Source organism: Ranitomeya imitator, chromosome 4, assembly GCF_032444005.1.
Source record: "Ranitomeya imitator isolate aRanImi1 chromosome 4, aRanImi1.pri, whole genome shotgun sequence".
NCBI classification, from domain to species: Eukaryota; Metazoa; Chordata; class Amphibia; order Anura; family Dendrobatidae; genus Ranitomeya; species Ranitomeya imitator.
Window position 1 is genome coordinate 40,269,356 of NC_091285.1, and position 288,358 is coordinate 40,557,713.

Consider the following 288,358-nt stretch of genomic DNA (forward strand, 5'->3'; position numbering starts at 1 on the left):
GCTCATCAAAATCGGGGAACATGTGGCGACATATTGCCCTCCATGCTGCGTCTTTACGTGCACGGTCTGCATAATGTGCGTCGCGTTGGTCCCATAATTCGGGCCTATCATGGACCAGAGCAATGAGCATCTCCACATTAATATGCCTGGCCATGCTGCTACTACAGAACACTCCGTGGAGGCGTGCTTCCTGGTTTGCAATCCAGCGTGGGCCAGAAATTAGCATGCCAAAGCTTCCTGATAATGGATGATTCAATTTCCTGTCACCTGGAGAAGTCTTCCGTATTTCTCGCAATGCACACGCATGGTCCGTATGTAATCCGATGTTTTCTCGCACCCATAGACTTTCATTGGCGATTCTCGGCCGAGATACGCTGACAATTGCCACATGCTGCGATTTCACTCGGATCCTGAATACGGCCGAGAAAATATCGGATGATGGGAGCTGCCCCATAGATTAACATTGGGGCGAGTGCTATGCGATTTTTTTATCGCATTGCACTCGTCCGTATTACGGTCTAGTGTGACCCCGGCCTTATACTAAGTATTCCCCGTAGGGGTTCAATGTATGTTTATACAAGTGCAATGACAGGCATCAGGTTGATCAGGATATGCATTATATATTTACGGATTTATTGAATCTTTGGTGGATTTTTTCAGTTTGCAGTTGGATTGCTATGCATATTCCTTTATAGGGTGATTCTTCGGCCCCTTGGGGTATTTTTTGTAAATTTATGTTCTGTAACCTTTTTAATATTATTAATAAATGGTATTTTAACGGCATTCTTATGGTTCTCTTCTTTGGAATCAGAGGTTAATGCCTCTGTTTATCCATATTGTTGTTGCATTTAGTATTTGAAGTGCCATATGGTAATTTGGTGGACATAATATTGAAATTAGACCCCAATACAGTGTCTGAGGGGCCCGGTATCGAGAATTAGTGGCCCTGTGTCTGGGGGCGCTCCACCTCCTCTAAACATCACCGCCTTGTCTTCCATCTCTAGTTCTCAGACTCTCCAGACACAGTAACAATCATTTGTATGATATTAACATATACTCCCATTTATTGTATCAGTTCTTTGGAGATGTGATAGAATTACAAGGCACGTGCACTTTACAAAGACTTATCCCGAATCCAAATTTGCCTTTTAATCTGCAGCTTTAGCCTTTCCACGGTACAGAGATAAAGGTGACAAATTAGTAGTCATTTTTCAATTTCCCATCGTGCACTTGTCCTGCCGGATAAAAAAAAGTCCTGTGTTTTACCATGAACTGAGACTCCGAGTGTCCCCTGAGCTGACAAATTGTATTTAGAGAACAAAAGTATGAACAAGTCTTGTATAAGCCAAAGGTGCCGGAATGAGAAGAGGCGAAAATGAAACACTTGTAACAAGAAGACAGGTTTTTATTGAGATTGACTACAAAATGACTGCGGCGGATAGAAACGTGGAGTGTGATACTGGAGGAATCGTAACAAAGAAATTGCGTTGTTTCAACTCTTTTCTTGCTTTGTTGGTTGCACATGGTTGGATTGAATCCTTGTGGTTCATACGATGTGTTTAACAGTGGGTTCACACTTGACTTTTTTTTGTTAGTATTTCTAGGGGAAATATTCACACTGTAGTATAAGATTTGCAAAAATCTCATCCACACACTACTATCGGAAAAAAAATCTGTGCTAAAAGTGACATATGGCACAATTTTTTTTTAAATAAATCAACAGTACAAGCAAGGATAAGAAACTTTTTAATATACAGTATGCTATTAGAGAAAAATGCTATTTTTTCCAAACGTAGATCTCTTCTCTCCCTGCACTCATACAGTAGTTGTCTCAAAAGATGCTCAAATATGTCTACAGATCTGTCCTCAGTGAGGAATCAAATTACAATTTCTGCCTATAGAAATGTGTGGAGTCCAGAAGGGAAAGCAGGTAGAAGCAGAGAGACACAAGGAGAAACTGCTAAGGCTTCTAGGGTAAAGAGTGGAATATGTTAAAACTGTAAAATATAAGTCATATAATAGCCAGTGTGATGTTGCGGGTGTGAACCTACTGCGCCACTCGCCGGGCTTACTCTGGTGGGCGTGCCTAAGTGGCTACCTAGAGCCTCTGATGGTGAGGTTAGGCTTGGGCTGCTAGAATGGCCAACAGATGCCACTACATCTGACCATCTGACCATCTGGTCAAGGCAGGGATACGAGGTACTGAGGATACAGGCAGAGATGTAGTCAGACTTCGGGGAAGGCAGCCCCGATTAAAATACCTAATCGGGGTCAGGAGCAGAGAGATCAAACAAGACGAGAAGGCAAGTTGGATCAGTAATGGGAGAGGTAAACAATAAAACACCTTGACTGGAACCAGATGCTAACTGTAAACTGGAACCAAAGCTCAGGCAAGAAGTGGGGGAGGACTGTTATGATCTGGTGGTTTAGGAACAACATGAGACAAGCTCTGAAGGAGGTGGTATCTGTACTGACCGTAAACCCTGAACCTAGCAGCGCAACTAGAAATAGCCGTGGGGGGTACCTGACGCTCCCTAGACCCCTCGGCACAGCCTAAGATCTAACTTCCCCTAAAGATGGAAACAGGAAACCTATCTTGCCTCAGAGAAAATCCCCAAAGGAAAGTTAGCCCCCCACAAATATTGACGGTGAGAGGAAGGGAAAATAACATACGCAGAGATGAAATCAGATTTTAGCATAGGAGGCCAGTCTAGCTTGATAGATAGGACAGGAAAGGATACTGTGCGGTCAGTATAAAAACTACAAAACAATCCACACAAAGTTTACAAAATCTCCACACCTGACTAAAGGTGTGGAGGGTAAATTTGCTTCCCAGAGCTTCCAGCTAACAGAAAAAATCCATAATGACAAGCTGGACAAAAATAGAATGCACAGAACAATAAGTCCACAACATGTGGACTGAAATGAGCAAAGCCAGAACTTATCTTAGCAGAACTGGTCAGGAAACCAGGAGAATCCAAGCAGAGATGTGAATCCAGCCAGAAAACATTGACAAGTGGCATAGGCTGAAGACTAGAGCCAGGTTAAATAGCAGAGCCAGGAGAGACGATTAGTGAAAGCAGCTGCTAAAGCTAAACCCAAGGAGCAGCAGTTCTACTCAAAACCACCAGAGGGAGCCCAAGGGCAGAACCCACAAAAGTGCCATTTACAACCACCGGAGGGAGCCCAAGAACGGAATTCACAACAGAGGAGCTGCCTACTACATCCACTACTAATAGGAGATAGGTCAGGGAAACTAATGTCTGCAGGACACAGCAGGGTTGGATTCTTACAGAAATTGGCCGCACCTCCCTATAGCCAGGTGAAGAAGACATCAGGAAGATGCAGCAGTGCTGGGAGTTCTGCAAGAGGCAAACTCGGTGAGATGGCCTGACACAAGGAGAAGCAGAGCAGTGACTTCAGTAAATAGGATGGTGCTGAGATGGTGTGCAAATTATCAGTGTGACATCCGGAAATAAAGTAATTTCTTATGTACACCCTGAACAGCATGTTCTGAGAAGTCATCTGAAAATGCAGTAACACGTTAAAGGATATAGATATCTTTGGGGTTAATTTTTTTTTGCTTAAATGTATGTATTTTTCAACTAATTTTTTTTTTTTTACAAATAGGGTTTCACTAAAAATTTTGGCGTGTTTGGTTTCTATAGCCTCAATTTATCATTGTACATAACAGATTTAGGAATCAATTAACAGTGAAATCATCAGTGAACTCATGCCAGGTCTGTAACCCCTACCTGTCTTCAACTGAACCATCTTCTAAGCTGATTTATGAACATATCAAAGTTCATCTTGTTATAAATCAGCTTAGAAAATGTAGAATTTGCTCACAATATTTGTGGCAACAATTTTTTACATCCAAATTACAGTACACATGAATAGTTATCTATTTTTTTTTTTCAAAAAGTGATGCTTTAAAATAACAATATAAACTTTACTTAGACGTCGAAGCCTCTGCATTACCAGTGTCGCCTCTCTACTGTTTTCCTAGAGACAGAGCTGAAGTGATGACATCTCATCAGCAATAAGTGACTGCTGCAGTCAATCAATGACTTCAGTAGTCTCGTACTATCTACTTTGACATGACTGCTGAAGCAGGGGGGAAGGAGGGCTCTATAATATATAAACCTAGACCTCCAAAGGGTAATGCTTTTCCTGGTTTCTTGCTGATAGGTTGGAGATTGAGGAGATCAAGCCTAGTCTGATCCACCAGAGAACCTCCAAGGTTATTTTGAGGTTTATTTGGTGGGAAGGACTTCGTATAAGTCTGTCATGTAGGGTTTTGATTTCTTTTCTTGCCCACTAACCTGTACATGAGAACTTTATTGTGGGATCAGTTTTAGCTCCCTGGTTAGAACTTATGCAATAATACAGTGAGGCTGAGGATTTACATTGTTTTCTACAAGATACACAAAATTGTTGTATGGGTCAATACACGTATAGTATTTCCATGTGCTTCCTAGCGAAGAATAAGGCACCTTCTACTATATCATAAAGTATCTTAAGTTCACTACATGGATCTATAGGGAAGCCAAAGTCTGTGCATGTACCAAAGCTTTGTGCATGGACCAGTAAAAGGACAAAGTAAGGCTACTTTCACACTAGCGTCGGTACGGGGCTGTTGCGCTGCATCGGCCCAACGTACCGACGCATACTGTGCAAGCGCCGCACAACGGGGCAGCGGATGCATTTTTCCAGCACATCCGCTGCCCCATTATGAGTTGTGGGGAGGTGGGGGCGGAGTTCTGGCCACTCATGCGCGGTCGGAAATGGTGGACACAACGCAGCAAAAAACGTTACATGTAACGTTTTTTGCTGCCGACGGTCCGCCACAACACGACGCAACCGTCGCACGATGCTAATACACGCCTATGGAGAAAAAACAGACAACTTTGCAGGATGCGTTTTTTCTACAAAACGACGCATTGCGACGTGCAGTGCACGACGCTAGTGTGAAAGTAGCCTAAGTGGGGTCTCACCATATGTCAATCTGATCCTTCTCGCATAGTCCTCACCTTTGGGTAAGTTGAAATATGAATGTATGAGAAATGTAGAAGTCAAGTACTGAAGGTAAAAGCAGCAGATTTTATTACATATAGAATTAGAACAATGGAGTCAAAACTACTGTCTTTTTGATGATAAAAATATAATATTTATTCAATAACAAAATGAAATATTAAAGTCACCATATACAACAATGTAAAAAGCATAAACCGTATATACTCGAGTATAAGCCGACCCCCCTAATTTTGCCACAAAAAACTGGGAAAACTTAATGACTCGAGTATAAGCCTAGGGTGGAAAATGCAGCAGCTACCGGTAAATGTCAAAAGTAAAAATAGATACCAATAAAAGTAAAATTAATTGAGACATCAGTAGGTTAAGTGTTTTTGAATATCCATATTGAATCAGGAGCCCCATATAATGCTCCATAAAGTTTGATGGGCCCCATTAGATGCTCCATATTATCCCTTTCACGACATGCGCTGTTATGTAGCTGAGCCGATCAAGTGGTGCCAGCTTCTAGCCTCCCATGGAGGCTATTGAAGCATGGCACAAGTAAAAAAAAAATGTTTTAAAAAATATGAAAAAAATATAAAAAATATAAAAGTTTAAATCACCCCCCTTTCGCCCCATCCTAAATAAAACAATTAAAAAAAAATCAAACAAACACATATTTGGTATCGCCGCATTCAGAATCGCCCGATCGATCAATTAAAAAAAAGCATTAACCTGATCGATAACTGGCGTAGCGAGAAAAAAATCCAAACCCCCAGAATTACGTTTTTTTGGTCGCCGCGACATTGCATTAAAATGCAATAACGGGCGATCAAAAGAACGTATCTGCGCAAAAATAATATCATTAAAAACATCAGCTCGGCACGCAAAAAATAAGCCCTCACCTGACCCCAGATCACGAAAAATGGAGACGCTACGGGAATCGGAAAATGGAACTTTTCTTTTTTCCATCTCCATGACTTCTCTCAGGCTGCTCCAGTTTTCTGGAATACAATACCCTGGAAGATCCAATTAAAACCTATCCCTCAGATTCTAAAGCGTGCTTTAGAAACACATCTCTTTAGACAGGACTATCACTTGCCAAACATGCTGAGCCTGGCGGTTAGTAGCTACCCAGTTGACTTTACCCTGTAAGGATGGAACAATGGGGCGAGACTGTCTTCTAAGCCTTCCTTGGTGACTGGAGGGCAATCAAGCTCCGGGATAAAACACTGACAGACACCAGATAACAGATCTCAAAAACAGCTTTAATTTATTTGCTGGATTTCCAATATGTAGGCAATAAAACTTTGAACATTCCAGAACGTGAACCTGAAATAACTTGAAATGGAAATGACAATGGCATCTGACACAGTTTCCTCTACTTATCACCACCGCCTTCACCCTGCAGCCTTCATATATGTCTCAGTAATGCCCAATTATCTCACATATGGTTTCTACAGTGGTTACTCTCTGTCATGCTGGCCCATCACATCTTTGGTTTTCTAAGGCAGCCCTGGTAGGCACCTGCCCACCTTTTGGTCTAACGACAGCCCAATCCTGGTGGTTACCAATCCTGATTTTGAGTGCAAATACAGCCTTATTAATGTCTAAATGACCTCAACCTATCTGGCTCGGAGAAAACAGATGGTAACCAATAGTAATCAACAGCGGTATTTAGGTGGAGTATACGGGTCTAATATTGGATTACTACAACAAGAAAATTAACAAAATATTTTTTATTACAAAATGCACGGATTGTGAGGTTGGCATTTGAGCTTAAATTTCTGGACAATGGAGACTTTTTTATGCTTTTATGAGGAATCCATTAGCATCGGACAACAGCATAATGTAAGGACATAGACCCTGATTCCAGTGATGTATCACTTAGTTTACTGGGTGCTGCAGTTATTATAGCCTTACAATTTTCTCTAGCAGAGCTCAGAATGCTGAGCCTTGTATAATCCCACCCACATCACTGTTTAGCAGCTTTCTGTGTACAATCTATAGTGACAGAAAGCTACTAATCAGGGCTGGGGGTGGAGTTGGACTACAAAGCTAGAGGAACCTTGTCATGTAGTGATAATCTACTGCTGATAAAACACTGATTATAATGATGTAAATGACACATTCCTGCAATCAGGGTCTCTTCCCCTATAAACATGCTGCTCTTAGATTACATAAGAAAGTTCTGCTGACAGATTTCGATTAAGAAAAAAAAAGATATAAATAAAATAAATGTAAGAAGCACACTTTGGCCACGTTCACACTGTCATTACTGTACAAGCATATTCACATAGGTTAGGTGCAAACCTGCCATGGGAAATGCTAAATCAGCACTCCCCAGGGTCCTATTCAAACTAGGCAATCCTTAACCTGACCCTGATTTGTCCCTGCCTGATTGCAGAGGTTGGCACCCTAAGATTACTCAATGGCGCTCCCACTCAGCGTCGGCTGACCCTGAGTGTCCTTAAAAGTATTCTAAACTAAACACAGTGTGTACTCCAAAACTACAACCATAGAAAGTAGTGCACACAAGCAAAGGGTGCGAATCAGGGCTAAGGACATGTTCACAAAGTCACACGGAAAAGAAGGCAGAGAATAATAAGAACCATACAACAAACAGAATATGTGGAAAACCTCCCAGATTCTGAAAGTAAACGAAAGGAAAGGGTACTGGGGAGGAAGACACACAAACAAACCATAGGAAAAGAAATATAGAGATTAGTCAGAAAGAAAATCCCCAGATGAGACACTAGATCTTCAAACACCATCAAATTTGGAATATAGCCAGCAAAGACTACAAGCTCATAGTGATTATAAATAGTTCCTCCCAAGATGTGATAGGACAAACCAAATGAGAAAGTTAATACATCTGCATAGAAGCAACACAGTAAGGCAAAGCAAAGACATGAGTGTTATCAGCGGTTGGACATTGAACAACACAGTGGTCCAACAGAGAGGGAAACTGACCACCAGCCAGTGGTCATCGAATTGAGCCCTACAGCCGAGCCATGACACATACTTTCAGTATTTTAAATCAGTATTTGGAAGTCAAAACCAGGAATGGGTGAAAAATGCTGAAGTGCTGACGTGTTTCTATTATACTTTTCCTTTCATTGTTCCACTCCTGATTTGGGCTACAAATCCTGAGATAAAATACTGAACAAGTGAATGTGGCCTTCCTGTGATACACAAGCCTTGGTTTCAGGATTTTGATTTAGTAGCAAAATTAGCATTAAGGGGTTTAATATTGCCCTCCTTGTTTGCAGTGAATAAAGAATAACAAAATATAAAGGGCCTGTTACTGCAGTATATCTCAGATCAGCCAATTAACAGTCATAATGAGTGACTATGCAGGTCCAGCACTTCCCTACATATCACTTGAATCTTTTGATTATAATTCAGCCCTCCAGTAGTGCTCAACAATCAGACTTGGCCTTTTTTAATGACTAGTTGGAATGAGCTGTGTGCTCTCACCTTCTATCCTTACGCTGAAAAAGCCTAAAATCTGGCTACTTTGCCGGCCCCCCTCTTTGATCATGGCTGTAGTAATCAACCCTAATTTGCTGGGATAAACCATATGATGTGATAGCTGCAGGGAATTAAGGGGAAGCCTTTGTGGCCGCATATGACGCCATTAGCCCACCCTCTGAGTCTTCAGCAGTGTGTGTGAAATGGCAGAGAGCATTTTTTTTTTTGCGATCCTCTCAAATCAGAATGCAGAGTGTGACTTTCACGAAATTCAAATTTGATACTCTGCTGATCGATCTATAGTTTTATCCTTTTCCTTCAAGTTGCAAAATATAAATTCTATTCCGTTGTTTTTTGTTTAATTCAGTTTGAGAATTAACTTAACATCATCATTCTGGCCAAAAGTCTTTGTTGGTATCTCAACTAATCTTGATTCAATTGAATTGGTCTAAGTTGCAATACCAGACACAGCCTGTGGACAGGAGTGGCGCTGTTACTTCGACAAAAAATAGACCCTTTTCTCTAGTTGTGCAATACTATGTATAGCTATTTTCATCATGGATTTAAGATTTGTAATAAAACAAAAGCAAAAATATATTATTTTCTATCTCTCTATTTGCAGTACACACCATGTGTCCTGAACAAAAAGGCTGCAGATACCTTTCCAATAGGTGCAATATTAATTACAGCCATGTCACCGTGCATTCCTATAGATATGGATGTAAAGTGTGATGGCGCGTGGGAAAGACACAGAAATGTTTCATTTCTTTACCATAATGGAGCAGAAATTTCTCTGCTTTTGGACAATTAACTTAGCAGTGAAAAATGCTGCTTGGAAACAATTTGGTACCTGTCTATTGTAAGGTATCAGTCAAGGTTGCCATGGTAACAACATCCTGTCTTCCTGGGGACCAACTCTGAAGCTGTTGTTACCATAGCGATCTATCAGCCCGTACGGAGAACAGGGTCAGTGTCCATGCGGATAGTTGTGAGGTGTCTTTGTCACACCCCTGTCGTCTCACTTATTGAATGTTCTCCAATATTCAGGATTTTTTTTCTAAAAGTCAGGAGCGTAGTGGAGGGAAGGAGGACGAAGAAGCTAAAGAGGGGGGCAGATGTTTGGGAAGCAGTTTCCTTGGCAACGGAGTTAGGGCGTTTCAGAGGGTGGTTGCTATGGAGATGTGGATGCTGACGACGGCTGGTAAGGTTGGGAGGACAGATCGGCTTCATGCTTATCTGCAGGCTTGTCAGTCAGAGCCCCTGCCTTCTTCACCTTCAAGATAGCAGCAGGGACCCAGCAGAACAAGCGTGAGCTACAGTGCCAAGCAGGAAGCGCATAAGGCAGGAGCGGGTCAGGAGACAGAGTCAGAATACAGCCGTACACTGTATCAGACCCTGTACACTGAAAGGTGACCGTGAGGGAAAGAAAAAGGATCATTCCAGGGGTAGATACCAAATTGTACGGAAACCCGCACACCTTACATATCGGCGGAGCACCTGCCAAAGTGATTTCGGTGTAGGAAGACGTATACCAAGAAAGCGAAGAAGAGGGCGACAGGCTTAGTCAGTGGCAAGAGGGGGAGTATAGTGACATCGAAACACTTCCAAGCAACAGAAAAGGAGGTAAACCCTTGCTATCCAACCTGAAGATTGTACTTGGCCGTCATCCACCTGTGACATCTCCATCCGACTACTAAATATCTTCAGGTCCCTGTGGCGTGATTAGAGCATGGCGACCATCACCTGCACACGCTTCAGCGAGGAGTACCAAATGTTTGAGGAGCTGGGAAAGTAAGTTTTCTATTCTTATATTGTTGTCCATGACTCAAAGGCACATACAGATGTGTCCTCCCTTACTTTTCCTCCCTGACTTGAGATATACAGATGTGTCCTACCTTATCTTTCCTCCTGGGCTCTAGACATACAGATGTATCTGTAATCCATACATTTCCTCCTTGGCTCTCGACATACATATATGTCATTCCTTACTTTTTCTCCTGGGCTAGAAACATAAATATATGTCCTTCCTTACCTTTCCTCCTGGGCTAGAAACATACAGAAGTGTCCATCCTTACCTTTCATTTTTGGCTCTAGACATATAGATGTGTCCTTCCTTATTTGTCCTTCTTGGCTCTAGATATACAGATGTGGTCTTCCTTACATTTCCTCCTTGATTTGAGATAAACAGATGTATCCTTCCATGCATTTCCTCCTCAGCCCTAAAAGTACAGCTCTAGACATACAGATGTGTCCTTCGTTACCTGTCCTCTTTGGTTCTAGACAAACAAATGTGTCCATTACCTGTCCTCCTGGGCTAGAAATATACAGATGTGTCTTTCCATACCTTTCCTCCTGGACTAGAAATATACAGATGTGTCCATCTTTACCTTCCCTTCTTTGCCTGAGATATATGGATGTGTCTTCCTTTACCTTTGATACTTGGTTTAAGATATTCCTCGAGTGGCGATAGTTGACCAACTATAAAAACACTTTTACGTTACTCTGTCAGGTGTTATGAGGTTTTTTTTTTTTTTTTAGAAGTGCTCATGTCACTCCACTCTTCTCAAGATATCTCAAGCCTAGGGTAAAGTAAGGAATGACATCTGTAGGTAAGCATAGGAGTTGATTGAGAGCTGAGGAATAAACTTGAATTTTGTTCTTGGAAGGTTTAGGATCCTGGACAGTTTGTTGGGAAGTGTCCTGGTCTTGGACCAAGAAATATCTATTCTTAGAAGACATCTCCATCGCAAGGTGATGATATTTCTGACAATGGGTTAGGGTGGCAACTCAAAGTCTAAAAGTTACAAATTTATAGGGCAAACTGGTTCTTCAAGTCCTTTCCTCGGACTATAATCAAAAAAGGTCTCCAAACGTGAGATATCTACAGAGTTCTCGTCTTACTTAGTACTACCTAGATTAATGTCTTCCGTAGGTTTTGGATGCTTCATGGCAGGTGTAACCTTTAGTTAGCCCTGGCATATAGAAGTATGGGCTCGGAGGTGACTGTAAACCTTTCTTGTAAGCCATTTAAAAAAATCAATCTAGTCATAAATCAATAGCAGTGACTGCTATCTGGTAATATCCTCCTGGGTCATCTTGTCCAGGTGCTTTTTAGGAAATTCTTAGTGACATATGGCTGCTACGGTGCACTGGGAATAGGAGCAGTTTGCGAAAATTCAAGAGCATCTAACACCTTCCAATTGGCATCGAGTCAAAAAAGTCATGGCATTCGATAGTCGTAAAGAGTGCCGGTGTTTACTGCCATGGTGTCGGCAATTAAAGCTACAGTCGAGGGAAATTCGGCTTATCCTGATCCATATTAGATTAATTCTGCTTGCAGTTTAGCATATTGACTCAGATAGAAATCCGACAACTGATGTGGAGCCTGATTGGAATAATTATAATTGATAAACGTTTCCTACAACTATAGACAGGTACCCAGCTGGCATGTGGTGTCCAGGTATCACACACTATATTATTGCAATGCTTAGAACCGAGATGGGGGGACATAATAAGGATTATATAGGAGCATTATTGCACCTGCTGCTTTATGCCGCCTGCTGGTTGCTATTTTATGGACCGCTTTGGCTACATATAGATGTTGCATGAATTGCAAAACATCAACATATTGCAGAGCGTTGCTCATTTCATTACGGATAATGCAAAGACGGATTTGTCATTTAACTACTTCTTTTCCGGACCCTTATGAAGCACATTATGGTATCACGACAAGACAAATTTGCCGGAGCTACACCGGCTCACTCGACTCTTCCGCATCTACCGGTGAATATTTTCCTCCGTATGCACATCCACATGAAAGCCCGAGATCCACTAATGCTTTTTTTTTTTTCATCCCTGCACATTTTTAAAGCAACAGGGATCCTGTTGCATTTAACATCTTCAATGCTGGAGAGGTCACTCGAATGTGGGCGTTATGATAAATCGGCTTCCGGCAATTCTGTGTTGAGCAATTTGAGATTGAAAGGGTTAAACTCCCAGCGGAAAAAGCCAGAAGCTCGAATGGATGTTCCTGACAGCTTTTTCCCACCCACTGCAGTGTAATGACATCCAGCATGGAGAGGCTTAATGGGGGACCCAATACTGTTCTGGAGCAGCCCCTAGAGATTTATACATAGAGCTGAAGCGTGGGGAAATCTATAGGACCATTTCCTATTTCACAGTATCAAAAAATGGCACGGAGACGCTCGAAAGTTTTGGCCCCCTTGTGTGGCTTTATTTGCATTAAATTGGACACCCGCTCTGTCGAAAGGTGAAGTACAGATTTCATTTGTCTGGTGGAGGGAAAAAGAAAATTGTCCCAGCGTGGGTCCATTGAACAAACTGTACTCCAACCACTGTGCTGTTTATAAAGTCTCCGTGCACTCGACAACATTTCACAAAAAAACACTAAAAATCAGACTATGAATAAGGACTGTAAGGCTATTTTTCTTCCATATTTAGCTAGCTAGATCCGTAAAACGCCATACAAATCCCATCTGCTACATGGTTGATTTTCCAAATCAAGGAGTTTTACCTCTAATTTATTGTGTAAAATCTAGCTACAAAATAAAATAAACATTGGGCAAATACGGAAAAAACAACTATATTAAAATACGCCAACCTAACGAGAAAAATATGTTGTATGTTCAATTTGAATAATATTTTGAGAACCAGACTTTTAGAGATGACTCGCAAATCGATCCTTCTCTCCCTTTATGTCGGTTATGATAGAGAAGGGGACTGGCTTTTCTATTTAAATGAACAAGCCATCCAGCCCCCTTCACACACATTCCTGATCTTGTGCTAACATGGGAAACAGAACAATGTACTGGACATATACCGGAATAGGACCTACCGGAGTCCCGAGCCCTAAGAGTGGGGCGCCTATACAAAGCAGTTAGTCTTCTGGGAAGGCATTTTATGAGACTTTGGAAATTGCGTTACTTACTGTCATGCTATGCCGGTGATGACAATGTTCTTGGTCACCATGCTGGTACAAGGGAGCTGATGGCAGGAGCTTGGAGGTACAGATATACATAGAGGTTTGGTACTAATAGAAGAAGAGAATGTATAGTTGTAGATAGTCTGGTCCATTTTGAAGGTGCAATTGACCTTTTGGACAATTGGACCTGAGGCCTTTGAGTCTGAAAGGTGTAAACTTGTACGTTGGGAGACAGTTGAGAAAGTGTAGATTTGAAAAGCTGGTACGGTGAGGGAACTTCTAAAGTACAGAGGACAACCTGCAGCCTGGAGGCCACTTGTGGTGAATTAATTCTATGCCATCCCCATTATCATTTGGCACCACCATTTTTGGGGCTTCTCTCTGTGGCCCTTCAGAAAGGAAATTATGTTTGTGCATGAATATATCGTTTTTTATGAGGGATGTAAAACAATCAAGCTGCTCTAATATATGTCCATCTTGACTCTATTTACCTGGAGTATCATATCAGAAAGTCCCAGAAATGAACCACCAGGCTACTTAGATATTCATGGCATATACTGTCAGATCGGAATATCTCTATAACCTTTAATTTTGTATTGGTTTAATGTAACAATGTGGCTCTTAGACCAAAAAGGTGTTGATACCGTTTTGCTATGCAAACCCAAGCTATCATGGAGGTAGACTGGAGGTGAAGGCTAGGTAGGCTAAACATTTAGGAAAAATTGCTGACCCGGCTTGGATTACACATGTAAGGGGATACGATTGAGAAACACCACCCTACATATTCCTCCAAAGTTCCTCATGCAGACTCTTGACTTTGCACCTAGTGATTGAGCATGGAAATTTGGCCCATGACCAACTCATATACTGATATTGGTTATCTGATCTTCTGATAAAAGTCTGTAGTCACTATGTGTGAAGATTCATGGGTATTGCCAGTGAGATCAGTGTGGTGACGTGGTGCCTAGAAGTGATCGACTTCTCTCAATTCACTTGTATGAAGCAAGTCCGAGCACATCTAATCGGAATGTGGCCGGAATTATGAAGATCTCATACTCGCGGTCACATAGAGTGACTGCAGACATTATTAGTAGGGTTGAGCGACTTTTACTTTTTTAGGGTCGAGTTGGGTTTCGCGAAACCCGACTATCTCAAAAGTCGAGTCGAGTGAAATCGGTCGATTATGGCGAAAAGTCGGGGATCGACCGAAACACGAAACCCAATGCAAAGTCAATGGGTAATTTTTATTTTTTTCTCTCTCTCTCTCTCTCTCTCCCCTCCGTCCCTGAACAGAAAAGCTGGTGTTACACATTTCAAATCGCTACATCGCACAAGCGACAAGATGGCGATAAGCATCCATGCCCCTAAGACCTATGTCATCACTCTGCCCACGCTCCATCATTGGCTGAAAAAATGGCACTAGGATCGGGTCGGGTTTCATGAAACCCGACTTTGCCAAAAGTCGGCGACTTTTGAATTTGTCTGATCCGTTTCGCTCAAGCCTAATTATTAGTAGACAGGAGTGTTGGAGCAAGAAGTGTCTAACTAAACAAGAAGCACATGAATTTAGCACATCTTTCAACTGCCATAACAGTACACCAGTCTTATTGAAGGGAGTGTTGGAGTACAAAGAGCCAAATTAAATAAGATGCTGGTGTACATTTGTATCACAATTTACACCATTTTGTGCAGTAAATTATGATAAATTTGTTGGGTGCTCTTGGTCACACCCAAGCCCTACCCACTTTGTCAAAAGATTGAAGAACCAGCTGTGACTGGTGGAAAAACACCAAAAGTTGGTACTTTTTTGTATAAATTCAGGATACGTAAAAATTTTGCAACATTTCAAGCAGTTTTACATCAGAATTTTGGCAAAAATCCAATGATGAATTGGCCATAACTTCTTCAGTATACAGAGCTCCTGATCTGTCAGATTGTCTTACTACTGCTTCATTGCCTTTTTTGAAGTTTGGCAAACTGACAACTACAACTAGTAGAAAAATTGTCAACCTCTATCAGTGCCATTTTAGGTATGAAATAAGGTTAGGACAGAGCCACATTGTAGGTCAGAGTCCTTTCGTGCAATTGGGTGTGAACTGAACGTTAGGTCATTAGGACAATGCCCAAGGGCGGATGCTCAAGATAAGCCATAATTCCCAGTTCAGATAAATCATTTAAAGTCCAGCAACAAAAAAAATAAGTAATAAATGCTGCTAAAATGCAATGCATTAACCTAGCTCGAATGTACTGTAAGAATGGTGGTTCAACCAAGGGATGAGAAAGGACAAAAGTAATGGGTTATATTTACAATCACAATACACGAACCATTCTGTCCTAAAAGAGCAAATTTTTTCTTCTTTGATTCGCTCATCATTCAGAACAAGAATTTTATACATTTACATAAACATTTACTGTATATACTCGTGTATAAGTCGAACCGAGTATAAGCCAAGGCATCTAATTTTGCCATGAAAAACTGGGAAACTTATTGACTTGAGTATAAGCCGGGTATGCATTGTCCCCTCATCCCTATCCTGGTATGCATAGCACCCCATCCCTGTCCTTGTAGGCATGGCTCCCCAACCCTGTCCTCGTATGCATTGCTCCCCATCCTTGTATACATGACTCCCCATCCCCATCCTTGTATGCATGACTCACCGTCCTTGTATGCGTGGCTCCTTATCCCCCTTCTTAAATGCATGGCTCCTTATTCCCTATCCTTGTATGCATGGCTCCTCATCCCTGTCCTTGTATGCATGGTTCCTATAAAAAAAAAATCCTACTTATCTTCCCTGCGCTCCCTCACTGCATCTCATTCTGGTGCCAGTAGCTCTTCCGGCCTGGTGATCACGTGTGGGAGTGGAGATAGGTGAATATTCATTACCTTAATGAGCAGGGACATGCGATCGCTCGGCCTGAAGAGTTGCTGGCACTGGAACGAGATGCAGCGAGGGCGCGCAGGGAAGGTAAGTAGGTTGTGTGCTGGAAGCTGACGGCTGTGGCTGTAACTGTGCATGCTAAAAGAGAAATTAATATTCACTGCCAGTGCTGTGAATATTCATTTCTCTTTAGCAGCAGGCACAGGCTTTAGCCGCAGCCGCTGGCTCCTGCCTCTGTGACCCGCTGCTCTGCCGCTCCCCCTCCTCCGCCATATTTCTGGGACAATGACTCGTGTGTGAGCAGAGGGGGGCATTTTCAGCACAAAAAAAGTGCTGAAAAACTCGGCTTATACACGAGTATATACGGTATATTTCCTTATTCTAAAAAAAAGCATCTAACCTTTTTTGGAAAACAATTAACTATTCCTGCTGTGACCTGATCCAGAGGTAGACTATTCCACCAATTAATTCTCATGGAAAAGGAGCATTGTCTCCTCTGGAGATTGAGCCTTTTTTTCTAGATGAAGGGAGTGTACCCTTGTGTTTTGAGGGGGTTTTACATGAAACACATTTTTGACCATCTTTCTTTTTTGTATTTTTTTTGCATTTACGCTCTTGTACAAGTTAATCATGTAATACAATTACTTTGAGATCCTTCTCTACAAGTGACTCTCCTAGTTTTACTCCCCATAGAGCATATGATACCCACATATTATTAGTGTATTTTTGAGATCATCATATAATAGCATCTGAGGATTGTCATACTTTGGAGGCTAATGCAGCCCTTATACATTAGATACATGTAGGCTAGCCCTCATTTTTGGTGGGACTGGCAGATTAAAATTGAACATGAAAGTTGCTGCATGTTTTGAGCCAGAATGTCATCATGGTGGCTCATAGGATTCTTTAGTAATATGCACAGGGTTTATCCATACTTGACAACAGTCCCAAATTTTCTGGGCTGACCCCACAATCTGACCCTTATATGAGGGACTTATGTGTCACCCTTCCCAAAATGGCCATAATATTTCTATGTGTTTCTGGAAGAAGCAGAAAGCAAAAAGGGGTATTCCCATCTCCAAGAACCTATCCCAATATGTAGTAACTGTAATAATAATGATAATAATAATAATAATAATATTAGCAAATATCTCCAATTAGAAATATAGTATAGTTCTTCTGATTTACTATACAGTATCTCTTACCCAATGTGCAGGGCATTGAAGTAGCTCAGATATCCATGGTTACAACGACTGATATAGTGACAGTTAGTTCGTTGTTAGTGATTACAGTAAGTCAAAAGAACTGTACTGCATTTCTAATTTTAGGTATTTGCTAATACTATTATTATTATTGCACCTATTACATATTGGGATAGGATCTTTGAGATGGGAAACTCCTTAAATGCTCCAATTCTAAACATTAAAGTGATGATAAATGCAAATTATCTAGTGCAGGGGTCTCAAACTCGGCTGAGTATAGGGGCAGCATACAGAAGAAAAATTTGAATTTGGGAGGTTATATTCTTTGAAGGACAAGGTGAAATTTTTCACGATACAATTTTTTCCAAGTATCTTTTGAACATTTTTGCCTTGTTTTTTAAAAATTTTTTAGAGCTTGGGTAGTTATGGATGTCTTCATAACAAATTTGCACTCATATTGTTGTTATGTCCCCATATTGTAGTCATGTCCCCATATCCAGGTCCTCACATTGTATTTATGTCAACATCCAGGTCCTCATATTATAGATATGTCCACATATCCAGGTTCCCATATTGTAGTCATGCCCCCATCCAGGTCCTCATATTGTAGTTATGTCCCTAGGTTTAAGAAGAAGAAAATAGAAATAAAAGTGAAGCAAAAATGTGGTCGATTCTGTACTAATATATCCCCTATTCCAGTATATATGTCCCTATCCAGGTATACATGGCCACCTTATCCCTATCCTGGTATGCATGACTTCCTCCTCCCCATCCTCGTATGCATGGCCCACTCATCCCTATCCTGATATGCATGGCCCCCTCATCCCTATCCTGGTATGCATGGTACCCATCCCCATCCTATCCTGGTATGCATGGCGCCCATCACCATCCAGGTATGCATGGTCCTCTCAATCCCATCTTTGTATGCATGGTCACCTCATCCTCATTCTGGTATACATGGCCCCCTCATCCCCATCCTGGTATGCATGGCCCCCTCATCTCTATCCTGGTATGCATGGCCCCTTCATCCCCATCCTGGTATGCATGGCCCCCTCATCCCTATCCTGGTATGCATGGCCCCCTTATCCCCATATCCCCATTGTGGTATGCATGGCCTCCTTATCTCTATCTTGGTATACATGGCCCCCTCATCCCTATACTGGTATGCATGGCCCCCTCATCCCTATCCTGGTATACATGGGTCCAATCCCTATCCTGGTATGCATGGCCCCATCAGAAAAACATTTAAAAAAATAAACCATCCTACTTACCTTCCCTGCAGCATCTTGTTCTGATGCCAGCTGCTGATTTATGCTTGTAAGCAGCACATGACAGTGACGTCATGCGCTGCTTACAAGCAGAGGACAGCAGCCAGAATACTCACTGCTCTACACGCCGGGACTATAGGAGTGGAGAGCAGTGAATATTCATTGATCTTTAATAGCATGCATAATAGCCGGCTTCCTGCAGCTGGGCGATCATGTGTGCCCGCTACTTAAGGGAATGAATATTCACTGCTCTCCACTCCTATAGTCCCGGCGTGAAGAGCAATGAATATTCATTCCCTTTAGTAGTGGGCACATGTGGTCACCTGGCTGCTGTAGGAAGCAGGTGGCTGACATTTCTGTGCCCTCTATTAAAGAAAAATGAATAGTCACTCCTCTTCACTCCCATGGGCTTGGAGAGTTGTAAATATTGATTTCTCTTTAGCAGCGAGCATAGATGTTGGCTGCGGCAGCCAGCTACTGCCTCTTGTGACCTGCAGCTCTGCTGCTCCCACACTTCGCCATCCACAGCCACAGCAGGTACAACATTTCAATTGAATGTGTGTCTAAGGAAGTCAGCTGAAATAAAACGCTGCTGTCTGCGGTCACCTGAAACTGCAGGGAAACCAAGGGGTCTGCAGTGCCTGAGGGCCGCATGAAGCCGCCTCAGGGGCCGCATTTGTGGACCGCGTGTTTGAGACCCCTGATCTAGTGTGTCATTGGAATATCTAATGTGTGTTGGGGTATGCAGACTCACCCACCCAATGGCAGCTTAAATTTCAAAATTCTAAATCCTTTGTTCCTGTGAGAATTTCATAGCGTCCTTTTCTCCTTTCTCCATTAAGAACTCGACCGACTATGTGTGTATATGGAGGAATTGGAAGGAATAAATGTTGGCTGAAGTAGCATTTGGCTGACAGCCATCTTGAGGGGGATGGGTTCTGATAAATGAAAATTCCTTCTAAGGATATAGTGATACATCAGGGGGACAATATAGTTGCGTAAATCTAATACAACTGTGGGAGAAAGTGAGGAAAAAGAAATTGAGGTATTTAAAGAAGGAGGCAGGGAAGTACTGCTAATATTGGCTTCACATGAGTTGGGGGCCTTTGCCCGAGGTCTCACTTTCAATGGTACCTGTATCCTGGAAGTGGATACAGTTAAAAGCCTTTCAGCTCATTGATCCATCATTCTCATTATGCGTCTGAGCTCTGACATCTCAGTACAGCAGGCGTTATAACGTCACTTCACCACGCTTACTGTGCGGAGCTTCAGACACACTGCAGAAACTGTAGCAGCAGAGGAGCTGCGAGAGTTGCGTTGTTTTCTTTGTTTTTTAATGAGTGTGGGGCTGTCATTTTTTGTGCATGGGGACATACTACAGGGCCATCGTATTGTGTGTAAGTGGTTGTGGGACCATCAACTGTATGTGGGGTGATCCCACTGTATGAAGGGGCTATGTGGGGGCATTATACTGTGTGGAGGGATGTTTTGACACAATTTTACTGTTTGGAGGATTCTGTGGGGGCATTATACTATGTGGGGACTTTAAATTGTGTGGGGGCTGTGCGGGGACCATTATACAATGTGGAGAAATTGTCACGCTTGGGATGGGAAAGTCCAGAGAACAGCACAACACACACAAACAACGAGATGGAAAAAGGGAGAGGAAGCCCCTAACAGTAGGGAATGAGAGATGGGGCACCTCCTAACAACAATCTGAGCCAATCCCTAAGCTCCTCTAACGCCCTATGTGGGTCCTTCCTCCTGCCACCATCATGTTCCTAGTCCCTAGCTGTCACCTCACTACTCACTATAACCTGGCCAGTGCACTGGCCGGAAAGGATGCCAGCCTCACCTCTGCAGACGGTATCAACACAGGGGGTAGTGACAAGCACAAGACAGACAAGGAAAGGAACAACAAAAGCTCCACACAGCAGAGGATATGGAACCAGGACCGCAAACACTACCAAAGCAGATACACTGCTGGCACCAGAGAGCTCCAAACTCCTAGGCTGGTCTTTAGAGACAAACTCTATTACCAAAAGTCACCACCCACATCAGCTGACCAGCAACACAGCAGCTGCCAGGAAGGAAACTGACATTAACCCTTGCTGGCCCAAAAGTAAAAATCAAGTTTAAATTAAAGCAGAACCAGAGCTGTCATGAGTTGTGACAGGAATGTTGGGACCATTGTTCTTTGTGGAGGGCTGCATGAAGGATATTATTTGGAGGGAGCCATCATTTTGTGTGTAAATGGATGTGGGACCATTAACTGTATGTGGGGTGATCACATTGTATGGAGGGCTGTGTGAGGGGCATTATACTGTGTGGAAGGCTCTTTTGACACCATTATACTGTTTGGAGGACTGTGTAGGGGCCTTTATACTGTGTGTGGACCTTTATACTGTTTAGAGGACTGTGTGGAGGCCATTATACTGTGTGGAAGGCTATATGGATGCCATTATACTGTCTAGACCGCTGTGTGGGAGCCATTATACTGTGTGGATGACTGTGTGAGGTCACTATAATGTGTTAAGGGCTTGGGGGCCTCATACTGTGTGTAGGACTATGAGGGCCATCACACTGTGTTGTGGGACTGCAGTGGACAACATACCATGTTGTGGGACTGTTGAGGCTATCATACAGTGTTGTGGGCACTGTAGGGGCCATCATAGTGTGTGTGTGGGTACTGTGGTGTAATTCACTATGGAGGTATCATACTTAGTTTGAGGGGCCCTTTTGGTGGCCTCATACATTATGCGGACCATGAAAGGGTCATCGTAGTGGGTGAGAGCACTAAGGTTATTGAATAGGAACAAAAGTTAAATTTTGGTAGATACTCCCTTCTGTGACTATGCCTACTGTACCAAATGTATTTTTTTCCTTTTGTGAGGTAAGAAGAGGGGAGCAATTAGGACTTCTGCCATGGGGCCTAATGATTTCTACATATACCCCTGTTGTATGTATGACTGAATATCAGTGTTGTCTATGACACATAAAACAGAGTGAGATCCAGACTCTACTGCCAGCTTTGGGTCAACTTACTGCCTCATAAAATAATGATGAGCCTAAGTAGTGATGTTACGCACTTTGATACAAAAGAACATGTTCATTAGAGGTTGTTGAATTGATTTGCTAGGTTTGAGATTCTCAGCAGATTGAACTGCTCTACTTGTTGGAGGATTTTCTTACGGTGCACTCATTTATTATGCACTGTAGTTTCAATAAGACCTCTTTACATACAGCCACACAGCTAGTGATAACCTGCATTAAAAAATAATCTATACAGTATATATATAAATATCACAGAGTTGAGCAAACAAATTTTGACATGCCCAGGTCTGGCGTCAAGTCCAATCCTACGTGGCAGCTGGACCAGGGCAATCTTCACTTCTGCAGTATCCTGGGCTCCTCTTCCACCGATTAAGTCCAATAATGTCATGATGTCATGTGCCGAATAGCTATTAGGGCTCATGCAATGTAAATATCAGCACAAGAGGCCACTAGGATGCTGAGATGAAGATGCCCACTACCGAAATGAAGATTAACCTAGTGTGGCTACCACAGCGGACCAGCCTGGATACTGGACCAGGACAGAGCAAATATTTACCTTTGTACCTTTGCTCAAGACCAGCTTCTGGGGACCAAGAAAAAAATGTACAAAAATAATTCTGCAATACACAGTAGAGAAATATTTCTATTTAAACATAATGGGTCCCCACATGGTGGATTTTTCCACCAAAAATCAACAGCAGACCTACAACAAATTCTGATTGGATTTTATTGCAAATTCATTGTGAGTTTGGAACAGAAATTGATTTGCTGTGGATTTTAAAATCAGTACCACAAGTCAATTTCCATGCCAAATACTTCATCAACATGTGGAAGAAATGATACAAATGCTAATGTATTCCACTGCATATTTTCCAGGCACAAGCAAAATCCTAAATTTGTTCCCCCATACGTCCTTACCATTAAAGGGGTTATACTGGATTATTTGGAAATAAATTATGGACAGAATATGTTCCGAGAGCCTCATCTTTCTAGAAATGCCACGTGCCTCCTCTTATTCACACGTCTGTGTTGCATGTATGTGTTATATCCATTTTTTTTTTACAGATACTGCACATACCCATTATAATTTATGGTGCTATTCACACATGTGTGTTTTTTGCCGACCATGTGTCTGGGCAAAACCCTTGGAGACATGTCCGTCCGTTCATAGAAATACATGCAGCCGCACACTCCGTTCCCAAGTGCTGGCGTCTCTGCCGGGAATTGATTCGAGAGACTCGCAAGTGTGACCGTGGCCTAAGACTTAAAAATGTGTTAAAAAATCCTGATACTCACCTTTCTGGCCCCACTGTTCCTCACTGTCACCTGTCTGGACTTCGCCGCATCTTCTTATCACCACCACTAGAGCTAAAATCCCTGGGCCTCCTTTTCTAGGCTGGGACTTCCGGTTCTGATGAGGTTGATGACTTGAACATTATGAGGACTCATTTACATCAACCATTTAGGAAATCAGAGAAAAATAGCATTTGCATAATAATTTGGAACGCGGCGTACACTCTGCGTATAATACAGTTCTACTCCTTTAAGGGACAAGATTAATTCCAAGCCAAGATCCTAAAACTCTAAGATTAAGAAATGTTTAATGACACTTTAACCATTTTGTAATCAGCGCTCTGCCGGCGGCACATATTATCCTTCATAATAATGTTTTCATTAATGAAAATAACAAATCAGTGATCAGCACGTTCTAGTGAAACAATTAGCTTCTTTTGAGAGGTATTATCACATGAAACGTCTGATCCTGCCACCATATTCCCTTCTATATTCTATTCCCTACTTTCTGATTATATATGTTTGGAAGGTGAGCAAAAAGTAGAAGAACAGATAGGAAGAAGCATAACTGTAGGAGTAGGCTACGCAGGACTCAATAGATGGTAAAATGGAAAATAAGGTCTAGATGAGGCCTAAATACTCAAATTCATATGAATTCTTTACAAGGAACCTTTCAGGACCTTTTCCCTATCTACTCGGATGTTAAGTAAATATTCTATTGGGATAAAATTCTTAAGGGTTTCCTAAGAGATGTTATCCTGCAATATCTCAATAACCTCATGACCCAACATCAACATGGGTTTATGAGGGATTGATCCTATCAAACTATCTGATCAGCTTCTATAAGAAGGTAAGTTCCAGATTGGACAATGGTAACCATGGACGTTGTCTATCTGAACTTTTCAAAGGCGTTTGATACGGTGCAACACAAAAGGATGGTAAATAAAAGGAGAGTAATGGGACTATGGGAAAATATGTGTAACTGGTTTAAAAACTGGTTCAGAGATAGGAAAAAAGGTTAACAGTGGAATACCACAGGGGTCAGTATTGGGCCCACTTCTTTTTAAGATATTTATCAATAACCTTGTAGAAGGCATAGAGAGTAGAATTTCAATATGATGATACTAAATTCTGCAAGGTAAACAACACAGATGAGGATAATTTAATATTACAGATGAATTTATATAAGCTGGAGGCTTAGGCTGAGAATAGGCAATTGAAGTTTAATGTTGATAAATGTCATGCACTTGAGAAGATGAAATAAAATGTAACTATGTAGTAAATGGTAAAACGCTGGGTAAAACTGTCACGGAAAAACAATTGGACATATGGTTCTACGGCAAACTCCTCTTTAATACCCAGTGCCAGGCAGCTGCTGTCAAGGCAAATAAAATAATAGGATGCATTAAAAGAGGCATAGATACCCATTGCAAGAACATAATTTTGCCTCTGTTCAAGTCACTAATGCAGCCACACTTAGAATACTGTGGACAATTTTGGGCTCCAGAGTATGAGAAGGATATAGCTGTACTAGAGCGGGTGCAGAGAAAAGCGACCAAAGTTATTAAGAGAATGGGTGAACTGCAATACCAAGACAGGTTATTAAAATTGGGGTTATTCATTTTAGAAAAATGAAGGTTTAGGGCCGATCTTATTACAATGTACAAATATATGGGGGACAGTACAGAGATCTTTCTAATGATCTTTTTACACCTATGCCTGTGACGGGGACATGGGGGCATCCTCTACGTCTAGAAGAAAGAAGGTTTAATCATAATAACGGAAGGAAATTTTTACTGTAAGAGCAGTGAGACTATGGAACTCAATGCCACATGATATGATCATTGTTGATTCACTACAAAAGTACAAGAAGGACCTGGATGCCTTTCTTGAAAAATATAACATTACAGGTTATTGTTGATACTAAATTTTGTGATGGGATCAGGATCCATGGAACTAGTCTGATTGCTGTATGTGAAGTCGGAAAATAATTTTCCCCCTACTATGCGGCAATTTGCATCTGACCCATGGGGTTTTTGCTTTCCTTTGGATCAACATTTAAGGCCCATAGGTTGAATTTTTGATGGACTTATGTCTACCTTCAACCTTAAAAACAATGCAATTCTATCGGTGATAGTCATTCATTAGTGCTGGAAATTATACTTCCAAGCACGTCCCTATACAAATTTTTTGTTCTTACACGCTGGATGATTTCCTCTGAAGAGTTATAAAGGTGGTTCTTTTCTTCCAAAAAGCAACACTACCCAACCCCTTAATGGCTTGATTGTCACTGTTCTGGCCTGGATATGTTATGACAAGGAAGCTCCATCAGCATCAGGAGCAAGGGCAGTGAAGGGGGCTGTGCTAGCATCTGCACACTCTTCATGGGTCATATTCCACTGGAGCTGTTTTTTTATGTATTGTGGCGGGTGGGGATGTCACTTAATCTGGAATGTGGTACAATTGTAAGTTAGTTTCGATGGTTGACATTATTCTGCTTAGTGTAATTAATTGGAGGCAACAGGGATGGAAACATTTTCTATTTAGGGGGTTTGGAGTCATCTAGCTAAAGAAAATTTACTTTAAATTTTAAATTTGACTTGGAAAAATAGGTGTAGTTATGGTCATTGTGGACAATTGTAGTGATTGAATTTATTTGCTCTACATAGGAAAGTCAAAATCAAAGCCTAGCTGGAAAAAATAAATTTGACTCATCTATTTGGGCAGAGGCTTAACTACGGAGGGTTCAGGGAATCCAGTCGCACCCTGTCCCTGGAGTCTAGGAGGCCCTGAAGGTCCTTTTGACCCAAATAAAAGGACCATTGCTTTTAAAGACTTTTATAGCTAGGGTCCTGTTGGAAATTTTGCACTGAGGTCCACAAGTCACACCAGTGCATTAGGGCTAGTAGTAAAGTTTTATTGCACCAAAAAATGTAATAGAGATTATGTTCATATACGTGATCTGATTTTTTTTCAAACTGAAAACACATAATAATTGACTGACTTGACTTATACTGTGGTAGTTTAGGCAAGTATATGGCTATTAAGATGTTGGTATGTTCATTGGTAGAAGTAGGACATGAATGAACTACTTTCGATAATGAGGAATGATCAGACTTGTCTGGTGTAAACAGGTGCAGCACAAGAGAAGTTCTACAAAGGAGAATATAGAGAAATGGTGATGGTGTCTCCGCGGTGTTGGATGTTTTGGTCTCCCCGAGGCCAATCATCTGTGCCTTTATGGTCTCTGGAGCCAGGCTTGGAGAAGATGACTCCCTCGGTGTTCCGGATCTTGCGCCTCAGAAAGGAGGCAGCCTTTTACAGGGCAGAACTCCTTCTGGTTTTCTCTCCTTTTGCTATGGCTTCGTTTGTCACTCTCTGCAACACAATTCTCCTTCAATGTCTCCTTCTTTGGATGCTGCCGCACGTCGGGCCGACGCAGCTCAGTGACCTTCTGTCTAGGCCTCTGACAGGATCACACTCCTGTCAGAGACCCACTACCCGAGCGGAGCTCAGATAGCAGCTAACTGAGTGAAACCCAGCTCGCTTCTGCCTCACTTCCTATCCAGACCACCAGTTTTACCTAATTGTGAACAGTGCACTACTAAATAGGAGCATAGCCCCCCTGGTGGACTGGAGTGTGAAGTGTGTTGTATGGTTTGTGATACCTGGTAAAGTGATCTCCTTTATTGCCATCAGATGTAACACCACTCCCCCTGGTGGGAGAATGACATTTCTGCAACGACCAGGACCCTGGGGCCCTGCAAGTGCTTCAGTATGGCTCCATAATCACCCATAGAAGCAATGCTCTTTATTCTCCCAAGATGTCACTCATGCTTCCCGTATATTCTGGAATTCGTTACTCCAATCTGTGAGACTCTTTTCCACCTTTGAAACCTTCAAATGCAACCAAGCTAGATTATTAGAAAAGTTCACAACCTACAATAACCCAGCAGCTACTACACTACTTTACGACAGCTTAAACCAACCCTACTGTCTCCTTCTATATCCCCTTGTAGAATGTAAGACCCTATGTGCTTGGGTATATAGGTTTCTATGAGTGCATTAGCTCTACAACTGGCCATATTTAGAGATGTGAAGGTGTATTTTGTAGCATAGCTAGGAAGGACAGGGTTAAATACTGGCTGTGAGGGTCTTGATCTGAAGCACCTGCATGGTTTCTCTAAAAAGAAGGAAGTAGATTCATTGAGGGACTAGCCAAGATATGAGTTGTAGCTGAGAGAGAGAAATGTTGCTGTCTCTCTCTGAATCGAGTGACTGAGGAGTCAGTCAGTCTTCTGGATGTAACCTAGGCGCAAGAATCTCTCTGTGAGAAGAGTCTGCAGAGGCCGTGTGCAGGCATTCGCAAGTATTAGTGGTTGCTATGGACAATAGCTGTGTAATAATAGCGCCGGCATCCCTGAGCGATCCCTCTTTCTCTTCTTGGCAGGGACGCCAACACGCTCACCTATGCACCCACTTTGCTCTGTCCCCGGTGCATCTGTTTCCTCCCAAGACCTGTGCATGGCGCACGGGGCCCTGGGAGTGTGCATAGGGCAAGAGCGCACACGCCCTGCTTCATAAAATTTCTCTAGTGAAGAGCTGGGAGATTTCAGGTATTTAAGTCATCATCCCCCATAGGGAGGTGCTTGAGCAACAATAGTGATCAGCATGTACACTTGCTACTTCATTGTCAGGTCCATGCATCTGTGCTCCCTGAAATTGATCCTGTCTGAGCCTGATCCTGTCCGTCCGGTCTGAACTTGGTCCTGTCTGTCTTGCTGAACCTGATCTTGAACCCATCCTGCTCATACCTAGTCCTGATTCTGATCCGCCTAGTCCCCACCTGTACCGTTATCCTCACCTGTTCAATCTGAACCAGCACATGTGGTCCTTCACCCGAGTCCGCCCTGTGTTCCTGAACCTATCCTGTTCGTGCCAGTATTCATTCTGTCTATCAGCCATGCTGTCCTATTCAGAACCTGTTCTGTTAACCGGGCGTACAGCATCCATTCATTCTGTTAACCAGGTCCTGGCTGGTCTGACTCTCCGAGGCCATCCTCACTTTACTGCCCCCTCAGCTGTCTGCTGCTGCTGCGGAGTCAATCATGGAGTGGTACCTGGCGTCCACCTGTGGCCAAGTCCAGCCACACCATCAGGGGGCTCTAGTGAAGAATCAGGTGATCGCTTAGTTCCAGGTTTTCGCCGGTCTATGGAGCAATGATTCTACAACCATCAGCGTGACAAGTTGCATTGTTTGACCGAGCTGGGGCTAGCTCAGCCATGTAGCCAGGGTATGTTCTGTTCAGTTAGTGCCAGGGCTAGGCTAGGGATTTATGTTTATGATTTTGTTGTTTTGATGCTGTACAACCTGTGGACAGGTATAAAAACTGCACTAGTTTGGACCAAAACTGCATTGCCTGTGTGAACGCTACCTAAGGCCTAATGCGTACCTGAGAGAGAAAAATATTTAGCATTGAGAGTCCTCAGTGGTTGATACCGAAAGTATCAGTGAGGACTCTGAATTCTAAATATTTTTCTATCTACTGGCTAACACGGTACAAAGATATATATCTTTCCTGTACCTGAGAGAGTGAATCCCTACAATTTCCAGTGATGTTTATAAGAGGGGAACACAATCTAATTTTATGGGGGCAACGTATCTGTTTCCTATACAGATGCATTTCACCATGTTGATCTTCTAATGATGAAATTATGAACCCTCTTCACATAACATACAAGTTTAGTTCACCCAATGAATTTATGAATCACCCTCAAATACTGATTTTAATTTGATAATGAATAAGAACCTCTATATTTTACAAGGATATCTAAAATATTTCATACAGTTTCTTCTTTACCTCTTTCCACGCCATCATTTTTTGTGCAGGGAGGATGTGAACGTTGTCGTCTCTACTGCAGTTTTGCACCATTTTCTTTTGTCTACAGCACGCGCATCACATTTGATAAGCGTTCTTTCAGTTTGGCAATTATGACTGCTGTGACTACTTTTTGTTCAATCTGTAGTATGTAGGCTTCAGTATTTCCAAGCACTGTTACTTCAAGGTTGCCATACTGAGACAATATCAAAGCGTGCTGTTGGGAGTACAATCTGCCCTATGATGATGCATGGCAGTGGCAACTATTATTATGCATTTCATTCTTTCTTAGGAAAGAAAAATTATTTTATATTTGTCTATATAGATCAGCGAGATTGTTACAGGGACAGTTGTACTGGATGGAAAATTCTTAGGGACAAAAAAATAAAAAAACAAAAATAAAATAGCAGTAGGGTCACTAGGACTGAAATCCAGAGCAGTTCACATGCATTGGATTTCTGGGCAAGAGCCACATTGAACTGTATCAGCATTCACATGATACTGATAGACTTGGATCCTGTTGTTGAAAAGGGGGCCATACACCCCTGGGCTGGATCCACGGAGTGGCTGCTGGCCAACTGAGCAAGCTGGCAGAAAATGGTTACAAAGTCGTGTCATTACCAAGAGGTCAGGGACAGGAATGGAAAAGTCAGGCAGAAGAATTGTCTAAACATGGGCCTAGGACAGAAATGAGAATCAAACAGGCTAAATAAAACAGGCCTAAATCAAAGTATATATGGTACTTTATATGTTTTAAATAGGGTGTGGTGCTATCACATTAACCATAGAAGAGAGCTGTTACTCCTCCTGGGCAACACACACCCATACTGGACTGGAGTCCTGGACTAAAGGTCTCTCCACTTTAGCATCTCTGGCTGGAGAGAGCCTGCGCCATGTATAGCTACTGGTACTAATGTCTTCTCCAGCAGGTTCAGGTAGAGATGTGACAACAGCAGAGCAATGTGTCGGAGCCCCTATGGTTACATATAGCTCTCTACTATGGAAATGTATGATATCGTCATACAGACTTGTATTATAAACATGTTTTTCCTGTTGGAAATGTATCTCAGAAAGGTTATCTCTGTAATATGGCATTTGATGGATATTGGCACAACTTTTTTCTTTTGGGTTCAGATGAAAATTCCTTCCTATGCCTTCAAATAAAATTGTTAAAATGGAAGGCATGAGTATGATCTGAGAGCGTTCTATAAGTTATATGAAGCCAAAATACATCTGTGTACATATCGTATATACTCGTGTATGAGTCGACCCGAATATAAGCTGAGGCATCTAATTTTGCCACAAAATACTTGGAAACTTATTGACTAAAGTATAAGCCGGGTATGCAATGTCCCCTTATCCCTGAATCCATTCTTGTCTGCATGGCTCCCCATCCCCGTCTTTGTCTGCATGGCTCCCCATCCCTGTCCATGTCTGCATGGCTCCCCATCCCTGTCCTTGTCTGCATGGCTCCCCATCTTTGTCTGCATGGCTCCCCATCCCCATCCTTGTCTGCATGGCTCCCATCCCTGTCATTGTCTACATGGCTCCCTATCCCTGTCCTTGCATGTATGTGTGGCGCTCCTGAGGGTTCAGCCGCCACAGAGGTACTGCACCTCAGCCAGAGGTGTGGTACCCCGCTCTCAGGTAAGGAGGGGAACACTACCTAGAACTCAGACACTTACATCCAACACCAGACCTCTCAGGCGCAGGGAGGGACTAAGTAGAGGGTGTGGGTGGAGAAACAAGAGGAAGGAGGGAGTTAGAGAGTCAGACAGTTGAAGCTGGGGACTCGAGCAGTGAGGAGCTTGTCCCAGTACCAGAAGACAGAGAGAAAGAAGTTGCAGAGAGTGAGAGAGGAAGAAGGGGTCCTAGGGACGCGGGTAGTGAGAAGTCCACCCGTGGGGCCTGCATCCACGCCGACTACTGTTGGGTGGAGGGACCAGGTCGAAGTGGGGGAATCGGCCCCCAAGACTAGTGGAGAACTACCAGGCTCAGCTAGCAAGCTGGAGAATGTGGTAACTGCACGTGCCACAGCCAAAACCACACATACTTGCCAAAAAGGTGGCCAGGTAGGATCAAGGGGACCAGAGGACGTCGCCCGACAGGATCCAAGGCTGCTGGCTTGGGACACTGTGTTTGCAGGTGCGGGGCAGGAGAGTATGGAGACAGCGCAGTGAGACGGCCAGGAAAGGACATAAGAAGGGGGTTCTTGCAAAGTGTACCCTGAATTACCTGAGAGCTGGTTGGACCACAGACCCGGAGAACACAGCACACCCAGCTGGGTGCCATAAAGAACTGTGAGTAAAAGTGTGGAAACTGCACCCCGCTGTGTCCTCTGATTTATTACCGAGCCACCTGTCCTGCACCACAACGCTCACCATCACATTTTACACCATAGCTGCCCTGGGGCCTAGTTCTAGCCATTGAGAGCTGAACCAACTCTGCTGCATCACCATCTGCTTCAGAGGATCTGCACCACAGCGTTGGCTATCCCTGGCCAAACACCACAGTTGGTGTCACGAGCAATCTCCTTTCCCTTTAATAACTTTATTTCCATGATTAATTCCCCTTTTGATTGCGCGCCCAGGGACACGGACCAGGTCACCGCTGCCATGACATCCCTTTAAGAACCATCTGACCCGGTTCTGAGTATCTCATTATCCTAGCATGCGTCGCATATGGCTCCACATCCCAATCATTGTCTGCATGGCTCCCCATCCCTGTCCTTGTCTGCATGGCTCCCCATTCCAGTCATTGTCTGGATGGCTCCCCATCCCTGTTTTTGTATGCATGGCTCCCCATCCCTGTCCTTGTATGCATGGTTCCCCATCCCTGTCCTTGTATGCATGGCTCCTCATTCCTGTCCTTGTATGCATGGCTCCCCGACCCTGTCCTTGTATGCACGGCTCCCCGTTCCTGTCATTGTATTCATGGCTCTGCGTCCCTGTCTAGTCTGCATGGCTCCCCATCCCTGTCCTTGTGTGCATGGCTCCCCATCCTTGTATGCACGGCTCCCTGTCCCCGTCCTTGTATTCACAACTCCTTGTCTCTGTCCTTGTCTGCATGGCTCCCCATCCCTGTCCTTGTATGCATGGCTCCCCATCCTTGTATGCATGGCTCCCTGTCACCGTCCTTGTATTCACGGCTCCCCGTCCCTGTCCTTGTCTGCATGGCTCCCTATCCCTGTCCTTGTATGCATGGCTCTCCGTCCTTGTATGCATGGCTCCTTGTCCCTGTCCTTGCATGCATGGATTCGTGTTTCTGTCCTTGTATGCATGGTTCTTCATCCCTTTTAAAAAAAAGCACATCCTACTTACCTTCCCTGCGCGCCTTCGCTGCATCTCGTTCCGTTGCCAGCAGCTCTTCCAGCCGACCGATCATATGTCCCCACTCATTAAGGTAATGAATACTCACCTCTCTCCACGCCTACGTAAGTGGAGAGAGGTCAATATTTGTTACCTTAACGAGTGTGCACCCGTGATAGCCTGACCAGCGGCTGCGGCTGTAACTGTGCGCGCTATAAGAAAAATGAGAAATTAATATTCATTGCCATCAATTCATTTGACTTGGGATAACCTGCTATATGAGACACAGTACATGGACATGAGTGCTTGTTTAAGGAAGAAGAAAATGTCAAACACTGTTTTGTAATTTTAGCAAGACATGGAAGAAGTAGCGCTTCAATATCTCAAGTGGCGCTTGAAGAGTTCATTTAGCCATTCTTCACAGCCCAATATTTCAGCCACCCCGTGGACCTATTTTCTCCATTGCTCTGTTTTGGATGAATGACGATTCATGCTTTCAAACATATTTTCTCAAAAACCACTGACAGAAATGCATGTTTTACTATAAATAAGCAGATGCAATGTCTGGAAGAAGTGGAAAATACCAGGAACATGATAAAATAGCACGTACCTATATACAGTATGCATATATACGATGCTCAGCATAAATGAGTACACCCCCTTTGAAAGATGAGATTTTAATCAATATATGACTTAAAACAAGAACAATTTCCAAACTTTTGGCAAGACTGAGTTTCATGGAACATTTTTTTAACCCATAGCAAGAAAGTAAGGTTAACCCCTTCACGACATATAAGATATAATGTATATTTACAACGTATGTCGCATCCCTGCCTTTGAGTCCGCATCTTTCCTGACAGGTGACAGCTAATTTATTCAGCCATTATGTGCCTCTAACAGCCGTGAGTCGAGCAGTGTTCTTCCCATGTCTGTTAACTCGTTAAATGCCAGAGATTGACAGCGGGATTTAAAATGCGCTGGGTGGGAGCGCATCATTCCTCCTGCTCATTGGCACGCCTGTCACATGATCGCAGGGAGCCGATGGGTTGTCATGACGGTCTGCTTATGACCCTCGTGCATATTATTGCGATCCTCCTGTGAACGCCGGCTGTGGAGATTTTTCAAAAATATTTTTAAATACTTTTTTTTTAACTGTTCAGTGTTCACTGTATTTAATAGTTCCCTTAGGGGACTTGAAGCTGCGATCGTCTTATCAGCACTGCTAATATCCCAGCCCCAGTTACAGGGGAACTCAGCAAAAAAAGAATAAATTGATACATTAACCCCTTTCTGCCATTGGACGTACTATTCCGTCCATGTGGGGTGGGCCTTAATTCCCACAGACGGAATAGTACATCCAGCGCGATCGGCCGCGCTCACGCGCAGGTAATATCAAGGAAATTTTACCATTGTCATGAAGTACAATATGTCACGAGAAAACAATGTCAGAATCACTGGGATCCGTTGAAGCGTTCCAGAGTTATAACCTCATAAAGGGACAGTGGTCAGAATTGTAAAAATTGGCCCGGTCATTAACGTGCAAACCACCCTTGGGGGTAAAGGGGTTAAAATGCTTCCCAAAGCCCTTTAGGTTTTTAAAGATGTTATGTTGGTCACAATATCAGTCTGGACAAGACTGTGGTGGGACTCAAGGGGGTTTTCCACTACCTGGACAACCCCTTCTCATTCCTCATGTTTGGCCCCGGTAAAATAAAGACAGTCATACTCGCCTCTGGTGAGTTCCAGCGCCGTTCCAGAGGTGTCGACACTCGTGTTCCCAGGGCTTATGTGAGGTTGTTTCGCCACGTGATCCCTGTGCCCAATCAGCGCCAGCTTCACTGTCCCCGCCTTCAGACGTATTGAACATCAACAGGAAGTCAGGGCTGTGCCTGCTCTCTGACTTCCTCTTGATGTGCTAATTCTCCAAAGGCGTGGACAGTGAGCCATGCAGATTGGGCGTAGGGCTCACGTGATTCAACAACCTTACCAGGGCCCTGATAACGTAAGTGTCAACATTGCTGGAAAGACGCCAGCACCAGAGGTAAATATCAGTGCTTTTATTTTACTGGGTCCACACATTAAGAATGAGAAGGGGTTGTCCAAGTACTAGACAACCCCTTTAGATGTTCCAAAGCTGCGAACGCTAATGTTTGTAAGACTAGGTTCATGGTCTATGTACATGAAGCGGGGCTCAGGGCTGGTCCTGCACGCTGCTTCTCTTCACCCTGATACCCCACTAACATACAGTGTCCTTTTCCATCCATACTGTGCTGCATACTCACATTCAGGCTTGAGGCCTCCTCTGAATCCAGGTCCATAGGTCCAGTATCTGTCACACACACATTAGGAGACACTTGGTTCATTTCAACAAAGTTCATTTTAGTGGACAGTTCAGATACAGTAATACCGGTCACAGCACCCTTCAATTGTGCTCCAGTTCACACAGTACATTGTGAGACTTAGTCCCTCTTCCACCCAGACTGTCTTCATCTCAACAGACTCTACTGGTCATAGGGACTCCCCATCCAACAACGCAGCTTCTCTGAGACTCGCCACCATCCACTCTCACTTTTCTCCTTCAGATCTTTTCTGCATTGAAGAGAATGGTGCACGCATTCCAGTGCCCACCCCAGGCCACATTCTCCGAACCTCGCATGGATCTCCGCAAGACTTCTGATGTGTCCTCAAGCTGCCAGAACGATGATTTGTAGACTGTCATCGTACTTCCACTTAAACCCCTCACTGTCTTTGACATTTACTCTCACTCACTTTCCCTAACCCAAGAAATGCCTTTTCTTTTTAACTGACTCTACCATCTTCCATGCTGGGCTGGTCCCAAACATATTCACCATACCATGTCGTACCGTACCTACGGTAACTGTTTATCTCTAGTCTAAACACTGTTTCCTATTCTCCCCACAACTCTATCTTTCTCTTGCACATTAATCATATAACATTAGTGTCTATTAGATTTTATGCCACAGTTCACATTATTATAAAAACATACAATAAAACCACAGTTATGCAAATACAATATAATCACATGTCCGAATATTCTGTAACAGTTGTCTTATGTGAGAACAGGTACGTGACCATTCTGGTCACCCCCTTGCATACAGACCAAAATGCCCGGTTTGGCAGCGGGTCTCAATCAATAAACGTACAGCCTCATATGGTGTCTCAGGATGTAAGTTCGAGTTGGGAGACGCTTGAAATACGCTCAGGTGGACCTGGCCTAAGTATGTACTGGTGACCCTCTAGTAGGAAGGAAAAACTGGACTGCAAACAAAACCCTGTTCGTTTTTTTATATTTTTAGGAATAGTGATAATAGGGGACATTTGCAACGCTACCTAAAAGAAAAACTGTCTTAGTTTTTCCTAGCAACCAATCATGGAACAGCTTTCAGTTTTTTTATTGCTTGTGAAAAATGAAAGCTGTGCTGTGATTGGTTGCTATGGGAAACAGGGTTTATTTTAGACAATTTTCTAAATCTGCGCCATAATGGGACAAATAAATTCCTTTTTTGGGAGGAAGGTTTAGTCGTTGCCCCTAATGTATTTGATGCTACTTCTCCCCGGTGGGCCAAGAAGCTCATTACAGCTAAATTCAGAAAGCATTGAACTGAAATACCTTAAATTGTTTGGTGAACACATCATTCTGATCATTTAAATGGTATAATGAGACTCCCGATGCAATGCACGACAGACATAGCAATATCTTTCCGATGGTGCCACGCAAAATGAGAATTCTTTGTCGGGCACACAAAGCCAAAAATGATGTTAATGTGTTCAAGAGGGTTTTTTTTTTTTAATATTCCTTTCACAGTTACCAAGGTAACACCAGAAATGTTTAATTATGAAACACTTCCATTTCCAGGAGCGCGATCATATAGAGATACTCATGCTGTATATGACTTTTCATTTTTATTCCGCTTTTTTTTTGTGTAAAATTATAACACGTTCATCATGTCACTGCTCTCTGTACCAAACCGCTGGAGTTCCTTTAGAAGGTTTCATGCTGGGTTTCGATATGGAGCAGTTTTAGATTTGCGTACAAGTACAAAAAAAAATGTTCTTACTGCTTTTAGAAGTAAGAAAAAAAAATCAGCGGGATGTTGTATTTTGTAAGGTGACAGTGTAATATATGGAGGAAGGCACGGACTGGCGGGCTGGAGAGCAGGAAAATCCTCCGGTAGGCCCCTGTGAAGGATTGGTAACAGTAGTGCTGTTATACTTGAATCACAATTTGCAGAAAAAGGTATAATCTAATCATTTATTAAACAAGCTAGCCAAATTGTTATTACATAGAAGCAAAAATAAATTTGTGTACTAAGGTCAGGTTATTTTTGTATGTAGCTGAACAGTAGACCCCAAGATTCAATGTTACTGGGGGGCCTTTGCCAACCCAGTCCGGCACTGTATGGAGCTATACATTGATCAGTAAGCTCAAGATTCAATGTTATTGGTGGGCCTTTACCAACCCAGTCCGGCACTGTATGGAGGTATGCATTGAACAGTAGGCCCCAAGATTCAATGTTACTGGGGGGCCTTTGCCAACCCAGTCCGGCACTGTATGGAGGTATACATTGAACAGTAAGCTCAAGATTCAATGTTATTGGTGGGCCTTTACCAACCCAGTCCGGCACTGTATGGAGGTATATATTGAACAGTAATCTCAAGATTCAATGTTATTAGTGGGCCTTTACCAACCCAGTCCGGCACTGTATGGAGGTATGCATTGAACAGTAGGCCCCAATATTCAATGTTACTGGGGAGCCTTTGCCAACCCAGTCCGGCACTGTATGGAGGTATACATTGAACAGTAAGCTCAAGATTCAATGTTATTGGTGGGCCTTTACCAACCCAGTCCGACACTGTATGGAGGTAAACAGTGAACAGTAAGCCCAAGATTCAATGTTATTGGTGGGCCTTTGCCAACCCAGTCCGGCACTGTATGGAGGTATATATTGAACAGTAAGCTCAAGATTCAATGTTATATGTGGACCTTTGCCAACCCAGTCAGGCACTGTATGGAGGTATACATTGAACAGTAAGCCCAAGATTCAATGTTATTGGTGGGCCTTTACCAACCCAATCTGGCACTGTATGGAGTTATACATTGAACAGTTAACCCAAGATTCAATACTATTGGTGGGCCTTTACCAACCCAGTCCGGCACTGTATGGAGGTAAACATTGAACAGTAAGCCCAAGATTCAATGTTATATGTGGACCTTTGCCAACCCAGTCCGGCACTGTATGGAGGTATATATTGAACAGTTAGCTCAAGATTCAATGTTGGGATTAGTGAGAGTCCCAACAGTTGGATGCCCAGAAAACTGGAAGTCATCCCTTAGCCAGCGAATAGGGAATAACTTCCAAACATGAGAAAACCCCTTTAAGGTTGACAAAAGATACTGGTTGATCGAGTCTATCCTATTATCCTAACTTGTTCATCCAGAGGAGGCAAATTATTTCTTGTCTCCAAATATGGCAGAATAGGGCTAGGCCTACACAGCGTCTTTGATCGTGACTCCTGCCATACGGCCAAAATCTGTAGGTGTCGCTGCTACATTGTAGTATAATTCAAATACTGTGACCACAAGAAGCAAGTCACAGAAAGGCCAACCACATCAGATGTTCTGTGACTTTCTGTACCCACGGAGTCACATTGTGACCTCATTTACTTGAATTGTGCTGGGGTGTAACAGTGACACCGAATGACCTTTGGCCATATGGCAGGTGTCGTAGCCAAAGTTGCCATGCAGCCCAAGCCTAAATTTCCGGGTCAACATCCCATCTCCAAAATTTAGCACCAATACCCTGTAATATTATATGTTTCAAGAAAATCTTTGCCCTTCTCATACACTGGAATGCAAAAATATACACATTATACATTTTCCTTGGCACAGCTGGCATTGGTTGCTAAAGTTGAGTTTACTATCCACCAATAGACCCAAGACTTTATCAATGACAGATTTGTGTACCCCAACAAAGAATTTTCATTTTGTGCTGCATTTTGTGTCTTTGATGGTGGCCATGCCCAAGCCCAGAGATGTGTAGGGGTGACGCCAGCATTACTGTTACCCATGGCTTTATGGTCTCTGGCACACCCCATAATGGCGATGTAGAGAAGAAACAGGAGAGGCAGCAGTGGTCTACTAAACTATAACTAAACTTTACTTAAAGCAGTTGGTTGATAACAACAAATGGTGGTACATAAGTGTGATGGTTAGACATCTGATAGAGGTTGGAACATCAGCACCACAAAAGAAAATGGATCTACAGCTAATATCCTGCTTGTTGCATTCCCTGATCCCCAGCTCCTCCTCCACGCAGATGTCCATGTCAAAGACCACTCCATGCCAAAACGTTGGACCACGTCTTTTTTTGACTTCTTGACGAATCAAAATAAATTTACACTTCAGCAAGACCTACATTCTCATTTTCTTTTGTGGTGCCGAGGTTCCTACCTGTATAAGTCTTAATGCATCCCTCCATCTTTGGGGCATTACAGTGTCCCATATGTTTTAGCCAAGAAAAAAATGCCATAGGGGCCAGATCTCCACACTCCATGATGGGAATAACCCTTTAGCGTTTGTGTCAAGTTTTAGAGGAGCCGTCAAGCTCAAACAAAATATAGTTAAATGCATTTAAATTAGTAGTTTATGCAATTTACTAATATACTTTATGTATGAAAGGTGCCCTGATCTTCGTCTACAAGCAAGTCCTAGCAGGCCGTCAAGCTTGTGTCTGAAACAAGACAGTATTTCTGTTGTAGGAATGTGACCAGACCTGTGTGGCTGACTGCTCATTTCAGTATCTAAGCCAGCCCGTGTTCCTATCACAGTTGATGTACAGGTGAAGAAGAGGGCTGGCTCGGTCACTGAATACAGAAGTCAGCCAGCCCCCTTCACACGGAGCTCTGGTCACATCCTGACAAGTCATTAAGGCTACTTTCCCACAATGTGCTTTTTAGTGAGTTTTTGATGTTCATCTGCAACATCAAAAACTCACCAAAAAGCTCAACGTGAGAATGAAGCCTAAAGAAAACAATGTCCTGTTTCAGACCCAATTTGGAAGTGGACCTGCCCGGACCCAAGACCAGAGTTTATAGCTGAAGATTGCTGACATAGGCTTATCTTCCCTGAACATAAAAAGATTGGGCATGTTGAAATCTCAGGATTAAATGCTCTTTGTAGTCTGGACCTACCAAGCTTCCAGCTTCACTTCAATATTGGGATGCAATTTCAAGAACGAATTTAACAGTAAAATGATCCTCATTTATATCAGACAGCAAGTACTTAGCGCTCAACAAAGAGAAAACCGGGAATTTAAGATCGAGTTAAAAAGCAACATATTTAATAAGCTTCACAGGAGATTTTCCAGAGGTGAGCAACAAGAAGGTGTTATTATGCTGGCTGATGACATTACAGAATTGCATCAATGCTCCTCTTAGCGCATTACACCAGCATGGAGATTAGGAAACAATAAAGAACCTTGACATTGCCAGGAAATATTTCCTTTGAAGGATTAAGTAGCAATGTAAAATATATTTAGAAGAAATAAATGCATCCAGTATCATTTTCAGTGCTGGATTGACATCCAAGGAGCCTAAAGGCATAGACCTTCTGGCACCTTCAAGTAGCCTGAACCTTATAGGCATAGGCTACGATTCTTGATGAGGGATCATGATGAAGAGAGACACTCCTGATTCATAAAAAGGTGCATGGCTGTCCATAAACCTAGAGCGTGGTGTGTGCCTCCATGCACCACTCCAGTCCCTGACGCCACAGCTCATCATGAACTAGACAAATTGTGGCATCACACCCCCCACCACATCCCTGTCCCGCCTCAGTTATACCGATTTTGTCAGGGCTAGGAAAAACTGGCAAAATTGCTTTGATGATTCAGAGACATACACTCTTGAAGACAACCCCTATCCTACGCCCAGTTGGGCCCCATTATATGGACATTAAATAGACATTAAAGGGAATGTGTCATCAGGATTTCACCCACAAACTATTTAAATGCCCAAGTAGCTTGTTCAAACACAAGTCCAGCAGTACTTTTACATGGCCAGTCCGTTTGTCCCTTACTGAGAAATCAGTATTAGAATTGATATCCAAATGGCTATGGTAGATGTGAAGTTTCTGTCACTCCAGCTCTATTCCCCTCCCACAGCAGCCTCCTTCTGCTTGATTGACAGCATCTATGCTGTGTGAATTCAGGCTAAGGAGCCATCAGTAAAAGACAAGGTATCAGCGCTGGGTGGGGAATAGAGCTGGAGTGACAGAGGCTTAATATCTACATACCCAAAAGTGGCCTTTTGAGATGATTTCTAGGCATATAGAGGGTATTTTCAGAAAGATTCAGGGTGTACCAGTTTTGAGATTCGAAACATAGATGGGTTTACCTATACAGGCACCATACTCTCAAGGATACCTATAGTCACAGGTCTACTGTTACTATAGATACATTTGGCCCTCTTTATTTCACATAGAACTAGCCCATAAACTGCTATTGGCCCAGACTGTACCACCATTATACCTAAGTGTACTGTGTATCACTGAGTTTTTGTCCCATAGGAGCTTTGCTCTTGGAAACACCGTACAGTGGCATGTGGACGGCCTATAGGTATAAAATTCTAACCTTTGGGTATGATGTGTGCCATCATGCAGAACTATACATTATTTTAGCAAGTAAATGAAGCATAAAATGTCAATTTTAAGTTGATTCAATATTTAATTTTGTTCTAATATTAAAGGATAATGTAGATTAAGCAGAACAGCTCAATTGTTACAAGATAGTTAAGTGTTTTTGGCCATTAGCCAGAGGTTGGTATCTGATCATAGGCCGGATTACATAGTGAGGAAGACTGGCTGCCATAGTGAACGGTTACAAATCTTGCGTGAAAGTATTGATGTACAGTCTTCTCTGTCACTGGCTGGTGACAAAAAATGTCAGTCTAATATGTTTACAAAGATGTTGACTGTACGACTGGTGGTCCAACCGAGTGACCCAATGTCTGATGAACTCTAGAAGGCTTTCACTGTTCGACTGGTGGTCCAACCGAGTGACCCAATGACTCATGAACTCTAGAAGGCTTTCACTGTTCGACTGGTGGTCCAACCGAGTGACCCAATGACTCATGAACTCTAGAAGGCTTTCACTGTTCGACTGGTGGTCCAACCGAGTGAGCCAATGTCTGATGAACTCTAGAAGGCTTTCATTGTTCGACTGATGGTCCAACCGAGTGACCCAATGGCTGATGAACTCTAGAAGGCTTTCATTGTTCGACTGGTGGTCCAATCGAGTGACCCAATGACTGATGAACTCTAGTAGGCTTTTACTGTAAATTTTGAGCAATTGATGGCCAGTTATATCAGGTCTGTCCTAGTTAGAAGTCATCTTCACAATCCAGAACTGCTAAGAATAGATATCTCTTAGTGGCTCTCACAGATGAAGCAGATTAGCTTCATGATTTATTTCCTAGGCAGATGGATGTTTCTGAGATGGAGCCAGCAATTAGATGCTCAGACTGAATGACTTGATCAGACCGGGCACCATCATAATTCTTTATTTCCAAGCAATAGATTTCTGTTACTTAGGCCACACTTTCTAGGGCATGTGCAGGAGGGAACAAGCTGCTTCTATCTCTAGTCTCATAAAGCTAAAGTCCTGGATAAAAATTGGTAATAAGATTTGGATAATGTTACAAATTTTGTAAATCAAGACCCCACATTCAGATCCAGACTACTCATTGACATGGAACTAAACTGATGTATACAAATTTGAGGTAATTGCAAGTTTGAGGCAATAAAACATGGTAAAGTGCGAAAAGCCCTCACAGTTCTACTCTAAAGTCCCATGTAGAAAGGCCAATAATTATTATTATTATTATTTATTGTTATAGCGCCATTTATTCTATGGCGCTTTACACGTAAGGAGGGGTATACATAATAAAAACAAGTACAATAATCTTAAACAATACAAGTCTTAACTGGTACAGGAGGAGAGAGGACCCTGCCCGCGAAGGCTCACAATCTACAAGGGATGGGTGAGAATAGAGTAGGCGAGGGTAGAGCTGGTCATGCAGCAGTTTGGTCAATCGGTGGCTACTGCAGGTTATAGGCTTGTCGGAAGAGGTGGGTCTTCAGGCTCTTTTTGAAGGTTTCAATGGTAGGTGAGAGTCTGATATGTTGTGGTAGAGAGTTCCAGAGTAGGGGTGATGCGCGAGAGAAATCTTGTATGCAATTGTGGGAAGAGGAGATAAGAGGGGAATAGAGAAGGAGATCTTGTGAGGATCTGAGGTTGCGTGCAGGAAAGTACCGGGAGACGAGGTCACAGATGTATGTAGGAGACAGATTGTGGACGGCTTTGTATGTCATGGTTAGGGTTTTGTACTGGAGTCTCTGGGCAATGGGGAGCCAGTGAAGGGATTGACAGAGGGGAGAAGCCGGGGAATAGCAGGGGGACAGGTGGATTAGTCGGGCAGCAGAGCTTAGAATAGATTGGAGGGGTGCGAGAGTGTTCGAGGGGAGGCCACAGAGCAGGAGGTTGCAGTAGTCAAGGCGAGAGATGATGAGGGCATGGACTAGGGTTTTTGCAGATTCTTGGTTGAGGAATGAACGGATTTGTGAAATATTTTTGAGTTGAAGTCGGCAGGAAGTGGAAAGGGCTTGGCTATGTGGTTTGAAGGAGAGATCAGTGTCAAGGATTACTCCGAGGCAGCGAGCTTGTGGGACTGGGGAGAGAGGGCAGCCATTTACTGTAATGGATAGGTTCGTTGGGGGGTCACGTGAGATGGGGAAAGGTGATGAATTCTGTTTTGTCCATGTTAAGTTTCAGAAATCTAGCGGAGAAGAAGGATGAAATAGTGGACAGACATTGAGGGATTCTGGTTAGTAGGGAGGTAATATCTGATCCAGAGATGTAGATCTGTCTGTCATCAGCATAGAGGTGATACTGAAAGCCATGAGATTCTATGAGCTGTCCCAGGCCAAAGGTGTAAATGGAGAAAAGCAGGGGCCCTATGACTGAACCTTGTGGGACTCCGACAGATAGGGGGTGAGGTGAGGAGGTGGTGTGTGAATGGGAGATGCTGAATGTCCGGTCTGTTAGGTAGGATGAGATCCAGGATAGGGCCAAATCTGTGATGCCAAGGGATGAGAGGGTCTGTAATAATAGGGAATGGTCCACTGTGTCAAAGGCAGCCGACAGGTCCAGGAGGAGGATGACAGAGTAGTGTTGCTTGCTCTTGGCGGTTAAGAGGTCATTGGTGACCTTAGTTAGGGCAGTTTCAGTGGAGTGGTGTGACCGGAAGCCTGATTGTAAGTGGTTGAAGAGGGAGCAAGAAGAGAGATGGGAGGACAGTTCAAGGTAGACTTGTTGTTCAAGTAGCTTGGAGGCATAGGGGAGAAGTGATATAGGGTGATAGCTAGATACAGAGGATCGGTCAAGAGAGGGCTTTTTGAGGATAGGTGTGATGGAGGCATGTTTAAAGCTTGAGGGGAAAACACCAGTTGTTAGTGATAGGTTGAAGAGATGGGTTAGGGATTATAATCAGGAATAAGCTTTGCTTGGGATGCTAGTTTCCTAATTATTGGCCTGTCTGAACAGCCTGGCAATCACTCGACTAACGAGCAAAAATCTCGTTTGTCAATGAGATGATTTTATCAGCAGGAGATTATCAATGCAGGGCTAGGTGTCACATGCCTATCTGTGTAACCCTGCCCTCACCAATCATGGGCAAAGCTATATCAAAACTGGTTACTGTCATTACCTGATCCACAATTTAGGGAATTGTCTAGGGGTCTACAAAGCTGACAGCCAGTGTACAGAGCAATTTCGATATACAGAGTTGGCCTTATGTTGGATGGTGCCCTGTGCATTATCTTCTTTTGGTAGCGCCACCACCATCATATGCCTAAATCTATATCACCAAACATTGTTTAAATAATGCTTACAGTGGCCAAATAAAGGTACTAAATGTCAAAATAATACTGCTATACAACTGATGTAGAGATTCATAGTGATGGTTGTCTGCGGTGCCCCTTTATTATGTGTGGCTACACCGGATGTGCACCCCTCGGGCCTTGGCTGTACATATGCATACTATGCAATGCAACAAGAAGAGAATTTGCATCCTCCGATAAATACCGAACGTGTTACTTGCCTTTTTTACATAACCCTTTCCTTATCCTTGTTTAAAATCGACATAATTCATCTGAATCGTCTAAATATACATCCCCTAAAACCATTGTTCATTAAAGTGTACAGTTTCTGCTTGACGTACACTTTATCATTATATTCCCAGGGGTCATGCTCTATATTTATCTCCTTCTTGGACTATATTCTTTAGGGGTAAATTGCTCTACATATGATACAATGCATCATGTTTGAGGCATAACTCGCACTGGCAGTTTTCCTGGGGGTAACTTTGGTGGAGTATGCTGGGATGACCTCAGCTGCTACATATTTATGAGACGCTACAATTACAGAATCCAAAGGTAGGACTAAATCACGTCACATAAAGTATTCATATTCTAGGGAAATGTTGGCCCTAACAGGGATCATCTGCTAGACCTCCAATACCATATACAGCAATTAATACATGCCATCATTGAAACATGGATCATGATTAATGAGAAACTTTTTCCTGGATCTCTCCTAGGATTGTTGACCTACTTGAAGTCCATCGGTGATGTGGTGGACCTTTTTAGTCTATATCTTTCCATATCTCCAAAGGTTTTATACGAGCAGAGCATGAAGGACCATATCACCTTCAAGAATGACCTTCAAGGCCAGCTAGAGTAAGCTGATATTTGATGGCACATATTGGAAAGCAACTAAAAATATTGGCTAATTAGAGCCATAGCTAAAATCCAGTGTTCTTAAAGGGTTATCCCCGTCCACCCGCAAAAAAGGTATCCCCTCTTCACTACCCGCTGACTGCCTCCTGTCTTGTCTTTCCAGTATTGAGATTTGCGCTAATTTGTTCGCCACAAATCACATTCCTGTGGGGGAAAATATGTCAAAGTTGGTGAATTTGAAATTCAGAACCGCTCATCTCTACTTCAGCTGACTGCCTTTTTCAATAGCTGAGCCAGCCCCCTTCTCCATCATAGCTGGTGCATAGTCAGAGAAGAGGGCTGGCCTTGCTAATGTCATTTGCAAAGCATAGAATCTGAAGTGAGGATGGAAATACCTAGAACTGCTACCGAAAAAATCAGGGCATCTATCAGAAATGTAAAAAAAATAGGACTTCACAGGGAGACACTGAGCAGATGCTGCTCAGTGTCTCTGCTGGATGGCAGGCTGTATGGTCGCATCATGCAACCATGCAACCTGTCGTCTAGATGTAGCAGAGCTAGACCTGTTGTGGGACATAATAGAGATGAAATAATAAAAAAGAAGCATTTTTATTGGTTTAACCCCATAAAAAAATCACATATATGTATAACTGCAATCAGTGTCGGACTGGTGTGCCAAGGGCCCACCAGTAACATCAACTCCAGGGCCCCACTTTTCAGCTACATGCAAATCTGACGTTTTCCTCATTCACAAAATTCTATAACAATAAATTGGGTTGATTGTTAAATTAATAAGATGCCGCCTTTGTCTGAATATTGTGAATCAAGTGTATTGTGCTAAGTGCAAGAGAGTGGTGGCTCACTCCTGCACAGCGGCCCACCGGAAGATTCTTCTGTTCTCCTGCGGGCCAGTCCAAGACTGATTACAACATATTACACAAGAAATGTGGACGGAAGTTCAACTTTTTCTAACTCATAGTTGTCTTAAAGCTTTATAATTTCTGATACCGTAAGTGATCGCTGCTGACATTTCAATGCACCGTAACTAAATATTGACCATGCTGCCTTTTTCTTCCCTAGGGGAGCTTTCTCCATTGTCCGTAGATGTGTGAAAGTTATAACTGGTCAAGAGTATGCAGCGAAAATCATTAACACGAAGAAGCTTTCAGCTCGAGGTGAGTGTGGGGTGACAACCTTTCTTTTTTTTCCCCGATAGATAGAAAAGGTCACAGCTACGTATGGAATAAATCTAGATCCTATCTACGGAAAACTAATTAGAAAAACCCTCAGGAAGGTGGTATGAAAGAGGGCACATGTGTCACCATGATGGAGGAGATGAGACATAATTGATCGTATGAGAGGCTCAGAGTTATGTTGTAATCACCGAGTGACATAGATCTCATAGCGTCTTAGCTGATGGCAATTTGCTCTGATTTTTCAAAGTTTTCTATTTTTGTCTTTTAAAACTAAAAAAATAAAATGGTTTCAAAAGTGTGAACAAGTGTTCAAAATATCAGACTCCTTTCTAAGCCAATGGGATTCATCAAAGATTGTTGGGTTTCACGTGAAAACAGGCAAAATTAAACAAAAATATATAGTTATTGTACTCGTCGTCAGCAACTATTACATTCTCTTTCCAGTTTAGCATGAAAAATTTGGCAAAAGGTCCTCTTTAAGACAGACATTGTAGATAGGGAAATTTTAATGGCACTTTCATTCGGGGATAACTCTATTAGAACAGTTAAAGAGGTTGTGCCGCGAACACAACTACATATGAATCAATAGATCTTGGAATAATATTAATTTCCACAATTGGATGTGATTAACCTCTTTCTGACCTCGGACTGGATAGTACGTCCGAGGTCAGAAGCCCCACTTTGATGCGTGCTCCGGCGGTGAGCCCGCACCAAAGCCAGGACATGTCAGCTGTTTTGAACAGCTGACATGTGCCCGTAATAGGCGCGAGCAGAATCACAATCTGCCCGCGCCTATTAACTAGTTAAATGCCGCTGTCAAAAGCAGACAGCGGCATTTAACTACCGCATCCGGCCGGGCGGCCGGAAATGACATCATCGCTGACCCCCGTCACATGATCGGAGATCGGCGATGCTTCTCCATTGTAACCATAGAGGTCCTTGAGACCTCTATGGTTACTGATCGCCGGTAGCTGTGAGCGCCACCCTGTGGTCGGCGCTCACAGCACACCTCCATTTCTGCTACATAGCAGCGATCAGAAGATCGCTGCTATGTAGCAGAGCCGATCGCGTTGTGCCTGCTTCTAGCCTCCCATGGAGGCTATTGAAGCATGGCAAAAGTAAAAAAAAAAAAGTTAAAAAAAATGTGAAAAAAATAAAAAAAATATAAAAGTTTAAATCACCCCCCCTTTCGCCCCAATCAAAATAAATCAATAAAAAAAAAAAAAATCAAATCTACACATATTTGGTATCGTCGCGCTCAGAATCGCCCGATCTATCAATTAAAGAAAAGCATTAACCTGATCGCTAAACAGCGTAGCGAGAAAAAATTAGAAACGCCAGAATTACGTTTTTTTGGTCGCCGCGACATTGCATTAAAATGCAATAACGGGCGATCAAAAAAACATATCTGCACCAAAATGCTATCATTAAAAACGTCATCTCGGCACGCAAAAATAAAGCCCTCACCTGACCCCAGATCATGAAAAATGGAGACGCTACGGGTATCGGAAAATGGTGCAATTTTTTTTTTTTTTAGCAAAGTTTGGAATTTTTTTTCACCACTTAGATCAAAAATAACCTAGACATGTTTGGTGTCTATGAACTCGTACTGACCTGGAGAATCATAATGTCAGGTCAGTTTTAGCATTTAGTGAACCTAGCAAAAAAGCCAAACAAAAAACAAGTGTGGGATTGCACTTTTTTTGCAATTTCACCGCACTTGGATTTTTTTTCCCGTTTTCTAGTACACGACATGCTAAAACCAATGGTGTCGTTCAAAAGTACAACTCGTCCCGCAAAAAATAAGCCCTCACATGGCCAAATTGACGGAAAAAATAAAAAAGTTATGGCTCTGGGAAGGAGGGGAGTGAAACACGGAAAAACGAAAAATCCCAAGGTCATGAAGGGGTTAAATAAAATGTTCCTGTGCTGAGATAATCTTATAAATGTGTCCCTGCTGTGTACTGTGTAATGGCCATGTCTGACCGTGCAGGAACATGGTCTGATCATACCACAGCTCCTGGGCAGGGGAGGAAGCAAAAGAGAATATACAAACAGAACAGCACAGGATCACACCTGATTCTTTCTTTGAGGTAATATATTGTTTAAAAACAGGCAGTGAAAGAATATTTTCCATGCTGTTCTGTCTGTATACTCTCTTTTGCGTCCTCCCCTGCCCAGGAGCTGTGATCCTAAGCTGTCCTGTCTGTATACTCTCTCCCTGCCCAGGAGCTGTGGCATGATCAGACCATAAGCTGGAGCAGCTCTGCATGGTCAGACACAGCCATTACACAGTACACAGCAGGGACACATTTATAAGATTATCTCAGGAGTCAGGACAGAAACATTTTATTTAATCACATCCAATTGTTGAAATTATTATTATTCAAATATCTATTGATTAAAATATACTTTTGTTCGTGGCACAACCTCTTTAATGGTTATATTCTCATTGTACTGTTAATACTGTAATTACACCCTGATGGCAATGTTATTGGTGGACACACTCTCATAGAGCTTTTAATTAGGGTACTCTTATAGCGCTTTTGATGAGGCCTTTTCTCGGCACCATTAATAGAAGAACTGTTGATAGGGGAACTTTGATTGCAGTGTTATTGGGAGACTCTCTTTAATAGAATGAACTTCAATTATACCATTAAACAACAAAAATCAAAATGCAACTACAACAGAGTGTGGTCCAAGAGTCCTCGCAGAGAAATTAAAAACAAAAGTTTCTCTACCTTTTTCTTCCGACAGTCTGTGTACATTGGACTGCATTTGAATGTCATCCAAGTGCGGTCCAATTTCTTCTCGAACCCATTGACTTGCATTGCCGACCATTGAATCAAAATGGAACATGACTGTGGGATTTTCCATGAACCTCTTGGTTCACGAAAACTTACGGACATCTGAAAAGCTCCATAGACTATCACAGGTATGAATGCTATACATGAAAAATACATATGTCTGTCATACAAGAAAATTGGACATCTAAACGAGGCCTTAAAGGGGTTGTCCACTACTTGGACAATCCTTTCTCAATTTGAGTGTTTGGCCCCATTAAATTAAAAACACTTTCACTCTCCTCCCGTGCCAGTGCCATTTCAGCGGTGTTGGCAATCACGTTTCTCGGACTGACATGAGGTTGTTACGTCACGCAAGCCCTGAGCCCAGGGCTACCACTAGGAATTTTCAGGCCCCCTTGAAACATTGCCCAAGCTCCACCCCAGCTGTGCCTCCATCACATTGAACCGTCCACAGTTCCACTGCCCACTCTTGGAAAAATTCTACTTCCACATCCTCACCAATCACACATTAACAGTTCCCAAGGTAGACTCTTTTGACCGAGCCGTACTGTATTCTATCCTATTAAATATTTCTTAAAATATCCAAAACTCTTTTCAGATATATTTTTCTTTATTTTTCTTTAAGGGAATGTTTCACCTCATTATTTGCTACACCCGACTCCCAGTCTCAATTAATTGTTATTTGTTGCACCCCAACTGGGGGGCAGTCTCAATTATCCATTACTAGATGGTAGCCCGATTCTAACGCATTGGGTATTCTAGAATATGTATGTACTTTATTTATGAAGATTTTAGAATAATGCATTGAATACACAGGATTCAGCCTGTTGCTGATTGTTCGTGGCCAGCCATGTAGTATATAACAGCCAACATAGTAAATAGCACAGCCACGTAGTATATTGCACAGCCACGTAGTATATTGCACAGCCACGTAGTATATAGCACAGTCACATAGTAAATAGCACAGCCATGTAGTATATTGCACAGCCACATAGTAAATTGCACAGCCACGAAGTATATAGCAAAGCCACGTAGTATATAACACAGCCACATAGTATATAGCACAGCCCACTGAGTATATAGCACAGCCACGTAGTATATTGCACAACCCACATAGTATATTGCACAGCCCACGCAGTACATTGCACAACCCATGGAATGTATAACAGCCCACATAGCATATAACACAGCCACGTAGTTTATAACAGCCCACATAGTATATAGCACAGCCCACGTAATATATTGCACAGCCCACGTAGTATTTTGCACAGCCCACATAGTATATAGCACAGCCCACGTAGTATATTGCACAGCCCACGCAGTACATTGCACAGCCCACGTTGTACATTGCGCAGCCCACGTATTATATTGCACAGCCCACGTATTATATTGCACAGCTCACATAGTATATTGCACAGCCCAAGCAGTATATAGCAATGTGGGCATCATATCCCTGTTAAAAAGAAGAATTAAAATAAAAAATAGTTATATACTCACCTTCCGTTGGCCCCGGATCCAGGCGATGCGGTTACCGATGCTCCTCGCGCGCTCCGGTCCCAAGAGTGCATTGCGGTCTCGCGAGATGATGACGTAGCGGTCTCACGAGACCACTACGTCATCATCTCGCGAGATTACAATGCATGAAGCGGTCACCGGAGCATCGCGAGGCGCGGGAAAGGCCGGTTCTGGATCTGAGGGGCCGACGGACGGTGAGTATGTAACAAATTTTTATTTTTTAATTATTTTAACATTAGATCTTTGAACTATTGATGCCGCATAGGCAGCATCAATAGTAAAAAGTTGGTCACACAGGGTTAATAACAGCGGTAACTGAGTGCGTTACCTGCGGCATAATGCGGTCCGTTACGCTGCCAGTAACCCTGTGTGAGCGCTGACTGGAGGGGAGTATGGAGCGGGCACTGACTACGGGGAGGAAGGAGCGAACGTTTTGCCGCAACCAATCAGCGATTTGGATTTCCATGACAGACAGAGGCCGCGACCAATGAATATCCATGACAGACAGACAGACAGAAAGACAGAAGGACAGACAGAATGACGGAAGTGACCCTTAGACAATTATATAGTAGATTTGTTGTACCCCATCCCCCAGACTCAATTCATCCTCATTTGCTCCCCGTCATTTAATTCAGTTTAGAACAAAAAAAGGTTTTCATACCGACCTCTTAGACGATCCCTTCTGCTGTCCTCCTTGCGAGTGGCCCGCTCGTACGCGATGACGTCGTCAAGTACGTGCCGTCACAAGCGCATCATGGACGAGGCCCTGGAGCTGCGTGGCTATTCTACATTGACAGCAGTGCAGCACCGGATGAGAAAGCTCCATATCCGCACAGGTGGGGGGGGGGCCCGGACACAGTCCGGCTCCCCCCTCTTTCCTTCTGCTCACCGGGCCCCATACAGCAATAAGGGCAGTAATGCCCTAATGCCGGCCAATCAGTGTTGGCTTCTTTGTTCCCAACTTTGAACAAATCGATCTTCAAGAGGAAGTCTTAGAGCAGCCTCAGCTCTGAGTTCCTGTTGATGTTTGATTTGTCCAAAGGCGGGACATTGATTAAGAACAGGGCTCACCTGACATAACGTCACGTGAGCACCGGGAAAGCCAGTGCCGATACCGCTGGAATTGTACCGACATGGGAGGTAAGTATAAGTTTTTTATTTTAACAGGGGTCAAACAGGAATGAGAATGGTTTGTCTGATTCAAGTTTTTTTTTTATTACCTAAGTACAATATATTATGGGGGTCTCAAAATGTAGAAAATCCCAAGTTTCCTCTAGCTCATTTATGATACCATTACAATAAATTAACATTATGTGAATGCTCGCCTTCGCATTAATAAGCAATGGTGCACACGCAAACATTGCCACGGGCCATTTATAATTGACAACCACAAATTAGAGAATTGGGAGACACAGTAAACGGGAAAATATACAATGTACTGCTGATTAAATTTATCATCAGCTGGGGAATTTAAGATACATGAATTTTTCTTTGGCGTAAATGATGCAAAATAACGAAAGGAATGTATATTTATGGGATCCCATCTATTTTATATTAATTTCAATTAATTGCAAGTATTGGTTCTCATAAATCAATAGTAGACATGATTATAAAAATTTTATAATATACAGTCATGGCAAAAAAGTGTTGGCACTATGGCAGCCTTGAAATTGTTCCAGAAAATGGAGTATTTCTCCCAGAAAATTACTGCAATTACACATCTTTTGTTATACACATGTTTGTCTCCTTCGTGTGTATTGGAACAGCACAAACAGAGAAAAAAAAAAGCAAATTAGACATAATTTCACACAAAACCCCCAAACTTTTGGCACTTTTCCAAAATTGTGGGTAAACAACTTTGTTTCAAGCATGTGAAGCTCGTTCAAAGTCACCCGTGGCAAGTAACAGGTGTGCAAAATATAAAAATCACACTGTGCATTGTGTGTCTGTGTGTAAATTGAGAATTTTGAATATTAAATATCAGTCCAGGAGGTGAAATAAGCAGATTTCTCTAATAAGATATATTATATTTTATTACATTATTACATTATTACATTATTATATATTATATTACAAAGTTTCTTATTTTCAAGTGTGCTACTGATTTCTTAAAAACAGAAAAAAATTGAAACAACAGTTACACTTTAGAGACCAGCCAAGTATGGGGTTCTGTTGGCAATGCTCAGTGGAAGAAAAGTAGGATCTCTCTTTTTAACTCTCCTTAGTATGAAACTATCTCACAACAAGTACTAACTAGGAAAAGTTTCCATCCTCCTGAGAGAGAGCTAATTTACATACGTTTTCACATATTAGTTGGTTTCATACATTCGGGGTTTTTTTTACGATTTTTTTTAGTGTGCCAGACCCATTTTTGGTCCTTTTGTCAGTTTTTTTAAATCTTTGTTCTCTTTGTTTTTTGCGCATGAAGAAGAAAATAAATTCTAGCTTCTCCTACCCATCAAACAGAAAAATACAGAAAGAATGTGGGTGACATTCATGTGCTATTCATTTTTTCAAGGAGCCATTGACTTACATTGATCAAAGTAAGACATGTCTCCAGACCAATTGTCTGAAGAAAAAAAAAGGACAAAATGTTGTGTTTTCGTGCGGTTGCTGCACACGTCATATCGCCGCATGCGGACGCATCAGCATACAATGCATGTCCCTTCGTACCCAATGTTAAAGATAGGTAAGCAGGGAAATGCAGGATGCATGCGTCGGTAGGCGGAGCTACACAGAGGAAGCAAGGAGGAAGTAAGCTGCCATCCTCAGGTCTCCTCTACGCAAGTGTGAAACCAGTTAAATAATTTTTCCCACATGTCTACTTTATATCAGCATATTTTTTTAAACATATTTTTTGGTTAGCAAATTCGTAAAAGTTGATCAAAAATTTCTATTTTTTCCAACAAAAATTTCAAAACAATTTTTTTTATTAACCATACCCCATAGCATTGGGCGGTGAAGAAAAAATAATTACACTTTTAGTACAAAAATTTAGTTTTAGCCCTGGATTTTACATTTTCACATGAGAAAATGGGTAAAACTTATACTCAAATTTGTCACACAATTTCTGCTGAACATGAAAATACCCTATGTGGCTATACAGCACTGCTTGGGAGGGAAAGAGTGCTACTACGATCTTTGGGAGGCAGAATGAACAATTCAACAGCAGGCGTTGAATTAGTTTTATTTATTTTTTACACCGTTCCTCGTGTGGTATTTGTTCTTTGGTCTCTGCGATTACAGTGATACCAGATTTATATAATTTTTTATGTTTTGCCACTTTTGCATAATAAAAAATATTTTATAGAGCAAGGAATGTTTTTTGCATCTCTAAGGGTGGTTTCACACTTGCGTTTTTGTCTGCAGCGTTTTTTGCACAAAAAACGCATGCGTTTTTTCCCCCTATATTTGACATTGAAAACGCATGCGTTTTTTGGTGTACGCGTTTGCATGCGTTTCTGAACGCATGCGTTTTTTTACTGCATGCGTTCATTTTCAAAAATGCAACTTGTAGTATTTTTGATGGGCGTTTTTTGGACACAAAAAAACGTATGCGTTTTCATGCGTTTTTTTTGGGCCAAAAAATACATTGGAGTCAATGGAAACGCATGCTTTTTTTGTGCATGCATTTGCTTGCATTAAAAACGCATGCGTTTTTATATTAAAAAACCAGAAAACACACTGATATGCCACCCCCCACCATAAAGGTTATAAAGGGATCATAACCCTAACCTTAACCCTAACCCTAAAGGGATCCTATCCCTAACCCTAGCCCTAACCCTAAAGGGATCCTAACCCTAACCCTAACCCTAAAGGGATCCTAACCCTAACTCTACCCCTAACCCTACCCCTAACCCTAAAGGGATCCTAACCCTAACCCTAACCCTAAAGGGATCCTAACCCTACCCCTAACCCTAATGGGATCCTAAGCCTAACCCTACCCCTAACCTTAAAGGGATTAGGGTTAGGGGTAGGGTTAGGGGTAGGGTTAGGGTTAGGATCCCTTTAGGGTTAGGGTTAGGGGTAGGGTTAGGGGTAGGGTTAGGATCCCTTTAGGGTTAGGGTTAGGGGTAGGGTTAGGGGTAGGGTTGGGGTTGGGATCCCTTTAGGGTTAGGGTTAGGATCCCTTTAGGGTTAGGGTTAGGGTTAGGATCCCTACCCCTACCCCTAACCTTAACCCTAGCTATTTATGTTTATAGTGTTTTTTTTACTTTATTTAGATGATTGGCAGCTGTCACACATTTCTCAGCATGCGTTTAAAAAACGCAAACGCATGGAAAAACGCATGTAAACGCGTCAAAACTCCGCGTTTTTTACACCACGTGCAAAAACGCATGCGTCTAAAAAACGCAGCGTTTGCATGCGTTTACATGCGTTTTTTCACCATGCGTTTTTTTTTTCAAACGCATGCGTTTTAAAACGCAAGTGTGAAACCAGCCTAATGGAGCTATATGGTGGCTTGGTTTTTGCAAGTCAAGATGGTGTTTAAAGTAATACTATTTTTATTTCCATTTGACTTTTTGATCACGTTTTATTCCACTTGTTGTTTGGCAGTATGATGAAAAAGCATAGTTGTTGCTAGTTTTTTATTTTACTTTTTTCAGTGCTCACTGAACGGGATAATTAGTGTGACAATTTTATAGGTTGGGTTGTTATGGATGCGTCAATACAAAATAGTTGTACTTTTGTTTATATATTTTGTTTTTACATAAAATTAATACCTATTTATTGGTACAATATTTTTTCATTTTTTGAATTTATTTTGTGATTTTTTTTTTTTTTACTTTTACTTTTTAACTTAACTTTCATTACTGATTGCTGGTATAATGTATTGCGATGCACCAGCATTGTAATGCATTTTGCATGTCAGTATTACGCTAACAGAAGCCTTTTAGACCATGGTCTAAACAGGCTACTGTAGCTGCCAGACCAATAGGTCATGATGATGACCTCGGCTTCCCATAGTAATGATCTGGCCCTCGCTTTAACGTTGCAGAGTGCTGATCGGAAAGGAAAGGGAGTCCTCTACCTCTCCTAGCCTCCCAAATGCTAGGATCGATATTGATCGCACCACTCCTGGCTGTGACAATGGGGGCTTGGTGATCACATATACCGAGCTGTAGCCGAACTGTACGCTCTTGATCGCCATACCATGCCTATACGTCAAGGGTCGGGAACCCCTACCAGACCATGAGTTATAGGTATGTCAAAGGTTGGGAAAGGGTAAATTAGATAAATGTTGATTAGTATCAATAAAAATGACTAGGCAGCCCCTAATGTCCATTTCAACAGGCTGGCACCCTAAAGTGTATGGGAGCACCAGTCAATTGATTCTCGGGGAAGATGTAGATTTAAGATGTCTGATTTTAGTCTGCCCAATGTATTGTTCTACCAGAGATAGGGGATGTGCGTTGGCGGTTTCCTCATAGAAAACACAGGAGCTCCCGGCCAATCGAACTCTGTGGTATATGAAAAAGACGAGCGAGATGGTTGGCAATGGCACGATCATCCGAAGCATCATTAGGCAGACAGCCACCTAATGCGTATGGCCGGTTGTAGAGGAGAACAGATCGTGTTAAGGTTACCAAATATTTCATCAAGAGGCCCCTTTGCTTGGGCTGATAATGAAACTGTGTAAAGGTGGCAGGAATCAGCTTCTCAATGAGTGAAATAAGTGCTTGTCAGCTCTTCAGGTGCACTTTGGAATGGTACTTTTCATTTTACGTTATATTGCACCGAGAAATGGTAAGCAATTTCCAAGTGAGGCGTAAAGCAAACATAAAAAACAGCAATCAATTCCACAGATTTTGGAGTTTCAGTTTGTTCACGTTCATTTGGTGGCTAAGCAAACCAGATATTTATTTTTTAATTTTTTCTAGGGGTCAGTACACTTATGGTGATGCCAAATTTATGAAATCACAGCAGATACTCCCAGGAGCCAGCTGTGTAATACAGCCAACACCTCCGCAGCATGGGTTGAGCTTAGCACCTGAGCCCACTCCATACATGCAGTACACACATCAGACATACTTGTGTCCTGGATGTTGCCAAGGGGTTAATGATCATTCATCCCCATTCACTTTGCAGCTGCGTGTGTAAAAGGGCTTAAAACGAGTACCAAAGGACTTGTTATGTCGCCAGTCAGGTCTCATTACCTTTTTATTTGCAGTCGGAATGTTATAGTGAAGCTTCCATTGGACCAGCTGCAACCTCCGCACCTGCTGTAGTCACCCATACATTTCATATATTCGTATAACTCCACTAAAGCAAGCTAAGTAATAACATCACAATCAAGGCGAAATATGGGATTAAAAGTATTAGCTGTAAAATCGGATAAAATGCAAATTAGTTCTAATTATTTGAACTTATACATCCATCATTCTACAATAAGAGCCCGAAGAGCGTCCACTAACATGCTCATTAGCAATAAGACACTCATTAGTCCCAGTAATACTCTGAATGTGTCCTATTAAGACTCGTAAAATGACAAGTAGAGATGATGCCCATGATCATACACAACAGGATGCCTATTAATAGATATTGTGGTAATAATGCAAAATGTACAATATGACCCATGTAGTATGATGCATATAGAAAACATGCCAATGACAATTGAACTTGTCTAATTTTTCAAAAAAATTCAAATCGCAATAATAATTGCTCTGAAAAGATGTGCGTTGCACGCTGAGATTTTCTATGAATGTATGCAACCCATTTACAAGCTCTTTAACACAAACACAGCCTTAGTAATGTCAAAGTGACCTCATCATAGAAAAGAATGGCAACCTGTAGTAACGAACAGCCCATTTAATAACAATGCAGTCCAAATGGTCCAAAAATTATCCTTCCTAGTCATTTGTGATCAGGCAGACCGTCTTATGCTGAACACTGACTCAAACTGATGGTGTCGTTGTTAGGCCGGCTTCACACTTGCGAGTTTTACGGACGTAAGAGCGCAGAAACTACGTCCGTAAAACTCGCAAAAAATACGGCACAATTATACTCTATGCCCCTGCTCCTATCTGCCGTATTTTACTGATCAGTATTATACGGCTTTCTACGGCCGTACAAAATCGCAGCATGCTGCGTTTGTCACCGTACTGCGCAAGAAATATGCCAATGAAAGTCTATGGAAGCGTGAAAAATACGGATTACACACGGACAAGCAGTGTGACTTGCGAGAAATACGCAGCGCTGTTAGAGAGAAAAGCCGGTAATTCTGTGCGGTGTACAGTAAAATCACACTGACAGCTTACAGTAGAATAGGTAGAATAAATCTGTACACATAGAATAGGTATATATATATATATATATATGTCAGTGAGACACATATATGTATATATATTAATATTTATTCCAGCGCTATACAGCTTGAAAGCCGGTAATTCAATTACCGGCTTTTTCTTTCTCCTTCCTAAAAGCCGACATGATTTGAGACATGGTTTACATACAGTAACTACTAATGTCAGTAGTGTGTATCTGCAAAATTTGGCCGTTCTAGCTCTTAAAATAAAGGGTTAAATGGCGGAAAAAATTGGCGTGGGCTCCCGCGCAATTTTCTCCGCCAGAGTAGTAAAGCCAGTGACTGAGGGCAGATATTAATAGCCTGGAGAGGGTCCACGGTTATTGGCCCCCCCCCTGGCTAAAAATATCTGCCCCCAGCCACCCCAGAACAGGCACATCTCGAAGATGCGCCTATTCTGGCACTTGGCCACTCTCTTCCCATTCCCGTGTAGCGGTGGGATATGGGGTAATGAAGGGTTAATGCCACCTTGCTATTTTAAGGTGACATTAAGCCTAATTAATAATGGAGAGGCGTCAATTATGACACCTATCCATTATTAATCCAATTGTAGTAAAGGGTTAAATAAAACACAAACACATTATTTAAAATTATTTTAATGAAATAAAAACAATGGTTGTTGGAGTATTTTATTCTACGCCCAATCCAGTCACTGAAGACCCTCGTTCTGTGAAAGAAAAAACATAATAAACCAACAATATACTTACCCTCCGCAGATCTGTAACGTCCAACGATGTAAATCCTTCTGAAGGGGTTAAAACATTTTGCAGCAAGGAGCTTTGCTAATGCAGGCTGCTCCTTGCTGCAAAACCCCGGGGAATGAGGCTAAATATAGATCAATGGTCTATATTTAGCTTCATTTGCGGTGAGGCGCCCTCTGCTGGATGTTCATAGATCGTGGGAACTTTCCTAGAAAGCCTGGGAGCTTTCTAGGTAAGTTCCCACGATCTATGAACATCCAGCAGAGGGCGCCTCGCCTCACCTGCGGAAGGTAAGTATATTGTTGGTTTATTATGTTTTTTCTTTCACAGAACGAGGGTCTTCAGTGACTGGATTGGGCGTAGAATAAAATACTCCAACAACCATTGTTTTTATTTCATTAAAATAATTTTAAATAATGTGTTTGTGTTTTTTTTAACCCTTTACTACAATTGGATTAATAATGGATAGGTGTCATAATTGACGCCTCTCCATTATTAATTAGGCTTAATGTCACCTTACAAGAGCAAGGTGGCATTAACCCTTCATTACCCCATATCCCACCGCTACGCGGGAATGGGAAGAGAGTGGCCAAGTGCCAGAATAGGCGCGTCTTCCAGATCTGCCTTTTCTGGGGTGGCTGGGGGCAGATATTTTTAGCCAGGGGGGGGCCAATAACCGTGGACCCTCTCCAGGCTATTAATATCTGCCCTCAGTCACTGGCTTTACTACTCTGGCGGAGAAAATTGCGCGGGAGCCCACGCCAATTTTTTACGCCATTTAACCCTTTATTTTAAGAGCTAGAACGGCCAAATTTTGCAGATACACACTACTGACATTAGTAGTGTGGAATCTGCCAAAAAAATGGAGAGAAGACATGGTTTACTGTATGTAAACCATGTCTCAAATCATGTCGGGTTTTAGGAAGGAGAAAGAAAAAGCCGGTAATTGAATTACCGGCTTTCAAGCTGTATAGCGCTGGAAAAAATATTAATATATATACATATATGTGTCTACTGACATATATATATATATACAGTATATATATATATATTTTTTTTTCTTTTTGGGACACATGGATCACTTCTATAGCGGTATGTTGGTTTTGCAAGCCTGCGAGAAAACCACGCAGTACGGATGCCATACGGATTACATACGGAGGATGCCATGCGCAAAAAGCGCTGACACACCCTGCCTACGGAGGAGCTACGGACCACTATTTTCGGGACATTTCAGCGTATTACGGCCGTAATATACGGACCGTATTTTCATACGCTGAGTGTGAAGCCAGCCTTAGAGGTAACATTATCCTCCTGTAACTGAGACAAGTGATGTGATATTATTTATTATTATTATTTATTAATATAGCACCATTGATTCCATGGTGCAGTACATGAGAAGGGGTTACATACAAATTACAGATATCGCTTACAGTAAGCAAACTAACAATTACAGACTGATACAGATGGGTGACGACCCTGCCCTTGCGGGCTTACATTCTACAGGATGGTGGGGAAGGAGACAATAGGTTGAGGGTTGTAGGAGCACCAGTGTTGGTGAGGCGGTAGCTTCAGTAGTGGTGAGGAGGCAGCGGGGTCAGTGCAGGCTGTTGGCTTTCCTGAAGAGGTGGGTTTTCAGGTTCCGTCTGAAGGATCCGAATGTGGTTTATAGTCGGGTGTGTTGGGGCAAAGAATTCCAAAGGATGGGGGATATTCTGGAGAAGTCTTGGAGGTGGTTGGGTGAGGAGCGGATAAGTGTGGAAGAGAGAAGGAGGTCTTGGGAGGACCGGAAATTACGTGAGTGAAGATATCGGGAGATTAGTTCAGAGATACAGTTAGGGCCAGAAATATTTGGACAGTGACACAAGTTTTGTTATTTTAGCTGTTTACAAAAACATGTTCAGAAATACAATTATATATATAATATGGGCTGAAAGTGCACACTCCCAGCTGCAATATGATAGTTTCCACATCCAAATCGGAGAAAGGGTTTAGGAATCATAGCTCTGTAATGCATAGCGTCCTCTTTTTCAAGGGACCAAAAGTAATTGGACAATGGACTCTAAGGGCTGCAATTAACTCTGACGGCGTCTCCCTCATTAACCTGTAATCAATGAAGTAGTTAAAAGGTCAGGGGTGGATTCCAGGTGTGTGGTTTTGCATTTGGAAGCTGTTGCTGTGAGCAGACAACATGCGGTCAAAGGAACTCTCAATTGAGGTGAAGCAGAACATCCTGAGGCTGAAAAAAAAGAAAAAATCCATCAGAGAGATAGCAGACATGCTTGGAGTAGCAAAATCAACAGTTGGGTACATTCTGAGAAAAAAGGAATTGACTGGTGAGCTTGGGAACTCAAAAAGGCCTGGGCGTCCATGGATGACAACAGTGGTGGATGATCGCCGCATACTTAATTTGGTGAAGAAGAACCCGTTCACAACATCAACTGAAGTCCAGAACACTCTCAGTGAAGTAGGTGTATCTGTCTCTAAGTCAACAGTAAAGAGAAGACTCCATGACAGTAAATACTAAGGGTTCACATCTAGATGCAAACCATTCATCAATACCAAAAATAGACAGGCCAGAGTTAAATTTGCAGAAAAACACCTCAAGAAGCCAGCTCAGTTCTGGAAAAGTATTCTATGGACAGATGAGACAAAGATCAACCTGTACCAGAATGATGGGAAGAAAAAAGTTTGGAGAAGAAAGGGAACGGCACATGATCCAAGGCACACCACATCCTCTGTAAAACATGGTGGAGGCAACGTGATGGCATGGGCATGCATGGCTTTCAATGGCACTGGGTCACTTGTGTTTATTGATGACATAAGAGCAGACAAGAGTAGCCGGATGAATTCTGAAGTGTACCGGGATATACTTTCAGCCCAGATTCAGCCAAATGCTGCAAAGTTGATTGGACGGCGCTTCATAGTACAGATGGACAATGACCCCAAGCATACAGCCAAAGCTACCCAGGAGTTCATGAGTGCCAAAAAGTGGAACATTCTGCAATGGCCAAGTCAATCTCCAGATCTAAACCCAATTGAGCATGCATTTCACTTGCTCAAATCCAGACTTAAGACGGAAAGACCCACAAACAAGCAAGACCTGAAGGCTGCGGCTGTAAAGGCCTGGCAAAGCATTAAGAAGGAGGAAACCCAGCGTTTGGTGATGTCCATGGGTTCCAGACTTAAGGCAGTGATTGCCTCCAAATGACTTGCAACAAAATATTGAAAATAAAAATATTTTGTTTGGGTTATGTTTATTTGTCCAATTACTTTTGACCTCCTAAAATGTGGAGTGTTTGTAAAGAAATGTGTACAATTCCTACATTTTCTATCAGATATTTTTGTTCAACCCTTCAAATTAAACGTTACAATCTGCACTTGAATTCTGTTGTAGAGGTTTCACTTCAAATCCAATGTGGTGGCATGCAGAGCCCAACTCGCGAAAATTGTGTCACTGTCCAAATATTTCTGGCCCTAACTGTATATGGAGGAGACAGGTTATGGATGGCTTTGTAGGTCAATATTAGTAATTTGAACTGGATACGCTGAGGGAATGGGAGCCAGTGAAGAGATTTGCAGAGAGGGGAAGCGGAGGAGTAGCGAGGAGAGAGATGAATTAGTCGGGCAGCAGAGTTAAGGATGGACTGGAGAGGTGCAAGGGTGTTAGCAGGGAGGCCACAGAAAAGGATGTTGCAGTAGTCAAGGCGGGAGATGATGAGGGCATGCACAAGCATTTTAGTAGATTGACAGTTGAGGAAAGGACGGATTCAGCAGATATTTTTGAGCTGGAGGCGACAGGAGGTGGAAAGAGCTTGGATGTGCGGTTTGAAGGACAGGGCAGAGTCAAGGGTTACTCAGAGGCAGCGGACTTCACACTTCCGTGATGTCGTTAATTGTGATAGATAGGTCAGGTATGGAAGATCTATGAGATGGAGGAAAGATGATGAGTTCAGATTTGTCCACATTGAGTTTGAGGAAGCGAGAGGAGAAGAAGGAGGATATGGCTGATAGACACTCCGGAATTCTGGACAGCAGAGAGGTGACGTCTGGGCCAGAAAGGTAGATCTGAGTGTCATCAGCATAAAGGTGGTACTGGAATCCATGAGACTTTATGAGTTGTCCCAGGCCAAGTGTGTAGATTGAGAAGAGTAGAGGTCTTAGAACAGAGCCTTGGGGGACTCCAACAGAGAGAGGGTGGGATGAGGAGGTAGTATGGGAGTGGGAGACGCTGAATGTGTGGTTGGAAAGATATGAGGAGATCCAGGATAGGGCGAGGTCTTTGATGCTAAAGGAGGAGAGGATCTGTAGTAGGAGGCAGTGGTCATCTGTGTCAAAAGCAGAGAATAGGTCTAGAAGGAGGAGTGCAGAGTATTGTCCATTAGCTTTGGCTGTATGTAGGTCATTAGTGATTTTGGTCAGGGCTGTCTCAGTTGAGCGATGGGGGCGGAAACCAGATAGTACATTGTCAAAGAGCAAGTTAGATAAGAGGTGGGAGGAAAGTTCCGCGTGGATGTGCTGCTCCAGGAGTTTAGAAGCGAATGGAAGCAGCGATATTGGGCGATAGCTGTTGGGTCGAGGGTTGGCTTTTTAACCTCTTTCTGACCTCGGAAGGGATAGTACGTCCGAGGTCAGATACCGCGCTTTGATGCAGGGCTCCGGCGGTGAGCCCACATCAAAGCCGGGACATGTCAGCTGTTTTGAACAGATGTCATGTGCCCACAATAGCGGCAGGTGAAATCGTGATTCACCCGCCGCTATTAACTAGTTAAATGCCACTGTCAAACTCTGACAGCAGCATTCAACCGGCGCTTCCGGACGGGCGGATGGAAATGAGTGCATCGCTGACCCCCGTCACATGGTCGGGGGTCAGCGATGCTTCTGCATTGTAACCATAGACCATTGAGACCTCTATGGTTACTGATGCCGGCCTGCTGTGAGCGCCACCCTGTGGTCGGCACTCATAGCACACCTGCATTTCTGCTGCATAGCGTTGTGCCAGCTTCTAGCCTCCCATGGAGGCTACTGAAGCATGGCAGAAGTAAAAAAAAAAAAAGTGAAAAAAAGTGATAAAAATAAAAAAAAATATAAAAGTTTAAATCACCCCCCTTTCGCCCCATTCCAAATAAATCAATAAAAAAAAATCAAACCTACACATATTTGGTATCGCCGTGTTCAGAATCGCCCGATCTATCAATTAAAAAAAGGATTAACCTGATCACTAAACGGCGTAGCAAGAAAAAAATTTGAAATGCCAAAATTACGTTTTTTTGGTTGCCGCAACATTGCATTAAAATGTAATAACGGGCGATCAAAAGCACGTATCTGCACCAAAATGCTATCATTAAAAACGCCAGCTCAGCACGCAAAAAATAAGCCCTCACTCGACCCCAGATCATGAAAAATGGGGACGCTACGAGTATCGGAAAATGGCGCAATTTATTTATTTATTTATTTTTAGCAAAGTTTGGAATCTTTTTTCACCACTTAGATAAAAGATAGCCTAGACATGATTGTTGTCTATGAACTCATAATGACCTGTAGAATCATAATGGCAGGTCAGTTTTTGTATTTAGTGAACCTAGTAAAAAAGCCAAACAAAAAACAAGTGTGGGACTGCACTTTTTTTGCAATTTCACTGCACTTGGAATTTTTTTCCCGTTTCCTAGTACATGACATGCTAAAACCAATGATGTCGTTCAAAAGTACAACTTGTTTCACAAGAAATAAGCCCTCCCATGGCCATATTGACAGAAAAATTAAAAAGTTATGGCTCTGGGAAGAAGGGGAGCAAAAAACGAACATGGAAAAATGGAAAATCCCAAGGTCATGAAGGGGTTAAGGATAGGCATGATTGTGGCATGTTTGAAAGCAGAAGGGAAGGTGCCAGAATTTAGTGATAGGTTGAAGAGGTGGGTTAGGGATGGGATGAGAGTGGTGGTGAAGTTGGGGAGGAGGTGGGATGGGATGGGGTCCAGCGCACAGGTGATGAGGTGCGATTTGGAGAGGAGTCAATTCAGCCCCCCTTAAGTGATGTTGGATAGGGAGGTTATGGGGTTTGGGCATTGGTCTGGTATACAAAGGGGTTGTGGTGGTTGAACAATGAAGACTTGCCTTGTTTGGTCGATCTTATTTTTAAAGTGTGTGGCAAAGTCTTCAGCAGAGATGAGGGAGGTTGGAGGGGGCAGTGGGGGCGGAGGAGGGAGCTAAAGGTTTTGAATAACTGTTTGGGGTTGTGGGATAGGGAAGATATGAGGGTTGTGAAGTAGACCTGTTTAGCAGAGGTGAGAGCAGATTTAAAAGCGAGTGTTGCCTGTTTGAATGCAGTGAAGTCATCTTGCGAATGTATTTTCTTCCAATGCCGCTCTGCAACCTTGGACAGTTGCCGGAGCTTTTTAGTGGTGTTATTGTGCCAGGGTTGTCTATTGATACATTGCACTCTGCCATGAACGAGAGGGGCAACCGTGTCAATAGCTGATGCAAGAGTGGCATTGTAGAAATCAGTGGCACTGTCTGTGTTGTGGCGTGAAGATATGGCTGCCAGTGGTAGGATAGAGTCAGAGAGCGTGTGGGAGTCTAGGTGTGCAAGGTTTCTGTGGGGGTGCACATGTTGCTGGACACGGGTGACCGGTGAGGAGGACAAGGATGAGAAAGTGAGCAGATGGTGGTCAGATAGAGGGAGAGGGGAGGTGGTGAAGTTAGATAGAGAGCAGAGACGGGTGAAGACCAGGTCTAGGGTATGTCCATCTGTGTGGGTGGCTGTGGAGGACCACTGAGTAAGTCCAAAAGATGCAGTAAGGGACAGAAGTTTGGAGGCTGTTGACTGAGGGGTATCAGTGGGGATGTTGAAGTCACCCATGTTAATGGTGGGAATGTCAGCCTGAGAGAAAGTGATGAAGCCAGGTGGAGAATTGGTCAATAAAGGCAGTGGCCAGGCCCGGAGGTCGGTATATGATGGCCACTTGTAGGTTGGAGGGAGAGTAGATGCGGACAGAGTGGACTTCAAAAGATGGGAGGATAAGGGAGGGTAGAGGTGGGATTGGGTTAAAGGTGCAGTTAGAAGAAAGGAGAAGACCCACTCCTCCACCATATATGTTGCCGGGATGAGGGGTGTGTGTGAAGTGGAGGCCGCCGTAACACAGCGCAGCAGGGGAGGCGGTGTCAGAGGGTGTTAGCCATGTTTCTGTGAGGTCAAGGAAGGCAAGCTTGTGAGAGAGAAAAAGGTCATGAATCACATGAAGCTTATTGCAAATTGAGCAGGAATTCCAGAGTGCTCCAGAGAGAGGAAGCAGGGGGTGGGCATCAGGGGCATGGGTTTTATGTTGGAAAGATTGCGGTAGTTTGTATTAGATAGCGAGTGATGGGAGGGGGTAGTCATGGGAGGTATGAGCTGTGGAGGTCCAGGGTTGGGAGATATGTCGCCAGCAGTGAGGAGAAGCAAAGAAACTGAGAGCAGGTGGGAGAAGGAGAGTGACCGACTTGTTTTATGTTTTATTAGGACAGATTTGAGGTTGAGGAGCAGGTCAGTAGAGGAGGACAGGTGGGGAGGAAAGAATCCAGTGGAGATGATTATTTGGTTAGAGGGTGCTGGGGTTTATGGATAGCGAAGGAGAGAGAGGATTAGTGGAGAAAACACTGTAAGGGCATATGTAAACATGATGAAGGAGTAAGATGGGTTAATAGAAAAGCTAGGTCCAAGTAATAAGAAGTGCTTATTCAGCAGACATACCCAAAAGAGAAAGATCAATAGAGTGGGGTCCTGACTCCTGCCATGTCTAATTGCAGTTGAAATAACTGCGGCATCTGTATGCTTAGCTGCGTGATGCTTTGCTGCAGGGATGCGTGTGCCTGACCCCACACATGTGCACCCCTTAAGATGCTACTAAATTTATAGGACTGAGTAATGGATCAGGTGAGAGGGATTGTGGGACCTGATTGGGGATAAATTAGCAATTGGCCAACACCTCGGCCAACAGGAAGCAGAGATTGTACCATTAAAGTGAATGTTGCAGGATGATAGGCAGCAGTTGACAGGAAGCAGAGATTGTAACATTAATGGGAATGTTGTAGGATGATAGGCAGCAGTTGACAGGAAGCAGAGATTGTACCATTAAAGGGAATGTTGCAGGATGATAGGCAGCAGTTGACAGGAAGCAGAGATTGTACCATTAAAGGGAATGTTGCAGGATGATAGGCAGCAGTTGACAGGAAGCAGAGATTGTACCATTAAAGGGAATGTTGCAGGATGATAGGCAACAGTTGACAGGAAGAAGAGATTGTACCATTAAAAGGGAATGTTGCAGCATGATAGGCAGCAGTTGACAAGAAGCAGAGATTGTACCTGTGTGAAGAGAGGAGATGGATGTTAATTCCCGGCCGTTGCAAAAACTGCAGCGTCTGTATGCTTAGCTGCGTGATGCTTTGCTGCAGGGATGCGCGTGCCTGACCCCACACGCATGCACCCCTTAAGATGCTATATACAAGTATATCCCATAAAGCCGTTCACTTACTCCCCACTGATATACTTGTGGGTATCAAATTAGACCATTTGTGACTTTGTTTGGTAAAACTCCTGCCAGGATTACTAATTCCAGTAGTGGTGTTGGTGATTTTGCTGCTGGTAATGGCTCACATATTCTTTGCCATGGTATGTTTTTTTGTTCTTATACATTTCGTCATCCATTGGTGTTAACACTTTTTCTTACCATACATTTTCCATAGCGCTATAATTAACTTTTGACAATATCTTCAACCCCAGTTATTCAACCTTTGCCAAAAAGGACACAAGAAATGCTAGGTAAATAGGTAGTAAGGGGCAACGTTTCTCCTTATGGAGAGGGACATACCAGCTCTGGTTTGTCAAGGTAAGGAGGCTTATTTGCCGTGCAACGCTCCTCTGGGAAATATAACATGTAAATTGCCTCTTCAGAGAAAAAGAGGACTTAAACTCTATAGCGCCACCTGTTGGAAGTAGCAATCCTACAAGTCACAATCAACCCTTTAACAATATGACTTCGGATAAAAGCTAAATCAGTATCTCAATTCGCAGACACGGTGTTTCGCACTGTGTGCCCAGAATGTGTTGAATGTGGGTGTGTGTTACCTGGTAAATGGAATCCTCCTTGCCTCCAAGCATGATATCGCCCTCCCCGAAAGGAAGGCAACATCGCTGTAACAACCGGTTACCTGGGGTGTTACAATAGCATGATCCTGCCTCCTAAATTCCCATCCAACCATTTCCTCCCTGTTGGTAAAAAATTATGGCCTAGATGGCAGATCCTCTTGTTCTCTCTTCTAACTTTTTAAAGATAAAATTGTCAGTGGGAGAAGGTAAGAATTTTCTGGACCCAGTACTTTTGCTTGAGTGATTTTTATATAGTTAAAATCACCCACATTTTCCGGTGCTCTCAGAGGAGGCTGCAATTTGATGAACAAATTAGGTTTTAGCCAGATTAGCGAATTGCGAATTAAAAAAAAAATCATAAACTCACTCCAGTAACAAGGTAACATAAAACGTGTAGTAACATTTCTAGATATTTCTATCTATCTATCTATCTATCTATCTATCTATCTATCTATCTATCTATCTATCTATCTATCATCTATCTATCTATTATCTATCTACATATCAATATATTATCTATCTATTATTTATTATATCTATCTATCTATTATCTAGTTATCTATCTATCTATCTATCTATTAATTATCTATCTATCTATCTATCATCTATCTATTTATCTGTGTCTTTCATCTTTCAGCAGTGAAAAGTAAACCTTCACTCGCCAACAGGAATAGATTCTTTTTTAAAAGTTTGCTAAGAGCGTTATCTAAGGTGTCATTGTAGGTGTAGAGATGGCTCCTTATCCCTGTCATACAGATCTTTAGCATAACATGACATCTTGACAGCTCCTTCATTGCCAGCCTACATTTCTGTCTGTTCTCTAACATAATAATCATCTCACCAAGTTTTACACAGGAAGCAACAGAATAAGAGGTTTTGGGTAAATTCATCCATAGGATTTGTGAGGCAGTTCCTTTTTTGCAACTGAAACTAGGAAACTAACATAAAAAATATACAGTTGACCACAAATGGCCATATAAAGGGGTTGTCAACTATTGTCTAATCTTATCTATCTACCTATCTATCTATCTATCTATATATAGATATATATACGGTGTATATATATAGATAGATATATATATATACAGTGGGGCAAACAAGTATTTAGTCAGTCAGCAATAGTGCAAGTTCCACCACTTAAAAAGATGAGAGGCGTCTGTAATTTACATCATAGGTAGACCTCAACTATGGGAGACAAACTGAGAAAAAAAAATCCAGAAAATCACATTGTCTGTTTTTTTAACATTTTATTTGCATATTATGGTGGAAAATAAGTATTTGGTCAGAAACAAAATTTCATCTCAATACTTTGTAATATATCCTTTGTTGGCAATGACAGAGGTCAATCGTTTTCTGTAAGTCTTCACAAGGTTGCCACACACTGTTGTTGGTATGTTGGCCCATTCCTCCATGCAGATCTCCTCTAGAGCAGTGATGTTTTTGGCTTTTCGCTTGGCAACACGGACTTTCAACTCCCTCCAAAGGTTTTCTATAGGGTTGAGATCTGGAGACTGGCTAGGCCACTCCAGGACCTTGAAATGCTTCTTACGAAGCCACTCCTTCGTTGCCCTGGCGGTGTGCTTTGGATCATTGTCATGTTGAAAGACCCAGCCACGTTTCATCTTCAATGCCCTTGCTGATGGAAGGAGGTTTGCACTCAAAATCTCACGATACATGGCCCCATTCATTCTTTCATGTACCCGGATCAGTCGTCCTGGCCCCTTTGCAGAGAAACAGCCCCAAAGCATGATGTTTCCACCACCATGCTTTACAGTAGGTATGGTGTTTGATGGATGCAACTCAGTATTCTTTTTCCTCCAAACACGACAAGTTGTGTTTCTACCAAACAGTTCCAGTTTGGTTTCATCAGACCATAGGACATTCTCCCAAAACTCCTCTGGATCATCCAAATGCTCTCTAGCAAACTTCAGACGGGCCCGGACATGTACTGGCTTAAGCAGTGGGACACGTCTGGCACTGCAGGATCTGAGTCCATGGTGGAAAAGTGTGTTACTTATGGTAGGCCTTGTTACATTGGTCCCAGCTCTCTGCAGTTCATTCACTAGGTCCCCCCGCGTGGTTCTGGGATTTCTGCTCACCGTTCTTGTGATCATTCTGACCCCACGGGGTGGGATTTTGCGTGGAGCCCCAGATCGAGGGAGATTATCAGTGGTCTTGTATGTCTTCCATTTTCTAATTATTGCTCCCACTGTTGATTTCTTCACTCCAAGCTGGTTGGCTATTGCAGATTCAGTCTTCCCAGCCTGGTGCAGGGCTACAATTTTGTTTCTGGTGTCCTTTGACAGCTCTTTGGTCTTCACCATAGTGGAGTTTGGAGTCAGACTGTTTGAGGGTGTGCACAGGTGTCTTTTTATACTGATAACAAGTTTAAACAGGTGCCATTACTACAGGTAATGAGTGGAGGAAAGAGGAGACTCTTAAAGAAGAAGTTACAGGTCTGTGAGAGCCAGAAATCTTGATTGTTTGTTTCTGACCAAATACTTATTTTCCACCATAATATGCAAATAAAATGTTAAAAAAACAGTCAATGTGATTTTCTGGATTTTTTTTCCTCAGTTTGTCTCCCATAGTTGAGGTCTACCTATGATGTAAATTACAGACCCCTCTCATCTTTTTAAGTGGTGGAACTTGCACTATTGCTGACTGACTAAATACTTTTTTGCCCCACTGTATATATATATATATATATATATATATATATATATACAGTGGGGCAAAAAAGTATTTAGTCAGTCAGCAATAGTGCAAGTTCCACCACTTAAAAAGATGAGAGGCGTCTGTAATTTACATCATAGGTAGACCTCAACTATGGGAGACAAACTGAGAAAAAAAAATCCAGAAAATCACATTGTATTTTTTTTTAACATTTTATTTGCATATTATGGTGGAAAATAAGTATTTGGTCAGAAACAAACAATCAAGATTTCTGGCTCTCACAGACCTGTAACTTCTTCTTTAAGAGTCTCCTCTTTCCTCCACTCATTACCTGTAGTAATGGCACCTGTTTAAACTTGTTATCAGTATAAAAAGACACCTGTGCACACCCTCAAACAGTCTGACTCCAAACTCCACTATGGTGAAGACCAAAGAGCTGTCAAAGGACACCAGAAACAAAATTGTAGCCCTGCACCAGGCTGGGAAGACTGAATCTGCAATAGCCAACCAGCTTGGGGTGAAGAAATCAACAGTGGGAGCAATAATTAGAAAATGGAAGACATACAAGACCACTGATAATCTCCCTCGATCTGGGGCTCCACGCAAAATCCCACCCCGTGGGGTCAGAATGATCACAAGAACGGTGAGCAGAAATCCCAGAACCACGCGGGGGGACCTAGTGAATGAACTGCAGAGAGCTGGGACCAATGTAACAAGGCCTACCATAAGTAACACACTTTTCCACCATGGACTCAGATCCTGCAGTGCCAGACGTGTCCCACTGCTTAAGCCAGTACATGTCCGGGCCCGTCTGAAGTTTGCTAGAGAGCATTTGGATGATCCAGAGGAGTTTTGGGAGAATGTCCTATGGTCTGATGAAACCAAACTGGAACTGTTTGGTAGAAACACAACTTGTCGTGTTTGGAGGAAAAAGAATACTGAGTTGCATCCATCAAACACCATACCTACTGTAAAGCATGGTGGTGGAAACATCATGCTTTGGGGCTGTTTCTCTGCAAAGGGGCCAGGACGACTGATCCGGGTACATGAAAGAATGAATGGGGCCATGTATCGTGAGATTTTGAGTGCAAACCTCCTTCCATCAGCAAGGGCATTGAAGATGAAACGTGGCTGGGTCTTTCAACATGACAATGATCCAAAGCACACCGCCAGGGCAACGAAGGAGTGGCTTCGTAAGAAGCATTTCAAGGTCCTGGAGTGGCCTAGCCAGTCTCCAGATCTCAACCCTATAGAAAACCTTTGGAGGGAGTTGAAAGTCCGTGTTGCCAAGCGAAAAGCCAAAAACATCACTGCTCTAGAGGAGATCTGCATGGAGGAATGGGCCAACATACCAACAACAGTGTGTGGCAACCTTGTGAAGACTTACAGAAAACGATTGACCTCTGTCATTGCCAACAAAGGATATATTACAAAGTATTGAGATGAAATTTTGTTTCTGACCAAATACTTATTTTCCACCATAATATGCAAATAAAATGTTAAAAAAACAGACAATGTGATTTTCTGGATTTTTTTTTCTCAGTTTGTCTCCCATAGTTGAGGTCTACCTATGATGTAAATTACAGACGCCTCTCATCTTTTTAAGTGGTGGAACTTGCACTATTGCTGACTGACTAAATACTTTTTTGCCCCACTGTATATATATACTTAGTGTGATCACTTTTTGCCTTCAAATTAGGAATTAGGATCAATTCTTCTCTGAACACTTCCATGAAGTTTTTGCAGAAACTTGGTGGGGAGATTGTTCTGAACATCTTGGAGAACTAACCGCAGATCTTTTATGGATGTCGCTTGTGCAAATCCTTCTGTCTCTTCATGTGATTACTGGCCAGTTCTATACCCACTCTACTTTTTGGAGAATTATGGCCAGAAATTGGCTGCACAGTGACAGTGGGCTCCCTCGCTTCCTCTGAACAGTAGTAATGACCTGGCAAGTGAGCGCACTGTCAGTGCATGCTGTAAGGAAGTCTCTTTTCCCTGCAGAAATGATTCCCCTCTTCAGCTCCTGACCCAGATGCTCCCTCTTCCCATTGCCACGGACTTTTCCAGTGACTTATCACTCATGCAACGAAAATTGACCTCCTGTTTCTACATAGAGCTTAGAAGGATTCAGCCTAGTCAGTGTTTAATCACGTCATTTCATAGACTTAATGGAAAAGAGAAGAATTAGCTGGGTAGAAAGGCAAACTGAGCAATTGCAAGTGCACAGTGTTATATAATATGATGACTGCCATATACAGTACTAAGGGGATAAACATTTTGATGGAAGTGCTCCTTTAGGAAGCAAAATTGTTAATCTTTCAATCTTCGCACTGGCCCCTGCGGCTATTTTAGACTCTGACTTCCTGTTCATTCAGAAACAGTTTACAGTTTCCTTATCATCAGAGGCAGGATTACAATGACAGGTGACACATCTATACATAACTGATAACACAGGATTCACCAATCACAATAAGCGATGTCACAGCTCTCCCTCCCTTCATAGTGACCTTTGCACACGTTCATTAGCGGCTTCAGTGTAAAATTTAGGGTCTGAGTCAGTATATTGCTGCTAATGTACATGTGGACTTCCTGACAAAACAGGAAGTTAGAGTCTAAAAATTCCCCCAGTGGCCAGTGTGATAACTGCAAAATTTCGATTTTTACATTTTTATTATAGATTGTGTTATTTTGAAAAAAATATTTCCAAAAGTTTTTTTTTTTTTGCAGATACATAATTAACATAAAAACCTGATTTAAACAATAGGTCATTGCTGGTGATGACACATTCCCTTTAAGTTGTCAGTGATTTACTTTCAAATGCAGCATTATTGGCTTTTTATAAGTGACAGATCTGCCTCAATGTCCCAGTCATACAGTCACCGAATAACAGATGGGCATGGCAGCTTCTATTCATGCTGCCATCACTGGGCCTGGCCTGTCACTTTGTTCCTGGCCTCCTCCTGATCACAGACAAACATTATTATTCAATCTGATGTGATGTAATTAATAAATGGTTAGAATACATAGCAGTTACTGAAAAGTGACAATGATGTGTTGTCTAATCTCACAGCAATTACAAGTGTCAGGATTAGCGCTGAAGCCCTATTGATCCCGAGCCCCTGTTGCGACAAATCCAGTTTACTTTTGCATACAGTACTTTCTTCTGCATTTCTGTCTTATGGCATAATGGCCCTGAAAACCGTTCATACTAGAGATCGATGGGGCGAACTTCAAAATAGTCAATGAGGAGGGCTTTAAGGTGGATGAAAGAGCAGAAGAAGTGATGAGCAGGGGGTTGGACATGATGACCCTGGAGGTCCCTTCCAACTCTAGCATTCTATGATTCTATGTTGGAGAAGGACATCTCAAGGAAACTTCTACGTAGGATAAACTTCTTGGGCAGATAATATTCTTCTGCCCCAAGAGATGTGGAGGTTCTAAGTTAGCGTTGTAAGAAGTACTGCCTCAAACCTTAATCTGTAAATTCAGAATTAATACAGAGAATTCCCCGTTCAGTATCCTCATCCATTAGGTTGGGATGTGTAAAGAGCGTCTCTCACTTTGGAGGACTCGAAATGTCCACGCATTAGCCAAACAGCTCATTGTTTTTAGTAGAGACAGTGTAATGCCTAATTCGAAAGGTCGAATTCTAAAGACGTTTTTGAGGTGGAGGTTACATGAGCGGGCGAGTGATAGAATATAGAGAATTGAATGAAAGGTCTGAATCAAATATAATCCCAAGGCAGCGGGCCTACTGCTCAGAAGTTATGGTGGACCTACTCATGGAAATGGCAATTTTAGGTTTAGGCAGGTTGGCAGAGGGGGGAAACACAAGGAGTTCAGTTTTTGACAGATTCAGTTTTAGATAGAGGGAGGACATAATGTTAGAGACAGTGGACATACAGTCTCTGGCATTTTTTAGTAATGCAGGGGTGATGTCAGGAGAAGCTTGAGAAAAGAGAAGTCTTGGTGATGAGAATTGGAGGTTTATATTGTAGAAGATGTTAGATCATTAGAAGAACGTAGGGTGATAGACAAAGATGAGATGTAAAGCAGGGAACTACGGAGAGCTTTGTGGGTGAGAGTGATAAGTTTATATTGTACTCTTTAGCAGATGGGCAACCAGTACAATGACTGGCACAGCGTGGAGGCATTGGTGTAGCAGCTGGACAGAAATATGGTCATGGCTGCTGCATTCAGGATAGATTGGAGAGAACAGAGTTTAGTAAGTGAGAAACCGATTAGTAGAACTTGACAAACCTCATTAAAAGTCACTGGGATCTAGCACCATGCCATGTTTTTACTTATATAGAGATTTATCAGTACATTTGAGATAACAAATTAAGGATCCTTGGTGGTTTGGGTAAACAATCTCTAGCAGAAGTTGGGTCAACAATAAATTCACCATTTGTCTGTTACCCAATTGTTCAAATACACATGGATCTAATACTGATGTTAAAGTTGGAGGAAGTTCAACACCCACCACCACCATTGATCAGCAGCTCCAGTGGTGGCCAGATGTACACAAACAGTGAATAGAGCAAAGCAGCACCATTCTGTTCACTGTATAATAGTCAATCCTAGGTACTACAGCTCAACCCGCAATATTACATGAGCTGCAGTACCCTGGAATGGCCACTACATTGTGCTGTTTTGCGGCTTTCATTGTTTCTATTCATCCCTGCAAAACCCCTTTAACTGTGAATGGTCTGTCTTATTACCCATTGATCGATGACTTCCAGAAGAAGATATTTAATGGATTTTCTAATTGATTTTCATATAGATTCACAGAACATTTTTGGCATGATGTTTTGTCATTATTAATAATGTAAGGAGACAGCTCGTGTCATCTCGGGCATTGCTCAGTTAAATTCCCCTGGCACCTGAACCATGTAGTCATTGTGCTGTGGGCACACAATGGGTTCTGATTGTTCAGCAGAGTCTTAGTCGCCCCACTGTGTGATTGCTGCCCGTTCTCTAATGCAATTAGCAGACATTGTAAATCAGGCAATAACAAAAAAAAAGCCATTGGTCTCTAAAATAAACCATGAAAAGCAGAAAATAAAATTAGGAAGGGAATAAAATCAGGAGATGAAACAGTAAACAGAAAAATAGTTTTCATAAAAGATAAAAAAACATTGAAATATGTAAATGTGTCTATGTATCCAATAGTGTGGAAAACTAGTCACAGATCTTCTGTGGCTGTCGCTTGCTCAGATCCTTCAGTCTCTTCATGTAATCCCAGACAGACTTGTTGATGTTGAGATCAGGACTCTGTGGGGGCTTTATCATCACTTCCAGGACTCTTTGATCGTTTTACTATGAGCATATTGTGTGGCCCAATTTTACTTACTATATCTGGCGCATCATTGGTCGGCAGTTGCAAAGGCAGCTGTCAGCAGTGGATCTTGATGATTAGCCTAAGTGCATTCAGCATGGCTGAAAATTATTTGACCAACCATTAATAACTAGTACTAGTACTCATGACGTCCGAGTATTTGTTAGTGTTCACGGCAGCTGAACGATTTACAGCTATTAGCCAGGCTGAGTACATGTGGGGGTTGCCTGGTTGCTAGGTAATCCCCACATGTAATCAAGCTGGCTAATAGCTGTAAATCATGCTGCTGAGTGCTGAGGCAATGAAAACTTAATCTCCGAGCAGTCATAAGTATTCGGAGGTCACCCAAGCGTGCTCAGGAAAACCCAAGCAACGAGTACACTTGCTCATCACTATTAATAACCTCATTGATAGCAGCTAAGGAAGTAATTGCGAGGATTAATGCACTTGGTGCTCATATTCGACACTGAATAAATCAAGATGCTTTTAAAGTTTTGTTTCATTTTTATATATTTTGCATATCATTAATATGTCTACCAATCTTGGGATTTTCATAATTCTACGACATTCTTCTTTATGTTGCAACTCCATTGTTAAAGTGGCACTCGTTTTGCCTTTCTACCCAGCAAATTCTTCCGTTTTCCATAGGTCTATGACATCACATAATTAAAAACTGACTAGGTGAATCCTTGTAAGCTCTGTGTAGAAACAGGAGGTCTATTTTTCCTGCATGACTCATAAAACACTGCAAAAGTCCCTGGCAGGAACAGGAAGTCGCAGCTGGGTAAGCAGTTGAAGAGGGGGATGATAAATCCAGGGACAACAGACTTCCAGGTGTGTGTGTGTGTAAGTATAAGTGTGTATGTACAGTGAAGGAACTAATTATTTGATCCCTGATTTTGTAAGTTTGCCCACTGACAAAGACATGAACAGTCTATAATTTTAAGGGTAGGTTAATTTTAACATTGAGAGATAGAATATCACAAATAAAATCTAGAAATTCACATTGTAAAAATTATATACATTTATTTGCATTTTGCAGTGAGAAATGAGTATTTGATCCAACTGGCTAACAAGACTTAATACTTGGTGGCAAAACCGTTGTTGGCAAGCACAGCAGTCAGACGTTTTTTGAAGTTGATGATGAGGTTTGCGCACATGTCGGGGGGAATTTTGGTCCTCTCCTCTTCGCAGATATAAAGTCTATGTATGTATGTTATAGGAGTGTGTTCCATATTTTTCGGACTATAAGACGCACCGGACCATAAGACGCACCCCAAATTTTCTGAAGGAAAATAGGGGAAAAAAATAATATGTCAAATGGTGGTCCATCTTACAGTCCGAATTCAGCTTACCGAGGGAAAATAGGAAGCGGGTCGAGTGTGGTCATAGGGGGTGTTCGGTGGTCCGGTAATATGACTCCCATCCAAGACTGGTGCGGCATGTTCCTCGGTGCTCATGGTGCGGGGGACTCCGCCTGTATTTTGTAAAAGCCCGGAGGCCCCAGCACATCCATTGCTGCGATGCGGTGGCCTCTGGAAAAATGGCCGCCGGGGGCAGCGTATGCTCAGATTTAGATCCCATCCCAATATCTCAGGAGACGAGATCTCATTGCCGAGATCTTGGGATGAGATCTCATTGCCGAGATCTCAATCTGAGCATGCCCCGCGCTCGGCGGCCATTTTCCCAGAGGCCACCGCATCACAGCAATGGATGTGCCGGGGCCTCTGGGCTTTCACAAAATGCCGACGGAGCCCCCCTGCAACGTCGGACCGGGACCACTGCAGAATCGCCCGACTCCTGCTGCCGCCACACTATTTGTAAGTATATTCCGACTATAAGATGCACCCCAATTTTCCCCCAAAATTTTTTGGAAAAAAACTTGAATCATATAGTACGAAAAATACGGTATATATATATATATATATATATATATATATATATATACAGTGGGGCAAAAAAGTATTTAGTCAGTCAGCAATAGTGCAAGTTCCACCACTTAAAAAGATGAGAGGCGTCTGTAATTTACATCATAGGTAGACCTCAACTATGGGAGACAAACTGAGAAAAAAAAATCCAGAAAATCACATTGTCTGTTTTTTTAACATTTTATTTGCATATTATGGTGGAAAATAAGTATTTGGTCAGAAACAAAATTTCATCTCAATACTTTGTAATATATCCTTTGTTGGCAATGACAGAGGTCAAACGTTTTCTGTAAGTCTTCACAAGGTTGCCACACACTGTTGTTGGTATGTTGGCCCATTCCTCCATGCAGATCTCCTCTAGAGCAGTGATGTTTTTGGCTTTTCGCTTGGCAACTCGGACTTTCAACTCCCTCCAAAGGTTTTCTATAGGGTTGAGATCTGGAGACTGGCTAGGCCACTCCAGGACCTTGAAATGCTTCTTACGAAGCCACTCCTTCGTTGCCCTGGCGGTGTGCTTTGGATCATTGTCATGTTGAAAGACCCAGCCACGTTCCATCTTCAATGCCCTTGCTGATGGAAGGAGGTTTGCACTCAAAATCTCACGATACATGGCCCCATTCATTCTTTCATGTACCCGGATCAGTCGTCCTGGCCCCTTTGCAGAGAAACAGCCCCAAAGCATGATGTTTCCACCACCATGCTTTACAGTAGGTATGGTGTTTGATGGATGCAACTCAGTATTCTTTTTCCTCCAAACACGACAAGTTGTGTTTCTACCAAACAGTTCCAGTTTGGTTTCATCAGACCATAGGACATTCTCTCAAAACTCCTCTGGATCATCCAAATGCTCTCTAGCAAACTTCAGACGGGCCCGGACATGTACTGGCTTAAGCAGTGGGACACGTCTGGCACTGCAGGATCTGAGTCCATGGTGGCGTAGTGTGTTAATTATGGTAGGCCTTGTTACATTGGTCCCAGCTCTCTGCAGTTCATTCACTAGGTCCCCCCGCGTGGTTCTGGGATTTTTGCTCACCGTTCTTGTGATCATTCTGACCCCACGGGGTGGGATTTTGCGTGGAGCCCCAGATCGAGGGAGATTATCAGTGGTCTTGTATGTCTTCCATTTTCTAATTATTGCTCCCACTGTTGATTTCTTCACTCCAAGCTGGTTGGCTATTGCAGATTCAGTCTTCCCAGCCTGGTGCAGGGCTACAATTTTGTTTCTGGTGTCCTTTGACAGCTCTTTGGTCTTCACCATAGTGGAGTTTGGAGTCAGACTGTTTGAGGGTGTGCACAGGTGTCTTTTTATACTGATAACAAGTTTAAACAGGTGCCATTACTACAGGTAATGAGTGGAGGAAAGAGGAGACTCTTAAAGAAGAAGTTACAGGTCTGTGAGAGCCAGAAATCTTGATTGTTTGTTTCTGACCAAATACTTATTTTCCACCATAATATGCAAATAAAATGTTAAAAAAAAATACAATGTGATTTTCTGGATTTTTTTTTCTCAGTTTGTCTCCCATAGTTGAGGTCTACCTATGATGTAAATTACAGACGCCTCTCATCTTTTTAAGTGGTGGAACTTGCACTATTGCTGACTGACTAAATACTTGTTTGCCCCACTGTATGTGTGTGTGAACATATTTGTTTTCGGTTCTTGAATAATACTGGAATTTTAAAGAATAGCAAAATCAACCTGGCTCTTTAAAGGGATGCTCACCAAATAATCAAGTTATCTTCGATTTATCATATCGCGGATAACTTACTGATCATCGGGGATTCGACCACTGGGCCTCCCAGAGATTCTGAGAACAGGGCCCTGCAGTCGCGTCCTGGATGGAGCAGAGTTGTGCATGCTCGGTCTTTGCTCTATTCATTATCTATAGAGCTGCTGAGCGCTGCGCTTGGCTAATTTCATCAGTTCCTTAGACAGTGAATAAAGTAGATACCAGACATATAATGCAATATGTACATGGTTGGGCTCTGCCAGTTCCGGCAGTTATCACATGTCCACGAGGAGGCGCTCTGCACACTTGCTGTCATGTGCCGACAGTCTCCGCCATGTCTGCAGTGTTCTATTCACTGACAGCCGATACTAGTAGTCACCTGACTGCAGGTATGACTGTGCTGGAACCAGTAGAACCGAATGCTAACAGATATATATATATACACATATTATATATATATATACCGTATATCTCCATCTCAGTGAAATAATATAAATATATATATTTTTAGAGGTGTGGGGGCCCAAATAGTGCTTTTGCTATGCAGCCCAGTGATTTCTATGTACGCCCCTGCTTGCAGGGTGGTGATAATGAGGGTAATTTGGCCTGTTGCTTGTAGCCAGAAGCTCCGGGGTTCCCATTACTAGATCGCCCTCATCATAAGCCGTGTGCCGGCCAGGCAGGGGGGCCCAGACACTGTCAGCGTCCACCCCTGTTCTAGAGGCAGATTCTCCGGGAGATCTATGTCCGGCCCATAGATCTTAACAGCTCATTTACATAGTAAGAAATATGTGGATTACTCTGGATTAAGACATCGGCTCGCAGATATCAAGGTCTCATTTTATTCAGCTTCCTATGACCTACATACCCATATAGACGGCATAGGGGGGTGGATCCTACGGAAAGATTCCCATGAAATCTTTGCAATAACTACATGCGAGACAAGAGTATAACATGATGGTGTAAATTATTTCAGCTCATAAAATGCTCAGAGCAGCTGTCATATACCTGCTGTGCCCAAATGAGCACTGCTAGATTCACAGGAAATGTCCCTCTCTATTATTCAGAGTGGCGGGGAACCAACAGGGTGAAAATGTTACAGTAAAAACAGAGTTTCCACGAATATCAGATTTCTTTTTTTTTTCTAGTTGTATCAGTTCTTGAAATTTTTCAGAAGAGTCCCAAATTATACACTATCACCAATAGACTAACTCTATGTGTGAACACCGCCCTAGGGTGAGGGCATTGCACACGTTGATAATTTGCTCCAGATTTTTCTGCTGCAAAAAGTGTTGGCATTTTTTTTTTACATGCGCTTCTGATGCATTTTTACATGCTCACCCCCTCCCCCCATTTATTTGAATTGGTTAATATCATGACAAAAATGCAAAAAAAAAAAATAACAGGCTGCAGATTTGGAAAAACCATTTGCATCTGCAAGGAAGTAATATGTTTGCAGCTTTCAGAGCACAGTGGCTCCTGTTATGAACTGGTGATTCAGAACCACAATGGACCTGGTGGTTAAGAGCACACAAAGTGACCTGATAGTTACCAATAACATAGGACGAGCTCTGAGACGTGGGAACTCTGCTGACCGCAATCCCTAATCCTATCACACCACACTAGAGGTAGCCGTGGAGCGCTCCTGACCAGACCTAGGCGCCTCGGGCACAGCCTGAGAAACTAGCTAGCCCTGAAGATAGAAAAATAAGCCTACCTTGCCTCAGAGAAATTCCCCAAAGGAAAAGGCAGCCCCCCACATATAATGACTAGGGTTGAGCGAAACGGGTCGAACATTTTCAAAAGTCGCCGACTTTTGGCTAAGTCGGGGTTTCATGAAACCCGATCCGACCCCTGTGCGGGGTCGGCCATGCGGTACGCGACTTTCGCGCCAAAGTCGCGTTTCAATGACGCGAAAAGCGCCATTTCTCAGCCAATGAAGGTAAACGCAGAGTGTGGGCAGCGTGATGACATAGGTCCTGGTCCCCACCATCTTAGAGAAGGGCATTGCAGTGATTGGCTTGCTGTCTGCGACGTCACAGGGGCTATAAAGAGGCGTTCCCGCCGACCGCCATCTTACTGCTGCTGATCTGAGCTTAGGGAGAGGTTGCTGCCGCTTCGTCAGAAGCAGGGATAGCGTTAGGCAGGGTCCATTAACCACAAAACCGCTTGTGCTGCAGCGATTTGCACTGTCCAACACCACCCTCGGTGTGCAGGGACAGTGGAAGTTTTTTTTTTTTTTTCCCCTCAGCGCTGTAGCTCATTGGGCTGCCCTAGAAGGCTCCCTGATAGCTGCATTGCTGTGTGTACGCCGCTGTGCAAACCAACTGCTTTTTTCAAAGCACAAATCCTCTTGTTCCTTCCTTTCTGCACAGCTATCTTTTTTGTTTGTCCACACTTTTTATTTCATTTGTGCATCAGTCCACTCCTTATTGCTGCCTGCCATACCTGGCTGAGATTACTGCAGGCAGGGAGATAGTAATTGTAGGACATTCCCTGGTTTTTTTTTTTTTTTTTTTGGTGGGAGATTAAGATTGGCAATTTGGCATTTCTGCTAGAGTGCCATCCCTGTGTGTGCCATCTCTCTCACATAGTGGGCCATAGAAAGCCTTTTCATTTTTCTGTATTTTTTTTTGTGGGGTGTATAAATTCTCCCTGATAAAAATACAGTGGGAGATTAATATTGGCCTTTGGGCTTGTGTGCCAGTCCTGAGTGTGCCATCTCTCTCACAAATAGTGGGCCATAGAAAGCCTATTTTATTTTTTTTTGGGTTTTATAAATTCTCCCTGAAAAAAAGGGAGATTAATATTGGCCTCTGGGCTTGTGTGCCAGTCCTGAGCGTGCCATCTGTGCCAGCCCTGAGCGTGCCATCTCTCTCACAAATAGTGGGCCATAGAAAGCCTATTTAATTTTTTTTTTGGTTTTATAAATTCTCCCTGAAAAAAAGGGAGATTAATATTGGCCTCTGGGCTTGTGTGCCAGTTGTGAGCGTGCCATCTGTGCCAGTCCTGAGCGTGCCATCTCTCTCACAAATAGTGGGCCATAGAAAGCCTATTTAATTTTTTTTTTTGTTTTATAAATTTTCCCTGAAAAAAGGGAGATTAATATTGGCCTCTGGGCTTGTGTGCCAGTTGTGAGCGTGCCATCTGTGCCAGCCCTGAGCGTGCCATCTCTCTCACAAATAGTGGGCCATAGAAAGCCTATTTAATTTTTTTTTTTGGTTTTATAAATTCTCCCTGAAAAAAAGGGAGATTAATATTGGCCTCTGGGGTTGTGTGCCAGTTGTGAGCGTGCCATCTGTGCCAGTCCTGAGCGTGCCATCTCTCTCACAAATAGTGGGCCATAGAAAGCCTATTTACCGTATATACTCGAGTATAAGCCGAGATTTTCAGCCCAAATTTTAGGGCTGAAAGTGCCCCCCTCGGCTTATACTCGAGTCACGGTAGCGGTGGGGTCGGCAGGTGAGGGGCTGAGGGCGCTGGGGTATACTTACCTAGTCCCAGCGATCCTCGCGCTGTCCCTGCCGTCCCACGGGCTTCGGCGCTGCAGCTTCTTCCTCTCTTCAGCGGTCACGTGGGACCGCTCATTACAGAAATTAATAAGCGGCTCCACCTCCCATAGGGGCGGAGCCGCTTATTCATTTCTCTAATCAGCGGTGCCGGTGACCGCTGATAGAGAAAGAAGCTGCAGCGCCGAAGACAGGAGGGGACAGCGCGAGGATCGCCAGGACTAGGTGAGTATGTTATATTCACCTGTCCTCGTTCCAGCCGCCGGGCGCCGATCCATCTTCCCGGCCGGCGCCTCCATCTTCCCGGCGTCTGCGCTCTCTGACTGATCAGGCAGAGGGCGCGATGACGCATATAGTGTGCGCGGCGCCCTCTGCCTGATCAGTCAGAGCAGAGACGCCGGGAAGATGGAGGCGCCGGAACGAGACGCTGGGAGCTGCAATCAAGGGAGGTGAGTATGTGTTTTTTTTTTTTTATTGCAGCAGTAGCAGCGGCAGCACAGATTAATGTGGAGCATCTATGGGGCACAGTGAACGGTGCAGAGCACCGTATAAGGCACAGCTAGGGGGCACAATGAACGGTGCAGAGCACCGTATAAGGCACAGCTAGGGGGCACAATGAACGGTGCAGAGCACCGTATAAGGCACAGCTAGGGGGCACAATGAACGGTGCAGAGCACCGTATAAGGCACAGCTAGGGGGCACAATGAACGGTGCAGAGCACCGTATAAGGCACAGCTAGGGGGCACAATGAACGGTGCAGAGCACCGTATAAGGCACAGCTAGGGGGCACAGTGAACGGTGCAGAGCACCGTATATGGCACAGCTAGGGGGCACAATGAACGGTGCAGAGCACCGTATAAGGCACAGCTAGGGGGCACAGTGAACGGTGCAGAGCACCGTATATGGCACAGCTATGGGGCACAGTGAACGGTGCAGAGCACTGTATATGGCACAGCTAGGGGGCACAGTGAACGGTGCAGAGCACTATATGGGGCACAGCTATGGGGAAATATGAATGGTGTAGAGCACTATATGGCACAGCTATGGGGAAATAATGATCTATTTTTATTTTTGAAATTCACCGGTAGTTGCTGCATTTCCACCCTAGGCTTATACTCGAGTCAATAAGTTTTCCCAGTTTTTTGTGGCAAAATTAGGGGGGTCGGCTTATACTCGGGTCGGCTTATACTCGAGTATATACGGTAATTTTTTTTTTTGGTTTTATAAATTTTCCCTGAAAAAAGGGAGATTAATATTGGCCTCTGGGCTTGTGTGCCAGTTGTGAGCGTGCCATCTGTGCCAGTCCTGAGCGTGCCATCTCTCTCACAAATAGTGGGCCATAGAAAGCCTATTTAATTTTTTTTTGGTTTTATAAATTTTCCCTGAAAAAAGGGAGATTAATATTGGCCTCTGGGCTTGTGTGCCAGTTGTGAGCGTGCCATCTGTGCCAGTCCTGAGCGTGCCATCTCTCTCACAAATAGTGGGCCATAGAAAGCCTATTTAAATATTTTTTTGGTTTTATAAATTCTCCCAGAAAAAAAGGGAGATTAATATTGGCCTCTGGGCTTCTGTGCCAGTCCTGAGCGTGCCATCTGTGCCAGTCCTGAGCGTCCCATCTCTCTCACAAATAGTGGGCCATAGAAAGCCTATTTTTTTTTTTTTTTGGGTTTTAGAAATTCTCCCTGAAAAAAAAAGGGAGATTAATATTGCCCTTTGGGCTTGTGTGCCAGTACTAAGCGTGCCATCTCTCTCTCTCTCTCAGTCAGTGGGCCATAGAACGCCTATTTTTGGTTTTATTTGTTTTCTAAATTCTCCCTGAAAAAATCATTTTATTTTATTTGGTTTCTAAATTCTTCCTGATAAAATCATATTTTTTTTATTATTTTTTTTTCTAAAGTCTCCCTGAAAAAAAAACAAAAAAAAAAAAAACAGTGGGAGATTAATATTGGCCTTTCTGCTTGTGTGCCAGTCTTGACTCCTGGGTGCGTCATCTCTCAGTCAGTGGGCCATAGAACGCCTATTTTTGGTTTTATTTGTTTTATAAATTCTCCCTGAAAAAATCATTTTATTTTATTTGGTTTCTAAATTCTTCCTGATAAAATCATATTTTTTTTATTATTTTTTTTTCTAAAGTCTCCCTGAAAAAAAAAAAAAAAAAACAACCAAAAAAAACAGTGGGAGATTAATATTGGCCTTTCTGCTTGTGTGCCAGTCTTGACTCCTGGGTGTGCCATCTCTCTCTCTCTCTCTCTCTCTCTCTCCAATTGTGGTCCATAGAAAGCCTATATTTTTTTTCCTTGATTTGGGTTCCAAAATCTACCAGAGAAAATAACTACATCAATCATTGGTAGAAAAATATTGGCCTCTGGGCTTGTGTGCCACTCCTGACTCCTGTGTGCGTCATCTCTCAGTCAGTGGGCCATAGAACGCCTATTTTTGTTTTTATTTGTTTTATAAATTCTCCCTGAAAAAATCATTTTATTTTATTTGGTTTCTAAATTCTTCCTGATAAAATCATATTTTTTTTATTATTTTTTTTTCTAAAGTCTCCCTGAAAAAAACAAAAAACAAACAAACAAAAAAAACAGTGGGAGATTAATATTGGCCTTTCTGCTTGTGTGCCAGTCTTGACTCCTGGGTGTGCCATCTCTCTCTCTCTCTCTCTCTCTCTCTCTCTCTCTCTCTCCAATTGTGGTCCATAGAAAGCCTATATTTTTTTTCCTTGATTTGGGTTCCAAAATCTACCAGAGAAAATAACTACATCAATCATTGGTAGAAAAATATTGGCCTCTGGGCTTGTGTGCCACTCCTGACTCCTGTGTGCGTCATCTCTCAGTCAGTGGGCCATAGAACGCCTATTTTTGTTTTTATTTGTTTTATAAATTCTCCCTGAAAAAATCATTTTATTTTATTTGGTTTCTAAATTCTTCCTGATAAAATCATATTTTTTTTATTATTTTTTTTTCTAAAGTCTCCCTGAAAAAAAAAAAAAAAAAACAACCAAAAAAAACAGTGGGAGATTAATATTGGCCTTTCTGCTTGTGTGCCAGTCTTGACTCCTGGGTGTGCCATCTCTCTCTCTCTCTCTCTCTCTCTCTCCAATTGTGGTCCATAGAAAGCCTATATTTTTTTTCCTTGATTTGGGTTCCAAAATCTACCAGAGAAAATAACTACATCAATCATTGGTAGAAAAATATTGGCCTCTGGGCTTGTGTGCCACTCCTGACTCCTGTGTGCGTCATCTCTCAGTCAGTGGGCCATAGAACGCCTATTTTTGTTTTTATTTGTTTTATAAATTCTCCCTGAAAAAATCATTTTATTTTATTTGGTTTCTAAATTCTTCCTGATAAAATCATATTTTTTTTATTATTTTTTTTTCTAAAGTCTCCCTGAAAAAAAAAAAAAACAAACAAACAAAAAAAACAGTGGGAGATTAATATTGGCCTTTCTGCTTGTGTGCCAGTCTTGACTCCTGGGTGTGCCATCTCTCTCTCTCTCTCTCTCTCCAATTGTGGTCCATAGAAAGCCTATATTTTTTTTCCTTGATTTGGGTTCCAAAATCTACCAGAGAAAATAACTACATCAATCATTGGTAGAAAAATATTGGCCTCTGGGCTTGTGTGCCACTCCTGACTCCTGTGTGCGTCATCTCTCAGTCAGTGGGCCATAGAACGCCTATTTTTGTTTTTATTTGTTTTATAAATTCTCCCTGAAAAAATCATTTTATTTTATTTGGTTTCTAAATTCTTCCTGATAAAATCATATTTTTTTTATTATTTTTTTTTCTAAAGTCTCCCTGAAAAAAAAAAAAAACAAACAAACAAAAAAAACAGTGGGAGATTAATATTGGCCTTTCTGCTTGTGTGCCAGTCTTGACTCCTGGGTGTGCCATCTCTCTCTCTCTCTCTCTCTCTCTCCAATTGTGGTCCATAGAAAGCCTATATTTTTTTTCCTTGATTTGGGTTCCAAAATCTACCAGAGAAAATAACTACATCAATCATTGGTAGAAAAATATTGGCCTCTGGGCTTGTGTGCCACTCCTGACTCCTGTGTGCGTCATCTCTCAGTCAGTGGGCCATAGAACGCCTATTTTTGTTTTTATTTGTTTTATAAATTCTCCCTGAAAAAATAATTTTATTTTATTTGGTTTCTAAATTCTTCCTGATAAAATCATATTTTTTTTATTACTTTTTTTCTAAAGTCTCCCTGAAAAAAAAAAAAAAAAAAAAAAAAACAAACCCAAAAAAAAATGGGAGATTAATATTGGCCTTTCTGCTTGTGTGCCAGTCTTGACTCCTGGGTGTGCCATCTCTCTCTCTCTCTCTCTCTCTCTCTCTCTCTCTCTCCCTCTCTCTCTCTCTCTCTCCAATTGTGGTCCATAGAAAGCCTATATTTTTTTTCCTTGATTTGGGTTCCAAAATCTACCAGAGAAAATAACTCCATCAATCATTGGTAGAAAAATATTGGCCTCTGGGCTTGTGTGCCACTCCTGATTCCTGTGTGCGTCATCTCTCACTCAGTGGCCCATAGAAAGCATATAGTTTGTTACATTTGTTTTCTAAATTCTCCCTGCAAAAATCTATTTTTTTTTTTTTTGGGGGTTTCTAAAGTGTTCCTGAAAAAAATAAAAATAAAAAAAAAATAATAGTGTGACATTAATATTAACATTTGTGCTTCAGTGACAGTCCTGCGTGTGGGGCATCTCTCTAATTTGCAGCCACCAAAAAAAGAGTGTGTAACATTGGGCCTGATTTTCGCTGTGGTCTCACCAACCTGTAAAGGGGTAGCTAAATCATACTGAAGTTATAGCTCACCGTGTAAGTTGTGTGACTGCAACAAATAACGTTAGTTTGGTTACGTTTTTAAAACAATGAGGAAGTCTAGTGGAAGAGGTCGTGGCCGGGGGCGTTCATTGTCAGCTGGTAATGAGGGTAGTGGTAGTGGTGGAGCATCAGGTGGTCTTGGGGAAAAAAATATTGCACCTAAGTCTGGAGCTGTGGAGCCAGGTTCGTCGTCCGGCTACACAAGGCCTCGAACGCTCCCTTTTCTGGGATTAGGAAAACCGCTTTTAAAGCCGGAGCAGCAAGAGCAAGTTTTGGCTTATCTTGCTGACTCAGCCTCTAGCTCTTTTGCCTCCTCTCGTGAAACTGGTAAAAGTAAAAGCAGCGCGTCGTTAGTGGATGTTCACGGTCAGGGACAAGTCACTTCCTTGTCCTCTTCAGCAAAAACAACAACAGAGAAGAATGCAGCAGGCGACACAACGGGTTACTCCATGGAGCTCTTTACACATACCGTCCCTGGCTTAGAAAGTGAAGCAGTTAACAGTCCATGCCCATTACAAGTTGAATCTGACATGGAGTGCACTGACGCACAGCCACAGCCAGACTACTATGCTGGTCCTTTGACTCAGACCACAACATTGCCCTCGCAGGGTGCTGATCAAGAATCAGACCCTGATGAGACTATGTTGCCCCATCACGAACGCTATACCACCGAACGACACGGTGACACAGACGAAGTTGCGCAGGAGGTACAAGAAGAGTTATTAGATGACCCAGTTCTTGACCCCGATTGGCAGCCATTGGGGGAACAGGGTGCAGGCGGCAGCAGTTCTGAAGCAGAGGAGGAGGAGGGGCCGCAGCAGGCATCAACATCGCCACAGGTTCCATCTGCCGGGCCCGTATCTTGCCCAAAACGCGTGGCAAAGCCAAAACCTGGTGGAGGACAGCGTGGCCATCCGGTTAAAGCTCAGTCTGCAATGCCTGAAAAGGTATCCGATGCTAGAAAGAGTGCAGTCTGGCATTTTTTTAAACAACATCCAATTGATCAGCGCAAAGTCATCTGTCAAAAATGTTCTACTTCCTTAAGCAGAGGTCAGAATCTGAAAAGTCTCAATACTAGTTGCATGCATAGACATTTAACCACCATGCATTTGAAAGCTTGGACTAACTACCAAACGTCCCTTAAGGTTGTTGCACCCTCGGCCAATGAAGCTGGTCATCAACGCAACATCCCTTCCGGCAGTGTAGGACCACCATTTAGCGCACCACCTGCTGTATCTGTGCAGGTATCTTTGCCAGGCCAAAGCAGTCAGGGTCAGGGAATCACCAGTTTCGTAGTAGGAAACACTGCATCTAGGGCACCGGCGGCAACAATACCATCTCCCACCGTCTCTCAGTCTGCCATGTCCACCGGCACCCCCGCTAGTTCCACGATCTCCAGCTCTCCAGTCCAGCTCACCCTACATGAGACTATGGTTAGAAAAAGGAAATACTTAGCCTCGCATCCGCGTACACAGGGTTTGAACGCCCACATAGCTAGACTAATCTCGTTAGAGATGATGCCCTACCGGTTAGTTGAAAGCGAAGCTTTCAAAGACCTGATGGACTACGCTGTACCACGCTACGAGCTACCCAGTCGACACTTTTTTTCCAGAAAAGCCATCCCAGCCCTCCACCAGCATGTTAAAGAGCGCATCGTCCATGCACTCAGGCAATCTGTGAGCACAAAGGTGCACCTGACAACAGATGCATGGACCAGTAGGCATGGCCAGGGACGTTACGTGTCCATCACGGCACACTGGGTAAATGTGGTGGATTCAGGGTCCACAGGGGACAGCAAGTTTGGGACAGTTCTGCCTAGCCCACGGTCTAGTAAACAGTTGTCTGTAGCCGTTCGCACCCCCTCCTCCTCCTCCTCCTCCTCGTCCTCCTGCAGAAGCAAGAGCTCGTCCACAGACCGCAGTCGCACAAACACTCCATCCGCACCTGCCACTGTTGCACACCAGGTCTCCCATTATGGGGCAGCTACTGGCAAACGTCAGCAGGCTGTATTGGCTATGAAGTGTTTGGGCGACAATAGACACACCGCGGAAGTTCTGTCCGAGTTCTTGCAGCAAGAAACGCAGTCGTGGCTGGGCACTGTAGATCTTGAGGCAGGCAAGGTAGTGAGTGATAACGGAAGGAATTTCATGGCTGCCATCTCCCTTTCCCAACTGAAACACATTCCTTGCCTGGCTCACACCTTAAACCTGGTGGTGCAGTGCTTCCTGAAAAGTTATCCGGGGTTATCCGACCTGCTCCTCAAAGTGCGTGGACTTTGCCCACATATCCGCCGTTCGCCTGTACACTCCAGCCGTATGCAGACCTATCAGCGTTCTTTGAACCTTCCCCAGCATCGCCTAATCATAGACGTTGCAACAAGGTGGAACTCAACACTGCACATGCTTCAGAGACTGTGCGAACAGAGGCGGGCTGTTATGTTTTTGTGGGAGGATACACATACACGGGCAGGCAGTAGGATGGCAGACATGGAGTTGTCAGGTGTGCAGTGGTCGAAGATTCAAGACATGTGTCAAGTCCTTCAGTGTTTTGAGGAATGCACACGGCTGGTTAGTGCAGACAACGCCATAATAAGCATGAGCATCCCCCTAATGCGTCTGCTGATGCAAAGTTTGACGCACATAAAGGATCAGGCGTCTGCACCAGAGGAAGAGGAAAGCCTTGATGACAGTCAGCGATTGTCTGGTCAGGGCAGTGTACATGACGAGGTACCGGGCGAAGAGGAGGTGGAGGATGAGGAGGATGATGGGGATGAGTATATTTTTAATGAGGAAGCTTTCCCGGGGGCACGGGAAATTGGTGGCGTGGCAAGGCCGGGTTCTGGTTTTTTGAGGGACACAAGTGACGTAGATTTGCCTGCAACTGCCCCTCAACCAAGCACAACCGCAGATTTGACAACGGGAACTTTGGCCCACATGGCGGATTATGCCTTGCGTATCCTCAAAAGGGACACACGCATTACAAAAATGATGAACGATGACGATTACTGGTTGGCCTGCCTCCTTGATCCGCGCTATAAAGGCAAATTGCAAAATATTATGCCACATGAGAACTTGGAACTAATATTAGCAACAAAACAATCAACTCTTGTTGACCGCTTGCTTCTGGCATTCCCTGCACACAGCGCCCGTGATCGTTCTCACACGAGCTCCAGGGGCCAGCAGACCAGAGGTGTTAGAGGGGCAGAAATCAGAAGTGGCGTTGGCCAGAGGGGTTTTCTGACCAGGTTGTGGAGTGATTTTTCTATGACCGCAGACAGGACAGGTACTGCAGCATCAATTCAAAGTGACAGGAGACAACATTTGTCCAGTATGGTTACAAACTATTTTTCATCCCTTATCGACGTTCTCCCTCAACCGTCATTCCCATTTGATTACTGGGCATCCAAATTAGACACCTGGCCAGAATTGGCAGAATATGCATTGCAGGAGCTTGCTTGCCCGGCAGCTAGTGTCCTATCAAAAAGAGTATTCAGTGCTGCAGGTTCAATACTAACAGAAAAAAGGACTCGTCTGGCTACCCAAAATGTAGATGATCTAACCTTCATTAAAATGAACCACAACTGGATTTCAAAATCTTTTGCCCCACCCTGCCCGGCTGACACCTAGCTTTCCTATGAAAAGGTCTTGCCTGTGGACTATTCTGAATGACTTTTCCAATCTCGTAATTTTCTTCACCTGATTGTCCAGCATACGACATGTTTCCACCTCACGAAATGGCCAAACTCCCCACACGGGGCCGTGCTATCGCCACTTTGCGCTTGGACCCTTGAGAGTGCTGTTTGTCTGAAGAGGTGGGTGTGGCCGCTTTTGGTCGACGGCACTGCCACTGGGTCCCTCATAGTACAATAAAGTGTCTCTGGCGGTGGTGGTGCGCACCCAACGTCAGACACACCGTTGTAATATGAGGGGCCCTGTGCCTGTACCGCCGGCCACAAGACAGTTCCCCCCCCCAGCTCAAACAGTGCTCTACCACTAGCAAAATTATCTCTCACAGCTTCACCAATGTGTAGTCTAGGCGCTGACATCCTTCAATGCCTGGCACTGACAATACCATTGTTTTGACATTTTTGTTATGTTAGGCCTTCGAAGCCTGTCTGCGGTCCCTTCTTTCTACAACTACTACACTGACCAGGCCACTGCTGGCCGTGTTACCCTGGAACCAATTTAAAAGTGCCTACAGTCAGCCCAATTTTGTTATGTTAGGCCTTCGAAGACTGTCTGCCGTCACTCCTTCCACTAGACTTCCACTGACCAGACCACTGCTGCCCGTGTACCCCTGGAACCAATTTAAAAGTGCCTACAGCCAGCCCAAGTTTGTTATGTTAGGCCTTGGAAGCCTGTCTGCGGTCACTCCTTCCACTAGACTTCCACTGACCAGACCACTGCTGCCCGTGTACCCCTGGAACCAATTTAAAAGTGCCTACAGCCAGCCCAAGTTTGTTATGTTAGGCCTTCGAAGCCTGTCTGCGGTCACTCCTTCCACTAGACTTCCACAGACCAGACCACTGCTGCCCGTGTACCCCTGGAACCAATTTAAAAGTGCCTACAGCCAGCCCAAGTTTGTAATGTTAGGCCTTGGAAGCCTGTCTGCGGTCACTCCTTCCACTAGACTTCCACTGACCAGACCACTGCTGCCCGTGTACCCCTGGAACCAATTTAAAAGTGCCTACAGCCAGCCCAAGTTTGTTATGTTAGGCCTTCGAAGCCTGTCTGCGGTCACTCCTTCCACTAGACTTCCACAGACCAGACCACTGCTGCCCGTGTACCCCTGGAACCAATTTAAAAGTGCCTACAGCCAGCCCAAGTTTGTTATGTTAGGCCTTCGAAGCCTGTCTGCGGTCACTCCTTCCACTAGACTTCCACAGACCAGACCACTGCTGCCCGTGTACCCCTGGAACCAATTTAAAAGTGCCTACAGCCAGCCCAAGTTTGTTATGTTAGGCCTTCGAAGCCTGTCTGCGGTCACTCCTTCCACTAGACTTCCACAGACCAGACCACTGCTGCCCGTGTACCCCTGGAACCAATTTAAAAGTGCCTACAGCCAGCCCAAGTTTATTATGTTAGGCCTTCGAAGCCTGTCTGCGGTCACTCCTTCCACTAGACTTCCACAGACCAGACCACTGCTGCCCATGTACCCCTGGAACCAATTTAAAAGTGCCTACAGCCAGCCCAAGTTTGTTATGTTAGGCCTTGGAAGCCTGTCTGCGGTCACTCCTTCCACTAGACTTCCACTGACCAGACCACTGCTGCCCGTGTACCCCTGGAACCAATTTAAAAGTGCCTACAGCCAGCCCAAGTTTGTTATGTTAGGCCTTCGAAGCCTGTCTGCGGTCACTCCTTCCACTAGACTTCCACTGACCAGACCACTGCTGCCCGTGTACCCCTGGAACCAATTTAAAAGTGCCTACAGCCAGCCCAAGTTTGTAATGTTAGGCCTTGGAAGCCTGTCTGCGGTCACTCCTTCCACTAGACTTCCACTGACCAGACCACTGCTGCCCGTGTACCCCTGGAACCAATTTAAAAGTGCCTACAGCCAGCCCAAGTTTGTTATGTTAGGCCTTCGAAGCCTGTCTGCGGTCACTCCTTCCACTAGACTTCCACAGACCAGACCACTGCTGCCCGTGTACCCCTGGAACCAATTTAAAAGTGCCTACAGCCAGCCCAAGTTTGTAATGTTAGGCCTTGGAAGCCTGTCTGCGGTCACTCCTTCCACTAGACTTCCACTGACCAGACCACTGCTGCCCGTGTACCCCTGGAACCAATTTAAAAGTGCCTACAGCCAGCCCAAGTTTGTTATGTTAGGCCTTCGAAGCCTGTCTGCGGTCACTCCTTCCACTAGACTTCCACAGACCAGACCACTGCTGCCCGTGTACCCCTGGAACCAATTTAAAAGTGCCTACAGCCAGCCCAAGTTTGTTATGTTAGGCCTTGGAAGCCTGTCTGCGGTCACTCCTTCCACTAGACTTCCACTGACCAGACCACTGCTGCCCGTGTACCCCTGGAACCAATTTAAAAGTGCCTACAGCCAGCCCAAGTTTGTTATGTTAGGCCTTGGAAGCCTGTCTGCGGTCACTCCTTCCACTAGACTTCCACTGACCAGACCACTGCTGCCCGTGTACCCCTGGAACCAATTTAAAAGTGCCTACAGCCAGCCCAAGTTTGTTATGTTAGGCCTTCGAAGCCTGTCTGCGGTCACTCCTTCCACTAGACTTCCACAGACCAGACCACTGCTGCCCGTGTACCCCTGGAACCAATTTAAAAGTGCCTACAGCCAGCCCAAGTTTGTTATGTTAGGCCTTGGAAGCCTGTCTGCGGTCACTCCTTCCACTAGACTTCCACTGACCAGACCACTGCTGCCCGTGTACCCCTGGAACCAATTTAAAAGTGCCTACAGCCAGCCCAAGTTTGTTATGTTAGGCCTTGGAAGCCTGTCTGCGGTCACTCCTTCCACTAGACTTCCACTGACCATACACTGCTGCCCATGTACCCCTGGAACAAATTTAAAAGTGCCTACAGCCAGCCCAAGTTTGTTATGTTAGGCCTTCGAAGCCTGTCTGCGTCCCGTTCTTTCAACTACAACTACACTGACCAGGCCACTGATGGCCGTGTTCCCCTGGAACCAATTTTAACTTGCCTACAGCCAGCCCTATGTTATTATGTTAGGCCTTCGAAGCCTGTCTGCGTCCCGTTCTTTCAACTACAACTACACTGACCAGGCCACTGATGGCCGTGTTCCCCTGGAACCAATTTTAACTTGCCTACAGCCAGCCCAATGTTAGGCCTTTGATGCCTGTCTGCCGTCACTCCTTCCACTAGGCCTCCACTGACCTGTCTATTGCTGCCCGTGTACCCCTTGAACCAACATCATTAAATATAAAAAAAATTAATTTGATTATAAAAAATAAGATCGTGTTGAGATCTCAAATGCAGACATTTTAACAATCAAAACAAACACACAACAAATATCTGGAACTGTACTACAAAGGTCCAACAGCTACAATTTCTTTCTCCTGCAAGAAGTTAACTGAAAGTTTTTTGGAGTTGTTAACACAGATATGGCATCCACCGAGTGTTGTCCTGTCGCGTCTCCTTTAAATTATTTCCAATAAGATGTTAAACTATTAATTTAATAAAATCAATAATTAAAAAAATAATTGAGTAAGTCAAAAGCACATTGCAAATAAACATTAATTACAAATCAAGAAGCATGGCGCGTCCGAGGGTGAGTAGATACCGAATAAGAATATAATCACCCTCGGACGCGCAATGCTTATTTAAAACAGCCTTCCTTCCTAAGAATCAGCCCTTCCATGGTGTAGAGAGAGGTTGTGTTACACTCCAAGGTGTTCCCCAGGTTGCCTTTCCTGAGCTTCGATCTTTCGGCTCTCGTTTAGTAGCTGTTGGAAACTACGCTGCATTAGGCCTACTAATTGTGTATGGGTGAAACAGTGGCGCATCTGCGGTCCCTCCTTCCACTAGGCCTCCACTGACCTGTCTACTGCGGCCCGTGTACCCCTTGAACCAACCTAATAAAATATTTAAAAAATTAATTTGATTATAAAAAATAAGATCGTGTTGAGATCTCAAATGCAGACATTTTAACAATCAAAACAAACACACAACAAATATCTGGAACTGTACTACAAAGGTCCAACAGCTACAATTTCTTTCTCCTGCAAGAAGTTAACTGAAAGTTTTTTGGAGTTGTTAACACAGATATGGCATCCACCGAGTGTTGTCCTGTCGCGTCTCCTTTAAATTATTTCCATAAGATGTTAAACTATTAATTTAATAAAATCAATAATTAAAAAAATAATTGAGTAAGTCAAAAGCACATTGCAAATAAACATTAATTACAAATCAAGAAGCATGGCGCGTCCGAGGGTGAGTAGATACCGAATAAGAATATAATCACCCTCGGACGCGCAATGCTTATTTACAACAGCCTTCCTTCCTAAGAATCAGCCCTTTCGTGGTGTAGAGAGAGGTTGTGTTACACTCCAAGGTGTTCCCCGGGTTGCCTTTCATGAGCTTCGATCTTCCGGCTCTCGTTTAGTAGTTGGTGGAAACTACGCTGCATTAGGCCTACAAATTTGGTATGGGGTGTAGAGACAGGTTGTGTTACACTCCAAGGTTTTCACCAGGTTGCCTTTCCTGAGCTTCGATCTTCATGCTCTCGTTTAGTAGTTGTAGAAAAGTACGCTGCATTAGGCCTACAAAATGGGTATGGGGTGGAGAGAGATGGTGTGTTACACTCCAAGGTGTTCCCCAGGTTGCCTTTCCTGAGCTTCGATCTTCATGCTCTCGTTTAGTAGGTGTCGGAAAGTAGGCTGCATTAGGCCTAAAAAATGGGGAATGGGGTGGAGAGAGATGGTGTGTTACACTCCAAGGTGTTCCCCAGGTTTCCTTGCCATTGCTTCGGTCTTCCGACTCTCGTTTAGTAGTTGTAGAAAAGTACACTGCATTAGGCCTAAAAAATGGGTATGGGGTGGAGAGAGATGGTGTGTTACACTCCAAGGTGTTCCCCAGGTTGCCTTTCCTGAGCTTCGATCTTCATGCTCTCGTTTAGTAGGTGTCGGAAAGTAGGCTGCATTAGGCCTACAAATTGGGTATGGGGTGGAGAGAGATGGTGTGTTACACTCCAAGGTGTTCCCCAGGTTGCCTTTCCTGAGCTTCGATCTTCATGCTCTCGTTTAGTAGATGTCGGAAAGTAGGCTGCATTAGGCCTACAAATTGGGTATGGGGTGGAGAGAGATGGTGTGTTACACTCCAAGGTGTTCCCCAGGTTTCCTTGCCATTGCTTCGGTCTTCCGACTCTCGTTTAGTAGTTGTAGAAAAGTACACAGTATTAGGCCTACAAAATGGGTATGGGGTGGAGAGAGATGGTGTGTTACACTCCAAGGTGTTCCCCAGGTTGCCTTTCCTGAGCTTCGATCTTCATGCTCTCGTTTAGTAGGTGTCGGAAAGTAGGCTGCATTAGGCCTAAAAAATGGGGAATGGGGTGGAGAGAGATGGTGTGTTACACTCCAAGGTGTTCCCCAGGTTTCCTTGCCATTGCTTCGGTCTTCCGACTCTCGTTTAGTAGTTGTAGAAAAGTACACTGCATTAGGCCTAAAAAATGGGTATGGGGTGGAGAGAGATGGTGTGTTACACTCCAAGGTGTTCCCCAGGTTGCCTTTCCTGAACTTCGATCTTCATGCTCTCGTTTAGTAGGTGTCGGAAAGTAGGCTGCATTAGGCCTACAAATTGGGTATGGGGTGGAGAGAGATGGTGTGTTACACTCCAAGGTGTTCCCCAGGTTTCCTTGCCATTGCTTCGGTCTTCCGACTCTCGTTTAGTAGTTGTAGAAAAGTACACAGCATTAGGCCTACAAAATGGGTATGGGGTGGAGAGAGATGGTGTGTTACACTCCAAGGTGTTCCCCAGGTTGCCTTTCCTGAGCTTCTATCTTCAGGCTCTCATTAAATTGTGGTTAAATGGAACAACTGCATTTGGCGTACTAGTTGGTTTGGGGCCTACTATCGGTGTCTGCCACTCCTTGCTGTTCTCCTGGTTTCCTGTCCTGAAATTCCATTTTCAGCCTCTCGTTAAGTAGTTGTTAATGTTAGACTGCATTTGGCCTACTAGTTGGGTTGGGGCCTACTATCGGTGTCTGCCACTCCTTGCTGTTCTCCTCCACTGAACAAAGCTGTGCCGCCTGTTTACTACGGTTGCCAATTTTGAACTGCATTTCGACTACTTACTGATTTGGCCCTACTCTCTGTGTCAGCCTCTCATTCCAGTTGTCCTCCACTGCAATGCCCCCTGGTTATTCCTGTGTTACCAATTTTGAACTGCATTTAGCCCACTTTCTTCTTTGGGCCTATATCTGTGTTTCCACTTCATCGTGCCCATTGCCCAGCCAGTGATAGATGAGTCTGCTGGTACATTGACCCATAACGCAACATTCCCCGTGCACGCTACACAACAACATTGTGACCCTGCTGAAAGTCAGGTTGCTCTTCCCGCATACCATACCACCTTACACGGGGACAAAGAGGAAGGTGCAGATGAAAGTGCAGGTTCCTTCATCAGGTGGGGGGAGGAATACTAGTTGGCGACGTCACTGGCACAGGGCCTCTCATAGTACGCAAAAGTGTTGCTGCCGGTGGGAGGCGCCCCCGCCGTGCAAACACACCGCTGTACTTTGAGGGGCCCTGTGCCAGTGCCAATGCCAACGAGTGGGCCCCCCCTGCTTGCTCAGGTTCACAGCACTTGCAAAGTTGAAATACTTACCTCTCCCTGCTCCACTGCCGTGACGTGGTCCAGATTTCCTGGGCCCACTAATTACTTGAACCAGCCCTGCCCCCCACAACTTTAGCCAAATGACCCCCAATTTCAAATGCCTTCCAATTATTATAAGGTAAATTACGCTTGACAAGCTTCATTAAGAAGAATGGATGGTTTTGACATTAAAATGGGTACTCTAGGTGTTTTCCTGGCCCCCACTCACTGCCGACTATGCTGCCCCATTGACTTGCATTGGGTTTCGTGTTTCGGTCGATCCCGACTTTACGTCATAATCGGCCGATTTCACTCGACCCGACTTTGGACATAGTCGGGTTTCGCAAAACCCGGCTCGACTCTAAAAAGGTCAAGGTCGCTCAACTCTAATAATGACTGTGAGTAAAGATGAAAATACAAACACAGAGATGAAATAGATTTTAGCAAAGTGAGGCCCGACTTACTGAATAGACCGAGGATAGGAAAGATAGCTTTGCGGTCAGCACAAAAGCCTACAAACAACCACGCAGAGGGCGCAAAAAGACCCTCCGCACCGACTAACGGTACGGAGGTGCTCCCTCTGCGTCCCAGAGCTTCCAGCAAGCAAGAAAAACCAATATAGCAAGCTGGACAGAAAAAATAGCAAACAAAGTAACACAAGCAGAACTTAGCTTATGCAGTGAAGACAGGCCACAAGAACGATCCAGGAGAGAGCAAGACCAATACTGGAACATTGACTGGATGCCAGGAACAAAGAACTAGGTGGAGTTAAATAGAGCAGCACCTAACGACTTAACCTCGTCACCTGAGGAAGGAAACTCAGAAGCCGCAGCCCCACTCACATCCACCAAAGGAAGCTCATAGACAGAACCAGCCGCAGTACCACTCATGACCACAGGAGGGAGCTTGACCACAGAATTCACAACAGGCTCCTTCTTCAGGCAAGATTACAATCTAGCCTGAAGAAGGAGCCACTGTGCTCTGAAAGCTGCAAACATATTATTTTCTGGTTAGCCAATAAAAAGGTATCACTCCTAGAATACTTCTGTCATCATTGGGCAGAAAAGTATTCACATCGATTTTTCTGGCTAACACGGTACCACAATACAATTTGTTATTGTACATCATATCTGCAAGGAAAAAATTTAGCAGTGTGCGCATATGATTTCAGAAATCTTATTCACTCCGTTTGTACTTTAAATCGCTGCATTTTTTCATCCGAACAAACGGCCTGTAAAACATAACGGGGCAAAAATGCAATGTGTGAACAAGCCCTTAAAGTGGATTTGACACCAGAATTCACAACATGAACTGTATACGTAATTAAATCAATCTCGACAAAGGCTGGTGTACGTTCATTAAAGATCCATGACAGAATGTCCGCATCGTCTTTTTTTGAAATTTTTTTGACTCTTGTCTTTTTTTTATATTATTATTATTATTATTATTATTATTATACATTTTTATAGCGCCATTTATTCCATGGCGCTTTACATGTGAATACGGGGCAAATATAGACAATTACATTAAACATGAGCAGATAACAAGGCACACGAGTACATAAGGAGGGAGGACCCTGCCCGCGAGGGCTCACAGTCTGCATGGGGTGGGTGAGGATACACTAGGAGAGGGAAGAGCTGGCTGTGCGGCTGTTCAGTAGGTTGAGGATCACTGCAGGCTGTAGGCTTGTCGGAAGAGATGAGTCTTCAGGTTCTTTTTGAAGGTTTCTATGGTAGGCGCAAGTCTGATGTGTTGGGGTAGAGAGTTCCAGAGTATGGGGGAAGCACGGGAGAAGTCTTGGATGCGGTTATGGGAAGAAGAGATGAGAGGGGAGTAGAGAAGGAGGTCTTGGGAGGATCGGAGGTCGCGTGTAGGTAGGTACCGGGAGACCATGTCACAGATGTATGGAGGAGACAGGTTGTGGATGGCTTTGTATGTCAGTGTGAGGGTTTTGAATTGGAGTCTCTGGGCGATAGGAAGCCAGTGAAGGGCTTGACACAGGGGAGAGGCTGGGGAATAGCGGGGGGACAGGTGGATTAGTCGGGCAGCAGAGTGTAGGATGGATTGGAGTGGTGCCAGAGTGCTAGAGGGGAGTCCAGAGAGTAGGAGGTTGCAGTAGTCGAGGCGGGAGATGATAAGGGCATGCACTAGCGTTTTTGCAGTGTTGCGGTCAAGGAAAGCACGGATCCGGGAAATATTTTTGAGTTTGAGACGATAGGAGGAGGCAAGGGCTTGGATATGTGGCTTGAAAGAGAGGGCAGAGTCAAGGATCACCCCGAGGCACCGGGCGTGTGGGACTGGGGATAGTGAGCAGCCATTGACATTGATGGATAGATGTGGTGGAGGGGTAGAGTGAGATGGGGGAAAGATGATGAATTCTGTTTTGTCCATGTTCAGTTGTAGAAAGCGAGCAGAAAAGAAGGCTGAAATGGCAGACAGACAGTGCGGGATTTTGGTAAGCAAGGAGGAGAGGTCAGGTCCGGAGAGGTAGATCTGCGTGTCGTCGGCGTAGAGATGGTACTGCATACCGTGGGATTCTATGAGCTGTCCCAGGCCGAAAGTGTAGATGGAGAAGAGTAGGGGTCCTAGAACAGAGCCTTGAGGAACACCGACTGACAAGGGGCGAAGTGAGGAGGTGGTGTGGGGGAGGGAGACACTGAATGTTCGGTCTGTCAGATATGACGAGATCCAGGAAAGGGCCAAGTCTGTGATGCCAAGGGATGAGAGGATTTGTAGCAAAAGGGAGTGGTCAACAGTGTCAAAGGCAGAAGACAAGTCCAGGAGAAGGAGGACAGAGTAGTGTCGCTTGCTCCTGGCAGTTAGTAGGTCATTGGTGACTTTAGTTAGGGCAGTTTCAGTTGAGTGATGGGAACGGAAGCCTGATCAAAGAGGGAGCAGGAGGAGAAGTGGGAGGACAGTTCAAGATGGACGTGTTGCTCCAGCAATTTGGAGGCATAAGGGAGAAGAGATATTGGGCGATAGCTAGACACAGAGGATGGGTCGAGGGAGGGCTTTTTGAGGATGGGTGTGATCTTGGCATGCTTGAAGGATGAGGGAAAGACACCTGTTGTGAGTGAGAGGTTGAAGAGGTGCGTTAGGGTTGGGATGAAGACCGTGGAAAGGTTAGGGATGAGGTGGGATGGGAGCGGGTCAAGCGTGCAGGTGGTGAGGTGTGATCTTGACAGGAGGGTGGAGAGCTGATCTTCTGTCATGGTGTCATATAACTCTAGTTGGACTTTTAAAATGTTTATTTTTAAAAAGTTCTTTTGTGAGTATACAGACATTTGGTATATTGACAGATCGGAGCCCAAACTCATCCATTCCCATAAAGATCAGTTTTCGGTGGTATAGTAAGGATAAGATGATGGAGGTAGAACTACATCTCGGTTGGTATTATTTATTTTTACTCACTTATATAGCACCATTAAGTCCACAGCGCTTTACAGACATTATCGGCACTGTCCCCATTGGGGATCACAATCTAATTTCCCTATCACTATGTCTTGGGAATGTGGGAGGAAACTGGAGAACCCGGTGGAAACCCACGCAAACACGGGGAGAACATACAAACTCCTTACAGATGTTGTCCTTGGTTGGATTTAAACCCAGGACCCCAGCGCTGCAAGGCAACAGTGCTAAACACTGAGTAACCGTGTGAAGTCCGGAGACTACATCCTGGCTCTACAGACTGGTAGCGTCCACTATGGCTTTAGTCATAAACAGTGGTTGACATCATAGCTTTCATCTTGAGGTTTAAGTTGGAAAAAACCACCAATGCCCCAACTCTTTGCTGTGATGGGAACAGAACGTAACAATCTAAAAAGTGCCTTATTTTTCAAGTCCTGGATTTTGAAAAACATTTTCAATAAATGCCTCCAGCAGATGTACCTGGTGATCTCATACTTTATTTCTGAACGCAATTGTGTTTTTTATGTGTAAACTGGGAAAACCACCAAATTTAAAGCCTAAAGCCCAGATGACTAAACAAAGACATGACACACTTTAAGCTCATTTCAGACGGTTCCTATTTTTTTTTATTGTTACTTCCTGGCATTCGTTGACTCATTTTATTAGATATGTGTGGGGTAGATGCATCAAGGCTGATTCTTGATGACATAGTCTGTTCCGAATTTACCAGATATCAGCTCCAATGTCCATCCCCGAGACAAAGATACAGAGGGAAGTTTTTGAACCCCTACGTAAGGTATTGTTCAGACAACATTGATGTTATACAATGTTACTTGTGGGACTAGAGTGCCGAGTGTTGATACCGTTGGACCCGAATGGACAAAGCTGCACCTCCATCTGAGCATCAGGGTCATTTGCTGCCGATTTTGTCATTTGGAAACAACTTATGTTTCTTTTCTTTCTCCTTTTAGATCATCAGAAACTGGAACGTGAGGCAAGAATTTGTCGTCTCCTGAAGCATCCGAATATAGGTCAGTCTCGAGCATCCAACAAAAATATTTTGTAAAATGTTGACAAAACTGCTGCAACCCCCAAAACAGCAGGTTGATGAGCGAAGCAATGTATGGTCTCCTGTAACTTTAGTCCAAAAAGTGTATGAGCTCGAGTGTCCTTCTCTTAGTTTGTAGTGTACAAAGTTACTTTTGTAGATCAAAAGTTTATACCAGAGATTCAGTTAGGTTTTATTTTCACTCTGCTTGGGTTCAGTTCACATGTATAATTCTGAATCTATGTATCGTGCCTAAAGCAAGGTGGCTTTTTGATGCCTCGTCTGGCATCCAGCACTATAGGCACAGAGTCCTGTTGTACCACCCAATATAAACTCTTGCTCATACCACAGTCTTATTCTCATCCATGGATTGTGAATAGTCTACCATTTGGCATGTAGTGAATTCCTTTCTCTCTGTTTTTAGCATTCTATTAGTGTTTCTTGTTATTGTGTTATTTACTGATGGTCTACTTGCTCCAAAACCCATTGCTTAAGGCTAATGTTTGGCAAACCCAATGCTGATGGTTTACTTACTGCCGGGGCAATAGCGGAGGTCCATGGGCTAGCTTGTGTTTTAATAGTTTTGCAAGAAGCTGACGGTCTGATACCTGGCAGGCTCAATACCAGTGATCCATAGGCTAGCAAACAAACAGTACTTGGCACTATATACAGGTGCTTCTCACAAAATTAGAATACCATCAAAAAGTTAATTTATTTCAGTTCTTCAACACAAAAAGTGAAACTCATATATGATGTAGAGTCATTACAAACAGAGTGATCTATTTCAAGTGTTTATTTCTGTTAATGTTGATGATTATGGCTTACAGCCAATGAAAACCCAACAGTCATTATCTCAGTAAATTAGAATACTTTATAACAACAGCTTGAAAATTGATTTAAAAATCCAAAACGTTGGCCTACTGAAATGTATGTTCAATAAATGCACTCTATACTTGGTCGGCGCTCCTTTGGCATAAATTACTGCGGTGTGGCATGGAGGCGATCAGCCTGTGGCACTGCTGAGGTGTTATGGAAGCCCAGGTTGCTTTGATAGCAGCCTTCAGCTCGTCTGCTTTGTTGGGTCTGGTGTCTCTCATCTTCCTCTTGATAATACCCCATAGATTCTCTATGCGGTTAAGGTCAGGCGAGTTTGCTGGCCAATCAAGCACAGTGATACTGTAGTTTTTACACCAGGTCTTGGTACTTTTGGCAGTGTGGACAGGTGCCAAGTCCTCCTGGAGAATGAAATTTTTATCTCCAAAAAGCTTGTCGACAGAGGGAAGCATGAAGAGCTCTAAAATGTCCTGGTAGACAGCTGCTCTGACTTTGGTCTTGATAAAACACAGTGGAACTACACCAGCAGATGACATGGCTCCCCAAACCATCACTGATTGTGGAAACTTCACACTAGACCTCCAGCAGCTTGGATTGTGGCCTCTCCACTCTTCCTCCAGACTCTGGGACCTTGATTTTCAAATGAAATGCAAAATTTACTTTCATCTGAAAACAACACCTTGGACCACTGAGCAACAGTCCAGTTCTTTTTCTCCTTGGCCCAGGTAAGATGCTTCTGGCGTTTGTCTATTGATCATGAGTGGCTTGACACAAGGAATGTGACACATGTAGCCCATGTCCTGGATAGGTCTGTGTGTGATGGCTCTTGAAGCAAAGATTCCAGCAGCAGTCCACTCCTTGTGAATCTCCCCCACATTTTTGAATTGCCTTTTCTTAACAATCCTTTCAAGGCTGCAGTTATCCCGGTTGCTTGTGCACCTTTTTCTACCACACTTTTTTCTTCCACTCAACTTTCCATTAATATGCTTGGATACAGCACTCTGTGATCAGCCAGCTTCTTTAGCAATGACCTTTTGTGGCTTACCCTCCTTGTGGAGTGTGTCAATGACTGCCTTCTGGACATCTGTCAAGTCAGCAGTCTTCCCCATGATTGTGGAGCTACTGAAACAGACTCAGGGACCTTTTTAAACGCTTAGGAAGCCTTTGCAGGTGTTTTTTTTTTCAATTATTCTAATTTACTGAGATAATGACTTTTTGTTTTTCATTGGCTTTAATCATCAACATTAACAGAAATAAACACTTGAAATACACCACTCTGTTTGTAATGACTCTATATAATATGTGAGTTTCACTTTTTGTATTGACGAACTGAAATAAATTAACTTTTTGATGATATTCTAATTTTGTGAGAAGCACCAGTACTTGAATCACTATGTACAGATAAAGAGAGCATTTGATTTATTTGACAATCTACCCATATGGGCTTTCTTAGGTTTTAATAGTTTTAAAAGAAGCTGATGGTCTCCTCACTGCCAGGACCAATACCAGTAATCCATGGGCTACCATGGGTTTTAATATTTTACTAGCGGTTGATGGTCTTCTCTCTGCAGGACCCAATATCATTGATGCATGAGCTAGTTTGAGTTTTACAAGACACTGATTTTCTGCTATCTTTCAGGCCTTACGCCAGTGATCCATGGCTAGCTTGGGTTTTAATTTTTTCACAAGAGGCTAATGGTCTAGCTTCTGCCAGATCCAATATAGGTGGTCCATTGTTGGTGGTCCACTGGCTAAGCTTGGGTTTTAGTGGTTTCATAAGAGGCTTAGTGAATTATATCTGGCAGTTATTAAAATTGTGTTAAATTATTTTTGAAGGCTTCTAGATAAATTTGGAGAACTTCTTAGCAATCTTTTGATGTGTAAGTCCCCTATAAAGCTGCTCCGCATAATTTAGGGAATACTTTCTCTACTCGATTGCTACACAAGGACGAATGTACAAATGTACTCTGAAAAATTTCACGGCAAGAAATATTTTATGGTTGTCAACGGTGTTTTCCGGAGAAACTAGAGATGCATATTCCACCTCCCAAACCTATTTTTCTCACACGGATGATGGTGTGGATTATGTGAAATCTGCCCACGAACCTCCTCCTATTGTTTTCAGTGAGAAACCAGTGTCACTGTTCATTTATTTCTGTGCAGAATTACGGCCAGCGACCCAGAAAAAAAAGAAGAGGTCTGTAGCCCCATGCAGATTACGCTCATCGAATGGGATTTTTGCGTTTGCCATTCCATGGAATATTAAACTAGACAATGACAATAGAATTCTGAGGATCAGCCTTGGATTTCTGCCTTGTATTCTCTTGCAAATCACATTAAATTTTTGCGCATAAAGAATTTTCATAGAAACCAGCTTAAAAGTTTCAATAAATTTCTGACATTATGACAAAAAACAGCTACAGATATCGTTAGACATATTAGTATCTCAACACAGGTCCCTCATGTCTCCCAGGGTCGGGCTACCGGGAGCGTAACTCCTGCTCTATTAAACTTCTCTTGCCATTGGATTACATGTAGAGGAAATATTTGATGCCCCCAGGCTCCCCTGTCATTGCCAAAGCACAATGGACTCATTGGAAGAACTTTCTCTTACGAGTCCTTGCTATTTATGAGTACTGGCCACCATTGCACCACCTTAGTGTGCCATTTCCCTACCATATTATATAAATATCTGGCGCTGTAGTGGACCAAACACATCTCATTAAAATACATCAGTATTATAAATGCTGACAGTTTGCCTTTAAAAAGCTACTCCCTTCTCATACTATCTACTATATAATTGTCTAAGGGTCACTTCCGTCTTTCTGTCCTTCTGTCTGTCTGTCTGTCTCAGATATTCATTGGTCGCGGCCTCTGTCTGTCATGGAATCAAAGTCACTGATTGGTCTCGCCAGCTGCCTGTCATGGCGGCCGCGACCAATCATCGACGGCCACAGTCCAATTAGTCCCTCCCCTGCAGTCAGCATCCGGCGCCCGCTCTATACTCCCCGCAGTCACCGCTCACACAGGGTTAATGCCAGCTGTAACGGACCGCGTTATGCCGCGGGTAACGCACTCTGTTACCGCCGCTATTAACCCTGTGTGACCAAGTTTTTACTATTGATGCTGCCTATGCAGCGTCAATAGTAAAAACATCTAATGTTAAAAATGATTTTAAAAAAAATAAAAAATCATTATATACTCACCTTTCGTGACGCTCCGGCAGGTTCCGGTGCCAAGGATTGTATGGGAAAAGAACCTGCCATGACGTCACGGTCATGTGACCGCTTAGAGTTTTTTGCACCTTCACTTCTTTGTCGGTGCCGGGACAAAGTTATTCTTCCCGTCTCCGCCATGAAAAAAGGAGATGGGAATAACCCCTTAGGAAAACAGGACTAGTTTAATGGCTTGATGCTTATCAAAAATATTGCCTGGTGGGACATAAAAAAATCTAAAAACACCGATGAGTATATGAACCTAATAAATGTACAACGCTGAATAACAGAAATTACGAATAATGAAAAATGTGAAAATTCTCACAGGGAACAGTCCCACAAAACACAGTTACAGTTGCCCTAAAAACTATGAAACATTGCCTGATTATGTTTCTCCCACAAAGTAGCCGTAACGCTCAGTGATCCCCAGCCCGTAGGAGTTGGCGATCTTGTAACTGCTACCGTTCCCACCATTTTTTTTTCCGGCATATTGTAAATGAATATCAAAATAACAATAACTGATGCAAAACTGGTACTCGGAGCGAAGCAAACACAATATTATGTTTCTGCTCTCCTGGTGATATTGCTGCTTGCACTCTCGTATATGCAGTGCGAGAGTGCCAGGGATTTATTAATGTTTTATATCATTTATGAGCAGCCTGTCAGGTTCAATCTGTCTCCCTAGCACCATGGACCTCTTCGTTCGTTCTTTTTTTTTTTTTACGGGACAGGAGATTTGCCTTTTGCAGCAGTGAAGGTTTCCATAGCAACAGAATTCTGTGTAGAAGACCCGAATCCGAATTGGTAAGCCCACAAGAAGCATGTCCAGGACCACATCTATTACAAAAAAGGTTTAACATGTTTGACAGGGGCCAGGGACAAAATGTAGTCTGGTTCTTCAGTGCTTAGGACAGTTTTGGCGTTAGAAAAATACAGAAATTGCTAGATTTTTTAAAGATTGCATGCAAGATTTAAGAGCTTGCCCACAGAATACTAAAATATTAGGATGTTTTCACGCTACTGGTCCATTGGTAGAATTAGTATACATGATGTAATATCCTTAAAGAGAACCCTACCCCTTTAAGCTCCAGGGCTCAATATAGTTACACCCCTGATTATTGGAAAACTACCAATGTGGTTTCTGTTCAACGGTTGCCCAATGGAACCCAAAGATTTGCTAGCTTCTCTTAAAAAGGTCCATAAATATGTAAAACAAAAAAAATTTAAATGGCGTAAAAGCCACTGTTCTCCTGTTTTTCCTTTGTTCCCTTAGTAGGATTGATAGGTTACCCTAATATTCTTTTCAACCCCTTCTTGACATAGAAAGGGTGACTGTATGTGGTGGGAGTGATACAGTCGGCACCTGCTTCTAACACCAATGATTGAATCTAGTGCAGATTGCTGCTGTTTAACCAGGTACAATCTCTGACAGTAGAATTTAAAATACTTAGAGGTACATGCCCAAAATTGAGGGGTGATGTATTACCATGGCAGTGTAGGAACATCTGCAAATAGCAATACTGATGAATGTATATAGTAAATATTTTGACTCCATAACTAGGCTGAGTGTGTGGACGCTTGAGGCTCTGTTTTTGTGAATGTCTTTATGTACTAGTACTCACACAAAGAGATTTCATCAGATAGCTTGACTCGACTGCAGAGTCACGTAGGAAGATTCCAGAGGAAGATTTATTTTCAATCTAAATTCTTGTAGTTTTGTATAAGTACAGTAGATAAGAAGTGTGTGTGTGTGTGTGTGGGGGGGGGGGGGGGGGGTTTACAGACATTTTAGCTATGGAGGAGGACAGAGAGGGAGGACAAACTTCCAAAAGGCAAACCTTATTGCATAGCAGGGCATCAGCAACAATACAATACTGCATGATTCCCAAGTCGTGGGACATAACAGCACATGTGATCAAACCATTGGAGGTTCAAGTCCGATAGGAAGATAAAAAAAATATATACATTAAAGTCAAAAGTATTTAAAAAGTTTAATAAAATATTAATAAAGATACAAACGTAAATGTAAATCACACATTTTTTTCCTTTAAAAAATAAAGCAATTATAAATATAAGCGCATTTATTATTGCCACATCTGTAAAAGTACGATCTATGTAAATATCTACTTAGTTACCCCTTTAATAAACGAAAAGAAGAAAGAAAAATGGAAAAAATTGCTATTTTTGGTTATCACACCTCCCCAAAAACTGCAATAAAAAGTGGTCAAAACATTATTGCATCTCAAATTCGAATCAATAATCAAATATTCAGCTCCCCATGCAAAAAATATGCCCTAACAAAGTTTCATTGAAGGAAAAATCAAAAAGTTAAATTTCCCATAAAATAGCTACACAAGCCATTTTTTTTTACAAAGCTATTTTTTTTTAAACCACAAAAATATAGAAAAAAAGCTATATAATTTTGGTATCTTCATAATTGTACTGACCTGAAAAATAATATTACTAGGTCATTTTTACTGCACATTGAACGCCGTAAAAACAAAACTGACGGAAAAAACAGTCAGAATTACCGCTTGTTTTTTAATCATGTCACCTGGAGCTTTCTTCCTGTTTTCACTAGATTAAATGGTAAAATGAATGGTGTTTTTTTCAAACTTGTCCCGCAATAAACAAACTGGCAAACATATGTCTATTTTAGCAGAAAAATAAAAAAAAAGTTGTGGTTTTTGTTAGAAGAGAAAGAAAAAACTAAAATTGACCCAACCGTTAAGATGTTAAAGGGAATCCATCAGCAGAGTTTTTGCTATGAAATCTTAGAGCAGCATAATGTAGTGGAAGAGACCCTGATTGCAGCGATGTGTCACTTATTGGGCTATAGTTTCAGTACAATCAGTGTTTTATCAGCAGTAGATTAGCACTAGAGGACTAGGTGTCCCGTGCCTGATAGTCCAGCCGACAGAAAACTACCAATCAGTGGTGTGGGCGGAGTTATACACAGCTCAGTGTTCTGAGCGCTGCAGCAGAGAAAACTGTGATTGTATCACAACTGCTGCACCCAGTAAAGTAAGTGATACATCTCTGGAATCAGGGTCTCAGCCACTACATAATGCTACTGTTAAAGGGGTTATATAAGATTAGAAACATCTTGGCTGTGTTTCACATTCCAGCTCCATTCTACTTAGCTGCAGTACCAGACACCACTTATAGATAGGTGTGGCGCTGTTTTGGGTGATAAAGCAGCCCCTTTAAAGATCTATAATTTTTTTTTTTATGAAACCAGTGACACATTCATTAAGTATAAATGACATATTAAATCACGGATTTGAGATCAATAATTTTTTGATTTTTCTTAGGAAAGCTTTAAGAGCTAATGAGCGTCTTAGGGTTCAGTATCTTGGGGATAAGTACAATTAATGTTCCCATTTTTTTTTCTTATACATTGTTCTTGCTGCCTAAATACATTCATGGAGCTGTCATCTCATCTCCTCCTAGTTACATAATTAGTAACCAGTATGACACGAGAAAGAACAAAGAACGCGCGAAGACCGGAGCTGTAGGGCTAAAGAATGAGAGGAGGCAGCAGAATTTGTAAAATGAGCAACTGCGTTGGGCGTAAATCAACTCAAGGTCACGATTAATTGGGAAGGATAAGAGCTAGAAAGATGCTAATGTAATGTCACCGGCGCCGTTGGACCTCGGCCGTAGATCGCAGGGTAGGACGGCAAATCCTTCAATTATATCTACAACTTGGTGCTTTCGAATATTGCTCTTTGTGTGTGTTTTCCTCCAAACCGTGAGATTCCCGTTGAGCCCTTCTTTTATGAGACATGGCGAGCTTTATCTGTATAGAAAAGAAACGTGGAAACCAAATCTAAGGACATCGGGCTCTATCATGCGTCAACTGCGTGTCTACAACCATCTTTGCCCCAAGACCCATTTGATTCTTAAGTGTGGAGAGGAACATAGAAGAGAAAGACTCCAAGGCTAAGACGAAGACACCAATTATGGTAAAAGTTTTTGCTGCGTAACAAATAGATGATTTTCCAGCCGATTTTTGATTAAAATATTTCAAAAACTTTTACGCCATATCGTAAGAATTGGACAACTTCTTCTCATACCCGTCGCTTGGCCCCCGTAGAACAATAAAGGTTATACTCACCTCCCATGCCGGCGCCGTTCCCATGATGTCGGCACTTCGCCTCCTGGAGTTCCCACGCTGTTGTTGTGACATGTGACACCGGCGCCCAATCAAAGCTGGCTTCACTGTCCCCACTTCCTGTCGAATTGAGCAGGAAGAGGAAGTCAGAGATCAGCTGCAGCCCGGACTTCCTGTTCATGTTCAATCTGTCCGAAGGCGGAGACAGTGAGAGCAGCACTGATTGGGCACTGTCGCTACATGTCACAACAACAGCACGAGTGTCAACACTGGGGGAACAGCACCGGCGGGGAGTATTGACTTTATTGTCTTATGGGGGGCCAAATATTTTTTTAACTAGAAGGGGTTGTCCCAGTAGTGAAAAACCCCCTTAAGGACTTTTTCTCAGTCTGAAACGTGTAGGAAGCTAATTCTTGCTTGCATTTATTATCAGTGCCAAATTTTATGATATGAAATAACTGTTTTTGAAATATTATTTTAAACAAGAATCAACTGAAAAATCTTCTATTTGCTATGCAGTCTTTGACCACAAGGGGCAGTAGTGGCCTTTCCCTACTGAGAATCATTGAAAGCTTCAACCAAGATGAGCTGGACTTCTCCTGTTTGCACAAGTTTTTACTACCAGGTCAGACGGACCAGTGTTTTTTTCCTCTCTTCCCTGTTTTTCTTACCCTTTGACCAGTTTCCCATCTCCTACTTGGCTAAAAATTCAGATCCTATATTAAAGGGGTCCTGCACAGGTTCTCCCCACCCTTTAGTGATGGGTATGGTTCTTTCCTTTCAAAAGTCCTATAGAAACTACATGGTCTTCCATTCTGGTATTTAGAGCAGAACCACGTTAGCGGGATCAATTTCCAAGTTCTTGCTATGCAATCTGACAGCAGTATGATGTAGGGGCAGAGATTCTGATTCCAATGATGTGTCACTTCTCTGCATGCTGTTATTTTCAAACAATCCCTGTTTTTTTCTGCAGTGCTCGGGTCAGCAATGCTAAGCCCTGTGTATAACCCTGCCCATGCCCCGATTGTCAGATTCCTGTGTACACTGAGCACTGTGTACACTGAGCATCAGTGGTGAGGGTGTTGCACAGAACAGTGGACCAGGAGGCACGAGATAACTAGTCCTGTAGTGATAATCTCCTTCTGATAAGACACTAATTTTATTGAAACAGCAACACAGCCCAATAAGTGACACACCACTGGAATCAGGCTCTCTGACTCTACATCATTCTGCTTTCAGATTACATTTTTTAAATGTATTATTTATTATTGTTAGGATGATTATTAGGCTGGCAGGCTGTTCCCACTTGGAGTATTTGTTGAGTTTTTGATGTTGCAGCTTTTTTGCACCATTACTGCATCTATTGGCTAAATAATTTTTTTTTACTGTAGTTTTGACACGGCAGTTTTTGTCTCTTTTTTTCAGAGTTTTTCAACTTTTTTCAATCATTGAAAACTTTGAATAGTGTAAAAAACACTGCAAAAACGTAGGTATCAAGGTTTGCTGCGCTTTTGGTGCCAAAACCTGATGAAGGTGAATCAGAATTTTTTATGCACTTTACCAACATGCACAAGAGACAAATGTTCCCTGACAAAAATGCTGCAAGAAAAAAACAGCAAAAATGTAGCATAACCTGCTTTTTTGTAAGCAGCTTAAACTTTACATTAAAAATCGCAGCAAAAACGCAACTTGTGAACAAAGCCTAACACTATTTTCCCACGATTTTTTCATGTTGCAGATTTTTTGCACCATGTCTGTCCCTTTAAGTAAAATAGGTTTCTTGCAATTTTTCAAAAATATGCTTTGTAAAAAAAACTCACCAAATGCTCAATGTGAGGACACAGCCTAAGGCTACATTTCCACGATGAGCTTTTAGTGAGTTTTTGATGTTGCAGATTTTTTGCACAATTTCTGTCACAGGTTTACCACGACAGAGAGGAGCCAGAAGAAGACCGCAGCGTCTGATTTCTCCTACTCCTGCACTGATTAGATCACTTCACCTTCATTTTAAATGGTCTAAATTTCTCTTAGCAGTGCAGGGGTTAATCTGCTCAGTTGAGAACTCCTGGAGCTAAGGCTCTCAGCTGTGCACTGTTAGCCACTCCAGCAGGGCCGGCGTCAGCACCCGGCACAGCGGGCAAATGCCGGGGCCTTGGGAAGAAAGGGGGGCCCACTAGCAGCTGGGAGAGCAGAGCAGGAGATAACGTGCTCTCTCCGCCCACAAAGTCACTGCTGGCTGCGTTCTCTTAACCCCTATGTGCCAGCTCTGACACAAGCATCTTCTCACTCAGTCAGTGCAGCCAGGCAGGCACACATAGGGGTTAACAGAAGGCAGCCAGTGTGACATTGTGGGCGGAGAGAGCAGTTCTCTGCTCTGGCCCCTGGCTGGCTGCAGACAGTGCTGAGCTGAACTTATCAGGAAGATTCCGGAGGAGCTAGTCCTACCAGAGTGCAAAGGTATCCAGCAATAATTGCAGTTGGTCCTGTGGCTCAGTCTGCTGCTGTCTGTCTCTGCTGCCTAAAAATGTGGGTGATGTCTGGAGGAGCAGCTGGTGGGGTGCAGCCTGCAGCCACCCAGCTCTCCCAGAACCCCAGAATACATGCATGCTGCACCAAACCTGCACCAGTGGGGTAGGAAGAAGCTTAACCCCTTCCCATCTGTATGAAGGTTATTGCTAAACCTTAAAGATAACAATCTGACCCGCATAAATGGGGTTAACCAGATGCCAGGAGGAAGGGGAACTGCTGCCATGTGGGCTGTAGGTTGGGGCCCCGTGGCCCCATGCTGGAGACTGGAGGGACTCTGCCCAGTGCTGGCATGTGGGTGATTTCTCTCCTCCAGGTCACACTGTGCAGTCACAGCAACATTGGTTGTCTCTGTCCAGGTCCCAGCAGCTGCCACTGCTCCCACCAAGGACATGGCATCACTTAACCCTTCCCCTGCAGCCACCGGCAACAAATCCACATTATTCCTTGATTAAATCAGGTTCCAACCCAATAGAGGAGCAGACATTTCCTACTGCCATTAGGGTCCGGGAGGGGGTGACATTGGCTGCCCTGCTACTCTGTAGTGGGGGGTGACAAGTGTAACATGGGGTAACGATGACAGAGAAATGCACAGGATAATAGTGAGAGCAACAGAGGGCAGTGTATGGTATGGAGCAGTCACGGGTGGGCTGCAGGATCCCCCCATACTGTACATGATTGCTCGGGACAGGGAGGCGTTTAATGAGCTTCTAATGACGGGGCACTAATTGGGTCATTAGGGTTTGTGGAAAGGATTCAGCATCAGGTCCCTCATTAATGCCCGAGCGATGTTACTTTGTAGCACAGATCTGTTAGGGCCGCAAAACCAAACAACGTTGTTTATGTAGAAAAGTCTTTGTTTCATAGAAAAACTCAAAACAGAAAAGATTTTCTGATACAACAACGCCCTGCTCACGACACTGCACAGCACCTCTCCTGTATATATACACTGCACAGCACCTTTCCCCCTGTATATATACACTGCACAGCACCTTTCCTCCTGTATGTATACATTGCACAGCACCTCTCCTGTATATATACACTGCACAGCACCTTTCCCCCTGTATATATACACTGCACAGCACCTTTCCTCCTGTATATATACACTGCACAGTACCACTCCTCCTGTCCTGTATATATACACTGCAGAATTTACAATAGCTGTCACTCATGTAAGAAGTGAAATCTGGCATTGTACTATACATTTCTCTGCCATATCTGTGCATCATAAATCGGGTATGTGTTAAAGGGGGGGGGGCCCACTGAGACTCTTTCGCCCGGGGCCCTCAAAAACCTGGAGCCGGCCCTGCACTCCAGTCTCCTATATAATCTGGGCCCTGACTAGCACTCATTGTCAGAGTTGGCTTATGATGCATGGCTGGAGATTGTTGGTGGTTATTGTTGGAGTAGGCGTTTGGTGGGTTTATCTGTGACTGTTGCTAGGTTTTGGCTGTGTGATCATTCCCTTTCTTCTCCTACTTTGGTTTAACCCCAACCTCCACTCCCCAGTGTATTCCTAGGTTGTTTATGTGTGTACATTTGAATGATTAGTATTTTCCTTTATCCCTGTTTGTATTACCTTGTTATTCTGGTTGGTGTATGGTGTAGGGGGAAGGGTACAGACTGAGGTAGTATTCAGGACCTAAGGTAAGGTATGTGGCCCCAGCATCTTCACCATCAGAAGTAATCCGGGGAACAGGGCGAGCTAGGGTGCTCCTAGCGTTAAGGACAGGTAAGGAGCCCTTGGTCCTGGGACACCCGACAACAGAGACGTGACAGTTTCTGCACTCTTTAAGTAAAATAGATTACTTGCATTTTTTCAAAAATATGAAGTATAAAAAACCTCATCTAAAGCTCAATGTGGGAACGTAGCCCAAAGGGTCAAATCTTCATGGAAATAGTAAATAGGAAATCTGTGCACGCAGGCTCGGACTGGTCCACAGGAGAACAGGAGAATCCTCTGGTGGGCCTCTGTGCAGGAGTGAGCTACCACCTTCTTATGTGAGCAGTACTTGACACTATATACTTGATTCTCTATGTACAGACAATAGCGGCATCTTCATTTACCAATCTACCCAGACCATTGTTATATAAATTTGTGGTTGTGATAATGTCACATTTGCATGTAGCTGAAAAGTGGGGCCCTGGAGTTGGTTACTGGTGGGCCCTTGGCACCCCAGTCTGATACTGTCATGAGATTTCAGAAACTTTATACATTTTGCTGATACTGTAAAATACAGCTTTATGTCCATGGGGAAAAAAAACATGCGCAAATGCAATGTGTGAACAAGCCCTTAAACAATAAGTCATCATCTGACTACGCATTCTCTTTAAATGATGGGGTGAAAAAAGACAAAAAATGGGTTGTATCACGTAATTCAAAATGACCTGCTAGAATAAAAGGGTTTATTCAGACTTATCGATATAATGTTTTAGTACTTAAAACCTTTTCTTTCTTTATTTTGCACTAGAATTCAGGCATCCAGTCCCCACTGATAAGCTGAATGCACTTGGCAGCTAAATTCCCAGCTTCACGGACAAGCGCGCCTTGATTGCAGCGCACCTTGATTGCAGCGTGGGCAGGCTATGTCACGCAGATGTTATCACACCTGCCTGTGATGCCAGCTCCCCGCGGAGAAGTAGGTCACAGTGGAGCGATATCTCTCTAGGGATGCCGGTATGATACCGAGAAGGTTGTGTTGCGCTGTCAGTCCTGGAGAGCTACAGGCAGGCAGCAGCATTGCGTTTTGATGGCTCCTTGGCAGGGAAGATTTAGCATCGAAACTCATCTATCAAGACAATGTGATGTTTGTCGCTGATGGGAACTCATGGAGAAACCGGAATTAAACTCTGTTTTCCTACATAGCGCTGCCATGCCTGCAGTTATAGCTGGGTCTTACCTTTTACCCAAGGCAAACTTTCTGTTTGCTGACCCAATGCTGTCCTAAACACATGGCCAGAGCACAATGGGTTGCTTGGTGGTCTCCTCTTCTGGCGTGGATGACATCTGGCACCGACAGGCTACAATGGCCACATTCTGTCCATGTCGAAAGACTGGAAAAAAAACGCATTAAAAACACCCCTGGATCCCCTAAATCTGATCCAGAAGAATTAGTTCCACTGGTCCCTTATGGAAAATATTAAAAAATAATTTATAAAATAATTTTTAGCAACCGACGACATAATATTCAAGCTTCATAGTTCCAACAGTCTCTCCAGTATCATCGTATCACAGTCCCTATGTAAAACATGTGTTAGGTGCAACATCTCAATTCATTGCATTTTCAATTTTTCAAAATTGCATTTGCGTTGTGGTTTTATTGCAGAAAAACACATTTTATCGTGCAGGTAGTAAAACATAAAAATAAACTAAAAAAAATCATTTGGAATTATCATAATTACCATATATTGCTGCGTAGAATGCGTTTATCACGTAAGCGCCATAGAAATAAAAACTTTCCATACCTAAAAAAAAAAAAAATACATTATGCAGTATATCCCGATATGGGGCCATTGGAAAATACAACATGTGCCTAAAAAACAAGCATTCGTGGCATAATACACCCCCCAAAAAATCAGCAAAAGATTGGGACTCTTGGGATGATAGTATAAAGAAAAAAATTGATTGGCTTAAAACTGATCAGTCCAATAAGAGGTTAATAAATTCAGTACATCTTTCGACAATTCTAAGGACAGAAACAAATATATGGATAAGTGGTTTTGCAGTAATTTCTGTCTTAAAGGGAGCCTGAGACCTGGTTTTTCCCCCAAAAAACTATAGTCACCTCCTTTAAGTCTCTTTCAGATGTCCGATTTTCGCATTCGAGTGCTATCTGTGTTTTTCACGTACCTGTGATAGTCTATGGGGTCAATCACATCTCTGTTTTTTTCCTCTTTAATCATAAGGTTTGTTTCTTTAATTACATTTGCCACAATTTACCCCATATTAGTAAGAATGTGGTCTGTAGTTATAGTAGCATTACATTTTAGAACCCCATACTGACCTTAGATGTATTGACATGTCCAATGTTGGCTCCCTGTCTTTCATGCGGGCTCATGTACTGAGCCCGTGTTTTTCCCGGCAGATGATGGTATTAATCAGCCATCATCTGCCTCTAACGGCCATGAGTGGAGCCATTGTCAATGCTTTATACAAAAATTTCTAGTAGGTTTATACCCAGCAATACTGGTTGCGTATGCCTACTTTTCTCCTGGCCACTCACTAGTATTGTACATGTGACCAATCAAAGTGTTGTCGCCAATTGTCCCTGATTTTCTGGGACTCCTGAGCTGAAAGAGGTTTATGTATAACCCTCGTAAAAGGGAACATTTTGGGACATTTTGGGGAAGGTCAAGGGCATTCCAAGGAGGATTGGGGATATTCGCAGGGACAAGGCCATTCCCACTTAAGTCATAATCCAGGTTTGGGCAAGACTTAAATACACCCCAAAGTATTGGCAACTATGTAAATGTAATGGTGATCATGCACATATTAGAAGAAATGTGTCCACTCCCACCAATTTCATCAGGACCAGTCAACCATCTAATGTGTGTGAGGGTGTCCTAAGTTTCTCTTAAAGCATGTGCGGGGAAGGAAGGATTTGGCATGTTGGGAACAAAGGATTTGGCATGTTGAAATCCAAGTTAGAAAAGCTTCCTCCAACAAAGGTGATTGTCAGCAGCTTCTTCTCTTCGCGTATTGAGATTGCATAGACGCTCAGTCGCAACCACATGAAGTTCTCACAGCACAGAACACGGTATATGACAAAATGAGATCAAAAAATCACTTAATATTAAAATTTTATTTTAGGCCTGAACATGAAGTGAGAGTCATCAAGAAATGTCACTGCCATCGGAATCGCTTCACAATATGTGTTAATGACAAAAAGCGTTTACAGAGAAGTGTTTGCCACCCGGGGTTGATAATAATATCACTTAATAGGTGCAGATAAATGTAGATGCATGGAATCTACTGGACTTATAATGGCCTTTATCCGATTCACTTCCACACAATTATTGGTGCTCTAAAAAGAAATGTCCTTGTTAGCCTTATTTTTCTTTCTTCACACATCACAACGCAACATTTTAGTAAAAAAAAATCGCTAGGAATTGTGTTTTGGTTTTCTGCTGTGGATACTGGACTAGGTTATCTCTCAAGGTTCAGTAGCAGGTGGTCTTCAAGACTGTCTTATTGAGGCACATTTACCTTGGTGTATATGAGGCTGTTACCTTCTAACCTTCTTTAGAAGGGTATGTTCACATTGCGTTTTAATCATATTCCACCATAAGTCCTAAACCATGAGATTCAAGTGGAATAAAGCCATTTATTTTAATGAGGCATACAAAGTAACTTTGAGCTCCGTTTTGCCACCATTTCAGCAGGGTCCGCCTTCTGGAGGTGGTCACAAAAGCATGGTCGACTGCGGATTTTGCCAAAATGGAGGCTAGACAGAGGACAAAGCAACTCCATGGACCTCATTAATGTCATTATTCCAGTAGCGAGTTCTATGCAAATCTCATTTTTCAGAGCTTCAGACGGAAGACTCACTGACATGCAGCAAAAATGCAATGTGAACATAACCTTAGTTCTATGAAGTAGTCAGTGAGGGCAGCATGTCCCAACATCGTCTGCAGTCACCAGATTTCAGTTTAGCCGAAGATCTTTGAAATGTGGTTTACCATGATTTGAGGGCATGAATGTGTAATGCTATGATGATAATGTTTACACAGAGGAGGCGATCCTGAGGAAGTGTAACACAGAGGAGGCGATCCTGGAGAAGCGTAACACAAAGGAGATGATACTGGGGAAGCATAACACAGAGGAGACGATACTGGGGAAGCATAACACAGAGGAGGCGATCCAGGGGAAGAGTAACACAGAGCAGGCGATCCTGGGGAAGCGTAACACAGAGGAGGCAATCCTGGCGAAGCGTAACACAGAGGAGGCAATACTGGGGAAGCATAAAACAGACGAGGCGATCCTAGGGAAGTGTAACACAGAGGAGGCGATCTTGGGGAAGCGTAACACAGAGGAGGTGATCCTGGTGAAGCGTAACACAGAGGAGACAATACTGGGGAAGCATAACACAGAGGAGGCGATCCTGGGGAAGTGTAACACAGAGGAGGCGATCCTGGGGAAGCGTAACACAGAGGAGGTAATACTGGGGAAGCATAACACAGAGGAGGCGATCCTGGGGAAGTGTAACACAGAGGAGGCGATCCTGGGGAAGCGTAACACATAGGAGGTAATACTGGGGAAGCATAACACAGAGGAGGCGATCCTGGGGAAGCGTAACACAGAGGAGGTAATACTGGGGAAGCATAACACAGAGGAGGCGATCCGGGGGAAGCGTAACACAGAGGAGGTAATACTGGGGAAGCATAACACAGAGGAGGCGATCCTGGGGAAGAGTAGCACACAGAAGGCGATCCTGGGGAAGAGTAACACAGAGGAGGTGATCCTGGTGAAGCGTAACACAGAGGAGGCAATACTGGGGAAGCATAACACAGAGGAGGCGGTCCTGGGGAAGTGTAACACAGAGGAGGCGATCCTGGGGAAGCGTAACACAGAGGAGGCGATCCTGGGGAAGAGTAACCCAGAGGAGGCGATCCTGGGGAAACGTAACACAGAGGAGGCGATACTAGGAAAGCATAACACAGAGGAGGCGATCCTGGGGAAGAGTAACACACAGAAGGCGATTCTGGGGAAGCGTAACACAGAGGAGGCGATACTGGGGAAGCATAACACAGAGGAGGCTATCCTGGGGAAGAGTAAAACACCGAAGGCGATCCTGGGGAAGGGTAACACAGAGGAGGCTATCCTAGGGAAGGACTGGCAGTTGTGGATGTGTTCCTCCATTGTGTAGTTGGTCAAAATTTACGGGGTTGGGTTGTAAAGGAATGGAGGAACTGTTGACACCCCTCTTGAAGATTTTATAGTAATATAATGCATTACCATGTTTTATAGAATTGTTTTGCCTGCTTTACGGCCTGGAGTACTTTAGATACCCGGCGGACAGAGATGGTTAACTATTTGGGCCATTACAGGTTAGGAGACGTTACCTAGGCAAAATGAACTCAGCTTCTGTTGTCAAGCACTTAGTGGAACATGCAGAAGAGAGAAGAACCTACGGTCCGCAGACCTACTTTGAAATGGGTGTTGTGTGTGTGTGTGTGTGTGTGTGTGAAGAAAGGAGGAAGACCATACTTGGATAGCAAGTTCTGAAGTTAACATGTATCAAGTGCCAGACTGATTCCTTATCTCAGGCAAGGGGGCGCCAACAGCAAGCATTATCTATACTAAATAAGAAGGAAAAGTGTATCCAGACCCTTAGGGTCATAGAGAAGATTGGCCAGGCTGGAAAACATGATCTCCTAAGGGGATTGCAACACAGCACACACACCCAGCCAGGAACACCCTTTTTCTGTAGTGTCTGCGGAAACGGAAGCAACCCTCATCCAGGGTGTCGGCTGACATTACAGGGAGAGCCAAGAGAGGGGTGATGAGGACAGACATCCTCCTGTGAGAGAACTGAGAGAAGTGTCAGAGTGAGAATAAATCAAGGCAATGAGGTGTTGGCAGAAATGCAACAGAAACAGACTTATTTGTGTACAGGAGGAGTTTACACTTTTCTGACAGTAGATGGCGATTGTGTTACTGTTATGTGCTTGTAATGCATATACTTGTTATACTTTGATTTCACTTTCTCTCTGGTAAAAGGTCCTTTAGACATCCTGTTATGCTGTATTAAGAAGCAGATGCATGTACCTCATGTTCGGTATAGATGAAAGTAGAATTACCCCATATAATCTACTCTCACAAGTTTCTTCTGTGACCAAACTATGCAACATAAGGGAGAGAGCAGAGATGACCTCCTAGTAAGCAATCATGCTTAACCCTGCTGTTCTGTTCGGGTCATAGTGACCCGAACAGACTTTTAGTGGCCCTGTAGATTTTTTTCTGTAAGTCTATAAAACTTGAGACTCCTTGACTTTTCCTCATTTGGGGGGACCTACCTATGAGTATTTTTTTTTTGTTTACTTTTTGCTACACGCAAAAAGTTACACTTGTTGTGTTCGGGTCATAGTGACCCGACATCGTTTTTTACAGCTGTGAGGCCATATTTTCAGTGAAATAAAGGAGTTATAACCTCAGTTGGGTCTATTTATTGCATCTACTATTGTATATCAATTGATTTATTTTCTAAATTATTTCAATGGGGTCGTACACGCGCTCTACCGGGGTATGCATTGAGATCTGCGCACCATAATAATGGCTTTATATTGATTATTTTTGGTGCGCAGTCTATTCTAAAATGTGGAGTGCATCCGGAGAGATCACTAGGTGTGCACTGTTATGAAAGGCAATTCAGTACTACAATGGACATAGCGGTCAGAGCACATACAGTGATCTGACAATAACCCAAAATCATAGAACGAGCTCTGAGACGTGGGAACTCTGCAGACCGCAATCCCTAATCCTCTCCAAACAACACTAGAGGCAGCCGTGGATTGCGCCTAACTCTGCCTATGCAACTCGGCACAGCCTGAGAAACTAACTAGCCTGAAGATAGAAAATAAGCCTACCTTGCCTCAGAGAAATACCCCAAAGGAAAAGGCAGCCCCCCACATATAATGACTGTGAGTTAAGATGAAAAGACAAATGTAGAGATGAAATAGATTCAGCAAAGTGAGGCCCGACTTTCTTAACAGATCGAGGATAGAAAAGGTAACTCTGCGGTCTACACAAAACCCTAAAGAACACCACGCAAAGGGGGCAAAAAGACCCTCCGTACCGAACTAACGGCACGGAGGTACACCCTTTGCGTCCCAGAGCTTCCAGCAACAAATTAGACAAGCTGGACAGAAAAAATAGCGAACAAATAGCAAAGAAGAACTTAGCTATGCAGAGCAGCAGGCCACAGGAATGATCCAGGGAAAAGCAAGTCCAACACTGGAACATTGACAGGAAGCCAGGATCAAAGCATTAGGTGGAGTTAAGTAAAGAAGCACCTAACGACCTCACCAGATCACCTGAGGGAGGAAACTCAGAAGCCGCAGTACCACTTCCCTCCACCAACAGAAGCTCACAGAGAGAATCAGCCGAAGTACCACTTGTGACCACAGGAGGGAGCTCTGCCACAGAATTCACAACAATACCCCCCCCCTTGAGGAGGGGTCACCGAACCCTCACCAGAGCCCCCAGGCCGACCAGGATGAGCCACATGAAAGGCACGAACAAGATCGGGAGCATGGACATCAGAGGCAAAAACCCAGGAATTATCTTCCTGAGCATAACCCTTCCATTTAACCAGATACTGGAGTTTCCGTCTAGAAACACGAGAATCCAAAATCTTCTCCACAATATACTCCAATTCCCCCTCCACCAAAACCGGGGCAGGAGGATCAACAGATGGAACCATAGGTGCCACGTATCTCCACAACAATGACCTATGGAATACGTTATGTATGGAAAAAGAATCTGGAAGGGTCAGACGAAAAGACACAGGATTAAGAACCTCAGATATCCTATACGGACCAATGAAACGAGGTTTAAACTTAGGAGAGGAAACCTTCATAGGAATATGACGAGAAGATAACCAAACCAGATCCCCAACACGAAGTCGGGGACCCACACGGGTCTGCGATTAGCGAAACGTTGAGCCTTCTCCTGGGACAAGGTCAAATTGTCCACTACATGAGTCCAAATCTGCTGCAACCTGTCCACCACAGTATCCACACCAGGACAGTCCGAAGACTCAACCTGTCCTGAAGAGAAACGAGGATGGAACCCAGAATTGCAGAAAAATGGCGAAACCAAGGTAGCCGAGCTGACCCGATTATTAAGGGCGAACTCAGCCAAAGGCAAAAAGGACACCCAGTCATCCTGATCGGCAGAAACAAAGCATCTCAGATATGTTTCCAAGGTCTGATTGGTTCGTTCGGTCTGGCCATTAGTCTGAGGATGGAAAGCCGAGGAAAAAGACAAGTCAATGCCCATCCTACCACAAAAGGCTCGCCAAAACCTTGAAACAAACTGGGAACCTCTGTCAGAAACGATATTCTCTGGAATGCCATGTAAACGAACCACATGCTGGAAGAACAATGGCACGAAATCAGAGGAGGAAGGCAATTTAGACAAGGGTACCAGATGGACCATCTTAGAAAAGCGATCAAAGACCACCCAAATGACTGACATCTTTTGAGAAACGGGAAGATCAGAAATAAAATCCATAGAGATATGTGTTCAAGGCCTCTTCGGGACCGGCAAGGGCAAAAGCAACCCACTGGCACGAGAACAGCAGGGCTTAGCCCGAGCACAAATCCCACAGGACTGCACAAAAACACGCACATCCCGCGACAGAGACGGCCACCAAAAGGATCTAGCCACCAACTCTCTGGTACCAAAGATTCCAGGATGACCAGCCAACACCGAACAATGAACCTCAGAGATAACTTTATTGGTCCACCTATCAGGGACAAACAGTCTCTCCGCTGGACAACGATCAGGTTTATTAGCATGAAATTTTTGCAGCACCCGCCGCAAATCAGGGGAGATGACAGACACAATTACTCCTTCCTTGAGGATACCCGCCGGCTCAGACAAACCCGGAGAGTCGGGCACAAAACTCCTAGACAGAGCATCCGCCTTCACATTTTTAGTCAAAACGGGCAAAAAACAGCGACCAACGAGCCTGTCTAGGATTCAACCGCTTAGCAGACTCAAGATAAGTCAAGTTCTTATGATCAGTCAATACCACCACGCGATGCTTAGCTCCTTCAAGCCAATGACGCCACTCCTCGAATGCCCACTTCATGGCCAGCAACTCTCGGTTGCCCACATCATAATTTCGCTCAGCAGGCGAAAACTTCCTGGAAAAAAAAGCGCATGGTTTCATCACTGAGCAATCAGAACCTCTCTGCGACAAAACAGCCCCTGTTCCAATCTCAGAATCATCAACCTCGACCTGGAACAGAAGAGAAACATCTGGTTGACACAACACAGGGGCAGAAGAAAAACGACGCTTCAAGTCTTGAAAAGCTTCCACAGCAGCAGAAGACCAATTGACCAAATCAGCACCCTTCTTGGTCAAATCGGTCAATGGTTTGGCAATACTAGAAAAATTGCAGATGAAGCGACGATAAAAATTAGCAGAGCCCAGGAACTTTTGCAGACTTTTCAGAGATGTCGGCTGAGTCCAATCATGGATGGCTTGGACCTTAACAGGATCCATCTCGATAGTAGAAGGGGAAAAGATGAACCCCAAAAATGAAACCTTCTGCACACCAAAGAGACACTTTGATCCCTTCACAAACAAAGAATTAGCACGCAGGACCTGAAAAACTGTTCTGACCTGCTTCACATGAGACTCCCAATCATCCGAGAAGATCAAAATGTCATCCAAGTACACAATCAGGAATTTATCCAGGTACTCTCGGAAGATGTCATGCATAAAGGACTGAAACACTGATGGAGCATTGGCAAGTCCGAATGGCATCACTAGATACTCAAAATGACCCTCGGGCATATTAAATGCAGTTTTCCATTCATCTCCTCGCCTGATTCGCACCAGATTATACGCACCACGAAGATCTATCTTGGTGAACCAACTAGCCCCCTTAATCCGAGCAAACAAATCAGATAACAATGGCAAGGGGTACTGAAATTTAACCGTGATCTTACTTAGAAGGCGGTAATCTATACAAGGTCTCAGCGAACCATCCTTCTTGGCTACAAAAAAGAACCCTGCTCCTAATGGTGACGATGACGGGCGAATATGCCCCTTCTCCAGGGATTCCTTCACATAACTGCGCATAGCGGCGTGCTCAGGCACGGATAAATTAAACAGTCGACCTTTTGGGAATTTACTACCAGGAATCAAATTGATAGCACAATCACAATCCCTATGCGGAGGTAGGGCATCGGACTTGGGCTTATCAAATACATCCCGGTAATCAGACAAGAACTCTGGAACCTCAGAAGGGGTGGATGACGAAATTGACAGAAATGGAACATCACCATGTACCCCCTGACAACCCCAGCTGGACACCGACATGGATTTCCAATCTAATACTGGATTATGGGCTTGTAGCCATGGCAACCCCAACACGACCACATCATGCAGATTATGCAACACCAGAAAGCGAATAACCTCCTGATGTGCAGGAGCCATGCACATGGTCAGCTGGATCCAGTATTGAGGCTTATTCTTGGCCAAAGGCGTGGCATCAATTCCTCTCAATGGAATAGGACACTGCAAGGGCTCTAAGAGAAACCCACAACGCTTAGCATACTCCAAGTCCATCAAATTCAGGGCAGCGCCTGAATCCACAAATGCCATGACAGAATACGATGACAAAGAGCAGATCAAGGTAATGGACAGAAGAAATTTTGACTGTACCGTACCAATGGTGGCAGACCTAGCGAACCGCTTAGTGCACTTAGGACAATCAGAGATAGCATGAGTGGAATCACCACAGTAGAAACACAGCCCATTCAGACGTCTGTGTTCTTGCCGTTCAACTCTGGTCAAAGTCCTATCACACTGCATAGGCTCAGGTTTAAGCTCAGGTAATACCGCCAAATGGTGCACAGATTTACGCTCACGCAAGCGTCGACCGATCTGAATGGCCAAAGACATAGACTCATTCAAACCAGCAGGCATAGGAAATCCCACCATGACATCCTTAAGGGCTTCAGAGAGACCCTTTCTGAACATAGCTGCCAGCGCAGATTCATTCCATTGAGTGAGCACGGACCACTTTCTAAATTTCTGACAATATACCTCTATCTCATCCTGACCCTGACAAAGAGCCAGCAAATTTTTCTCTGCCTGATCCACTGAATTAGGTTCATCGTACAGCAATCCGAGCGCCAGGAAAAACACATCGATATTACTCAATGCAGGATCTCCTGGCGCAAGAGAAAATGCCCAGTCCTGAGGGTCGCAGCGCAAAAAAGAAATAACAATCAAAACCTGTTGAACTGGATCACCAGAGGAGCGAGGTTTCAAGGCCAGAAATAATTTACAATTATTTTTGAAACTCAGAAACTTAGTTCTATCTCCAAAAAACAAATCAGGAATAGGAATTCTTGGTTCCAACATAGCTTTCTGATCAATAGTGTCTTGAATCTTTTGTACTCTTGCCGAGAGCTGATCCACAAATGAAGACAGACTTCTAATGTCCATCGCTACACCTGTGTACTGAACCACCCAAATGTCTAGGGGAAAAAAAGGCAAAACACAGTGCAAAGAAAAAAAAATGGTCTCAGAACTTCTTTTTTCCCTCTATTGAGAATCATTAGTACTTTAGGCTTCCTGTACTGTTATGAAAGGCAATTCAGTACTACAATGGACATAGCGGTCAGAGCACATACAGTGATCTGACAATAACCCAAAATCATAGAACGAGCTCTGAGACGTGGGAACTCTGCAGACCGCAATCCCTAATCCTCTCCAAACAACACTAGAGGCAGCCGTGGATTGCGCCTAACTCTGCCTATGCAACTCGGCACAGCCTGAGAAACTAACTAGCCTGAAGATAGAAAATAAGCCTACCTTGCCTCAGAGAAATACCCCAAAGGAAAAGGCAGCCCCCCACATATAATGACTGTGAGTTAAGATGAAAAGACAAACGTAGAGATGAAATAGATTCAGCAAAGTGAGGCCCGACTTTCTTAACAGATAGAGGATAGAAAAGGTAACTTTGCGGTCTACACAAAACCCTAAAGAACACCACGCAAAGGGGGCAAAAAGACCCTCCGTACCGAACTAACGGCACGGAGGTACACCCTTTGCGTCCCAGAGCTTCCAGCAACAAATTAGACAAGCTGGACAGAAAAAATAGCAAACAAATAGCAAAGAAGAACTTAGCTATGCAGAGCAGCAGGCCACAGGAATGATCCAGGGAAAAGCAAGTCCAACACTGGAACATTGACAGGAAGCCAGGATCAAAGCATTAGGTGGAGTTAAGTAGAGAAGCACCTAACGACCTCACCAGATCACCTGAGGGAGGAAACTCAGAAGCCGCAGTACCACTTCCCTCCACCAACAGAAGCTCACAGAGAGAATCAGCCGAAGTACCACTTGTGACCACAGGAGGGAGCTCTGCCACAGAATTCACAACAATACCCCCCCCCTTGAGGAGGGGTCACCGAACCCTCACCAGAGCCCCCAGGCCGACCAGGATGAGCCACATGAAAGGCACGAACAAGATCGGGAGCATGGACATCAGAGGCAAAAACCCAGGAATTATCTTCCTGAGCATAACCCTTCCATTTAACCAGATACTGGAGTTTCCGTCTAGAAACACGAGAATCCAAAATCTTCTCCACAATATACTCCAATTCCCCCTCCACCAAAACCGGGGCAGGAGGATCAACAGATGGAACCATAGGTGCCACAACAATGACCTATGGAATACGTTATGTATGGAAAAAGAATCTGGAAGGGTCAGACGAAAAGACACAGGATTAAGAACCTCAGATATCCTATACGGACCAATGAAACGAGGTTTAAACTTAGGAGAGGAAACCTTCATAGGAATATGACGAGAAGATAACCAAACCAGATCCCCAACACGAAGTCGGGGACCCACACGGCGTCTGCGATTAGCGAAACGTTGAGCCTTCTCCTGGGACAAGGTCAAATTGTCCACTACATGAGTCCAAATCTGCTGCAACCTGTCCACCACAGTATCCACACCAGGACAGTCCGAAGACTCAACCTGTCCTGAAGAGAAACGAGGATGGAACCCAGAATTGCAGAAAAATGGCGAAACCAAGGTAGCCGAGCTGACCCGATTATTAAGGGCGAACTCAGCCAAAGGCAAAAAGGACACCCAGTCATCCTGATCGGCAGAAACAAAGCATCTCAGATATGTTTCCAAGGTCTGATTGGTTCGTTCGGTCTGGCCATTAGTCTGAGGATGGAAAGCCGAGGAAAAAGACAAGTCAATGCCCATCCTACCACAAAAGGCTCGCCAAAACCTTGAAACAAACTGGGAACCTCTGTCAGAAACGATATTCTCTGGAATGCCATGTAAACGAACCACATGCTGGAAGAACAATGGCACCAAATCAGAGGAGGAAGGCAATTTAGACAAGGGTACCAGATGGACCATCTTAGAAAAGCGATCAAAGACCACCCAAATGACTGACATCTTTTGAGAAACGGGAAGATCAGAAATAAAATCCATAGAGATATGTGTCCAAGGCCTCTTCGGGACCGGCAAGGGCAAAAGCAACCCACTGGCACGAGAACAGCAGGGCTTAGCCCGAGCACAAATCCCACAGGACTGCACAAAAACACGCACATCCCGCGACAGAGACGGCCACCAAAAGGATCTAGCCACCAACTCTCTGGTACCAAAGATTCCAGGATGACCAGCCAACACCGAACAATGAACCTCAGAGATAACTTTATTGGTCCACCTATCAGGGACAAACAGTCTCTCCGCTGGACAACGATCAGGTTTATTAGCATGAAATTTTTGCAGCACCCGCCGCAAATCAGGGGAGATGGCAGACACAATTACTCCTTCCTTGAGGATACCCGCCGGCTCAGACAAACCCGGAGAGTCGGGCACAAAACTCCTAGACAGAGCATCCGCCTTCACATTTTTAGTCAAAACGGGCAAAAAACAGCGACCAACGAGCCTGTCTAGGATTCAACCGCTTAGCAGACTCAAGATAAGTCAAGTTCTTATGATCAGTCAATACCACCACGCGATGCTTAGCTCCTTCAAGCCAATGACGCCACTCCTCGAATGCCCACTTCATGGCCAGCAACTCTCGGTTGCCCACATCATAATTTCGCTCAGCAGGCGAAAACTTCCTGGAAAAAAAAGCGCATGGTTTCATCACTGAGCAATCAGAACCTCTCTGCGACAAAACAGCCCCTGCTCCAATCTCAGAAGCATCAACCTCGACCTGGAACAGAAGAGAAACATCTGGTTGACACAACACAGGGGCAGAAGAAAAACGACGCTTCAAGTCTTGAAAAGCTTCCACAGCAGCAGAAGACCAATTGACCAAATCAGCACCCTTCTTGGTCAAATCGGTCAATGGTTTGGCAATACTAGAAAAATTGCAGATGAAGCGACGATAAAAATTAGCAGAGCCCAGGAACTTTTGCAGACTTTTCAGAGATGTCGGCTGAGTCCAATCATGGATGGCTTGGACCTTAACAGGATCCATCTCGATAGTAGAAGGGGAAAAGATGAACCCCAAAAATGAAACCTTCTGCACACCAAAGAGACACTTTGATCCCTTCACAAACAAAGAATTAGCACGCAGGACCTGAAAAACTGTTCTGACCTGCTTCACATGAGACTCCCAATCATCCGAGAAGATCAAAATGTCATCCAAGTACACAATCAGGAATTTATCCAGGTACTCTCGGAAGATGTCATGCATAAAGGACTGAAACACTGATGGAGCATTGGCAAGTCCGAATGGCATCACTAGATACTCAAAATGACCCTCGGGCGTATTAAATGCAGTTTTCCATTCATCTCCTCGCCTGATTCGCACCAGATTATACGCACCACGAAGATCTATCTTGGTGAACCAACTAGCCCCCTTAATCCGAGCAAACAAATCAGATAACAATGGCAAGGGGTACTGAAATTTAACCGTGATCTTACTTAGAAGGCGGTAATCTATACAAGGTCTCAGCGAACCATCCTTCTTGGCTACAAAAAAGAACCCTGCTCCTAATGGTGACGATGACGGGCGAATATGCCCCTTCTCCAGGGATTCCTTCACATAACTGCGCATAGCGGCGTGCTCAGGCACGGATAAATTAAACAGTCGACCTTTTGGGAATTTACTACCAGGAATCAAATTGATAGCACAATCACAATCCCTATGCGGAGGTAGGGCATCGGACTTGGGCTCATCAAATACATCCCGGTAATCAGACAAGAACTCTGGAACCTCAGAAGGGGTGGATGACGAAATTGACAGAAATGGAACATCACCATGTACCCCCTGACAACCCCAGCTGGACACCGACATGGATTTCCAATCTAATACTGGATTATGGGCTTGTAGCCATGGCAACCCCAACACGACCACATCATGCAGATTATGCAACACCAGAAAGCGAATAACCTCCTGATGTGCAGGAGCCATGCACATGGTCAGCTGGATCCAGTATTGAGGCTTATTCTTGGCCAAAGGCGTGGCATCAATTCCTCTCAATGGAATAGGACACTGCAAGGGCTCTAAGAGAAACCCACAACGCTTAGCATACTCCAAGTCCATCAAATTCAGGGCAGCGCCTGAATCCACAAATGCCATGACAGAATACGATGACAAAGAGCAGATCAAGGTAATGGACAGAAGAAATTTTGACTGTACCGTACCAATGGTGGCAGACCTAGCGAACCGCTTAGTGCGCTTAGGACAATCAGAGATAGCATGAGTGGAATCACCACAGTAGAAACACAGCCCATTCAGACGTCTGTGTTCTTGCCGTTCAACTCTGGTCAAAGTCATATCGCACTGCATAGGCTCAGGTTTAAGCTCAGGTAATACCGCCAAATGGTGCACAGATTTACGCTCACGCAAGCGTCGACCGATCTGAATGGCCAAAGACATAGACTCATTCAAACCAGCAGGCATAGGAAATCCCACCATGACATCCTTAAGGGCTTCAGAGAGACCCTTTCTGAACATAGCTGCCAGCGCAGATTCATTCCATTGAGTGAGCACGGACCACTTTCTAAATTTCTGACAATATACCTCTATCTCATCCTGACCCTGACAAAGAGCCAGCAAATTTTTCTCTGCCTGATCCACTGAATTAGGTTCATCGTACAGCAATCCGAGCGCCAGGAAAAACACATCGATATTACTCAATGCAGGATCTCCTGGCGCAAGAGAAAATGCCCAGTCCTGAGGGTCGCAGCGCAAAAAAGAAATAACAATCAAAACCTGTTGAACTGGATCACCAGAGGAGCGAGGTTTCAAGGCCAGAAATAATTTACAATTATTTTTGAAACTCAGAAATTTAGTTCTATCTCCAAAAAACAAATCAGGAATAGGAATTCTTGGTTCCAACATAGCTTTCTGATCAATAGTGTCTTGAATCTTTTGTACTCTTGCCGAGAGCTGATCCACAAATGAAGACAGACTTCTAATGTCCATCGCTACACCTGTGTACTGAACCACCCAAATGTCTAGGGGAAAAAAAGGCAAAACACAGTGCAAAGAAAAAAAAATGGTCTCAGAACTTCTTTTTTCCCCTCTATTGAGAATCATTAGTACTTTAGGCTTCCTGTACTGTTATGAAAGGCAATTCAGTACTACAATGGACATAGCGGTCAGAGCACATACAGTGATCTGACAATAACCCAAAATCATAGAACGAGCTCTGAGACGTGGGAACTCTGCAGACCGCAATCCCTAATCCTCTCCAAACAACACTAGAGGCAGCCGTGGATTGCGCCTAACTCTGCCTATGCAACTCGGCACAGCCTGAGAAACTAACTAGCCTGAAGATAGAAAATAAGCCTACCTTGCCTCAGAGAAATACCCCAAAGGAAAAGGCAGCCCCCCACATATAATGACTGTGAGTTAAGATGAAAAGACAAACGTAGAGATGAAATAGATTCAGCAAAGTGAGGCCCGACTTTCTTAACAGATAGAGGATAGAAAAGGTAACTTTGCGGTCTACACAAAACCCTAAAGAACACCACGCAAAGGGGGCAAAAAGACCCTCCGTACCGAACTAACGGCACGGAGGTACACCCTTTGCGTCCCAGAGCTTCCAGCAACAAATTAGACAAGCTGGACAGAAAAAATAGCAAACAAATAGCAAAGAAGAACTTAGCTATGCAGAGCAGCAGGCCACAGGAATGATCCAGGGAAAAGCAAGTCCAACACTGGAACATTGACAGGAAGCCAGGATCAAAGCATTAGGTGGAGTTAAGTAGAGAAGCACCTAACGACCTCACCAGATCACCTGAGGGAGGAAACTCAGAAGCCGCAGTACCACTTCCCTCCACCAACAGAAGCTCACAGAGAGAATCAGCCGAAGTACCACTTGTGACCACAGGAGGGAGCTCTGCCACAGAATTCACAACAGTGCACTACACGTGTATATTATACGCAGAACGGACTGCTCAGAACGCGCTGTCTAAGACTTTTTTTTGTAAAGCTGAGCTGTAAAGTCTTGCAAATAATTTTTTTTTTGCTAAGTAAGTCTGTCTTCCTGGCTTATCTGCTTGTTTTCAGAAGGGTTCTTATCTTCTCTGCTCTTATCAGTACACATATGCTAGCCCAGACATGTTACCTTTCAGTTTCTTTGGAGAGCAGCTGTGTGCTTCTACCCCCATGGCCTCTTCCGGCATCAAAAGAAAAAGATGCAGCTATTGCCCTTCTACTTGTGACAACAAGACGAGTATAACATGTTCTGGCTGTAAAACATTTCTATGCAAAAATCATGTGTATTGTTTTTCATGCAAGAATCCGTAAATTTATATGATCATGTAAATATATTCACATTGTAATGTTTATTATCTTTATTTTTTTATCACAAAATGTTTGATTTGATTGTTTTTTTTTTTACAAAATATGTGTAGTTTTCTATTTTCGTTTTGCTCATTGGATGGATCTGTTTTTTCAGAATAAAAGCAAAAAAAAAAGATTTCTAGTTCATTTTTCTTTTTTTTTACTACCAAACATGTTCACAAACAGTCTAGTAAGCAAAAAGTATAAAAAAAATGGAGTTAGAGTGTCTAAAATCAAGGTTTAATAAGCCGGGTCATGGTGACCCGGAACACTACAAGTGTATAGTAAATGCAAACAAAACAGCAGGGTTAAATGGAATCTTTACCAGGTCAAAATTGGCCAGTTTTTATTATATTCTGTTCCCCTTATTATTCTGTTTTACTTTTTTGGGCGTTTTTCTTTTAATGCACCATACAGTTGCAGAGATATGTTTTTTTATTGAGTGCTATTTTTTCTGGTCATTACCAAGGCGGTATTGCTCACTGGAGTCTCTCGGGCTTGTCTCCTGGTCACCCCCTTGGTAAAGTCCATAAAATTAGCACTAAATCAAAAAAAGGCTCATATCTATGAGACTGTATGTCAGATTGAAAAAAAGGAATACCTAGGGGAGAAACTAGCATAAATTAGAATTAAAAACTTGCCCCTTTTGACCTAGTGACAGGTTCTTCTTAAAGGGAATCTGTAAGCAGGTTTTTGCTATGTAGTCTGAGGGCAGCATGAGTTAGGGGCTGAAACACTGATTTCAGGGATGTGTCACTTATTAGGCTGTGTGCTGTTGTTTCAATACAGTGATCAGGTGCCTATGTGCATACCGATCCAACCACTCCCCTACAACTGATTAACAACTTCCTGTCAATAGACAATGTACGCAGAAAGCTGTGGTGTGGGCGGGGTTAGATTTCAGAGCTCTGCTTCATGCTACACCTAAAACCTCTGATTGTATCACAACTGCTTTGCCGAGTAAACTAAGTGATACATCCCTGGAATCAGGGTCTCTTTCCTGACATTATGCTTCTCTTAGATGAGGTAGCAAAAACCAACTGACAGATTCTCTTTAAGAAAACACCAACTATGGAGTGTTCAATACTAAAACTTCATCCTTCCCCCCCCCCCGAGTTGATTTATTGCAATGTGACCACTGTTAGGGCATGTACCGTATGAGCATGTGAGCTATGTCTAATTGGCATATTAAAGAAAATTGAATAAGATTTTTATAAATGTATAATTTTTTGATAAATGTATTTTTTTTTTTAAATTTCCTCTATGTAGAAAAAAAAATGATTACTTCAGGTCATATTTTGGGTCATCTTAAATCTTGCTGTAACACTTCGGTTTGTCACCCACACATGGTTTTCAAGCTTGATGGTACTTTCCCACCTGCGGTCTGAGAATTATGGCTTTCTTTCAGTATCTTACATGCTAAACGCTGGTAAAAATCCACCTCCATATTTCTTAACAACGATCAGCTTGGGACCAATTTGCTGACTACACTTACTTAGAACCATTTTTAGTTACAGTAAATTCTCCCCGAACACCCTGAGACTCCAAAACGCAAATCTTAATCATTGTGAGTGGCACCAGTCACCACGAGGAGGGGTAGAGCCCAGTGATTTGGAAAATGAATTGGAATTAGAAGCGCAATGGCAGAATGTTCCAAATTTCCTTCAGCTGATGTTGTGTAATCGCGGCCGGGCTCTGTGGAGGGATTTTTAGTTCCCCTCGCTGTGTAAGTGTAGTGTGTATGATGGAAGAATTAGGCGGCAATTAACATATCCAGAGCTAATTGCCAGGCATCGAGCATGCAATTGGGTGTCAGGGTACAGAAATAGCCCAGTATTCCCTCGTTGTTCATTGTCTCAAACCTTGCTATTAACATGTCGCTGTATGGAGTCCCCCTCCTACACTGTCCTCCCCTCACAGTGTGGGGTTTTCCAAGGTCGAGGGGGTTAAAGACGATACAATCGGAGCTGCAATTACGTAATGAAGAGTTCTGCTTAATGAACACCTCTCCTGCGCAGATCTCGCTATGTAAAATCACTGTTATCTAGACCAAGAGTTTCCAGGACTGGTCGCGAATAGAGATGGGAGAACCCGAACAGTACAGTTCGGGGTCTGTACCGAACACCGTCTGTTCGGACACGGACTTCACCAGGAAGTCTGTGTTATTGTTCAAGTTCAGCCCCCGTTTTTCTCACGCTGTCATCTGCATGACAGAACGGGAAACGCCGGCGGCTCTGATCGGTGGTAAGATCATTACCACAGGTCAGAGAGCTGCGGTACTCTTGCTTTCAGACGACAGCTTGAGCCCGCAGCTGTGACCAGGGGTAAAAAGTTTACCTTCAGTCACAGGCGTCGACTGATGGGACTACTACTTCCATCAGCCTACACCTGCTGTCGCTGCGAGAGCAGGCACCGCTGATGGGTGTTTTCATCAAGTCTCATCAGCTGACGCCTGTGAACGGAGGTAAATTTTTTACCTCTGGTCACAGCTGCAGGCACACGCTGTCATCTGACATCTGATAATGCTCTGGCCGGTGGTAATGATCTTACCACCAATCAGAGGCAATGTTTGCCGTGCTAATATGTACATGACGGTGTGGCAATCACTGGATGTTCGAGCCCCCCATTCATGTGAATGGGGTCCGGGTACTGTTCTGGTACCTGAACAGAACTTTTTTTTAACTATTTGGCCGAACCCAAACGTCCAAGGGTTCACCCATCACTTCCTGCACAGTTCTGAAATGAGCGAAGCGATCCATAAGTCACTGGTCCAGCAGGCAAGTCAGTATTCCTTGGATAGGAGCCCCTCAAACTGCCTCCTACTTGCTAGCATCCGCGTCTCTTTTGATGATTTGGCCAAGCATGCCGATAACTAGGGATCAGTTAGCATGGCTTCTTGGAATACTGACCAGGCCACGAGATTAGTGTCGTGCAAATTTATTTGTTCATCTGCAGACAATACCCTACAATTCTGGGTTTCTAAGTGGTACTATAGTATTTTTTAGCTATCATGCTGGTACAACAGCGATGGAAGAGAAGCCAACCGATTCCATTTACCATCAGAAAATCCCATTCAAATCAATAAGAACAATAAATTATTTCCTGTTTTAGAAAACAAGTTTATAGAGGGATTCCTCATTCAGGAGCATCGGTGTAAAGCCTTATTTCCTCTGTGGAGGCGCTGTTGGAAAACTTAATATTTATTGCCCGGGTGCCATAGAGTTAATAGCTGAATACTGCTGGTACCACCTGTGTGTGATCAGGTTATCATCATAGGACCCTTCTAATAAAATGGATCATCAAAAGTGTTAATTTCTTTTACTGAAATATTTCTCTACATACTACAGTTTTAAAAAAAATAAATAAAAAGAAATAACATAGTGTGAACTGAGCCATGACCTGAAAACTCAGGCCTATATACAGTTGTGCTCAAAAGTTTATGTACCCCAGCAGAATTTTTGCTTTCTTGGCCTTTTTTCAGAGAATATGAATGATAACACCAAAACTTTTTCTCCACTCATAGTTAGTGGTTGGGTGAAGCCATTTATTGTCAAACTACTGTGTTTTCTCTTTTTAAATCATAATCACAACCCAAAACATCCAAATGACCCTGATCAAAAGTTCACATACCCCATTTCTTGATACCGTATTTTTCCCCCTCTAATATCAATGGCAGCTTGAAGTCTTTTGTGGTAGTTGTGGATGAGTTTCTTTATTTTCTCAGATGGTAAAGCTGCCCACTCTTCTTTGCAAAAAGCCTCCAGCTCCTGTAAATTCCTGGGCTGTCTAGCATGAACTGTGCCCTTGAGATCTCCCCAGAGTGAGTCAATGATATTGAGGTCAGGAGACTGAGATGGCCACTCCACTGAGATGGATTCATGATAAATTTTCAATAAAGTAGCTTTATGGTGGACTGAAACCACATAAAAATCCACTAAAAAATTAGTTTGGCTTTGTTATGATTTTACCAGTAAAACACATAGAATTATAAGGGGTTTTCTGAAAGTGCTGTTCTTGTCTATCTGCCATAAACCTATAGATAATTTTCAGCCACCGCTCCATTTCAACGAGGCACTTCAGAGCCACATTTGCGTGATCAGTGGATATCCCAGAGGTTTGACCCCAGCATTCAGAAAGTTTATTTTCCCGCAAATAGGTGATATATTGCCAAGTTGGAACAACCCCTCTAATATGTCTTACCTGTTAAAATTTAAACTGCGTTGAATGTTGCATGTGGTTTTGGTGAGGTTTTACCCGTATGTCTGTATGCACCTTTAAAGTGAGAGTGGAGCATCATAAATCCCCATTTTCATTAACATAAGCTTTATTCATAGTCTGAAAAATGTATCATAAGAGATTAAGACCCGCCCCCGAGGTTCCGTATTACATCATATCTGCTCTGCATTGTTTCATATGATCTTTGTATAGGTACCATATGGAAACAAATTTATAAATGTATATATAGATATATATCTACTAGCTATTGAACCCGTTCTACGCCCGGGTGGCTAGCATCTATATTGGTATATGGTCTCCATCCTGGTATGTGCTGCTCCATCCTGCGTCCCCATCCTGACATGTGCTGCACCCATCCTGCACCCCCATTCTAACATGTGCTGCTCCCATCCTACACCCCCATTCTGACATGTGCTGCTACATCCAGCGTCCCCATCCTGTCATGTGTTGCACCCATCTTGCGCCCCCATTCTGTCATGTGCTGCTTCCATCCTGCGCCCCCACTGTGAGATGTGCTGCTCCCATCCTGCGCCCCCATTCTGACATGTTCTGCACCCATCCTGCGCCTCCATTCTGACATGTTCTGCACCCATCTTGCACCCCCATTCTGTCATGTGTTGCACGCATCCTGCACCCCCATTCTGTCATGTGCTGCTCCCATCCTGCGCCCCCATTGTGACATGTGCTGCACCCATCCTGCGCCTCCATTCTGACATGTTCTGCACCCATCCTGTGCCTCCATTCTGTCATTTGCTTCTCCCATCCTGTCATGTGCTGCTCCCATCCTGTGCCCCCGTTCTGTCATGTGCTGCTCCCATCCTGTGCCCCCGTTCTTTCATGTGCTGCTCCCATCCTGCGCCCGTTCTGTCATGTGCTGCTGCCATCCTGCGCCCCCGTTCTGTCATGTGCTGCTCCCATCCTGCGTCCCCGTTCTGTTATGTGCTGCTCCCATCCTGCGCCTGTTCTGTCATGTGCTGCTGCCATCCTGCGCCCCCGTTCTGTCATGTGCTGCTGCCATCCTGCGCCCCCGTTCTGTCATGTGCTGCTCCCATACTGCGCCCCCATTGTGACATGTGCTGCACCCATCCTGTGCCTCCATTCTGACATGTTCTGCACCCATCCTGCGCCTCCATTCTGTCATTTGCTTCTCCCATCCTGTCATGTGCTGCTCCCATCCTGTGCCCCCGTTTTGTCATGTGCTGCTCCCATCCTGTGCCCCCGTTCTTTCATGTGCTGCTCCCATCCTGCGCCCGTTCTGTCATGTGCTGCTGCCATCCTGCGCCCCCGTTCTGTCATGTGCTGCTCCCATCCTGCGCCCCCGTTCTGTCATGTGCTGCTCCCATCCTGCGCCTGTTCTGTCATGTGCTGCTGCCATCCTGCGCCCCCGTTCTGTCATGTGCTGCTGCCATCCTGCGCCCCCGTTCTGTCATGTGCTGCTCCCATCCTGTGCCCGTTTTGTCATGTGCTGCTGCCATCGTGCGCCCGTTCTGTCATGTGCTGTTCCCATCCTGCGCCCCCCCCGTTCTGTCATGTGCTGCTCCCATCCTGCGCCCCCGTTCTGTCATGTGCTGCTGCCATCCTGCGCCCCCGTTCTGTCATGTGCTGCTCCCATACTGCGCCCCCATTGTGACATGTGCTGCACCCATCCTGTGCCTCCATTCTGACATGTTCTGCACCCATCCTGCGCCTCCATTCTGTCATTTGCTTCTCCCATCCTGTCATGTGCTGCTCCCATCCTGTGCCCCCGTTCTGTCATGTGCTGCTCCCATCCTGTGCCCCCGTTCTTTCATGTGCTGCTCCCATCCTGCGCCCGTTCTGTCATGTGCTGCTGCCATCCTGCGCCCCCGTTCTGTCATGTGCTGCTCCCATCCTGTGCCCCCGTTCTGTCATGTGCTGCTCCCATCCTGCGCCTGTTCTGTCATGTGCTGCTGCCATCCTGCGCCCCCGTTCTGTCATGTGCTGCTGCCATCCTGCGCCCCCGTTCTGTCATGTGCTGCTCCCATCCTGTGCCCGTTTTGTCATGTGCTGCTGCCATCGTGCGCCCGTTCTGTCATGTGCTGTTCCCATCCTGCGCCCCCCCCGTTCTGTCATGTGCTGCTCCCATCCTGCGCCCCTGTTCTGTCATGTGCTGCTCCCATCCTGCGCCCGTTCTGTCATGTTCTGCTGCCATCCTTCACCCCCGTTCTGTCATGTGCTGCTGCCATCCTGCGCCACCATTGTATTATATGCCCCCCATAAGATGCTCCATTATATATGACCCGTATGCTGCCATATATATATAAAAAAAAAATACCATACTCACCTATCGTCGCTGGGCGCCGAGTGCTGGGGGGCCTGGGCAGGCGGGGACACCGGCGCGCTGTGGGGGTCAGGTGCAGGAGTCACCGCTAGCTCAGGCCCCCAGCACTTGCTATACTCACCTGTCTGTCCCGTTCCACTGCTGCGCGCCGCCATCTTCCGGCTCCTCTGGCTGTGACTGTTCAGTCAGAGGGCGGCGCCGGCGCGCATTAAGCGCGTCATCGCGCCCTCTGAACTGGGAACATCACAGCAGAGGACCCGGGAGACGGAGCCGCACGCAGCGCTGGAACGGGGGACAGGTGAATATACTTACCCTCCTGGCGGTCCCTGCTATCCGGTGGAGATCGCGGTGTGCGTTCAGTGTTTACGCATACCGCGATGTCCTGGGAGCGTCACTCTGTGAGGCCCAGACTGATCTGGCGCTTGCGCAGTCTATAAAGGCTTCGGACAGAGTGACGCTCCCAGCGTTATATTATAGATATATATAATTGTCTAAGGGTTTTTCTGTCTGTCTGTCCTGGAAATCCCGCGTCTCTGATTGGTCGAGGCTGCCAGGCCTCGACCAATCAGCGACGGGCACAGCGTGGCGTCGATGATGTCATAAAGGTTGCCTCGACCAATCAGCGACGGGCACAGTCTGCCTCGAATTCGCCTCGACCAATCAACGACGGGCACAGTATCAACGTAGATGTCATAATGGTTGCCATGGTGACGATGATGTCATAAAGGTTGCCTCGACCAATCAGCGACGGGCACAGTCTGCCGCGAATTCTGGAATCATCATTGTCCATATACTACGGGGACATGCATATTCTAGAATACCCGATGCGTTAGAATCGGGCCACAATCTAGTATATATATATGTATCTTTCTATATAAATATATACTATATTATGCATCTGATTTTTTTATTTTTTTGATGAGGGAACTTTTTTGTATGAAATTATTTTTTGAGTATCAAATTATTTTAATATATGACATCGCATAGGACGCATACAAAAAAGGCTAATGTGTTAAAATATGTAAGGTTTAGAGAGCATATATGAAATATCATCAGGACTACATTACAAAGCCGGTACACATCTATAATATGGACATGTGCTTAAAATTTGGCAAATGACTCAAGTCAGTTCACATAACTTTTCACATTTTCCATTTATTTGTGCCTATTACAGACCTGTTACATATGTAATGTCGTCTATAAAATGTATAAAAAAATGCAACTACCCAATAAAAGTGTAATAGTAAAGCTAATAATAGTAAAGCTATACTATTAAATATTATGAGATACATTGCTATGTGACATGACAGCAGCTGGCCAGTAGAGGGAGACAGTTTATGTACTGAAATAGCAACCTGTCAAATCACGGAGAACAGATTAACCTTAGGCATCGTTCAGATGTGGTTTTTTTCTTCACATGTGAAAAAAAATGAAATGATTTTCAGCAGTGTTTGCTCAGTATGTCAGTACTAACCAACTAGGGTTTCTCATATTGCTCACGGATGGCATGTATGTGTAGTGATTTTGTTCCATCACTTAGATAAAAAATGGACAGGTCTCCTTGGCCATGTGAACAGCTCCATAAATTATAATGGGTAGGTGTCCAAGAAAAGACAAATGTTGCCTTCAGGCCCCCATACACATTAGACTTATATTGGCCAAACCTGCTGATATTGACCGTTCTTGATGATACTATAGGGGTGCACAACTCCAGTCCCCAAAGGCCACCAACAGTGCATGTTTTTAGGATTTCCATAGCATTGCACAAGGTGTTGGAATCATGATCACCTGTGTAGGGGATGAAATTATCACCTGTGTAATACTAAGGAAAGCCTGAAAATATGCACTGTTGGTGGCCTTTGGGGACTGGAGTTGTGCACTCCTGCACTAATGTGTATTGGGGCATTGGCGACTGTCAGGTAAAATGTCTGACTTTGGACTGCTGATCATGTTGTCTCCCGGCGCCAGAGATTCTCAGGAAGATCTATGTCCGGCCCATAGATCTTAAAAGCTCATTTACATATTTTAAAAAATGTGGATTTTCGGGAGTAAGACATTGGATCGCAGATATAAAGGTATGATTTTATTGAACTTCCTATGACTTACATCCCTATGACGCTAGTCACTACTAACAGACAAGCTGTGAGGCGGGGTGGTCAAACGTTCTGCGGTCAGATACCAAGAGAGCACATTATAAACTAAAAAGAGGAAAAACAAAAGTGTAGTCAGGTCATGATTCGAGGTCAGAATACCAAGAAAATAGCAGGTTAGAGCAAAGGGGCTAGGCAAATGGATGGTCAGAACGAGGTCCAAGGTCAGACAGCAATATATCAACAAGCAGAGGACAGGAATACAAGGCAACCAGCATCACCGAGCAAATTGTACGAGTGGCTGAGATCCGAGACTGACAGCTTATCTAGGTAGCAAGGTAATCACTTAGGACAGGGAACACCTGAAGGAAGCCCAGCACCTTCCAGTCTCAGATTGGGCGGCTGAGCTGTCTATTAAAATACTAACAGCTCAGCATGTCCCTGCACTAGATTGGATGTCTGAGCTGTCTCTTACTGCGTCCAAGACACAATGAGCAGAGGAATCGTGACAATCCCCATAAAGACGGATTGCAGATAGTAATGCAAACTAATATTTTTTCAATTTTCATCAACTGCAGATGGAGTTATCTGGCAAATATGCAATTGCATTTTTTATGAAAACATTTTGTGTTCAGCACTCCCGAGATAATTTCTGCAAGATTATAACAGGCACATTTGTATCCGTCTGAACATGAATTTTCTTGCATTATTTATTGCAGGCTATGCTAATATAATGGCGTATATTAATGTTTGCTGTCCTCCTTTGCAGTGAGACTACATGACAGCATCTCGGAGGAAGGACACCACTATTTAGTGTTTGATCTGTGAGTATGTTCTCTATGTTCACCGGCGATGTCTCTGCCGTACTCGCGGCAATGCGTGATTAGAATGGCAATGAAGTTCATTTTCTATTTAATGAAACAATTATCTTGTTAGAATCTTACATTTTCCTTGGCGGTTTTACCTATTGTGTTGTTCACAATCACTCTCTGCCCTTTACCACTTGTAAGATGGACAATTAACAAGGTGGCATTGTCTCTTAAAGAGGACCAATCACTTGCTCAAAAAAAATTGAGTCAAATACCTTGTAAAAATCCCTGAGCTCAACAGATTCTGCAGCTTTTTCCCGTTTTGATCTAGCTCGCTTCATTGCAGAGATATTCACTTTTGTTTCATCTGGAGCACATTATGTGAAATTTCTGCCTACAGTTCAACTGGATGTTTCTTCAGAGTTTTCTCTTGGGACTTGTACATTCATCCCTCCTTTCAATATACTGTCAAAAACAGCTTGGCAGCGTCCAAGACTATTAGATGAGCTGCCATTCTATGACTGGGAGGGAGGGTTCAAAGCGTGCATCCCCGAGAGAAGATTCTGAAGAAACGCCCAGTTGGACTACAAACTGAAATTTCATATACTGTGCTCCAGATTAAACAAATATGAATATCTCTGAAATAGGACAATACAGCACAAAACGGGAAAGAGCAGCAGAATCAGAAGAACTCAGGGTTTTTTACAAGGAATTAACTCAATATTTAAGCAATTGACACGTCCTCCTTAAAGTAAATATCATGGTCTACATCACTTTGATTCATAGACTGTATTTATGTTTAAAGGGGTTGTCCGGGACTTTATTGATAACTTTTTTTAGGATAAGTCATCAATATCAGTTTAGTGCGGTCTGACACCCAGCATCTTCACCGATCAGCTTTTTTCAACTCCTGCTTTCGTCAATGCACACATTGAACAAAACCGGTACACCGCAATTTAATACAACTGTAGTGGCCATTTTCTGTTTCTGCAGCTCACCTCCTATTGAAGGCCACTGTTAGTAACTGTGCTGTTACGGTTCCATACACTGCACCCATCCAGCCCAAGATGGAGCTAAGAAAACCAGTATAATGATGAGGGTGTTGAGTTTCGGACCTCCACTGATTTGATATTGATGACCTAGGACCGGGCAGCCCCTTGAAGTAGAACATTGATTTGGAATGGTAACACCCAGTTAATAATATATTTATTTATTTCCAAGCAAAAAAAATAGAGATATCAGAAAAAAATTACAAAAACATTATTAATTTACAGGAATGGAAATACTTCCATTTTGGAAACTTGGAAACTTGGGCTGAAGGGTGGCAGATGAGGTTTAACAATGATAAATGTAAGGTTATACACATGGGAAGAGGGAATCAATATCACCATTACACACTGAACGGGAAACCACTGGGTAAATCTGACAGGGAGAAGGACTTGGGGATCCTAGTTAATGATAAACTTACCTGGAGCAGCCAGTGCCAGGCAGCAGCTGCCAAGGCAAACAGGATCATGGGGTGCATTAAAAGAGGTCTGGATACACATGATGAGAGCATTATACTGCCTCTGTACAAATCCCTAGTTAGACCGCACATGGAGTACTGTGTCCAGTTTTGGGCACCGGTGCTCAGGAAGGATATAATGGAACTAGAGAGAGTACAAAGGAGGGCAACAAAATTAATAAAGGGGATGGGAGAACTACAATACCCAGATAGATTAGCGAAATTAGGATTATTTAGTCTAGAAAAAAGACGACTGAGGGGCGATCTAATAACCATGTATAAGTATATAAGGGGACAATACAAATATCTCGCTGAGGATCTGTTTATACCAAGGAAGGTGACGGGCACAAGGGGGCATTCTTTGCGTCTGGAGGAGAGAAGGTTTTTCCACCAACATAGAAGAGGATTCTTTACTGTTAGGGCAGTGAGAATCTGGAATTGCTTGCCTGAGGAGGTGGTGATGGCGAACTCAGTCGAGGGGTTCAAGAGAGGCCTGGATGTCTTCCTGGAGCAGAACAATATTGTATCATACAATTATTAGGTTCTGTAGAAGGACGTAGATCTGGGGATTTATTATGATGGAATATAGGCTGAACTGGATGGACAAATGTCTTTTTTCGGCCTTACTAACTATGTTACTATGTTACTTCCTGAAAGAGACATTTCTGAGAATGAACAGGTCATTTTTAGAAAACTATGATAGGTAAACCTTAAAAAAAATATCAGAGACTTTAGAAATAATGTGTAATGTCTTTCCCTGTGGTAGTGACATGCCTGACATGCCAGTGTAAGGAGACTTAAAGGCCATGCAGAGCTCCTTAGGAAAATTTAATATGCAAATTGCCTCTTAAGAGAGGATGCGAATTAGAACTCTAGTGCCACCTACTAGCAGTAATAATCCTAAGGCCGGGATCACACATACGCGAGATACGGCCAAGTCTCGCAGGTGAAATCCCTCCTCTGGCGCCGGCACTCCGGAGCGGAGCGTGCAGCCGCACAGCAACACATGGAGCTGCACGCTCCGCTCCCAAGTGCTGGCGCCAGAGGAGGGATTTCACCTGCGAGACTCAGCCGTATCACACGTATGTGTGATCCCGGCCTAACAGTCAATATCAACCCTTAAATGAACCTTACCACTTGACTCAGGATAAAAGCCAAAGCAGATACTCTGCTTGCAGACACGTGTTCCGGGGTGTTGCCCCTCCTCAGTGCAAAGCAAATTATCTGATTTGGCTGTCTCAGAGGCCTCTGACTGGGGTCTGGAGACTTTAGAAATAATGTCTAAGGGATAACATCTCTCCTTGTGAAGAGCGACATGCCTGACATGCCAATGCTTTGCAATGAGAAGAGACAAATACCCCGGAACACGTGTCTGCAATTAGAGTGTCTGGTTTGGTTTTTATTTTAATTCACGTGGCAAGGCTCATTAAAGGGTCGATATTGACTTTTAGGATTGCTTCTTCCAGAAGTTGCTACTAGAATTCAAGTCCTCCTTGTCTTTGAAAAGGCAATTTGCATAGAAATAATGTGTAACTATGTCATGTGCAGTGTTTGTACCCAGCACCAGGTTCTGACTTCTGACCTCACCTGCTCTGTGTCTTCGCAGGGTCACCGGTGGAGAGCTGTTTGAGGATATTGTTGCCAGAGAGTATTACAGTGAAGCAGATGCCAGGTAAGTGTCTTCCACAAATATCAATAGTCAATGAACATTTGGTATTTTTGCTGGATTCTCAGAAGACTTGCTGACTCTACATAGGTATTATATTTAAAGGTTAAAAACGAGTGCAAGACCGGCAGTGAAAATATTTGATATATTATCGGTGCAGGAATAAATGACAGCAGGTGGTGCTCAGCGAAGTCGACAATACGATAGATTTACTTCTCATACTAGGAAAAGACCACCATAAAGTGCTTCTTTTATTAATACAAACTGGAGTAGGTAAACATGGGGCTTGATCGGGCATGACGGCCGTTTCGCATCACTGATGACATCGGATGAAGCGCTAGCCTATCAGTGACGGGAAGCCTAGTTAAGAGAAGTGAGCAAACTCCAGCCCTATGTTTAGCTACTCAAGTTTGGACTACTGTAATAAGAGAAGCACTTATTGCATTTATGGTGAGTACTAGTGATGGGCGAATAGAATTGTTGCTTGGGTCTCCGAGTATTTTGGCGTGCTCAGAGATTTACCAGTTTTTCGTCTGCCTCAGCTGCATGATTTGCGGCTGCTGGACAGCCTGAATACATACATACATGTGGGAATTCCCTAACAAACAGGCATTTCTCACATGTATTCAGGCTGTCTAGCAGCCGTAAATCATGCATCTGAGGCGATGAAAACTAAATCTCCGAGCACATCCAAATACTCGGAGACCACCCGAGCGTGCTCGGGGAGACCCAAGCAATGAGTATACTCACTCATCACTAGTGAGTACCTCTTCTTTTTTTCATATTATAAGTAATCACATTTAAAGGAATTGTATGGGACTTAGAAATAATAGGTCATCATCAATAGAGATGAGAAAATGGATTGATTACAGATTACCCTAATATTTCAGATCCTGGCATATCCCAAATCCCAAATTTTTGGCATTCAATTTGCTCAAAATCAGCTAACCGCCATTTTGTAGTATTCTATTAAAGGGATTACAGTAAAATAAAAAAACTCCACATTACAGCCACCTGTCCACCTCTCCTAGTCCTCGTCTGACTCCTTACACCGCTTTGACTCCCCAGTCCCCCATGTGGGTCTGCGGGCCTTCAATGCTTTTAGCTGTGAGGTTCACAAGGTCAAATGGAGGGAGACATATGTCAACTTGTTTCCCTTTCAGTCCCCCCATGAAGTGCGTGAAGCCAAAGTCATTTGACGAATGACAAACTTAATTTATGTCAATGACACATGTCGCCTCCCACGTGACTGCATGGGCCTTGCTGTTTGAAGAACTGAAACCAAGGAGCAGAGGTGGTGAAAGTGGCGTAAGAAGGTGGTGAGGGTGGCATAAGGAGTCAGTCGAGGGCGTAGAACAGGTGAGTATATGATGATTATTATTTTTTAACCACTTCCGCTCCCCGTTTATTATACTTTGGGGTCTGGAGAAAGGTGAGAGCATAATAAATGTCTTTTAGAGGTATTTTTTATTCAGCTCTCAACAGTCCAAAAGGGAATGTTCTCCAGCATCAAAGGAACGTAGTTAAAACTTAGCCTTAATCGTAGGGTTAAATCAAAATCAGTTTTCTACCCGAAACGTGTCAGCAATGTTTTTTTGCGTACATTCTGCCAATTTTTTTTATTTTGTATGATTAAAGGCCACTGTAAGTTTTAACTACTTTCCTTTGGTGTTGGAGAACATCCCCCTATTTTTGACCATTGAGAACTGTTTGACCTGGAAACCAGACCAGCGCAAACTCCGTGCACTACACCCAGACCGCAGACTGTCTACTCTGGAAGTTTCCTGGGGTACTTACCTCTAACGCCGGAGTAGTGAGCTGAATGGACTCTTTTTCTACTTTTGATTTAGACCTATTACATTTAGACCGAATCCAATCTGCCCCCGATTCGAGCGATTGTGCTTGTAACGAATTTCGGGAGATTCGCTCATCTCTAGTCATTAATATCAGAAGGGTTGGTGTCCAAGACCCACCACTCCCAAGGTCGGCTATTTGCCCTGTGTTACAGAGCCAGATTTTAACAGCTCCGTACACTGTGTAGTGGCCGTTCTTGGGTAACGCGGCTCAGCTCCTGATGAAGCGAGTGTTTCGGTTCTGTACACTGCGTGCATCTGGTCACCTTGGAAGCTACAAACAGTTAACTGGAGTGGGTTCTGTGTGTTCAACCGCCACCCATCTAATATTGAGGACCTATCCAAAGGATTGACCATCAGTATCTAAGTAGTGGACAATCCCTTGTGTTTATTTATTTGGAAGCGGGTCCCTTAGGTCCATGTGGGTCTGCAGCCTCATCATCCCCCATAGTTATGCCTCAAGTGGTAGTAGTTAATAAATTAACCTGATTTGCTTTCTTCTGCTATTTTCTTGCGGATTCCTTTATGATCAGCCACTGCATTCAGCAGATCTTAGAGGCAGTACTGCATTGTCACCAGATGGGGGTGGTGCATAGAGATTTAAAGGTAAGACGACGCATATATTATATCCTATTGTTATCTTTAAATTCGAAAATGATGTGTTACAAGTACAATGGTCTCTTAGGTCAAAATACAATTTTCTGGGCCATTGCTGCACATGTGATTGACAGGGGGATCCAGCAAATCAGCATGAATATTCAACTGGTAAAGCACCTGTATTACTGCAGTGCATGCAAGTCCAAATGGCTGTCTCGTAGTGCCTCGCTCCGGTACAGGGCTTACAAATACATCTCATAAACCAGATGAGCATTTTATTGGTCCTGCTCTAGATAAAAAAAAAATAACTCATGACTCTGATTTGTATTCAGTCACCGCTCACAAAGCCTTATTGAAAGCTGCAGCTTGTACTAAGCAGTGTGAGATCTCAGCAGCGAGGAGGGACACTGAGAAGCAGTGAATCAGGCTAGGTAAATGGCATACACTGTCATAAAGGATTAAACAGCCATTATAACAATGGTTTGCAAACTAAATACACCGGCGTCATCAGGTCTAAGAGATTTATTTAGTAATGTATGAAGTATGAAGCCCTGTACCTGTGTATCCAAATCAAAGCACAGACAGTACCCCTAGTTCATTGTTTATGAGGATAGTTATTTTTATTAATGTTACTTATTGATACTTTTTTAATAAATATATGTTTTGAATTCTATGTAGCAAAAGAGACTACCTAAGCTATATGTATAATTGAAACCCAATGAGAACGCTAGGAGCAAAAAATACATGACAGTGGACCTTACGCAAGAAAAGTATGCGGACTTTTTATCTGTTCATTGGCAGTAGACCAACCCATTCCCGAATCTCCAGAAAATTCCTCACCGGTGTAAGGATCCTCATTTTTTCCATCCTAAATATTCCACCATTACATATGTAGGTATTATTGAAAAGTGAAATGAACCACAGCAACTCAACTATGAAGTCGAGACCACGTAAAGTTACGGGGCTATGATGCTTAGTGCACAAAAGTTGCCAACGCTCTGATTTAATGCCTTAAGGGTCTTGGAACTTAGCAGTTATTAACAACAGCACAAAAACTGTGAACACGGAGCTTTACCACATGGGTTTCCATAATGGAGCTGCAGCATGCAAGCCTTACATCAGCACAATGCTTAGCATCAGATGAAGTGGTGTAAAGCTGCTACCACTGGACTCTGGAGCAGAGGAAACAGGCTCTGTGCAGTGACGAATCAAGTCTCTACCTGGTGTCTGATGAACAAGTCTGGGTTTGGCGAATTCCATGAGAATGTTACCCACCTGACTGCATTGTGTCCACTATAAAGTTTAGTGGAGGCAGTATAATGTTAAGGACTTGTGTTTCAAGGGGTCGGCCTTGGTCATTTAGTCCAGTGAAGAGTAATCTTAATTTTTCTACACAAGACATTTTGGACAATTGTAGCTTCCATCATTGTGTTAAGAGTTGTGGAAGGTTCTTCTCTGTCCTTCATGACTGTGTCCAGTGCACAGGGTTCATAAAGCCTCAACACTCAGGACTTTTCATAAAAATACAGTTGCCTTACTCCAACAATTAAAATTACCGGATCCCACAAATAGAAAGTTATCTTTAGTCCATTTCCTAGAATATAGGGGAAGAAAGAAAACTCATTTGACTGTCGGAATTGTGTGCGTTAAAGGGTTTGGTCGCTGCTAGGACAATCCCTTCTTGATCAAAATGTTTAGCCCTGACAGCATAATAAAACTTATACCCACTTCCCATGTCGCCACAGTTCCCGCGGTGTCGGCACTCAGTCTCCACAGGGTTTTTGTGCGGTGTTGTGACATGTGACGCCAGCGCCCAATCAAGGCTGGCATCACTGTCTCCTACTTTGGACGTTTTGAACATGAAGAGGAAGTCCAGGTCACAGCTGATCCCTGGCTTCCTCTTCAGGCTCAAAACGTCCAAAGGCGGAGACAGTAATGGAAGCGATGATTGGTCACCGGCGTCCCGTGTCACATCACGCACGAGAGAAATGGGAATGGGAATGGCGCATGTACAGGAGGTAAGTATAAGCTTTATGTTATTGGGGCCAAACAAGGGGTATGAGAAGTTGTCCAAGTAGTGGAGAAGTTTGTTAACTCCCTTTTGGAAAAAAAGCACTTATAGAAGTTCTATGTCATTGATAACACCCTTGAGGTGAAGAAAGAGATAAAAACCAAGGTGTTATCCCATCTCCTTCCTCTTACTATAGGGTATGTACATCCCCATGAAGCCAGAATCCTACAGTAGAAGTTCTAGAGCTCTCACAGATCAGACTTGTATTGAAGAAGGTTTTAGAAACAAAAAGAATAAAAAAACAAGTTCTGGAGACCTCAGCTTTGTCCATGACTAACCGCCATCATTGCCTACTCTACCCTATGCACCATCTGAAATAGGGGCCATATACAACGGGACAAAACTACAGGACTGTTATGAGTGTGACCTAATGTGCAGATATAGGAACATAACATGAAGTACCCAAGGTATATATATACACAATGTAATAATACTTTCATTACTTATTAACACAAGTCTGAAGTGCTGTGTGAGAAGCGGAACAAGAAAATGACACCTTTCCGAGAGAAACTGCTTTCACGCTCCGGTATTGTGCCGGCAATGAAAGGATATGGATTGATTGCTGCGCTGCTACCCTGAATGGCGTTCATTGTCTGTAAGTGCTGACCCTAAAATTACCCATAGCAATCCACAGAAGAATGGCTGACACAGAACAGTAGACTGCACGCAACGTAAAAGTGATACCTATGCATTGCAAATGTCTAGTAGAGTGAAGACTTAACGGGATAGCATTAGGTTACAAAAGCATGACGTCTTTCTTTTAGAAAAGTGCCATACCTGGCCATGGGTTGTATCTGGAATTGCAGCCCACCCTTCTCCCTTCTTCAAGTAACACCTGATCTGTAACACCACACACAACCTGTGGACACATGTGGCTCTGTTCCTGGTGGAATTGACCTTTTTTTTAAAAAAAATTTTAAATTCAGAACAAGGACAGTTAAAACAGCTCATAATAAGATTATTAAGGGTGCTGAATTATTCCACCTACCCAATCTCTAGAAGGGAGAGGGGACACCAAGCACAATAGGGTCTTATCCAGTGGATAGATGAGTCTAGGTAAGAGATATACAGTAGATTTTGCTCGCCTTTTGGGGTTCTTAAAACCCACAACTTAGGGATCGAGATGTGGCAGATGCTGCAGAATCCTCAGATCGGGAGATCTACCATGAAGACCAATAAGTGGGGAAACTAGGAGTAATAGTCTGTGCTGCTGTACTGGGTTAAAAAATACCCAGAGGATATAATGAAGGATTTAAGCCAAGCTGTTTATTCTCATCGCGTTTCGAAGTTGAACCAACTAGGTTAGATATTAGAAAAAACTTTTTAACAGTGAGGGTGATCAATGAGTGGAAGAGGCTGCCACGAGAGGTGGTAGTTTTCCTTCAATAGAAGTCTTCAAACAGAGGCTGGAGAGACATCTGTCTGAGATGGTTTAGTGACTCCTGCATTGAGCAGGTGGTTGGACACGATGACCTTGGAGGACCCTTCCAACTCTAACATTCTATGACTTTTCATAAGGAGAACCACTGTTTTAACTGTAGTTCCCCTGATGAAGACGTTGGTTTAACTTCGAAACACATTGAGAATAAACTGCTTTACTTAAATCCTTCATTACGTCCTCCCGATTTTTTTGAACCCAGCACAGCCACGCAGGCTACTACTTTTCGTTTCCCATTTATTGACCTACCCATTCCTAACACAGGGGGGACCTGTGTTGTTTCATTTGGTCATCCATTTCCTTTTCTCAAGAGGATGGGGCCAATATCAGCTGTATCCCAAAGTCCCAATATTAGTTACCATGACATATGTATTTAAAGAGACTATGCCTACTAATGGATGGGAGTATATAAATGGATAAACGAGTTTACAATAACCATTTTAAAATATCGTAATGGGGATTTCTGAGTTAATATTTGGAAATAGCATTTTTTGGAGTCTCTCATTTGTTACCTATAGTCAAAACAAGCTACAAATAACGTCTTAATTTGGAGGACCTGGTATGTCTGTGCATTATAAACTGGACTGTTGATCTTGTATCCTTCACTTTTCGCAGCTGATCGCTGAGGTCTCAGCCAGAGAATCCTCTGATCAGGTCCAAGGTGTAACTTCTGGGAGACTAAGCAAAATCTGTTAAAGGATCCAATGAAGATAAAGAAAGGCAGCACTCACCGATCCTTCCAAGACAGGTATCTTTATTAATCCAGGATAAAAAGTCTTCACGACCGGGGGTACAGGACCCGTAGAAGCACCAGGAGGGTGCGAAACGGCCGTCGTCAGGCCCGCCGCACTCTTTATACCTGTACCCCCGGTCGTGAATACTTTTTATCCTGGATTAATAAAGATACCTGTCTTGGAAGGATCGGTGAGTGCTGCCTTTCTTTATCTTCATTGGATCCATTGGCATGTGTTGTTGGCAGGAGCACCCGAGGTCCGGCGGTTGTATCTCCGTTGTGGGCGTGAAGGCTCAGCTGTGATCACAGGAGGTGGTGTGGTCTACTGCGTTTCTCAGAGACTGAAAATCTGTTAAAAGACTCCCTACCTCCATGTGCATTTTCTGATCTCTAAAAAATCTATACTCAAGATAGTAACGTATTCCCTATCAAAACTATATGGGTTAACTCACTGATCGCGGGGGTCTGTCTGCTAGGATTCCTTGTATTCCTGAGAACAGGGCTCTGAATCTTGGGAACTGCCTCTGGGCCCTGTCTTTAATGGAGCGGAGGAATGAATGCTCGACCTCCACTCCATTAACTGTCTGTGAGACTTCCCAAAATAGCCGAGGACTGTGCAGATGTAAGAAGATGGATATACTGCCCACGTTCCCCCCTGAAGAATATGTAAATTTTTATAATGTGTAATGGGTGTGACATGGTTAGTGATCTTGGTATTATGTGATGCTCGACCATAGGGAGAGTGAGAGTTAATGGTTGGGACTAGCCCAAAGTAGGAGGGGCTAGAATGAGGGGGAATGTTACAGTTTCCTGTTAGAAGGAGAGGTAGGGCCTGGAGTGCATAGAGAAAAGACCTGGAGTTCAATGTGAGCAGTGCTGCATTCTGGGGTGTCACTAAAGTGAGAGAAGACCAGGAGAGAGATAGTGTGAGCAGTAAAGAGCAAAAGTGACTGAGAGACAGAGTGATTCTCTGGAGACGGGTCCTGGGACAGGATGCCTAGCAGTACGATTCAGAGTTTATAATTGCAGAAGTTAATCGTTTATACAGGACTGATTAAGCGAGCTGAGTAGTGTGACCCAGGTGGGAGTTCCAGTGCGTTAACATTAGAGAAGATAAGTATCAGCCATACTGGCATCACAGCTCCCATAAGAGGAAAGAAGATGAGGATTCGCGGTTTGAGTAAAGGACTCTTGCTAAGCTGAACTGTATTGTCGAGCTGGGTTGTGGTGAAGTAGTGAGAGATAGTGAATACAGAGAATAAGTAAAAAGAGTAAAGAGGAAGGAATTGCAACTGTGTAGAAAATGCTCCAAATTGTGAAGGGAACATTTGTAAGTTCGTGTACCTCCTATCTCCCGTATATATTCTCTACCAAGTTCTCATTCTGTAAAAAGTTTATATTTTAATGGTGGTCTCCCTCATTGAACTTTGAAACATGTTGTCCTGGCAAACCAGCGTCATCGGTTACAAGCGGCCTCCACAGGCATAGCGCCCTCACAGCACAAGTTCACACACCCAGCCAGGACCCCCACCTTCATGTAACGTGCCGGGGCGCAAGAGATAAGTATCTCGCCCACGGCTACCGATCCTCGCTATGCTACACAGAGCCTAGTGGAGGTCCTGTATGGTCAACTTTTACTCCATTCACGATGGGGCTCATCAGAGCACAGTTCCCTGATTCCACAGCCCCATTCTCTGGATCACTACGGTGCCCAATGATGAGACTCCCAACGATCAGTAAGTTATTCTATTACCTTGGGATTAGCCCTTTTAGGAGGCAGAGTGCTACCTTCGATCATCCGATTGACAGTACCTTGAAACAAGAAATGGGATTGTATACTTTCAGTCATACAGAATTTCTAGGATTTGCTATCATATAATAGATGACATTTGCTTTACAAAGTCCTGTTTTATTTAATATAGCTCTCCCCACCCATCAGAAATAATGTACACCCCTTGGTTTAATTTACGAGAAACTGGATGAAAACACAATACAATCTACATGCGCAAAGCACCGTGGTCAGATAACAACCCAAGACCACCGTGCAGTGAAGCAGCTCTGCTACGCATGGTGCCTAGGGGCATGTAAGTCTCTTCTAATACTTCTGTTCTCCGCAAAGAGTTTAGGAAGGCGAATAAAACGTGTTATGGTGTTGAAATATGAAAATCTTCTATGGCCCATTTTATTTGTGTAATGTCCTTTAAGTCAGTGACATTTCTGCGTGTGATAAAATCAGAATTCCCTTAGGTAAACTTAATTTTCTATTTACCAAGTCAGTCATCTTGCGTTGTGTAGCCATCATCCAGCCTTGGGCGCTCTCGGGATCTCAGGCTCTTTGGTTTATATCGTAAGGCATTTTCACAGTGAACCTTAGCTTTTAAGCATATCGAAGCATCTCACAGTCTCTCGAGACATCTGATGGATTCTCTACTCTTGTGTTAGTGGCTTCAAAGCTAAAAAGCTCTTATATCGGCAGATGTGAGTCTGGCGACACACATTTCGAGTCAGTGATGCATCAAAATGTAACTTTTTTTTTATTCACTGATGGAGCACAAACGTAATTCAGGACAAAGTGATGTTTATATAACGTTTTCCATACCAATTCTTATTTTTGGAAAAATCTGATTAATATCAAAAAAGGAGAGGAGAACTGGTCTGACCTGGCTCGAAACGTTGACTGATACTCAAACAACCTCAGTGACTCACATAAAGGGGTCAGGCTGCCTAGAAATTGGAAAGAACATACCTCTCAAACAAGGAAAAGGGTTTTCTTAGTTCACCACTATAATGTCTCCACCACCACATATGACTCCAGCCCGTCGGCCAAGCAGAACAATTAAACATCTCTGGTAAAACAATTTCTTACTTTATTAGAATTCCATAAGAGGATCGTCATAAGATTACAGGACACTATCCAGATATTGAAACGTTTCGTCTAGAGGGATCATCCTTATTCTCATTTGCACATGAAAACGCAAGAAGCAATGGAATGAAACTGAAAGGGAGAAGATACAAATTAGATATTAGAAAAAAACTTTTTGACAGTGAGGGTGATCAATGAGTGGAGCAGGCTGTCACGTGAAGTGGTGAGTTCTCCTTCAATGGAAGTCTTCAAACAGAGACTGGACAGACATATGTCTGAAGACTTCCATTGAAGGAGAACTCACCATCTCAAAATGAGGCTGGACAGATATCTGCCTGAAGTCTCCCATTGTAGGAGAACTCACCATTTCAAACAGATCCTGGACAGACATCTGTCTGAGATGGTTTAGTGAATCCTGCATTGAGCAGGGGGTTGGACACGATGACCCTGGAGGTTCCTTCCAACTCTAACATTCTATGATTCTGTGATGTGAGTGCAATGTGATTTTTCTCACCTACTATCCGTATGCAATGCATTTTTACATACTGCAATTCTCTAGGTAATTTAAAGCTAGCTTACAAAACTAAGCAATATATATACAGATACATAGATAGATATAAATAGATAATAGAAAGATATTAGATATATTAGAGATAGAATAGATATATAGAATATATAGATATCCTGTAGATATATAATGTCACAAGTCCGCTACTTATTATTTCATATGGCACTAAAGGGTGTTTAGGTTTATTCAACCTGTTAGATAAATAACTAATTAATAAATCGATGTGGGATCCCCCTTATTTTTGATAACCAGCAAAGGTAAAACAGACAGCTGTGGGCTTATATTATCAGGAGGGGAAGGTTCCTGGTTATTGCGGCTTTCCCTCTGCTGGTTATGAAAATTATGCAGGAGCTTACACCATTTGTTTTTATTATTATTTATTTTACAGAGGAGTTGGTCAGGAGTTGAAGAAGGGAAGGATTGTTTCAGGGAAAAGAGACTTCCTATTTCTACATAGAGCAGAGAAAAGAGAAAAATTATCTGGGTAGAAAGGCAAAATGAGCAATTGTAAGTACACAGTGCTAAATGAAAATATTCATGGAAGGAGGAGTGCTTCTTTAACCCCTTCAAGACCTTGCCCTTTTTCGGCTTTGCGTTTTCATTTTTCGCTCCCCTCCTTCCCAGAGCCATAACTTTTTTTTCCGTCAATATGGTCATGTGAGGGCTTATGTTTTGCGTGACGAGTTGCACTTTTGAACGACATCATTGGTTTTAGCATGTCGTGTACTAGAAACTGGGAAAAAAATTCCAAGTGTCGTGAAATTGCAAAAAAGTGCAATCCCACACTTGTTTTTTGTTTGGATTTTTTGCTAGGTTCACTAAATGCTAAAACTGAGCTACTATTTTGATTTTCCAGGTCATTATGAGTCCATAGACACCAAACATGACTAGGTTACATATTATCTAAGTGGTAAAACAAAATTCCAAACTTTGCTAAAATAAAATAAATTGCGCAATATTCCGATACCTGTAGCGTCTCTATTTTTCGTGACCTGGGGTCGGTTGAGGGCTTATTTTTTGCATGCTGAGCTAACGTTTTTAATGATACCATTTTGGTGCAGATACGTTCTTGTGATTACCCGTTATTGCATTTTATTGCAATGTCACGGCGACCAAAAAAATGTACTTCTGGCGTTTCAAATTTTTTTCTTGTTAAACCGTTTAGCGATCAGGATAATCCTTTTTTTTATTGATAGATCAGGCTATTCTGAACACGGCGATATCAAATAAGTGTAGGTTTGATTTTTTTTTTATTTTGAATGGGGCGAATGGGCGGTGATTTAAACTTTTATATTTTTTTTTAATTTTTTAAATATTTTTTTAAACATTTTTTTAACTTTTGCCTTGCTTCAATAGTGTCCATGGGAGGCTAGAAGCTGGCACAACTCGATCGGCAAGGAGACCTCTGGTTGTTATGCTGACGCATCGCTGACCCCCGATCATGTGACAGGTTCAAAACAGCTGACATGTCCCGGCTTTGATGCGGGCTCACCACCGGAGCACACATCAAAGCAGGGGATCTGGTAAGGGGTTAAAATTCCCAGTGATTTTGTATTTATGTGTTGTAAAGATATGTAGGTAGATAATATGTCAGGTGTTCCCTGGCCAAGGGATACATAAGATACCTTAACACCAGTGATAATTCTACAATTAGATAAGTGCCTGTCTTCACACTATCTGTACTTCCCCAGTGATTATAGCCTGATGTTATGCTGGATGAAGACACATTGAAAAGGAACAGATGAGAATCTGTCAGCAGGTTTTTGACATGAAAATCTAAAGACAGCAGGCAATAGGAGCTGAAGACACAGATTTCAGGGATGTGTCACTTATTAGGCTGTGTGCTGTTGTTTCCATACAATTATTTTTTTTTATTTCCAGGAGATTATCACTACAGCTCTTGTGAGCCATTGTCCGACTCCGCCCCTCCTCTGATAAGCAGCTCACTGTCAACATACAATGTACACATAAAGCTGTTGTGTGAATGATGGCAGCTTTTGAGCTCTGCTACATGCTACATCTAAAAACTGTGATTGTGTCGCAACTACTGCACCCAGTAAACTAAGTGACCAATCGCTGGAATCAGGGTCTCTTTAATGACTTTATGCTGCTCTTACATGAAGTAGCAAACGTCTGGTTACAGTTTCCCTTCAAGGTGCCCTGAATACTAGGGGGATACACATCTTTCATTAAATCTCTCTCAAAAATTACAATGCAGTGCATTACAGCTACTTAGATAGATATGTAGATAGATAGACATAGGGGTCGAGACTGGCGTAGAGCGCACTCACGCTACACCAATCGGGATGGAGTAGAAGAGGCATTAAATGCATTAACATGCATAGAGAACTGAATGAATTCGGCCCCTCTTCTGAGTGGAATGTGCCACAGTACGCCACACCAGAAATGATGCGGTTATTATGGACTGGAGGTGCATTTTTGGCTAAAAATACTGGTACTTTTCATGAATTGGATGGGAAAATAGATAGACAAGTAGATAAAAAAGTAGAATAAAGAGGCTGCACTCCAGTGGCGTGGCAACGTTTCGGCTACAATGAGCCTTTTCTCAAGCAGTGTTAATGTTGCACATACAGATATTTAAAGGGATTTTACAATCAAACATTGTTAACACATCAAGTGAAAAATATCTTATTTATCTATATCTTATATCTATCTATCTATCTATCTGTCTGTCTGTCTGTCTATCTATATTTATATATCCTCCTTTCTATCTATCTATCTATCTATCTATCTATCTATCTATCTATTTATCTATCTATCTATCTATCTATCTATCTATCTGTGACAACACAGCATTTTATCTTAATTAACCAGACGTCTTTTTTCAATAAGCCAGGAGGAATAGACTGTTATCTATATGCTGACTTTTGAATTTATGTGTTTCTTTCTGGTCGGTCAAGAAAACACAGACTTTTGTTAGTATGAGCCTGTAATATTAACTTGTAAGTTGACATTTGAAGTAACATATTGTGCTGTTATCCTGGATGACTAGAGACACAGGATAATTAAACAATGATGTTTGCTGATATGTTGATTACACATTATTCAGGTCAGCTAGCTTGTTGACTTGCAAAACAAAGGAGGAAAAACTATGCAAATAGATTAAATAATGAAACAATGCAAATTGATCTCATCACCATTCTTCCCCTTTACTGTTATGATCTGGTGGCCTAGGAGCAGCATGAGATGTACTCTGGAGAAGGTGGTACCTGTACTGACCGCAGACCCTGAACTTAGCACCGCAACTAGAAGTAGCCGTGGGATGTACCTAACACTCCCTAGACACCTCGACACAGCCTAAGAACTAACGTCCCCTAAAGATAGAAACGGGAAGACTATCTTGCCTCAGAGAAAATCCCCAAAGGATAGATGGCCCCCCACAAATATTGACTGTGAGAGGAGAGGGAAATGACATACGCAGACTGAAATCAGGATTTAGCAAAGGAGGCCTTTCTAGCTAAAAAGAAAGAATAGGACAGAGTACTATGCGGTCAGTATAAAAACACTAGAAAATATCCACCACAGAAAATACAAATCTCCACATCTGACTAAAGACATGGAGGGTATATCTGCATCTCCAGAAATACTGCTTGGCTGCAAAAAATCCCTACACAGACAAAGCTGGACAAGACAAAACATGAAAATGCACTGATCTATAAGGCCCACAGCATGTGGACAGCAAAAACAAAGCCAGAACTTATCTTTGTTGAAAAGAACAGCAAAACAGGAGAGACCAGGTAGGGATGAGAATCCTCCAAAAACAATGGACAACTGGCACTGACTAAAGGATCAAGCAAGACTATATAGCCCAGTCCAAATTGCAATAAGTGGACACACCTGATAAATGCTGCGATCCAAAGACAGCAGCACTACCACTCATAACCACCGGAGGGAGCCCAAGAGCAGAATTCACAACACTTTACCTCTGGATGCTGGTTTGAAGGACAGTTGTTCACTATAAAAAGAGGATATATGTGCCTCTGTAACAGATACCTCCATATACAGAAATACATTGAGACATCCAAAGAACCTGAGACTCTCTACAGGACAGCAGCCAAGACATCATGGCTCCATCACGAGGGACAAAGATTTGCCATTCTACATGATGCCAGCTTAGAGCACCACGGCACTGGCTGAAAGAATACAGATGCTCCATTGACCTTCACTGAACCATGGATACGTTTGGGGTAGTCGAGATTTGACCTCACCGGTCACCTGAACCTCATGGATATGTTTGTAAAAGGCAGGAATGGTCACCTGGCTCAATAGAGAAAGCCAGGTTGTGACCCTTCGATCAACTGGCCTTGTACCTCAATGGACTGTCAGCTTCCTAACCTACCTCCTCTCTGTGTGTGCCACAGGTGGGTTAGTCAACCCTGGGAGCTCTGAAGAAACAGCTGCCATTATCCCGGCGAGTCATCGAAAGGATGAGACTCTGTAAATTTGCACCATCTTGGGTATTTTGCTCGGGCTGTTCAACATGTTATTTGCCTGTTTTTGTGGTTTAATAAAGTAGTGCCACACTGTTTTACCCTCACCCTGTGTTGTCTGAGTAGTATTACGACCACGTGAAAAGGAGAGCGGTTGTTCGCTGGGACGTGCCCTGGTCCATGCGGTTTTGGATAGAGGACCCCTGTGTTTTCACACTATCTATCTACCTATCTATCTATTCTCATATCTATATCTATCTGTCTATCTATCAATCTATCTATTATCTATCTATTCTCATATCTATATCTATCTGTCTATCTATCAATCTATCTATTATCTATCATCTATTATCTATCGACCTATCTATCCTCATATCTGACTATCTTTTGAATCATTCTTATAAGTATTATAGACTTTCTGTAAGAAGCTAACTAACCAATGTATATTTTTTTCTTTACTTTTGCTCTGGGCAAGCATGATTTCATCATAGTCCTGGTGTCTCAGGTGGGACACAACCATTTAGACATCTTGAGGACCTTTCACCACTTGTCTGAATAGAAGTATCCATATAAATGCTGTGGACTTCTTCAGTATTTCCCGCAGGTCCAGTCGCTTTGATATTCCCTTACTGTATTCGGTATACATCATTGTTACGTTACAGTAAAGCCTTGATCAAAGCTGCTGTAATAACACACAGATTGCATTACGTGACCCCGTCATCACTGGAGACTATAGTCGGGTGCTTTTTGATATATGGAAAGTCAAATCCAGCTCATTCTTTCTCTCTTTTCACTTCCATAGCCAGAAAACCTGTTACTGGCTTCTAAGCTAAAAGGCGCAGCTGTTAAATTGGCCGATTTTGGACTCGCTATAGAGGTGGAAGGAGAACAGCAGGCATGGTTTGGTAAGTACTTTAATCCCGGCAACAATCTGATTCCTGACTAGTAAATCATTTCTTATGTTTTTATCCTCTAAATACTACATGTATTGTAGACCTTCAAGGGAACCTGTCAGCAGGATTGTGCACAGTAACCTACACACAGTGTCAGGTCGGCGCCGTTATACTGATTACAATCATACCTGGTGATGAAATCCGTCTTGTGGTTCTTGTTTAATCTTTATTTCTAGCTTTCAGTTAATGAGATACTCCCTTGCTTCGGGGCTTTGGGTGGTCTTATGGGGGGCTGTGGGAGGGACTTTATCTGGTGCTTTGCTTAGATATTCATCCTTGTGGCTTATGACAGATCCCTCAGTAACTTGTCCCCTATTTTACATACTGCATCGAATTATGGTTTGAAAAAAAAATCACATTCATCAGGCAGGCGCCAACACTGTAGCATTATAAGGTGGATGATAATATGCCTGTTTTCATGTTGTTAACACATACAGTTTTGTTGTAAAAAAAAAAAAATTTAAATGGCGCCTGGACAGTAGCTTCTATTGCGTTTCTACTGCGCAGGCGCTGCTGGCACCATCTTGATGGAGCCTAAATTTTTCTTTCTCTCGCAAAATGGCACAGTAGCTTGTATCGGAACATGACAGTTGCTATGGTGCAGACGCGGCCGCCGACGCCATTTTGAATAACAAATTTTTATGAAATTTTTTACAATGAAGCTAAATGAGTCAATAACATGAAAACAGGCATATTATCCACCGTATCATGCTACAGCGCAGGCTGTGTTATATTATTATATTATACTCAGTATGTAAAATAGGGGGTCGGTCATTGAGGGATCAGTGACCTGTCATAATCTATAGAGATTTATATCTAAGCAAAGCACCACATAAAACCCTGCCCCCACCCACAGCCCTGCCCACAGGCCGCCCCAGAGCACGAGAATCTCATTAACTGAAAACTATAAATAAAGATAAACAAGAACCACAAGACAGATTTCAGATTTGCGGGGTTATACAGAGCTCAGCAGTCAGTGAAATGTCAGATCTGCAGCAAATAAAACAGCAGATAAAACAGTGATTTTATCAAAACTACAGCAAGCAGCCCAGCACATGATAAATCTCTGGAATCAGGGTCTTTGTGAACACAACATGCTGCTTTCAGATCATAAAAAAATGAGATATTTAGATAAAAAGGATACGAGCGTGGCCGGCATCAGAAACGCAGCCTAACCTTCTCAGATCTCTGTGGAGTAATCGCATAGAATGGAAGGGAAAGAATTTACAATGAGGAACCTAATTACAAATTTACACATTTCTGAATTTTTAAAAATAATTCTACTTTTCTTACATAAATGGGAAAAAATAATTCATACTGACATCTGCATTTTGCCTGTTTTATATCATAGTCAGTATTATCTCATTTTGGATTCTTAATGGAGTTGTCCGGGATTTGAAAAATTGGCCTCTTTATTGCAAAATTAATGACAAACCTGTCCACGGGTTGTGTATGGCAACTCAGCCTAGGATCATTCACTTAAAGGGAATCTGTCTGCAGGTTTTTGTTATGTAATCTGAGAGCAGTATGATGTAGAGACAGAGACTCTGATTCCAGCGATGTATCACTTATTGTACTACAGTTTTCATAGAATCCCGTTTTCCCTGTTGTAGCAGTGGTCGGAATGCTGAGATGTGTATAACCCCGCCGACCGCACCGATTGGCAACTTTCGGTGTACTTTGTTAGCAAACTTTCAATCAGTGATGGGGGCGGGGTTACAGAGATTAGCTTGGACTACCTGGAAGGTAGGTATGGGCCCACCAGTAACCAACGCCAGGGCCCCATTTTTTAGTTACATTGAAATGTGACATTTTCCTCAATCACAAATGTATATAATAATGAACTGGGTAGTTTGTAAAATGAATAAGATGTTGCCTTTGCCTGTACATAGAGAATCAAGTATATTGTGCCAAGTACTGCTCATATACGAGGCTGGTGATCCACTCCTGCACAGCGGCCCACCAGAGGATTCTCCTGTTCTCCTGTGGACCAGTCCAAGCCTGGGCACATCCACATTATTCATAGGTGTAACACGGGTCTTGATCGGTGTAGATACAGAGGACAGGCTCAGTATGAGTAAGGCCATTTCAAAGACATACAGATTGGGAATTTAGATTGAGTCCTAATTGGACAATGATGACAATATCTGTCCCTGTTTGTACAAAGTACAAGAAACTTCAGCAAAACTAAAGAAATAAACTTTGCCAACACACAAGACCATGAAAGCACACATCTAAAAAGTATCTACTGGTTATTCGCCAACCTTTCTGAAGCAAATAGCCTTGTAGAAATTTGTCAGGGAAGCAGTTCATTTTACGTTTTGGCTTCTCCTCATTTTGAGCCAAAGTATTAACATTGAGTGAGTGTGGCACCCCAGGAGTTCAGGTACCACTGTAGTGCTGCCTTCCTCTCGGGGAGGGTAGTGCTATGCCTGGAGACAAGTGGGATCCCTTTGGCAGGTTATCCCACACACAACACTTTCTGACTCCAGGCCAGGAAAGGGAGCTCAAAACCCGGTTTTAGGGGAGCCTACCTGAGATATAGATCCTGGTCTGGAGGAGGAGTCAGTCTGTGATAGTCTGAGAGTGAACAGAGACAGGAAAGGAGCAGAGGAGAGATTGAGGGCTCAAGGAGGCTGTGACTGCGATTGGGCCTCCTAGGAGCCATAGTGCAGAAACCGGGCACCGAGAGTCTGAGGCTGTAGGGAGCTGCAAGCCTCACAGCAGAACCGGAGGGCATATAGCTACATGTATACTGCCCGTACAACACCTGAGGTACAGCAGCAGTTAGAGCCTGTAGTCACCGTGCCTGAGACCCCAAGAGAATGGCTTAAGCTGCCTACCGTGCAGGTACTGTCCCAGGACAGGAGAGAAAGGAGTACCTTGCCAGCAAACTACAGGGAGCAAGGGACCAGAAAAGCAGCACATGGTGGAAGGCTCCCAACCTGACCTGCCAAGGGGATTTTCGCTTGTTTCTGGGCTGCCTGGACTCCTTTTGTAACTGTTGCCGGTACCCTGGACTGTGGCCTGCTACCACCAGTAAACCAGGTAAAGACCGCAACCCTGTGTCTTCCGTTATTTACCGGCAACACATCATCCCTTCCATACACCTTGGGAGCCCTGGGGACCCCGCTTCACCTGTGGGAAGTGCCACCATCCAGCCACCATACCATCACTCCAGAGGACCCTTTTAAGCGGCGTCGGTCCCTACTGACCGAGAACCACAGCTGGCATCATGAAAATAGACGTTCACAATTCCCTTACAAGACCTTTCCCCTTTAATTGAGTCCCAGAGCCATGGACCTGGTCGCAGCCACCGTGACATCCCCTTTATGTGCGACCGGACCCGGTACCGAGTATCCCCATTGCCCTGGTGGGCAACTCATGCGTCTTGTAAAAAGAGTGGTGGCTTTGTTTTATTCAGGCAATTGCTGCCAGTTCAGCGCCAAAGTTTCAGCAACCTCTTACCAGATCTAATATTCAGATAGTAATAATGGGGATGACAAGGAGGGATAGGACACATGTCTCACACATAGAGAAAGAATATAGAATCCTTATTGTAATATTTTTGGATTTTAATTCACTAATAGTAATGAGTGAACATGCTCGGGTGCCGGCGTGCTAGAAAAATATATTCCAGTCGGTGCGGCTGCGTGTTCCCTGGCTGTTCGTCATTTACTACACATGCATGGATTTCCTAACAAACAGGCTGTGTCACGGCTGTCAAACATCCAGGGACTGGAACATATTTTTCAAGCATATTGGCACGCGAGCATGCTCAGATATCACCTTATCTCAGCACGCTTGCTCACCACTAATAATTAGCAGAATCAAGCAAAGGACGATATCATGATGAATGTCCCTGGTATTTGTTTCCTTTATGTTTTATTTTTCTGAAGCTTAGAACTCACTTGGTAAATAAAACATAAAAAGCAGGTGATGACAGCACATGTACATATTGCAATTTTTTCAAGTAATTATCTATTTTTAAGTGGAAAATGATTACTCAAGCACTTTAAGTACAATTATCAATGCTTCGAGCAGTATGACCATACATTACCATTTCTGTCACCAGTAAGATGCATTTCCTTCAGTGGGGATGATATATATAAGTGGTTATATCTATACCAAGTTGGGTAACTACAGTACCATCAGGCTGTGGCTCAATATATTAAATTAATTCTGTCTTTTTATCCCAGGATTTGCTGGAACGCCAGGCTACCTCTCTCCGGAAGTGTTACGGAAAGACCCTTACGGAAAGGCTGTCGATCTCTGGGCTTGTGGTAATGTTCTTTTTCCCCCACAAGTGATCCATCAATACTCTTCCCCTCATGTCTCTATGCGTCTAAGTATATAACCATCACATGCAGTATCTTCTTACAAGCGTCATTTAATATGGTGCCCATACACTGGCCAAATAAATAGTGCATTCATACAGATGCCTAAATAGCACTGCCAAGTACAACCAGGACATATTTGAGATGGACGGCAATAAACTGGAAGCTACCTCAACCTACTGGGATCAATGAGCACTCAGCGACTACACCGGAAGTCAATGGAAGAATAGCTATGGGCAACTCAACAATGAAGTCACTGGAGAAGGTCTTGAATTCAAGGAACATTTCACTGGCTCATTCATAGTTTTTTTTTTTTCTGTGGTTACATATGGATGTGAAACCTGGACTTAACAACAAAACAAGAGAAGAATCAACGCTTTCAAAATGTGGTGCTGAAGAAGGATGTTATCGATACCATGGAGGGCAAGAAGAACAAATAAATCAATTTTGAAACAAATCAAGCCAGACAAGTCACTCGAAGCAAGAATCACCAATCTACGACTTGCCTACTTTGCTCTCTTCGTATGACATGTCCAATCAGTGGAGAAGTGACATCGTGATCAGAAGAATAGAAGGAACAAGGTAAAGAGGAAGACCAGCAACCCGATGGTGATGAGGAAGACCATCAACCTGATGGCGATGAGGAAGTCCAGCAACCCGATGGTGAAGAGGAAGACCAGCAACCTGATGGCGAAGACGAAGACCAGTAACCTATGGCTTGATACAATCAAGATAACTGCGGAGAAGACCGTGGTGGACCTATCTCGGCTGGCACAAGATCGATCCTCCTACAGAGTGTTCATCCATCAAGTCACCATGGCTCAATGCCGAGCAGAAGAAAAATACAAAAAGAAACTAAATACGGTGCGACTACAATCCACTACAAATGTAATGTACTATATAGTGCCTATGTGCCACAGAGTGCTTACACTATACAGCGCTTATCTGATAGCAGCATACCAAAAACAGCTCCATGTATAAGGAGACTGATAACAATGTTATACAATGTCGAAAATAAATTGTTATACAATATGCCCTATACACATGAGCTCCTGGCGTGTCTTCAAGGGGCAGCGAGGATAAAGTCTCTATCAGACACTTTGGACAGCAAATTATCCCCCTGATAACAAAATGAAATTCCAACTGCCCAATCTTTTCTTCCCCAACATCATCTTTTGGGGAGAGTTTGGAAGCCCCTATACACATCAGAATATTGACCAGTCCCATGTTCATCTAATGTGTATGGAGCCTATTGTCCACCTCTCGGGATAATTTATTTTTTAAAATATTTGCACCATTTTGCTTTTATAAGTTCTTTGTTTTCCTGCACACTTAAAATTGATGTTATCTGTGGTCATAAATCAGCTGAGAGGAGCTCGGAGAAAGACAGATAAAAGAGAAACTCTCCGTCAGAACAATCGCTTTGACAGATAACTCATTTTGCAGCCAGTATCATACAGACATTAGAAAACAAGCTGTGCACATTTTTTAATGAAAACCAACAGCAAAAAGTATTTTTCGCCCAAATTGTCTCCTAAAATTGGACAACACATGGTGATCACTCCATAGGAATCATGCAGCAAAATTATCCTTAACAGAAAAAAAGTGTCATAGGGTCAAGTCATAGCTTCACTACCGTTCCCCTTGACACAAATAGCTTTGAGGCTTTGTATCCTTTGCACCAGCTTCTAAATACTAATCATTGTCCATGTTTTCTAATGTACCCGACAGGAGTCATCCTTTATATCTTGCTTGTCGGTTACCCACCCTTCTGGGATGAAGATCAGCACAGACTGTACCAGCAGATCAAAGCTGGCGCCTATGATGTAAGTGATTTTATAGATCTTGTTTGTAGACTGTCATGGTAGACACATGTCCTATATAGCAAAGCTCCCAACCATCCCAGATTCAGCAAGACTGCCCCGATTTGAGGGCTGCATCCCACCATGTCAGGGCATTGTCCAGATTTCTAATACTCACCTACCTCTCTGGATCGTTGTCATCGTTCCATTGTTCCTCCTCCTCAGGGGATTTCATCTCTCTGCACTGACATAAATTAAATTATAGTATTCACTTCTCCTTTTGTAATCGGTCTGCCGTGTTTCTATGTTCACAGGCAGGAACTGTAGCTATGATCCATAGTCCATAATGATGTTGATAGGAGAATTTGGTAATCTTGACCTGTATTGCAGGCAGTGAACCCAGTAGCAGATTATACAGATTCATAGAGATACATCTACTATATAATTGTCTAAGGGTCACTTCCGTCTGTCTGTCTGTCCTTCTGTCTGTAACGGTTATTCGTTCGCTGATTGGTCTTGGCAGCTGCCTGTCATGGCTGCCGCGACCAATCAGCGACGCGCACAGTCCGGAAGAAAATGGCCGCTCCTTACTCCCCGCACTGACTGCCCGGCGCCCGAATACACCCCTCCGCTCACTGCTCACACAGGGTTAATGCCGGCGGTAACGGACCACGTTATGCCGCGGGTAACGCACTCCGTTACCGCTGCTATTAACCCTGTGTGACCAAGTTTTTTACTATTGACATGGCCTATGCAGCGCCAATAGTAAAAACATCTAATGTTAAAAATAATAATAAAAAAAAAAAACGATTATATACTCACCTACGCCGCCTTTCCCGCTCCTCGCGATGCAACCGCCACGTTCCGTTGGCACTGATGGTCTGGCAGAAGGACCTGCCGTGACGTCACGGTCATGTGACCACGACGTCATCACAGGCCCTGCGCGCCTGCGCGAGCAGGCTGGGACCGGAAGCTGCCGCCTGTACCTCGCACCGGCGACAGAACTACAAGTATGGTGAGTATGTTAGAACTACAAGGGGCCCTCGGATCGGAAGGTGAGTATGTTTATTTTTTATTTTTTAACCTGTGACATACGTGGCTAGGCAATATACTATGTGGCTGGGCAATATACTACGTGGCTCTGTGCTCTATACTACATCGCTGTGCAATATACTGTGTGGCTCTGTGCTGTATGCTACGTCACTGGGCAATATACTACATGGCTGGGCAATATACTACGTGGCTGGGCAATATACTACGTTACTGGGCAATATACTACGTGACTGGGCAATATACTACGTGGCTGGGCAATATACTACGTCACTGGGCAATATACTACATGGCTGGGCAATATACTACGTGGCTGGGCAATATACTACGTTACTGGGCAATATACTACGTGACTGGGCAATATACTACGTGGCTGGGCAATATACTACGTCGATGGGCAATATACTACATGGCTGGGCAATATACTACGTGGCTGGGCAATATACTACGTGGCTGGGCAATATACTACATGGCTGGCCAATATACTATGTCGCTGGGCAATATACTACGTGGCTGGGCAATATACTACATGGCTGGGCAATATACTATGTCGCTGGGCAATATACTACGTGGCTGGGCAATATACTACATGGCTGGCCAATATACTATGTCGCTGGGCAATATACTACGTGGCTGGGCAATATACTACGTCACTGGGCAATATACTATGTGGCTGGGCAATATACTACGTGGCTGGCCAATATACTATGTGGCTGGGCAATATACTATGTGGCTGGCCAATATACTACGTCACTGGGCAATATACTACGTGACTGGGCAATATACTACGTGGCTGGGCAATATACTACGTCGATGGGCAATATACTACATGGCTGGGCAATATACTATGTCGCTGGGCAATATACTACGTGGCTGGGCAATATACTACATGGCTGGCCAATATACTATGTCGCTGGGCAATATACTACGTGGCTGGGCAATATACTATGTCACTGGGCAATATACTACGTGGCTGGGCAATATACTACGTGGCTGGCCAATATACTACGTGGCTGGGCAATATACTATGTGGCTGGCCAATATACTACCCTTCACCGTGGCAGCTAGATTTCAGCTTCTGGGCCAACTCCTGACTGATTAGAGTCCATCCTTGTCTAATTGGTCCTTGAGAGTTTGTGAGAATGTGGACTTGCTTACCCTGTCCCTACTATGAAGACAACTGCTGTATGCGTAACTGTAATGTGAACAGTGTTATGTGTTTTATGCATTTAATGTGTACGTGTATAATCCCTATGTAATATGATATGGTTATGTGTAGAATAGCGGGGCAAATCTTGAAACTGTATGATAGTGTATAAAGATAAGTGTTTATAGATAGAAAGAAGTGACGATTATTAGTGGTATACAGTAGGAGATAGGAAATAGATAAGGAATAGTTAATGTTAGGTACAGGCCGCAGATGTTTGGGGAATAGTGTTAATAAAAGGAGAGCGATTTCCTGGTTATGAGTGGCGAGGAGTAGTGGAAGGTTTAAGCAAGTTGTTTGTGGAGCTCAAGTGCTGTGGGCTGCTAGGGCCAACATGGTTTATCACTCGAGGCAATGGATTACCATACAACTCCTCCATGCGGATCAATTCGTTGGGCCCGGCACCTTGAGATTTGTGCTGAGGCCATCAGGCACATCGCACCTGCATATGGACACGGATCCTCAAATGCAAAGGATGATGTAATCCGAGTGCCCTGCCCGGTGTAGAGGTATCCCTAGAGGTAATGGAGACAGCAGGAAAAGGGATGTTCTATTGGGAACGAGTGCTAGGGCTGAAATTATGTCCGATACCTGAGGGCGAGACACGAACCTGTTGTGCCCTATCCCATATGCTCCAATGTAATGATTGTGAACTGTTCAGTATAAGTTTGACTGTTGAAAAGCTTTTGGTGTCACCTGGATTGTGTGCGGTGGTTCCTGAAGATGGAAGCCTGGAGTCAGCAGAGGCCTATGGCCCACAAGATATTGTGATGCACCCCACAACTAACAGGACATTGGGACTAGGACACGATTTTCTTGTAGGGGTGACAGAGCGTGCAGAAGCAGCATCTCGTCCACGACTACATCGCTCGGACACCTTACAAGTTTACCATAATTTCTATGTCCTCCTGCTTTTAGAGGATCAACCACAGGTTGGGCATGAGATCTGGGGAGTTCCTGGCCATGGACCCAAAATTTCAAGGTTTTGTTCACCAAGCTAATTTGATATCACTTTTGCCTTGTGACATGGTTTCCATTATGCTGGGAAAAGCCTTGTTCATAACAAGTTGCTCCTGGATTATTGGGAGATTTTGCTTTAGGAGGACGCTTAGATCCCATTCATATTCAAGACAGTGTTGGGCAAAACTGTGAGTGAGCCCCCTCCCTGGGAAGAAAAGCCCCTACACATGATGTTTTTAGGAGGCTTTACTCTTGGCGTGACACAGGACACATGGTTGGAGTTCATCCTTCCTCTCTGGATTATCATTCTCCCAGATGTCCCAAAAAGTCTGAAGGGGGCTTCATCAGAGAAAGTAACTGCAGACAGTACAGGGATTGGACTGCCGAGGACTGAGGTAAAGTTATTTTCTCTGATGAAGCCCCCTCTGATGATGTGACCCTCAATTTCTTTACACCCTTCCTTATCTGCTATTGTTGAGGTGCCTGTAGGGATGGAAGGTGAACCACACATAATTAGGAAAGAGGGTGGTTTACATTTGGGCTTAAAAGGATTTTCCAGTTTCAGAAAAACCTTGTCCTCCAGAAGTATTTTTTTGTTTTCTTAAAACGGAAACCTTTTATGCTCTCATCCGTGCGCTCCATAACTCCCAAGATTGGAGCTGCATACATGTTTATAGACCATCAATACCAGAAATGATGATGGAAATAAGAGACGAGGCCCATACCAAGTTTCACAATTGTCCTCATTCCACAACACAATAAGGTAGATGTAATCCAATTTTTAGGACAGATTTCTCACTGATCCACAGCAAATTACAGTACTAAATGTGGTGTTTTGTGTTAATACCATCTGTAGCATAGTGGAAAATTTTCACAAGGTCAAAAAAGAGCATTTCACATATTAAAATCATAGCAAAATCCATAGGTTGTAGAGTTGAACAAAAAGATTCATAAGACTCTTTGGTCTGGTGTCCATGTTGGTACTTGTTGGCAACAGGACTAGGGCAGTGCCAGGGGCAATAAGCTATGGGGCCCATATTAAAATGGTGACTGTGAATGCCCAATACTGAGTGGGGCCCTCGTACTAAGTAGTGTGCTATGGGGTCCCCATTCTGTGTTGGGGTCCTCATTTTGTGCTGTGGACTGTGGTAGACCAAATACTGTGGGAGGGGCATAGGGGGCCATCATACTTGGTGGTGAGTTGTGGGGGCCATTATAGTGTGAGGGGCTACGGCCATTACACTGAGTGGGTGGGGCTGTGTGGGCCATTATACTGAGTAGAGGTCTGTGGCTGGTCCCACACTAAGTGAAGGTCTGTGGCACCCTTATTCTGTTTGTGAGGCAGTGGGTGCCCTTATTCTGTATGTGGGGGCTGTAGGGACCTCATTCCATGTGAAGGGCTATGGATGCCCTCATTCTGTGTCAAGAGCTGAGGAGGCCCACAAAGCCCTTTTCAAGCCTTTCAAGCTCTATATCCCACCCAGCTCTGCCTTATCCTGGTTGACTTCTAGTCTCTTGCAAATCTTGCACATGCTAAGAAGATTTTTTGCTCTCATCCACACAGTCCTTTACTGACTGTGGGCATTGGCGTCCGCGTTCTTCTGGGCAAATGCCTGCTCTCCGTACAGTGCACTTGACGCCTCAGAGAACACTAAAAGCACAGTACAGAAAAGCCATCTGAGCATGTGCAAGAATTGGATTCCTGCTGTTTGACATAACAAGAGCTACAAGTACATAGGATCAGTTTAGGGGATCAAATCCTGCTGATAGATTCCCTATAAAGAGCCCTATCAAAATGGTTTCCAGGATATAATTTCCTGGTTGCCCATAGCAACCAATCAGAGCTCAGCTTTCATTTTTTAAGCAGCTTTTGTAAATTGAAAGCTGAACTGTGATTGGTTGTCATGAGCAGCAAAGACAAACAATAAAGGAGGCCATTTTGGGGACAATGTCCATTTAATCATGAATTAAGTCAGATAAAATCACTTTCTTACTAGCGTCAAGCGTAGACTAAAACGTCCAGGACGAAAAATAGAAGCTGCTGTAAATCTGTCACATCATTAACAGTGCCTTGGGTTGATGTATTCGGCTCCGCATTTCTGTCGCCTCATTAACAACGTGTTACTTAAGAGCGGGGATTTTGGCATAATGTGTTTCTGAATGCAGATTACTAGTGCCGAAGATCTGTTATGTCCTCCATGTTATTAATATTCAATTAGGAGGCCACTAACATTAAAGGTTATTCCAGTTTACATGTAGGTGACGCTCTTAAAGGGATTTTCTAGCGTTAGATAAATAAATCTTAAGCACCATATACGACAACATTTCTTCTAATACATTTTGCTTTATTTTCTTACCCTATTTAAGATATATGTTTGCCTTTCAGTGAATGAGAACACTCTTATATTCATTCACAGGCTGCAATCCCATATACAGTATCTAAGGTTAAAGGGATATTCCCATCCCCAAGATCCTATCCCAATATGTAGTAGGTGTAATAATAATAATAAAACTAATAATAATATTAGCAAATACCTCCAATTAGAAATGTAGTATAGTTCTTCTGATTCGCTATGTCTCTTTTCTCATGTGCAGACATTGCAGGACCTTAAGTGTCCATGGCTATGACCACTGGCAACCAAACTAACTGTCATGAGTTGTCGTAATTATGGATACTTAAGCTACTGCAATGCCATGCACATGGGGTAAGTGAAATAGCAAATCAGAAGAACTGTACTATACTTATCTGCTGCAGATTTAACAGAGCTCTGAATGCCGAGTTGATTGGCTGCTTTCTTTTATACAAGCTGCGGATCAATGGTGGGGGTTTGGTTGGACTAGGAGGCAGTAGACAGCTAGTCCTATAGTGATAATCTCCTGCTGATAAGACACTGATTATACTGGAACAATAAAACAGCCTAGTGAATGACACATCCCTGAAATCAGTGTTTCAGCCCTTACATCATGGTGCTCTCATATTACATAGCAAAAACCTCATCCATTCTGAGAAGAAGTGTGGCTGTAAGAAGTTGAGGTCGTTCCTTCGTAGTCTTGATATGGGGCTACAGAAAGGTAGCACCTTATACATATAAAGAAACTATTTAGCTAGCCAGTTTGGCACATTTTTATTTGAATACGGTGCCATGAAATTACGACTGTGTCATATGGGTGTTTTAGATTCCTGGGTAGGGATGAGCGTACCCAAACTTAAAAGTTCGGTATTCGTACCGGACAGTCCACTATCCAGTGCTAAACTCCGAACACGGACTTTCCCCAGAAGTCTGTTGCATGGAGGAGAGAGAGTGAGTCGGGTCCCCATTGTTTTCAATGGGGTTTGAGTTCTGTTTGAAGTTCGGCTATAGTTCTGTTACTTCAACCAAACTTTGGAATAAAGTTTGGGTCGGGTACCAGAACATGAAGTTCCATGGGTCCACTCATCCCTATTCCTGGGTATGTTTGGACTAGCGCTGTTTAACTAGGGGAGGTCTCACGCCTCAGCTGATCATACCCCATATCCTGATAGTAGAGCGTCACGGAGATCCAGAGATAAAAACCCCAGAGAGAGAACAGAGGTGTTCAGTATTTGGTTGGTGTCATGAATGGACATAGACAACTGGAAACATCCAGTCAATGTGCTGTTTGGTGTGGTCAAAGAGAACCTAGACAGCTGGAGATGTCAGACTGGAGGTCATGGTTGGAATCACAGGGTATGACTGAGGTGGAACTGTCTGGTGTTTGGTGTGTTCAAAGAGAACCTAGACAGCTGGAGATGTCAGACTGGAGGTCATGGTTGGGATCACAGGGTACGACTGAGGTGGAACTGTCTGGTGTTTGGTGTGGTCAAAGAGAAGCTAGACAGCTGGAGATGTCAGACTGGAGGTCATGGTTGGAATCACAGGGTATGACTGAGGTGGAACTGTCTGGTGTTTGGTGTGGTCAAAGAGAACCTAGACAGCTGGAGATGTCAGACTAGAGGTCATGGTTGGGATCACAGGGTATGACTGAGGTGGAACTGTCTGGTGTTTGGTGTGGTCAGAGAGAACCTAGACAGCTGGAGATGTCAGACTGGAGGTCATGGTTGGAATCACAGGGTATGACTGAGGTGGAACTGTCTGGTGTTTGGTGTGGTCAAAGAGAACCTAGACAGGTGGAGATGTCAGACTGGAGGTCATGGTTGGGATCACAGGGTATGACTGAGGTGGAACTGTCTGGTGTTTGGTGTGGTCAGAGAGAACCTAGACAGCCGGAGATGTCAGACTGGAGGTCATGGTTGGAATCACAGGGTATGACTGAGGTGGAACTGTCTGGTGTTTGGTGTGGTCCGAGAGAACCTAGACAGCTGGAGATGTCAGACTGGAGGTTATGGTTGGAATCACAGGGTAAGACTGAGGTGGAACCGTCTGGAGAGTCTGAAGGCTGAAATAGATCTAAAGAGCTGTACGTCAGGAAGTCACAAGAGTGTGGGGAGGTAGCTGAACTCATAGAGACCATAGTGAAATGTAATAACAACTGTTCAAGAAAGTGAGCTGTAAAATAATTGCTAAAGGTGGGTTTACAGTAAACGACGGCTGCTTGTTTGCTGATTGGGGGTCATTCAATAGCCTGTTTGCCCAGTCCGAGCCCGCTTAGGATGTGTACCGGACAATCTAGATCGTTCAGTGCACATAGGCTGCCGATATTCTCAACAGCACATTTCCTGTTTACACATGACGGTGCGCTGCTGAGAACATTGATCTTTCATGCAAACAAAAAGATCATTTCACCCGACGAACAAGCATTTTGTTTATCGGATGATCAGCATTCTGCTTAGGCTGCACTGTGATTGTGAGACGCTCGTTCACGATAATCATGCAGTGTAAACACATCTATCAAATAGGAATTATCAGTCATTGTGCCGCTGTTTTTAATGAAACTAGACTATTCTGAGTTTGTTGTTAAAGGAGTTGTCCGATGATCGTAGGGTACAAGTCTGCAGTCACTCTATGTGGACACAGACTTGTGAATTCTCACAGCACGCAGTGTGCACGCTGTCAGGATTCCCCAGAAACGGCACCAGACCGCAAGTATGCAATTTTCATACATGTGGTCACGTGACAACTAGACTTACGCGGGCTCACACAATGCAAGTGAATTGAGCGAGGCTGGATACGTCTAGTTGGAATATGGCGGGGAGTATGCATACTGATGCCGACACAGGAAAATTCTCACACTGCGCGCAGTGAGTATTCAGAAGTTTGCAGTCAATCTCTATTTGCCGCCTTTCCATCAAGAGAATGTGTGGTGCCCCGCCAGGACGTCACACAATTATTGATTACTATGAATGATAGAAGGGGAGAGTGGAAACTTAAATGTAGATCACAGAAGACTACAGGCTTTTCGTGTTTTCTTGACGCTGATTGTGGTCTCGATGAAATAAGGACTAGTGATAAGCGAGCGTGCTGGGATAAGGTGTCGTGTGCTAATCGAGTGTCTTCGGCATGCTCGAAAAATATGTTCAAGTCCCCACGGCTGCATGTCTCACGGGTGTCGATAGCCGCAACACATGCAGCGATTCCCTGTTTGTTAGGTAATCCCCACATGTGGATTCGAACATATTATTCGAGCATGCCGAAGACACTCTTTTCGCACACGAGCATGGGCGGATAACACCTTATCCGAGAATGTTCCCTTATCACTAGTAAGAACCTTTCCATGTACTACTGATAGCCCATGATTACTTGCCATTTATCCCTGGTGCCGTCTCAAGATTTTTTTTTAAGTTTCTTTGCTATATTTGCTCAGATATCGGATATATTGCTTATTTTTTCTCTTTTCCTCTCACTGATGCCAGTTTCCCTCCCCTGAGTGGGACACCGTAACCCCAGAAGCTAAAGATCTCATTAATAAGATGTTGACAATAAACCCTTCTAAAAGGATCACCGCTGCCGAAGCTCTGAAACACCCATGGATATCAGTAAGTGTCCTTCTCACGTGCTTTCTCCTTGTTCTCAGCTTCTCCTCCAGGCTGACTTTATTCATTATTGTTTCTAGCACCGGTCCACTGTGGCTTCCTGCATGCACAGACAGGAGACGGTGGATTGCCTGAAGAAGTTCAATGCCAGGAGGAAGCTGAAGGTACGTTCAAAATGGACATCCTAGAAGAGTAGAAAATCTCCTAGGCTAAGTCCAACAATGAGTTTTAGGTGAGTCTTTTACGCTGTCTAATTTCGATGCCCAGAAAACGCAGCGTCTTAAAATTCCAGCAAGGTGGATGGGAATTATATAAATCTCCTGCCCACTGTGCTTCTTTTTTACACAGCGTAAACTGACTTGCGGTGCAGTTTTAAAATCCTCAAAATGTAAGTTTCTCTTGCAATTATGCAAAGTTTTATGTGCGGATTTTCACTATAAACTTGTATCAGATGCGAAAAATCCACAATTTAGCTTTGGAGTTGTTCTTTAGTCCTAAATTAACTCCTTCATGACCTATGATGTAAAGGTGGTACCTCTAACAGCCGTGGGTGGATCCACCCGCGGCTGTTAACCCTCTTAGATGCTGCTGTCAATCTCTGACCGCAGCATTTAACTCATGCAAACTGAATGTACGTCATAAAAAACGTCCATTGGTACCCCTGTCACGTAATCACGGGCTGCCGATGGGTTGTCATGACAGCCGGCTGTCTACAGAAGACCCCTGTGCTTGTCATGGCAGATATCCTATGAATGCCGGCCTGTGGCCGGCGCTCATAGCAGATGAGCATTTCTGCTACACATAGCAGGGCTGAAGCACTGGTATGTGTAACACAAGCGATCAGAAGATGACATCTTCAAGTCTCCTAAGGGAATTATTGAAGCAAGTAAAAACTAGAAAAAAAATGTTTTAAAAAATGTAAAAAAAATATAAAAGTTCAAATTGCCGCCATTGTGACCCATTCAAAATAAAGCAAATTAAAAATATACATATTTGGTATCGCTGCATTCAGAAACTCCTGGTCTATAAAGATATTAACTAAATTAATCTGAGTGATAAACGATGTAATGATAAAAATAAAAATGGCTGAATTACGTTTTCGTAGAAATCAAGCCCTCACCCAGATACAGGTCTCGAAAAATGGAGATGCTACAGGTCTCGGAAAAGGGCGCCATTTTTTTTTTCCTTACAAACTTTGGATTTTTTTTAATAACTTAAATAAAAAAGAACCGATATGTGATTGATGTCATCAAACTCAGAATGACCTGAAGAATCATAATGGCAGGTCACTTTTAGTATGTAGTGAACATGGCAAAAAAAAAATTGTTATTGCAGATTCAGCGCACTTGCAATTAAAATAAATGATGTAATTCAAAGCTAAAACTTGTCCTGCAAAAAAAGCCCTCACATTGCCATATTGACAGAAAAATAAAGTTATGGCTTTGGGAGGAAGGGGAGCAAAAAATGAAAACGCAAAAATGGAAAATTGCACGGTCATTAAGGGGTTAAAGGACTTAGAATACAGGGGTGGAGATGCATGAATACTTCTAACTGAAATTTAGGCCTACATATGTCACACAAGAGCAGTTCTCTGACAAGTCGCTCAACCAACCATTTATGCTGTCTTTTTCTACCTGTCCATCAGTTTTGTTCAATTGGAAACCTCACATAAGAAAACTGCTTTTCTATTGGAGGAGAATGATGGACAGGTCTGGTCAGATGCTCCTGTGCCAGCAGGCAATTTATGGACTGGAGATCTGTGCAGTCTGTGAGGAAAGAAAATGGTCATATATAATAGTAAGTGCTACAACATCATGTCCCCAACAAATCTGATAAAATAAAGATAATGTGGCCGACCCTGTCACCTTATTCTGCAATAGACACTGTAATACTCCCATTTCCAAGACGTAGTAGATGTAATAATAATAATGTTAGCAAATCCCTCCAGATGGAAATGTAGTATAGTTTTTAAGATTCACCATGTCACTTACCCCATGTGCAGGGCATTGCAGTAGCTTAGGTATCCATGGTTATGACTCATAACCATGGATACCTAAGCAACTGCAATGCCCTGCACATGGGGTAAGTGACATAGCAAATCAGAAAACCTATATTACATTTCTAATTGGAGATATTTGCTAATTTTATTATCATTATACCTACTAAATATTGTGATAGGATCTTGGAGGTGGGAATACTCCTCTAAGTTCTCCATCTTCTCCACATTCTCTCATGTGACACAATCGGATCTCAGTAAACTGACACTTGGCTCAAACTCTCATCAAGTGTCGAAAACTCGAAAGAGAGAATCGTCGCTCTTGTGAGTGATCCCTTATTCTTATAAGGTATCTCTTCTAGGGTATGTGCGCTTCAGAGCTCTAGTTTGGCCTCCATGTTCATTGTTATGATTCATTCATTCGAGGCATTGGTGGAGGACCTAGCTCATGTACCACCACCGATGTTATCTAGTTCAACCTCAAGCCAACCCTAAAACTACATATCTAAAGTCAGATGCTCAGTAATAGACAAAAATATCCTGCCATTCCTCGCCATCCTGTGACATTTACACTGATCCTTTGCCTCTGCTCTCCTTGATCTCTTCTTTTGATGGCGTTCTAATTATGAAGCAGTGACCTCTCAATCACAACATCTCTCATCTGTAAATTTGGCAGAACAATAAAGATACTGGTACGTGAACTCTGTTTACACTGGAGCAAAGCCAACAATGTCAAGTATCAGACAAAACTAGATACAGTGTATGAGGAGGCTCGTCAAGATGTGGGCAACCTAGAAGTTGTATTCTAGAACAGCCTCTTAACACTAGAAGTCCCAGAAATTTCGAGCTCCAAACGTTCCAAAGGTAGAAATGTTAAATGATCCCTCTCTGGGACAGGACATTCACCATTACCATTGTTCTAGGAAGACTTTGGTGGCCCCCCAAAACCTGTTATAAATTGAATTACTTTCTACAACCTGGTCTCTGTCCTCTATCTCATTCTGCCAGAACATCATTATAAAATGATCAAATTACGCAGCTTAATTAAAATTCAAAAGAGTTTTCAAAGTTATTTTTTTCTTCATATATCAAGCTTTTAAGTCAAAAAGACAGATAGCTATTTAGAGAGATGGATAGACAGATTATTTCTTGGGCAATAATGTGAGAGGCAGCATAGCTAGAGTTCGATGGCCCCTAGTCCAAAATTTTTATTTGGGCCCCTACCTGCACATCGGTCAGATGGTTTTAGATCCTATCAAGACATGCATGTTAGCTCCACATGTAATATTGTCCCCCGTCCTGGGCCATTTATTTAAAAATGTCACCCATACTGTGCCCATTATATAATAATGTCCTCCATCATGTTCAAATTCCTGGAATAATGCCCCATTTTGGCCCCTTCCTATAATAATGTCCCCCATCCTGAGTCCCTACCTGGTATAATGTCTCAACCAAAATAAGTTAAAAAAAAAAGCTCTTTTAAATTATCTAATCTTTATTAGGTATATATTTATAAAAAGGCACAACATAATAAATAAATAAAACAGGTCAAAAAGATATATTAACTTTAAAGAGAAATATATTCAATGGATGAAATAGACAAGCAGAGAGAGATAAGGGGATAAACAGTCCCTAAATAAATCTAAGTTGTCCCTGCCTTGCCGTGGGGGCTGACACTCTAAATGCAATGATATGTCGCATACACTCAACATAGTCTCTCAATAAGGCTGGGATCACACTTGCGAGAGCCATGTGAGGAGCTCACGCGAGTCTCTCGCCTCAATACCAGTCACTGCCGCTGGTACTCAGGACCGAAGTGTGCGGCTGCATGTATTTCTATGCAGCTGAACGCTCCAGTCCCAAGTGCCGGCGACAGTGTCGTGTATTGAGGCAAGAGACTCCCGCGAGTTTCTCGGTTTGCACTCGCAAGTGTGACCCCGGCCAAAAGGACCCTATTCAATCATCTGCCTAGTCATCAAAATCACGCAAAACAGTTTAAGATAGAAAAACAGCAGCAATAGATGCATAATTACTTATATAAGTGGGACAAAAACTGTTAAGAAAATATAAAGATATAATAAAAAGTCTCTCTAGTAGGGATGAGTAAACCTGAATGGTAAGGTTCGTCTTGGACATCTATTGTCCAGTGCTGAACTCTTGCTGTACATCCATGTTACTGTTCAGGTTCTGCAACCTGGTAAAGCTTGTGGAAAGGCTGCAACGCAGCCAATCAACAAGCTTTAAAGGTTGGACACTTTTGGCCCCATCACATCCATACTAAGTAATTGCATGGCTGTGATTGGCCGGGGAACCACAAGAACCGGCCTGATAGTTTGAAATAAATAAATAATTAAAAAAAAATTATGTGCATCCCCCCTGTTTTTAATAACCAGCCAAGGGAAGGCAGATAGCTTTGAGCTGGCTTTATTATGCTGGGAAGGGGCCAATATCCTTGGACCTTCAAAGCCTATTAATATCAGCACCCAAATAACTCCTTTGCTCATTATTACAAATGGGGTGACCCTAAAATAAATTACGTGGGGTCCCCCTATTTTTAATAGCCAGCTAAGGCAAAGCAGACAGCTGGGGGCTGATACTAATAGGCTGGGAAGGTCCATGGATATTTTTCTCCTTCCTAGCATAATAAGACTGGCGCACATCTGTCCCTTGCTTGGTCATTAAAATAAGGGGGACCACAAGTCCTTTTTTCATTCATTTATTTTTTAACAAGTACAGCAAACTACACCCTCAAGGCACTGCTCAAGTGCTCCACTTGGAACTCTGCCTCCTGGTTGAAGATTATTTTTTTATTATTAGATGTTATTTTAAGTCATTTTCTTAGCCACATTTTGCTTCTTTTTGCAGCCCCCTAGCCCTTTCTATGACCATTTTACAGCCATTTTACCTCACCAGGTCCCCATTGACTTCTATTTGGTTCGAGTCACACCCGGGTCATGTTCTGGTACCTGAACTTTGAACTCAAGTTCTCCTGAACCCGACAAACCCGACCTTCAACTGGACCGCTCATCCCTACTCTCTAGACTGTCTAAATGGAGAGTCTATATCAATTTGTATAGGCTATAGGATAATAATAAAATGTTAACAGGACTATATTCAGGATATACATTGGATCTCCTATGTGAATGAGAATACATACCAAAGCCAACTATAGATTGTTCAAATGTTAATAGGATTATAACGAAGTTATACAGCTATAGTGAAAATATAGATATAGATGTACAAATAATTTGTACATATATGTGTTCAATCCCAATGAGCATCCATAAAAGGTTATTGACCCACCATTACCGTTACACCCTTGCTTGTGAGGGCATCGGTCTCGTAGTGTTATTTGGGTAATAGATTGTAGATAGATCATTTGCCAATTCTTCCAGGTTGTAATCCATGAGAGGAATGCTTTCTAGAGGACAAAGTCCACTCCTAAAGATTTCTAGCTGTATCAGCACCCCCTTTGTAGACTACATCCCTCACATGTTCAATTGGACTCTTGGGCGCAAGAGATATGCCAAAATCAGTGGCTTCCAGTAGCTCTTGAGCAGGTTTGTCAGGGCCCATTTGGGTCCTACTGTAGATGATTTCTCATAACTTGTATGTTTGACCTCTACAAAAAAGGCATCAATTTTATGAGGGAGCAATCACCTATCAATAGATAGATAGATAGATAGATAGATCTTATCTGTACAAAAAGGGACACTACTGAAACCAATGGTGGGCTCAGTCAATAGGTGGCACCTTGGCAAGACCTATTGCTCACCACCCTTTTCTATAAAATAGTGTTCTAAGCATTAATCCCCACAATATTACTGAAACATTATTGTCGTTTTGAAAACCATAATGAGCGATGATGCAGAACAACAAAGAAACAATGCAAATAGACCACTATTACATATGGTAACAAACCTTTACTAGATTCCGATGAAGCCATAATCCATACAACGCACCTCATCATGGTTAACACCGCTATATCTGAACCTTATACTACAAAGATATGTAACCTAAGGAGCCCCCTAAATGTGATTATAAACATCCATAAAACTATATTCAAGAAAATATCCATTGAGAGTTACTTATCCACTATGTTCAGTGACTCCTGTACAACCATACGTTTCCCAGTTCCGGCACTCTTATGTTGATCACACTATGAGATCCTTATTTCTTGCATCTGTCATGAACTCTACGCTGCACAGATACAGAAGTCACATTGTTTTCATGGTTTGCATCAAGGCTGTTCTATAACTGTGTCAAGTGCATTTATAATTATCTCTTCATGTTTAATATAGGGTGCTATTTTGACCACAATGCTGGCAACTCGAAATTTCTCTGGTAAGTGATCACCCAATGCAAATGTTTGACCCTTAAAAGCTGAACGGGTTATTCCCAACATTAAAATATAGGTAATGATTTCCGGATCAGTAGGGGTTCCAACGCTGTGACTTTGATATGCCCCATAGGAGGGAAACATGAGTTCTCTATGGGACTGGGCTCAGCTATCTCCAACAGTTCCATAGACATTGAACAGATGCATGTGCAGCCGCTTCTCCATTCTGATGGGGCATATCGGATCCTCTTTCTCGGTAGCGATGTGGGTCCCAACGGTTGGCCTTCTACTGATTCGCAAGTTATCACCTATTCTTTGGATAAGCTATATAATGTCCTGTTGTTAACTTTTGTAAAGTAGAAAGTAGGTTTTCCAGTTACACTGAGAGTGACCTAATTCCCTGGGCATTATAATTATGGGTCTACAATGCCATTCTCTGACTTAAGACTTTAGACAGCTGTTAGCTCAGCTGATTGTTAGTCCAGCAGCTCTCCCATCTGACTTTCCCAAACACAGGAGTGGTCCTCTGTTCTCTATGAAAGAGTCGCTGCCAGATGTCTCTGACGGTGGCTTATCTCCCGGTAAAGAAATGGATCTGCAGTCCAAAATTAGACATGCTGGATCCTTGTATCCCACAACACCATTCTGTCTAGGATCCCACATTGGACTGTTGGCCGAAACAGTTGATATCAGAGGGGTTCGGATGATGTAAGTGTAATGTGTATGAGGGCCTTGTCTCTAACACAATGTATAGGATTTCTTTTTGGCAGCTCTGCTTGTCTTCATTGGAATGATATGGATGTTAAAGCACTACTCCAGTGTTTTTTTTTTATTTCAGCACTGGAGTGGTGCAATGAATTTAAGTTCCCTTCCCCTAGTGTTATGCTTACCAGGCACCATCTTCTGCTGTTCCCAGCGCCTCTCAGATCCCTGCCCGCCATCTTGTGACGGCAACTTCTGATTTACCAAAAGTCAGAATTAACGGTCACACGTTCTCAGTGTAAGTCTAGGAGAACCTCCTTGTGGCCTTATTTTGGCTCTTTTTGACTTAAACTAAGTTTTGAACCCCAGTTAGACCAGTAGATACTGGAGTTATCCAGCAGGTCACAAACTGCAGAAGACCGACTGGAGTGGTGCTGACAACAGAAGAAGATGACATCTGGTAAGTATAAGACTAGCAGCAAGGAACTTAGATTAGTGGCACCACTCCAGTGGCAAAATATAGAGAAATGCTGGAGTGGTGCTTTTAGGAGTTTAGTTGTAATTTACTGTATAAGCAATTACTTAGTACAAGCATGGATCTTACTAGGATGAACCTACAAATGTGTACTTCCTTATCTTTATTCTCGTCTCCGTATATCTCAAGATGGCAACAGATGATCAGCTTTAGAAAGATTTTGGGAGATGTTTATGCCACATGTGTTTGTATGTGGCCCACCAGTGGTTGTGATATTTTTTGATGCTTGTGCTTGACAAAGGTTTTGTTAGGATATTGAAATACTAAGTCCCCATTGTTTCTTTTTTTCTCTAACTGCTTTATTTTTTTTATCTTCTTCCTTTTAGAATACCCTTTTTTTGAGAATCCCCTGTGCATGCTGGGATACTCAAATGGGGCAGATGCTGTGGTCACTCTAAAACAAATAGTCATCAGCGATGTTTGTTTCAGGGGCTGGGTTAGTCTCTGGTTGGTTGACAGTGCGCTCACTCTCCGACTCTGATGAGAAGTGACGAGCCAGCCAAAGTTAGTGTGCATAGTAAGAAGATTACCCAATGTGCAGGAAAAGCAGAGACCAGCCCCGCCTCTGTAAGTGACGTTACTTGTGAATCGGTGATGGTCTCTGCTTACCAGAATTTCTCCTTACAATGCACACTGACAGTGCGCTCTCTTGCTATCATTACAAAAATCTCTATTTATTCAGTATTGAGTATGAGCGCCACACTCCTGGGACTCTTTGGAGAAGTAATTATACCACTGGTTCCTCAATCAAATCAATGTGATGCTGAACTCTTTTAATGTATCCGAAATGAAGGCTATAGAGGTCCATTATGACACCCCACAACATAATCCCAAGAGTAACACTGATTTTGTGACATTACTTCATGGACGTGTTGTCCACATGGCCTCATCAGATTTGAAAAGAGAAAAGGTACTACAAGTGGGCTACTCTCAACATAAGACATGAGCTCACCTGCTTGGGTTATGACCTGGCACAACTCCTTACTTGTAATGAAAGGCTGCTGCTCTGAACATTGACCCACACACCGGTGGGAAGAAACCAAACAGGAAAAAGAGCGGTAATTCACAGGTACTGCCACTGAGTGAAGGCAAGGGTGCATGTTCTCTGGATCTTTATTCATTCATACAATGCATTTGAAAGTCAGGTTGACTCCTTCATCAGGTATAGTTTGTTATACAGAGCCCCCTCTATTATATAGGGGAGGGAAGAAACTTCTACAAAGCTTAAAACATTACAATCAACATTTTATACAAGTCACATATGTAGAATTTGCAGCAAAGAACCAGGTGTTCAATGGGATTTAGAGTGGGACTTATTGACGGCCACTTCAGAACTCTCCAGTGCTTTGTTTCCATCCATTTCTGGGTGCTTCTTGAAGTAAGTTGTGGGGTAGTTGTCCTGTTGGAAGACCAATGACCTAGGATGCAAACTCAGCTTTCTGACACTGGGCACTACATTGTGACTCAAAATCCTTTATAATCTTCAGATTTCATGATGCCTTATACGCAATCATGGCGCACAATGTCAAAGGCGGCAAAGCAACCTCAAAACATCTTTGAACCTCCACCATATTTCAATGTGGGTACTGTGTTCTATTCTTATTCCGTTTTCGGTAAACAAAAAGTTCCATCTTGGTCTCATCTGTCCATCAGATGCTTTCCAAGAAGGATTTTGGCAGACATTTTGGCAAACTACAGTCTAGCTTTTTATGTCTCTGTGTCAGCGTGGGGTCCTCCTGGGTCTCCTGCCATATGGTTTAATTTCATTCAAATGTTGACTGATAGTTTGCGCTGACACTGATGTACCCTGAGCCTGCAGGACAGCGTGAATATCTTTGGATTGCACAACCTTTCATCAATGTTTCTCCGCCGTCCACGTCCAGAGAGTTAAGGTACAGTGCCATGGGTTGTAAACTTTTTTATATTGTTGCGCACTGTGGACAAAAGAACATCAAGATCTGTGGAAATGGACTTGTAACCTTGAGACTCGTAACCTTGAAACGTTGATATTGTTCAACAATTTTGGTTCTCAAGTCCTCAGGTAGTTCTCTTCTCATCTTTCTGTTTTTGATGCTTAGCTTGAGTCAACTTCTCTGGTTTTAGGTGTGATTTTCATATTGCCCACACCTATTACTTGCCACAGGTGAGTTTTGAACATGCATCATATGCTTGAAACATAGTGTATTACCCACAATTTTGGAAAGGTGCCAACAATTTAATCTACCCCATTTTGAGGGTTTTGTTGAGAAATTATGTCCAATTTGCATTTTGTTCTCCATTTTTCTGTGTTGTTCCAATGAACACAAAGGAAATAAACATGTGGATAACAAAACCTGTAATTACAATAATTTGCAATAATTTTCTGGTAGAAATACTTAATTTTTGGAAAAATTTCAAGCGTGCCAACACTTTTTGCCATGACTATGACGTAGTGAGCTATTCTGTACTGCAACAAGTAAAATTGGATGTCACATACCAAGCCAAAGTGTCAAACAGTGTCTACAGAAACCATCAGAGACATTTGCACAACATTGGCTACTAGCCAGATGTTCAGCTACAGGTGTCCCACTGACCTCATGTCAAATGCTATCATGGTTGAGAGAAAAACAGCAATAGAGTCTAGAAAGGAGGTGTAAATTTCGACAGAGTAGTAGTCATGATCATGACTGATCTTCTGCTGGTTTCACTCTGGCACTTTACATACAAATGGTGTCCCAGTATGCTGTAGAGTGTGGGGTGCATCAAACTCACTTGTAGGTCCTAGGCTTCCGCTGCTTCCATGCTTCCCTCTTCATGATCCACCTCACAAGGTTCAGGGGACACCAAGTTCTTTATAACAGGCAAATGTTTACTAGTTAGTTCAAGCTCATCGGGTGGTGACAGGCGGGATAGGGCACAGCAATACACGTCCTGTCACTAGTTCGTCCTGGACTACCCCCAAGCCCACTGACTCTGTCAGCCTCAAGGATTTCCTGTCCACCTCAGCAGTGCACCCCGGGACTAGCCAACACCTTCCATTTCTGCAGGTCCCTATTCATCTTCCACTGTACACCAGAAGTCACAATGTGTCCTGCAGCCCCTATCCCAGACTTTGGGTTCTGGACGTGACAGGAGCGACCACTCAGGATCCCAGTAATGCCTCCAACTGCTTGGAACAAGCGACATATACTGTCCCTAGCAACCCACAGCACCTAAACTTTACCTTCACTATTCATTTCTCTAACTCCACCTAAGGCTACTTTCACACTAGCGTTAACTGCAATACGTTAAAATGCGTCGTTTTGCAGAAAAAACGCATCCAGCAAAATATTTTGCTGGATGCGTTTTTTCCCCATAGACTTGTATTGGCGACGCATTGCGACGGATTTGCATACGTCGGTATGCGTCTTTCGACGGATGCGTCGAAATTAGGCGACACGTCGTCTGGAAAAACGTAGATTGCAACGTTTTTTGGCTCCGACAAAAAAACGTGTCTCGGCGCATCCATCGGCATGCGTCTTTGGCTACAATGAAAGTCTATGAGCGACGGATGCGTCGAGACACGTCGTACGACGCAATGCAGCGCTGCAATACGTTTTTTTCTACTGAGCATGCTCAGAAACAGGATTTTTTTAGCTAATTGGCCAGACATCCCCAAATAGACGGATCCGTCGAAATGCTGTATGCGTTGCATACATTTTGCACTTTTTTGACGCATCCGTTTTTTTGGCAAAAAGACGTTTTTGTGACGGTTTGCAGTTAACGCTAGTGTGAAAGTAGCCTAACTCTCCCACTACCAGGAAGTGACCCCCTTTTTATTGACACTAGTTCCCACCCACTGGGCTAGTCCTATCATTAATTATTTCCTATCTTGTAGACTGAACCTTTTATTCTTATCCTATGCTTATCTTGTACTATACACTACTTACATTATACATTAACACTTTACGTGAGTTACATACTGTACATTACCATAATACATTGCATAAGACACACATCACTATTACATATAAAATCGCATGACGCTGTACACGCCATGCGGTTGTTGTCTTCAGGAGCAGGAACAGGCTACAGTCCACATCCCAACAGATCTATCCCACTTTTGTCTTGGATGGAATGATAGCTGGAGATTGGTCTGAAGACCACAAGAGCAACACCATAAGAGGCCTTCATGAGAAAATGTGGAAGTGTGCTAGGAGCCATTTTTCAACAAGATAACCACAGGCCATATCTTGCTTATGCTACTGTGAGCAGCCTGTATGGCCAAAATGTGCAACCACGGCTTTCAGCATCTCCTAACTTGTCTTTTTTTGTGCACTTCTGGGATGTCATTGGTCGACAGTTGCAAAGAGAGCTGACAGCAGCGGATCTTGATGATTTACCCAAGTGGATTCAATGGCAGAACATTCATCTGACAACCATTAATAACCTCACTGGTTTCAGAAAAGATGTGTAAGTGAAGGGATTTTTGAACGTGGCGCTCATATTTAATACTGAATAAATCTAGATGTTTTGAAAATTTTATTTACATTCTTTCATCATTTGCATATCAGTAGCTTGTCTATCCAATCGGGAATTTTAATAAGTACATGACTTTTGCTTCTCAGTGTTGCAATATCAATGTTTGCATATTTATAAAAATCTATAGATAAGATAGAGAAAGAGAGACAGATAGAAGATAGATAGACAGATAGATAGATAGATAGATAGATAGATAATAGATAGATAGATAATAGATAGATAGATGATAGATAGATAGATAATAGATAGATAGATAGATAATAGATAGATAGATAATAGATAGATAGATAGATAGATAGATAGATAGATAGATAGATAGATAGATAGATAGATAGATAGATAGATAGATAGTGAATTTAGCCATTTGTCAAGGAGGGGAGGTGGTAGAGCTTAACACAATGCTCCCTGCTTCCGAAATTCTTCTACTGATGGCTGTCCTCGGCCTTGTGAGGAATTTCTTTTGGAAGTGGTCCATTAAACTTGCTTGTACATACTGAGGGATTGAATGATGGAGTGAAAGATATAGAAGGACAACTGCTTATCATGCACTTGTGCAGCTGTCTTCATGGGATACTTGACCACAGCATTATAGGGCTATAATTAGAGGAGAGGGATGGTTGGGCGTTCAGGGACACCGGCTAGAAATATAAAAACAAAGCTACCGGTATTGAGACACTTCACCCTCAGCAGAGAAGATCTGTCTCTTACAAGTCTTCAAGGGGAAACGTCCTAATTTATAATGAACTGGGACTTATTTGGATCTATAAATCTGATCTGATGGATGGAGAAGAGTTTATGGCAAACGAATGTGATTGCTAGAGAAGAACCTGCATCTAGTAACATTGTCTAGTTAGAGGTTGTCAAAACTACGTCTATGAGGGTTATGTAGGTGCCAGAAAGTTTGAAAGTCTACGAGCTTCACCTCTAGCATATGTCAGTAGTTATCAGACTCCCTGAAGACAAAGCTTGGCTCATTATGCTTCTTCTGATCTTCTGCATCCTTGTGGCACCTGGCCTGGGCCTTCTTACCGCTTACTTTCTCTTCCTAGGAGGCAAGAGCGGCAGTAACAAAAAGAATGATGGGGTTAAGGTAAAAGATTAATATCTATTTTGACACTTTTTTTAATGTCTCTTTTTGAACACTTTTATCATAGCTTTAATGGTTTATATCAAGTGATGTGATTTAAAGATTATATGAGTAATTTTTACAAATAATATTGTTTTGCTTTTATAAAAAAATTGTGTCTTCATGTTATTTTCTCACCTTATATTTGTCTTGCAAAAGCTGACCTATGAGGGAGTAGTAACGTAACCTGGAACTCCTTGAAGGTCCACTAATGGAACTCTTCGAAGGTTGGAAACTTCTTGAAGGTCTCCTTCAAATCCTCCATGGTTAATAGATAATGCCACATCCAAATGTGTAGACACTGTACCACCAAGCCTGCCGGCTATCGGATGTAACATTTAGGTTTGTTTTCGAAGCCAAGTACAGGTCACTGGTTAATATATTTTGGGGGGATTTTACTAGAATTGACAGCAGAATGTCTGAATGGTCTACTGCAATGGCAACGTTCTTGTTTTTGGCCAATGTCTAATGTAATTTATTTTTACAGACAAAACTTAAAAAAATGGTTTTAGATGACGACTTGTCATTCACGTTTGGTCTTGTTGATCAATCTCTGCCTTCACTTGAATGGTGAGCTTCACTTGATATGATGCAGATAGGTCGTTGAGTGATATGATCATGTTCCAACTATTGCAAACGAACCTTCACGAAGATATCTGCCTTTGGTTAGCACCTACCACAATTTTTTGTGTCACAGTGGGCAGAAAAAAAATCTACAGTGGACTTTTTGGCCTTTTTTAATAATTAGAGTATAGCTAGCTTCGGTCTGCGCCTTAGACATTGGAGTCCACCATTGTGTAAATTGTCTTTTTGTGGTCTATATAACATATATTTAAGGTTTTACCTGTTAGATGTCTATATGGCTCACATTGTCAATGGGCCAAGATAACGACAGCTCCACCAATGAAAGAAATGTACCTTAAAGACCTTTTACTTACTGTCTTCTATTCTACTTACAACAGCCATTATCTGAATGTAGTGAGCAGTGAGACAAGATGAACACTGTAGGCGATATTATGTAAATACAGGTAATGAGCAAGTAAAAACAATGTCACTTGCTTATTACCTTGAGTGTTTGGTATGTGACGGGATGTCTTACATCTAAAATCGTTTCCTGCTAAAACTGTGGTTAACTCCCAAAAAGCTGTTAACACAATATGATATTGATGAAGGTTTGTTACGATAAAGGCAACTTGGAAATTTAGCTCCTTAAATGTCATTAACTTCTTATCTTCTGTTGTTTGTTTTTTTTTCTTAAGGTTACTGATCCTATTGAATATTGTTTTTGGTTAGTGGAAAATACTCTAGATTAAAATATTAAATATCAAATGGTCACATTAGTATGTGAGATAAAAGGGCGTTTTGCCATTGCTGAGAAATCAAGCCTTGAATTTTTTATGCATAATAGCCTGAAAGTGCATTTGGGGCGCGTCAATGATCTTTGAGTACATCGCCACACCCCCAGTGCACTTCATTTGGCATCAAAGCTTGATTTCTCAGTGATGCCACAGCAGTTTATAATAGAACAGATACCATTTTATTGTTAGGACGTATGCAGCCATAAAACTAATCTCAGTAGTGTTCTATCTGCTTCCTTCTGTTTCCCATTAATATCACTATGTAAATGGCACCGTGACCACTACTCCTTAAATGATTAAATATCGTATATTATTTTATGCAGACCCATGATACGTTTTAAACTGTTACATTTATTAAAGTTATTCTTCTTAAAGTCTTGTATTACTCTGTTGCTTAATATGCAAATTAACCCTTCAGAGAGGAGTTGGATTTGAACTCTAGCACCACCTACTGGAAGTCACAATCCTAAAAGTCAATTTCGACCCTTTAAGGAGCCTTAGTATAAAAGCCAAACCAAATTTTATAGGTTGGCATAAGAGTTCAAATCCTGTTCCTCTCTGAAGAGGCAAGTTGCATATTCAATTTCCTAGAGAAGCATTGCATGGCCTATAAGTCTCCTTACACGAGCATTCCAGACATGACACTTTCTGCAAGACGAGACATTAGTCCTTAGACCTCTGTTACTTAACAATCTTGGCCAGTGTCACTCACATAAGATAATTATTGACTGAGGAGCATATAGCCAAACAGTCTATCTTGCGTGATCAGTTTGCACATTCAGCAAGGGAAATACACAGATTTTTTTTTAATGTGGCTTAGGGTCATGAAAATGGACACACTTGAACAGCACATACTGTACATAGAGTAAACACACACACCCATGCACAGTGGCACACATACACATCTATATTCACATTCATATACACATACAGGCTCGGACTGGTCGACAAGGGGACAGGTGAATTCCCTGGTGGGCCTCTGTGCAGGAGTGAGACCCCGCAATATGAGCAGTAGCGGGTAAAATGCACTATATTCTCTATGTGCAGACAAAGGCGACGTCTAATAATTAATTTAATAAGCTCTCCAGTTTATTATTATAGAATCAGAGGTAAATTTGTGAATGAAGGATATGAAATATTTGCAAGTAGCTGAACAGTGGGTCCCCACAGACAAGGATACTGGTGCATCCATGGTACCCCAATCCAACACTGCACACATAGACACAAAATGACTCACATACACACATATAATAATAATAATCTTTAATAATCTTTATATAGCGCTAACATATTCCGCAGCGCTTTACATTTTGCACACATTATCATCACTGTCCCCGATAGAGCTCACAATCTAAATTCCCTATCAGTATGTCTTAGGAATGTGGGAGGAAACCGGAGTGCCCGGAGGAAACCCACGCAAACACGGAGAGAACATACAAACTCTTTGCAGATGTTGTCCTTCGTGGGGTTTGAACCCAGGACTCCAGCGCTGCAAGGCTGCTGTGCTATCCACTGCGCCACCGTGCTGCCCTTATGACGCACATTTGCCAACACTTTTAGACACTTATATACACTGTGACACAAATACACCTATGTACATATATTAACATTCACAAACATATGTGAAATAATACATGCTGTGGCTTTTTCGGTCTGTGTGAAAAAATGGTGTAGTGCAGCGGTATCAACGCAGTGCAGTGATGAGGCAGTGACCCAGCAAAGTTCAAAGCAAAATGTGTTTAATGTCCAAAACCTCACACAGTGCACAGCACGCTGTATCCTCCGGATCGCAGCTGGGAAAACAAAGACAGTCTGTCACTTGTTGCCGTGGGTGACTGCACCGCCGTGTACGCTGAGGGTGCCAGACCTTTTGGCTCCGCTAGGCCCTGTGTTGCCTCACGCAGGTAGTGCTCTGCAGACTGACTGCTCTGCCTGCTTGCTAGACCAGAACTGGCATGCCCAAAACCTTCCTGCAGGGTTTTTCTCTCAAACTGGAATCTGTGGCCATAGGCCACTTGCAAGACCCGGCCTGGAGGAAACGGACCAGCCCCACTTCCTTCCTGTAGTCCATTTAAAAAATTAAAGCCCATGCTGACTTTTCCTGAACACTGCTTAGGCTAAATAGCTTGACCCAGTCCACGCTAACTTTTATTTTGCCCTGTGACTCACAGGCTTCCTGCTGTGACCACAAGGCATGCCAGTGGGTCTAATAGGACTCTGTCCGCGTCCTGGGGGATATATATTGACCCTCGAATATGACACCTGTCACTGCCTCAAAATGGTCATCTGAACAGCCTTCTCTTGGTCCAATTCTTTTCATGGACAGAACTCGGAAATATGGTTGTGTGAACATAGCGCTAAGTACAAAAAGTGGAGGAGAGTCATTGGGAGGAGCCATAGAAATATGGGTATACGGAGAAGATTTAATCCCTCTATTGTAAACCCTGCACTCAGCTCTGTTATGTAAGTGTTACGTCAATGAAGGGTGGAGAAACGGAAGCTGAAGATCTTATGGAATATACCCTTCTACTGTAGTTGGGCTATCCACTATGCAAAGTACGCCGATGTAAGATCCTGTCCAAATGATCAGGATCTGCTGACATGCTGACATCTTTATAATGTGTATGTCTAGCTTAAAAGTTTTCCTGGCCTTATGATATTGACATATCCCTGGTATAGATTATCAATTTCAGATCAGTGACGTTCCAATAAACTGTGTTTAGACAAAAGCTTTCACTTACTCAAAAAACTGAGTTAAATGCCTTGTTAAAATCTCTGAGCTCCCCTGATTCTGCCTCTTATTCCTCTTTTGTGTCTTTACAGAGAGATTCACATTTATTGCTTTTGGAGCACAGTATGTGAAATCTCTGCTTGTAGTGCAACTGGGCAGTTTCTTTAGAGTCTTCTCTGGGAGCACCCCTGTCTCATTGATGCTGCCAGTCACTTCACAGCTAATCCAACAGTGTAGAAGTTTCAGAAGCTGCCGAGCTGTGATTGACAGCGTATAGGAGGGAGGAGTGAAATTCACACCTCTAGAGAAGACTCTGAATAAACACCCCAATTACATTACTAGCAGAAATTTCACATACCGCTCTCCAAAAAGCAACAAATATGAATCTCTTTGCAATGGAGTGACACAGCACAAAACTGGAAAAACTGTCAAAATCAGGAGAGCTGAGGGATTTTTTTTGTATTTAACTCAATTATTTTTAACAAGTGAAGAGTCAGATATTAACAACATATGGATAGGTCATTAATGTCGTAGGGTCGGACAAGCCCTTCAACCTGACATGCCATCAGATATTACTCTAGGAGTATTACCTGGTTAGGGATTGTGTGGATGGACTAATAACTGATATGTAGACAACTATGTAGGTACCAGATAGGGAATTTTCAGAACAGGTGAAAATGAGGAGACCCACAAAACCTTTGAACTGGACAATTTAGAAAAATGTGTTTTTACCTAAACATAAGATATGATTAGTGATGAGCGAGTGTGCTCGTTACTCGAGTTACTCCGAGTATCTGGGGTGTGCTCGTAGATTATGTTTGTGTCTCTGCAGCTGCATGATTTGCGGCTGCTAGTCAGCCTGAGTACATGTAGGGATTTCCTAACAAACAAGCAGTCCCTGCATATGTTCAGGTTGTCTAACCACCACAAATCATGCAGCTGCGTAGACAGAAACATAATCTACGAGCATGCCCAAGGTCCTCGGAGAACACCAGACCATGCTCGGAAAACTCGAGTAACGAGCACACTCGCTCATCACTAGATATGATATAAATGTTTGATAGGTGCAAGTCCCACACCTATATCAAGAGTAAGCATCCTCTCATCCTTGATTCCATCTTTGCGTTGGCGACGCAACGCAACCAACAACGCATGTGCACAACGCTGCGTTTTGCGACGCATGCGTTGTCATAAGAAAGCACAGAGCAGGAATTTCGGCGCAGGAAAAACGCTACAAGTAGCGTCCTCTGCGCCCTGTCTGTGCGTCTATATGACGCATGAGTCGTAAAACGCAGTACAATGCATACCGGCGCATGTCCATGCGCCCCCATTTTAAAGATAGGGTCGCATGACGCATGCGTCGGTATGCATCGACGACGCTGCGCCCCAAGGCGCAAATGTGAACGTAGCCTTAGACATCCATGGGGAGAAAGACTGGCCAAGTGACTGCATATTTTCCTTATTGATATAACTCTGTCGTATTCCACAACACCTTAAAGGCATCATCTTTGGGGATCACAATCTGAATTCCCTAAATTCTCTGAATTCAGTATGTCTTTGGAGTGTGGACGTATTCTGGAGAACCCGAAGAAAACAGAAAGCATAAAATGCAACATATGAACAAGCTCTAAAAAATATCTTACTCTACAAAAACGTCTTACTTTTTTTTGTTAACAGTCTTTTCAATGACCAAAGTTGCATTTTTTATGCTTTTTTACTGTATGAAAATGTATGAGACATGTTTCACTGTTTAAATATTTGTGTTGCTTTATAATTTTTTTTTTTACATGATAAAGTTGTAATATATGCCAAAGACTCAGGTGTCGACAGATATCTTCATGAAAGACACTGATGTGATAATTACAGAAGGCAGTAATTTCATCATCATTACCATTATACGCTTTTCGCTGTTGGTTATATTGTAAAATGCCGCCTTAATTAGGGTTTTGTGTTTAGTACTGCAGTTCAGCACAGTACACCATCTGTTGCGCATGCACTGCTCATGAAGGATGCCAATGCTATAATCTGCATGCTTATTATGAAAATTTCTGCTCTAAAAAATACTGTTTTGATATCTTTTTACAGGTTTTGTTGTTTTTCCTTTTTTCATTTCCCTCTATAGCATTTTCTCAGCTTTTGCTGTAGATTTTTATTTCAAACTGTTATGAATGTTATAGATGATAGGGGAAGTATGTCCAGGGGTGAACATATCATTGATGCAGCCCAGGTGCCCAAGAGGCAAGGGGGCCTCTACCACCTCCAAAGCAGGTGATATTGAGCATTATGATGAGATATTGAACTGCAAAGGGCCTGTATATTGTTTTTGCACAGGGGCCACTGCTGTCTGTGTCCGCCACAAAAGATGTGGCAATATGAGATATTTTTTTATCGTCAAAGCTGGCAAGCCACAAGGTAGAAAATAGTGATAAATAGTATTGTTAAAGGGAACCTGTCACCCCCAAAATCGAAGGTGATCTAAGCTCACCAGCATCAGGGGCTTATCTACAGCATTCTGTAATGCTGTAGATAAGCCCCCGATGTATCCTGAAAGATGAGAAAAAGAGGTTAGATTATACTCACCCAGGGGCCGTCTCGGTCCGATTCTGGTCCGATGGGCATCGCGGTCTGGTCCGGGGCGTCCCATCTCCTTACGATGACGTCCTCTTCTTGTATTCACGCTGCGGCTCCGGCTCCAGCGTACTTTGTCTGCCCTGTTGAGGGCAGAGCAAAGTGCTGCAGTGCGCAGGCGCCGGGACTTTGTGAAGACAAGAAGAGGACGTCATCGTAAGAAGATGGGAGGCCCTGGACCCGACCCTGACGCCCATCGGACCAGAACCGGACCGGGACCGCGCCCTGGGTGAGTATAATCTAACCTCTTTTTCTCATCTTTCAGGATACATCGAGGGGCTTATCTACAGCATTACAGAATGCTGTAGATAAGCCCCTGATGCTGGTGGGCTTAGCTCACCTTCGATTTTGGGGGTGACAGGTTCCCTTTAAGCTGTGCCTAGAAGGTACTATTTAATCCAGAAGATGATTGTACAGCCAACATTTTTCAATCCTCTTTTGGTTTATTGGTAAATTTGGTGTATTGGCAAAAATTAACAAACTTTCTTCTGTTTCCAGTCAATCAACGATCAGTGAACAATTTAAATCGCTCAACGCAAGTAACATAACAAGTGGTTTCTCCAAGTTGAATGCAAAAATACTGATTCTGGAGTTTAAGAATTATTCAGCCTCCTTCATGACAAACATGTTTAATACTTAGTAGACCTCCTACAGCTGTTATGATCTGCTGTCCCTTTCCTCATGAGGAATGGCCTCCAGTTTACTAATATATTCCAGTTTGCGTGATGCAAGTCCCTTCTTCAAATTTCACCAAAGATTCTCTATGAAGTTCAAGTCAGGCGACTGTCACGCCACTCCAGAATCTTCTAGGACTCCATCTATCCAAGTCTCAGTGGACATGGATGTATTCTTAGGATACTTGTTCTGCGATGTTTCCTCCTAGGGAAATCTTATTGTGTCCATTTTGCCCTCCACACGCTGCAGATTTTCAGTGCCAGTAGAAGCAAAGCAGCTACAGAGCTCCACCGAGCCACCGAAATGCTTCACTGTTGTTAATATCAAGCCACCGCCATGGTTTGCTGTAGGCATCAATGAACCACTGTAATGCTTCACTGTAGGCATCATCGAGCCACCGCCATGTTTCACTCAAGACATCACTGAGCCAAAGCCTTGCTTCACTGAGCCAAATCACTTCACTCTAGGCTACACAGAGACACTACCATGCTTCTCTGTAACCATTACCAAGCCACGGCCAAGCTTCACAGCTTCACAGTAGGCATCACCGAATAACCATCATGCTTCACTGCAGATATCACCTGTCCACACTAGCGCTTCAGTGTAGTCAGGGTGTTCTTTTCAGCATAAGCTTCATTTTTCCTACTCCAGACCTAGCGCTGATCCATAGATTCCCAAAGTTCCAGCATATTGGAGCCATCTTTGCTTGAAGTTTTTTGTAAGAAGCTGTGTATGTCTTAGCGTTCAAGCTTATAGACCTTTAAGGTCTAGTGTGGGCCACTGTGGATTTTGACCACCTGAAGTGGCATTTGGAGGAATTTGGAGAAACCACTTATTAGTGTTTTCAGACGTTTAAGTTGTTGTTGATTGATTGGTTCATTAAAACAGTAAAAAGTTTGTAAATGTGGTTAATAAACCTAATTCGTAATGAACGTTGAATAATTTTAATTGCATATGTACATATTTGGGGCCTGTGGGATATATCTCATCTACATAAGGGATGGAAACTAGTGATGAGCGAATATACTCGTTGCTTGGGTTTTCCGGAGCACGCCCGGGTGACCTCCGAGTATTTGTTAGTGTTAGAGATTTAGTTTTCATCATGGCAGCTGAATGATTTAGAACTATTAGCCAGGCTGATTACATGTGGGGATTCCCTAGCAACCAGGCAACCCCCACATGTACTCAGGCTGGCTAGTAGCTGTAAATCATTCAGCTGAGGCGATGAAAACCTAATCTCCTAGCAGTTACAAATACTCGGAGACCACCCGAGCGTGCTCGTGAAAACCCGAGCAATGAGTACACTTGCTCATCACTAATGGAAACCCAAATATGCCTTTTCTTATATCACTAATTAGAAAACAAGGATTGATAGGGACCATAAGGTTTAAAAGAGCAATGCAATTTTCACTATATGAAAAACAAGAGAAAGGAAAATGAAAAATAGACAATTCCTTTAAGTCCACTTAAAGAGAACCTGTCATGTAAATTAATGCTATTAACCTACAGGTATGGGCGTAATCTGCAAGTTAATAGTGTTCTGAACCTGCCCGGCACCCGCACTTAGAACCTCCGCAGCCGGGAGGAAATTAACTTTATTTCTCCAGGCAATATCGGACTGGGATGACAAGGGCCCACCAGTAACCAACTCCTGGTCCCCACTTTTCATCTACATGCAAATGTGACATTATCTTCAATCACAAATATATATAACAATGAACTGGGTAGATTGTTAAATGACTGAGATACCGCCTTCGTCTGTACATACTGATTCAAGTATATTGTGCCAAGTACTGCTCATATAAGAGGGTGGTCTCTCACTCTAGAACAGTGGCCCACCAGAGGATTCTCCTGTTCTCCTGTGGGCCAGTCCAAGGTTTCAGTCACAGGGGTGACGCCGGAGTGGGTTCAGTCACTGCTCTGAGTATAGAGAACGGCGACTGAAATCATGCCCTGACACTGACTGACAGCAGGCTCTGTACTGAGCGAGCTCTCAGTCACTACCGGGGGACGTGGTTACAGCCGCCTTTTTCTGTACACAGAGAGAAGGAGATGAGGTTGGGTATATATAGTCTTCTGTGATTTGCTTCAGTACTTTTGAGTGAAATCCTATATAAAACCTACCAGGGTAAAGCCTGTGAGTCCGCTTTCCTCCACCCACGCACAGGGATTGGCTGTTTTGCATGTATACATTTCTATTGAGTGTGTGGGGTCGGGGGAAGTAGGACTCACAGTCTTTCTGTATGATTCCAGCATTTAAACTTCTAACCTATGCTGCTTTTAGATGTGGACCTGACAGATCCCCTTTAATCATCTCCTTGAAATATCAAATAAGTAGCTCCAAAGGGGGCCATCAATGGGGATCATTTGTGGTCTTCGTGAGGGGATTTTGATTATGAACACCTGTTGATTTTTATCATTTTAAGGACAGGTGACCAAAAAAAGGGACCCACGATGTTTCCTGTCATCAGCTGCGCTCCTACTGCACACTGTCCCACCTGCTGATTCCCCGCACTGCGCTCCGTATGACATGCTGTCTGCTCCATCTGCTGGCTACCTGCACTGCACACTGCTCCATCTGCTGCTTTAACGCACTGCATATATTCCTACAGCAAGGCAATCTACGACTAACTAGTCTAAGAGACTTTACCACCATATACAGTGGGGAAAATAAGTATTGGATACACTAATGATTGTGCAAGTTTTCCCATCTATAAATAATAAATAATGGAGAGGTCTGTAATTTTTATTGTAGATACACTACAACTGTGAAAGACAGAATCTAAAAAAATCCAGCAAATTAAGTTGCTTGATTTTTAAATAATTAATTTGCATTTTATTACACAAAATAAGTATTTGATACAATAGAAAAACAGAACTTAATATTTGGTACAGAAATCTTTGCTTACAATTACAGAAATCAGATGTTTCCTGTAGTTCTTGACCAAGTTTGCACACACTGCAGCAGGGATTTTGGCCCCCTCCTTCATACATATTTTCTCCAGATCTTTCAGGTTTTGGGGCTGTTGCTGGGCAACATTGAGTTTTACTTCCCTTAATAGATTTTTTTATTGGGTTCAGGTCTGGAGACTGGCTAGGCCACTCCAGGACCTTCAAATGCTTCTTACGGAGCCATTTCTTAGTTGTCCTGGCTGTGTGTTTCAGGTCATTGTCTTGCTGGAAGACCCAGCCACGACCCATCTTCAGTGCCGTTACTGAGGGAAGGAGGTTGTTGGCCAAAATCTCACGATACATGACCCCATCCATCCTCCCTTCAATATTTTGCAGTCGTTCTGTTCCCTTTGCAGAAAAGCACCTCCACTGTATGATGTTTCCCCACCATACTTCATGGTTGGGATGGTGTTCTTGGGGTTGTACTCATCTAAAAATCATACAATTTAATTTTCTGTTTTTTTATTTTTAGGTTCTGACTCTCACAGGTGAAATGTACCTACGATAAAAATTACAGACTTCTCCATTCTTTGTAGGTGGGAAATGTTGCAAAATCGGAAGTGTATAAAATACTAATTTTCCTCACTGTAGCTTAAAACCAAACTCCATCAAATGCCGTAATTGATAGTTAGGGGGGTGATCATAGCCTCTTTTGGCTCCTGTATAGCCACAGTTGTTAATAAATGAAGAGACAATACAACAGTGCTTGAAAGTTTGGGCTTCAGAATTTTCCATATTTCTGCATCAGTTTGACTTAAAACTACATTAGCTTTTTATATAAGTCCTAAAAGTAGTAAAGAGAACAACAAAAATCAACAATGAGTCAAGAATATTTTACCTTGTCATTTTTTAAATAAGGAAATTAATCCATTATCACGTCTGTGACTGGCAAAAGTATGTGAACCTTTAGGATTAGCATATACAGTAATTGGAAGGCACAATTAGAGTTTGGTGTTTTCCATCAATAAGATGACAATCAGGTGTGAGTGGGCGACCTGTTTTATCTAAAGAATAGGATCTATCAAAGTCTAGTTCTTCGCAACCTGTTTGCGGAAATGTATCATGGCACATACAACTAAGATGCTTCAGAACCTTAAAGGAAGAGTTGTTGATGCCCCTCAGGTTAGAAAAGGTTTAAAAACCATCTCTAGAGAGCTTGACTAAACAAATTTATAGTCAGACAGATTGTATATAAATGCAGGAAATGCAAGACCATTACTACACTCCTGAAGAATGGTCGACCAATAAAAAACACTCCAAGAGCAAGGTGTAAAATAGTTTGTGAGGTTACAAAGGAACTCAAGATAACACCTAAGTGACTAAAGGCCTCTCTCACATTAGCTAATATTAGTGTTCATGTTCATGAGAAAGCGGACAGGAAGGATAGGAGGATACTGAACAACAATGATGTGCATGACAGGATTACAAGCAAACAGCAGTGTGCAATGAGCTAAAGTGCTTAAACGTGAGCCTCACCAGGCTCACTGCATAAGACAGAGGGTTTCTAAGTCCAAACCATACAAGTGTCTTTGCTGTATTTTAAAGATGCCAGCACTGATGTCGGAGCAATCAATTAAGGGTAAAGGACCTTTCTTTAAGCTGTGACTCAGTCAGATTTCCCCACCAGCCCAATTACTCAGGGTAATGGTTTTCTACTAATGGAGGCAAAATTTTGCTTGATGATTATTGCAAAATCACTGTTCACATAGTTTAGCTAGAAACATCACTATAATTATCACGTAATTAGCTAAATAGACAATTTTCTGATGTTAGGTTCCATTTAATCCTTTAGGGTGCTTTCACACTGCATCCTGGCACCCATTCATTGGTCCTGTTGGGGCTTACGTCTGAACCTCAGCAAAGCGGGATTCAGGCATATGCGGAGACGGGGCTATAGACTATAATGGTGCCAGTCTACTACGTCGTCTGGCATACAGCCTCAAAAGTGATGAATGACAGAGCACAAGTTCACTCTTAAGGCACTGTTATAGCCTATGGGCCCGTCAGCACATACACCTGACTCCCGTTTCGCAGGGGGTTCGGAGGTAAACTCAATGGGGCCAACGAACGGATGCCTGAATGAAGTGTGAAAGCACCCTTAGGCTGGGTTGACACTGCGTCTGTGGCGTCCGTTAGCCGGACTACGTTACACCGCGGCATAATGCGGTGTAACGCAGTCCGTTAACGCTGCCATTATGTCCTATGTCGGACGCATCGCTAGCGCATGCCCACAATGGGCGTGCGCTAACGATGTGCCGTCATTGAGTGATGGACCCTGAGACGCGGGCTGCAGCGTTTCCGGGTCCGTCACTGCTAGCGCAGATAGAGCAACTGCTAGCTCTATCTGCGCTAGCGTGATGACACATTGGCACTTCGGCAGTTGCGTTAACAGCAGCCCATTAACGTATGTATTAAACGGGCTGCTGTTAACGCAATGTGAATCCAGCCTTAGAAATGTAGAAGCATGTAAAGCGAGCAGTTCATGGCAGAAAACCAAGGTAACAGAGTTGAAGCTGTTTTTTTGCAGGGAGGAATGGGCTAAAATTCCTCCACCGCTGATGGAGTGCATCAGTGCAGGACTAACCAACGATTACCGAAAACATTTAGATGCAATGATTGTTTCACAAGGAGATCACACCTGACACTGAAGGCAAAGGTTCACATACTTTAGCCACTCACAGACATGTGATATCAGATCATTTTCTGTATTTATAAATTGACAAATACTAATATTTTTTTACTTATTTGTTTAATTTTGATCACAAACTTTTGATCACCATTGTAGATGGAAAAAAAAAAGGTGGGCAGGTGGTGGACTAAGCCACTCCGCACACATCAAGCATGATCTGATCCCCGTGCTTGGTTTGAACAGTCATTCTGTGCTGATAGAGTCCCTTTAAACAAAAATATAAACAGGTAGATAAACAGTGTTCTGTAATGCTATGAAATAGATGAGACAAAGGTGCTCCACAGCTTACAGAAGCAGTCCATCACAGGATCAGTCAACAGCCCTAATGACACCTATTGGTGAGTTGCAATGTCACATAGCAGATTAGTAGTAGGGAGACAGTAGTTTAGCCATTGATGCACTACACGCCACATTGATCTCTATCCTTTTAATTATACATCCCTTAATTAGAAAAGTAGACTATGCCACTAGCCTAATATATATTGACTCCCAGCATGCTTTGCACTACCTATATGATGAAGAGCTTGATAGCAAGTGGGCACAAGGCAAACTCCAGGCAATGCCATTATTAATGTGTGTGTGCGCATCATCCAGTATCTGCTCACTGCTTCCATCCTCTCTCTTTCTGGTTAGATTTTGGTCACTGTGATCTGTCCTGAGCCTTGGTCATGTATTTCTCTTACTTGTATCACTCACTTTTTGTGCAGGTGTTAACATACTGCTGAATGTTAGGATGCCTTACTAATGTATGTTCCCCGCTGTGCTCCCTACTCTGCTCCTCTGATTGTGCTTCTGCTTCTATATGCTTCACCAACATGTCGGGACGTGAAGATCTCCTATTCAACCACCCAACAGGTCTTGTGCTCAGATACATTGAACTCACAATTATTTAATTCTTGCTATCTAGTGCGAAACTTGGAAATGATATCAACAAGCTGTTGGGTGGTTCGTAGGGATCTTTGATCGCTTTGGCTGCTGACCAGAATAGACAATCCAACAAAACCAGTGCTGCATGAGGGACACCCTAAACCATTCCGCCTACCCAACTCCATTTTGGGCATCTTCATGGCTGTGTTGTTAATTGTTCCCCTTAATGTTCCTTGTGTATGTTACATCCATCTGGGGCTTCTTCTTGTGGTGCGGCTACGGCTTGTGGTCACTGTGTGGACTTCTGTGCTTTCCCCTGTGGTCACCGTGCTGCTGGCTGTGTGTCTCACTCTCCTTCCTATCTGTTCTCCTTGTTTTTCCAGAAAAGAAAGTCCAGTTCCAGTGTCCAGTTGATGGTGAGTCTATGTTTTGTCTTATTCAGTGCTGGTTCCTCTGGGTCCCAGAAAGGAGCAATGGTCTGGCTTTACTTTTTCTTATTAGCTGCGGGATCTGAACTTAACATTTGCCCCTTTGGTTGAGCCATTGTCCATGGTTGCAACAATGGGTGGATTCAATGTTGATGCCTTGTCATATTGAACAAGGAGTAATTGTATATCCAGGTCAACCAGCTGACAAGGGTTTTTGGTCTACTCATACTGGCACAGTGTACTTCATAGCATGGGTATAATAAGGTCTTAGGGTACCGTCACACAGTGGCATTTTGATCGCTATGACGGCACGATCCGTGACGCTCCAGCATCGTAACAATATCGCTCCAGCGTCGTAGACTGCTGTCACACTTTGCAATGTACGACGCTGGAGCGATAATTTCATGACGTATTTGCGATGTAGAAGCCGTTGGTTACTATGCGCACATCGTATACAATATCGTGCACACCTTTGTTACACCATGCGATCATGCCGCCACAGCGGGACACTAGACGACGAAAGAAAGTTTCAAACGATCTGCTACGACGTACGATTCTCAGCGGGGTCCCTGATCGCAGGAGCGTGTCAGACACAGCGAGATCGCTGGAACGTCACGGATATATCGCTGGAACGTCACAAATCGTGCCGTCGTAGCGATCAAAATGCCACTGTGTGACGGTACCCTTAGACAAGCAGATGCCATCCTGACTCACTTTCCCGTGAGTCATAGGCCTGTTTATAGAACAATTGTCTAATGAACGCTGCAGTACACACCATCCTGAAGATCATGTGCAAAACCAAGCTTTCCTGATCTCCCCAGTAATCATATCACCCAGGAGGACTATGCCATGTCTGGCTAGCTTATGCTCAAGTTTGGAAGATTTCCCCTATCCTTAAGATAGGGGATAACTTCCCAATCGCTGACTAAATGACTACTGGGACCTCCACCGATCTCAAGAAGGGCCCTGTGTGAATGGAGCAGTGTCAGATCATGTTGACTGCTACTCCATTTATTTTTAAGGGAGTGCCGGAAATCATCTGAGCACTACACTTGGCCTTCTCCGGAAGTCCCATTAAGACTGAATGGAGCATCAGTGCACATGATCAATCATCATTTTTTAGATTAGTAGGGGGTCTCAACAATTGGACCCTTAACGATCAGGTGGTTATCCCATATCTATGAATAGGAGATAACTTTGGAACTTGAGAAGGACTGTCCAAGTCTTACATATCATTGACGTATCCGTAAAGTAGGTCTTCAATATCAATCTGTTGTTGGGTCTGCCATCCAGCATCCCCACCAATCAACAGTTTGCAACTCCTGCTATCAACTCCTGCAGTACCCCTTAACAAACACTACACAGTGTACAGAGCTGGGAAAGCACAGCTCCATTTACTCGGTAGTAGCCGTTATTAGGTAATGCACCTCAACTTACATTCACTTTTTTAGGCGCTGAGTTGCAGTACCTTTAAATAGCCACTACACAGTGTTCAGAGCTGTGCTGTTCCACTGTGGCAAAAGTACGCAATGAACAGAGCTGGTAAAGCAAAGCTCTATTTATCCTGTAGTGGCCATTACCAGGTACCACATCTCAACTTACATTCACATTTTTTATGCGCTGAGCTGTAGTACCCCTGAACGGCCACTACACAGTGTTCAGAGCTGTGCTGTTACTCTGTGGCAAAAGAAGAGCTCCATAAACCCTGTAGTGGCCGTTCAGAGGTACTGCAGTTCAGCTCTTATTGAAGTGATGTAAGCCGAGATTCAGTCCCTGAGAATGGCCACTACATGGTATATGGAGATCTTCTTTGTACACTGTATACTTCCGTCAACAACTGTAAACACCTAATTGTGGGGGGCCAGATGTTGGACCCCTACCTCTCTGTTATTAATGACCTATTTTAACGATAGGCCATTAAATATGAAAGTCCTGGACAATGCCTTTAACTCACTCTATATTCTGAGCAGTATATCTAATGACACTTCCATACAACATCTTAGACATAAGAGAAATCCCATATTTCAGAATAGTTTATAAGAATACACAGTCAAACACCTACGTTTGATAACGTGTAATATGGCTCCTTTATTATGGCTTCTATGAAAGATGAGGTAAAAAAGAGAGAGGGATTATTCAGCCTGGTTGACCATGTGACTAAAAATATCTTTCTAACTTCTAAAAATGGTTGCTAAATCCTGGATCCTAACTACAGGATCAGTAGTCAAAGATATCAGGTGAATTAGGCATTAGCTTTATGCCCACGTTCATGACTCCATCCGGTAATATAGGGTAGTCTACTGTACAGACAATGTCGGAGATAAGGTCAAACCAAGGTTTACGGTGTCTACTCTGCTTAGTTAAAGTCAATGTCTCAGTCGGAGGCATGATTGAATCCCTTTTTTTTAGATTTAGATGGAAGCCCCTGACTAAATCATGAATGGGGTCAACCGGTCACAGGTCTGATCAGTCAGTGGATCCTTGGGTCCTCTACAGATAATGATTCTGAGGGCCACCCTCTATATACAGAACCCAATAGTCTCAGGGCCTCGTCTAGCTGAAGGATACTCCGACCATGGTCTTCTCCGGCATAGTTGCCAACTGTCTCAGATTTCCAAGAACTGGTGGACCGAAAAGAGTTCATTTTTGACTACTGATCCTGTAGTCCAGGACTTAGCAGCCAGTTTTAGCAGTAAAGATACATTTTTATGTAAACCGTGTCCAAAAGTTGGTATTCTGGGGAGAAGTGGGTGTGTACCCTACAGTGGTGAGGTTTTTCCAGGAGAATGCAGATGGATTGGGTGGTTTAATTGTCTCCATAACTGTTGGCAACTATGCAAGGGTTATGTCAAGTATTACATACGGTACTTCTCTGCACATGAACTATCACTCAGTTCTGGATGAATGGCCTACATAGGTAGGACACAGTCCTAGCAGAACCACTTTGGTTATTGCAAATAAGAAGCTGTTAGGAGATGGACACTGTTTCCTAATTTTGCCTTTTAAGGTATCTCATAGGAAATGGGACAGAATACTTGGACCTTTTAGAATATACCCATTGTTACAGGAGATGCACTATGCCAGTATGAGCGACCACTGTTTTTTTGCTCCTCTGACCAATGTTACGGTACATGGTCTTTGCTAAGCAAAACAAGGTAATGGGCAAATATGAAGGTGAACTTTTGACTAATTGTCCTGCGCCTTTTTGCCAAGCAGAGGGCGATGTCAGTCTACAATTTGGGGCTCACAGAGGAATGAGCAGCTGTGTTTGTAGTCACAGCTCTGTGCGCAGTCAGTTGGTGCAGCTGGTATTGGGATATGTGGGAGAAATGAATACCGAGGACTGCACCGGATGGAGTTGGGATTTAATGTTCTCAGATAAGCAAGGACAACAAAGCTTCCCTGAGGTGCTGGCAATACAGAACATTAGAAATACAGTCAAATATACTCTACTAAAATTTTCTTTTTCCTGGTTGAATGGTGACCTCTAATGGTCAATATATAAAATACAGAGGTATTTCAACACGGCTTCCCGAAAAGACAAGAACGCCTTCTGGAAAGCGTGCACTACTGGTGCCCAAAACAACTGTCATGTGGTTTGATGGGATAACCCAATTCTACCTCCTTCTCATTTCATCCAGGAATCTTCAGAAAGCACAAACACTACTATCGAAGATGAAGATACCAAAGGTAAGTCAGGGGATGAATCCGTGAACATTTAGAGACAGGTTTCTCAAGGTTTAACTGCTCTAAGTTAGACAGATGTTCCTAAAATAATATACCCTTCCTTTTCTATCATCCAGTTCTTGTGTCCTAATGCAAACTCTTCACCAGTGCGCCCCTACCCTCTACCACCCCAGCCATGTGCCAGTTATTGTACTGTTGGCTGCTTTTCTGGTGGAGAAGCCTTTTGAGTCCCACCCTGCACCTGGTGTGGCTACTTCAGGCATGAACATTGGGACCTTACTGATCGGTGTTTCACAACATATACTCATCAATCTGTCTTTAAACATTATGAGTGGAAAATCCAAGACCAGGACCAGAACTTGAAGCTTCAGAGCCCAGAACAAAATCTGAAACATTGTCTTATACTATGTGCCATTTATAATGCATATTGAGCAGAAGGGCTTTTGGACCTCCTCGGGCAACTGCCACCTCTCCACCCACTATAGCTTTGCTCCTGTCCAAGTCCCTGACTCCAGCTGTGAAAGGTAACTCATTCCTTCTACCAATGACCACAGGGTCTTCTAAAAAAGGATTTAAAAATCTTTTAAGGTTCAGTTAAGAATAGACCTTCGGCTCACACAGCACCTAAGAAACGGCGATCCATCTTACAGCTCTTGCTCCTCATCCTTCTCTTGGTTAGTGGGTACGAATACTCTTAACCACCTCTGATTCCTTGGTCCCACCTGCCTAACGTATGGCATTTGTGATACTTTAGGGGTAATTAATCAAGACTTTTATGACAGAAAACAATTTATGAAAGTCGCAGCGCTTTCTGTTGGCAAAGATTTGCGTTTCGCGGGACTCATATGTCACCCCACATTTCTAACAAAGAAGAGGGTGAAGCTTAGCAGGAGGGGGCATAGCCTAGTTAATCGCAGAAAAGAAGAAATCTACTCCAACTCACAAGTGCCTCAGATTTCAGATTAAAAATGTGCCAAAACCATAAAAAGGCATGCGTCTGTTCATGAATTTGGCACATCTCACTCGATTGGGTTTTTGATCAGGGCTGGAATATGAAATACCCCCTAAAGCACTCAAGTCCAATTATGGGTATTGATAATTTTGCACCTATTTTCCTAAGATATGTTTTTGCACTGTGGCATTGTCTTCTAAAATATTCCTATAATGATCAGCCTTAATATCCTTGGATTAACACTCACTTTTCTTATGCTTACAGTGAGGAAGCAGGAGATTATTAAAGTAACAGAGCAGCTAATAGAAGCCATTAGCAATGGAGACTTTGAATGTTACACGTGAGTATTTGTGCCAGTGCAGAATATGTAATAGCGGTAAGAAACGTCTTACTTTCATACAGTTTATGGAGAAAAGTATTAAGGACCCTCCACACTACATCTACAAGAGCTTTTATGACATCGTATTATAAAGCAACAGGCATTAATATGGAGTTGATCCTATCCACCTTTACGGGTATAACAACTTCCACTCTTCTTGGAAGGTTTTCTGCTAAATTTTTGAGGTGTCTGTGGGAATTCACCCAAAATAATGATTTGTGAGGCCTGACACTGATGTTCGATGAGAGTCTGGGTTCACAAGATCGTTCTAGTTCATCCAAAGGTGTTGGTCATGTTCTTCCACACCTAACTCCCCTAACTGTGTCTTTATGGCCCTTGTTTGGTGCTCGAAGCACAGTCATGAGGAACAGAACAGGTCTCCTCCAAACTGTTCACACAACATTGACCCCTCTCTGTAACATTACGGGATCTCCTCTTCGAGGCAGGACAGGCCGGAGCGAGCCGCCCCCTCCCCCCACGGCTAAGCGAAGGCCAGCATGACAATGGGTTGGAGAGGAGGGGGTGGGGCTGAAAGGGTTAACAGTATAGGGGGCGGGGGAGATAGTTGAAGAGAGGGTTAGGGAAGTGTCAGGGGGGCGGGGGCCGGTCAGTTCCCGCTCACCAGCACTGAAAGCAGCAGCATGTCAGGTGTGGACGCTGTGCTGCAGAGCCTGAGGGCGGCTGCAGCCTCTCGGCCTCCCGGATGGCTGGAGGTGCAGGTGGCCCACCTGCTGGACGGCGGCGCCGGCGGCAGCGGATCCCCGCCGGCGGTCCCCCATCTTGATCGGCGGGCTCGGCGGACACGGCCCCCCGAGCGCCTATCGCCGGATCCTGGGCCTAGCGCCCCCCGCAGGCGTAGGAGCCCCTCCCGGGACCCTCCAGGCCGGGCGCCGGTAAGAGCAGCGGCGAGTAGGCCCCGGCCTGGGAGGAATCCGACTGCCAGGGGGGGCGCAGCGGCGGTTGCTAGGCCCTCACCTCGTGGTGCGGTGGGGGCGGAGCCAAGACGCGCCGGGCAGCGCTTGGGGCCTAGAGCAGCGGGAGGCCGCGGCGGTGCCGGTTCCGCCGCGCGGTCTGCCTCGGCAGTGAGAGCGGGGCCCAGAGGAGCGGTGGATGGAAGCGGGGCGGGCGGCCCGAGGCAGGACGGCGCTGGGTCGGCCCCTACTACAGTGGCGGGGGGTCCCCCTGCTCCAGGGCCTTGGAGCGGACAGCCTCTTACGGCGGCCTGGACTGCGGCTGGCGCCGGTCAGCAAGATGTGCCCTCGCCGGTCCAGGCGGCGTCTCCCCCCATCGCGGGGAGTCCGAATCCAGTGTCCCACGGGCCAGCTGCGTCCGGGAGCAGCGGGTCTGACGGACACCTCCGGCTGGAGGGACCACAGATCCCTTGCAGCCCGGTGAGTATGCGTCTGTGTCTCGTGCTTGTTCTTATGATGCTAGTGCGCCTGCGTTTAGTGGTGGTCAGGGAGCGCTTAGCGGCGTAGCTGCGGCAGGGGTAGCAGGCGGCGGTGAAGCGGCAGGGGTGCGGGAGCTTTTGGTTAATGTGCAGAACCTGCTAGCTAGATTGGATCGTGATGTGGCTCCGCAGGGTTTTTTGGGTGCTTGGTCTGGTGTAACACGGAGTCCGGTTAGTGCGGCAGCAGCGCAGGCCGAGGTTGCGGAGCCAGTTTTGGTTTCTGTGCAGACTGAGAAGGAGAAGGAGTGTAGGGTCCACTTAGATGATAGGGCGCACGGCGAGGTATACGTGTGTTTGGAGGGCCCGTTGGGGGCGCATCTTAAGAAAGAGGTCAGGGAAAAGATTAGTAAGGATGAGTACGTGGAAATTTTTTCACTGCTCCCCTTGGAGAAATTTAACATTGACAAGGGGAAGAAGGAGGATTTAAAAAAGGAGGAGGAAGAAAAGCGGCGTTGGCGTTTGATTCCCCAGACTTTTGCTAATTGGCTTCAAGCTTTTGCCATTTTGGCCAGTGTTATTGGTGAGAAGGCTCCGGAGAATTGCTCGGGGCTATTTTGCTACATGGATTCCATCAGTGAGGCTCATAGGGTGTATGGCGGTCAGGCGTGGCTGAGATACGATGAGCAGTTTAGGCAGAGAAAAGCTGTGCGGCCGGCTATTAGGTGGGACCAGAAAGATATTGGTCTCTGGTTGCGCGTGATGGCGCAGTTCGGCCATCCATTTCAAGGGGGGGCCGGTGGGTCCGGCCATGGATCTCAGTCCGGTGCAGGGAGCTCCTCAGGCAACGCCGGTCAGGCAGGAGGACAGAAGTTGGGTGTCTGCTGGCAATTTAATGAGGGACAGTGCAAATTTGGAAGCAACTGTAGATTTAAACATTTGTGCTCCCACTGCAGTGGTTCCTCCCACGGAGCCGCAAAATGCTTTAAGAAGGGCAAGGCAAAAGCAGGTCCAGGTAATTCCCATGGGGGAGACTCCGGTGATGGTGGAAAGGATGGTCCCTTATCTAAGTAGGTACCCGGATAAGGAAAAGGCGGCACTGTTACTGTCCGGTTTTACGGAAGGTTTTGTTATTCCAGCACCTCCTTTTGTGGTTCCCGTTGTTAGGAAAAATCTGCATTCAGCCTTGTTACACTCTGAGGTGGTTTCAGAGAAGTTACGTAAGGAGGTGGCTTTGGGCCGCATGGCTGGCCCTTTTGACCATGCTCCGTTTGAGGACTTAGTTGTTTCCCCTCTGGGGGTGGTCCCTAAGAAGGAAGCGGGAAAATTTCGCCTTATCCAGCACCTGTCGTATCCTAAGGGTAGGTCGGTGAACGACGGCATTGATCCTGATTTGTGCTCGGTGGTTTACGCATCGTTTGATGAAGCGGTAGCTTGGGTGCAGAGATGCGGAAAAGGTGCCCTGTTGGCAAAGACGGACATAGAAGCCGCTTTTCGATTGTTGCCGGTTCATCCGTCTAGCGTTAGACTTCTTGGATGTTTTTGGGAGAAAAAATTTTTTGTTGACAGATGTTTGCCCATGGGTTGTTCGCTGTCTTGTGCTCTGTTCGAGGCGTTTAGTTCCTTTTTGGAATGGGTGGTACGGGACGTGTCTGGTTGCGATGCGGTCCTACACCACCTAGACGATTTTTTGTGCATCGGCCCGGCGGGGTCCGATTGCTGTGCAAGGATTTTGAATGCGATTGAATGGGTGGCTTCGCGGTTCGGGGTCCCGCTGGCACCGGGTAAGACGGAAGGCCCGAGTACGTGCTTGTGTTTCTTAGGCATAGTCATCGATACCGTGCGGTGGGAGTTTCGTTTGCCTGAGGACAAATTGACGGGCCTACGGGAAGACGTTGTGCGAACTGGTCGCCTGCGTAAGGTGCCTTTGCGAGACCTGCAATCTCTGCTCAGTAAGCTTAATTTCGCTTGTCGAGTCATGCCAATGAGGCGAGTTTTCTCTAGGAGGTTGGCTAGCGCTACGGCGGGAGTTAAGGCTCCTCACCATTTTGTGCGGTTATTAGCTGAGCACAAGGAGGATTTGGCAGTGTGGAGTGAGTTCCTGAAGTCATATAATGGTAGGTCGTTGTTTATGGCGGGCGTGATTGACAACGAGTCGTTGGAATTATTCACTGACGCAGCCGGAGGTTCGGGTTTTGGAGCATATTTCCAAGGGCAATGGTGCGCGGCAAAGTGGCCTGCGAGTTGGATTTCTACTGGTTTAGTTCGTAATATTGCTCTCCTGGAGATTTTCCCTATTTTGGTAGCGGTGCACTTGTGGCAAGATAATTTTCGGAACAGGCGTGTTCGTTTTCGTTGCGATAACATGGGGGTGGTTTGCGCGATTAATAGTTTGTCTGCATCTTCGCCGCCGGTGGTTTGCGTGTTACGGCGTTTGGTGCTGTTGTGTTTGAATTTGAACGCGCATGTCACAGCGTCGCATGTGCCGGGAGTTCATAACTCCATCGCTGACTCTCTTTCTCGTTTGCAGTTCGATCGTTTTCGGTCATTGGCCCCGGAGGCGGAGATGGTCGGTTTGGAGTGCCCTCCAGAACTTTGGCTAGCGGTGTCCGGGACGCTCAGGCATTGATTAAGGCGTCGTTGGCTCCCAGAACCTGGGAGGCTTATCAGGCAACTTGGCGGGAGTGGGAGTTTTTGCTAGCAGCGGAATCTGGTGGGTGGAGCTACCAGGATCAGATCGGGATCCTGTTGTCATGGTTGAGCCGGGGGGCATCAGCGGGTTGGTCTCCCGCAAAAGTGTCAAGAGTCATGGCGGCCCTGGCCTTTGGTTGCAAATTGCGGGGTCAGGACGATATCACCAAGTCCTTTTTGGTGCAGAGGGCCGTAAGAGGTTTTAGGCGGCGGCCCAGAGGAACAGATTCTGGGAGGCCGGTGTCTTTTAACGTTTTGGAAAAATTGGGCGAAGCATTGTCATCACTGTGTTCTTCGTTTTTTGAGCTTTGTTTATTTCGGCTGGCTTTTTCATTGGCCTTTTTTGGGGCCTTTAGAGTAGGAGAGTTGGTGGCACCAAACAAAAAAGGGCCGGGGGGTTTATTGGCCAGGGACGTATTGTTGGCTGGGGGCCAGGTGGAGTTATGGTTGCGAAGGTCAAAGTCGGATCAGGAGGGGCGGGGCAGCAGAATTGTGGTGGGCTCAGTTGCGGGGTCCGTTATGTGTCCAGTCTCTTGCCTTAGCAACTTTTGGGGCCTGCAGCCTAAGCGGGATGGGGCATTGTTATGTCACCAGGATGGTTCCTGCTTGTCTCGATACCAGTTCACGGCGGTTTTCAAAAAGGCGATTTCCTCGGTGGGGTTGGATGGGGCTTGTTTCGGCCCTCACTCCTTCCGGATAGGTGCCACAACTGAAGCGGCAATTGGGGGATTGGAGGATTCCGCCATTCGTAGGATCGGTAGGTGGCGCTCCAACCGCTTTAGAAGTTATGTGCGGCCACAGGGGGTGGTCGATGGGGTTTTATAGGCTTTATGGAGCGTTTTGCTGCAGTAGGGGACAGTTGTTAAGTTTGTGTTTGTTTTCCAGGTCACCAAGGTTTATTGGTGTGGATTCTTGGACACTCGTACGTGCACTGGGGAGCTCTGCGAGCCGACGTTCGGACGGAGGGCAGGCAACTCGGATTTGATCGAAGCGTCGCAGTCATCCGGTGGCTCGGTTTTCGGGGTATGGCCTGGAATCGCGTGTTGCGGGAAATCCAGAACAGTGTGAGACTGGACAGAGCTCCCGACGTTTTGGTTTTGCACGTGGGGGGTAACGATCTTGGGGTCCGACCTTTTCGGGAGTTGGTTAGAGACATCAAACAGGACTGTTTACGTTTGTGGGTTTTGTACCCGGGATTGACTGTCGTCTGGTCCGAAATCGTGCCGCGGAAACGGTGGAAGCACATACGGTCTTTGCAAAAAATTGATAAGGCCCGCATAAAGGTGAACAGGGCGGTGTCTGCCTTTGTGGTTAGGAATGGGGGTGCGGCGGTCAGACATTTTGAATTGGAATCTGGAAATGGGGAGTATTGGTTGGCGGACGGCGTGCATTTGAATGCTGTAGGAATGGATTTTTGGGCTCTCGGGTTACAGGAGGGCATTGAGAAGGCCATAGCTTTTCGGTCGGGTGGGGTCTCGGGCCTTTAAGGTTTTCAAAGGCCTCTCGTTGTGGCGGTTTCGGGGGAGTCCTTGGAGTTGGTGGAAATTGGTTTGGGGGGTCCATAGGTATATGGCTCCTCTGTTCTGAAGTTTATTATGTTTTGGATCTGGTGATTGGTGGTGGGGAGTTCCGGCAGGGGTGGTCGGATCTCATGTTTTTACCGCGAACAGTGAACCCTCTTGCGGGGTTTTTGGTGCTCCCGAGCCAGGCTTACAACGGCTGGGAGTAAAATATGGTTTGAGTTATGTTCGCGGTATGGTTAAAATCACCAGATTCTTTTGGGCTCCAAGGACTTCCCCTAGTTTTGAAATGTATGCTTTTACATTAATTGTTAACCGTTGTTTTTGTTTAATAAACAGGCTGCTGTGGCCTACATAATTCCAAAGAAACTCTTGTCTCTGTCTTAATTGGGAGAAGGGGTTCGGGTGGTCGCGCTGGGGGAAAAAAGGTAAGGGATGGTAAGAGTGTCAGTAGGGGGTATCTCCCTCTTTCCCAAGAAGCTTCGACAATACCAGGGTCATGAGTTGCTGCCGTTATTTCCACTTCTCAATAATATCACTGACAGGTGATGCAAGAATATATAGGAGAGAAGAAATGTCATGGACTGACCAGTCACGCTGATGGCTCCTATTATAGGACCGTGTTATTTAGGATGAGCCATTCTATCACTATTATAAGGAAAGTGCGATGTCTTGACGAGAGGTCGGATGTTATGCACCGGAGCAATTGGACTCAATGAGAATCAGGTATTTAATAATTAAGAAGTGAGTTCCAATAGTTTTGTCCATATAGAGTACATCAAAACCTCTTGAAATTAATGAGAACTGCACCCGATAGAGGCGCTGCTGAACTGTACAGTTTTTAGTGTTTTTTTTTTCCTCTATAGTCTTCTATGGGGAGTGTAAAAGACGCAGTTGCTTTTATAAGTGCAGAGTCAAAGATTTTCTGTACAATAAAATAATACACAATAAAAATACTGCATGAAATCTACACCAAAAATGCATGAAATAAGGAGGAAAAGCCTTTAAAAGAAATTTGCAAAAATTTTATAGTTTGGTGCGAACACCTGCAGAAAACAAAAAACACTTACGGACCTAAAAAAAGCAAAGCCTCCTATAGTGAATCTTTTGTAAAAAATGAAAAAGTTCTGGCTGCTACAACAATGAACAAATGAACAAAAAAAGCAGTCCATAGGTCCCAACTGTCCAGGAAACAACGGGATAGTCTCAGATTTTGGGTCTGTGTCCTGTTGTCTTGAGTGATCTGAATGTTCCTTAATTCCACTGCCCTTCTGACTTGTCCTCCTGCCAAAGTAGAAAGAAATGGTAAATGAGTATGGCCTTGGGAGTGGCTAGGGGCATGGTCAAAATTTGTGCTATGTACGCCTCGTAGTATATCCCTCTGTTCTGTAAAAGTTGGGAGGTATGTTAATGAGCCTTGCAACATGGAAAACTTTTACCATAAAGCAACGTCAATAAGACTGCATACTCACCTGGTCTCCTTAAGAAGAGCCAGTTGTGCCCCCAGACATCGCATCTCCAAGTGACAGGGACTCCTTCCCTGTCCCTAACACTAGGGCCTAGCTTTCTCTGCTCCCCGGATTACATTTGATGGTAAAGATGCTGGGGTCAAGTACCTTACTGGACTCCTGAATCCACCCTATATCTGTTCCCCTCCCCCACCCAGGGAGGTGGGGAGTAATAATGTTTGAATATACGCAAACTAGACAAACAAGGAAGGACGTACAGGGATAAAGGAAAAATCCCAATCATACAAATAAGCACTCACAGACAACAGAGGGAACACTGGGATAAAAGGAATGTAAGCCAAATAGGACAGGAAGATGATTTGCAAACAGCCAAAAAGTTAAAGTAACAGTTACAGAACAATACTCTAAATGCCTCTACCAACAACCGACTCCTCAACTCCACATCAGGCAGTACAAGAATTAAGACTGGAAATCCAGGTTGCCAGAGGTGAGTATATATAGTAGAGGGGAGGGGCCAATACTGCACAGCTGAGATAATCAAAGCAGGGAGGCTTCAGAGACTCTAAGCTGAACAGTTTAACCCCTGCACTGCTAACAGAAACCTGCACCATTTAAAATGAAGAAGAAATGCTTCTAATCAGTGCAGGAGTACATGAAATCAGATACTGTGGTCTTCTTATCCCTCTCTGTCATGGTAAACCCATGACAGTACCCTCCCTTCTAGGAGGGACATTCGGAACCTTAGGGCCGGGTTTATCAGGGTGTGCTGCATGAAAGGACCAGATCAATCTGACCGCATGGACATCAGATGCTGGTACCCACATCCTCGCTTCAGGACCATAACCCTTCCAGTGTACCCGATACTGAAGAGACCGATGAACCAAGCTAAAATCCACAATCTTAGCTATCTGAAACTCCAAATTCACATCAACAATGACCGTAGATGTTAGTGCTGGTGATGGTTCAGAGGACACAATGTATTTTTGAGCAAAGACAGGTGAAGCACATTATGAAACCTGAAAGAAGGTGGCAAAGCAAAGCAAATGCTACAGGAGTGACAACGGCCACAATCTTATAAGTGCCTAGACGGGAACTTTAAATTAATGCTCCTCAAGGACAACCACACCAAACCACCAACACAGAGGTCTGGACCCACCAAATGTCTCCAATCAGCCACACTCATATTTGGACCCCACATACTTCAAATTATTAAGAACCCCTTGCCACATAGATATTAAAGACGATGAAAATCCTTCTTCTTTAGGTATTCCTCAGAAATGATTCCTACTAAAAGAGCTGGACTGAGGATGAAACCCGTTTGCCCCGAAAAACGGGGACTTACGAGTAGACTCATGACAACCGTTATTCACCACAAATTCAGCTAGAGTTAAGAAACCCAATCCTTCCGACTTCCGATTGTCAGACACTAGACACCTAAAATAAATCTAAAGATTCTGGTTAACGCTTTCAGTTTGCCCATTAAACCGTGGGTGAAAGGATGAGGAAAACGACAGATGGACCCCCAAAATTTTGAAATACTGTATATTGCACCCCCCCGGTTAGAAACAATATTGGTAATTTCATGTAATTTCAAAATTTCTTTGATTAAAATTTGCACCAAGGTCAGGGTAAAGAGGTCTGTGGTGGCTTTACTACCAGGGTGTCTGGCCAAGACCAAATCATGATGTTCACTTTTAACTTTAAGACAGAGATTCATAGGTACGAACAGTTTACCTAAAGGACAGGCAGCAGGGGCATTCCCCCGAGCCTCTACAACCTCTTTCTCAAAGTTCTTACTGCAAAACTAGTCCTTTCTGTAGTATAGGAAAAGATTCACAATTATCTCCACTCCCAGGAAAGCAATGGGATGAGGCATCCGCCTTAACATTCTTAGTCCCCGCCAATATGTAACAAATAAATCTTGCGAAGAAGAAAGACCACCTTGCCTGTCTAGGTATCAGACTCTTAGCAGATTTTAAATATAACAGATTTTTATTATCAGTAATTACTATGACCAGATGAACTGCCTATTCCAGAAAATGATGCCACTCTTCAAAAGCCCGCTTAATTGCTAAGAGTTCCCTGTTACCAATGTCATAGTTTTTCTTAGCAGACGATAGTTTCTTAGAAAAGTATGCAAATGGACGCCATTTACTAGGAGATGCACTCTGTGATAATACAGTCCTCACTTCAGACCCATCAAATTCTACAATAAATGGCTGAGTGACGTCAGGCTGTAAAGTTTGGCACAGTGGCAAAACAGCTTTTCAAGGTATCAAAAGCTGGCCAGGTCACACTGCACCATTTGGAAAAGTCTGTCCCTTTGCTGGTCATATCCGTCAAAGGTTTGACCACTACCAAAATTTTTTTGATGAACTTTTGGTAGTAGTTGGCAAAACCCAAAAACCTTTGAAAGGCATTTAGGTTTACAGGATGATCCCAATCCAGTACCACTCGAACTTTCGCTGGATCCATGCAAAAACTGGTGGATGATAACAAATAACCCAGAAAATGGATAATAATAATAATCTTTATTTATATAGCGCCAACATATTCCGCAGCGCTTTACAGTTTAACAGTTTCAAACACAACAGTCATAAGTAACAACGTTAACAATACAATAATTAAAGCAAAATAAGACGACCCTGCTCAAGATAGCTTACAATCTACATTGAGGTGGGGGAGATACAAAGTACAGGTGTGTATTGACAATGATGTATTTACAATGATGGTCCAGCCATCTTCAGGGGGTTGGGGATAGATGGAGATAGTGAATGGGCTACACACACACACAAACATAAAATGACTTTCATTAGTGAACGTGGTAGGCCGCTCTGAACAAATGTGTTTTGAGCGAGCTCCTAAAACTATGCAAATTGTGGATGGTCCTAATATCTTGGGGTAGAGCATTCCAGAGAATTGGCGCAGCATGGGAGAAGTCTTTGAGTGGGGAGTGGGAGGTATGGATTAGTGTAGAGGTTAGTCGAAAGTCATTTGCAGAGCACAGCGGCCGGCTAGGCGATAGACCAAAATGGGGGAGGAGATGTATGGGGGTGCCGCACTGTGGAGAGCTTTGTGGGTGAGAACAAGTACTTTGAATTGTATCCTGTAATGAATGGGCAGCCAGTGTCATGACTGTCGAAGAACGGATGCGTCCGAGTAATGATTAGCTAGATGGACAACCCTGGCTGCTGCATTAAGGATAGACTGGAGAGGGGAAAATCGAGTAAGGGGGAGGCCAATTAATAGAGCATTGCAGTAGTCCAGGCGGGAGTGGATCAGGGCGACAGTGAGGGTTTTTGTTGTTTCCATGATGAGAAGAGGGCAGATTCTAGAGATGTTCTTTAGGTGTAAGCGGCACGAGAGGGCAAGAGATTGTATATGGGAGGTGAATGAGAGATCTGAGTCAAACATAACACCCAGACAGCGCGCCTGCTGCCGGGGTGTTATTATGGTGCCACCCATGGTGAGGGAAATGTCAGATTTAAGGAGGTTAGTAGACGGTGGGAGCAGAAGAAGTTCAGTTTTGGAGAGGTTGAGTTTCAGATAGAGAGCGGACATGATGTTGGAGACTGCAGACAGACAGTCAGTGGCGTTCTGTAGTACAGCAGGGGTGAGGTCAGGGGATGACGTGTATAGTTGTGTGTCATCAGCATAAAGATGGTACTGAAAGCCAAATCTGCTGATGGTCTGTCCAATTGGGGCTGTGTAGAGGGAGAAGATAAGGGGGCCAAGGACTGAGCCCTGAGGTACCCCGACAGTGAGAGGAAGAGGAGATGAAGTGGAGCCAGAGAACAGAACACTGAAGGAGCGGTCAGAAAGATAGGAGGAGACCGGTCTGTAGTTATTTGTGCAGGATGGGTCGAGGGTGGGTTTATTTAGTAATGGAGTAATGATAGAGTGTTTGAAGGAGGAAGGGAAAAAGCCAGAGGAGAGGGAGAGATTAAAGATTGTAGTTAGGTGAGTTGTGATGACTGGAGAGAGAGACTGGAGGAGGTGTGAGGGAATGGGTCGGTGGTGCATGTAGTCGGACGAGAAGTAGAGAGGAGCTTGGAGACTTCTTCTTCTGTGATCGGATCGAATGTTGAGAATGAGCCAGGGGAGATACAGAGACGGATGGGAGTCACTGCACTTGGTGTCTGGGAGTGGATTTCCTGACGGATATTATCTATTTTCTCTATAAAGTGGGAGGCCACTTCATCAGCACAAATGTCTGTGATAGGATCTGGTGCTTTTGGCCTGAGGAGGGAGTGAATGGTGTAAAAAAGTTTCTTGGGGTTGTTGGATAGTGAGGAGATCAGAGTGGTGAAGTAGGTCTGTTTGGCAAGGTGAAGGGCAGAGTTATAGATCCTTAACATAAATTTGAAGTGTATGAAGTCTTCTGGTGTGCGTGTTTTCCTCCATAAGTGTTCAGCACACCTAGAGCATCACTGGAGAAATCGGGTTTGCAATGTGAGCCAGGGCTGTTTCACTCTGTGTTTGAAGGTTCTGAGGGTGAGAGGAGCTACTTGTTCAAGGGTGCGTCTAAGAGTGTCATTGAAGTGATGTACAGCCAGATCAGGACAGGAAAAAGAAGAGATTGTGGACAATGATGAGTGTAGGGAGTCTGAAAGTGCGTGAGGATTACTAGCATGTAGATTTCTGAATGTGTGGTAGGTTGGAGAGTGCTGGGGTGGGCGAGGAATTGTGAGTTTGAAGGATAGAATGTTGTGGTCAGAGAGGGGAAGCGGTGAGTTATCTAGGTAGGAGACTGAACAGAGCAGGACAAAGACCAGGTCCCGGGTGTTACCGTTTTTGTGTGTTTCAGAGGTTGAGAGCTGTGACAGGCCTAGAAAAGTGGTTAGTGATAGAAGCAGGGATGCAGATGTGGAAGTGGGGCTGTTAATGGGGATGTTGAAGTCTCCCAGGATAAGGGTTGGTAGTTCTGAGGACATGAAGTATGGCAGCTAGGCAGAGAAATGGTCCAGGAAGGATCTTGTACTGAGAACAAGCATTTCTCTGGTTTGACAAATAATTTATTGTCTGAGTATCTGAAGAACCTGTCTGACATGTACCTGCTGTGACAATAGGCCAGGCTAATAAATCAAAATGTCATCAAGGTAGATCACAACAAAACTATCTGCCAGTTGACTAAAAATGGCATTAACAAAGTGTTGAAAGACGGCAGACGCATTAGTCAACACAATTGTCATCACAAGGTGTGGTGGAATATGTGTATATATATATCTAAATGTGTGTAGTGACATATGTCTAGGGTTATATGTGTGACTAGTGATAATGTAACATCTGTCCTGAAGGCAAGTCGCATGTAGGTGCTAATAGGTACTTCCTTGGGACTAGCTAGGGCCAAGAAGAAAGGGAACATTTGGCACCTCCTAGGTCTTGGAGGGGAGATGTTAATTGCGGCCTGAGGTTAGCTATTCCTGGGAACCATCTCACAAGTGTCTCCAGAGGAAAATAATATATATTCATTAGTAGAGCGGCCATGCCCAATCAAACAGCCCGCAATTATGATATTAACCTAGGGGGCCGGTCTAGAAACCTGACCTCAGACCAAAGTTTATAAATTTAGGCTGCAGACAGAGAATTGTGTTCACGTGATGGGGTCAGCCTGAGAAGCTGGTGTGATCCAATCTACATTTGTCCTACCCTCAGAGAGCAGAAGCAACTACCAGTTAGATGATTTCTGTAAGTTTTCTCCTGTTATTTTATACTGTTTTGCATAAGTTGTGTGTCTTTTTATTATCATATTTGTATACCTTTTTCTTATTGTAAGCATTGAACCTTTTGTTATTAAAGTATAAAACTTTAACAAGTTGAACCTTGCATGTTCTAAAAGAATCCATAGCCTAAGGTGTGTGAGCCTTATGAGTGATAGACATTATTAGTATTATTAGACTCCGGGACCGTGTATTCGGTGAGTGGTGGCAGCGTGTATGAGCGGGTATGTGGCCTGGGTCGGTGTGTGATTTATGCTCCCATTACAGCATAGGACAGCGGTTGAATGCTGGACTGAGAGTGGGGAGATAGATTAACCCTTGCAGGCACAACCCCAAGTCACGTGTGAGAGCAGGATGTGACGAATAAGTGACACCATGGAGAAGTGAGCCATGACACAAGGTTTTCTGGGCCCTCTCCGTCACGTTTAACCCATGACAGACATACTTATTGAATCAAGAGACATCAAATCTCTTAATTTATTGAACAATGGACATCTGAAAAGTGTATACTGTAATTACATTTATTGCAAAACTAAAATGAAATTTGGCAGAAAAAGTTACAAACCTGATTAATGATTTAGACGCTAAGGTGCCAACCTTTTTAAGGGATTGTCCAGTCTTTTGATACATGTCTGCATTCACTCTATGCAGCTACAGATGTCTGAACTCAAGTATGCGATTTGCATACTTCCTGCCACATTCTGACTAGACGAGCTCGGCCTCATTTCACTTGCATTGAGAGAGGCTTGGCATGTCTTGTCGGCATGTGACCACATTTATGCAAATCATATACTTGTGGTCATAAGAACACCCGCTCTCACCACCGACGCTAGAGAATCCTGACTGCTTGTTGTGCACAAGCTATGAGGACTCAGAAGTCTGCAGTCACATTGAATGACTGTAGACTTTTAGCAATATTGATTGTACCCAATGCACAATTCACTGTCAATCAAGACATGGTTTAATGAGTTTGAGTGTATGTAGATGGCTGCATTTCAGCTCAAGTCCAATACTTTGGGATTGGGACACAGTTACTTATTCTTGGTGCTGCTCTGATAAGACCTGACCTCACAAATTCCATGTTTGCAGAGTGACCCAAATTCCCACAGACAATCTTTATAAAATTTTAGCCCAACTCTATATAATAAATAATAACACATTTTGGTGTCCAACAATCTCATAAACTTTAGGCATGATAGTCAGGTCTTCTCTTACTGGCAGAACTTCTCCATAATGATATGTTACATCATCATGACATTATTTAAGGATTCAGTTCTAGTTTTTTTCTGTCTCTTATAGTAAAATGTGTGACCCTGGAATGACAGCATTTGAACCTGAAGCACTGGGAAACCTGGTGGAGGGTTTAGACTTTCATCGATTCTATTTTGAAAATTGTGAGTTACCGTCAACTTTCTGTAATAAAGAAAGCTAATAATTTTAAATAAATGCATTGTATGCAAAATACGTATTCTAAATGTCATAAGTGGTTTGTTTGACAGCAGAAAAAATGAAAAGCTATTACCAGCTTTGGGGAAAATATTTAACACTTACATGCATTTATTTAGGGCTAAAAATAATGTTTGCATTTTTTTGACTTTCACTAAAGATTTTGCAATGTTTGCCCCTTCAGGCTTTTTTGTTTCCTTCGCATTGTTGGCTGTAGAATAAGTTAACTGCAACATTTTTAATAAAACCCAATTGCAAAAATGATTTAAAAGGTTTTTCCCCTTAAGCAGATACAATGGTTGGAGGTGTACATCAGGAGATTGTAATAATCTGTCAGCGGAAAGCCAGCTCTGTTTAGGAGAGGCTAAGAGAGTCTCGGGTTTTCATGCTTTAACCCCTTTATATGGAGTCTTCACTGTAGGAGCCTTAGATTGGTCGTCTTCACAGTAGTGGGGCCAGGTGAGAGAAAAACCCAATAAAGTTCCACCTTCATCTTAAAGTATGCACCTGTGTGTAGCAAGATACTTACCGATGCCCATCTTCTACTGTTTCCGGTTTCACTCTGATCCTCCTTCAACATCTAGTGACCAAAGCTCTTACTGGCTGGAAGTCACTACAAATGGTTACTATTTCTTGTAAGTCTATGAGAGCCTACTTCTGAGTCTCATAGACTTGCATTGAGAAGAGACTTCTGGTCTGCCCAGCCAACACTGGAGAAAACCAGATAGTCACAACTTCGGTCATGTGCAGAAGAGGGCTGGAGCAGCAGAGGGAACAGCTGAAGACGGCAATCGGTATTTTAGTACACCCAATTAACATACATTACTGATAACTATCCGATATTGAAAGTTTAAAAAAAAAACTTGAGGTGCTACTTTAAGCCATGTCTTAACCAGATAATCATTGCCAAGGACAGAATCATACTCAAAGACGTTGTCAGGGACATTCGGGTAAGAACCCGGAAGGTCAGGTAAAATTAATTGAAAGAGATTACACAGCCAGTCCAAAGCCAAGCTAAAGAGTTCCTCAAGGGGTTAATCCAGATTTAGTTTTTTAATACTCAAAAAATCCCTTTAACATAGTCCTGCGACTATAATTGGCCTGCATCTACACTGACCTACAGTTTAAGAAGTTGAATACGTGTTTTCAAGCTGTTCTTGTAATGGATAAAAATCTAAAGGTATAAAAATAGGTAACAACATAATATTTTTTGTCTTTTTCTTAGTGTGGTCTCGAAGCAATAAACCCCTTCATACAACCATCCTCAATCCCCATATCCACTTGATGGGAGACGAGTCCGCCTGCATTGCCTACATCCGTATCACTCAATATTTGGATACCAGTGGTGTCCCTCGCACTGCCCAGTCAGAGGAAACATGTATTTGGCACCGTCGTGATGGCAAATGGCAAAATGTTCATTTCCACCGATCGGGCGCTCCTTCTGTTCTCCCACAGTAAGAACCTTTATTTCTTTTGTTCTTTTTCAAGCATTAAGTATTTACAGACAGGAAAAAGGAAAATGTATTATTGGTTTACCCTCTTAACTTTTCCCTAAGGAACAGAAGTGCCAGAATCAGTTTTCGCTTTGTTGGTTGTACATAACGTTGCCACGCCACCTCTAGACCAGGGGTTGTTGAAGGAGTTGCACATAATTTATTTTTGGTTCTGGCCTTAGATCTGCAGTATTCGGTGGTCTTTATTTACTAGGGGCTGGTCTTAGGTTGGATTTATTTGGGTGTCTGGGCTTGAGTCTGTATTTATTCTGGTTTCTGGTCTGGGATTTAATTTTTGTTTATGGGGTCTCCTCTGGCATCTGTCTTCTAAGATTTCAACTGAGCTCTCTGGTCTGACATCTGAATTTATTTCAGAATCTGGGGTCTGAATTTTAGGCTCAGATCTAGGATCTGTATTTACTTTGCGTTCTGACGTGGAGTCTTATTTATTTAGGGTTTTATTTATTTTAGGTTCCTGCATCTGTGTAATTTTTGGGGCTTGTACTTATTCTAGGGTGTGTGTCTAATCTGGGGTCTGTATTTATTTTGGGAACTACCATTACCTATTTGCAGGTCATGGGTTTGTATTTATTTAGGGCTTTAGGATCTGAATTTATTTTGGTGACTAACTATTTTGAGCTTTGGCGTCTATATACATTCTAGAGTCCAAATTCTGGAATTGTAGTTTTAATGTACTTTAGAGTCTGAATTACAATGGAGCTTTAAAGGTTTGTGAAATTATTCAGTATTTGCAAGCTTCTGCATAAATTTGACTTAAAACTACCTCAGATTTTCACATAAGGATTAAAAGTAGAAAAAGAAAACCAAATCAAACAAAATAGTCAAAAATATTAGTTGTTGTCATTTTTTTAAGTGAGGAAAATTATCCAGTTTGACATGTATGTGAGTGTGAACTTTTGCTTTCAGCTTCTAGTGTTAACCTCTTGTGCAGCAAAACCTGCATGAAAATGTGACAGTAATTGTTGATCAGTCCTGCACATCGGCACGGAGGAATTAGCCTATTTGTCCCTACAAAACAGCTTAACCTCAGTTTTGTTTGTGGGTTTTCTCCCATGAACTGTGCTCTTAAGGTCTTTCAACAACATTTCTATTAATTAAGGTGGATTTTATTAATTAAGGTGGATTAACGATAAGGGTGAGTATTGACTTGCCCATTCTAAAACTCTAACTTTGTTCTTCTTTGACCCTTCTTTTGTAGAAAGACTTGTGTGCTTTGGTTTGTTGTCTAGCTGCATGACCCATGTCCTCTTGAGATTCAGCCCATGGATACATGTCCTGACATAATATTTTACTGGCATAATACTTAATTTATTGCTTTATCTTGGATGGAAGCCATCCTGGCCATCCTGGCCCAAATGCGGAATAAAAGGGAGAAACCATGATACTACCACCACCATGTTTTACATGTGGTTTGAGGTTTTTGTGCTGTAATTTAGTGTTTTTATTCTCCAAACGTAATACTTTTCAATTAAACTAAAAAGCTCTGTTGTGGTCTCAAACATCCAATACATTGTTCAAATAGTCTTTTGGCTTGTCCAGGTGATCTTTAACAAAGTGCAGATGGACAGCAATGTTCTTTTGGGAGAACTGTGGCTTTCCACTTGCAATCCTAGCATGCACAACATTGTTGTTCAATGTCTTCCTGATGGTGGACTCATGAACACTAATATAGTTTAGCTAATATGAGAGAGGCCTTTAGTTGCTTAGATGTTATCTTGGGTACCTTTGTGACCTCATAGACTATTATATGTCTTACCCTTCTAGTGATGTTTGTTGGTTGTCCACCCCTTGGCAAGGTAATAATGGTCTTAAATTTCCTCCATTTGTACACAATATGTCTTGCTATGGATTTGTGGAATCTAAACTCTTTAGAAATGGTCTTGTAATCTTTTCCAACCTGATGAGTATCAACATCTTTTTCTGTGGTCCTGATAAATCTCTTTTATTTGTGCCATGATACAATTCAACAAACGTGTATTACAAGAATCAGGCTTTCATAGCTCCCTGATCTTTAGCTAAAATAGATCACCACCTGATTGTCATCCCATTAATTGAAAACATCAGACTCTGCTTTCACCTTCAAATCACCTGTTTATCCGAAAGTGTCAGATATATTTGCCACTCACAAACATGTAATTTGGGAATATTTTCATTTAAAAAAAAAGAACAAAGTCTAATATTTTTGACTCATTTGTTTCTCTTTATGCACTTTTAAAACTTGTGTGAAAACCTTATGTCGTTTTAGGTCAAATTTATGCAGAAATATAGCAAGTTCACAACCTTTCAAAGTGTCTGTGATCATTTTGAAGCAGGAATTATATGCACTACTTGCGAACACATTAGATTAGCGGTGTTTGGGGGGCATAGCTTATGTAAATGGAGTCAAATCTGTACCTCTCTGATGTAACTGGTGTAAAGTCACTAATTCTAAATGAAGCCATGCCCCCAAACCATACCTCTTTGTGGAAATATTAACATGGCTGTTATTTTTTTATGAAAAAGTTGGCAACCCTCTTCTTTGAGCAAATTTAGATGATATTTTATGAAGTGGATGAGGTCAACCTGACTAGTAGTTTCTCGGCCTTTTCGGTAGCTACCTTTAGCGTCTATTATTATAAGATTATCTCGGCTTAAATTTCAACATAAATTATACAGTTTATTTTTGTCGTTGTATTTTTGTTAATATGATCTTGTTCTATCTTTCAGCTGAATCTCCAGCTTTGGTCAAGGACAATAATTATGAACACCAGAAGAAGTCCCACCAGTCTTCTGTTCCTCTGTCCCATTCCCTCTCTCTCTCTTGCTATCTCTCCATGCACCTCTCTTACCCGTCAGTCTATCCATACCTTTTTTCCTTTAAATGATACCCCAGGTGACAGGTGGCATTGAACAGTGTGTGAGTGTACGTACGTGAGTGTGAGCCTGTGTCCTAAACACATTCCTGGTCACCCACCAAGTTAGAGAGAGAGGGGAGTCTATGATTCTCCGGAAATTATGTAATTGCACGCTGGTCCAGTGAGCTCAGCAGCTATAAAAACCAACCATCATAATTTGGATATTTTTGTGAATATTTTATTGGAAAATTGAGGACACCAATTTATATAATGTAACACCTTAAAGGCCGACCAACCCCGTCTAATAAAGGACTTGCGTCTAAGTTTTTGTAACCCGTAATCCCATCACTTCGAGAAAAGATGTTAAACATATCCTCATCCCTGTAATCCCATCACTTCAAGAAAACACATTAAATATATCCTCATACTCCAAGAAAAAACCCAAAAGCACAAGTTCTAACATTTTTAATGGAGGCAACTTTTATTTTTTGGACCTTCTACAGACCTTCTATAATATCATTAATCATCGGTCACTTTTCCATTTTACTAGGACTTGATATTTTTGAAATTCCGAAAGCTGTGGTTGCCTTAAATACTAGAGCATCCGATCAACATAAACCTTATACAACAGTCCAGGGAACAAAATAAAAAAAAGTAATAAAAACAACAATAAAATGTCAGACTATATCTTGCTGTGTGGTGCCTCCCAGCTGCGGCATCATTTCCGAGAATTCATTTAAGAGCTAAAGGGTCGATAGTACTTAAGCTGCAAAGCAACATAAAGCAATGTTGTGCGGAACGGACAAACAATAAAAAAAATAAAGTTCAGCGCAGACCGATAATGCAAGCTATAGTAATAATGAATATATATAAATATTCTTACATATATATATTTTGTGGGAATACATCAGTGTGTGACGGAAAATCTGTATTTCTATTTGAGATCTATTATATGCATGCTTTTTATAGAAGTAACACTTTCTTGTAATAATCTATTTGCAATATGTTATCACGGAAGATTTTTTTTCTTTAATTTGTCGAAACCTACTACAAAAGCAGAGTATTCCTTTGGTGTCCACCAGTGGGACGGACGAGAGTACTGCTTACTTTTTTGAACTTTTTGAAACTTTCGTTTTAACGCTTGTACAATATTCAGCAATTAATTAGGAAAAAAATTTGTTTTTTTTCTTTGCATTTTCATAGGTTTAGAGCGTAGTTTTATTTCTAGTGTAGTGCAGGTTCTGATTTTAACTCAGTGACTGCTTTATTATTATCTTTCGTAGGAAAGCTCTTAGTTGAAAGATGCTTCCTAGTGTACGGGGCATTCACGTTTACTGTCCTCTGCATGGTGGCTTCTAAAATTGACAAAGTCTACAGATGAGATGGTGAAGGCATGTTTACATTTTAGATACAACTGTGATCTGTCCTGTTAGGCTGCTTATCAAATAGCTATATGATAAATGTGTAAAAATGTCTAAAAATATATATATATATTAAAAAAAAACTAAACAAAAAAAAACACCAGAGAACGACTGCTCATCTCAGAACGTGGTGTTTGTTACTTTTTCTAGTGAAGATGTGGAGTTTTAGAATGTCCCGTTTGTAGATCTCCTCTAAAAATTTCAGGATTTGCTTGTTCTTGCACCTAACAAGTTGAAGGCCAGAAGAAGACCTTGGTGAAAATGTCTTCAACTCTTGACGATGGCACGAAGCTTTGTCTAAACAAAACTATCCTCGGTCTTGACATGTACAAAGGATACTCACGAACTATTTAAGATCTTGGTGTTATGTTCACACAACAAGAATGGAAAAGACTTTGAGACTTTCAGTTCAATGACCAGGCCCCCTGGTTACCACTTGCTCTTGTCAACTTTGTGTGATCAGTGGTGGTCCATGGTGGAGTTTACATGTCTTGGAGATGATCATCCATGACTTTTTCTTGATTGACCATCATGCTTCATTGCTGAATAGATTTGTTTTATTGCTGTAAATACAAAACAATTCATAGGCCTATAGATCATGGCCTAGGAGCATACCTACAAACATCTACTTTCTTCTCAATCAACGGAGACAATGTCATATTCAGAATAGATAATTGTGAATATTGGTCAATTTCAAACCCATTATGGTTTAGTATTTGGCCCTTTGAACAATATGTGACCTAACAGTCGAACATGTTTATTGAGGAGGCTTTTCTATGTTAACTAGGCTCAAATTGTTGCATGGGATAAATGTTGCCCAAAACTGATCCGTGCCAAATTATTTTTGCATTCACTTCTAGAGGTAAATTATGGGAGCAGGGTTGTTTGCAGAATGTCTTGTCTACAGTCTTCCGAATATTGTATATTTTTTTATGTTATACCTCTCCTTCAGCAACTACCCTCTCACCTGCAACAGGGTTGTCTTTTTTTAAATTTTACCATACTTATGGGTCAAATTTAAAAATGTCTTTTCGTTGGATCTTAGACCTAGGAAGAATGATGCTTGAGAACAAAATTCAAGTCTATGGGTTGTATGTACAATTTTTGGGGGTAAGCTTTAGAATGTGAAAGTTAACCTTTCTTTCTATTGCATTTATTTTTGTAAATGGTATCAAATCTAATTTGTTAAAGGCATGCTGTACATAGTTTAGCACAAAAAATTAGGTAACCTTTACAACCATTGGAAAACTTTAAAGGAGTGTTCCGAAATTATCGTTCAGATAATAGTTTTCTCCAACATTGTTTTTACTTTAGCAAAATGATACAGATTTGGATTTTTCACAAGCAGTTACACGGCCCTATTGGTGTCATTGACGGGCTGTTCATTTTTATATCTTGTAGAGGTCATCTTCTACAAAGAATGGCACATTAACAGTGATGTCACATACTCAACATTTGAGGTACATTTTTGGGGTCACCAACCTCATCCTCTGGTTCTTTCCAGAGCCAGTCCAACCCTGATTGGAACACTATCAGGATTCCACCCACACACCAGATTACCGAATGTCGTGACTCAAGAATGGACCTCAAAGCTCCAGTAGAATAATTTAGAGAGCCAGTCACTAGCCACTAGGGTCTACTTCTATTGGATGGTTTTACAAATAACCAATTAGATCTGACTGATAATCTGTAACTCTATACAATGATAACAGAGATTGGGCTTGAAAGTTGGAACACCGACCCCAAGCCGACACCGCTCACTCCAACCACATACACAATGGCTTGGAAAGCTTGACGCTAAAAAATAAAGACTTTCATACACGAGAAACACCAGCAACCTTACATTCAATAATTGGTTTAAATCATTTATTTAATAGAAACAATCTCATGTTTTTCTTGACTTTTAAGGTGCTTTGTCATTTTACTATTATTCAACTTTATGAATGTATTCTCTCGAGTGACCAAAAACATGTTTGCCTTATCTGCACCTTCGAATTGAATAGTTATAAAACTCAGATAGATCCGGTTATTTGCGTGGTCCTTTGGGGGGAATATAAAACTATTTGAGGGATACTGGACAATAATTAAAAATTTCATACAAAATTATAGGGAATCTGTCAGCAGGTTTTTGCTATGTGTTCTGACAGCAGCATGATGTAGGGACAGAGACCCTGTATCATCTAGTTTACTGGGTGCAGCAGTTGTGATAGTATCACAGCTTCCTCTGCTGAAGATCTAGCAGAGCTTGGAATGCTGAGCTCTGTATAACCCCGCCCACACCACCGATTGGCTGCTTTCTGTGTACATTTTATATTGACAGAAAGCAGCCAATCAGTGCTGGGGGCGCGGTTGGACCAGGAGGCATGAGGCACCTAGTCCCCCAGTGATAATCTCCTGCTGATAAAACACTGATTGTATTGAAACAAAAATACAACTTAGTAAGTGCTCTCTCTCTCTTACATGTCATAAAACCTGCTGGCAAATTCCTTATAATGCCCAATGCCACAACTGATTATTGATATTTCAATAATCTTCTTAGTTATGGATATTTTTTCGATGTTAGCTCACACATGCAGATTACTTTTCTGTATATTATTATTACGGTTGTAGTATTTGATCATTTTGAAAAAAAAAATCTGCAATAATATTATTTTGGTTGATGGAACCCTCTTTAATGACCTCTTTCTTGTCCCCGATCATTTGATGAAAGAACGATCCACTTTTGCAAAGCTACATTGGGCATTTGAGGAGCCCGAATAATTTCTAGATTTTTTTTAATGAAGAGGGCTAAGTAGGTGCTAGGCAACTCCTATGTTTCTATGCAGCCTTTAGGTTTTTGTAGATATTATGCTTGAAGTTATTTTATTTCCTGAGTTTTAGGCAGGTATTTGTGAGGAAATGGGGATCTCTTGTACATTTAGTGTCTGATTAAATATTGAACAGAAATAATGTTTAGATTTTTTTCACTTTCTCATCATTTTGGTTATGCTTATTAATATGTAGATTGGCACTTCATTATTCCTGAATATTGATATGCATGGTTCCCTTGACCAATGTATGTGTATTCTTAAAAATCATGAATATGTCTGCATGTATGCTAATGAAGTGAAACCTCAGAAGCAGTCCTGATTTCATTTTTTTTTCACAGATTTACAAAGGTTTTAATGGAGCAATATTAACTTATGGAAGACAGCCCAGAAGTAACTGCACGAAGGAACTGTACGACATGGCAAACAGTCACATGCTGTCATTCACGTGACACCTTTAACGTGATAGTAAAGGGAATTTGTTAAATTAAGAGCATAAGTTACACAATAGTCAGAGTGTACTGCATCACAATCCCTTAAAGGGGTTGTCCGGGACTTTAACATTGATGGCCTATCATTGGGATAGGTCATCAATGTCTGATCAGTGGGGGTATGATACCTGGCACCCCCACCGATCAATTGTTCCCGGTGTCGGCAGCGGCCTGAAGGGCTCAGTTACAGCGCCATCAATGGAATAGTGGCTGAGGACGGGTACTGCACATCAACCCCTTATTGATTTGAATATGTGGCGTACCCGGCCAGGCCATTATACAGCCGGCGGAGCTGTGCAGCTCTGTAACTGAGCAGTGCCGTCCGCTGACTCCAAGAACAGCTGATTGACGGGGGTGTCGCATACCCTCTGATCAGTCATTGATAACCTATCCGGATAAGCCATCCATCTTAAAGTCCCTGAAAACCCCTTTAAATCTGTCCTCAACTTCTGGCCAACACATATTTACTTGATTGGTTTAGTAAGAAGTAGTGGAAAAATGGATGGCAATATATCTGCAGTATCTGACCACACTGAGGGCGTTCGTAGTCTGTTACCATGGAGACAATCATATTTTTATAATAGCAGTAGACATAAATAAACAGCAGAATTCTAGATATAACTTTTAACCGATTAGAAAGGATTAAGTTAATGTGATAAAAGGGGCCACTCTAGTGGTATGAGAACTTGATTGACTGCTCGAATGATAAAAAGGATAAAAAGGTTGGGAAGTGCTCTCATCATGCAGAGAGCACTTAAGCCTCGATTTGTGTATGTATTAAAGCAGTGATTTTTCAGTGAGGGAGCAACGGATTGCATCAGTAAAGGTGCGGATGACATTACCTTTTCAGAGACCAACAAGATCATATAAACTGCTTGGGATGGGTGTGGTTGGGGGATAGATTCCCTTTCCGCACAGGGCTCAATGATTTAAAAGCCTTACAGCTTTGGCATGGCCAATCCTATTGACAGGTGTCTACTACTTTGTATTGTCAAATACGTAGTTAACAACTGGCCCGGATTTCCTGGGACTCCTAGATCTTAAACTCTGCCCCAAAGTGGGCAATCTGTTGTTATCTAGGGCCCTTTTTAGGAATGGTGGGTTGTACTTGGGAGAGGCTGGGTTGGGGCAGGGCTTAAACATTTCAAGCAGTGTTAGCAACAATGTGAATATGAATGTTTTCGTGTGCCCAGGCATGATATCAGATAGACTAAAAGAAATGGTACCAGCACGCCATAAGAAAAAGTTATTTGTCTATACACCACTCATTCCATAGAAGATTCTTTATAGGCCTTAGGCTTCTTTCACACTTCTGTCGGTACGGGTCCGTCGCTATGCGTCGGGCCGACGTACCGACAGACGTTGTGAATTTTGTGCATGACGTGGGCAGCGGATGCAGTTTTTCGATGCATCCGCTGGCCATTCTGCAGTCCGTGGAGGAGGGGGCGGAGTTTCGGTCACGCATGTGCGGTCAAAAATGACGGACGCGTCGGACAGAAAAACATTACATTGAACTTTTTTGTGACGACGGTCCGCCAAAACACGACGGATCCGTTGCACGACAGACACAACGTGTGGCCATCCGTCGAGATCCGTCACTAATACAAGTCTATGGGGAAAAAAACGCATCCTGCGGGCACATTTGCAGGATCCGTTTTTTTCCCAGAACGACGGATTGCGACAGATGGCAAGCGGAAGTGTGAAAGAGGCCTTAGGCCAGGTTCACATTGCGTTAGTGCAGTCCGTTCAACGCATACGTTAAACGGACTGCGTTAACGCAAGTGCTGAAAAAGATCGCGTTTATGCGATCGCGCTAGCGCAGATGCTCCATCTGTGCTAGTGGTGACAGACCCGAAAACGCTGCAGACCGCGTCCGAGGGTCCGTCACAGAATGACGGCACATCGCTAACGCATGCCGATTATGACATGCGTTAGCGATGTGCTACATAATGGCAGTTAATGGGTGCGCTAACGCATCCGTTACATAGCGTTAGTGCCACTATGTAACAGATGCCGTCAGCGCATTGCCATTAACGCATGTGAACCCAGCCTTATAGAGAATGTAGATGCCATATATGTCTCCAATTGGATATATTTTGTGGCAAGCTTCCCGGATAACAAGTCGATTACATGGTGTTTTGCTGTAAGGACTTCCAGCAAACAGCTGAAGTCTCTGATAGGCTCTGACAACAAGTCCTCAATTTCCCTGCAGTGCCCCCGTAGGGGAAATAAAGCATTACACAACTATTTTTGAAATCAGTATGCTTGCCAATATAACAGGCAAATATGTTGGAATTTCAGGGCTAAATACACTCTTTATATCTACTCTGGATAATACAGGGAAGTCCCGAATGACAAACCCCAATCTATAAACTCCAAATTCCCTAATAGAGTATTTCTAGAAAAAAAAGCATCTGACTGTTTGCAATGGATTACAGTAGTTGTTGTGCAATATTGTATAGAAATGTTCTTGTGGTTTTCTATTCCATACAGTTAATAGAATTCTTTCCTAGGTCAGATAGTGTTGGGGTTGTTATCACCTGCTGCAGGAAAAATGAGCAACCCAGCAATTTGCTGTAATCCGCGTGCAGCACCCAGAGCTCAGCCGTACGTGTAGTGTAATTGCACCATTACTGATTGTTCAGACTGGTCCCATTATTATGACCTGACTGACGACTCCTGTGTCTGATCATAGAGCCTTCTAAAGACACTGACCCTGTAACAGGTGAGAGGTCAAAGCACAAGTCATTTTCCTCTAGGCACAAAAGAGACAGTAAAAAAAACTAAAATCTATATCTATTTATTTTCTAAGTCTTGAAACTGTGCACCGGTGTAACGTGTTGCAGAGGTGTTTGTTCAGGTTGGCAATTTTTATTATTTTTTCTTTTAGCCTGCCGAAGTTACACTAATAAGGTGGTGGTGAATAAACTGGCACAGTTTTTGCTGGCTGTATATTTTAATCTTGATGTCTAATTTCAATAAATGGCACAATCTGAAATATACAAAAGACTCTCTTGTCACTTTCTGGGTGTATGTTACTTACTAAGCTTATAATCTGGGCAACATGAAGATCTTCGAGACAAGAGTTTCTGTAAAGTATAAAATGACCATTCAAACAAACACAGTCGCTTGATGCACCCTTGGCATAGCCGTGTAGTTAAGGCTACGTTCAGACTAGCGTTGTGCTAGTGTGCGTCGGGTTAGCGTCGGGCGACGCAGCGGCGACGCACGCGTCATGCGCCCCTATGTTTAACATGGGGGACGCATGCGTTTTTGTTTGTTGCGTTTTGCGACAAATGCGTCTTTTTTGCCGCAAGCGTCGGACCAAGAAAACACAACAAAGTTGCATTTTTCTTGCGGCCGATTTTCGGCAAAAAACGACGCACGCGTCGCAAAAGCCGGATTACGTACCGGTAATGCTCTTTTAATGAGTCCACGACAGCACCCCACATGAGAGAGAGGGATCCGCCCATAGGAACAGGAAACCTACAGAATAAAAGGAGGCGGTCCCCTCTCCTCCTCAGTTTAGTTACAGAGTATAAAAAGGGGAACCGCAAAAGTGTTAGTATTCATTCTTATTCAGTCACATAAATTTCTTAACTCTATACAACCATTATTTGTGACCTTAAAGGAAAGAGCTGTGCATAATTTAGGGAGGGTAATACATGGGTGCTGTCGTGGACTCATTAAAAGAGCATTACCGGTACGTAATCCGGCTTTTTACCCTTCGCCACGACAGCACCCCACATGAGAGATTTTCAGAGAGTCATTATTTGGGTGGGATTACTGTATTAAGAACAGCTCTACCAAAGGTCAGATCAGAAGACGTGGACAGATCAAGTCTATAATGGTTGTAGAAGGTAGAAGGTGTAGACCAAGTTGCAGCCTTACATATTAAATGGATCGGTACATCTGCTTGTTCCGCCCAGGAGGAAGCCATGGCTCGTGTTGAGTGCGCTTTTATACCCACTGGAGGAATCTCGCCTTTTGACGTATAGGCCAAGCAGATAGCCTCTCTGATCCACCGAGATATGGTAGCTCTCGTGACCCCATGTCCTTTCTTGTGGCCCTGAAAGGAGATAAACAGAGCCCTACTCTCCCTCCATGTCTGACACCTTTCTATATAAGTCAGGATGGCTCTTCTGACATCTAAGGTGTGGAACTTATGATGTTCTGGAGTTACAGGTGAATCAAAAAAGGAAGGGAGAAATATTTCTTGTGACCTGTGGTAGGTGGACGCTACCTTAGGGAGGTATGAGGGGTCTGGTTTCAGGACTATCCGATCATGAAATATCAGTAAGAAAGGTGGGTCTACTGATAGGGCCTGGATGTCACTAACCCGTCTAGCTGAGGTTAGGGCTACTAGTAAGGCTACTTTATATGTTAGGATTTTTAAAGGTATTGAATCTAATGGTTCAAATGGAGAGCTTGTTAAGGCCTCTAATACTAGATTTAAATCCCACGGAGGTAGACGGGGAATATGGACCGGTTTACTACGTTCACAAGATTTTATGAATCTGGAGATCCACCTATTAGCTGCTATATTGCATCCATATAGGGCTCCTAATGCCGAGACCTGAACTCTTAAGGTATTTACAGATAGTCCTAACTCTCGGCCTTTTTGCAAGAACTCTAGGATAGGTGTGAGTGGAACTTGCTTAGTGAACGGTACCGTGTAGAAGTCTAAAAATTTATTCCATACCCTACTATATATTAGGGTGGTAGATCTTTTCCTGCTCAATAAGAGGGTGTTTACTAGTTCTGTTGAGAACCCTCTGGAACTTAATAGTTGCCTCTCAAATTCCACGCCGTCAAGTGAAGACCTTTCACTTGCGGGTGGAAAAAGGGGCCTTGGTACAGCAGCTCCTTGTCTGATGGGAGGATCCAAGGATCGCATAGGCACATGGTCTGGAGACAAGAGAACCATGGTCTTTTTGGCCAGAATGGTGCAATGAGGATTACTCTTGCCTGTTCCCTCCTGATCTTTCTGATCACTAGAGGAATCAGAGACATTGGAGGAAAGGCATATGCCAGTCTGAACCGCCAAGGATGGTGGAGAGAGTCCAACATATCTGGGTGATCCCTGGTGTTCAGGGAAGCGAACCTTTGTACTTGCCGGTTGTCTCTTGTGGCAAATAGGTCGATTTGTGGTATCCCCCATGCTTCTGTTATCCTTCTGAATATGGATTTGTTTAAGGTCCATTCTCCTTGACGCAACTCGTTTCTGCTGAGGTAGTCTGCCCTGATGTTCTCTACACCTTTGATGTGCAGGGCTGTTAAGGATGTTAGATGAGCCTCTGCCAGCTGAAAGATGTTTGCAGCTATGGTCATCAGACTTCCTGACTTTGTACCACCCTGACAGTTCAAGTATGCCACTGCGGTGGAATTGTCTGAGTAAATTCTTACATTTGTTCCATGAATCTGCGGAAGAAAATGATATAAGGCACATTCTATTGCTTTTAACTCCTTCCAGTTGGAGGAACATATTAATTCTGTCTGATCCCAAGTATTTTGGGCCAGATTGTCTTCCATATGTGCTCCCCACCCAATAGGGCTGGCGTCGGTGGTAATTATTTTAGACGGGTCTATTATCCATGGCACACCTCGTGATAGGTGGTCCATGTCTAGCCACCAGGATAGCGATTCTAAGACATTACTGGAAAGAGTTATTCTACTTTCTAGATAACCGTCTTTCCCCTGAGCCGACAATACTTCGTACTGCAATTGACGGGTATGGAATTGTGCCCAAGGTACAGCAGGGATACATGATGATAATGACCCCAGTAAGGACATGGCCTTCCTTAGTGTCATGTAGGGTTTGCGTATTGCGTCTGATACCTTTGATTGTATAGTCAACCTCTTTGACTGAGGAAGAAAGCATTTCTGACTTACGGAGTCTAGCTGGATTCCTAGAAATGTCTGAACGGTTTCTGGATTCAGCCGAGATTTTTCGAAGTTGACGATCCAACCTAACTCCTGTAGGGACGAGATCGTATTAGATAAACGAGTTTTACATTGAAGTGCAGAGCTTCCTACCACTAGAAAGTCATCTAGGTAGGGTATTATCAAGGTATCTCGTTGGCGTAGATGAGCCATCACTTCTAGTATCACCTTAGTGAAGACGCGGGGAGCCATAGAAAGCCCAAATGGCATTGCAACATATTGAAAGTGACGAACCTTTCCCTCCAGGGTGACTGCTACCCTTAGGTACTGCTGATGTTCGGCATGTATGGGAAGATGGTAATAGGCGTCCTTTAAGTCTATTCCGGCCATGACACACCTAGGGAATAAGAGTTTTATGGTAGAACTAATGGATTCCATTTTGAAGGTATGATTACGCAGGAAAGAATTTAATTTTTTAAGATTTATGATGGTTCTAAATGAACCATCTGGTTTATTAATCAGGAATAAAGGGGAGTAGAACCCTTTCCCTTTTTGATCCTGGGGAACTTCAATCAGGACTTTCTTAGATAGAAGAGATAGGATCTCTATTTCTAGAGCCCTCTGTTGGTCCTGACCTTTTGGAGATGTTATTATGAAGGAATCCCAAGGGATTCGATCAAATTCTAATTTAAGGCCGTATTGCACAATGTCCAGAATCCACTGGCTGGATGTTATCTGTTCCCATTGGGGAAGAAAAAATTTTAATCTGCCGCCTACTTCCTGGTTAGCGGTATTTACGTCTCGGATTATGGGACCCGCTAAAAAAGGCACCTTTTTGCTTTGGGTCCTTCGACTCCCATCGCTCTCTTTGTTCAAGCGGCTTGTTCCTAGTAAAGGGGCGTCTCCTGAAGGCTCTCCTGTAGGATGGAAGATACTGGTTAGGGAAGCCTTTCTTCCTTTCACCTGCTTTATTCAGGAGTTCATCCAGCGTCTTCCCAAAAAGGAACTCACCCTGACAGGGAATCGCACAAAGTTTTGCTTTAGCTTGTGCGTCCCCCTTCCAATTCTTTAGCCAGAGTGCACGCCGGGCTGTGTTGACTAGGCCGGCTGACCTGGCTGCAAGACGTAGCGAGTCCACTGAGGCATCAGCTAGGAATGCTACTGCTTCTTTAATTTGAGGCAATTTCAGCAGGATAGATTCCCTCGAAGTTTTGCCTCTAATCTGTTCCTCCAATTGCTCCGTCCATACTAGTAGAGATCTTGCAGTACAGGTACTAGATATGGCGGGCCTGAACGCCCCCGTATTGACTTCCCATGACCTCTTTAGTAAAGCTTCTGCTTTACGGTCCAGCGGGTCTGTCAGGACCCCTGAATCCTCCACTGGTAGGACCGACTGTTTGGTTGTGGAGGCTACCGCAGCATCAACTTTTGGCACCTTTGACCAGGTGTTTAGGTCTTCATCGCTGAAGGGATAGCGCCTTTTAGAGGATGATGGTAAAAACCCTCTATTCTGCTTGTCCCACTCCTTTTTGACAATATCTTTGATGGTTTGTATGACGGGGAAGGACCTACGCTTCTTCTGTCCTAACCCCGCAAACATTATGTCCTGTGCTGATTTCTTTTCTTTCCCATCTGGGCACCCCCACATTACTGTTGGGAAGACAAAGTCCCCCTTCAGTCTCGGATGAGCTCGGCTGAGATCCCTCTTCGTCTGAAGAAATACATACACCCTCTGACTCCGAACTAACCGGAGACCGGGACCTGCTAGGCTGACGGGTACTGGCGCTACTTGTCTGCGCCAAACCCTGCATCTCTTCTCGGATAATAGCTCTGACATCTGAGGGAGTCATGATATTTTCCTGCCGTAGAGTTTGCATGATACACTCTGCACACAGTTTTTTGGCATAATCATCCGGGAGGGGCTGCGTACATAAAGCACACTCTTTATGCTTAGATTTGTGTGTCCTTTTCTTAGTCTAGAGGAAGGATACAGGAGGAACATATATCAGCATATAGGAAGAGACTCTTTCAAAAACTCACCCAGTGAAGCTGACAGGTACCGGTTCTGGAGGCGGAATTCGTTTGGTGGTAGAACTCTTCTCTGGAGGTCGGCCACCACTCTTTGTGCTGCTCCTCGTGCTTCTCTCCCTGCTGGGAGAGCGCTGTTGCACTGCGGGCAGGTGCGCTTCGTCGGCCGGTGAAGCCATTTCACACACACCGGCCCGACGCTAGCGCTGCATTTTTAAACTTGCCGCCCATTCTCCTGCCTCCCCGGACCAACCCGGAAGTGCTCCCGCGACTTCCGGGTTAGACGCGCCGCTCTCACTCACCATGCGGCCGCCAGAGGCTATTAAGCTGGCCGCTGCAGCGCGCGCGTCCTCACAGTGCCGGCCGGACCTACGGTGACCGGACCCGGACCGTGGATGTTTGGCCAGACGAGGGGGGAGGCTGCAAGCAGGGGCTCCCCCGCCGCTGCTTCTGGTACCGCAGCCCCTGCCGTTCCCACAGAAACCGGCGCAGGCGGGTGCATGGCCCAGGGATCCTCTTCATCTGTAGGTAAGCCGGGTCCCTGTAGGAACAGGAAACCTAAACTGAGGAGGAGAGGGGACCGCCTCCTTTTATTCTGTAGGTTTCCTGTTCCTATGGGCGGATCCCTCTCTCTCATGTGGGGTGCTGTCGTGGTGAAGGGTAAAAACGCAGCGTTTTTGCGTGCGTTTTGCCGTGTTTTTGCGTGCATTGTGCGTTGCGTCGCCGACGCAGCGGCGCACAACGTTAGTCTGAACGTAGCCTTAGTGTACCGTCCCACCTATTCATTTTCTGTCTACCTCTGATTTTGTAAAGGTGCCAATCAAGGAAGAGGAGATAGATGGAAAACATACACTAAGAGTACCCTGAAATGTTTGGTTATGCTAAAGGTGCTCGAGTGCTTGTGCTTGGACATCCAATGCCACTACTGGACATCCCCCGCTTAAAACTGTTGACTTGCCTATAAAGCCTGCTTGCTGTAAAAAGCTTATAAAAAGGGTAGTCCTCTACTGGACAACCCCTGCTTAAAAGTGTTGACTTGCCTATTAAGCCTGCTTGCTGTAAAAAGCTTATAAAAAGGGTAGTCCTCTACTGGACATTCCCTGCTTAAAAGTGTTGACTTGCCTATAAAGCCTGCTTGCTGTAAAAAGCTTATAAAAAGGGTAGTCTTCTACTGGACAACCCCTGCTTAATCAAATAAGGACCTTAATTAGAATAAAAACCTACTTACCTACTGCAGCATTGCCACTTCAGTTATGTCGGCACTGCTGTTCCCAGCGGTTGATGTGACTTAGTTATTAGTGATGGGCGATCCCGAATGGTAAAGTTCTGGGTCTGTACCGGATACCTAATCTCCGAGCACTGACCCGAACACAAACGTCTCACGGAAGTCCATGTTACTGCTTGGATTTGTTTGTTGAAAGGCTGCAGCCTTTTTTTGTGTGTGCACTTCTGACATCATCACAGCCATGTCAAGTACTGGCATGGCTGTGATTGGCCAGCGAACAATAAAAAAAAATTAATAATAAAAGAAAAATGTGGGCTGCAGCCCTTAGCTATCTACTTTATCTTGTCTGGTTATCAAAAATAGATGGGCTCCCACGCCGTTTTTTAAAATTATTTGAATAAATTAGTTTAAAAAACAGTGTGGGTTCCCCTCCATTTTTGATAACCCGCCAAGGTAAAGCAGACAGCTGGTGACTGTTATTCTCAGACTGGAATGGCCTATGATTATTCGTCCCTTCCCAGCCTGAAAATATCGGCATGCACCTGCCCCAGAAAAGGTGCATGCATTAGATGCACCAATTCTGATGCTTTGCCCAGCTCTCTCCACTCATCAGTCCGGCACTGGAGCTGCCCTCGTGAGAAACGGCTGCTGTTAACTGAGGTGACCTCAGTAAGGTTATTTCAGTTCACAGCGGCTGGTTCTTACGAAGGCAATGCGAGTGCCGGACTAATGACAGCGCTACTCACATGAGAACTGGCAGCTGTGAACGGAGGTAACCTTAATGACTTCACCTCAGTTCACAGCAGCTGGGCTTTGGTGGAGCAAAGAGCGAGACCCGGCAGTAGCTGCTGCTCCAGTCTATGGAGCTGTGTTCTTTAAACAGAATCCCATTGACTGGATGAAGAAGACTGTGTTCATCATGGGACCTCCATTTGGACTATAGCAGACTGGTGTGTATTTTATTTATTTTATAATAAATGGGGTAAAAGGGAAATTGCTCGGGAGTTTTTTTTTTTACTAAACTCTAGGCTTGATGTCAGCAAATAACACGCAGCTGACATCAACCCCCTTTTACCTGTTTTGCCAACGTACCTGGGCAAACAGTAAGAGCATCACCATCTCTCGCTACTATCGCTGAGACGAGGCACACGATGATGATAGTAGTAGTCAAAAGTACTTCAAAAGTGCCTAGTGTCAAATACAAAAGAAAAGAAGAAGATGAATCCCACAGTGGTGGGTATTCATTTGGGAAAGAAAGAGTGCTGCCTTCTCCCTGTCCACTGTGGGATTCTTCTTCTTCCTTTCTTTTGTATTTGACACCAAGCACTGTTGAAGCACTGAGGCACCTTATGCTCTATGGAATCGAGCATGTGGACCTCATGATTCATACATATTTTTTCCCAGATGAAATACACTCCTTGATGACCTCTTGTTACTGAAAAAAGAAGCAGGAGGGATCTTCTGTTTATGGGATGTATAATTTGAGACCACACTTGGATACTGCCTCTATTAGGGTGGGAGCAATTGCAGATCGGGCAGATAGGTCAAACGTACTGCTCCTAAGCATCTATGAAGTCCCTTTGGATACGGTAACTCTTCAAGGCTCAAATGGGTGACATGTACACCTTTTTTTAACTTTTCTTTGCACTGTGACTCTTTTTTTTACTGGGCTGTTCTACCCTATCTTGGTACATTTTATTGAAGTGACCGAATTTGAGGTGGCCATTTTTTCCTGGTTGGATTAGTGGTGTTAAGTGTACCTTAGTAGTTTATCGTAGAGGGTCTGTGTGACACGTTTGATCCAAATGTTTACCTAGAGCTTATCTTGCTATATTGTCCAGAGTTTTCTTTAATGGCATCATATTATTAAAAGTTATGTTTTATATGACTCTATGCTATATAATACTCCCACAGTAGTACCCATGCTGCATGATATACATCATATACTTATCCAACTCCTAATCCTAGTGAGTCCGCCTGCAGAGAGCTGAAAGGCGCAGATGGACCAGCAGGGTGACGTCCTTGCGTCAGGGCATGCACAGTGCAACAGAGCCCCGGTGGGAGGACGTTATCACTTTGCTCCGTGCCAGCCTGAAACTTTTTCTCAGCGCCAGCCTGAAACTTGTCCAATGTCTGGCCCTGCCATTCTGTAGGCCGCAGGCCGGTACAGAACGCAGTTTAAGGAGTCCATGTCTCAGAGTTTAACTATAAATATATTCATGGGACATATTCAATATTCAGATTCGGATCATGCTTTCCAATGACTGAATGATTCTCCTAGGGCATATGATGTCTAATTAGGTGAAATCCACTTCTTATATGAAACCCTACAAAATCTGAAATTGTAGTACTACAATAAAAAGTAATTGAAATATAATCCTTTTTTTTATTGAAACACCGACTACAAAGAATAAAAAGAGGTCAAGAATAGAAGAGTCACAATATCCAGGGTTAGCAGACACATATTGTATATAAGAACATAATTATAATTGTGGAAAAAAAATCATAAAATGTAGAGAAAACATCAGTTTCGAAGGGAGAAGTCTGATATTTGGAAAAAAAAGTCAGGGTTAAGGTGTTCCAAATAGATCAGTTTAGCTCACCCCTCTCTGGAATATGATGCATGACATGGCATTCTTAGGTAAGAAAAATTATAACTATATACAACAGTATATACAAAATAAAATTAAACCGCATTATAAGTGGAATATATAGAGTGCTTAGCCATAATATAGTAAGCTGGACCCAAGGATAGTCTATGATGCTCATTTTTCAAAGGATGCAAATTCTGAATATACTGCCAGGTATATGGCTGCCAGCTAATCAGCGCACGCGATGTGTGACCCGTGAGGGATGTAGTTGATTCATATCCGCCATTCAACATGGAAGTCCAGAAGAAATTTCTTTTTGACGTAACATCCTAATAGAAGCCATCATACATAATGTCAGCCATGTTTTTGAGAAGTTCTAAGCATAGTGCCATCTTGAGTATAATCTATCTATATGTTTCAGCAGTACTAGAGTTCGTTGGGCCCTGATGCAAAATTTGGACCTGGACCCCCACCTGTATGCTGGTTCGATAAATGGGTTCTGGTCGCGTTCTAGACACAAGTGTCCGCCTCACCATGTAATAATGTCCCCCACTATAGCTCCTTCTTGTAATAATCTCCCCCATCCTTGGCCTCTTCCAGCAATAATGATTCCTTCCTGGCCCCTTCCAGTAACAATACCCCTCTTCCTGAGATCCATGGTATTACATGTTCTCCCATCCTGGGCCTTTCCTGGCATAATTTCTCCCATCCTGGTATAATGTTCCCATTTTTTGGTATAATGTCTCTCATCCTGATATAATGTCCTGGTTCTGGGTCAATGTCACCCATCCAGGTATAATATGACAGATCCTCGTATAATGTCCCCATTCTGGTATGATGTCCTTCATTCACGTCTAGTGTCCCCATTCTGGTATAATGTGCCTCATCCCGATATAATGTCTCCCATTATGTTATAATGTTCACATTCTAGTACAATGTTATGTGGAAGATTGGCTCACTTGGCTATTTACAAAGGTAGACACAGGCACGTTTCAGCTGCTGGTTTATTAAAAATACGGCATAAACCACTGCAGGGTCAACAAAATAAACAAGGCCTTTCCGGCATAATGGGAAAATAAAAGATAAAGTATGGAACAGACATATGCCTGTGGGGATCCGCCCGCTTTGGATACAACAACTGGGTTCAGAATGGATTAACACAAAACACTTGTCTGAAGCTACCAGCTCCAGACACACCGAACACCGAAGGACTCAGAAGGCTGACTATGTACCTTCTAACCCCCAACCTGGGGAGGAGATATGGTGAACAGCCTCCCACCCACTCTTCACTGTTCTCTTAAAAACCTAGCCCTTAAAATGGCCGATTAATTAACTTAGTGTGCTGGAGCAAACTGCCAGGTTTCAAATCACTGAAGCTAATAACCTCAGTGAAACATACAGTACATCCCCTCCAGTAATTTTCCAGTGACTTTGTAACAGTTGTATAATGTCCCCATTCTGGTATAATGTCCCCATCCTGGTATAATGTCCCCCATTATGCTATAATAACCACATTCTAGTATAAAGTTGTATAATGTCCCCATTCTGGTATAATGTCCCCATTCTAGTATAATTTCTCTATTCTGGTATAATGTTGTATAATGTCCCAATTCTGGTGTAATGTCCCTCATTCTAGTATAATGTCGCCATTCCGGTATAATGTGCCCATCCTGGAATAATGCCTCCATTCTGGTATAATGCCTCCATTCTGGTATAAAGTCCCCATTCTGGCATTCTGTACTCATTCTGGTATAATTTTCCCATCCTGGTATAATGCCTCCATTCTGATATAAAGTTCCCATTTTGGTATAATGTTTCATCCTGATATAATGACCCCATTCTGGTATAACGTCTCCATCCTAGTATAATGTCTCCATTCTGGAATAATGTCCCCATCCTTGTATAATGTCTCTATTCTGGTATAATGTTGTATAGTGTACCCATTCTGGTATAATGCTCCCATTCTAGTATAATGTTGTATAATGTCGCCATTCTGGTATAATGTCCCCATTATGGTGTAATGTCATATAATGTCCCCATCCTGGTATAATGTGCCCATCATGTTATACTGTCCCCATTATATCTGGTATAATGTGCCCATCCATAAAGTCCCCATTCTTGCATAATGTCAACCATTCTGTTATAATGGTCCTCCATCTATGTATAATGTCCCCATTCTGGTATAATGTCTTCCATTTTTGTATATTGCCTCCCATCCTATTATAATGTCCGCCATTCTGGTACAATGTCCTCCATTCTGGTATAATATCCTCATCCTGGTATAATTCCTCCATACTGGTATAATTTTCCAATTACACATGGTATAATGTTCCCATCCATAATGTCCCCATTCTTGTATAATGTCCCTCATTCTGTTATATTGGTCCTCCATTCTTGTATAATGTCCCCATTCTAGTATAATGGCTTCATTCTGGTATAATATCGCTCATCCTGGTACGACGTCCCCCAATCTGGTACAAAGTCCCACATTCTGGTACAATGTTCCCCATTCTGGTACAATGTCCCCCATTCTGGTCCTCTAACATTCTTGTCATATTCTAGATTCTATAAAAGACATGTGTTTGACATCAGTGTAATAATGTCTCCCACTATGGTTCCTTCTTGTAATAGTCTCCTCCATCCTGGGCCCCTTCCAGTAATAATTTCTCCATCCTGGCCCCATCTAGTAATAAAGCACTCAATCCAGGGCCTCATGCTATTACATATTCCCCAATGCTGGGCCTCTTCCTGGTATAATGTTCATCATCCTGGTATGATGACCCCATTCGGGTATAATGTCTGTTGTGAATTCTGTGGTCAAGCTCCCTCCTGTGGTCATGAGTAGTACTGCGGCTGGTTCTGTCTATGAGCTTCCTCTGGTGGATATGAGTGGGGCTGCGGCTTCTGAGTTTCCTTCCTCAGGTGACGAGGTTAAGTCGTTAGGTGCTGCTCTATTTAACTCCACCTAGTTCTTTGTTCCTGGCCTCCAGTCAATGTTCCAGTATTGGTCTTGCTCTCTCCTGGATCGTTCTTGTGGTCTGTCTTCACTGCATAAGCTAAGTTCTGCTTGTGTTACTTTTGTTTGCTATTTTTTCTGTCCAGCTTGCTATATTGGTTTTTCTTGCTTGCTGGAAGCTCTGGGACGCAGAGGAAGCACCTCCGTACCGTTAGTCGGTGCGGAGGGTCTTTTTGCGCCCTCTGCGTGGTTGTTTGTAGGTTTTTGTGCTGACCGCAAAGCTATCTTTCCTATCCTCGGTCTATTCAGTAAGTCGGGCCTCACTTTGCTAAAACCTATTTCATCTCTGTGTTTGTATTTTCATCTTTACTCACAGTCATTATATGTGGGGGGCTGCCTATTCCTTTGGGGAATTTCTCTGAGGCAAGGTAGGCTTATTTTTCTATCTTCAGGGCTAGCTAGTTTCTCAGGCTGTGCCCGAGGCGCCTAGGTCTGGTCAGGAGCGCTCCACGGCTACCTCTAGTGTGGTGTGATAGGATTAGGGATTGCGGTCAGCAGAGTTCCCACGTCCCAGAGCTCGTCCTATGTTATTATTAACTATCAGGTCACTTTGTGTGCTCTTAACCACCAGGTCTATTGTGTTTCTGAATCACCAGTTCATAACAAATGTCCCCCAATCTGGTATAATGTCCCCCATCCTAGTTTAATGTTCCCATTCTGGCATAATATCTCCATTGTGGTATAATCTCCCCCATCCTAGTGTAATGTCCTTTGCCCTGCTATGATGTCCCCATTCTGGTATAATGTCCCCATTGTGTTATTCTCCAGCACATTTTAAAAAGAAACAAACAATTCTTCTCACCTTCCTATGCTTCCTCTTCTGTAACCGGCTGCTGACTTCGGCATGGGCAGCGCATGATCTCATTGCCATGTGTCGAGCATCAATGGCAAGTCGTCTTCCCCCACTTAACCCTGATTGGTTGGCATTGAGTATTGTAGTGCAGAGAGTCGGTGGGTCTCTGCGCCGCAATACATTTGCATCGTAGTGCCCTTGTTGCACCCTCTGCGAGCGTCATGCCCTTGCATTTCAGGCAGGATATTCCCATACCAAAAGAGAAAAACAGTGATAAATTAATAAAAGATACCAAAAGATTGCAGATCTAAAAGACAATGCCGTGAGTATATACCATAATATCTTGATAGTAAAGTGCTCAGGTGCTAAAAAGAAAGAAGAAAAAATGTATATATTAATAAAGGTCAGAGATAAAATGCATAGTGAAAGAGTAAGATAAAGCTATACCTGTATAGTTTAAAGGGGATATCCAGATCGTTTTTTTTTACTATGGGTCCAGCGCCGATCTATGCTGGCACAGAGCAGTCAAAGACCAATCCTGCAGGCTATTCAGCAGCTTCCGCTGATGTCACATGGACAGAGCAGTAGCTTCTCTTCTACTCTGCTCAGTTGACTGGGTGTGACTGCTGATGCCATGCCGATTAACAGCTGGTTCCCCACTACCCAACATGACATCAGCAGTTGTGCCCCGTCGACAGAGTAGCCTGGAAGAAGACGAGCTGCTCTGTTGACATGGATCAGCTGAATCGCCAGCAGGAGCCGTCGGTGAACAGGCGCCTGACAGAGCAGGCAGGTAGTTATCTCTGTTAGCAACTACCTGCCTGTTAGATTTTAGGCCAATAGTAAAAAAAAAAAAAAAGTCCTATTGACATGCTGTATACCCCAATACAGAAAAAAATTGGCAGTCGCCCTGGGTGGCCTTCTCGGAGTTCGAGGCCTGGGCTCACCTCCCTTCACTACGGCCTCTACAGTTTACACAATAAGACGAGCAAGCCGTCATATCTTTTAACTCACAAAAATTTGCAGATTTTTTTTATCACTTTAATTTAGGGGCTGACAAACCATCAGGGCTGTCAATCTGATTATTACTTTCTTTTGTGGACAATTTATCACTGACGGCTAACATTTGTTCCAGACAATAAAATAGTAAAAACCATAATAAATCATGAAGATTACAGGTGATAGGTGTTTACAGCCCACATTACACATTAGTGGCAATTACAGCGAACAGTAAACTGACGATAATTAGTATTACGGTAATCTATACAAATGTCTACGGCTTCAAAGAAAATCAGGGATGCCTCACAGACACTGGAAAAAGTATCTTACACTTTTACTGACTTTTCAAGAATTCACAGATAGTTGGCAGCGCTGCCCAGCACAAGTACAGCTGTGAAGGGGCCCATTATGTGCTGCTATAAGAAAAATGGTTCCTAATGACCCTTAAATGGGACTTGTCACTAGATCTAAATTGGCCAGGTTTTGCCCCTACTTTATACCCACTGTTCTCCCGAGGATTCTGTTTTTGTTTTTTTTCTAGATCCTCCATATGGTTCCAGAAATATGGGCTTTCTTATTAAGAGCTCGTTTTTATGATTTGTGCAAGGGGGCGTGGCTTGCAGGATTCCGTGGGGGGGTGTGTATTGGCTGCTCTGTGAGCCACACCTCCTTATAAAGACCATAAAAAGTAGCACTAAAGTAACAGGCCCGTCTCTCGAGAACCGTATGCCGAATTTATTATAAACAGAAAAACGGAATACAAAAATAAGGGTTTGTGCACATATATATTAGTAAACAGATCTCTAAGACCTAATGAGGCTGGTGTGCTTACTTTAATCTGTGTCAGAATGGATTTAAAATCATTATATTAAGATGGACATATAAAATGTTCATTTTAATATCACACGGGGAAAACTTTCATAATGGATTATTCAAGCATTCTGATATGTATTTTAACAATAAATACATCAGCCTCATCAGGCCTGAGATTTTTTTTTTTTTAATGTATGCAATTTGTATTGTCAAATTTTTACATTTAAATTTAAACATCATAGAAAAGATTCAGGTGCAAAAAGGCACCAGCTCCACTATCACAGGCATAGGAAACTGTCCTGGAAATCCAGGGCTTAAAAGAGGTGGTCCTGGGTGGGAGTGGGTGTTTGCAGGAGGAGCCAAGATGGGGTTAGACGCTGGGTTTAAATACCCCCAGAAATGTTGCCAACTATGATCTCAGAGGGTTAGTGCAGCGCCCCCAGTAGGGCTAGGGGTTACTCGGATCCGGGCCCTTCTGTTCTCAGTGGGGATGTCACGGTGGCTGACCCGGTCCGTGGCCCTAGGGGACGTCCGTTGCTAAATTGGGGAAAGGTCTTTAAAGGGATAGTGTTCGTGACGCCACGCGTGGTATTCGGTCAGGGTGACCGACGCTTATTAGGGGTCCGCTGGGGTGATGTTATGGCAGCTAGATGGTCTACCTTCCCACAGGTGAAGTATGTCCCCAGGGCTTCCCAGTGTATAGATGATGGATGGTGAGAGGCGCAGTAAAGAACGAGGACACAAGGTTGCAGTCTCTTTACCTTTACTGGAGGCTTCAGTGTCAACAGTCCAAAGCACCACATCAAAGGGCAGGCAGAGTCCGGCCGGTCTGAAGACAAATCCAGAGTCCCCTTATCCAGGTGGAAATCAGTAGCCTTCCTCTAGTGTCTGAGTGTTGTAGTCCCTCCCTGCTGAGCTTCTCGGTGAGGTCCTCATAACTATTGTAGATGTAACGTCTCTTTCTTTCTGTCCCCCTGATGGATAGGATAGGACAAACCCGTATGACTGATGGCCTGAGGCTTTTTACAGGGACTCTATCACGCCCCGGCCCCCACAAGTTGCCACCGTGCCTCCTGGGTATAAGGTTGGGCAGCCAACGTGGAATTAACTGCCCTGCCAGTCTCTGAAGTAAAGCGTAGAGATCCTTACTCCCTTGGTGTTCTGGCTACCGGCTTCTGCGCCTCAGAAAGGAGGCAGCCTTTTACAGGGCAGAACTCCTGGTTTCCTCTCCTTTTGCTATGACTTCGTTTCTCACTCACTACAAAACAATTCCCTTCTGATGTCTCTTTCTTAGGATGCTGCCACACGTGGGGCAGGCGCAGCTCCATGGACCATCCATGGACGATGCCACCAAAGGATCCTATAGACGTTGGATGGGGATCTAATACTGGTCCACAACTGGCTCCTGCGGAACCAGTCCTGATAGGCCAATTCAATGAAATGGATGTTGCCACAGGAAACGGATAGTCAGTAGAGAAGAAGAGTAGTCATTGGCCAGGGTCTACTCTCCAGCAGACCCTAGGGCAGCATGGTACCTCAGTGGTTAGCGCTGCAGTCTTGCAGTGCTGGAGTCCTGGGTTCAAATCCCATCAAGGACAACATCTGAAAGTTTGTATGTTCTCACTGTGTTTACATGGTCTCTTCCGGGTACTCCAGTTTCCTCTCATACTCCAAAAGACATACTGGAAAAGGATTTAGATTTTGAGCCCCATTGGGGAGAGCGATGATAATGTATGTAAAGCACTGCAGAATAAGAGAGTGCTATATAAGCAAAGCATAATAAATAATAACTAAAGGCTCTGGAGTTTCCCAGTTTTTCCTGACGGGAGTGGATTAAATATTTAGGACTGTGACATTAGAAACACTTTCCCCCGACACAACGGACCTCTTGAAGGTGTTTGGCCAGCTTCACCCGGTCGATTTGCATGGATTCAGAGTCGGGTCTTGACGCTGAGATCTGTGGCATGATCAGCCTTTGAAAGGTAGGAGCCAAGAGCATTGTTCTTTCTTTGCAGGTCAACTCCTTGGAGCTCTCCTGAAACCTGATGTTGATCCGGGCAGACAGGGATTCCATGTCGTCCAACAAGGTAGGAATATCATGACTGCCTAGCTCAACCATAATTCTCCAGGCAAGAGGCACCCAGAAAGTGGCCACCAGTGCCTCATTGTTCCAGAAGAGTTCAGAAGACAGGGTACGGAATTAGACAGCATACTGGCCCATTGTGAGGTTTCCCTTGCGCAATGTGAGGAGGAAGGATACTGTGGAGAAAATATGACCAAGCTCATCAACGACCTTGCAGACAGCTTCTAAGAAAGTATGGGGGGTCCCCTCTCTCCCATATGGGATTGAGGAATGCTAGAGCTTCGCCAGTAAGATGGGACATAATGGATGCCACTTTGGCCCGGTCTGAAGCGAACTGATGTGTGAAGCATTCAAAGTGCAGCATGCATTGATTGATGAACCCAAGGCATATAGTAGGATCTCCGTCATAATGTGGTGAAGTTGACAGACAGGGTCCAGAACCAGGAACGTAGCTGGTAGACTGATGAGTCATGACTAAGGTTACCGCAGTTGGACAGGAGTAGATGTGGCCGCAGATGTCAGAGTGTCCAAGTGGGTGGTAACTGTCTGCAGATAGAAGATTTTGTCCTCTGGTCTTTCTGGTGGGAGACTTTCTTGTACAGATTGGAAATAAAGGAAGATTGGGAGCCAGTGGATTCCATGGCCTTAGCAAACTGTAAAATAAATAGAGGAACCACTGTGTCGTGGATCGAGGATAGCCTGGAGGGGCATGACTAGGCGAACACCTGACTTTTTGCTAGATCCTCAGATGGTAGGGTTAGAATTGGCTCTGGATGGATGCCAGCTGCTAATCCAGGACAGACCTCATACACACAGCAGCTGACCCCTAAAGGGGTAGATGTAATGGCCAGGAATGGGTAGACATGGTTGGTACAGACAGGCACGGTAGGTACTGGCAGGTACAGCTGGAATACAGACTGGCATGGCAGGTGCAGGCAGGTACGGCTGGTAAACAGACTGATACAGCAGTTGCAGGCAAGTGTGGCTGGTTTCCAGGCAGGCATGGCAGGTGCAGCAGGTATAGCTGATATACAGACAGGCATGACAAGTAAAGACAGGTACTGGTGGGTACGCCTGATAGGCAGGCAGGTGCTGGTTGGCACAGCTGGAATACAGGAACACACAGCCGGTACAGGAAGACAGGTACAGGTAGTAACAGGCAGCTATTGGCAGGGACAGGTAGGTTCTGGCAGATACAGGGGACCAGAGAACTAGCAAGTGCGCAACAAGGCAGATTAAACACGTTGCTCAGGCACCTCCCATCGGGTGGAAGTGGCTTAAATAATAAGTGTCTCCCAGTCATCTGGCTTGCAGTATGCAAGTTATCCAGGAAAAAACTGTCTGATCATTGATTCCCCAGTCCAGTCCTGCCTTTGATGCCACCATGAGGGCAATATTCTGGTTTCTAGGCCATGCATAACGCAGCCGTGTCTACGCATTCCATCTTCATCAGAACACTACACATACCCAAGAGAGCATGAGTGACACCAACCCTGCCTCATTGTGGCTGGCTGTAAAGCAGGATGGGCATTACCAATACCTACCTAAGCATGCGCAGTGCGCTGATGAATACACCTGGATTCATTGTCTATGGCCATCACATTCGTGTAAGACAGTCAGGGTTCGTGTACACGATTGATTCTTGTATGAGTGCTGTCCATGGTTTTCACGTATACCTACGATATTCCATGGGGCTGTGCACATGTCCGATTTTTTTCCTCGGACCGAGTTTAGTCAAATTTAGATCCAAGTGCAGGATCAAAACTGGCAATGCAAGTCTATGGGTCCGTGAAAAAAACTGAATAGCACTTAGATGGCATCTGAGTTCCGTCGCATTTTCATGGATTGACAAAATGGAAAAGGTGGAGGAACGTTTTTTTGGCCCTCTGATAAAAGTCTGATCAGAGTAATCGGATCGTTTTTCTCAGATTTTGAGGAAAGAATCTCGTGACCCTAGCCTCACAGAGTCGTGATGGCGCATTCATTCCCTGCCTCGTGATCTGAGGCAGGACTAGTCTGGGGGAATGAATGCCCCACCGGGCTAGTCCTGGATAATTTGCATACTGCAAGACAAATGTAAAACTTGATCATTTTAAACAAAGTAGTGCGGCACATAAAGGACCATAGTTATAGCGATGGTTAAGGAGATATTTGGGGAGATGACAAGTCCCTTTAAAGATTATATTGTTTATATATTTAATGTTATAATTGTGCCTCCATAATCTTGGAAGTTTTACAGCTCCAGCGCACAACGCTAGAAACCAACACAAAGCATATTTGGAGGATAGCGGATTTATATTACATTGTGCCATAAACATAAGTGAAATGACTATACTGCTCGGTGCTACTGTTTTAATGGCTCCCTTTATTTACCTAGGAAAATAATGCCTTATAAATCAACAGTCATCCAATTACTTTAGAGCCTCACTAAAGATCTTAATGAGGTTCGATGACCATATACATAACTCCAAGCTATTTATGACCTGCAGTACACAACCTTTACCTCTGGGTGGCGGTATTTGCCCTTTAGTGAATCTTGAGACTGTCACAATGACCTCATTTAACTCTTTCCTTCCAGTGATTAAATGTTTGCATTCCTGGTAGACTGTAATGGGGATAAGAAGGCATTAACAGAGCGACATGTCACTATTCACGTACGCAGTGTCCTCCCGTCAGCCTTTGTTCCTGTGTTATCTCATTGCAATCTGCTTTATCATTTATTTTGAGACTTCTTCCTCTTGCGCCTGGAATATATTGACTGGCACCCTTACCTGGCACAGGTAGACTCATGATCCTGCAAGAGGGGTGTAAATATGCATCTCTGGTCTATTATGGACCGCTGAGCTCCAATTGAATGACCCTTTTTTGAAAAATGAGACCCTGGCATTAGTGATGAGCGAACATGTTGGGATAAGGTGTTATCCGAGCATGCTTGGGTGCTAACCCAGTGTCTTTAGCGTGCTCGAAAAATGTATACGAGTCCCCGAGGCTGCCTGCCTCGCGGATGTTTGACACAGTGCAGAAATTGCCTAACAGACAGAGAGAGATATGCAGCCGCGGGGACTCGACCCTATTATTCGAGCACCCGAGCATGCTCAGATAACACCTTATCCGAGCACATTCGCTCATCACTACCTGGGATTTGTCATCTCTGGATGTCTGCAGACAGATTTCTAATAATGCGTGCCTGGTTCTCTAGCTGTCCCATTGTGAGCGGTTATCGTAGCCTGTGATGTTACAACTACACACTGTAAAAAAATAAACTAAACCTGTCGAAAATAAAAATAATAATGCACATAATAGAAGCTGCATGGCCGAGGGATCGGGGGTTTTTATGAGCTCATTATCTATTTTCCACCATCCAAACAACACTTGTGGGAGCCATTGATGTGCTCCATATTGGAGCGTAGATAGAAATAACACTTAAGGCTTAGAGCGAGAACCTAAGCAACTAATTAACATTTTTTTAATTAATGTTAATGTCTACAGTAGTTTTATGATTTACCTTTAGTGAGGCCTTCATTGTCGTTTGCAAACATAAGAATCATCTGCTTTTCTTTGCACAGTCATAGAGGCAAAGGTAAGTCGTCACATTAACCATGCAATTCTATGCCTATGTTATAGTGCAGAAGGAGACAAGCAGATTGATATAAAGTTTTCTGGAAGTAAAGCTTGGAATTAATACATTTTTATTTATGCTCATTTTGGGCTTAAGAGTCCAGTGTGTGGAGCTACTCGCTGATTGTCTGCATAGTAATTACAAGCAAGACCTTCCACTGGACCCCTAGTCATAGACAGAGTAGGACTTTAGGTGAATGAGATAGAATCATTTTGGACCATCTGATTAATCATGATTAAAGGGGTTATCTGGGACTTTTTCTTATGGGGCCAAGCACTTATCAGCAGGTAGTGCTAACTACCTGCCTGTTCTACCATGTGCCGGCAGAACAGGCATCCTGCCGTGTCGGCCATGCTCCCTGCTCAGAACAGTCACGGACTGCTCCTGGCGTCGATTCTCCTACTTCCTGTCAGATCAACAGAGCAGTTCCTTCTCTTCCACTCTGTTTTGTCGATGGGGTGTCACTGTCAACATCGTGTTGGTTGACTGCCAGCTTCCCGCTGACTAACTCAGCACAACTAAGCAGTTGTTAGGCAACATGACATTGGCAATGATGCCCTGTTGACAGAACAGAGTGGAAGAGAAGTGTGGCACCCCAGGAGTCCGGTTGCCACAGTGGCATTGCCTCCCTCACAGGGGGTGATGACATGCCTGGAAGCAAGGAGGGTTTCCCTGACTAGATAACACCCACATCCAACACCTTTCCTGACTCCAGACCAGGATTCAGGGGAGCTTCTCTATAAGTTCTGGCCTGGAGGAGGGGTCAGTCAGTCTGTGTCTGGAACAGAGGAGAGAGGAGAGAAGTAAAAGAGAACCTGGGGAGTGGCACTGTGACCAAGCTCACCCCAGAGTACAGCGTTAGAAGCCGGAGGCTGGAGTCCATAGCTGACGGGTACAATAGTCCCAGCAGCTAAATCCAGAGGGCAGGGGATTGCAGGTCTCCTAGCCCAGCAGACACCCGAAGGCACAGCAGCAGACCAAAGCCCAGAGCCGCCATAAAGGAGCGACACCTGCAATTGGCTCAAGTTGCCTGCCATACGGGCAACTACAGTACTTCAGAACAATAAGGAACAGAGGACTGAGCATAGCTTTAGCCAGCAAGGGCCTCAGAGGACAGCACAGTAAGGAGGCCTCAGAACCCATCTGGCTTAGTGAATCCTAAGTTGCTTCCAAGCTCCCCGGACCTCCATTGTCATCTGTAACTAATGCCCCGGCCTGGACTTCAAACCGTGAGTAAAAGTGTGGAAACCGCACCCTGCTGTGTCCTCGGAGTTATTTACTGCGCCATTCACCCTGCACTATATCCATCATCACCATCTTTAACAATATAAATGCCGTGGGGCTAAGCGCTACCTGTGGAGAGCTGTAACAATTCTGCTGCATCACCATCTAGCCGAGTACTATGGCTGGCATCACAACTCATCTCTTATAAACTTTATTTCCCCTTTAATGATAATTTTTCATTGGACAAACAGGGCCATGGACTGGGTGACTGCTGCCGTGACACATCCCTTTAAGAACCGGCCCGGTACCTAGTATCTCCTCGGTCCTGGCGGGCGCTCCAGAGGGAACTTCTCTGTTGATGTGACATCACAGGAAGTAGGAGACTCACCAGTTAGAGTGGTTCTGTGATCGTTTTGAGCCAAAAGAGATAGGCGCCTGGCAGAACAGGCGGGTGGTTAGCAACTATCTGCTTTTAAGTGCTTAGTCTCATTAAAAAAATGTAAAAAATCACTGAAAACCCCTTTAAGCCTGCTTCTGATTCATTGATTGATGTGGAAGATGTCTACAGCATTATCCAGACGTTGCTTGTATAGTAGAGCTGCAAACCAGCGCATGGGCAGAATATTTACCGCGTAGTAGTGCCAGGGTGTGGCACCCCAGGAGTCCGGTTGCCACAATGGGATTGCCTTCCTCACGGGGGGGAGAGGGGGTGATGTCATGCCTGGACGCAAGGAGGGATTCCCTAATCAGGTAATACAAACATACAACACCTTCCTAACTCCAGACCAAAAGGGGGAGCTCTAAGCCCAGTTTCAGGGTAGCTTCCTTATAAGTTCTGGTCTGGAGGTGGGGTTGGTGAGTTTAGTGTGAGACACTGAAGGGAAAGGGAGCAGGAGAGAGGGGCCTGGGGTCTGGAGCTGCGATTGGGCTCACTCCAAGATAAAGCGCAAAGAGACCGGACATCGGAGTCCATGGTGGTGTGGGAATTGCATACTCAGCCACTGAATCTGGAGGGCAGGAGATTCCAAGTCTTCTGGCCCCAACTGACATCCGGAGGCAACACAGCAGGTCAGGAGCCTGGGGCTGCCAGTGAGAAGGCAGTGCCTAAGACAGGCTCAGGCTGTCAGCCATACGGGTTAGAATTACAGTCACAGAGAGGACTTGTGCAGAGCTTCAGGCAGCAAGGGTCAGAGTACAAAGCGCAGAAGGAAGGCCTCCTAACCCACCAGGTTAGGTGGATCCCAAGCTGTTTCCAGGCTGCCCGGACCCCATCAACACCTGTAACCTGTGCTCCGGACTGTACCTGCATTTCATCAGTAAAAGGTTAAGGAAACTGCTATCCCTGTGTCCTTCAATTATTTCCTGCACCCTCAGTCCTGCACCCCACCATCAATCATCCCTCTTACCAACTGTACCGATAGCCCTAGGGATTAAGCTCTACCTGTGGGGAGCTATACCAACTCTTCTGCAATTCCATCAGCCCTAGTGGATCCCTTTAAGCATCCCTGGCCGAATACCACAGATGGCGTCACGAATTATCCTTGATAGACTTATTCTCCACTTCCACTCATCCCCTTTTACTGGACGCCCAGGGCCACGGACTGGGTCACTGCCACCGTGACCACCCCTTTAAGTACCACCGGCCCCGGCCCGAGTACCCCACGGCCCTAGCGGGCGCTCCAACGGTTTTTAGAGGAAAGTCCTGTGACCATTTCTATGAAAGGTCTATTTGTAGAGTAGCACACAGACTCTTGACTTCACAGAGGAGGAACAGATCAGAGAGGTGCTGGAAGCCCTTCCATAATTATAACTATTCTGGAAGAAAATGCGGCAGAGTCATTGAAGCTGGTGACCTAATACAATTCCCCATTGCCTCAAAAAATGGTTACACATCTGTCTACAGTCAGAAAAGCGGAAGTCACATTGGAGAAAGCAAGAGGAACAGTCATGAATAGTGTTGAGCATTCCGATACTGCAAATATCGGGTATCGGCCGATATTTGCTGTATCGGAATTCCGATACCGAGTTTCGATATCGGAAATCGGAATCGGAAGTTCCTATAAGTTCCCAGTCATTTTCGGTGTGTGCGGTGCGTATTGTTCCCAGGGTCTGGAGGAGAGGAGACTCTCCTTCAGGCCCTGGGATCCATATTCATGTAACAAATAAAGAATAAAAATAAAAAATATGGATATACCCACCCCTCTGACGAACCCTGGCTGTCACCGCTGACACATGATTACGTTGCGGTCATGTGAGTGGTCAGGTGACCGGTCACCTGACCGCGACATCATTGAAGGTCCTTCACTCTCTGCATTCTTAGGAACGGAGGCAGCTGCTTGCAGCGGTGACAGCCAGGGTTCGTCGGAGGGGTGAGTATATCCATATTTTTTATTTTTATTCTTTATTTTTTTACATGAATATGGATCCCAGGGCCTGAAGGAGAATTTCCTCTCCTTCAGACCCTGGAAACCATCCAGGATCACTTCTGATATTTGTGTCCCATTGACTTGCATTGGTATCGGGTATCGGTATCGGTATCGGCGATATCCGATATTTTTTGGGATATCGGCCGATCCCATCCGATACCGATACTTTCAAATATCGGAAGGTATCGCTCAACACTAGTCATGAAGCATCAGTGAAATTTCAGTGTGTAGTGGGAGATGAACTTTACCTTAAACCATATTCACTTTAAAAAGTTTGCTTTAGTTTAAAGAAAGAGCTTCCTACAAAAATGTCTTATTGGTAAAGCAGGCAAGGATGGGAAGTGTCATGTTTTTGATACAGGTACAGTGTTATTCCAGCTGTGAACAGAATAGTTTTTGGGTCGTGCAGACTCCTTAAATATCTATTGAACAGATTAGTTGAGTTATAGGAGAGAGAATAATTGCTAAGGGTTCACTCATATAGGGATCTACACTGAAATCTTATTTTCCTTCACTTTTATTAAAGCTGTTCTCCTCTGCCTATATCCACTTAGACAGTGTCACAACAAAGGTGGACAAACATGTTCATTACCTGGCCCAGTCCCACCAGGAGACCTAGGCAGTAGGCTAGCTTAGGTTGTCAACACATAGGATAATGCAAATATTAAAAACAAATTAATGAAAACCAATAATCCCCCTGAGATCCCTCTTATTACAAATATAGCCCCATGAGTTCACCATTTAGAAAGTCTTTATGCCCCCCTTTAAAAAGTATTGATCTCCCACACAGCCCTTCCCTACAATAGCAGCAGTTTCACCTTTGTGACATCTCACACACAAAAAACATAATTTAGAGTCTCCCAGTTCGAGCCACCTAGTCTTTTTCTCACCTGCACACCTAGGGGGCTGGCACAGATGGGCACAATGCTTTGATGTGATTGCACCGCCCACGCAGGGACGCTGATGTCTTGAAAGCCATAGGCTTACTGTAATCTGTGGCCTACAGAATAGAGAGTAGTAGTGGGGTAAGGAGTCTTTCTGCTCTTACAGGATCTGACTTTATTGACATAATTTTGACGCCAATATAATTCATAATGGCGCTTGTTTGGAGATCCAGGGTACTGGGCCAGAAATTCGAAGCTTGTGTACTGTTCCAGGTCTTTAGTTTTTTCTTTTAAAATTCTGTGATCTTAAGAATTTTGCACAAAGGACAACTTTTTTTTTAACTTCAGTTAAGAGTTTGGTTGATATCAAACATGTCGCCTCCGTCCCGGTACCTGCCATCATGATGGCGTATTGTTGTAACTATACCGTTGTCCTTACCGAACCGATAATCACCTTTTTAGCGTGGGCTTACAGCTTGCAGGTTCCTTCCGGAAAGACAATGCAGCATTCTTTACATATCTTCCTATGTATGAAGTAGTAGGTCATTGCTGATATGTAGGCAAATAAATTGCCCATAAACCCGGCTCACAGACACACAAGCTCTTCACTATCAGCACTGGCGCTTTTCACTGTCTTCTCGGTTTATGAGTCTGCATTGCAGCTTAAACATGGATATTTTCACTACAATCAGTTAACAGCATGTAAAGCCGACGCTTGGCTCCTTACGTCTCCGGTATTTCCACATCTCGGGCTACAAATTCAATAGACATTGACCCTCTAGGTGATTCATACAACGATTCTCACCAGTTTATGTGTTCGTTGCTGCCTCACACTAAGAAAAAATGATCAGAAGACATTGTGCACGCTGTATGTCTTACTGTTGGCGTGGGTAAAGGCAGCATCATCAGCGGTCTGTACAGGAACCAAGGAGCCACATGGTAAAACTCAGGATGGTCACTATCCCTACCAAGATGCCAACAAATTCAACTTCCTCTTACATAATCATTTATTTAAAGGTGTGTTCATTAGTGATGAGCGAGTATATTCGTTGTTCGGGTTTTCCCGACTGACTGCTCGGAGATTTAGTTTTCCTTGCCACAGCTGAATGATTTACAGCTACTAGCCAGCTTGATTACATGTGGGGAATTCCCTAGCAACCAGGCAACCCCCACATGTACTCAGCCTGGCTAGTAGCTGTAAATCATTCAGCTATGGTGATGAAAACTAAATCTCCGAACACTAAGAAATGCTCGGAGACCACCCGAGCGTGCTCGGGAAAACCCGAGCAACGAGTACACTCACCCATCACTAGTGTTCATATCTCGAACATTAACAGCATAACTCTGGGACCGCCCCATGTGTCCCGAGAACATTTCACCATCGAGCGTCACCGATTGTTGGATCAATATTGGCAATACAAGTCTATTGGTCAGTGAAAAAAATCATACCGCAAAATCATAGCCACTCCCCTCTATTATATATGCTCGTCACTGGCACTTGGGGGTTGCCAGTGATAGATCTACTTCCTGGTTTGATGGTGAAGGAGAAAGTTCAGTGTTTGGAGTTGACAGTTGGAGAGTTTTTTTTAGTTTGCTGCGAGGAGTTGTTTTGCGTTTTAACCTTATCCTCTCAAATTTGGTTTCCCCTTCCTATACCTCCTCTGTTTCCCACTCTGTTGTTCTGTGAGTGTATTTGTATCATTGCAGTTTTCTTTTATCCCTGTCTGTTTACCCCTGTCTGTCTGGTTACTGTTTTCCTGTACACTTCAGCCCATTATCTCACTGGGTGGGGGAGGGATCAGAAAAGTTTAAAGGGCCACTGTCACCCCCCTGCAGCCGTTATAAACTAAAAGAGCCACCTTGTGCAGCAGTAATGCTGCATTCTAACAAGGTGGCTCTTTTTGTTTTGTGTTCAGGTATTATTAAAATAAAGCGTTTTGAAACTCTGCAGAAATACCTGTCTTTGTCCACGGAGGCGGGTCTGAAGCCTCCTCTGTGAAGTGCCCAACAGCCGTCACTCACATCTTCTGGGGCGATGGTCGCCGCCCCCTCCGCGCTGTTCTTCTTTTCAAATTCGGCGCCGGCGCTGTGTACATATTTGTGGGGCAGGCGCAGTAAGCTCTGGCTGTCTGACGTCACAGCCAGGCTTGCAGACTGCGCCTGTGCTGGCAGTGCGGCCACCCACCTCGGGAATCCCTGCCCCGCACTGTGTTATGCATTATGCACAGCGCGGGGCTAGGATTCCTGGGCATGCGCACTGCATGTCTCAGACTCTCACCCACGTCCCCCGCCTTCCAGCCAGCTAGCAGGCAAGTTTCGTAGGTTGTTTCTTTCGATTGCTATGAGCAGAAGGAGGAGGCGGCAGGATGAGCTCAGCTGAATAGCCAGAGGCTGTAAGGCGGGGGGCGCAGTCTGCAAGCCTGGCTGTGACGTCAGACAGCCAGAGCTTACTGCGCCTGCCCCACAAATATTTACACAGCGCCGGCGCCGAATTTGAAAAGAAGAACAGCGCGGAGGGGGCGGCGACCATCGCCCCAGAAGATGTGAGTGACGGCTGTTGGGCACTTCACAGAGGAGGCTTCAGACCCGCCTCCGTGGACAAAGACAGATATTTCTGCAGAGTTTCAAAACGCTTTATTTTAATAATACCTGAACACAAAACTAAAAGAGCCACCTTGTTAGAATGCAGCATTACTGCTGCACAAGGTGGCTCTTTTAGTTTATAACGGCTGCAGGGGGGTGACAGTGGCCCTTTAAAGTTAGCAGAATAGATATGTACGAGACACCTGCGTTTCCACCATCTGGGGTAAACCGGTTGACTTGCGCTTTACAACGCCCATTAACTCCAGGCTTAGGAGCTTAGGAGCTGCGGTTCAAGGGAAACCCGTGGTGAAGCTCAAAATCACTTTTCTGAATAGGTTCTCTGGGGCTCGGGATAAGTTTGTGGGTATTTAGGGAGGCCTGAAAACTTTATATTAGATTACAGCCTCATTCTTCGGATACTGAGGAGCAACGAGTGGGAACTGTAATCTCTCTTCTCAAGAGAAACTGTCATCCACCCAGAGAAACTATGATATTGGTAATAGGGAACTCTTGACAAGTAAGTGGGCCTTTGGCGAGTGGCCTCACTGTTTGGAAGGGGCAGTTCATCCAGTAATGTTATTGACACCTAGACAGGCAAGATGGTCATTGTTTTTTGCCAAATTAAACTTTTTTGTGACTTATAGGCCAGGGGATAAGAAAGTTAAGGCGGATGCTTTTTCTTGTTGTTTTCCAGGGAGAGGACGTAATTGAGAGCCGGTTCCTATATTGCAGAAAAGTGTAGTTATTGCTACTATATGTAAACTGTTCATCCCTTTGAACCTCCGTCTTAAAATTTTGAGTGTACATCATGATTCGGTCCTGGCTGGACATCCTGGTAGTAATTCCACCACTGATCTTCTTACCGTCACTGCCGACACTGACAGCGGGCACGAAGACGTCACTGCCCGGCGCCTGCTGTTTGGAGATCAGCGGGAGCAGCGCAGGAACCAGGAAGAAGAGAGGTGAGTGTTTTTTTATGGAGGTGCTGCCTTATTACAGGGTCTGCCTATGTGGGGCTGCCTTACTACAGGGTCTGACTATGGGGGCTGCCTTAATACAGGGTCTGACTATGGGAGCTGCCTTATTACAGGGTCTGACTATGGCGGGGCTGCCTTATTACAGGGACTGACTATGGGGGCTGCCTTATTACAGGGTCTGCCTATGGAGGGCTGCCTTATTACAGGGTCTGACTATGGGGGCTGCCTTATTACAGGGTCTGACTGTCGGGGCTGCCTTATTACAGAGTCTGACTATGGGGGTGCTGCCTCATTACAGGGTCTGCCTATAGGGGTGCTGCATTACAGAGGCTGCCTTATTACAGAGTCTGAATATGGGGGTGCTGCCTTATTACAGGGTCTGCCTATAGGGGTGCTGCCTTATTACAGGGTCTGACAATGGGGGTGCTGCCTCATTACAGGATCTGCCTATAGGGGTTCTGCCTTATTACAGAGTCTGCCTATGGGGGTGCTGCCTTATTACAGAGTCTGAATATGGGGGTGCTGCCTTATTACAGGGTCTGCCTATAGGGGTGCTGCCTTATTACAGGGTCTGACTATGGGGGTGCTGCCTTATTACAGGGTCTGCCTATAGGGGTGCTGCCTTATTACAGAGTCTGCCTATGGGGGTGCTGCCTTATTACAGGGTCTGCCTATAGGGGTGCTGCCTTATTACAGGGTCTGACTATGGGGATGCTGCCTCATTACAAGTTCTGCCTATAGGGGTGTTGCCTTATTACAGTGTCTGCCTATGGGGGTGCTGCCTTATTACAGAGTCTGCCTATGGGGGTGCTGCCTTATTACAGAGTCTGACTATGGTGTTGCTGCCTTATTACAGGGTCTGCCTATAGGGGTGCTGCCTTATTACAGGGTCTGACTATGGGGGTGCTGCCTTATTACAGGGTCTAATTAGTAATAGGGACGTATACGGCAGCAGCTTCTCAGTATTGGGGTATGAGGTGCAGTAATAGGGACACATACGTCAGCGGCGGCTCAGTATTGGGGTATCAGGTGCAGCAATAGGGACACATACGGCGGCAGCAGCTCAGTATTTGGGGTATCAGCATGATGAAGAGTTTGTGCAGGTTGGGAATAGATGGTGATGGGGCTGGAATATGAGAAATGAAATGTGTCTTTGTTGAATTCTCTGCAGATGAGTTGTAGCTGGAAGAAGTTGTCATGTTGGTCTGGGCCAGATGGAAAAGACGGGAAAAATGAGCGATTCCATCAGAAAGGACTTTAGTGGTAAGACATTATCTGTAACTGTTTAGTGATCTCTAATATGTTCTGTAGGACTGGTATCCACCACTGACCATATGGCGGTAATTTCCATATTGGTCTTTATATAGAGATTATCTTGAGTAACAGCGCGGTCATCTGCTGAGGTTCTCCTCCAGTACTAGTGCGTGTCACCGAGTTGTAATCAAGGTTACCTGGTTAGGGGCCCAGGAAACACTGTAATATTGGTGGTGGTGGATAGATTCAGCAAGATGGCTCATTTCTTTGCGCTACTTGTTTTACTAAATGCCAAGACGTACCCTCAATTTTTTATTAAAGAAATTGTGAAATTGCTTCCTCTGAACCATCTCCACTACCACCTTTCCATGTCATTGTTGATGGGAATCTGGAATTCTAGATGGATTATCGATTCTTACTTGGTACGCCAGTTTCTTCAATATTTGGTTCATTGGAAGGGTTACTGTCCTGAGGAGAGAATGTGGGTACCAGCGACTGAGGTTCATGTTGGTTCAGTTCATCAGGTTGGTTTGGTCTTTTCATGCTTCACATCCAGTTAAACCTGGTTCTGAGATTCTGGACATTCCTCTTAGGAGGGGGGTGGGGTACTGTCATGGGAATACCGTGACAGAGAGGGGCCAGAAGATAATGGCATCTGGTTACACAAACTCCTGCACTTATTAGAACTGCTTAACCATCCTATTAAACAGTGCAGGTTTTCCTTGCTCTGTCATGGCAAGGATTAGTCAGTGCAGTTGATCTCCTAAAGCTCTCCATCCTGAATTGTCTCAGCTATTCTGTGCTGTCCACTCCACTCTGTTATATATGCTCACCATTGGAACTTGGGAGTTGCCAGTGATAGCTCTACTTCCTGGTTTGGTGGTGAAGGAGAAAGTTCAGTGTTTGGAGTTTGGCGGTTGGAGAGTTTTTCTGGAGATTGCTGCATGGACCGGGTTTGCATTTTAACCTTATTCTCTCAAATTGCATTTCCCCTCCCTATACCTCCTCTGTTTCCCACTTTGTTGTTTCATAAGTGTATCTGTGTTTTCTTTTATCCCTGGCTGTTTACCCCTGTCTGTCTGGCTAGTGTTTTCCTATATATTTTGTCCACTTACCTCTCTTGGTTGGGGAGGAATCAGTAAAGGGTTAAGTTAGTAGCATAGATAAGTATGAGACCCTGGCGTCTCCACCATCTGGGGTAATCCGGGGGACAGGGATAGACTAGGGTGCCCCTAGTTCTAGGCATGAGGTAGATGCCCACAGTACCTTGTCACTACATGACAAAGTCTAATCAAAGTCTGATCAAAGTATTGTTGGATGTGGAGAAAACGATCCTATGACTAAACACTAACTGACATTGATTAGATGATTTTATTATATTTTTTACCTCAGAAAAAAATCTTTAATTGGAATTTCCTGTTCTGGTGGTCATTTGTTTTTTCTTTTTTAAAAAAACAAACGCAAAAAACAACAACTGGTGGATGGATTACACTTGACAACAGGCAGTTGACAGTAAGTCAGACAGAATGGAGAAAAGTAGTGGTCGGCACTTTGGACTGACGTTTTGTGGGTAAGATAACAGAATTTTTATATAAAGTTACTTACTGTATATACAGGTTCCTAGACAGCTGTAAAAGAGGCAATAAAGCTGGTGGCTTTATTTTATATTGGGAATACCCAGTGACAGGTTCCCTTTAGTGCATGTAGGCAATTTTTTTGCGTTTAGATTAATGTGGCTTCTGGACTTTAGTATTTGCTGTGGTCAATGAGAGAGTAAACGCACGGCGGGATGGTGAAGAGCCTAATGAGATAACAAACAGCACGGGCACCTATTAAATTATTAAACTAAATGCCCCACTTCCTTCTCATGCGCCCGTCTCGGAGAAAACGCCAATGGGATGCCAACTGGATGGAAAATCGACCAATAGGAGGTGTCCCATGAGAGTAAATGGTGTGACAAGATCTGACAGTGTAAACATAGTCAAGGTCAGAGCTCAGGATTCATATCACCCATAAATGTTTATGACCCTTACACGGCCATAAAGCGAACTTTCCATAAACTATACTTTTATGACGGGATGCTAATCATTAATCTCCTGCCCCCTATCACCGACATGGGTTCCCAGAGTCACCGGGCACATTCAGGCATTTCCTATCACCTGCATGGAAAGAAGGAACTCATGTACCTTCCTCCTTTCATAATCTGTTGAGAAATGCAGTGTTTTCTAATTAAACATTGTGGGAGATATGTAACTTCACAAGACTATCGGCGCCGTCAGACGCATGTTAACCTTCTCCGGGCTCCAACTATAATTCTGTGCAGTCATAAAATATCTCTGTATAAGGAAAAAGTACCCTAGGTAATTGCAAGGTCTATTTAAAATATAATGAATTTTTTATTTTTACAAATTTTTTATATTGTTTTAACAAGACAAATTTTGATTCTATAGTTCCGGAAACTGCCTCTTATCAGCATCATTAAAACCTACAAGAGAAAAAACTAAGTAAAAAATACCACAAAAGCCATCCCACCACGTCACGGTAACTCTGATAGGGACAGTCCTCAAGTTAAGCTCAATTTTTGTGGTTTTTTTCTCTGTATTGTTGCATTCTGTGCAAGTTGGGGTGTGGCCTCCCTGTTTCTGAGCTAGAGACTATATATAAGGCTTCCCTAGTCTGGTGTTTCACTGGTTGGGCCCAGTCCTTTTCGTCTGCCCTTATTCACACTGAGGTCAACATTGACACATGGTAAGGGGTTAATATTAGACAGTGTAGGACTGTCCCTATCAGAGTTACCGTGACGTGGTGGGATGGCTTTTGTGCTATTTTTTTTATCAAAAAACAGTATTACTAAAAACTCTGTGTTATTTAAATGCACTTTTGCTTTTTTACTTAGTTACGTCAGGGTTTTTGCTTACTTTTTTCTCTTGTAGGTCTTAATGTTTTGTGGCCAATGTGAACATGCGTTTTAACCTCTGCATGTGTACCAACTCAAGTTAAGCTCAATTTTTGTGTTTTTTTTTCTCTTATCAGCATCATGCAGGATTTTATGATTATCAGGTACCAGGACAAGGAGATTGAGTTTCCGTCGTTCCTCGAGAAGAAATTGTAGAACAGAACTTGCGCACTGCCATTTTTATTTGTTATCGTCGTACACATAGGACAGGTCAAAAAACAGAAGGAATAGATGTGAATCATCCCATAATAAATAGAGTAGTCGCCTCAAAAAGGGGTAATTTTTCTCAAAGACCTTTGAGAGGGCATTACTGTTTCTGATAATGGTTACAAAACAGGATCTTAACCTATTCTTAGGGTATCAATGGTTTAACCTCAAAAACCTCCCTGAAATGTTTTTATCCTATCTCATCTATTCCAAAGAGAAATTACAGTTTATAGATAAAAGTATGGAAACTACACGTTACACCTACAGGAGCTTTTCTGACCTCCCATTCTAAATCTATAGGTATTAATGTGGAGTTGGTCCCTTTGTAGAAATAACAGCTTCCACTGTTCTGGGAAGCATTTCTAGAAAATTTGGGAGGTATCTGGGGATTGTTTTGCCCATTCTTCCAGAAGAGTATTTTTTACGTCAACCACTGATGTTGGAGGAAAGATCTAGCTCACAATCACCAATCTAGTTTATCTCAAGGGCATCCAAAGGAATTAAAGTAATGGATGTGTGTGGTCAGTCAAGTTCTTACACACCAAACTCTCCCAACTATGCCTTCATCAACCTTAATTTGTGCACTTCGGCACAGTCATGGGGAACAGAAAAGAGCTTTCTCCAAACTGTTCACTCAAGGTTGGAAGCAACAACTGTCTATAATATCTTGTAATGAAACCTTAAGTTTTCTCCTCACTTAGATCAAAGGGGTCTAGGTAACCCTTGAAAAACAGGCCAATACCAATAACAAGTCAATACCAATAGCTGTCCTTCTTAAAACCTTACAGCTGGTAAGAAAGCAGTCAGGCAAGTAACATTCTCCTAGCATTCACCAAGTCAATGGGAGAGAGCTGGGGTTTTACGGCTTAGGGTAAAATGGTTGGTTGGTAAATATAAATATATTGGTGCCAGAACTCTTACCTCCAAGAACCCCCCTTTTTTTGAGGTATTGTTGTTAACATTTTTATGTTGTATTGTTAATTAAATGGCCGCAGTGGCCAAATTATCCAAAAAGTAATGTGTTTTAATTTCGGAGGGGTGAGTGTTTATTTTGTGGGCAGGGTAAATTAGATCCGAGTTGGCCATACCCTATCGTGATCTATCAGATATCATTCTACCTCCATCATTCTTCACCTGCCTATGTAAAGAGGTGGGTAAACAAGCGCTGAATTACTTGAATATTGTTGATCGCGTTTGTTTAACGTTCGAAAGTCAGCTCCTGTAAATGTAAAAGAAATATTTCAGTATTGCAGTATGTTAGCATTTGGGGACCAACTTTTCACTTTTGCACAGGGCCATACTTTGTCTAAAACTTGCCCTTGCACCCGTAATACGTCCTTTCATACCCTAAATAATTTTTTTACGTCTCTGATGCACCACACCTCATCTATGTTATACTAGATTGTAAGCAGCTCTACCCTCTCATCTTACCAAGAGCCGCTGTGAACACTGCCGTCTTGTTCTGTATACCTGGTACATGAGGATGACTCCAAATGAGGTAGATGAATCAAAACAACGTTTTTAGCCATGACGGGTCTTTTTCAAGCTAAAAATTACAAGTTTACAAAAAGAACTTGTAATTTATGACTTGAAAAAGGCCCGTCATGGCCGAAACATTGCTTGATTCATTTACCTCATTTGTAACTACTGCCGTATGCTTTTAAAAGGAAAAAAAAGTTATCATTTATTCCAAAGATAATTTTTTTTTTCTGGTGCCTTGAATTCTTTTGGACTTTGAGGCTGAATTCGACCTTGTGTGGGGGCTCAATCCGAACCTGCACAGATTGGCCTTTGGTGCGTGAAAAATATACACTGGACTCACCACGTAGCCTCTGTTATAAAGCATGTACTCCATGTAGCCTCTGACTTACTGCATGTGCCCCATGTAGTCCCCCTATATACAGCATGTGCCCCACATAGTCTCTTATATACAGCATGTGCCCCACATAGCCACTTATACACAGCATGTTCCCCACATAGCCCCCTATATACAGTATGAGCCATGCATAGCCGCTTATGTAAAGCATGAGCCCCGCATAGCTTCATATATACAGCATGAGCCCCCTATACACAGGATGTGCCCCACAAAGCACCCTATACACATATAAATATCCCTTACACATGAAAAAAATGAAAAACAACACATACTCACCTTGCTCCCGTTACCATGGCTCTCTGCCTCTGCTCTCTCCGATGCACGGACTCTCCGCAGTGCCCAGCTGATGCGATGAAATGATGTCATTGCGACTGCTGGCTCACACGCTGATTGGTAGAAGATGGAGCCAGCGGCGCCTTCCTCAACCAATGTATTCACTGCTGTCTGCATCAGGAGGATACGGAGAGTGGTGGCAGCAAGCGGCAGCAGTGGATGGATGGCGGATGGGTAGGGCACTGTTCGCCCATAGGCCACTGGTTTAGCCCGTCAGCTGTCTCAGTCTGTGGGAGGGACTGAAACAGCCAGAAGACCGGATGTGGTCCGAGGGCCGCACTTTGCCCAGGTCTGCATTAGAGGATATGTTTAAAGACTGACAACTTTTCATGTAAAATGTTTTGTCTTTTTGAAGGACCTTAGATTTTAGACAGTACAGATCAGTGATGTTCAGTGTGTGGCTCACCAGTTCTGGCTGTTGAGGTATGCTACAAGATGTCAGGTCACAACATCTGGAGAAACACAGATTAGAGACCACTGAAGTAATTATAGCTTCTGTACAGAAATGCAATAAAGATGGGGGCTGGAACGAAGGGTAGCTGGGTGAAGGCCCCCCATGACTGCTTTGAGCCGGGCGGTCTTTTTGAATAATGCTGTGGCTAGGGATAGGAGGATGGCAAGGGGGGGAGGAGTTAGGAAAGGGGGAGGTAGGAAGGAAAGTGCGGGAAAACCGCCATTCACTACCTTATTCCAGGACGAGGAAGACGCGCAGGATGGCGTCGGCGAAGTCCATGCTGTCTCAGCTCCGAGAGATGGCCAGATCCAGAAGAGGGGGCTGGCTCGAGGCCCAGCTGGCCTCTATCATTGGTGCCGCAGGAGGATCCGGGCAGAGCTCACGGGGCAGGAGGACCAGGCCCCCAGAGAGACTATCTCCGGATCTCCCGGTGCGTGGCAGGCGCAGGCTCCGGAGCCCCTCAAGGGACTCTGCGGGCGGTGAGTCCAGTGGCGCTGCCTCCCCCGGCCGCTCCCACCCCGGCAGGAATCCAAGCACCCGGCCTGCACGCGCCGGGCGTCAGACCCAGGACACCGCCGCTGCTGCCGGGAGTGCCGGACCGGAAGTGCGGCCTGCGCGATCCAGGCAGAGCGCAGCCGCAGCTTCCCCCACTCCTGGCAGGTCCCCAGCTCACAGCGGGCGTGCGGCCGCCGCTCCACCAGCTCCTTCCGGTGTACCGGTGTCCAGGGGCAGAGCGGCCGCCGCTTCCCCTGCCCCTGCTTCTCCTGCCTCCATCAGATCCACAGCGCCCAGGGGGCGCGCAGCGGCAGGGAGAGGGAGAACAACGCTGCCAGGAAGAGCAGCCCAGCCAGGCAGAGGGACACAGCCAGGAGGAGCAGCAAGAGGAGCAGCACGGCCAGGACGAGCAGCGGCAGCAACAGCCAGGAATCCGGCCCCTTTACTTGCGGCAGGCACCCACAGCCCATCACCTCCCAGGGTGCCTGCTGGGATGACCACAAGGAGTACACAGGCGGCGGACGGTCAGCGGTCAGGAGATCTTCTACGTCCCGCCTGTACGGAACGACGCAGCGGAGGGAGGGATGCAGGCAGCAGTGTCGAGCAGCCTGCTCGGGAGAGAAGATTGTTACACGACCGGGCGGGCTCGGAACGCGGGGATCGGTCGCGGTCGCCCAGGAGGTCTCCGGAACGCAGAGCAGCGTTTACCCGTTACCCATCGGACGGTGAGGTGGCGGGGGATACTGACCGCAGACGGAGGAGTGGATCGGTACAGCAGCTACAACACGCTCGGGTCCCCCCTGGTGATGAGGAGGCCAGGGGCGCGGGCCTGGGGCAGAGAGGGTTAGCGGCACAGCAGTCTCAACACGCTCGGGTCGGCCCTGGTGACGAGGAGGCCAGGGGCGCGGGCCTAGGGCATCGACGCGGAGAGGAGGTGTCGGAGTCCAGCGGTGATCATCAAGGGAGGTCGGAGCGACAGGGATCCGGAGGTCCGGCTGGCGGGGACACAGCACCCGCGCAGCGTTGTGAGTATGAGTCTATGTCTGGTTTGTCGCCCGCAGGGGCCGAGTTGCAGGAAGCTAGGAGGGGTCGGGTGGTGGTGTGTGAGGAACGGCAGAGGAGTGGGCCGATTGTGGCAGAGGTGCCAGGTATGCAGGATTTATTGCAGGGTATGTCGCAAATTTTGCGTAGATTGGAGGGAGGGTCGGCAACTGGGGTTGCCGCATCGCCGGTGGAGGCGTGGTTGTCAGGGCGGGGGGTGAAACCCCCGCCGGGCAGTGGATTGGTAAGCCCTGGTCGGGTATTGGAGGTTGCATCGTCGGGCGTATCGGTTTCGGTTCAGACAGAGAAGGAAAAAGGCGACACGGTCAAATTAGATGACAGAGCGAAAGGGGAAGTTTATGTGTGCTTTGAAGGGCCGTTGGGAGCGCATTTAAAAAAGGAGGTGAAGGAAAAGATTTGGAGAGACGAGTACGTGGAAATTTTTTCCCTGCTCCCGTTGGAGAAGTTTAACTTGGATAAAGGGAAAAAAGACGATAGCAAAAAGGAGGAGGAAGAAAAGTGGAGGTGGTGGCTAATTCCGCAGACATTTGTGAATTGGTTGCAGGCATTTGCGATATTGGCAAGTGTAGTGGGGGAGAAGGCGCCCGAGAATTGCTCGGGTTTATTTTGCTATTTAGATTCAATTGGGGAAGCGCATCGTACTTATGGCGGTCAGACGTGGCTGCGGTATGATGAGCAGTTCAGGCAGCAAAAGGCGGTAAGGCCGGAAATTAGGTGGGACCAGAAGGATATAGGTCTTTGGCTGAAGGTTATGGCCCCAGCTAGACACGGGCAGTCCTTTCATGGGTCCGGGGGCGGGGGCAGCCAGCAGGCGGGACACGGAAGCAGTAGTCAGGGTGCACAGGGAGCGAAGGAGAAGTCTGGAACCTGCTGGCAGTTTAATGACGGTCAGTGTAAATACGGTAGCACCTGTAAATTTAAGCATGTGTGTTCCCACTGTAATGGAAGTTCACACGGGGCTTCAAAGTGTTTCAGGAAAGGAAAAGGAAAACCAGCTTTGGGTGCCGGTCAAGGGGGAGAGCCCGGTGAGGCTTCACGAGATGGCCCCCTTTCTAAATAGGTACCCCGATCAGGTGAAGGCAGGTATTATTCTTAATGGTTTTGCGGATGGTTTTAGGATTCCTCCCCCGAGTCACGAGGTTCCTTTTTCGGTTAAGAATTTGCGGTCGGCAATGTTGCATGCCGAGGTGGTTGATGTTAAACTCAAGAAAGAAGTAGAGTTGGGAAGGATGTCGGGGCCGTTTTTGCATCTGCCGACGGAAGGTATGGTGGTTTCTCCTTTGGGGGTGGTGCCTAAAAAAGAGCCGAATAAATTTCGGTTGATTCAACATTTATCGTATCCAAAGGGTCGGTCGGTAAATGACGGCATCGCCCAAGAGCTGTGCTCGGTTGAGTATACATCATTCGATGCAGCGGTGCAGTGGGTGAGGAGGCATGGCCCGGGGGCGTTGTTGGCAAAAACGGATATTGAATCGGCCTTCCGTTTGCTTCCGGTGCATCCGGACAGCGTTCCGCTGTTAGGTTGTTTTTGGAATGGTGGTTACTATTTGGATAGATGTTTGCCAATGGGCTGCGCCATTTCTTGTTCGTTGTTTGAGACATTTAGTACTTTCCTGGAGTGGGTGGTGAGGGACGTTTCGGGAGTTCAGTCGGTTATCCATTATTTGGATGATTTTTTGTTCCGCAGTTTGCCGTAATACGTTAACGGCTATGTTTTGGGTCGCAGAGCTTTTTGGAGTTCCATTAGCGGCGGATAAGACAGAAGGTCCCAGCACGGCGTTGAGTTTTTTGGGAATTTTAATTGACTCCGAAAAAATGGAGTGTCGGTTGCCGGAGGACAAGTTGGCCCTGCTGCAGCAGGAGGTTGAAAGAGCTAGAATGAAGCGGAAGCTGACTTTGAAAGAGTTGCAGTCTCTTTTGGGTAGATTGAATTTTGCATGTCGGATCATACCCATGGGCAGGATATTTTGTCGCAGGTTGTCGGTCGCGACGGCAGGCGTGAAGGAGCCGCACCATTTTATTCGCCTGTGCAAAGAACACTTGCTAGTGACTTGCTAGTGTGGCAACGTTTCCTGTGCAATTACAACGGGCGGTCGTTGATTCAGCAGGAGGTTTTGACAAACTTTGATTGCGAGATATTCACGGATGCAGCCGGTTCGGCTGGTTACGGGGCCTATTGCGGTGGTCCTTGGTGTGCCGGACGGTGGCCAAGCCAGTGGAGAGAGTTGGGCCTTACAAAAAACCTGGTCTTGTTGGAATTGTTCCCTATCGTGGTAGCGGTTTCCATTTGGGGGGAAATGTTTGCTAACAGAAGGATTCGTTTTCATTGCGATAACATGAGCGTTGTGTCAGTAATGAACAGTTTGTCGGCCTCATCTCCCCCGGTGATTAAGTTGGTGAGGGAGTTGGTTTTTCGTTGCTTGGAACTGAACGCTTGTATTTCGGCGGTGCATGTGCCAGGTGTGCAGAACTCAATAGCAGATGCATTGTCTCGTTTCCAGTGGGACCGTTTTCGGGAATTGGCGCCGGACGCGGAGATCTCGGGAGAGGAATGCCCTTTGCATCTTTGGAGCGTGATTATGGACGAGCGGGCCGGTTGATTCAGGAGTCTGTTACGAGCCAAACATGGGCATCATATGAAGAATCTTGGCGGGTATGGCAAAGTTGGGTGTCGGTGTGGGGCCAGTTGGTGTCTGAAGAAGATAGGATGTTGGCAGTGTTATTCTTGATCGGGAAGGCGGCTGAAGAAGGTTGGTCAGTTTCGAAGGTTAATAAATTTGTTGCTGGATTAGCTTTTGCTTTAAAGTTGCAGGGGTTGGTGGATGCGACAAAACATTTTTTGGTCAGACAGGCACTTAGGGGTTTTAGGAGAGGTAATCAGACGATTGACCGTCGCCGCCCCATTTCGTTTAGCCTTTTAGAACGGTTGGGTGGAGTCTTGGAGATTATGCACGTTGGGGAACTGGTGTCTGCGTCCAAAGTTAGAGCTGGGGGTTTGTTGGCGGAGGATGTGGAATTTTGGACGGGGGGTATCGTTTTTTGGATTCGGCGTTCAAAGACTGATCAAATTGGGAGAGGAAAACGTGTGGTACTGGGGAGGGTTAGCGGGTCTCTGATGTGCCCTGGTGGTTGTCTGGAAGCATACTGGCAGTTATGGTCAGGCAGATCCGGCCCTTTGTTGTGTCACGCAGAGGGGTCCTTTTTGTCACGCTTTCAGTTCATTGCGGTGTTAAGAAGGGGCTTGCGGGAGTTGGGCCTTTCTCCGGAGTTGTTTGGGTCGCATTCATTTCGTATCGGGGCGGCATCAGAAGCTGATAGTTTGGGTCTGGGCGCGGAGGACATTTGTAGAATTGGCAGGTGGACTTCGAATCGTTACCTAAGTTACGTCCGTCATTAATTTAGTAGTGTGGTTATGATTTTGTATTTGACCCCAGTGTTTTTTCTTCATGCATCTTGTTGCAGGTGTGTCCCCTTACTTAGCCTGGATCTTCGGACATTCGTTCGTTCACTGGGGGGCGCTGCGGGCCGAGGTGAGGCCGGACGGTAGGCAACTGGGGTTTAGTAGGCGTCAGGTTGTCATTCGGTGGTTGGGATATAGGGGGATCGTGTGGAGCAGGGCCCTTCCTGAATTTTCCAAGGCAGTTCGTTTAGACAGACAACCTGACATTTTAATTGTGCATTTGGGGGGGAATGACTTGGGTGCCCGGCCTGTCAGGGAGTTGATTAGGGACATACGGTTCGATTTGTTGAGGTTGCAAGTATCATTCCCTGGGGTGTTGATTGTGTGGTCAGATATTGTGCCTAGAAAATGGTGGAGGGGGGCTAGATCTTTAAAAGGTATTAATAAGGCTAGAGTCAAGTTGAATAGGGCAGTTGCGGGTTTTGTTTCCAGAAATGGGGGGATTAGCGTTAGACATTTTGAATTGGAGTCAGGGCTTGGTAACTACTGGATGGAGGACGGAGTTCATTTAAATGCGATTGGAATTGATTTGTGGACTTTGTCATTGCAAGAAGGAGTTGAGCGGGCGTTGGTGGCGTTGGGGCACTCACGAGCCTGAGGTGGTCAGGGCTGTTCGTGTGTGGTGGGGGGGTGGGGGTTCTTGGAGTTGACGCTGATTGGTTGGGGAAGGAATTGGAGCATAATTATAGGCAATTTAAAAATATGGTGGGGTTGGATCTGGCATTTTGGTATGGGCTCTGGACGGGGTTTTTACCCTGGGAGCTGTTGGTGGTTTTTCTCTTCCCGGAACGGGATGTACGGTGCCCTCGAGCTGGTTTTCACGGCTGAGGGTAATATGGTCGTCGATCTTCTTTTGGGGGTTTGCCAGATCTTTTAGCTCCAAGAACCCTCCCCTCAAAAGTTTATACTGTTGTATTTATGTTTATGTTATTTTTTGTTAATAAAAGTTGGCCGCTGTGGCCAAAATATCCAAAAAGAATAATTAGTCTTGTTTTTATTCAGGGGTTAGGGTTGGGTCGGTGGGCAGGTGTTGCGGTTAGGTTATATATGTAGGAAAGGACCGCACTCGGCATACGCGGTCAAGATGGGGGCTGGAACTAAGCGTAGCTGGGTGAAGGCCCCCCATGACTGCTTTGAGCCGGGCGGTCTTTTTGAATAATGCTGTGGCTAGGGATAGGAGGATGGCAAGGGGGGGAGGAGTTAGGAAAGGGGGAGGTCGGAGGGAAAGTGCGGGAAAACCGCCATTCACTACCTTATTCCAGGATGAGGAAGACCCACCCACCCTCCCTTGTTGGCTTGTACTTAAGGGTTTTAATAAATGGGGGGGAGAGTTGTGGTGAAGATTACATATATCGATATGGCGAGGGAAGTTATATAAAAAATATATATATATATATATATATATATATATATATATATTGAAAGGGGATTTGGGATTACACTTTGTATGCGGGGGTTTGGTTCATTATTTATGTTATTGTTTATTGTCACAGTGGCTGTGGGGGGGTGGGGGTTCTTGGAGTTGACGCTGATTGGTTGGGGAAGGAATTGGAGCATAATTATAGGCAATTTAAAAATGTGGTGGGGTTGGATCTGGCATTTTGGTATGGGCTCTGGACGGGGTTTTTACCCTGGGAGCTGTTGGTGGTTTTTCTCTTCTCGGAACGGGATGTACGGTGCCCTCGAGCTGGTTTTCACGGCTGAGGGTAATATGGTGGTCGATCTTCTTTTGGGGGTTTGCCAGATCTTTTAGCTCCAAGAACCCTCCCCTCAAAAGTTTATACTGTTGTATTTATGTTTATGTTATTTTTTGTTAATAAAAGTTGGCCGCTGTGGCCAAAATATCCAAAAAGAATAATTAGTCTTGTTTTTATTCAGGGGTTAGGGTTGGGTCGGTGGGCAGGTGTTGCGGTTAGGTTATATATGTAGGAAAGGACCGCACTCGGCATACGCGGTCAAGATGGGGGCTGGAACTAAGCGTAGCTGGGTGAAGGCCCCCCATGACTGCTTTGAGCCGGGCGGTCTTTTTGAATAATGCTGTGGCTAGGGATAGGAGGATGGCAAGGAGGGGAGGAGTTAGGAAAGGGGGAGGTCGGAAGGAAAGTGCGGGAAAACCGCCATTCACTACCTTATTCCAGGATGAGGAAGACCCACCCACCCTCCCTTGTTGGCTTGTACTTAAGGGTTTTAATAAATGGGGGGGAGAATTGTGGTGAAGATTTCATATATCGATATGGCGAGGGAAGTTATATAAAAAATATATATATATATATATATATATATATATATATATTGAAAGGGGATTTGGGATTACACTTTGTATGCGGGGGTTTGGTTCATTATTTATGTTATTGTTTATTGTCACAGTGGCTGTGGGGGGGTGGGGGTTCTTGGAGTTGACGCTGATTGGTTGGGGAAGGAATTGGAGCATAATTATAGGCAATTTAAAAATGTGGTGGGGTTGGATCTGGCATTTTGGTATGGGCTCTGGACGGGGTTTTTACCCTGGGAGCTGTTGGTGGTTTTTCTCTTCCCGGAACGGGATGTACGGTGCCCTCAAGCTGGTTTTCACGGCTGAGGGTAATATGGTGGTCGATCTTCTTTTGGGGGTTTGCCAGATCTTTTAGCTCCAAGAACCCTCCCCTCAAAAGTTTATACTGTTGTATTTATGTTTATGTTATTTTTTGTTAATAAAAGTTGGCCGCTGTGGCCAAAATATCCAAAAAGAATAATTAGTCTTGTTTTTATTCAGGGGTTAGGGTTGGGTCGGTGGGCAGGTGTTGCGGTTAGGTTATATATGTAGGAAAGGACCGCACTCGGCATACGCGGTCAAGATGGGGGCTGGAACTAAGCGTAGCTGGGTGAAGGCCCCCCATGACTGCTTTGAGCCGGGCGGTCTTTTTGAATAATGCTGTGGCTAGGGATAGGAGGATGGCAAGGAGGGGAGGAGTTAGGAAAGGGGGAGGTCGGAAGGAAAGTGCGGGAAAACCGCCATTCACTACCTTATTCCAGGATGAGGAAGACCCACCCACCCTCCCTTGTTGGCTTGTACTTAAGGGTTTTAATAAATGGGGGGGAGAATTGTGGTGAAGATTTCATATATCGATATGGCGAGGGAAGTTATATAAAAAAAAAAATATATATATATATATATATATATATATATTGAAAGGGGATTTGGGATTACACTTTGTATGCGGGGGTTTGGTTCATTATTTATGTTATTGTTTATTGTCACAGTGGCTGTGGGGGGGTGGGGGTTCTTGGAGTTGACGCTGATTGGTTGGGGAAGGAATTGGAGCATAATTATAGGCAATTTAAAAATGTGGTGGGGTTGGATCTGGCATTTTGGTATGGGCTCTGGACGGGGTTTTTACCCTGGGAGCTGTTGGTGGTTTTTCTCTTCCCGGAACGGGATGTACGGTGCCCTCGAGCTGGTTTTCACAGCTGAGGGTAATATGGTGGTCGATCTTCTTTTGGGGGTTTGCCAGATCTTTTAGCTCCAAGAACCCTCCCCTCAAAAGTTTATACTGTTGTATTTATGTTTATGTTATTTTTTGTTAATAAAAGTTGGCCGCTGTGGCCAAAATATCCAAAAAGAATAATTAGTCTTGTTTTTATTCAGGGGTTAGGGTTGGGTCGGTGGGCAGGTGTTGCGGTTAGGTTATATATGTAGGAAAGGACCGCACTCGGCATACGCGGTCAAGATGGGGGCTGGAACTAAGCGTAGCTGGGTGAAGGCCCCCCATGACTGCTTTGAGCCGGGCGGTCTTTTTGAATAATGCTGTGGCTAGGGATAGGAGGATGGCAAGGGGGGGAGGAGTTAGGAAAGGGGGAGGTCGGAAGGAAAGTGCGGGAAAACCGCCATTCACTACCTTATTCCAGGACGAGGAAGACCCACCCACCCTCCCTTGTTGGCTTGTACTTAAGGGTTTTAATAAATGGGGGGGAGAATTGTGGTGAAGATTTCATATATCGATATGGCGAGGGAAGTTATATAAAAAAAATATATATATATATATATATATATATATATATATATATATATATATATATTGAAAGGGGATTTGGGATTACACTTTGTATGCGGGGGTTTGGTTCATTATTTATGTTATTGTTTATTGTCACAGTGGCTGTGGGGGGGTGGGGGTTCTTGGAGTTGACGCTGATTGGTTGGGGAAGGAATTGGAGCATAATTATAGGCAATTTAAAAATGTGGTGGGGTTGGATCTGGCATTTTGGTATGGGCTCTGGACGGGGTTTTTACCCTGGGAGCTGTTGGTGGTTTTTCTCTTCCCGGAACGGGATGTACGGTGCCCTCGAGCTGGTTTTCACGGCTGAGGGTAATATGGTGGTCGATCTTCTTTTGGGGGTTTGCCAGATCTTTTAGCTCCAAGAACCCTCCCCTCAAAAGTTTATACTGTTGTATTTATGTTTATGTTATTTTTTGTTAATAAAAGTTGGCCGCTGTGGCCAAAATATCCAAAAAGAATAATTAGTCTTGTTTTTATTCAGGGGTTAGGGTTGGGTCGGTGGGCAGGTGTTGCGGTTAGGTTATATATGTAGGAAAGGACCGCACTCGGCATACGCGGTCAAGCCATGTGTGATCCAGAAGGTAAGACATACAAATTATATACTGTATGTTAGAGAAAACACATCTTCCGCTATTTATCTAATAACTTAAACAGAGTATTTTTTTTTTGGATGAAAATAAAATGGCATCCACATTATGGGTTAAAATATGTAAATTAACGGATGTTTGATAATGTGGTTGAGTTGCAATGTCAGTAATAACCAACGGACAAGACTATTTTGTGCATTTTGTACAGGTGTGGGCATCTTCTAAAACAATAGCCATATCCTTAATACTTTCCATTTTAGTACAATTCACCTTTAGGGTTTGTCAGGAAATATGACGTATTTGATTCTGTATTATCACGCACGCTGAGCTCTGCTACATCCATTAGGTCTGTGTAAGACACACGCTTCAGCTGCGGTTCCCCCCACAGCCCCTTCTTCTTCTCCCTGCCTAGATAGCTCTCCTTCTCACTCTGTCTGTGTAATTTTATACCACCCGTCCCCCCTCCCTCAAGAATGTGTTGGTTAGCAAAAACCTGTTGTTTGTTTGCAGTCGTGTGCTTCCATTTGTGTATGAGAGTTATTCAAGATGAAATAACTCGACCCCAAGTAGTAGTATAGGTGTGAATCTTACATTTTTGGAATATGCATCAGTAGAGCTACACACCAGTGCGTTTTCTAACTTTCCGTACCAGCAGTATCCGAGAAATGGATTACTGCTTAACCGAGGCACATAGCCAAATGTGTTTAGACTTAAATGAATGTCCATTTCATGCTAATGATAATTTTGTCTGCTTTCTACAGGCTTGCCCCCAGGAGTTATGGATAATAGCGGGATTTCATAACTTTAAAAAAAGGGGAGTATCCAGCCCCTCGGTGATGACACGAGCAGAGGGTATAAGAGATTCAGCCTCATTTTAGGAGTGTATTTTGCCCAGGAAGTCAGCTAACAAAAACTTTGCAATCTGCTCTAATGCATTGGGATGTGTTGCCCTTAGGGTCAGCCATGATGTGAGAGAACTGGATCGCCCCCCCAAGGACCGTGGGGTACTCTGTTCTGGGTCCTGCGGTTCACAGGGGGATGTCACGGTGGCTGACCCGGTCCGTGGCCATGGGACGTCCGTATAAAAGGGAAAGGTCTTTAAAGGGATTAAGTTTCTGTTCGTGATGCCACCTGTGGTATTCGGTCAGGGTGACCAACGCTGCTTTAAGGGGTCCGCTGGGGTGATGTTATGGCAGCTAGATGGTATACCTTCCCACAGGTGAATTATGTCCCCAGGGCTTCCCAGTGTGCAGATGGTGGTATGGTAAGAGGCACAGAGAAGAACGAGGACACAATGTTGCAGTCTCTTTACCTTTACTGAAGACTTCAGCATCCACAGTCCAGGGCACCAGATCACAGGGCAGGCAGAGTCCGGCCGGTTTGGAGGCAAGTCCAGAGTTACCTTGTCCAGGTGGAAATCAGTAGCCTTCCCTTGCGCTGTGGTGGTGTAGTCCCTTACTGCCTATGGCTTCACATAAGGGTCTCACAGATGCGATGTTTCGCTCTCTCTGTCCCCCATATAGAATAGGACAAAACCCGTATGACTGGTGGCTTGAGCCTGTTTATAGGGTCTTTTAGATAACCCAGATCTGTAGGTGTCACCGTGCCCCCAGGGTGTAGGTGCGGACAGGTAACCTGCAATTAGCTGTCCTGCCAGTCTCAGAAATAAGGCGTAGAAGTCCTTACTCCCTTGGTGTTCTGGCTACTGGGATTCTGCGCCTCAGAAGGAGGCAGCCTGAGCGGGGCTGGTCCCCTTCTGGTATCCTCTCCTTTGCTTCGACTTCTTTCTTCATGCTTGCTAACTAACTTTCCCTACAGACTACCAGTTATATATATGTATGGGTAGTGACCTAATAAATAGGAGCAAAAGCTCCCCCTGGTGGCCTGGAGTATGAAATCTGTTGCATGTTTGTGATACCTGGATGCAGTTATCCTTTCTTGCCTCCAAACCTAGCATCACCCCGAGAGGAAAGCAATACCACTGTGATGACCCGGACCCTGGGGAGCCACAGATCTGTAAGTGTTTTTTCAACTTTAATCCCTTTTATTTTGTAATCGTTTTGTACATACTACATACATACTACTTGTCTTTTGTAAACACTGCCTATTTCTTTTTGGAGTAAAAGCTATAATATTTACTAGCTTTGTTTTCCTTGCTCTAAAACATACCCCCAATGTCCTCTGAAGAAAATTGCGCTACTGATTGGGTTGGTTTCTGACTCGCTATTCATCATAGCAATAGGAGATGATGGCAGCAAAGCGTTCTGAGCTGGTTGGGCAAAACTGGCAGCGACGGACAGCATTTGATATTTTTAATTCCTGCCTGAGCGGGAGTAATTATATCGCCCTCACTGCAGTGTACCCAATAGCCAGTACATAGCAAGGCAGCCTTTCTGGTGACTAATAATCCTAGGTGCAGTTCCCTGACTGACCTGAGGGTAAGGGGGGCGCCAGAGAGCTGCAAGTTCCAAACCGGAACTGGGAAGTGGGATATAAATAAATCCCTGAAGAAAAAACTGGGGGCAACCAAACACCCCCAGTTCATGACAGGCGGTGTCCATTTTTTAATAAGCTATTCCTAGGTTTTAACATTAACAATGAGTTATGATATGTGAGGGAAGTGATGTTAAATGAGGTATTACATAGTTACCGCATAAAACAATAAGCTTTCTATTTAATGAATGGTCATGCTGAGTCCTCGAAAATGAAACTCTTTGCAAGCATTCTTTGGTTAACAGATGAAAGCCCCGATTGAAAATTTTTGAAGCAGGTTTCAAGAGGTGCTGTTCAAGCTCTTTTGGAGAAGCACGGGAGAAATGATCAATATTGAGGACCATAGATGTACTGGTCGGCCAAGGAATCTTAGTGCAGCAGATGAAAGACTTCCCTTTGAAACTGGAAGATCTCCAGCAGCGCCATCAGTTCAGAATTGGTAACAACCAGTGGAACCAAGCTACACTAACCTACTGTTTAGAGAAATCTGGCCAAAAGTGGTCTTCATGGAAGAAATGCAGGGTAAAATCTGTACCTTTTACATAGATACAAGCCCAAATTACTCAAATTTGCACACAAGCATAGGAACTAGGGTGCCGAAAAATGTAAGCAAGTTCTCTGTACTGAAGAGTAGTACACTAATGAGTGTCTGCAAGATCACTGAAGTATGGAGGAGGTTCTTTGCAAGTTTGAGGCTTCATTTCAGTAAATGGATTTGGGTGTTTGATCAGCATTAATGGTGGCCTCAATAGGGTTAAATATAGGGAGATACTTAACAATAATGTAAAATAATCTGAATTGCGTCTGGCTCCGAATTTTTTTCTGCAGCAGACCAATGACCCCAAACATACAGCCAATGTCATAGAGATTTATCTTCAGGGTAAAGAAGATCAAGGAGTCCTAGAAGTGATGATATGGCCCCCACAGACCTGATCTCGGCATCATCCAGTTTGTCTGAGACAGATAGGATTTACACATGCGACATCCATAGAAGATCTGTGGTTAGTTTTCCAAGATGTTTGGAAACAACCTCATAGTAAAAACTGTGTACACGTCTACCTGGAAGAACTGATGCTGTTTTGAACGCCAAGAGCGGTCACAGTGAATATTAATCCGGTTTAGATTTCTCTTTTGTTCATTTACTTTCCATTTGCTAATCGGTAAAAATAAACTATTGAACCATCTATTTTTGAAAGCATTCTTACTTTACAGCATTTTTTCCTGCGTAAAACGTTTGCACATTGCAAGTATGTGATTATATGAATGAAAAAATGAAATAGATTTATGCTAAATATTAATAAATATTTATATTAGACAAGTACAATTTTAATAATCAGCATTGAATAATCAAAAAATAAACATGCTCATTATACATTGACATAGAAATCTGAGAAAAGATTGAAATCAAGGACAGCGTGAAACTGCCGGATGAATTATGCAAGTACTCTCAGCAGCACTAATTGCAAGAGGCTTCAAGGATTATCGAGTGAGTCATGGGATTTAATATGATAGCGATAGTCATAACATGACAGTGATAATGACAAGACTCTGCGGGGTTCTCCCTGAAGACATCCATTCTTTCAAGATTCTTACGAAAGAGCCATCTTTAACCCTAGAAGTATATCACATAATGGCTGAATAATAAGTGTATCGTCCACTAAGTCTATGTATTCCTATGGTCAGTGAGGACATGTTTCCAGCATATGACATCCATCACTTACTAATCTGTCAAATGTCCAACTCCGCAATGCTCCGTGGGTGATTACTTTGTTAGATAATGCCCCCAAGTGATTATTTTATTCACTTTTAGGCACGTAGGCACGGAGCTCAAAAGAGACCCATGTTTCATGATCAAAGTAATTGTGAAGTAGAAATAGATGGCGCCAGACACTGTTCAAGCCTTGCCAATAAAAAAAACGAAAATAGGAATTATTACACACAGGGCGGCATATTACCCCCTCATCAAAGTTAAGTATAGAGATATAATATGGGGTAATAAAGCTGAAGGAGCCTAAAAACCTTAAGAATTTCCCAATAAATATAAAAAATATACCAAAGTGGCACACTAAAGGTGTAAGAACATAGAGTTCATCTGTTAGGTCCTGACAAACGTCATGACATGGGAAAACAGCAACGTGCTCTTCTTATCATAGCAGATTGAGTCTTCTTGATTCTTTCCTAGTTGGCAACACTGGAACTGAGAAGTTAGTGCGATTGGACCCATCACATATTTATCTATACTCTGCTTAGTGGCCTTGGTTCCATATCTGTAAAAGAGCTTTTAGTTGCAGGTAAGCTGTCCTGTGTGAATACCTGGGGAATATCATTATATATGGCCATTGTATGACTTAAAATCTTTATTATTCACCAGTTTTCCTCTTTGCAGGCTTTCTCTCTATTTTTCAGTTGTCTCTGAGCTGGTGGGTGGAGATTATAGGTTATGATGTCTCCCTGTACACAGCACCCAGAAACATAATGTATTCCTGACCTCCTGTAAAGCATGCTTGCCAGTTGGACACAAAAATCCATGAAGGCCTCTGGAAAAAGAAGAGAGCTGCTCAACTTTGAAAAGAAAACCTTCTGGACGCTTGAAATTTCCAGAAAATTTATAGCAATCAATTATTCTGAAAGGTTTCTTAAACCTAATGCCAGGGTGCCCTGTCTCAAGAACATCTACATCAAATTGCACACTCGGAGTGTGGAAGATGTTGTGAATTCTGTGGCCAAGCTCCCTCCTGTGGTCGAGAGTGGTACTTCGGCTGGTTCTGTCTATGAGCTTCCTTTGGTGGATGAGAGTGGTACTGCGGCTTCTGAGTTTCCTTCCTCAGGTGATGAGGTTAAGTCGTTAGGTGCTGCTCTATTTAACTCCACCTGGTGCTTTGATCCTGGCCTCCAGTCAATGTTCTAGTATTGGTCTTGCTTCCTCCTGGATCGTTCCTGTGGCCTGTCTTCCTGCATAAGCTAAGTTTTGCTTGTGTTATTTTTGCTTGCTATTTTTTCTGTCCAGCTTGCTTTATTGGTTTTTCTTGCTTGCTGGAAGCTCTGAGACGCAGAGGGAGCACCTCCGTACCGTTAGTCGGTGCGGAGGGTCTTTTTGCCCCTCTGCGTGGTTGTTTGTAGGTTTTTGTGTTGACCGCAAAGCTATCTTTCCTATCCTCGGTCTATTCAGTAAGTCGGGCCTCACTTTGCTAAATCTATTTCATCTCTGTATTTGTATTTTCATCTTACTCACAGTCATTATATGTGGGGGGCTGCCTTTTTCTTTGGGGAATTTCTCTGAGGCAAGGTAGGCTTATTTTTCTATCTTCAGGGCTAGTTAGTTTCTCAGGCTGTGCCGAGTTGCATAGGGAGCGTTAGGCGCAATCCACGGCTACCTCTAGTGTGGTGTGTTAGGATTAGGGATTGCGGTCAGCAGAGTTCCCACGTCTCAGAGCTCGTCCTTTGTTTTTGGTAATTGTCAGGTCACTTTGTATGCTCTGAACTTCAATGTCCATTGTGGTTCTGAATTACCTGATCATAACAGGAAGAACAGTGGAATTGGCATGTCCTGAAAAAGGGGACATGGCTGGACGAGATAAATATTGGTTAATCATCTCCGTAAATAAAGGATATTTCTTAAGAGTTGGCAAGTATGATATAAAGTGGTCATAGGGATGGAAATAGTAGCTTACCGCACTACGATACCTTTCCCTCTGCCTGGTGTCTCAGTTTGACTAGTAATTCTATCCTCAGGGTGCAGATGCCGGTGAATATGATGGTGGAGGAAAAGCTGTTGGGTTCCTCCTGAACCATTCAGCCTATGTCTCTGAGTCTCAGCACAGCAATCGTGATGACATCACTAGATCACGCCTTCCATGCGGAGCCTCAGTCTGTACAGACTGAAGCAGTGCATTAGGTGAATGGGAATAGATGAGTTTTTTTGTAATAGTCAGTAAATACTTGGTTGAAACTATGTGGCTGTCATACTGTGTGGGGTACTGTGAGGCCATCATACTTTGTGGGGACCATCATACTGTGTTTGAGGATCTGAGGTGTCATTCAACTGTTTAGGGCACTGTGGGGACTGTGGATTCCATGATACTGTATAGGGTGCTGTTGGGTCTCTCAAACTGTGTGGGATCCGTGGAGTCCACCATACTGTGTGTTGGAACTATAGGAGCTACAGTATGTGTGGGATATCATACTTTCGGGGAACTGAGGAATCCTACTGTGTATAGGGCACCCACTGACCATCCCACTATGTAGGGTCCATCATACTGTGTGTGGGGGGCTGTAAGGGCCATAGCTGTGAGGTGACATCAGATAGTGTGCAGTTTGGTCCATCATTCCGTGCGGATGACTGTGGAGTCCATTATACTGTGTGGGGACTATGTGGTCCATCATACTATGTGTGTGGGACTGTGGGAACCTTAATAATGTGTAGGTGGCATGATAATGTGTGGGAGGTTGAAGGGTTCATCATACTGTGTGTGGGCTGTGGCATCCATCATACTTTATGTGGGGTCTCTCATCAGAATATGTAGGGTGAACTTAATAGAGTATGTGAGGGGCAGTTGGATCTGTGTGTGGGGGATTCATCATACTTTTTGTGGGGAACTGTAGGGTCTATTGTGCTGTAGGGAAGCATCATAGAATAATAATCTTTATTTTTTATATAGCGCTAACATATTCCGCAGCGCTTTACAGTTTTGCACACATTATCGTCGCTGTCCCCGTTGGGGCTCACAATCTAAATTCCCTATCAGTATGTCTTTGCAATGTGGGAGGAAACCGGAGTGCCCGGAGGAAACCCACGCAAACACGGAGAGAACATACAAACTCTTTGCAGATGTTGTCCTGGGTGGGATTAGAACCCAGGACTCCAGCGCTGCAAGGCTGCTGTGCTAACCACTGCGCCACCGTGCTGTGTGTGAGGAGCTGTGATGTCCATCCTACTATGTGTGGATGGCTGTGGGTTCCATCACACTGTGTGTTGTGGGGTTTGGTCGTTATTATACTATATACTGTATGCTGGGTTGTGGGGTCCATCATACTGTGTGTGAGATCCATAATACTGTGTGAGAGAGCCATGGTGGCTATCATACTGTGTGTGGGGAACTGTGGGGTCCATTATAATGTATATGGGGGGCTGTGGAGTTCACCATAGTATGTGTGGAGGGCTGTGGGGGCATCATACTGTGTGGGGGAAATTGTTGATCAAGATTCAAGAACTGAATAACAGGAGCAGTATGATTTACTGTTTTCTTGACACTTTATAAAAAAGCAAATTATTTGGTTTTGATTAATAATAATTAACATATTCCGCAGCACTTTACAAATTAATTAAATGAATTAAATTAGCTGCTGCAGGTAACATGTAACAATAAGCCTTATCGTAACATGTATTATAAGATTAATAATGATAACAATAATAATCAGAATTAATTTCAGCCTATTGGTACTGCCTTACACAATAGTAACGGTGTCTCAGGTGGGCTCTTCGGAAGACTAATTTCCCACCACTGCCTTAAAGCATCACTTCAGCGTTTTTTTTCAACGCTGGAGTGGCGCTTTAAATGTACGCCCTTTGCCTCTGTTCTTATTCTTACCTTCACCGCTCCGGTTCAATGCAAGTGTATGAGAGCCAGAACGAGGCTCCTGTAGAGATCTATTGAAAATTGACCTCCGGCGTGCTTCATGTAACGCTGGAGCTACGGGCCGATCACTTTTCACTGGTGTCCGACGGGAGCAAGGATGTAAAAGGATGAAGGCGGCGGCAGGTGAGTACGGGAAAGGGGGCAGAAGACTTACAGAAGACTTTATTGCACCACTCCAGTAGTGGCTGTAGTGGTGCTTTAAAGAATTCGACATGTCTATATTACATTAAACCTGTGTTATTCCTTAATCACGACCCTATTTTTTTTTTAAGTTCTGCCATGTGCATGAGGCATTACTACTTGCTTATATGATGAATGATGTTCTCTCCTTTGTGGGTAGTAATGTGGGAATAAAGG

General features: G+C 43.8%; 1 protein-coding gene across 3 annotated transcripts; it reads left to right on the top strand.

The window, feature by feature from the left end:
- The first annotated feature begins 9,446 nt into the window (after positions 1-9,446).
- On the top strand, positions 9,447-228,786 carry CAMK2A (calcium/calmodulin dependent protein kinase II alpha). 3 transcript variants are annotated; one of them, XM_069763576.1, is made up of 19 exons: positions 9,650-10,281; positions 46,210-46,304; positions 102,442-102,501; positions 142,124-142,178; positions 145,274-145,339; positions 147,720-147,792; positions 160,710-160,812; positions 165,060-165,143; positions 166,929-167,023; positions 176,047-176,169; positions 176,247-176,330; positions 182,464-182,506; positions 189,288-189,328; positions 203,648-203,680; positions 207,334-207,382; positions 208,596-208,671; positions 222,797-222,891; positions 224,169-224,397; positions 227,164-227,929. In XM_069763576.1, exons 1-19 carry the CDS (start codon positions 10,220-10,222, stop codon positions 227,165-227,167), a joined length of 1,470 nt encoding a protein of 489 aa, XP_069619677.1. In that variant the 5' UTR covers positions 9,650-10,219; the 3' UTR covers positions 227,168-227,929. The 3 variants fall into 3 exon arrangements, with proteins under 3 accessions (XP_069619678.1, XP_069619677.1, XP_069619679.1); XM_069763577.1 differs by lacking the exon at positions 203,648-203,680 and having other exon boundaries at positions 9,447-10,281; positions 227,164-228,786; XM_069763578.1 differs by lacking the exons at positions 203,648-203,680; positions 227,164-227,929 and having other exon boundaries at positions 224,169-224,401.
- The last annotated feature ends 59,572 nt before the right edge of the window (positions 228,787-288,358 follow it).

What these genes read in the sequence shown, in the direction of transcription:
- CAMK2A (XM_069763576.1), top strand. Translation starts at nt 10,220, where the DNA reads ATGGCGACCATCACCTGCACACGCTTCAGCGAGGAGTACCAAATGTTT. An exon ending in CACTATTTAGTGTTTGATCT is followed by an intron (nt 142,179 to 145,273) that starts GTGAGTATGTTC and finishes GTGTCTTCGCAG; the next exon opens with GGTCACCGGTGGAGAGCTGT. An exon ending in TGTCGATCTCTGGGCTTGTG is followed by an intron (nt 165,144 to 166,928) that starts GTAATGTTCTTT and finishes TGTACCCGACAG; the next exon opens with GAGTCATCCTTTATATCTTG.